The sequence below is a fragment of the Rana temporaria genome (genome assembly GCF_905171775.1).
Source record: "Rana temporaria chromosome 4 unlocalized genomic scaffold, aRanTem1.1 chr4a, whole genome shotgun sequence".
Taxonomy (NCBI): Eukaryota; Metazoa; Chordata; class Amphibia; order Anura; family Ranidae; genus Rana; species Rana temporaria.
The window spans coordinates 2,343,593-2,631,950 of NW_024404432.1; the positions used below are offsets into that span (position 1 = coordinate 2,343,593).

The window sequence follows — 288,358 nt, forward strand, 5'->3', positions numbered from 1 at the left end:
GGGAGAAGCCTTTTTCCTGTTCTGAGTGCGGGAAATATTTTTTACAGAAATCCAGTCTTTCCATACATCAGAGATCTCACACAGGGGAGAAGCCTTTTTCCTGTTCTGTGTGCGGGAAATGTTTTTCAGAGAAGTCCCATCTTTACACACATCAGAGATCACACACAGGGGAGAAGCCTTTTTCCTGTTCTGAGTGCGGGAAATGTTTTTCAGTGAAGTCCAGTCTTTCCATACATCAGAGATCTCACTCGGGGGAGAAGCCTTTTTCCTGTTCTGAGTGCGGAAAATGTTTTTCAGTGAAGTCCCGTCTTTCCACACATCAGAGATCTCACACGGGGGAGAAGCCATATTCCTGTCCTGAGTGAGGGAAATGTTCCTCACTGAAGTCCTGTCTTCCTGTACATCAGGGGTCCCACAGAACCCTCGAGGTGTATTAGTGAGTGCGGGAAATGTCTTGTATATGAATGTTGCCGGACATGTGGGGAAGAAGCACACCCTGATATACACCTCAGATATACTCCATGGCTGATCTTTATCATGTAAGAAACACTTCATAAGGAGATCAGAGATCACCAAAGACATGGATGAAGTGTTGTACCGTGTTGGCCATTGATAGCAGGAGAAAAATAAAAATGGAGTCATTCCCTCTCATTGGCTGAGCATATTTTGTGGTGGAAGATTTCACAGACATTTAGGGATCTATTATAAAACAAATTGTAGAATGAATGTGACACGCGTTCCTCCAATCATGACAAATATTGGATCATCGGCTCCATCTAGTGGCAAAAATCTGTCACTGTGGTTTTAATACCGACCATTGACGTAAAACAGAAAATACCACATTTGGCCATTAGATGGCGCTAAGTACCATAGAAATTATCTCCATCTAGTGGCCAAATGCAATCATTTCTATTGTAAATGAATGGAAACCGTTCGACCAGCACAGCAAATATCCTAATAACATTCATCTTTCCCCCATTCACACAGAAGAAATGTACATGGACTTTCCCCGGGGGAATTGTTATGCACATCTTTTATGAATAGACCCCTAAATGTCAGGAAACTTTTATATAAAGATGGGAAGTATGGAGCAGATAAATGAATAGACCTCCTAGCAATGTTATTACCAGGCTGCAGCTAGGGGGAGCTCTAATGTGTGAGCACAGCAGAGTGATCCCATCTAGCTCACATTAACCCTTTCACTGTCAGAGATGTTTTTGTATTATTTTAGGCCTGAAGATTAGATAAAACCCCCAAACATATATAATCTGATATCAGAGGCCATGAAGAATAAAATGGTGGTGATTGTTAAGGTGTTCCTCATTCACAAATTCCCCCTTAATATCCGGATTTATTTTCTCCTTTTCCCCCATTTTCTATGGTGTGATCTTTTCTACAATACTTTGTTATAATAATGGAACACGTTGTGTATTGTATTGTATGACTCCGCCTCCACATTCCAGACAAATAATTTTCCTGACCAATCGCATTTCTACCTTTTTACTATTTCCTGATTCTATGACTGTAATCTGTTTAAAAGTAAAAATTGTAATAAAAAAATGTATTGAAGAGAAAAAAAAGTGGTGTGTGTCGGTGGAATGAGAAGAATTGCTGGTGGTGTTGTCACCTGTCACAGCCGTCACACCTGGTTTCCCGGCCAATGCACCAGATAAATGTTGCAGCAAAACGGCTCTTTGAGTTCTGGGAAACCAGGAATGGACTCCGGACACGGACTCCAGGAAAACAAACCTTTTATTTCACCAGGGAAAGGAGCGACTCAAGCCAAGTGGCCTCTTCTAGGCTTTTACAACATATAGATTTCCTCTTGTATAGACATTCCTTGGAACTTCGTAAAACATCTAAAAGCTTGTTAGCGAGTGACATCTGCGGCTTCTCAGTTATCTGTCTAATTTATAGGGATGAGCCGAACACCCCCGGTTTGGTTTGTGGCAGAACATGCGAACTGGCAATAAAACACTGTTAAAGTCTATGGGACATGAATGTGAAAAATCAAAAGTGCTAATTTTATAAGGTTTATATGCAAGTTAAAGTGTTTGGGGACCCGGGTCCTGCCCCAGGGGACATGTATCAATGCAACAAAAGTTTTAAAAACAACATTTTTTTTCAAGAGCAGTGATTATAATAATGCTTAAAGCGAAACAATTAAAGTAAAATATTCCTTTCAATTTCGTACCTGGGGGTGTCTATAGTATGCCTGTAAAGTGGCACATTTTTTTCCCGTGTTTAGAACTGTCCCCCAGCAGAATAACATTTCTAAACGAAAATCATTTGTTTAAAACTACTTGTGGCTGTAATGTAATGTTTGAAAGTAGGGGGCCGCCTGTATATACTATACGAACTGCACTATATACTCTGCTGAAAATTGTGCCTTAGGTGTTGGTGGTACCCGAACACTGTAACCCCTCACAGTTACTCTTGGTGGGCGCTGGAACGAGCCCTGCTGTGAAATATTAGATCAAAAATTTTAATTGCACGCCCCTTGTAACGGTCACCACCGTTTACGATTTCCCTTCCATCAACCACAACAGCTTATCTGACACTCCAACCATCCATCCCATTTCCCAAAATAACCAAGACAACACAAGCTCTGGTTTCAAAATGAATGAACACTTTTAATGGTAACTCTCAGTCTTATATACAGTACAACATGTTACAGTAATCAAAGGAACAAAGAACTCTCCACCCACACATCACTTCAATACACACTCTCTTAGACAATGACATCCTGTTGAGCTAATTATTCCCCAGACATCCGGACTCCGATACTAAAGTGATTCACCTGCAGAATACACATTTCTATGTCAGACGTTTTGGCACCTTTTTAACATGACCTAATTACTACAGCTGAGAAGTCACATTCCACACATCAAATAGTATTAGCGTACCTAATGAAAGGTCTTTCAGGAGCCAGGCTGTCTACCAAGCTCAAATCCACCTCACCCCAGTACAGACTCAATTACCATCTCAACAGCCTGTGCTACACAGAGGAATGAGTCATTATTGACCGGTAGGGTCAGAATATTAGTTCTTTGCAGACATTAAGGAATGTATTGTGGATTACTGTCCATGCTAAAACAATCCAACATATGTCCCTTATTTCCTGGCTCAATACATGAATTAACAGTAATGTCCCATCTCATGTAATTTATAATTAATATTTCTCAGTCACCCTATGCCCAAAAGGGGCACAGGGTGACCCTAGACCCAAGAGTTATTAGTGACGCTGGCACAGGAGTACCCCTCATCCTTCAAAAGTCTCTGGGTGTCACGGGCCATTCCGTTACACCCCTGTTAAACAGAGGCAGAAAAATTGGGTCTTAGGCCTTGGTGGTGGTGCTACAACACTGTAACCCCTCACAGATACTCTTGTTGAGCATAGGAATGTGTCCTGCTGTGAAATATTAGATAAAAAATTGTAATTACATGCCTCTGTTAAACAGGGGCAGATAAATTGGGCCTTGGTTAGTGGTACATTGAACCAAAAATATTCGTAGAAGCTAGCATCATCAAGATTGAGGAGGAATAGTATAGTCACTCAGCATAATAGGATAGTCACTCAGCATAGGCAGTCTTCAAGGGATCCCACATCCATAGAAAAATCAATTGGTTATATCCGCATCAGGTGCTTGGTAGTTGGTGATCCAAGACTGATTCATTTTCATGAAGGTGAGCCGATCAACAGAGTCTGTGGACAGGCACACTCTTTGAACGGTTACAAAGCCTCTAGCAGCACTGAATGTGCGTTCAGAAAGAACGCTGGATGCAGGACAGGCCAGTGGCTCAATTGCATATTGTGCAAGCTCTGGCCAGTGGTCCATCCTCAAGACCCAGTAACCCAGTGGATGCTCTGTTGGAAAGGTCTCCAAGTCTGATCTTGCCCCTGGATATTTCTGCACCATGTAATACAGACGCTGGTGATGATTGCTGGAACCGATCAGACCTTGGTGCTGAGGACTGAAGAATTGTCTTAAGGCATTGGTCAGCCGGCAACCTTCTCCACCGCTCTGAGATTGAACGAAGCCTCAGCAACAGGTTGTCCAGCACCAGAAAAATGTAACTTCCCAGGCTCTGGAAACGCGTCGCACAAACCTTTCTTCAATGCTTTTGTGTGAAACTAAAGGATGTGGCACGGATGGAGGTATGGTAATTTTGGTAAAATTCCCTTTTGCGATAACAATGGCTAATAATCTTAATGTTTGATATACCTTTTTGGTCTATTTGCTTTAAATCAGTGTCTTTTCCTTAATTTACAGGATATATCTTGCTACACAACTTCTGTTTTAATGTGTAAAAACATTTTATTCTCTATTTTTATTTTTATTTGGGTATTAAAAAATTTGGGCAATATTCTACCCTATCACTTCCTTAGTTAGTTTGTCTGTCTTGAATGTTATTGTGTTGGATGTGTCTGACTCCTAATTATCCCAGCTGAATCAAACAGCCAGTAATTACCTTGGGCTATTTAGTAAGAGACCCTGAACACACATGTATGCTCCGATGAAGATCAGAAATGATCGAAACGTGTAAGCATTACGCACATCAGCGATGAAGCAGGACTAGCCAACATTCCAGCCACTCAACTACATTTTTACGGGGGGTCCTTTCTCCCAATTTGAGAATTTTCATATTTCAGCATCTATCCCTTTATTAAGGACATCGTCTTGAGATATTCAGCAAGGAAGCAAAGCTGCATGCTGATTCTTTACTGCTAATTCACACTGCCATCTACTGGCCTCTCCGTAAAGGAACTCATCCACTCTGGAATCAAATCCCCTGGTTGCAGGGCCGATCCTAGGGTCACAGGCGCCTGGGTGCAGAAATATTTCTGACGCCCCACATGGGTGTGGTCATCTTACTAGCTTCTCCCTTTTACAAATGTTTCTATGGCAATGACTCAACCACAGAGATGCTCCCCCACAAAGTCTTCATTACCCTGGGAGCCTTACATGTTCTCTTAACAATAAACAAAATACAGGAAGAGAAGCAGAGTACTTTATTGGGACCTAGAGGGGGGCCTCTCTGATGGACACAGAGGGGGTTTCTGTTAGAGAGTCTGTTAGAAAGACCCCCAGACATACTACAGACATGATACAGGAGATGGTTAGAGACTGCAGACATGATACAGGAGATGGTCAGAGACTGCAGACATGATACAGGAGATGGTCAGAGTTGCAGACATGATACAGGAGATGGTCAGAGTTGCAGACATGCTACAGGAGATTCAAAAATTGTTAATATGCAAGTACAGTGCTACCTAATGTGAAAAAGGTACCAGATGTGATATTAAACAGCGCTCAAAAATTGATACGTGAAAAATAAAACAACATATATAATATTTGTACAGTGACACAGTGAAAAATGTGTGAATAATCCACCCTCTAAGTGAGATAATATATACGTGTCCAAAATATGTGCAAAATTTGCACCAAAAATAACAGGTTGGCAAAAAAGTCCATTAACTGACTAGGTGAACATAAATAAAGTTCATTAGTGGAAAATAGAAGAAATTCCTTCACAATCTTCAGTGAGTGCTTTCACCACACCACAGTGACTATGTGCTTCCACCACCAGAAATGCAAACTCACCACAACAAATGGCCTGACACTCTCGTGTTTAGGTTCACAGGCTTTTTAACTGACCCACTCAGTTTTTAATTGATGGAGCTCCTTCTTAGTAGAGTGGAGCATTCAGTTAAAAGGATGAAGATCCGATGCAAACAGAAAACTCCAAGATGACAGCCATATGCAATGAAGAGAGAAAGCACAATAGTGTGATATTGTAACACAACTTTTTAATAACACACTAGAAATCTCCCAAAAGTTGCACTCACAAACATAACTCTTGTCAAAAGCAGTGAATGAAATCCAAAAGTAGCACGGTGTACACACAAACGAAAATATTTTTCTCCAGGTGAACTAGTGGTCACAGCGGACCAACGAATAGCCCAAGTTATTACTCACAGCCCTTATGCAGGTAGTACTGGAGCTGCTGCTCAGGTAGTTAAGCTGGTAGCAAAAAAAAAAAAGACCATTCCACGTCCAAACTAGCAGGTTAAGGTAGCGGTTGTGACTTTAGCAAACACACCCCGACATGTTTCATCAACTGATTTATTCATGGGGTTTTCACGGCCCTTATTTCCACCCCCTTTTTTCATGCTACAGGAGATAATCAGAGACTGCAGACATGGTACAGGAGACGGTCAAAAACTGCAGTCATGATACAGGAGATGGTCAGAGACTGTAGACTTGGTACAGGAGACGGTCAGTGACTGCAAACATAATACAGGAGATGGTCAGAAACTGCAGACATAGTAAAGGAGATGGTCAGAGACTGAAGACATAGTAAAGGAGATGGTCAGAGACTGTAGACTTGGTACAGGAGACGGTCAGTGACTGCAAACATAATACAGGAGATGGTCAGAGACTGTAGACACAGTACAGGAGATGGTCAGAGACTGCAGACATAGTAAAGGAGATGGTCAGAGACTACAGACATAGTACAGGAGATGATCATAGACACATCAGTTCTGGACAGACACACCTATGCTCAGAACACTAGTTCTGGACAGGCACAAAGAAGGAGAGAGTGGAGAACTCTGACACTTCGGTGCCCCCACCTCTGCAGGCGCCTGGGTGCAAAGCACCATGTGCACCCTGCCTAGGATCGGCCCTGCCTGGTTGCTGTATGCTCAGGACCTCAATTGACGGTGCACTCCATACCCTCCTGCTGGAGGAATCTGCAGACTCGCCAGCATTGTAACCAGAGGGAGCTCTGTGATCCACAGAACGGAAAACTGTCCACTGGTGGGAAGAATTGAGCAAGAAGCTGGTTTTTGGTATTGTGATTTCTCCTTCAGCTGTACTGACCTATGGTACGCTTTGCTGATTGTAGCCTCTACAGCAATCTCTGCTTGGCATAAACAGATCCTATCACATGCTAATCAAACGTCTTACTGTTAAACTAGCAGTGCTTTCAAATGATATACCTGCTGATGTCCACTACTGAACTGTAGGTTAACCTACCTCCTCCCTATGTGGAATATATCTCTATGAACTGGTGATAGAATTTGATTGGAATCTATCTAGTATCACAGCTCTGTCTGTGGCTATACCATCACCAATCCAGTCCCTTGATATCCATCATCATGCCCCAGTTCTCTGACTGGTCCCTTTAGGTGTATGTAGGCAAGCTGTGTGCATGGCTGTGGTGGCCACCTGTCCTTTTTAGACTAACGTCTAATTTTATTAGTGCTGTGGAGACACCGGCACCTCTGTGTAATTAAATGTGTTTTTTTATTTGCAGTCTTAATCCGTATTCCTCTCTGACTAATTCTGGGTGACTTTGGCCAATTATGGCTCTCTTAGCTGAGGGTGCTGGGATTGGCCAAAGCATGCGATCTCACAGTGCATTATGAGGTGTTACTTGGCAGTCGAATTTGCAGCGAACACCCCATAATGTTAAAATTAGGAAAAAAAGTTGCGCTAACCATAAACAATGTTAACCAATAGCAGCCAGCACCAACAAAAGACAATATTGTGTACAAGAAATAAAAAAGAAAAAGTGCAGCGCTGAATATTCAGTGAAGTGAATCAAAAAATATGGTAAATGATCAAAATTCAGTGAAAAATCAATAAAATTTGAGAAAGAAAGAGGGGGAGGAGGACACACCCCCAAGTGGTGTGACAGGTAAAACACAGAGGATGATGACCGTGTGGTAACCTGAAAGACAGCTAGAAGGTGAGATCTAGCTGGATGCTGTGTAGTGGAAACACACCGTGGTAAGTGATGTGACACAAAAATGAATGGTAATGTGAACCTCAAATGAAGTCTATATAAATTATACGTATAACTCCAAAATGTAAGTGTGATAGTCCAAGGTCAAACTGGCCTATACAATCCAAAAAAATATATGTAAATAATGTATTTTCTTTTTGGAGTTGGTCAGAAGTTCTTTGTGGAAAAGACCAAACGACTGTAGAGGAATGGAAGATGATGTAATCTTCTCAGGTGTGGAATTCAGATATTCTTAGTAAGCAGTTGGAACCTCATCAGCAATCCATAATGGTATCCAAATAAATAAATATAAAGATGGGTACTCTTACCGGAATCTGTGGACATACACGTCAGCGACGGTATGTCAAATAAGCATGTACGAACTCCTAGGCAGCCGTGGTGTCAGTAGGGAAGCCGTTTGATGTGCCAGCCTTTAATCCACCAGGACGGGTCCGATCCAATGAGAGGAGACAGCTCATGCGGGTGAGGTTCTCAGATGAAGGAGTGTAATATGCAGGCCAAACGTAGAAACCATGTAAGGGAAAACGTAACTCACATAGTGCGGTTAATCCCAAAACAAGCCGGTAGCTGTATTTCTGGTAAGTCTTACAGGACGGCACCCTGAGAGATGACTGGCTTCTCCATGTCAAATCACCGGACTCCTGGTAATCTCAGAACTATGGTTTGCTCTGGCCGACTCCCATACTCCTGACTCCACTGTGCGGCTGTGGCTGAGTCCATGGTCTCTTCCACTCTGGACGCATCATCTGAGATAGGGTATCTCGTGGGACCTCCAAATGTAGCGGTACCCCCATGGGGGCTGCTGATTGACTCTATACCCCACTGGCCACCCCGACTCTGCAGACCCTCTCTTACCTCTGACACCTTGGGTTCCATTGTAAAATACCACGTTAGTAATGAGAACCTCAGACAAAGTCACTGAACCACTCAAAGAACGTTTACTATGGTAAAAGATAACACAACGGAATGGTACGATTAAACACTGAATGAACACAGGTTATGATTGACAGAGGTATTTGTTCAATACAATGATATCATACACTTGTACCCAGTAACAACCTGATGATGGTATATGTGAACAGGTACACAGGGAGATAGATCTTCAATACCTTTTCACACATGTATTGAATACTAGTGATGTCGCAAACCTAAAATTTTCGGTTCGCGAACGCGAACTTCCGCAAATGTTCGTGAACCAGGCGAAACGCCATAGACTTCAATGGGAAGGCGAATTTTAAAACCCACAGGGACTCTTTTTTAGCCACAATAGTGATGGAAAAGTTGTTTCAAGGGGACTAACACCTGGACTGTGGCATGCCGGAGGGGGATCCATGGCAAAACTCCCATGGAAAATTACGTAGTTGTCGCAGAGTCCGTTTTTAATCCATAAAGGGCATAAATCACCTAACATTCCTAAATTGTTTGGAATAACATGCTTTAAAACACCAGGTATGATGTTGTATCGATCAGGTAGTGTAAGGGTTAGGGTTACAGATAGGGTTAGGGTTACAGATAGGGTTAGGGTTACAGACATGGTTAGGGTTACAGATAGGGTTAGGGTTACAGATATGGTTACAGATAGGGTTAGGGTTACAGTCTGTAACCCTAACCCTCTCTGTAACCCTATTTGTAACCCTAACCCTGTCTCTAACCCTAACCCTATCTGTAACCCTAACCCTGTCTGTAATAGGGTTAGGGTTCACAGTGAAAGACCAAACTCTTACTATGTCCTCAGAACTTTTCGAGTTCAGGGTACGTGGCCTCTGAACACTGGGCATTATTCTAGGGCCAAAGGGAATCACAGCACCATGACCACGACGGCCCCTGCGGGGTGGCCTGCCTCTGCCTGTAATTTTTTTTAGATTAGTTTAGTTGTACTATGCGTGCAAGCTACTGTGCCACCAGATATGAGATGTGGCACTGGACAGGTGGGCACAGTTTACCTGTGAGGCAAAGACACCCTGGCAGACAAATGACTACTATTATGTATTGCAGTGGATTTTGTTTTTATATCTTATCAACTGTGCCAACACAATATAGATGAGATGTGGTACTGGCAGGTGGGCACAGTTTACACAGTGAGGCTGGGCCCCTTCCATTACACAGCACCCCACCGCTCTGGGCCCCTCTACATAGCACCCTGCACCACTGGGCCCCTTTATATTACACAGCAGCTTGCACCACTGGGCCCCTTACATTACACAGCACCCCACAGCTCTGGACCCCTTTACATAGCACCCTGCACCACTGGACCCCTTTATATAACACAGCAGCTTGCACCACTGGGCCCCTTACATTACACAGCACCCCACAGCTCTGGGCCCCTCTACATAGCACCACTGGACCCCTTTATATTACACAGCAACTTGCACCACGGGACCCCTTTATATTACACAGCAGCTTGCACCACTGGGCCCCTTACATTACACAGCACCCCACAGATCTGGGCCCCTTTACATAGCACCCTGCATCACTGGACCCCTTTATATTACACAGCACCCTGCACCTCTAATCTAACTAAACTATACAGTGTATAAATATATGTACAACTCCTGGGATGTATATATATCCTCTACACACTGTAACATTAACTGACTAGCCTGCCTGCTCTATCTAACTCCAAAAAAATACACTCTCTCTCTCTCTCTCTCTTCTCTCTCTGTCTCTTCTCTCTCTCTCTCTCTCTCTCTCTCTCTCTCTCTCTCTAAACCACGCAGCACAGATTACAGAGAAAAAAAAAAGCAGACTGATTGATTAGCCCTAACAAGGGCTGTTTGGGGTGCTGTTCTAACAGCAGAGATCAGATGAGTCTTTCAGGACTGGAGTACACTGGCCTAGCTAGCGCTTTCCCTATAAAATCAGCAGCAGCAACACTGTCCCTCCTCTCACTAAGAATGCAGCTTCAGAAAGAATCTAAAATGGATGCTTCCCTAGAGGTGGGAGGGTCAGGGAGGGTATGCTGCTGATTGGCTGGAATGTGTCTGCTGACTGTGAGGTAGAGGGTCAAAGTTTGCTCAATGTTAATTAATAGGAGGCGGGTCGAACATCGTTCGTGTTCGTCGGCGGCAAACGCAAACAAATCGAAAATGCGCGAACCGTTCTATACATCACTATGATACCTTCCCACTGAGGCCTCAGCACACAGACCAATGCACTAAGAGAATGCACAACAGTGAATACAGTAATACAATACAAGTTCTAACTATATCTCACTAAATGGCGCCCCCTAGGTTGCAGCTCAGAGCACTTCTCCAATGTAGAGCAGTAACCTTTGTAAAGGAATAAAGTGGTGAATGTTCCTCAAGTTCCAGTTTGTCTTCAGCTAGTTTATTTTATATTGCAGTGTTGAGTTGTGTAATTCTTTGTCATCCAAGAGAAACAGAGGGAAAGCAATGACTGTAGAAATACGAGGCGATGGATTCCTTAGCTGTAGAACTATTCCCACTTGTAATTCCTTTAATATGTGAGTAATACAGTACTGACCTTACAGCATGGGGGAAAGGAAGCAAGGCCCAAAGTCTGGTTGTAAGATGCTCAGGTGCAGCAGATCCACCAGCCGTGAACTACAGGTCTCAGCAGCAGTCTGTAGGAAAGGAAACTCACTCAGTGATACTGCAGTCACTACTTAGATAGGCAGGTGCCCTCTCACCACTGTGGATCCCAGCTGGCTGGCAGACTCCGTCCCGGAATCCACCTTCTGGTGCTTCGTCAGTGAAGATGGCTCACCACGCCCGTTTGTGCCACTCAGGATGGGCAGGAAAGGCAGATGGCCCCAAACACTCCCGAAAGGCAGGCCGATCCACCCGCTCGATTAGCAGGGCCGTCCACAAAGATCCCTTTGGGGGCAGTCAACTCCGACTCGCCCACTGTAGGCCGCAGTCTCTCACTCCCTGGTCACACAACAGACCTCCTGCTGGCAATTGAATGGCGTCCAGAGAGGCCAAAAACAGGCCAGCCTGTCCTTTATCTCTCTACCCAACAGGCTTGTTCTTGTAACTTGGCATTGTGGGTCTGTGACCTGGCATTGTGGGTCTAGTAGTTCCCAGACTGATTTAACAACATGATCACTCCTCATCAAACTACATATCCCACAATGCATAACTGTTTGCTTCATAAACAGAAGGAAGATTCTGATAGAGTTCAGCGGTCACTAGAGGGAACCAAACCCTTACTTAAGGAACAATAAACTACTCAACATAATAACTTTATTAGCAACCCTTGGCTACAAATGTCTTAGCGGAGGGGGGGGGGGGGTCATACAGTTTTTTGTGCCTCTTTTAATATTTTGTTTACATTAACTGGCCAACCAGCAAATCCCCAGTATACAGCTGAATAAGCCTGGTGGGTGTACATCACTGGGTATTCGGACACTTGTGGTAACCAACCTCCTATCAACCAACCTGAGCAGGAAGCTGCCACATTTAGAGGCGGTAGTAATACTGCAGCCAGAAGTTGCAATTGGCTGAACACCTATTTAGTTCATCTATTCGCCATCCGCCTAAACAAGCAAAAAACCTGTTCAAACAAGGGTTCCGTCCACACCCAGAGCTCTAGTTTTAGTGGTCTGTTTATTGGTCTCTTACAGTGGTGACCAATGGGAGAAGGACCCTCTTACATCTGTGGTCAGTGTAGTGGTCCCTTACTTTGAAGACCAATGACAGAAGGACTCCCTTATATCAGTGATCAGAGGATAAGGACATTCTTACATCGTCATCGGTGGGAAGACTGCCCTCCTTGATGTCAGTTGTTAGAGAGACAGAAATTGTCCATTGCTCAAGGAACCTCTAGAAACCTTTGGAGGAACCCTGGCTGAGAAAGTCCAGACTAAGCAGTAATATATTTCTCTCCCCCTTGGTGGGAGTGGAGATGACCCCATCTATAAAGATATACAATACATACACACAGCACAAGGACGTGTTCACACTACGAGACGTTTCTTGGGACTGCAGTTCCTCTGAGATCCACAAGGTGGTGATCTCACTTCTACCATAGAGAAAGGAAATCTCTATGGAAGACAGGAAGTGATGTCAGCTTCAAACAGGAAGTGATGTCAGGTATAAATAGAAGTTCCGGTGTGAGAGGTGAGTCGAGAGAACAAAGAGGGAAAGACATCGCTGAAGAGAGCAGAGGAGGTAATAAGATCTTATTTTCTATTTACAACAGTAACCCCGTCATGTCCGTCCTCTTCCTCATAGTCACTGTGACGTCTTTTATCTCCAGCAGATGATGATACACACATAATAGTGTGGAGACCTAGATTAACCCCTTCAGGGGCAGAACATTCCCCATAGAGAATTCTCTTCATTTTGTCACATGTCCCCACCCAATCATCTTCTCACCTTATCAGTCTAAACTAACGGATTCTACCACTTTTATTGGGGATGGGGGGGGGTCTATAGACAAAGGGTTTTAGAGGCGCCCGGACGCTAAAACCCATTACAAATGCTAAAAGGAATGTTCCTTTATGGGTAATCCCCATGGGGCGAGGGGGGTGTTCTTACATGATAGAATCCCATATTTACCCCCCATACACCCCCATCCTAATATTGTACAACCAGTACAGTCCTCATCATTCTCTCTCATCAATTATTGGTCTACAGGTAACCTGTATAGATTGCATGACCAATGAGGATGGAGGAGGACCGGAGTCACATGACTGAGAGGATACTAAACCTCACCCTGGAGATCATCTACCTGCTGACGGAGAGGTGAGGAGGATTCTGGGAGGTCACATGACATCACTCTTATCTCTAATAATAAAACACAGACCATGACTGGAGAGGTGAGGAGGATTCTGGTGAGGTCACATGACATCACTCTTATCTCTATTAATAAACCAGACCTGACCGGAGAGGTGAGGAGGATTCTGGTATTCTAACATGATATTCCTATTGGTTCCTCAATACAGAGATTTCCTCTTGTGAAGTCAGGTGATCACATGACCATCACAGTGCCTCCATGTGACTCCCTAAAACCTGAGAGACACAACATGGAGAAGATTCTAGAAGTCACCAAGAAGATGATGGAGCTGCTGACAGGAGAGGTGAGCGGTGCCGGGAATTCTGGGACATTATCCAGTAACAGACAAGGGATGTGTCTGGATGGTGACTGTATCATTGTGTGTGTCAGGTTCCTATAAGGTGTCAGGATGTCACTGTCTATTTCTCCATGGAGGAGTGGGAGTATTTAGAAGGACACAAGGATCTCTACAAGGACGTCATGATGGACAATCAGCCGCCCCTCACATCACCGGGTAAGAGGAGACTTTATTGTAAAGGAGAGAGCAGTACGGAGGCTCCACCTAGATCCCCCATATCTGATAAACACATAGAAACAATGTACTTCAGTCAGTTGTGTGTGTCTTCCCTTTCAGATGGATCCAATAATGGGAACCCACCAGAGAGATGTCCCCGTCCTCTGTATTCCCGGGATTATTCCACTCAGGAAGGTCACACCATCCCCCACCCATAATCAGGTAGATGAGGAAAAATTATTGGTAGTTATGATTTACACACAAACATGTTTATTATAATGAATGTTTTTATTCTATATTCAGAGTGGAAACCTCGGGAAGATAATATTGATGTAAAGAAGAGTATAAAGAGGAGGATGAGGAGTATGGAGTGATGGAGGAGTTTTCAGAAGGAAACAAGGATATGATGGAGCGCCTAATACCAGGAACCCACCAGAGAGATGTCCCCGTCCTCTGTATTCCCGGGATTCCACCAAGGAAGGTCACACCATCCCCCACTGTTACAAGGTCGGTGGGACGGAACATCTAGAACATGGACTGGTGGAGATGATGTGTTGATTTTGTATGTAAGTTTATATCTTACAGATGATATTCTCTCTCATTCTATTGGTTTAGAGTGGAGATCCCAATCAATATAGAATTTGAGGTGAAATCAGAAGAAGAAGAGACGTATGTGAGGGATGATCAGCAGTCTATGGAGGAGGATGGAATAACGGGGACATTTATAGAGGAGGACACTCCTACAGAGATCAGCACAGGTGGTCATTAACACTAAATCCATTCCTCCACCCCATACTGCTCACTGATTGGTCCAGAGTAGGGCGGGGGACTGGGTGATATCAGCCTGTAATCCCCTGGTCACTTTCCTGAGCTGTGTTCCCCGTCCTGTATTCCTGTATTTCTCTCGGATAATCTTCCTTCTCTGTGCTGCAGACACAAATTTATGTCTCTAGACTGGATTTATGGAGAATTCTGGGGTTCAGCTGGCAGCAAAATGTTTTTTTCACCACAGATGTTACTAGATCTTAGGCACCTGGGGTACTGATTATTGGATCTTCTCCCCATGCCTAAGTCATAGAATGATCTCTGACAGAACAATTTTCCCCGGGTTTACTTGCTCTTTTGCAGCCGGAGTTCTGGCAATTATCCTGATTAGCCGGCAACTCCGGCAAAAAGTCAGCAGTTTCCCTTCCTGGACATTATGATGACCCGACATTGACCTCATAGCACTGCCTCAAGTCAAAGGAAGGATCGTATTTATCAATCCTTGTCTGCAGATCTAAAACTAATTAAATTTAAACAAACCCAACAGAGGAAAGGGAATTTCTGATCTGGCAGAACAAGAGGGTCCCAGGAGCCAAAAAATAAAAAAAATCGGACACAAAACAGTCTAAACTCATGCCGCGTACACACAATCGGAATTTCCGTCAGAAAAACCTTGGATGGTTTTCCCGACAAGCTTGGCTTGCATACATACGGTCACACAAGTTCTCTGAACTTTCGACTGTCAAGAACGTGGTGATATACAACACTACGACGAGGCGGAAAAATGAAGTTTGATGCTTCCGAGCATGCGTAGGAATTTTGCACGTCAGAATTGCATACAGACAAACAGATTTTCTGAAAAATTTTACGGCAGATAAATAGAGACCCTGCTTTCAATCTTTTCTTGGAGGAAATTCCGACAGCAAAGGTCCGATGGAGCATATACACGGTTGGAATTTCCGACCAAAAGCTCACATCGGACTTTTCTTGTCAGAATTTCCGATCGTGGGTACGCGGCATAAGTGTGTTCCTGTGGGGCAGTAGTTCTTAAATATCCAGCAACCCTTCTATTACCCCCCTCACATCCACATCCTATACCACCTAACAACTATCCCTGAGCCACCCCCATCAAATCATTCTCTGAAGCTATTACCTCTTGTACCACCACCCCCTCCCTTTAGAATGTAAGCTCTATGAGCCGGGCCCTCCTGTACATTCTGTACTGTAATTGTGTTGTCCCCCCTCTACATTGTAAAGCGCTGCATAAACTGTTGGCACTGTATAAATCATGAATAATAATTGTGTGACAAATACAATCCAGATAATTCTTACTTTCATTTCCCAAAGTTATTTGTCTACAAGGAGACCTGTATAAATTAAATGATGGGACCAATGAGGATGGAGGAGGACCAGAGTCACATGACTGAGAAGATACTAAACCTCACCCTGGAGATCATCTACCTGCTGACCGGAGAGGTGAGGAGGATTCTGGGAGGTCACATGACATCACTCTTATCTCTATTAATAATACACAGACCTGACCGGAGAGGTGAGGAGGATTCTGGGAGGTCACATGACATCACTCTTATCTCTATTAATAATACACAGACCTGACCGGAGAGGTGAGGAGGATTCTGGGAGGTCACTCTTATCTCCATTTAAAAAAAAAAGACCTGACCGGAGAGGTGAGGAGGATTCTGGGAGGTCACATGACATCCCTATTAAAGGAGAAGTTCAGCCTAAGCTCGTTTGGCTGGGCTTCTCCTACGGGTCACAGGAGTGCAATTTGTTTTCAGCAGAGAGTGGTCTGAAGTCCGCTCTCCGCTGACGTCACCAAGATCAGTCCAGTCACTGCATCATCCCATTTTAGGAAGTCTGGATTCTGCCAGGTGCCTGGACTGATGGCAGTCTCAGCCTCTCAGCTCCCCGCTGAGACGTACGCTCCCCGCTCCTCCACAGCTCAGCACTCCAGTGTGAACATGGAGGAGCAGAGCTGCTGACTGACTGATAGGCAGCAGCTCTCCGCTGGGGGAGCAGTGAGAACTGAGCCATCGATGTTCGGTTCTCAGTGCAGAGGCAGCAGGGGACAGATGCAGCATCAGTCCAATGCTGCATCCACCTAGGTAAGTACGAATCTTATAAAAAAAATACTTCTCTTTTATTAAAACACAGAGGTGAGGAGGATTCTGGGAGGTCACATGACATCACTCTTATCTATATTAATAATACACAGACCTGACCGGAGAGGAGGGGAGGATTCTGGGAGGTCACATGACATCACTCTTATCTCTATTAATAATACACAGACCTGACCGGAGAGGTGAGGAGGATTCTGGGAGGTCACATGACATCACTCTTATCTCTATTAATAATACAGACCTGACCGGAGAGGTGAGAGGGATTCTAACACGATATTCCTATTGGTTCTCCAATACAGAGATTTCCTCTTGTGAAGTCAGGTGATCACATGACCATCACAGTGCCTCCATGTGACTCCCTAAAACCTGAGAGACACAACATGGAGAAGATTCTAGAAGTCACCAAGAAGATGATGGAGCTGCTGACAGGAGAGGTGAGGAGGATTCTGGGAAATTATCCAGTAACAGACAAGGGGTGTGTCTGGATGGTGACTGTATCATTGTGTGTGTCAGGTTCCTATAAGGCAGTGTTTCTCAGATCCAGTCCTCAGGCCCCCCCAACAGGTCAGGTTTTCAGGATTTCCCTCAGATGAAAAGGATGTGGTGATTACTAAGGCAGTGAAACTGATCAAATCACCTGTGCAAAATAATGGAAATCCTGAAAACCTGACCTGTTGGGGGGGCCTGAGGACTGGAATTGAGAAACACTGCTATAAGGTGTCAGGAAGTCACTGTCTATTTCCCTATGTAGGAGTATTTAGAAGGACACAAGGATCTCTACAAGGACGTCATGATGGACAATCAGCCGCCCCTCACATCACCGGGTAAGAGGAGACTTTATTGTAAAGGAGAGAGCAGTACGGAGGCTCCACCTAGATCCCCCATCATCTGATAAACACATAGAAACAATGGATTCAGTCAGTGTGTGTGTTTCCTACAGATGGATCCAGTAATGGGAACCCACCAGAGAGATGTCCCCGTCCTCTGTATTCCCGGGATTCCACACAGGAAGGTCACACCATCCCCCACTGTTACAAGGTCGGTGGGGCGGAACATCTAGAACATGGACTGGTGGAGATGATGTGTGGATTTTGTATGTAAGTTTATATCTTACAGATGATATTCTCTCTCATTCTCTTGGTTTAGAGTGGAGATCCAATCGATATAGAATTTGAGGTGAAATCAGAAGAAGAAGAGACGTATGTGAGGGATGCTCAGCAGTCTATGGAGGAGGATGGAATAACGGGGACATTTATAGAGGAGGACACTCCTACAGAGATCAGCACAGGTGGGTCATTAACACTAAATCCATTCCTCCACCCATACTGCTCACTGATTGGTCCAGAGTAGGGCGGGGACTGGGTGATATCAGCCTGTAATCCCCGGGTCACTTTCCTGAGCTGTGTTCCCCGTCCTGTATTCCTGTATTTCTCTCGGATAATCTTCCTTCTCTGTGCTGCAGACACAATTTATGTCTCTAGACTGGATTTATGGAGATTCTGGGGTTCAGCTGGCAGCAAAATGTTGATTTTCACCATAGGGTTTGCTTGACCTAGACACCTGGGGTATGTACCTTGGGTCTTCTGCCCCATGCCCGGGTCTAGTGAGATCTCTGACGGAACAATTCTCCCCGGTTACTTTCTCTGTTATTTGCTGGCTGTGTCGGGTGGAGGGATATGTCTGTATAGTCTCAGACCCAAGTCACTGAGTGCAGTCTTAGGAGATGGGAGGCAGCGGTGTGAGATCTCTGCAACTTGTCTCGGTTAAACATTTCATCTGCCACTGATTACTGAATACCAATATGAGTCCTGACCCCTGCACTATATACTCTATGTTGTACATTACATACTTTTTATTATGTCTGAACAAGAACGGTTGGAGAGCCGGTTTAGGGCCAGGACACATTTGAGTAGATGCAATGACAATTGTCAGACTCTGAGACTTCTACTGCTATACAGTGGAAGGCCTCCAGCCGGACACCACTTCTGTATAGGTAGGACCGCCGTCTCCTATGGTAACAAATCTTGTTACAGTCACTAACGGTAGTTCTACATAACTCTTGGTAACACAGAATAGTTTTCTTCTCACACAGTCTCTCACTGCAGATCTTCTCTCCCTAAGCTTCCGCTCTCTCACTAGTAGGGATGAGCTTTATGTTCGGGTCGAACATGAGTTCCACTCTAACATTGGCTGTTCGCCCGTTCATCGAAAAACAAACATTATGGGGCGTTCGCGCCGCGTCATGCACCATAATGTACTGCGAGATCGCAGTTCATTGCTGTGTGATGATTGGCCAAAGCATGCACTATGACCCGCATTCTTTGGCCAATCCCAGCGCCATCAGCAAAGAGAGCCATAATTGGCCAATCATGGCTCAGGGGGACTAAGTCCACGCCCCACACTATATAAGGCTGCATGCATGTCAGCCCTGTGTAGTGTGTTGTTGGTGTAGACAGAGACAGAGTGTCATTTAGATTGAGCAGGCAGGTGATTCAGTGAGCTGCAGTGCATTAAATTTGTGTGTGTGTGTGTGTATATGTGTGTATATGTATGTGTATATGTGTATATATATATATATATATATATATATATAGTCTCCTACATATATATATATATATATATCCACTGCATCCAGTCTAGCCAAGCCTATCTCTTTTTTTTTTCGGCGTTGAGCCATAACATGCAGAAGGGTTGGTGGAGTGGATAACAAAGCGTTCCTCATCCTCTGTCACCCAGGCTCAGAGTAGTTTGCCTGCCAATGCAGCTGCCACAGCGGCCTATTCCATCGGCTCCATGTCATCAGTCACTCCTTCCCTAGCCCCACCATCATGCACGGAGGAGTCCCCCAAACTGTTCTACCACAGTGTCGGGTACATGCTGCAGGAGGATGCGCAGCGTTTTGAAGGCTCTGATGATGGGACCCAGGTTGAGGAAGGGAGTAACGTGAGCCTAGAGAGAGGGGGTGCCCAAGAAGGACAAGAAACTGGCAGTCATGTTCCCCCCCAGCTGCAGCATACTGCCAAGTTTGCTCCAGTGAGGAGAAGGGAGGGGATGATGAGGTCACTGACTCTACTTGGGTGCCTGATAGAAGAGAGGAGGAGGAGGAACATCACCAATAAGGCAGAATGCCCTCCAGGGGGCAGCTTAAGGGCAGCACACCCTATTGTATCACACCGCAGAGCTAAGCTGCTGACTCCCCGCGTATTTTGAAAAGCTCTTTGGTGTGGGCCTTTTTTGACACATGTGCAACAGATTGCACCGTTGCTGTTTGCAACATTATGTCTGAAGCGTATCAAGCGTGGCCAAAACAGCAGCTGCTTAGGCACCACATGCTTGACCAGACATATGTCGACCTCCCATGCAGTCTGTTGGCAAGCGTACCTAAAACACCCACATGAAAGAAGAAGGCGGACCTCTCATTGCTCCTCATCAGCTGGGATCTCCAACCCCACTATACCCTCAGTCCTCTCAGAAACCTGCACTAAGAGGAATGAAGGTGTAGAATTAGGTGTCCCAACATCCGATTGTAGCAGGCAAATTTCCCTACCCCTGTTGCTATATTGTAGAAAGAAATATGGTCCCAGCCATCCACATGCTCAGCGTCTGAATGCTAGCTTGGCTAAATTGCTAGCACTGCAACTGCTGCCTTTTCAGCTGGTAGACCCTGCCCCCTTTTGTGAATTTGTGGAATGTGCGGTACCTCAGTGGCAGGTTCCCTAACTCCATTTCTTTTCACGGAAGACCATTCCGGCTCTCTACCAGCATGTGGAAGGCAATGTCTTGGCCTTGTTTGACAGAGCGAACAATATGGAGTAATGCCTGGATCAACCGATTATAAATACCTTACAAAGAGGTAGTATATATAAATCTACATATAGTTCAGTGCATCTATCCAAGTCTCATTCACATAGAATACTATGTCAATGCAGTTCTGATGGCCTAGAACAATCTAGCAAAAAAGTGAGAAAATAAAGTTCTCTCAAAGTAGACCAAAACAGACCACTATGGATGGTACAATGAACTTTAATCATAGAAAAACACACATCAATAGTTCATCAAAAAGGGGTGACAGATAGATGGATTGGTTTACACAAATAAAAAATAAGACAACGTTGTCTAATTCGTTTAAAAACAGGGGAATCGCAACTGAGCCAGAGCTTGCACAATATGCAATTGAGCTACTGGCCTGTCCTGCATCCAACGCACATTCAGTGCTGCTGGAGGCTTTGTAACCGATCACAGAGTGCGCCTGTCCACAGACTCTGTTGATCGGCTTACCTTCATAAAAATGAATCAGTCTTGGATCACCAGCTACCAAGCACCTGATGCTGATGTAACCAATTGATTTTTCTATGGATGTGGGATCCCTTGAAGACTGCCTATGCTGAGTGACTATCCTATTATGCTGAGTGACTATCCTATTCCTCCTCAATGTTCATGTTGATAGCTTCTAAGAATATTTTTGTTTCAGGGCACTACCACCACCGCCTAAGACCCAATTTTTCTGCCCCTGTTCACATGCCCCTGTTAATTACAATTTTTGATCTAATATTTCACAGCAGGGCCCGTTCCTGCACCCACCAAGAGTAACGGTGAGGGCTTACAGTGTTCTGGTACCACCAACACCTAATGCACAATTTTCTGCAGAGTGTATAGTATATTCAGGCGATCCCCTACTTTCATACATCCTACTTACAAATGGAAGGAGACAACAGGAAGTAAGAGGAAATCTACCCCTAGGAAGGTAAATTCTCTTCTGTAAGGCCTCGTACAGACGAGGGGATATCTGATGGAAACGGTCCGCCGGACTGTTTCCATCGGACATTTCCCCTCCGGATTTTGATCCGATGGCTGTACATACCAACGGATCAAAATCCCTGCGGAATACATCCGCTGTGACGTGGCCGTGCCATCGCCGCGATGATGACGCGGCGACGTGCGCGACCCTGGAAGGTCACTACTTCCACGCATGTGTCGAATCATTTCGACGCATGCGGGGGATGGAATCGGACGGATTTATCCGGTGAGTCTGTACAGACGACCGGATAAATCCGACGGACAGGATTCCAGCGGATAAATTTCCTAGCATGCTAGGAAATTTTGATCCGCTGGGAATCCGTCGGCTGGACAAATGTCCGCCAAAAATTGTCCGCTCGGGCCTACACACGACCGGATCTATCTGCTGGAACTGATCCGCGGATAAATCCCAGCGGATAGATCCGGTCGTCTGTACGAGGCCTAAGAGTTAATATGGGAAAAAGGTGTCTCCTCTCCACTGATGCTTTATCACCAATCCTTTTTTCCCTAATAACCCCAAATTTTCTAAATCCAATTGTCATTGGGACAGAAAGTGAGGTGAAATCTTCTGAACACGGGGCACAGACAGCAAAACAAATGTTACAGGGGTGATGACCCTTCCCTATGTTTTCCAAAAAGCTTAAAATAGATTTTTTGGCTGGAGGTACACTTACAAAAAGTACCAGTTCCAAATTACAAACAGATTCAACTTAAAGCGGAGATTCACCCTAAAAAAATTATCTACCATCCCATCCAGCATACTTGAGTCAGCTACAGTATGCTTTTTTTTTTCTCTCTTCCGTTCATGGACGGACACAGCAGCCTTGACCTTGGGGTTATATCCGCTCTTCTCCAGGAGAGGTTTAGGCAGAAACACAGCACTTAAACTTTTCTTCAGTGCAGCTCCTCCCAGGGGGCGTGGTTCCCCGGGTATAACCCACACCCTGTGCTAACAGCCTCAGTTTTTTTCTGCCTAACGACAGGAGAGGACAGGCACTCTGGAGTCCTGTACTCTGGAGATTTTTTTGCGATATTTGTCGTTTTTTTTTATTGTTTTGTTCCTGCATTTTTGGATCCTGAGATTCTTCTATCAACTGCCAACTGGGTGACAGGCTGGGTCTTAGACTCTTATAGTCTCCCCATTTTTGGCCAATGAGCGTGTGCCGGCCCTCAGCTCCGCTCTGGGTCGTCCACGACAGGCCCCTTTGCTCCAGGGGCGGCGGGGGAACATCTTGTTCTAGGGCACACATATGACCAGTCTTTATGGCTTTGTCACAGTGTGTCTGTCCGACAGCCATGCCGTTTATGCGGACCTTGGTTCTGTCTGGGATACCTCCAGCCGGTGGTCGCAGGACGGGTAAGTAGTGGCCCCTTGCTCAGGTAAGGTGGTATGGCTGGAAATTTCCCCTGGGAGGTCGACTGAGGGTTTGCCCTGCTTTCCTCTCTCCCTTATTCTTCTCCCTCCTTTCCCATTTGGGTAGCGGCTGTGAGGGGGGGGGGTTTCAGGGGTCTCTTTATTACACCGGGCCTGTGTGTTAGCGGGGGCTGTGTGTGTTCACTTCAGGGCCTTTTTGTGTGCTGCACTTAATATGTGCTGCGCTGAGGTGCTGTGTCACTCTGGGTGCCTTTTAAATGCGCAGCGGCCGCCATTTTGCCGTAGTCGTGCCTTCTATGGCTCGGTGGCCATTTTCCTGTGGTCCTATGGTGTTTTTTTCACTATACGGCGGCCATCTTGGATTTCGTTTGGCCTCCTGCGGCCGTTCCAGCGCTGCAAAAAGACCGCAAATCCTCCTGAGGCGACAGACGCAGCGCAGCCGGCTTCTCAGCACACTTCAGGCTTCTCTCAGCTCGCGCTGCACCGGGTGGGGTGGTGAGTTCCCTGGGGGCTCCCATACTCTGTTGTAACAGCCGGGAGGTGACCGTGGGTGTTTTCTGCTTTGCAGTTTGGGTGACACAGCGGTGGGGCATTATGGAGCCTGAACCAGGTACTTCATCCCCACAAATGCCTGAGTTAACCCTTGATGCCCCTCCCCTTGCCACATCTGTTGAGGCAATGTCGGCTGTCCTGGAGGCTTTTCTCACCAGGTTTGAAGCAGCTAGTGCCCGGATGGGGGGGTAAAAACGCCCCCTGCCTGAGCCTGCTTCTGGGGATACCTCTGACACAGAATCAGGCCCTGCTATTGCTTCTGGTTCTGTAGTGTCAGAGGATGCGGGCTTAACCCACGCGGACAGTGAGGCGACTCTGTCTCAGGGTCAGCTGCTGACAAGGAATTTGTTGGCGCTCTTATTTCTGCGGTGCATAAAACTCAAAAACTTGAGGTTTTGGCGGAGGCACCAGATGTGCCGGTCCCTTTTGGGTTCCGCAAACCGCCGCGCACCACAAAAGTGTTTCCGTGTGTTCCTTATTTGGACAGTTTATTGTACAAGGAATGGGATACACCGCAAAAAGTTTTTGCAGTTCCAAAGTGCTTTGCGACCCGTTATCCCTTTGAGGAGGACTTTTTAAAAAAAGTGGGTCTCTCCTCCTTCTGTGGACCCTCCCGTGTCCAGATTGAGCAAAGCCACCACGTTACCCGTGGAAGGGACTCTTGCCTTTAAGGACCCTGCTGATAGGAGAGTGGAGGCTGTGGCCCGCTCCCTTTTCACTGTAGTGGGTTCGGCTGTGAGGCCGGTTTTGGCTGGGACTCTAATGTCACAGACTCTGACTGAAAGGGCGAAGCTCCTGCTGCAGGAGCTGGAGGCACAGGATGCTTCTGAGACCTGTAAGGACCTGGCTGAACAGTTGGTTCAGGGTCTAATGTTCGTCTGTGAGTCGGTCCTGGATACGCATCCCTTGCTTTCCAGGGCCTCTGCCTATGTGGTGGTATTGCGCCGCCTTGTGTGGCTAAAATGCTGGTATGCGGAACAATCCTCAAAAAAGGCCTTGGTGGATTTGCCCTTTAAGGGTGAGCGGCTTTCTGGGTCATCCCTGGATGACATCATTAAGGATGCCACGGGTGGTAAGAGCACGCTGCTTCCACAGTCTGGGAAGGGCAAGGAGCCTCGCAGTAAGCATGGGCCTTCCTTTACTACCCCCAAGCGGTTTTTTCGTGCGCCCAGCACGGCGGAAAAAAATCCTGAAGGCGCTAAGGCCCCCCGCTGCGCGGCAGAGGCGTGCCTGGTACTGCAAGCCTAACAAGCCTGCGGACAAACCTGCTTCCGCATGAAGGTTTGCCCCAGCCCGTGTCTCGGGTGGGGGGCCGGCTTTGCGAATTCGCGGCCCGGTGGAGGTCTCTTCTTTCCGACCGTTGGGTTTGCGAAGTTGTTTCCTCGGGGTACAAGATAGAGTTTCTCTCTTGTCCACCAAACGGATTCTTTCCTTCCAACCTCCGGAACACCGGCTGGCTCTGGCGGGGGCTGTCCAGGATCTTCTGGTCAGGGGAGTGATTGTGCCAGTTCCCTCGGTTTCAGGGGTTTTACTCCAATCTGTTTGTGGTCCCCAAGAAGGAAGGGGTCCGTCCAATCCTGCTGTGCCTTGCCAGGTGGTCCCTGGATCTGCAGGACCGACCGGTCAGGATCCAGTAAGACAACGCCACGGCCGTGGCGTACGTCAATCATCAGGGAGGTACAAGGAGCTCAGCTGCGGCGATGGAGGTCGCCCACATCCTTCGTTGGGCCGAAAGGTCCGTTCCGGCTCCGTTGGCCGAGTACATTCCGGGTGTTCAGAATTGGCAAGCCAACTACTTGAGTCGCCAAACACTGGACCAGGGAGAATGGTCGCTTCACCCGGAGGTGTTTCACAGTCTGTGCCAAAAGTGGGGCACTCCAGACGTGGACCTTCTAGCGTCCCGTCTCAATCAGAAGGTGCCCGTGGGGTCACTATCGCCTAATCTATGCCCTCCCTCCTCTGCAGCTTCTTCCTCGCCTGCTGCGCAGAGTGGAACCCGAGGGGATTCCAACAATCCTGATCGCCCCAGATTGACCGCGCCGCTCCTGGTATGCGGACTTGGTGCGTCTGGTGGCAGACGACCCCTGGCGTCTACCCCTGAAAGAAGATCTTCTGTCGCAGGGTCCGATCTTCCACCCTGCTTTACAGTCGCTGGCTTTAACGGCGTGGCTGTTGAGAGCCAGATGTTGAAGGACCGGGGCCTCTCGGGCTCGGTGATTTCTACCATGCTGCGTGCACGGAAGTCTACTTCTAGGAGGATTTACCATCGTACGTGGAAGGCCTACATCTCTGTGTGAGGAGATGAGGTGGCACCCCGTACATACGTGGTGTCCCGGATTCTGCTGTTTCTACAGCGGGGAGTGGACCAGGCTCTCGCCTTGAGTACGGTTAAGAGTCAGATTTCGGCTCTGGCTGTTTGCTTTCAGCATCCCTTGGCAGCGCACTCCTTGATACGCACGTTTGTGCAGGGGGTCCGGCATGTGGCCCCTCCTGTGTGCCCTCCACTGCCTCCATAGGATTTGAATTTGGTCCTTTCAGTGCTTCAACGAGCTCCCTTTGAGGACATTAGGAAGATTCCCTTGTTGACTCTGTCACAAAAGGTGTTTTTTCTGGTGGCGATTACCTCGATCAGACGGGTGTCTGAACTGGCGGCCTTGTCCTGCAAGGCTCCCTATTTAGTCATCCATAAGGATAAGGTGGTGCTGCGTCCGCAGCCTTCTTTTCTCCCAAAGGTTGTTTCAGCCTTTCACATTAATGAGGACATTGTTCTTCCATCCTTATGCCCTCAGCCGAAGGAGGCCACTTTACATTCCCTGGATGTGGTTCGGGCCCTTCAAGTGTACTTGTCAGCGACTGCTCCGTTCCGGAAGTTGGACTCACTGTTCGTGTCGGTGTCTGGTCCCAGAAAAGGTCTGGCAGTCTCGTCGGCCACCATTTCTAGGTGGATCCGACTGGTTGTGCTTCAGGCCTATGCCCTGAAGGGGCAGGCGCCTCCCTTTCGGGTCACGGCGCATTCGACCAGGGCGATCGGTGCCTCTTGGGCTTTCCGCCATCAAGTCTCTGTACTACAGGTGTGTAAGTCAGCGACCTGGTCGTCGGTCTACACTTTTTCAAAATTTTACAAGGTGGATGTGAGTGCATCTTCTGATACCTCCTTCGGCCGCAGGGTGTTACAGGCGGCAGTTTAAGGTTGGAGTTCCTCAGTTGAGTAACTCCGGTTTTTGTTGGGGTGAAGTTTGGTTTGCTGTGTTGTTTTCCCACCCCTCTAATGTTTTTGACACTGCTTGGGGACGTCCCTAAGGTTAAGGCTGCTGTGTCCGTCCATGAACGGAAGAGAAAATAAGATTTTCCCAAGGCGTCTTCCAGGACAGCCCTTGAGAGATGGAGCTCCTCCCTGGACAGGAAACACATCACCTCCAGCTCTTTAAAAGGCGGTCCCTCAGGCAGCTGGTCAGTTTTTATGTGTTTCCTCAGTCGGAGGAGACATGTTGCCTTGAGGAACCGTCTCTTTAAAGAAGGGATGGATCCGGGAGAGTATCCATCCCAAGGGCTGGAGGAAGACAGCTTGGGCTTGTTCCCCTCACCTGCTAACGAATCTCTCCTTACTGGCCACGGGTTCCCTCCGCTTGGGCTTGGAGTTCCCCGTTCCTTCTTCCCTCCGGAGCCCGCGAGGAAGTGGGCAGTGATGACCTGCATGGCGGCGGTGTCTACAGCGGGAGAATTCATTCTCCTTATGGTGGTCGTCGTAACCCGGAAGTCGCCAAGCGTAACCTCCGGCCAGGATGCGCGTCATCACTGTGCGCCGGGAACACTGGTTCCGGTTTCCGGCGCAGGGAGAGAAGGAAGGCCGAGTCGGCGCCTATAAAGGCGTTTAGCACGTGCTATATACCGCCTGATGGAGCATCATGGAGGCATCCCACGTTCCAGTGGAGTCCGGTGCCGGCTCATCGCAGGTAGGCTGGCTGGGCCAGAACCTTTTTCCTGTGTTTTTTCACCTGTTTACAGGGGGGGCTAGAAAGGGCGGTGAACCCTCTCAGAGCTCAGTGGGCACCTCTAGGACAGGGGATGGGACACTTATGTTTGCTGTTGTAACAGGTACTCTCTCTCTCTCCCCCTCTTTTGTCCCTTACTCAGAAGGATCCCAAAGAGCATAGTGCAAAGGGATTGCCAAAAGACAAGAGGAAGTGCCCCACGTGCAATGCAAGCCTCCCATCTGGCTATACTAAAAGTTTATGCGGCCCCTGTACCACAACAGTATTGAATAATGAGGAGGAGTCCCCTATTACCAAATTACTTGGATCTTTTAAAGAGGAGATGCAATCTACATTTAAATCTTTTAGAAAACTTATTAAGCATACTCAGATCCCAGGCTTAACTGCCAGGCAGCAAGAGGTGCCCACCTCTCCCACTCCGGTAGCATCAGGATCAGGTGAACCTGTGGAGAATGAGGAGGTTTCCCTTAGAAATTCTGATTCCTCCCAGTCATATTCTGAACAGGAAAAAGATCAGGAGGACTCCCGCACCCCCACCCATTTCAAACTCTCCCAAGAGGAAGTTGATGAATAGGTAGGGGCCATTCATGATACGTTGGAGTTGAAGGAAGAAAAAACTTTGCTCTCACGACATGATAAAATGTACCAAGGGTTAAGCAGGAAAAAACAGAAAGTATTTCCAGTACACAAACTGATGTCAGATTTGGTGCTCAGGGAATGAGAGGAACCTGATAAAAGGCCTTTCTTTTCAGGGGGTTTGAAAAGGAGGTTTCCTTTTGATGAGGACCCCAATGCGGTCTGGAACCAGTCCCCAAAGTTGGATGCCCCCCTAGCAAAAGTGTCAAAACACTCAGACCTAGTCTTTGATGACATGGGTCACTTAGCGGATCCTATGGATAAGAGGGGGGATGTAATCCTCAAAAGATCCTGGGACACTGCTATGGCTAATCTTAAGCCAGCCCTAGCAACTACGTGTGTAGCCCGTAATTTTGAGTTTTGGCTCAAACAGTTGCAGAACCACCTGACGGCAGGTACCCCTAGAACAGAGTTGCTTAAATCCTTCCCCATGCTTTTTAAGGCGGTAAAACTTTCAGCCAGGGCGGCTTCACTGTCAGTAGCAGCTAGGAGAACTCTGTGGCTCAAAACCTGGCCGGGGGATACCGCCTCTAAGTTGCGCCTTTGTAGCGTTCCCTTTTCGGGTAAATTCCTGTTTGGCACTCCACTAGATGAAGCGTTAGAACGCACTGCGGATAAGAAAAAGACTTTTCCGGAAAAGAAAGCCATTTAACAGGAAGTTTTTTTCATTCCTTTAAAGGGCAAAAGAAGACACAAGAAAAAGGGAAACAAAACAGACCCTGGGCGACACAAGGAGGGAAACAAAAAGCTAAGGTGCTCTTTAACCCTCCTGACAAAAATCCCAAGCCACAGTGATGCCAGGGTCCAGGTGGGAGGAAGACTGGGGGACTTCCTTCCACAATGGAAAAAACTGACCTCCAACAGTTTTGTCAGGGGAGTCATAGAGAAAGGTTATGCTCTGGAGTTCGATCAAGTACCACCAAAAAGGTTCTTGATTACACAACTGGCAAAAGACCAGATAAAAGCTCAGGCATTACAACATCTCATAGGAGAAAGTCATAATACCAGTCCCCAAACAAGAGGAAGGCCAGGGTTTTTACTCGCACGTCTTTTGAGTGTGGAAGCCATAAGGCAAGTATCGCCTGATCTTCAACCTAAAACCATTGAACACGGCCATTCGGTACAAAAAGTTCCGGATGGAATCAATCTATTCTGTCAAGAATCTGCTTCAAAAAGACTGTTTCATGGCAAAAATAGACCTTCATATTCCTATCAGGGAAAGCTCCCAAAAGTTCCTCCGCATAGCCATTCAAATGGGAGAGAAACTTTATCATTTTCAGAGCCAAGCCCTTCCCTTTGGCCTCTCCTCATCTTCGAGGATCTTTACCAAGATTCTAGCGGAGACACTGGCCCCCCTAAGACTCCAGGGCATAACAGTCGTCCCATACTTAGACGACTTGCTGTTCCTGGCACCGACAAAGCAAAAACTGCTGAAAGACCTAGTGGTTGCCCAGCAGTGGTTGACTCAGTTAGGTTGGGTCATCAACCAGGAGAAATCAAACCTTATTCCCTCACTGTTCTTGGGCTACATAATAAGTTCAACAGAACAAAAGACTTTTCTTCCTCAAGAAAAAATCGATCACCTAAGTCAACGGGTAGCGCAAATACAGACAAATCTCCCTGTCACGATAAGGGAGATAATGTCAGTTTTAGGCCTCATGACAGCCTCCATCCCAGCAGTGACATGGGCCAGGTTTCACCAAAGACCGCTCCAGTCATTCCTTTTACAAAATCTGTTAGGAAAGGACTTGGAAGACAACGTGTTTCTATCAGAAAAAACAAAACAAGCACTTTGGTGGTGGAGAAACCAAAACAACCTGAAAGGAGGTCTGTTATGGAACCCCTCAGTTACGTTCATCCTGACTACGGACACCAGCAACCAAGGTTGGGGAGCCCATCTAGGGGATCAATGGGCGCAAGGCTCTTGGAGTCGCCTAGAAAAGAAGCGCTCGTCAAATTACAGAGAGTTAAAGGCTGTAGCAAAAGGTATGGCAGCATTTCAAGACCAACTCAAACATCAACACCTGCAGGTCAGGTCAGACAACATTACGTCGGTGGTGTACCTGAACAAACAGGGAGGAACCAGGAATCCCATCCTGATGAATATAGCCAAGGAAATGTTTGTTTGGGCAGAACAGAATCTGGAGTCACTGTCAGCCGTCCATCTCAAGGGTACGCAGAACAGTCTAGCAGATTTTTTGAGCAGACAGTTGATCTCTCAAGAGGAGTGGTCTCTAGATCCGACAGTGTTTGCAGACATAGTTGCCAAGTGGGGTCTTCCGGAAATCGACCTTTTCGCAAGCAGGAAAAATGCCAAACTACCAAACTTTTTCTCTCTGAATCCAAGAGATCAACCATTAGCAGTCGATGCCTTGCAGAACAGTTGGACATTCACCCTGACCTATGCTTTCCCTCCACTTCATCTTTTGCCGAGAGTCCTCTCCAAATTCAAGACGGAGGAGACTTCCCTTATTTTGATAGCCTCTTTTTGGCCAATAAAGGGCGTGGTTTTCACTTCTACTAGCCTTAGTAGATCGGCCACCCTGGATGTTGCCGAGCAGTCAGGATCTGCTGTCTCAAGGTCCAGTCCAGCACCCCAACCCAGCCTTTTTGAATCTGGCGGCTTGGTATCTGAAATAGACATCCTGAAGTCCAAGGGTCTATCAGACAGAGTGATCGAAACTCTGTTGCAGAGTCGCAAGCCAAATACCAGAGCAATTTATCAGAAGCACTGGAAAAAATTTAATCTCTGGCTAAAAGAGAATAGGAAATGAGAATACGATTCTCCAACAATTCTAGAATTCTTACAAGAGGGCATAGACAAGAAATTGGCTTTAAGTACAATTAAAGTGCAAATTGCGGCCCTATCAGTTTACGTTCAACGCTCATTACAGCAGGATCCACTTATTAACAGATTTTGTAAGGCGGTTGCTAAACAACGTCCGGCCCCATGCCGAAAAGTACCGACATGGGATCTTTCCATTATGTTGAAAGCAGTTATTAGAGAGCCCTTTGAGCCAATATCGGAGGCATCTCTAAGGTTAATTACTTTAAAAACAGTCTTCTTAATCGCGATGACTACAGCTCGTAGAGTCAGCGAACTCCAAGCTCTGTCAATCAGAGAACCATACATGCAGGTATTGGAGGATAGAGTCATTCTAAAGACTGACCAATCTTTTGTTCCAAAGGTCGCTTCCTCTTTTCACAAGAGTCAGGACATCATTTTACCCTCTTTTTGCAATAAGCCTACGAACAGCAAAGAAGAACAGCTGCACCGGCTGGACGTCAGAAGATGCCTCCTTGCCTATCTGGACGCAACTAAAGATTTTAGAACATCAGAAGCCCTGTTTGTTCTTTTTTCTGGAAATCGAAAAGGAAAACAAGCTTCAAAGGGGAAAATATCCAGGTGGATTAAAATGGCCATCTTGGAAGGGTACAAAACTCTGCACCTGGACCCTCCACAAGGCTTGAAGGCACATTCTACAAGGGCGTTAGCCACGTCCTGGGCAGAAAAAGCCGGTGCTACCCCAGAGCAGATATGTAAGGCCGCTACGTGGTCAAGCATGTCAACGTTCATTCGACACTATCGATTGGATGTCTTGAGTAATCAAGATCAAGCCTTTGGGAGAAAAGTCCTCCAAGCAGTAGTCCCACCCTAATCTGGTGAGTGCTTGCTCATCCTCTCAAGGGCTGTCCTGGAAGACGCCTTGGGAAAAACAGAGTTAGTCTTACCGGAAACTCTGTTTCCAGGAGTCTTCCAGGACAGCACGTTCCCACCCTATGCTTTGAGGTAGATATATATATATATATATATATATATATATATATATATATATATATATATATATATATATAAATGAATAATGTAAATGGTATATATGTTATTAACTGTATTTCAGCTCCGTCCTTCGGTTCTTGGATTAAAAACTAACCAGATGCCTGAGGGACCACCTTTTAAAGAGCTGGAGGTGATGTGTTTCCTGTCCAGGGAGGAGCTCCATCTCTCAAGGGCTGTCCTGGAAGACTCCTGGAAACAGAGTTTCCGGTAAGACTAACTCTGTTTTTTGTACTCACCGTAAAATCCATTTCTCTGAGTTCATGGACGGACACAGCACCCACCCTCCTTTGTTTGTACTGCTTGTTATGAACTGAGGCTGTTAGCACAGGGTGTGGGTTATACCCGGGGAACTACGCCCCCTGGGAGGAGCTGCACCGTTGAAAAGTTTTTAACACTTTAAGTGCTGTGTTTCTGCCTAAACCTGTGTCCGTCCATGAACTCAGAGAAATGGATTTTACGGTGAGTACAAAAATCCTATTTTTTTCGCTGTACTTACCGTTTAATCGTTGATTTTATTTTATTCTTCCTGCGGGGAATAGGGGTTCCTATTGAAGGGGCGTAGATAATTGACGTGTGGCTAAGGCGCGTCACGCTTTCCGAAAATAGCCGACCTAGAACTCGGCTTTATAAGTCGCCTGCGCAGTCAGCTCCTAGTCTGTGCGCAGGCGCCGTATAGCGCCGTGAAGAGCCGAGTCCTAGTCCGGCTATTTTCGGAAAGCGTGACGCACTTTAGCCGCACGTCAATCATCTACATAGGAACGCCTATTCCCCCGCGGGAATAAGAAAAGAAAATCAACGATTAAACGGTAAGTACAGCGAAAAAAAAAAAAAGAAGCATACTGTAGCTGACGCAAGTATGCTGGATGGGATGGTAGATAATTTTTTTTAGGGTGAACCTCCACTTTAAGAACAAACCTACAGTCCCTGTCTTGTTTGTAACCCGGGGACCACCTGTATACTGCTGTTCAGAGTATATAGAGCCTGCGGGCACTTTTGATTTTTCACGTTCGGGCCCCATAAACTTTAACGGTGTGCGAATGTTCGCACAAACTTTCGGTCCATTCGCTTGTTCTGCCACGAACCGAATCAGGAGGTGTTAGGCTCCTCCCTACTCGCTGGACTTCCAGATTCAGTGGCCACTGAATCTCCTGAGCTCTTCTACAGCTAACCCGCTGTATATTCCTCAAGCGTCACCCCCGCTATCCTGCTGGGCCCCTGGTTTGGCACTTATTGATGCTCCTCAAGCGTCACCCCCGCTATTCTGCTGGGCCCCTGGTTTAGCACTTACTGATGCTCAATTGTCACCCCCCGCTATGCTGCTGGGTCCCTGGCTTGGCACTTACTGATGCTCCTCAAGCGTCACCCCCCACTATCCTGCTGGCTCCCTGGTTTGGCACTTACTGATGCTCAATCGTCACCCCCCACTATCCTTCTGGCTCCCTGGTTTGGCACTTACTGAAGTGCCTCAAGCGTCACCCCCGCTATCCTGCTGGGCCCCTGGCTTGGCACCTGCTGAAGCTTTCCCACTTCTTCACTGTCCCGGGCTGGAGAGAAGATTGCTCTGGTACTGACTCCAGCTTACTAAATGTAGTCTCCGGTAACAAGGTGGATGGTCCCTTAGTGGTGACAGCTTCCCCTTCACCTCCGACCACAACTGGTTCCCCGTTCGGCTGAACCTTTACTCTCAGTTGGAATCCAATCCTGCAGTCCCAACCCTGCGCTGCTTCTCTTGCTCCTGGATAGGCCTCAGGCTTCTGGCCTAAGAACCCGGGCGACATAACACACGTCCTCCCAGACAGCTGTCCAGGTGGCACAGAACCTCGATCACCTGACTCCACCCAAATAAATAGGCTCTCCCAGCAGGCCAAGGAACCAAAGAAACCCTTGCCAATTGTCCGAGGCACCCCATCCATTCATAATCCGACCTTGCTACACCCTTGTCTATCTAGTGCCACCTAGTGACAGAAGAGAAAAGATGCAGCCATCCAAAGTTAGAGAGGAATCAGTAGATCTCCTAACAATAAGCAAGGATAACTACCACCTGGTGAACTCAATTAGCCACGCTTCCTAAACACCTGGGTGCGGGAAACTTATTAGTCACCCTTCCTATACACCATGGTGCTACATGTTCATTACATACTCCTGACCCCTGCACTATATACTCTATGCTGTACATTACATACTCCTGACCCCCGCACTATATACTCTATGTTGTACATTACATACACCTGACCCCTGCACTATATTCTCTATGTTGTACATTACATACTCCTGACCCCTGCACTATATTCTCTATGTTGTACATTACATACTCCTGACCCCTGCACTATATTCTCTATGTTGTACATTACATACTCCTGACGCTCTTCCTATAATCCCCTCATCACTGTCACTCCTATAAAAGACAGTTCTCATTGTTTCCTCACTCTCTGACTAAGGTCCATGAATAAAGAAATGATCTGGTAGGAGATCAAAGGACCCATTTACTAGTCACCTTGAGGTGGGAATTGTAAGATCCTCAGAGACAAAGCTGCCTGATGTGGGCGGAGTCCTGGTTTAGGGGAACCATTCAGCTCATGTCTAGTAATAATCTTTGTATTTCTATTTTAGTAGATGGACGGGAGATGAGGAAAACCTCAGAGGATTGTCTCACTTTGTCTCCAGACTGTAAAATAGAAGATGAGGACATCACACAGTATAGTCCAGGAGAAAACCCGACTACCTCAAATGTCCATCCGGCACCACACAGTGTAGATGGACCATCGTATTCCTCTTATCCTGAGGAACCTCAGACTGTGCGGGACGGTGCCAGACCATCGTATTCCTCTTATCCTGAGGAACCTCAGACTGTGCGGGACGGTGCCGGACCATCGTATTCCTCTTATCCTGAGGAACCTCAGACTGTGCGGGACGGTGCCGGACTATTGTATTCCTCTTATCCTGAGCATCCTCAAACTGTGCGGGACGGTGCCGGACCATCGTATTCCTCTTATCCTGAGGAACCTCAGACTGTGCGGGACGGTGCCGGACCATCGTATTCCTCTTATCCTGAGGAACCTCAGACTGTGTGGGACGGTGCCGGACCATCGTATTCATCTTATCCTGAGGAACCTCAGACTGAGTGCGGGAAATGTTTTTCAATGAAGTCCAATCTTTCCACACATCAGAGATCTCACACGGGGGAGAAGCCCTTTTCCTGTTCTGAGTGCAGAAAATGTTTTTCATATAAGTCCGATCTTTCCAAACATCAGAGATCTCACACGGGGGAGAAGCCGTATTCCTGTCCTGAGTGCAGGAAATGTTTTTCACAGAAGTCCCATCTTAACACACATCAGAGATCTCACACGGGGGAGAAGCCATATGCCTGTTCTAAGTGCGGGAAATGTTTTTCAGATAGTTCCCATTGTTCCAAACATCAGAGATCTCACACAGGGGAGAAGCCGTATTCCTGTCCTGAGTGCGGGAAATGTTTTTCAGTGAAGTCCCATCTTTCCACACATACGAGATCTCACACGGGGGAGAAGCCGTATTCCTGTCCTGAGTGCGGGAAATGTTTTTCAGTGAAGTCCCATCTTTCCAAACATCAGAGATCTCACACGGGCGAGTGGCCCTTTTCCTGTTCTGAGTGCGGGAAATGTTTTTCAGATAAGTCTAGTCTTTCCACACATCAGAGATCTCACACGGGGGAGAAGCCTTTTTCCTGTTCTGAGTGTGGGAAATGTTTTTCACAGAAGTCCCATCTTTCCACACATCAGAGATCTCACACGGGGGGAAAGCCGTATTCCTGTCCTGAGTGCGGGAAATGTTATTCAGATAAGTCCAGTCTTTCTAAACATAAGAGATCTCACACGGGGGAGAAGCCGTATTCCTGTCCTGAGTGAGGGAAATGTTCCTCACTGAAGTCCTTTCTTCCTGTACATCAGGGGTCCCACACAACCCCTCGAGGTGTATTAGTGAGTGCGGGAAATGTCTTGTATGTGAATGTTGCTGGACATGTGGGGAAGAAGCACACCCTGATATACGGGTGAAACTCGAAAAATTCGAATATGGTGCAAAAGTTCATTTATTTCACTAATGCAACTTAAAAGGCGAGACTAATATATGAGAGAGACTCATTACATGCAAAGCAAGAGGGTTCAAGCCGTGATTTGTCATCATTGTACAGAGAACGATTGTTTCAGAGAACCTCTGAAAAGTAGAAGCTGCGTATTAATTGTGTGAAAATAGTGCAGCGCTGCGTATCTATAAATCTTATAGAAACAAATAATTATACATTCCATAAAACAATTTATGAAAAAAGAAATAAATGATAAAAAAACAGTTCATATGGAGGTTTCCAAAGCTGTCACCGCTGTCTCCAGACTGCAACTCTGTGTGGGGAATCAACGTATAAATTGTCTCCAAACACCACCTTCCTCCATTCACTTATTAATAATCAATTCCACTTCTATATCCCGGGGGGAAGGACATGAAAGAAAAAACACAAGTACCATAGTGCTCTCTGCTTCTGAATTTATTATAAAAGCCCCCCTAAAAAGTTACACAGGAACAAAAATTGTCTCTGGACAGCCGCACTCTGAACAAATTGTCGCCTTTATTAAAAGAAGGAAAGCACTACAAGTCACAGCAAAATAAAACCCGACTGCTGACGCGTTTCGCACTGAAACTAGTGCTTAGTCATAGCTAGAGTCCCCTAAAAAGTTACACTTACAAGAAATAATAATAAAAACAGCAAGTATCAAATCACCAGCTCATTCACCTCCGATCTAAACCAACGGCACTTCGCCTGACATCACAGATAGGGCTCCTCCCTTCTAAACGCGTGTCGGCCTCTCTTTGGCCTTCGTCAGTAGATGGGTGGGTCAAATGAGGTGAAACCTTATATACTTGCCTGTTGCCTAGGCAACCCTTCAGGCATCACCACAGTCTGTGAGGACACGCCCTCTTCCTGTGACTACAGAGCTCACATTCATAGAGCTGGAGAGCGTGTCGCCTGAATCTGCAAACCAGCAGGGCGCTCTCACTAGATCACACCGCTGAGCTCCGTGGTGATGTCCCGTTACAATCTAATCTCCACATGAGTGTGCGATGTATCGCCATATACATACAATACATATACATACAATCGATACTTTTTGTCACACCGTATTTGCGCAGCGGTCTTAGAAGCACACTTTTTTTTGGAAAAAAAATCACTTTTTTGAATACAAAAATAAGACAACAGTAAAGTTAGCCCAATTGTTTTAATATTGTGAAAGATAATGTTACGCTGAGTAAAATGATACCCAATATGTCACGCTTCAAAATTGCGCCCGCTCATGGAATGACGTCAAACTTCTACCCTTAAAAATCTCCGTAGGCGACGTTTAAAAAATTCTATAGGTTGCATCTTTTATCGTGGTGATACCTCACATGTGTGGCTTGAACACCGTTTTCATATGCAGTAGCTACTCGTCGGGACGGGCCGCTTTAAAAAAGTTTTTTTTTTTGATTTCTTATTTTTATTTTTTTCATTTTTACACTAAAAAAAAATGGGTGACTTTTATTCCTATTACAAGGAATGTAAACACCCCTTGTAATAGAAAAAAGCATGACAGGTCCTCATATATGAGATCTGGGGGTCAAAAAGACGTCACATCTCATATTTACACTAAAATGCAAAAAAATAAATTGTCATTTGAAAAAATGACAACAAGAAAATGTGCCTTTAAGAAGCATGGGTGGAAGTGACGTTTGGACGTCGCTTCCGCCCTGCTATGCTATGGAGACTGGGGGGGGGAGGGGACATCTTGCCCTCACTCGTATCCCAGCCGAGCTGGGATAATTCACACTGGACTTCAAGCATCTTGCAGTGTGTGCCTCTCCATTCTTCCTCCAGACTCCGGCTCCTTGGTTTCCTCCATACTCCGGCTCCTTGGTTTCCTCCATTCTTCCTCCAGACTCCGGCTCCTTGGTTTCCTCCATTCTTCCTCCAGACTCCGGCTCCTTGGTTTCCTCCATTCTTCCTCCATACTCTGGCTCATTGGTTTCCTCCATTCTTTCTCCATACTCTGGCTCCTTGGTTTCCTCCAGACTCCGGCTCCTTGGTTTCCTCCATTCTTCCTCCAGCTCCTTGGTTTCCTCCATACTCCGGCTCCTTGGTTTCCTCCATACTCCGGCTCCTTGGTTTCCTCCATTCTTCCTTCATACTCTGGCTCCTTGGTTTCCTCCATTCTTCCTCCATACTTCGGCTCCTTGGTTTCCTCCTCCATACTCCGCTTCTTTGGTTTCCTCCATACTCCGGCTCCTTGGTTTTCTCCATTCTTCCTCCATACTCCGGCTCCTTGGTTTCCTCCATTCTTCCTCCAGACTCCAGCTCCTTGGTTTCCTCCATACTCCGGCTCCTTGGTTTCCTCCATTCTTCCTCCATACTCCGGCTCCTTGGTTTCCTCCATACTCCGGCTCCTTGGTTTCCTCCATTCTTCCTCCATACTCTGGCTCCTTGGTTTCCTCCATTTTTTCTCCATACTCCGGCTCCTTGGTTTCCTCCATTCTTCCTCCATACTCTGGCTCCAGGTAAGACTCTTCTGACGTTGTTTGTTGGTCAGGAGTAGGGTGACAAGAGGAATACGACATTTGAATCCCATGTCAGGATCTGTCTGTGTGTGGTGCTCTCGATGCTCTGACTCCAGCCTCAGTCAGCTCTTTGTGAAAGTCCAACACTTCTGAGTGAGTGAGTAACTTGTATAGTGCAACAAATGTGAACTTAATCGCCTCAAGGCGCTTTGCATCCAGAGTCATACCGGTCTATACACTACCCAACAAGAATTCTCTTGCCTTTGTGGCTGTGTGTGGTGAAGAGATGAGCTTGGGCGTGTTATTTGGATATACCGTATTTATCGACGTATAACACGCACAGGCTTACCATTGCCATGAATGCAGCCTCACATGTGCCACCAATGCAGCCTCACATGTGCCACAAATGCAGCCTCACATGTGCCACAAATGCAGCCTCACATGTGCCATAAATGCAGCCTCACATGTGCCACAAATGCAGCCTCACATGTGCCTGAATGCAGCCTTACATGTGCCATGAATACAGCCTTACCATTGCAACCAATGCAGCCTCACATGTGCCATAAATGCAGCCTCACCATTTCCATCAGTGCAGCCTGAACGATGCCCATCTACAGCCTCGGAGGGAGGGGGGCGGGACAAGTGCCGACAGATTACAAACAGGAGAATCTCTTGTTTACCCTGTGGCCTCTTTAATACAAAGTCCCGCCTCATATGATAGACAGAACAGTCGTCCAATGGCATCCCAGGAGATGGGACTTCCAATAGAGACGCTGCTGAGTAAACAGGAGATTCTCTTCATGTAATCTGACAGCGCTCGTCCTGCCCCCTCCCAGGCAACGCCAATAAATACAGTATATATCTTTTGTGGCCCTGGGGGCCACAAACAATATATATCCAAATCCCCAGGGGGCCATATTAAATCAACAGGGGGCCGCATTTGGCCCCCGGCCCGGCCTTTGGACATGCCTGCCCTAGACCAACGAGCCGAGTTACCCCTCCCACATTTCATGAGCTTATATCACTTTATAAACATATTACAATCAATCATTAATAAAATCTAATGTGAATGTCGATCGGCGGTGAGTGAGCTGGTGATCTGATACTTGCTGTTTTTATTGTAAGTGTAACTTTTTAGGGGGGCTTTTATAATAAATTCAGAAGCAGAGAGCACTATGGTACTTGTGTTTTTTCTTTCATGTCCTTCCCCCCGGGATATAGAAGTGGAATTGATTATTAACAACTTAAGGACCGGGGGCCTGTTTTTTTAGACTTGGTACTTTCAAGATTTAAACAGTTTTTTTTGCAAGAAAATTACTTAAAACCCCCAAACATTATATATTTTTATATCTAACACCCTAGAGAATAAAATGGTGGTCATTGCCATACTTTTTGTCACACCGTATTTGCGCAGCGGTCTTACAAGTGTACTTTTTTTTTGGAGGGCATCTTGCCCTCACTCATATCCCAGCCGAGCTTGGATAGTTCACACTGTACTTCAAGCATCTTGCAGTGTGTGCCTCTCCTTTCTTCCTCCAGACTCCGGCTCCTTGGTTTCCTCCATTCTTCCTCCATACTCCGGCTCCTTGGTTTCCTCCATTCTTCCTCCAGACTCTGGCTCCTTGGTTTCCTCCATTCTTCCTCCAGACTTCGGCTCCTTGTTTTCCTCAATTCTTCCTCCAGACTCCGGCTCCTTGGTTTCCTCCATTCTTCCTCCAGACTCCGGCTCCTTGGTTTCCTCCATTCTTCCTCCAGACTCCGGCTCCTTGGTTTCCTCCATTCTTCCTCCAGATTCCGGCTCCTTGGTTTCCTTCATTCTTCGGCTCCTTGGTTTCCTCCAGATTCCGGCTCCTTGGTTTCCTCCATTCTTCCTCCATACTCCGGCTCCTTGGTTTCCTCCATTCTTCCTCCAGACTCCAGCTCCTTGGTTTCCTCCATTCTTCCTCCTGACTCCGGCTCCTTGGTTTCCTCCATTCTTCCTCCATACTTGGTTTCCAAATGAGATACAAAATTTTCTCTCATCAGAAAAGAGGACTTTGGACCCCTGAGCACCAGACCAGGTGTGTTTTTCTTTAGCCCAGGTAAGACTCTTCTGACGTTGTTTGTTGGTCAGGAGTGGGGTGACAAGAGGAATACGACATTTGAAGCCCATGTCCAGGACCCGTCTGTGTGTGGTTCTCTTGATGCTCTGACTCCAGCCTCAGTCCACTCCTTGTGAAAGTCCAACACTTCTGAATGTCCTTTTCCTGACAATCCTCTCCAGGCTGCGCTCATCCCTGCTGCTTGTGCACCTTTTTCTTCCACACTTTTCCCTTCCACAGAACTTTCTATTATTGTGCTTTGATACAGCACTTTGGGAACATCCAACTTCTTTTGCAATTATCTTTTTTGAGGCTTTCCCTCCTTATGGAGGGTGTCAATGGTGTTTTTTTGCACAACTGTCAGGTCAGCAGTCTTTCCAATGATTGTGATTCCTACTGAACCAGACAGAGACCATTTAAAGGCTCAGGAACCCTTTGCAGGTGTTATGTCTTGATTATCTGATTAGAGTGGGACACTTTACGCCGAGAATATTCCACCTTTTCACAATATTCAAATTTTCTGAGATTGTGGATTTGGGGTTTTCATGAGCTGGAAGCCACAATCATCACAATGATGACAAATCACGGCTTGAACCCCCTTTCTTTTGCATGTAATGAGTCTCTCTCATATATTACTTTCACCTCTTAAGTTGTATTAGTGAAATAAATGAACTTTTGCACGATATTCAAATTTTTCGAGTTTCACCCATACACCTCAGATATACTCCATGGCTGATCTTCATCATGTAAGAAACACTTCATAAGGAGATCAGAGATCACCAAAGACATGGATGAAGTGTTGTACCGTGTTGGCCATTGATAGCAGGAGAAAAATAAAAATGGAGTCATTCCCTCTCATTGGCTGAGTACATTTTGTGGTGGAAGATTTCACAGACATTTAGGGATCTATTATAAAACAAATTGTAGAATGAATGTGACACGCGTTCCTCCAATCATGACAAATATTAGATCATCGCTCCATCTAGTGGCAAAAATCTGCCCCTGTGGTATTAATACCGACCATTGACGTAAAACAGGAAATACCACATTTGGCCATTAGATGGCGCTAAGTACCATAGAAAATATCTCCACCTAGTGGCCAAATGCAATCATTTCCATTGTAAATTAATGGAAACCGTTCGACCAGCACAGCAAATATCCTAATAACATTCATCTTTCCCCCATTCACACAGAAGGAATGTACATGGACTTTCCCCGGGGGAATTGCTACGCACATATTTTATGAATAGACCCCTAAATGTCAGGAGACGTTTATATAAAGATGGGAAGTATGGAGCAGATAAATGAATAGACCTCCTAGCAATGTTATTACCAGGCTGCAGCTAGGGGAGCTCTAATGTGTGAGCACAGCAGAGTGATCCCATCTAGCTCACATTAACCCTTTCACTGTCAGATGTTTTTGCATTATTTTGGGTCTGAAGATTAGATAAAACCCCCAAACATATATTATCTGATAGCAGAGGCCCTGGAGAATAAAATGGTGGTGATTGTTAAGGTGTTCCTCGTACACAAATTTCCCCTTAATATCCGGGTTTATTTTCTCCTTTTCCCCCATTTTCTATGGTGTGATCTTTTCTACAATACTTTGTTATAATAATGGAACACGTTGTGTATTGTATTGTATTGTACGACTCCGCCTCCACATTCCAGACAAGTCATTTTCCTGACCAATCACATTTCTACCTTTTTACTATTTCCTGATTCTATGACTGTAATCTGTTTAAAAGTAAAAATTCTAATAAAAAAATTGTATTGAAGAAAAAGAAAGTTGTGTGTGTCGGTGGAATGAGAAGAATTGCTGGTGGTGTTGTCACCTGTCACAGGTCATCAGGTTTAAGGTAACTCTGAATAATGGGCCTAGAGTGCAGTGGTCAGGAGTATATCATATACAGTGGTCAGGAGTATATCATATACAGTGGTCAGGAGTATATCATATACAGGGGTCAGGAGTATATCATATACAGAGGTCAGGAGTATATCATATACAGAGGTCAGGCGTATATCATATACAGAGGTCAGGAGTATATCATATACAGTGGTCAGGAGTATATCATATACAGAGGTCAGGAGTATATCATATACAGTGGTCAGGAGTATATCATATACAGGGGTCAGGAGTATATCATATACAGAGGTCAGGAGTATATCATATACAGTGGTCAGGAGTATATCATATACAGGGGTCAGGAGTATATCATATACAGGGGTCAGGAGTATATCATATACAGGGGTCAGGAGTATATCATATACAGAGGTCAGGAGTATATCATATACAGAGGTCAGGAGTATATCATATACAGAGATCAGGAGTATATCATATACAGGGGTCAGGAGTATATCATATACAGTGGTCAGGAGTATATCATATACAGTGATCAGGAGTATATCATATACAGGGGTCAGGAGTATATCATATACAGAGGTCAGGAGTATATCATATACAGTGGTCAGGAATATATCATATACAGGGGTCAGGAGTATATCATATACAGGGGTCAGGAGTATATCATATACAGGGGTCAGGAGTATATCATATACAGAGGTCAGGAGTATATCATATACAGTGGTCAGGAGTATATCATATACAGGGGTCAGGAGTATATCATATACAGGGGTCAGGAGTATATCATATACAGGGGTCAGGAGTATATCATATACAGAGGTCAGGAGTATATCATATACAGAGGTCAGGAGTATATCATATACAGAGATCAGGAGTATATCATATACAGGGGTCAGGAGTATATCATATACAGTGGTCAGGAGTATATCATATACAGTGATCAGGAGTATATCATATACAGGGGTCAGGAGTATATCATATACAGAGGTCAGGAGTATATCATATACAGTGGTCAGGAATATATCATATACAGAGGTCAGGAGTATATCATATACAGGGGTCAGGAGTATATCATATACAGTGGTCAGGAGTATATCATATACAGGGGTCAGGAGTATATCATATACAGAGGTCAGGAGTATATCATATACAGAGGTCAGGAGTATATCATATACAGGGGTCAGGAGTATATTATATACAAAGGTCAGGAGTATATAATATACAGTGGTCAGGAGTATATCATATACAGAGGTCAGGAGTATATCATATACAGGGGTCAGGAGTATATTATATACAAAGGTCAGGAGTATATAATATACAGTGATCAGGAGTATATCATATACAGGGGTCAGGAGTATATCATATACAGAGGTCAGGAGTATATCATATACAGAGGTCAGGAGTATATCATATACAGGGGTCAGGAGTATATTATATACAAAGGTCAGGAGTATATAATATACAGTGATCAGGAGTATATCATATACAGGGGTCAGGAGTATATCATATACAGAGGTCAGGGTCTTCTACTGACAATAATTAGAGAGAAAAGTCTCTCCTGTACGGTTCTCTCCTTGACATATCGTAGAATGAAGCCGTATTGTTCTTTCAGTGTCATCATCCCGTGTTCTGTCCATTTCCACACCGACACCAACATCTCCACCACCATCCCGCTGTATTTGTTGTCTCACCATGTTTCCAATGATGGAGATCCAGAGACTGACCGGAGTCTTCTTCTCCATGTCACCAGACCACCTCTTCCTCTACTATTGGGGTGCTGGGCCTTTCTATGACTACTCAGGACCCCCTAACCCTTCTATATTTAGCACCGAAGGAGATGCTGGTTTAGATTTGGGCCTGCCGTTACCTTACTGTTCACCACACTCGTCCTAGGGGTCCCTCTTGAAGAGTTATTCACAAATGTCCGCACAACACTTAAAGTGGAGGTTCCATCAAAAAAACTATTTTGCTTTAAACTCTAGCTTACGACTAAAAAATAAAAATTTATTTTTTACTCATCTGGAAATGCCTGTTGCTATGCGGTCCCATGAAATCTGCCTTTGAATCCACCAAGGATTCTGACATCATCTCCCTCTAATGCTCCTGGGAAATGTGTGTCATCATTTCCCAGGATGCAGTGCGCTGTCCAATTATCACTCCCCATCCAAGACTTCCAGGAAGTAAGTGCCTGTAGACTTCACATTGCCCACAAGCAAAATAACAACGGTGTAGATATAGTTTTATAAACTATCTTTTTTGAATATCTATGCGGATCGGTGGCGGATTGTAAAATAGTAAGTGACCAGATTTATATTATAAAAACGCATGATGAAAGGACATACATTTAAAAAATGCTAATTGTGGTTGGAACTCCGCTTTAATTTCTTTTTCTTCAAGGGTTTTATTAAACCAGGTTCATCAGAGGGGTGGAGGGATAGGGGAGATTCAGGTACCTTCTTGTAGATCACGGGTACAGTCTTAGATCCAGAGGACAAATCGGTTCCACACTGGATTCAGCAACAACCGGATAGGCCTCTCTCACTGACCTAGCAGCCGGTGCGAAGCTCGTTCAAAGTCTCTGCCACAGACTTGATGAGTGTCCTCGAGTCGTCACACAGTCCTCTGCCACAAGATTATGTAACCACACACTCTGCAAAGCTCCAAAGAAAGCACACAGTCCACGGTGCCAGGATCTTTCAGCCAGGCCGGCAGCACAGTGAGGTAAATTGGCCAGGATGCGTCCTCCAATTGAGCCCCCAATTGTTCGGCTTCTTCCCGCAGGCAAGACAGCTCAGGACCACTCCTGGACCAGTAGGCCCCAGAAACTCCTGGGCCTACTCTCAGTTGTGGAGCCTCGGGTAAGCAGGCCCCAAGACTGGACCTTGACTCCTGGTGACAGCGACACCCACAGTCAAGTGGAAAATGTGCAACACAGCTGAACTCGAACAGAAACCCACAATTTGCCATAATATTCTGAGCTAACTACAGCTCAGATAACTATGGGCCAAATCCACAAAAGGGATACGTCGTCGTATCCCTGTTCCTAACTATGGAACTGATCCACAGAATCAGTTTTCCATAGTTAGGCAGAAGATCCGGCATGTGTAAGGGACTTACACTGCCGGATCTTAGGATGCAGTACCGCATCCGCCGCTGGGGGCATTTCGTGTCGAAATGCCGCCTCGGGTATGCAAATTAGCACTTACGGAGAGCCACAAAGCTTTTCAGCTTTGTTTTTTCTCCGTAAGTTTTAGTTTGCATACGCAAAATTAGGGCTGTTTTTACAAGGTGTAAAGTTAGTACACCATGTAAAAGCAGACCCTTCTGTCCAGCGACGGAATTTTTTTTTTTTTTTAATTTTTTTTTTCCCGCCGTATCTTTTTTTTTTCCCGACGCAACTTTATTGACCCGACGCGATCCACAAAGCACGGCGTAACGTAATTTTGCGCTATGCACGTCGGAAAAATGACATCACGAGCATGCGCAGTACGGCCGGTGCGGGAGCGCGCCTCATTTAAATGGGAATCGCCCCCATTTGAAGAGGAACGCCTTGCGCCGGCGGAATTTAAGTTACACAGCCCAAAATTTCTAGGTAAGTGCTTTGTGGATCGGGCACTTAGGTAGAAATTTTAAGGCAGTGTAACTTAAATGGAAAAAAATAAGTTACGCCGGATCTTTGTGGATTTGGCCCTAAATTTACAAAATAGCGCCTACTCAACAGGCGCTACATATGAGATTGTGAAGATTTCTATCCTATTTACTAAGAAGCTGAAGAAGATGTCCATGATGTAGATGAGGGTTACATATATTATGAGCAGCATCACCCTTCACTCTGTCACCAAGACCTAGTCTGGCAATGCCCAGAATAATACCAATTAGTCTCTGACCAATCTCACGGTTTGGATGGAATTTCTCCTTATATCAGTGGTCAGTGTAGTGATCCCTTACATTGGTGACCAATGGGAGAAGGACCCTCCTATATGTCATCAGTGGGAAGACTGCCCTCCTTACAGATCATTGATGTCAGTTGTTACTGAGAGACAGAAATTGTCCATTGCTCAAGGAACCCCTAGAACCCTTTGGAGGAACCCTGGCTGAGAAAGGCTGGACTAGGCAGTAATATATTTCCCTCCTCCTTGGTGGGAGTGGAGATGACCCATCTATAAGGATATACAGTACATACACACACAGCACAAGGCCGTGTTCAGACTATGGTGTGCTTTTATCAAAGTGAGATCAGCGGCGATCCCGATTCTCACCGCTGATCTCAGGTCATACCAGGGGAGGGGGGGGGGCAGGGTGGAAATCTCCCCCCGGGCTGGTGACACTATGCACAGCCACCGGCCACCACTACCAAATGCTGTTTTTGCAGAGCAGGAATATGCCTGCTGGAGCTCTGTTATCACAGGTCACTGCCCCCGCTCACCTCCCACTGTGCAGCCGTGCCTGTGTCAGCTCCGAGGTAGATGGCTGCAGAGCTATGTCTCGTCTCACACATAGCTCAGCCTCAGCGCACACCAGCGCTGACATCCCCTTCTCTCTCTGCAAAGACACGAGGAGAGATAGAGCTCATATGCTCCTCCTTCTTCTGAGTCTGCCCCGCCCCCTCCCCCCAGGCATGTGTGGGCACTGGACAGGAAGTTTGAGCCCAAAAAAGCATCAAACCTCCATCCTGGTAAGCTCACCCTCTCTAGTCTCTCCTGGCTACCAGTGTATAAAAAAGGGTGCTCTGACTCTGATGTAAGGGGGGCCTCTGTGCGGACTCTGATGTAAGGGGGGCCTCTGTGTGGACTCTGATGTAAGGGGGCCTCTGTGTGGACTCTGATGTAAGGGGGGCCTCTGTGCAGACTCTGATGTAAGGGGGGCCTCTGTGCAGACTCTGATGTAAGGGGGGCCTCTGTGCGGACTCTGATGTAAGGGGGGCCTCTGTGCGGACTCTGATGTAAGGGGGGCCTCTGTGTGGACTCTGATGTAAGGAGGGCCTCTGTGTGGACTCTGATGTAAGGGGGGCCTTTGTGCAGACTCTTGTGATCATGAAAAATCTTATACTGTTTTCCTCAATCCATAACTTTTCCACGCTCTATGGGCCACTTGACTGGACTTGCCCCCCAGGCCTAAGGCTGCCAGCCCTCCCCTGGGTCATACACAGTTTATGAAGCTGAGGTAATCAGCGGAGAACATGTTCTCTCCACTGATTATCTCAGCACAGTGAGAATCTGTAACTGACTGTCACAGAAACGGAAAGCAGTTTATGAAGGTGCGATCTCAGCACCTCACTGGCGATCTGTGACAGAATTCTCACTTTCTGATTCACCATCTCAGAGGTGGAGAATCCGAGAGAGAAGCCGAAGCTGGCTGAGTATTGTGGAGGAAGAAGGAAGTCTTTTGTCTTCCATGCTTCACACACAAGCAGCTATACAGTCAGATCCCATCTTCCCCCCAATACACCCCCCAAAATAAGCAGGTTAGGAATTTATAGTGTGTATATATATATATATACATCATCATATAGCATATATATATATGTGTGTGTTTATTTCTATGTGTGTATATATATAAAAATGTTAAAATGCTATTAAAGTCATTTTTATATAATTTTTTTATTTATTAGTAAAAAAAATTGTAAACCCTAAAATATGGTTTTACCCATGGACTGTTCTATTACAGTTATACAGGGTTTATATTTGTATACTTTATTAAAATGTAATGATTATAAATGTATTTTTCATTGATATGAATGGTGTATAGCTGCATTACATATGTGGGATTCCATTCATTTCCTATACACCATTCACATGTAAATAGGCACATGTATGAGCTTTAAATATTGATAAAAACAATGTTTTTTAATAATTCGGTTAATGTATATTGTTTGGTGGGAATGTAACTTTATTATGTTATTAATATGTGGTGTATAATGTGTGCTGATTCGTGTTCAACTTTTTCTGTATTTTTCACTTCCTCATACTGTAATCCCGCTACATCACGCGAGATTACAGTGAGAGAAGCAGTTCTCAGGAGTTTCCAGCCGTTTGTAGATCGCTCCTCATCTCAACATGAGAATCGATCTACAAAGCTTCATAAACAGGCACTCAGAGGAGAGCGATCTCCCCTGAGAATGCCTGAGAACTGAATAGCGGTATTTTACCGCACTTTCATAAAAGGACACCTATGAGACGTTTCTCTGGGCTGCAGTTCCTCTGATCTCCACAAGATGGTGATCTCACTTCTACCATAGAGAGAAGAAGTCTCTATGGAAGACAGGAAATGATGTCAGGGACAGACAGGAATTTCCAGGTGAGAGGTGAGTCGGGAGGAAGTAGTGAGGAGACATTGTTGGAAGAGGCAGCAGAGGAGGTAATAAGATTTTATCTTCTATTTACACCCAGTAACCCCGTCATGTCCGTCCTCTTCCTCCATAGTCACTGTGACATCTTTTATCTCCAGCAGATGATGATACACACATATATAGTGTGGAGACCTAGATTAACCCCTTCAGGGTCAGAACATTCCCCCACTTACAGGGCCGGAAAATTCTCTTCATTTCAGTTTATACTAACAGATTATACGATAATACGGGTTGGGTTTTTGTTTTTTTAGAGGTGGACTTATGATACGTGTTTTTTATTTTATAATCTTTATGGAGGAGGAAATAACTATTCCTGATGTCTGTGAAGGTTCAACACAAGGGAATGTGTCTGGATGATGACTTTATCTTTGTAAGTATCAGGTGATGTCCCTGTCTATTTCCCTATGTAGGAGTATTTAGAAGGACAAAAGGATCTCTACAAGGACGTCATGATGGACAATCAGCCGCCCCTCACATCACCGGGTAAGAGGAGACTTTATTGTAAAGGAGAGAGCAGTACGGAGGCTCCACCTAGATCCCCCATCATCTGATAAACACATAGAAACAATGTATTCAGTCAGTGTGTGTGTTTCCTACAGATGGATCCAGTAATGGGAACCCACCAGAGAGATGTCCCCGTCCTCAGGATTCCCGGGATTCCACACAGGAAGGTCACACCATCCCCCACCATCATCAGGTAGATGAGGAACAATCACTGATAGTATCATTAGGATCTGTGCATTATCTGCATTGTTACCATTGATGTCATTTTTATTCTATATTCAGAGTGGAAACCTGAGAGATCCTAAAGTTGAGGTTAAAGAAGAGATAAAAGAGGAGGATGATGAGGATGGGGTGATGGAGGAAGGTCACACCATCCCCCACCATCATCAGGTAGATGAGGAACAATTATTGGTGGTTATGATTTATACACAAACATGTTTATTATAATGAATGTTTTATTATATATTCAGAGTGGAAACCTTGGGGATGATAATATTGTTGTTAAAGAAGAGTATAAAGAGGAGGATGAGGAGTATGGAGTGATGGAGGAGTTTTCAGAAGGACACAAGGATATGATGGAGCCACCTAATACCAGGAACCCCCCAGAGAGATGTTCCCGTCCTCTGTATTCCCGGGATTCCACACAGGAAGGTCACACCATCCCCCACTGTTACAAGGTCGGTGGGACGGAGCATCTAGAACATGGACTAGTGGAGATGATGTGTGGATTTTGTATGTAAATTTATATCTTACAGATGATATTCTCTCTCATTCTCTTGGTTTAGAGTGGAGATCCAATCGATATAGAATTTGAGGTGAAATCAGAAGAAGAAGAGACATATGTGATTGATGATCAGCAGTCTATGGAGGAGGATGGAATAACGGGGACATTTATAGAGGAGGACACTCCTACAGAGATCAGCACAGGTGGGTCATTAACACTAAATCCATTCCTCCACCCATACTGTTCACTGATTGGTCCAGAGTAGGGCGGGGACTGGGTGATATCAGCCTGTAATCCCCTGGTCACTTTCCTAAGCTGTGTTCCCCATCCTGTATTTCTCTCGGATAATCTTCCTTCTCTGTGCTGCAGACACAATTTATGTCTCTAGACTGGATTTATGGAGATTCTGGGGTTCAGCTGGCAGCAAAATGTTGATTTTCACCATAGGGTTTGCTTGACCTAGACACCTGGGGTATGTACCTTGGGTAGGGTTGCCACCTCATCCCTTTAAACCCAAACACATATGAATTACACAGGTTCTGAGGCTAATTTAATGCAGATAAGGCACCAAGTGAGTTTAAAACCCACCTTAATCAGCCACAGAATCGGTGTAATTAATTTGTGTTTGGTTTTAAAGGGATGAGGTGGCAACCCTAACCTTGGGTCTTCTGCCCCATGCCCGGGTCTAGTGAGATCTCTGACAGAACTATTCTCCCGGGGTTACTTGCTCTGTTATTTGCTGGCTGTGCCGGGTGGAGGGATATGTCTGTATAGTCTCAGACCCAAGTCACTGAGTGCAGTCTCAGGAGATGGGAGGAAGCGGTGTGGGATCTCTGCAACTTGTCTCCAGTAAACATTTCACCCAACACTGATTACTGAATACCAATATCATGAGTCCTGACCCCTGCACTATATACTCTATGTTGTACATTACATACTCCTGACCCCTGCACTATATACTCTATGTTGTACATTACATACTCCTGACCCTCGTCCTATAATCCCCTCATCACTGTCACTCCTATAAAAGACAGTTCTCGTTGTTTCCTCACTCTCTGACTAAGGTCCATGAATAAAGAAATGATCTGGTAGGAGATCAGAGGAGCCATTTACTAGTTACCTTGAGGGGGGAATTGTAAGATCCTCAGAGACAAAGCTGCCTGATGTGGACGGAGTCCTGGTTTAGGGGAACCAATCTGCTCATGTCTAGTAATAATCTTTGTATTTCTATTTTAGTAGATGGACGGGAGATGAGGAAAACCGCAGAGGATTGTCTCACTTTGTCTCCAGACTGTAAAGTAGAAGATGAGGACATCACACAGTATAGTCCAGGAGAAAACCAGACTACCTCAAATGTCCATCCGGCACCACACAGTGTAGATGGACCATCGTATTCCTCTTATCCTGAGGAACCTCAGACTGTGCGGGACGGTGCCGGACCATCGTATTCCTCTTATCCTGAGGAACCTCAGACTGTGAGGGACGGTGCCGGACCATCGTATTCCTCTTATCCTGAGGAACCTCAGACTGTGCGGGACGGTGCCGGACCATCGTATTCCTCTTATCCTGAGGAACCTCAGACTGTGCGGGACGGTGCCGTCCTTCCAACAGATAAGAAGTTTTTCTGTGCTGAGTGCGGGAAGTGTTTCGGCTTCAAAAGCAGTCTTTATAAGCATAAAAAATCTCACACAGGTGAGAAGCCTTTTTCCTGTTCTGAGTGCGGGAAATGTTTTTCATTGAAGTACAAGCTTTCCAGACACCAGAGATCACACACGGGGGAGAAGCCTTTTTCCTGTTCTGAGTGCGGGAAATGTTTTTTACGGAAATCTTATCTTTCCACACATAAGAGATTACACACAGGGGAAAAGCCGTATTCCTGTCCTGAGTGTGGGAAATGTTTTTCAGATAAGTCCTATCTTTCCACACATCAGAGATCACACACGGGGGAGAAGCCGTATTCCTGTCCTGAGTGCGGGAAATGTTTTTCACAGAAGTCCGATCTTTCCAAACATCAGAGATCTCACACGGGGGAGAAGCCTTTTTCCTGTTCTGAGTGCGGGAAATGTTTTTCAGAGAAGTCCAGTCTTTCCATACATCAGAGATTACACACAGGGGAGAAGCCTTTTTCCTGTTCTGAGTGCGGGAAATGCTTTTCAGAGAAGTCCAGTCTTTCCACACATCAGAGAGCACACACAGGGGAGAAGCCTTTTTCCTGTTCTGAGTGCGGGAAATGCTTTTCACTGAAGTCCAGTCTTTCCACACATCAGAGAGCACACACGGGGGAGAAGCCATTTTCCTGTTCTGAGTGCGGGAAACGTTTTTCAGATAAGTCCTATCTTTCCAAACATCAGAGAGCACACACGGGGGAGAAGCCTTTTTCCTGTTCTGAGTGCGGGAAGTGTTTTTTAGATAAGTCCAGTCTTTCCAAACATCAGAGATCTCACACGGGGGAGAAGCCTTTTTCCTGTTCTGATTGCGGGAAATCTTTTTCAGATCAGTCCTATCTTTCCAAACATCAGAGATTACACACGGGGGAGAAGCCTTTTTCCTGTTCTGAGTGCGGGAAATGTTTTTCACAGAAGTCCAATCTTTCCACACATCAGAGATCTCACACGGGGGCAGTGGCGGCCCGCCCATAGGGGGTGCCCGGGCGCCGCCCCCCCTCCTGTAGGCAAAAAAAAAAAAAAAATGTCCTTTAAGAAAGTCAACTTAGGCGCCGGACACCAGTGCCCTAGAAAGCGCCACGTCAATGCAATCACGAGATTGCAGACATGGCGCTTCATTTGAGGGCTTTTTACCCGCATTGCAAAGCGCAGATTAGCTTCCTGTGCGTCCCTGGATCCACTATGGGTGCTGGGAGCATTGCTATAGCTGTTACTTCCAGGTTTCATCTTACAGACGCAAAGAGGAAGTGATGTCACGTCGTCAGCTCCGTTCTTTGCACGGCCCGAGCGGAGCTGCGAAGAAGGTAAGAGAAGAGCTGGCCACCACCATGCCTCGTGTACTATGCACTATGCAGATATCTGGATCCAAATCATCCGAGAACACTGTGTGGAGTGAGGAAATCCACAGCTACTGTATAACACCAGTGTGGGGAGGAACCAAGATCATTCTGCCGGGTTCCCGGGGACACAGTTTGCAGTGCACTGAGGTGCTGTGTTATGGGAAGAGAATAGAGATGATGACCAAGGCTGCCCGAGGTGTAAGACCACCAAATATCGCAACCCCTCCCTGAAACTGATGGTGGATATGTGCGGACATACTCTGTAAGTGCAGACAGAATACTTTTACTGAGAGCACTGTCATCCATGCTGTGCTGTGTACACAGGGGTCCCTGACATCCATGCTGTGTTGTGTGCAGAGGGACCCCTGGCATTCTGCACTGTGGTGGAAGATTTCACAGACATCTATTATAAAACAAATTGTAGAATGAATGTGACACGCGTTCCTCCAATCATGACAAATATTGGATCATCGGCTCCATCTAGTGGCAAAAATCTGCCCCTGTGGTTTTAATACCGACCATTGATGTAAAACAGAAAATACCACATTTGGCCATTAGATGGCGCTAAGTAGCATATAAATTATCTCCATCTAGTGGCCAAATGCAATCATTTCCATTGTAAATGAATGGAAACCGTTCGACCAGCACAGCAAATATCCTAATAACCAGGGCTTTTTTTCAGCGGGAATGCAGTTCCGACACCTTCTGAACTGACTGTATGTAATAGCAAGGGATTTTGGGGTGTGCTGCAGGGTATTGATGCTCACTGCTGTGAATCTATTTTTGCAGGGGGGGTCTATTGTTGCTGGTGGGGGACATATTGTTTCTAGGGGGGTCTTATGTTGCTGGGGGGGGTCAGTTGTTGCTGAAAGATTCCATATATATTACCAAAATGATACTTGGTTCTATATTGTCTAAAAGGGGCGGTACTGGGAGGTGGGTAGGGGGCGGAGAAAAGGGGTGACTCTGAAAGGGGGAGTTCCTGCACCTATTGTCTGAGAGAAAAAAAAGCCCTGCTAATAACATTCATCTTTCCCCCATTCACACAGAAGGAATGTACATGGACTTTCCCCGGGAGAATTGCTATGCACATATTTTATGAATAGATCCCTAAATGTCAGGAGACGTTTATATAAAGATGGGAAGTATGGAGCAGATAAATGAATAGACCTCCTAGCAATGTAATTACCAGGCTGCAGCTAGGGGGAGCTCTAATGTGTGAGCACAGCAGAGTGATCCCATCTAGCTCACATTAACCCTTTCACTGTCAGAGATGTTTTTGCATTATTTTACGCCTGAAACATATATTATCTGATAGCAGAGGCCCTGGAGAATAAAATGGTGGTGATTGTTAAGGTGTTCCTCGTACACAAATTTCCCCTTCATATCCGGGTTTATTTTCTCCTTTTCCCCCATTTTCTATGGTGTGATCTTTTCTACAATACTTTGTTATAATAATGGAACACGTTGTGTATTGTATGACTCCGCCTCCACATTCCAGACAAGTCATTTTCCTGACCAATCGCATTTCTACCTTTTTACTATTTCCTGATTCTATGACTGTAATCTGTTTAAAAGTAAAAATTATAATAAAAAAATGTATTGAAGAGAAAAAAAAGTTGTGTGTGTCGGTGGAATGAGAACAATTGCTGGTGGTGTTGTCACCTGTCACAGCCGTCACACCTGGTTTCCCGGCCAATGCACCAGATAAATGTTGCAGCAAAACGGCTCTTTGAGTTCTGGGAAACCAGGAATGGACTCCGGACACGGACTCCAGGAAAACAAACCTTTTATTTCACCAGGGAAAGGAGCGACTCACGCCAGGATGCCAAGTGGCCTCTTCTAGGCGTTTACAACATATAGATTTCCTCTTGTATAGACATTCCTTGGAACTTCGTAAAACATCTAAAAGCTTGTTAGCGAGTGACATCTGCGGCTTCTCAGTTATCTGTCTAATTTATCATCTACTAAGCTGTAGACATGTGCACTGACCAAACATTTCTTTGTTTTCCTTTCACTTGTTTCTTCGTTTTTCGGGTCATTAGTTATGATCGACATTCATTAATTTGAATAAATTTGAACATCCGGAAATTCAAAATTCGAAAATCCGAAATAATAACAAGTTATCGGTATCCGGATTTTCTTTTCAAATTTAGCTGTTAGTGAACGTAATGAATATGATTTATCCGAAATAACGAATGCCGCATCTAAACGAATGGAACGTAATGAATTAATGCGAGTTAGGAAAAGTCGATAAACGGCTCTTGCTGTTTAATACTGTGATCTGCCGTGATTGGACACAGTAGATCACGTGGTAAAGAGTCTCCGTTAAAGGTGTTGTGGTGTGTCAGACTGACTGACCCCCTAGGGTGCGCAAACACGCCAGTAAGGATAATTGAACCACTTACCGGCCATCATTTTGCTATAGGCCGGTTAGAGGTAACCCTGAATAATGGGCCTAGAGTGCAGTGGTCAGGAGTATCTCATATACAGTGATCAGGAGTATATCATATACAGGGTCAGGAGTATATCATATACAGTGGTCAGGAGTATATCATATACAGTGATTAGGAGTATACCATATACAGTGGTCAGGAGTATATCATATACAGGGGTCAGGAGTATATCATATACAGGGGTCAGGAGTATATCATATACAGGGGTCAGGAGTATATCATATACAGTGATTAGGAGTATATCATATACAGGGGTCAGGAGTATATCATATACAGGGGTCAGGAGTATATCATATACAGTGGTCAGGAGTATATTATATACAGGGGTCAGGAGTATATCATATACAGGGGTCAGGAGTATATCATATACAGGGGTCAGGAGTATATCATATACAGTGGTCAGGAGTATATCATATACAGTGGTCAGGAGTATATCATATACAGGGGTCAGGAGTATATCATATACAGTGGTCAGGAGTATATCATATACAGTGATCAGGAGTATATCATATACAGAGGTCAGGAGTATATCATATACAGAGGTCAGGGTCTTCTACTGACATTAATTAGAGAGAAAAGTCTCTCCTGTACGGTTCTCTCCTTGACATATCGTAGAATGAAGCCGTATTGTTCTTTCAGTGTCATCATCCCGTGTTCTGTCCATTTCCACACCGACACCAACATCTCCTCCACCATCCCGCTGTATTTGTTGTCTCACCGTGTTTCCAATGATGGAGATCCAGAGACTGACCGGAGTCTTCTTCTCCATGTCACCAGACCACCTCTTTCTCTACTATTGGGGTGCTGGGCCTTTCTATGACTAGTCAGGACCCCCAACCTCTTCTATAGGATTGTGAAGATTTCTATCCTATTTACTAAGAAGCTGAAGAAGATGTCCATGATGTATATGAGGGTCACATATAGTATGAGCAGCATCACCCTTCACTCTGTCACCAAGACCTAGTCTGGCAATGCCCAGAATGATACCAATTAGTCTCTGACCAATCTCACGGTTTGGATGGAATTTCTCCTTATATCAGTGGTCAGTGTAGTGGTCCCTTACATTGGTGACCAATGGGAGAAGGACCCTCTTATATGTCATCAGTGGGAAGACTGCCCTCCTTACAGATCATTGATGTCAGTTGTTACTGAGAGACAGAAATTGCTCAAGAAACCCCTAGAACCCTTTGGAGGAACCCTGGCTGAGAAAGTCTGGACTAGACAGTAATATATTTCTCTCCCCCTTGGTGGGAGTGGAGATGACCCATCTATAAGGATATACAGTACATACACACACAAGAGAAGTTTCTCCGGGCTGCAGTTCCTCTGAGCTTTTTCAAGGTGGTGATCTTCTCAATTCTACCATAGAGATAGGAAGTCTCTATAGAAGACAGGAAGTGATGTCAGGTACAGACAGGAAGTTCTGGGTGAGAGGTGAGTCGGGAGGAAGTAGTGAGGAGACATCTTTGGAATCGGTAGCAGAGGAGGTAATAATATCTTATCTTCTATTTACACCCAGTAACCCCCGTCATGTCCGTCCTCTTCCTCCATAGTCACTGTGACGTCTTTTATCTCCAGCAGATGATAATACACATATACCTCCCAACTGTCCCTGATTTGGAGGGACTGTCCCTCATTCACAACAAAGTCCCTCTTTCCTCCTCATGTGTCCCTCATGTTGGTCTGATCTATATACATGTATATAAAATGCACTATTTATCATTAGAACCTCTGATGGAGTCACGTGACGTGACGTAACGCGTAAGGTTAGACGTGACCGGAAGTGACGCGATACCCTGACCGTCCACCGGAAGTGCCGCTGTTTGGCGTTTTTACCCGTTTTCTTGATGTAAGCACATTTTTTATCTTAATTAAACTTAAAAGTGCTTACATACTTCACTATGAAAGCTTTTTATTTCCATATTTGCTCCTGATACATGGTGCGGCTATCCTGCTGAGTTGACTTCGCTGCTGCCTGGACCTGTACTGCTATTGGACACAGAGAACGTCCCTCGACTCTATTTCAGCACTTGGAGGATTCTGTGGAATACGAGTTATCCATTGTTTGGATCCTGTCCCAGGCTTTGGAGGATTTCGTTGATGCACATTACCCAGTGATTGGAGGTAAGCGCTCTGTGAGCCCAGGCTTAGCGAAGTGTATCCAGATTCTTCACATTGATGTTCCAAGGGCAGAAGACTTGTCTATCACTGACACAGCACATTTATCCACTCAAATTTTAATTTTGGACTCTATTATTGGATATAGCATCAGTTTTGGGGTTTTTTCACTTTCAATGCACAGCCCATTGGTTCAGTTCATAAATAGATTGTTATCAGTCCCTATGGACTGTCTTGTTATTCACTGTTAGATTTTCAGTTTGCGCTCATCATCCTTTATTCATACTCTTTATTTGTTGTTAGCACATTTTAGATTCGAGCAGCATTTTGTTTTGTTTTTTTCACTGGTTACATATTAATTTTCACGGTTGGCCAGCGCTTTAGTTCACCCACTTTTTTGTACCACAGTACACTAACATCATTCCTGGAGCAGTAGCCGGCCAGCTGTACAAGTCACGCCCTGAGGCAGGGAGGGACCATGTCTCCACCGAAACGGACATCCGAGGCGATCGACAAGCTGTCAAAGTTCCGCCACAAAGAACAAGACCCGCAGGCCGGGGATAGCGACAGTACATGCTCCGCGACGGTTCATCAGGGCGCTGACATGGCTAAGGTCCTAGACACCATTGCAATGCTGCAGGGAACCCTTACCGCCAAAATAGACGAGGTCAAGATTGATATCTCTCTCTTGCGCCAGGACCTGTCCAAGTTAAGAGACGGGGTCACCGAAGCCGAGACACGAATCGGAGCAGCAGAGGACATCCTGCATCCCCTGAGCTACACCACGGAGGATCTGCAACGCCAGATTCGTCAGCTACACACACATCAGGATGATATGGAAAACCGTTTGAGACGCTGTAACCTCCGGTTCATCGGTCTACCTGAAAAGGCCGAAGGCGCCAACCCTGCTGAATACCTAGAATCGCTCCTGATCCAATACTTTGGAAGAGAGGCCTTTTCTGTCATGTTTGCGTTGGAACGGGCACACCGCATCCCAGCTAAACCTCCGCCTGCGGGAGCCCCCCCAGGACCTTTATCGCCAAGTTCCTCAACTTCAGAGACAGATACTATCCTTCGGCTGACCAGAGAGAAAGGAAACATCTCCCTGGGCAACGATCATGTCGCGGTGTTCCCTGACTTCCCAAGTGAGGTCCAAAGAAAGCGTGCGCAGTTTCAGGATGTTATACGGCGGCTCAGGATGGTGCACCTTAAATATGCCATATTGTTCCCGGCGAGATTGAGAGTGGAGGAGAACGGTAGAGTCCTTTTTTTCGAGGACCCAAAGGCGGCTGCGCGCTGGTTGGATCAACGCGGACGCCCGGAGGGTTGAGGGGGTGCATAGCCTGTTGCTGTAAGTACTGTTGCCATTGTCAGAAGCTGGCGGACCCCATTTTTCTTCTAAGTAGCCCATCCGCTGTGGGGGGGTAGTTACATCCCATCACTTGGGGGTCTCCCCCCCCTTTTTTTTCTCTCCTTCCCCGCACAAAAGCCCCCCCCTATTCTTTTCAACCCCCCCTCCTTATAACCTGTGCAGTATGTAAACTCTGTTATTTTTTATTATTCTATAATTTTTTTTGAGGGTTGGGGGACTTGCTCCCTGTGCTCCTATTGTGGAGGGGGGGGGGGCGACTCTGCTGGACACTCGGGCCCCTGGCCTGGAGCTGCTTGGACCATAGAGGCTTTTATTTGGTGCTTCTTATTGCTTCCGCAGCAGTTTCATGAGGATGTTATGGGGCAGAGGCCCCCAGAAGAAACGCTGGTACACCAGGATGACTGTATATCCTTGTAGCGAGAGTTTCACTCAAAGGCGAAGACGCATAGAACATGCATCGTGTCCTACCCATGCGCTATGCAGTGAATAATCGCCCCCACTATGTTTGCAACCCCTTCTTTTTGTTCTTTATTCTGCACTTTTCAGTTCACCATACTCTTAAGTACTGTACCTCCAGCCAGCGTTGATGACTGGAAGCTGATTTATATGAAGGTTGCAAGGTAATGTATGCTTCCACCAGGTTGGGGAGGTGAGAAGCCGGGAGGGACAGAAAATGCCGGATCAGAGCATTGGGAATGTTAGCACCGTTGTGCATTTGTTATTTACTTGGAATGTTTTTAAGCAAGCACGTATCACACTCACAACAGGTATGTTTGGTAATGTCATTGATGTGTTATCCCAGCCTGCTGATCCATATGCAATCTCAGTGCCATGAACACCATGGCGGACATTAAATTTATGGTATGGAATATAAGATTAAGCGGACAGCCGTGTTACAATATTTGAAAGGTCAGAGGGTAGACATTGTCGCATTATTAGAAACCCATGTCACAGGCCACTTGCAGGCGGCCCTAAAGCGCCCTTGGGTGGGGTGGACCTATCACAGTACCTACACTACTATGTCTAGAGGGGTTACGGTGCTCATAGCAAAATCTATGCCCTTTGAGTTGATCTCCATGGTGTCGGATCGGCAGGGTAGATACCTCTTCCTACATGCAATAGTGGGGGGCGACCCCCTGTTGATATTGGCTAGTTATACCCCTTCTACATACAGGTCGGACGTGGTTACAGAAGGCCTTGCATTCATAACGCAATACCCGTCCATATCTGTAGTGTGGATGGGGGATTTTAACAACACGATGACTCCATCCCTGGATCACCCAGCGCAGGCTGAACCCAGACCTGGAGAACCACTGCACACTAGGTTATACTGTACGCTGACTGAATTTGCCCTTGTTGACTTGTGGAGACATGCTAACCCCATGACTAGAGCATACACTTGCCACTCAGTCAGCCATAATACCATGTCAAGAATAGACTTTGTACTAGTTTCCAGGCCCCTTCTGCCAAAAGTCACAGGCTCCGGCTTTGCTCCCAGGATCCTGTCAGACCACTCTCCCTGCTGGCTGACGGTGTCCATGCGGGTGGCCTCTCCCACCAAACAATGGCGACTGAATCCACACTGGCTGTCCCTTCTGACGGATTACGACTCCATTGCAAGGGAGTTGCTGTTCTTTTTGGAGGGGATACATGGACCCTATGCCCTCACCACACGCTGGGACGACTTTAATACTCATGTCCGTAGGATATTATCCTCCAGAATAAATAGGCTGAAACGGGAGTCTACCACTATACTTCAACTCACTTCGGATCAACTGCGGGACCTAGAGGAAGCGTATAGCTCCAGCCCTACCCTTGAAAACCTGGATAGGGTGAAACTGCAGACCCGTTTGGTCATGCAGTTACACACGGAGAAGGCTAAACAGCGTGTTTTTTTTGTAGGCAAAGGGTGTATGAGCAGGGGAAGAGAGCTGGGAGAATGTTGGCCTTTTTGGCTCATATGGACGATAAGCCTCCAGTCGTGGTGTCACTTTGTGACCCAGACGGACACACTATAACAGACCCAGGGCAAGTAGCAGCTCAGTTTAGACAGTTCTATCGTAACCTATACAAATCCTGCCTCTGGAATTTTATGCAACTTATTCAGATATTTTGGTATATAAATATCAGTCAATCTTTGACCAGAACTCACTCCCCGAGTCTATGCAGGAAGCCCAAATCATAGTTCTCCCCAAACCGGGTAAAGACCCACACTACCCTGAATCCTACCGGCCTATCTCACTCCTTCAGGTAGATATCAAAATCTTAGCTAAAATTATGGCCTCAAGGTTAAACACTGCTATCTAACATTAATTCATTCGGACCAAACAGGCTTTATGCTGGGGAAAAACACAGCTATGAACATCAAGCGTCTGTACATGAATATTCAAGCCCGACATGATAACTCTGGGACGAGGGTGGTGGTGGCGTTGGACACAGCTAAGGCCTTTGATTCTGTAGAATGGCCATTTTGTGGGAATGTCTGCATAGCTATGGATTTGGGTCACGCTTTATAAAATGGGTGCAGCTCCTGTATCAGACACCCAGGGCAAGAGTTTTTGTGACTGGATGGCTCTCGGACCGGTTTTATTAGAGAGGGGTACCCGACAAGGGTGTCCCCTTTCCCCCTTGCTATATGCGCTGGCAGCTGAGCCACTGGCCATTGCAATCAGAGCCCACCCTGACATTCAGGGTCTGCGGTGAGGCCCCACTGTAGATAAAATAGGAATGTATGCTGATGATACTATCTTATATCTAGCGGACCAGGGACCATCACTCCAAGCTGTGTTACAATTAATTGAACAAATGGGGGGGATACTCGGGTCTGCGTATAAATTGGGACAAATCCCAAATTCTTCCAATAGATGTGTTCCCCCCCCCTTTCACAAGTCCCCCTCTACCACTCGCTAGGGTATCCAAAATTAAATATTTGGGGGTGGAGGTAACTAGGGACCTGGTTGACTATACTCCCATGAATTCAGCTCCCCTGTTTGAATTACTTAAAAGCAAAATGCAGACGTGGTCCAGACTACCCTTGGGGGTGATGGGACGCGTAAATTTGATAAAAATGATCATACTACCCAAGATTCTATACTGAGTGTGGCATGCCCCCCCTATATATCCCCTTAAAACTTTTTAAACCGATGGAAGCCATTCTTAATTCATTTGTTTGGGGTAATGGTAGACACAAACTGGCTTGGCAAATCTTAAAAAACCCAAACGGATATGGGGGGTGTATTCCTCCCGAACCTACAAGACTATTACTTGGCCTTGCAACTATCTCACATGTATCATCTCCACACATCGGAAATGCAGTGTGACGGTATCGGTATGATATCCCCGTCAAGCATTCCCTCCTCTCCATACAAGAACATCACAGGATCATCCACACATGAGTCAAGACTGAATGCTGGAACCAAGACTGATTTATTGGCAGCTTGCTGCTGGTTATAAATACAGTTTTACAAGCTAAATCCTTAATCAAGGAACAATGGGAGCTCCACCCCCTTTTCACACACTCTGGAGTTTCTCATACAGAATATAGCCAGACAATTCGGAGCCGACCTGAGACACATTTTCTTTAAATAATGACATCAGGGAAGTTAATTACAAGGTGTACAGAACACATTAGCTGGGCAGCCTGGCACCGCATAATGAAGCAATCAGAATACATAACATGAGTCACCTCTAATCACAGTAAACAGGATTAACATCCCTTTGAAATAAGGAGCTAGCTGCAGACGGGTCATTAACATGTCAATAGCTTGTAACACATGAATCCATTTTACCTCTAACCCACAATTTAACCAAGCAGGGAGAATTACACTGACATATCCTTCACAATGGCCACCCTTTTTCTCCCTGCTCCGGCAAACCCGGTTGGACCTTCCCTGGTCCAGTAGGGTTGACGGGTTCAGAGCTTTTAGTCCGAGGTTAACTCCGTTTGGCGTGACTGACCTCCATTGGTAACTGTTTCCGACTCAGGTATGCCACCGGGTCGTCAGATCACACGCCGGTCAGTCCCCAAGACTTTGTGCGATCTGCAGAGTCACCAGAAGTCAGTGTGAAGACGGCGAATGGGTCTGTGCGCCGCCATCTAGGTGTCCCGCTATGGGAGGGGCAGGTTATGGCTCTGAAGTGACAATCACAGGAGATTCATAAAAAGGAAAAGTTATATTTGTTGAAATGCTGTAGCACTGGTGCTCAGGGTCCGGGGGGGGGGGAGGGGAATCAGAGCCCCATAAGGTCAGCCACCCCCTGCTCCCTCCGCAGCCGCCGGTTCTCCTCTTGGAGCTTCTCCAGCTCCATCTCCAGTTCATGGAGCCTGGGGGGGTCGGCCTGCTGTGACCTAAGGCGGTTGTTCTCCTCCTCCATGCGGCTTATGCACTCCTCCAGCTCCATGTATTCACGGATCAGCTCCTGCTTGCTCATGTCCTGCAGGCTTTCCACGTGGTCCTTCATCATCAGGAACTGGGTGGTGGTGTAAGGGGCCACCGGTGGGCCCTTGGCGAACATCTCGGCCCGCATCTGGGGCGCCCGCTGCGATTCCATCTCCTCCAGTCGCTTCTTCTCCTCCCAGGTCCGCTGGTTATATGACTTCCAGGACCTCTTCTTCTTGGAGGGTAGCTGGCGGTGCCTCTTTCTGCCCAGCTCCCTCCAAGGCCCCTCCGGCTCATGGCTGTTGCCCATGACCAGCTGACAATGGTGTTCCCTGTTGTCCGTAATAACAGATTGTACCATGAGGGCTTCGTAAGGGGTGCCCAATGGTTCTTCCTGACCCAGCTCCTGGGGATCCCAAGCCGAGTCTACACAATGGGCTGCTGCTGGTGGGCGGTACCCAGGTTGAGACCAATTTGATCTGGTGTTGTCATTCAGGGGGCAATTCTGCTTGAAGTGACCCAACTGTTTGCACCGGAAGCAGCGTTGTTCGTTGTCCTCCTGGCGTGGATAGCGAGGGCTCGATGTCATCGCTCTGTTAGGTGGTTGGTATCTAGCGGCTGGTGGGTGTGAGGGCGCCGTTGGTCGTGGAGGTTGTACCCGTGGTGTGACCTGGTTTGTCTTGCGAGTATCCGCATATTCATCCGCCAACTTCGCGGCCTCTGGTAGAGTCATGGGCCTGCGATCTCTCACCCAATCTTTGACATCCGTCTGGATGTGATTGTAAAATTGCTCCAGGAGCATTAGTTGCAAAATGTCCTCTGCGGTGGTGGCCTGGCTGCTGTTAACCCAGTTAGAGGCCGACAGGGACAACTGGCATGCCCATTCCGCGTAAGAGTCTTTCGTGGTTTTGCGTGAGTCCCTGAACTTCTGTCGGTGGGACTCTGGGGTTACTGCATAACGAGCCAGGAGCACTTCTTTAACCCTGGCGTAGCTATGGATATCCTGATCTGGCACGGTCCGGAAAGCATCAGAAGCTTTGCCTGACAGTTTGCCTGACAATATTGCAACCCACTCTCTTCTAGCTATTCGGTGCAGGTTACATTGTCTCTCAAAATCTGCCAGGTAGTTATCAATTTCACAGTCCTTTTCATCAAAAGCTTTAAAAGCGCTAAACGGAATCTTCCTTGTGTCTGCTGTGCTGTACTCACTGTTTGGAGAATGTGCGGCTGCTTGTTGGACTGCTGCCAGTTTTAACTGTAGTTCTGCGTCTCTTATTTGTTTAGCCTCCTGTAGTTCTGCGTTTACTAACAGGTCCATCACTTTCAGCACCACATCCGGCGTTGGGTTCGGGCCGAACCACGCTAGCTTCTCTCTCATTAGCTTGTTGGCTGGTGATTCCTCTTCCTGAATCACTGGTGTCTCTTGTACTGCTGGCGTTGCTGCAATCACGTTCTCCTGGTCTAGCTCCATTAATTCTGCTATGATGATCCGCTTGGTTTTGTTGTTAGCAATCCTTCCACGAACTTCCAGTAGTTCTTTCAGTGTATTTCTTTTAAGCAGGGTGTAGCAGCCTTCCATTCACTGTTCCCAGTGTCTGCTTGGAATCCTGGTGTAAGGGAGAGTAGAAGGGAAAATCCCTCTGCTGCCAACCAATTGTGATGGTATCGGTATGATATCCCCGTCAAGCATTCCCTCCTCTCCATACAAGAACATCACAGGATCATCCACATATGAGTCAAGACTGAATGCTGGAACCAAGACTGATTTATTGGCAGCTTGCTGCTGGTTATAAATACAGTTTTACAAGCTAAATCCTTAATCAAGGAACAATGGGAGCTCCACCCCCTTTTCACACACTCTGGAGTTTCTCATACAGAATATAGCCAGACAATTCGGAGCCGACCTGAGACACATTTTCTTTAAATAATGACATAAGGGAAGTTAATTACAAGGTGTACAGAACACATTAGCTGGGCAGCCTGGCACCGCATAATGAAGCAATCAGAATACATAACATGAGTCACCTCTAATCACAGTAAACAGGATTAACATCCCTTTGAAATAAGGAGCTAGCTGCAGATGGGTCATTAACATGTCAATAGCTTGTAACACATGAATCCATTTACCTCTAACCCACAATTTAACCAAGCAGGGAGAATTACACTGACATATCCTTCACATGCAGTGCTACAGATCCTTGGTCTGTGACAAACCAGGGCATCTGACTTACACACCCGTTCAGGCGATCCTTTGTGGGAAAAAAACACCAGGTCCTGCCGCACGGTACAACTCGGGCATTTTGTTACATCACCAAAGGATATGGGAAAATCAGAATGTGGGGAAATTTTATTCTCACACCCCGTTGTGGCTTAATAGCCATTTGCCGAAACTGGAAACTATTCCAGACTCAATAGTTTGGGCTAGATATGGAATACTATATCTCCATCAGGTTTTGACAGATGCAGGGCTCAAACAGTTCCAGACCCTTAAGGAGGAGTTCTCCCTCCCACACCAACTAACATTTAAATACTTGCAGCTCCGGCACGCGTTTAGAACCCAGATACCAAACCTAGATGTAGGGATGGAGCCACCCCCTGTGCTGGATGTTATTTTGGGGGATGACCCCTCCAAACTCATATCACACCTGTACTACACGATTAGACGACGGGGTGCAGCTGTTATTATCAGAATGTGAAAAAGATTTCCTGCCTAGGCAGAAAAACACTGCACTGACGTAAAATTAATAAATTAAATAAAACACACGTGAAAGTGAATAAGCAGCCAGTACTAATTACTAAATACCAAAGTAAAAATAGAACTAAAAAATGCAAGATAGTACAGCGCTATAGGAATGAATAATGACCACCAAAAAATCAATTATCAATTGCAAACCAAATTGGTGAAATAATCTGTGACAGCAAAAAAATAAATGAGAAAATAGTCCAGAACACATTTTCCAAAAACCAAACTAATGAATGAAAAAGTTCATGAGTGATTGTTCATAGGTTAGCTGGGTGACGTCATCACGCTATACACAGAGACACGTGTTTGAGCAGACGGAGGAGGGCTTGAGGAGACGCCATCCTTTCCAACTCTTTTTTTATCTTAATGCGCTGCATTATTCATCTTATTGTAAGTGCACATCTTTTATTCAATTAAACCCCTTTGTTAAACGGTATTATACTATGTGGTATTCCGTTATTTCTCATTGCATGGGTGGTTATATCGATATCTGATTGCTGGAGTTCATATGATCCGGAACCATCCTTTCGCACTTTCCACTCCCAGAAGCAGTCTTTTTCGGGAAGACTTGATAAAAACATCCCTGAGCTTCATAAGACCGCTGAAAATTCGGTCTTTTCTTTTGGTAAGGAGAATATATTCTCACTTATCGGGTGTTCCTTTAGGTGGAGGATTTCCTAATTAAGTTTTATATGATAATCACCTATGAACAATCACTCATGAACTTTTTCATTCATTAGTTTGGTTTTTGGAAAATGTGTTCTGGACTATTTTCTCATTTATTTTTTTGCTGTCACAGATTATTTCACCAATTTGGTTTGCAATTGATAATTGATTTTTTGGTGGTCATTATTCATTCCTATAGCGCTGTACTATCTTGCATTTTTTAGCTGTTATTATCCATAAGGCCAAGACGGGGTGGGAACAGGACGTAGGACCCATAGCTGACAATGAATGGGATGAGATCTTGGACCAAGACAGTGTCTCCCAAGATGTCTGACAGACTGACACAACTGTTTATAGTGCACAGAGCCTATCTGACGCCTATGCGATTGGCAAAGTTTCAACACACGCTGAACCCGACATGTCGCTTGTGCAGGGCTGACCCTGGCTCGTTCTACCATCTGATATGGACCTGTCCCCATGTTCAGACATATTGGACGCTGGTTGTCTGTTTTCTCCATGACAATATGGGTTCCCCTGTGGTGCTGGACCCTAAGCTATGTATTTTGGGGCTATTGCCAAATGTGGAGGTGGACAAATATCACACAATATTTATCTTTGAAACATTATTCTTGGCACGTAAGGTGATAGCTCGGGATGGATGCAGAACCCCCCCCCCCCACACACACACACACACACACACTTCGGCACTGAAAAAAAGCAGTTAATGACACATTGCCCTTTAAGAAGCTGATCTACACACACAGGGGGTCCACCCAAAAATATTCCAAGATTTGGGACAGATGGTTGGAGGATGGGGAAACGTGTGTAAGTGTTCTGTGTCTGATGCATGATTCCTATGTATCTGGGGCATACCTTGTTAATATAACATACTTGTGTATGTATTTTCATTGTCCAACCATATGAAAAACTTTCTGAGACTAAACGTAACTGAATGACTTGTAAACTGTGCTTTACATCAATAAAGTTGTTTTTTTCCAAGTAAAAAACAAGATTCTCTCCCCATGTTGAGGGTATGTGGTTTGGTATGGTTCAGGAGGAGGCATGCTCACTCCACACCCTTCCCTGGGCAGTCAGGTTACATGCAAAGACCCCCTTATATCAGTGGTCAGTGAAGAAGGACATTCTTACATCGTCATGGTGGGAAGACTTACTGAGAGACAGGAGGAACCTTCATAGCAGTGCTCCCTTTCCTTACTGTATTCACTCCCTCCTTATATCACTGATCCCCCTCCATCTGGCCTCCTCTCAGGTGCACCGTGCAGGGCTCAGTCAGATGGTCCTCTCTGGACTTCAGCTTGGTGGCTCCTATATTCTTCTCTCCAGAGTCCACACACGTCTGACTCCTACCGTGACCCTTGTCCTGGCAGCACTCCCACTCTTGACTCCTCTGTAGGCTCCCCCCAGAGACTGCAGACATGATACAGGAGATGGTCAGAGACAGTGCAGACATGATACAAGAGATGGCTAGAGGCTGTGCAGACATGATATAAGAGATGGACAGAGACTGTGGAGACATGATACAAGAGATGGTCAGAGACTGTGTGGACATGATACAGAAGATGGTCGTAGACTGCAGACATGATACAGGAGATGGTCAGAGACTGTGGAGACATGATACAGGAGATGGTCAGAGACTGTGGAGACATGATACAGGAGATGGTCAGAGACTGTGCAGACATAATACAGGAGATGGTCAGAGACTGTGCAGACATTCACCTGTGTCCAGTCCTAGGCATACCACCCCTGTCATCTCTGGTCTCCTCCCGGCATCTTCATGCCCCTCTGAGCACTCGCTGCCTACACAGTACAGAGTGCCAGGCACACATGGTGGGTGAGAAGGAAGATGTCAGCAGCACCCTCATTGAATACAGGGCTGCAGAGCCCTGTTGTGATGTAACATCTGATTGGCAGAGTGTGTGGTGGGCGGGGCAGTGAGTGAAAGGGGAGCTCGGGGGAAGGCAGTTCTTGTTAGGACATTCGGCCCCGGAATATCCTACAGCCAGTCCGGCCCTGGGTCTAGGGTTGCCACCTTTTCTTCAAGTCAAACCCGAACACTTTAGCGGCCCACAGCAATTTTTTTTATAGTATAACCTATACATATATTTTGCTATTAAACACCATTTCTGATCATATGAAGTTAATACCAAGAGTTCCCCTTTACATCAGAGTCCTCAGGGTTCCCCTTTTAAATCTGAATCCACAGAGTTCCCCTTTTACATCTGAACTCGCAGAGTTCCCTTTCACTGTAAGGGGGGACTCTGCAGACTCTGATGTAAGGGGGAACTCTGGGGGCTCTAACATAAGGGATGCTCTGGAAACCATGATCTAAGGGGGAACACTGGGAACTCTGATATACAGGAGGACTCTGATGTAAGGGGGAACACTGAGAACTCTGATGTACGGAGAAGACTCTGATGTAAGGGGGAAAGCTGTGGCCTCTGGTGTAAAGGGGAACTCCGATGTAAGGGGTGCTCTGAGAACCCTGACTCACCTTTGTGTACTCAATCAGAGGCAGGAGAAAAAAGGGAGAGGGGGGGGGAGACATTCACAGACAGAGATGGATGGTGAGTTCACTCACCCCCTGGCAGTCAGCACCTCTCATCCAGATGTATCTGAGGCTGCTGGACTTCAAATTTCCAGCCCCAAATTTCCTTTTCTGAGGCACAGCATATGGATTGGAGTGTGGGGAGACACAGAGGGGACAGTGTGTGTGTGTGTGTGGGGGGGGGGGGGTATGGGTGTAGATCGAGCCCTCTCTCAGGCAGTGTGAAAGACACAACTGCAGCCATAAACCCTGCTGCCAAACCATAGTCCATGCTAAATAATGTGTCCGGGTTTCAGGCTTTCGGAAACCCGCACACATGATTCCAAACCCGAACTGTTCGGGTGAATCCTGGACAGGTGGCAACCCTACCTGGGTCACCAACCAGGGGACATTTTCTCCCACACACATGGTAGGCAAATTAGGTGGCCGCAAGACCCCTGTAGGTGACCACCTAACCTGCCTAATTAGAGAGCCACCTCTGTACAGTACATGCACACACATCACAAGGCCGTGTTCAGACTACGAGACGTTTCTCTGGGCTGCAGTTCCTCTGAGATCCACAAGCTAGTGATCTCACTTCTACCATAGAGAGAAGAAGTCTCTATGGAAGGCAGGAAGTGATGTCAGGGACAGACAGGAAGTTTCGGGTGAGAGGTGAGTCGGGAGGAAGTAGTGAGGAGACATCTTTGGAATCGGCAGCAGAGGAGGTAATAAGATCTTATCTTCTATTTACACCCAGTAACCCCGTCATGTCCGTCCTCTTCCTCCATAGTCACTGTGACGTCTTTTATCTCCAGCAGATGATGATGCACACATATATAGTGTGGAGACCTACATTAACCCTTTCAGGGTCAGAACATTCCCCCACTTACAAGGCTGGAACAACGATAATATGTTTTTTTTTTTTTTTTTAGAGGTGGACTTATGATACGTGTTTTTGATTTTATAATCTTTATGGAGGAGGAAATAACTATTCCTGATGTCTGTGAAGGTTCAACACAAGGGGTGTGTCTGGATGATGACTTTATCTTTGTAAGTATCAGGTGATGTCACTGTCTATTTCCCTATGTAGGAGTATTTAGAAGGACACAAGGATCTCTACAAGGACGTCATGATGGACAATCAGCCGCCCCTCACATCACCGGGTAAGAGGAGACTTTATTGTAAAGGAGAGAGCAGTACGGAGGCTCCACCTAGATCCCCCATCATCTGATAAACACATAGAAACAATGTATTCAGTCGGTGTGTGTGTTTCCTACAGATGGATCCAGTAATGGGAACCCACCAGAGAGATGTCCCCGTCCTCTGTATTCCCGGGATTCCACACAGGAAGGTCACACCATCCCCCACCATCATCAGGTAGATGAGGAACAATCACTGATAGTATCATTAGGATCTGTACATTATCTGCATTGTTACCATTGATGTCATTTTTATTCTATATTCAGAGTGGAAACCTGAGAGATCCTAAAGTTGAGGTTAAAGAAGAGATAAAAGAGGAGGATGATGAGGATGGGGTGATGAAGGAAGGTCACACCATCCCCCACCATCATCAGGTAGATGAGGAACAATTATTGGTGGTTATGATTTATACACAAACATGTTTGTTACAATGAATGTTTTATTATATATTCAGAGTGGAAATCTCGAAGATTATAATATTGTTGTCAAAGAAGAGTATAAAGAGGAGGATGAGGAGTATGGAGTGATGGAGGAGTTTTCAGAAGGACACAAGGATATGATGGAGCCACCTAATACCAGGAACCCCCCAGAGAGATGTCCCCGTCCTCTGTATTCCCGGGATTCCACACAGGAAGGTCACACCATCCCCCACTGTTACAAGGTCGGTGGGACGGAACATCTAGAACATGGACTGGTGGAGATGATGTGTGGATTTTGTATGTAAGTTTATATCTTACAGATGATATTCTCTCTCATTCTCTTGGTTTAGAGTGGAGATCCAATCGATATAGAATTTGAGGTGAAATCAGAAGAAGAAGAGACGTATGTGAGGGATGATCAGCAGTCTATGGAGGAGGATGGAATAACGGGGACATTTATAGAGGAGGACACTCCTACAGAGATCAGCACAGGTGGGTCATTAACACTAAATCCATTCCTCCACCCATACTGCTCACTGATTGGTCCAGAGTAGGGCGGGGACTGGGTGATATCAGCCTGTAATCCCCTGGTCACTTTCCTGAGCTGTGTTCCCCGTCCTGTATTCCTGTATTTCTCTCGGATAATCTTCCTTCTCTGTGCTGCAGACACAATTTATGTCTCTAGACTGGATTTATGGAGATTCTGGGGTTCAGCTGGCAGCAAAATGTTGATTTTCACCATAGGGTTTGCTTAACCTAGATACCTGGGGTATGTACCTTGGGTCTTCTGCCCCATGCCCGGGTCTAGTGAGATCTCTGACAGAACAATTCTCCCGGGTTACTTGCTCTGTTATTTGCTGGCTGTGCCAGGTGGAGGGATATGTCTGTATAGTCTCAGACCCAAGTCACTGAGTGCAGTCTCAGGTAGGGTTGCCAACTCATCCCTTTAAAACAGAACACATATGAATTACACAGGTTCTGAGGCTAATTTAATGCAAATAAGGCACCAAGTGAGTTTAATTACCTCCTTAATCAGCCACAGAACCTGTGTAATTAATATGTGTTCTGTTTTAAAGGGATGAGTTGGCAACCCTAGTCTCAGGAGATGGGAGGCAGCGGTGTGGGATCTCTGCAACTTGTCTCCAGTAAACATTTCACCCAACACTTATTACTGAATACCAATATCATGAGTCCTGACCCCTGCACTATATACTCTATGTTGTACATTACATACTCCTGACCCCCGTCCTATAATCCCCTCATCACTGTCACTCCTATAAAAGACAGTTCTCGTTGTTTCCTCACTCTCTGACTAAGGTCCATGAATAAAGAAATGATCTGGTAGGAGATCAGAGGAGCCATTTACTAGTTACCTTGAGGGGGGAATTGTAAGATCCTCAGGGACAAAGCTGCCTGATGTGGGCGGAGTCCTGGGTTAGGGGAACCAATCTGTTCATGTCTAGTAATAGAATCTTTGTATTTCTATTTTGTAGATGGACGGGAGATGAGGAAAACCTCAGAGGATTGTCTCACTTTGTCTCCAGACTGTAAAGTAGAAGATGAGGACATCACACAGTATAGTCCAGGAGAAAACCCGACTACCTCAAATGTCCATCCAGCACCACACAGTGTAGATGGACCATCGTATTCCTCTTATCCTGAGGAACCTCAGACTGCGCGGGACGGTGCCGGACCATCGTATTCCTCTTATTCTGAGGAACCTCAGACTGTGCGGGACGGTGCCGGACCATCGTATTCCTCTTATCCTGAGGAACCTCAGACTGTGCGGGACGGTGCCGGACCATCGTATTCCTCTTATACTGAGGAACCTCAGACTGTGCGGGACGGTGCTGTCTTTCCAACACATAAGAGGTTTCCATGTCCTGAGTGCGGAAAATGTTTTTTAATGAAGTCTAAGCTTTCCACACATCAGAGATCACACACGGGGGAGAAGCCTTTTTCCTGTTCTGAGTGCGGGAAATGTTTTTTAGAGAAGTCCAGTCTTTCCACACATCAGAGATTACACACGGGGGAGAAGCCTTTTTCCTGTCCTGAGTGCGGGAAATGTTTTTCACAGAAGGCCAATCTTTCCACACATCAGAGATCACACACGGGGGAGAAGCCTTTTTCTTGTTCTGATTGCGGGAAATGTTTTTCAGATAAGTTTTATCTTTCCATACATCAGAGATCACACACGGGGGAGAAGCCTTTTTCCTGTTCTGAGTGCGGAAAATGTTTTTCAGATAAGTCCAAGCTTTCCACACATCAGAGATCTCACACGGGGGAGTGGCCTTTTTCCTGTTCTGAGTGCGGAAAATGTTTTTCAGATAAGTCCCGTCTTTCCACACATCAGAGATTTCACACGGGGGAGAAGCCGTTTTCCTGTTCTGAGTGTGGGAAATGTTTTTCAGTGAAGTCCAGTCTTTCCAAACATCAGAGATCTCACACGGGGGAGAAGCCTTTTTCCTGTTCTGATTGCGGGAAATCTTTTTCAGATAAGTCCTATCTTTCCATACATCAGAGAATACACACGGGGGAGAAGCCTTTTTCCTGTCCTGAGTGCGGGAAATGTTTTTCGCAGAAGGCCAATCTTTCCACACATCAGAGATCTCACACGGGGGCAGTGGCGGTCCGTCCATAGGGGACGCCCGGGCGCCACCCCCCCCCCCCCCCCTCCTGTAGGCACAAAAAAAAAGAATGTTTTTTTTTAAATTGCCCCTTTAAGAAAGAAAAAAAATGTCCTTTAACAAAGTCAACTTAGGCGCCGGACACCAGTGCCCTTGGAAGCGCCACGTCAATGCAATCACGAGATTGCAGAAATGGTGCTTCATTTGCGGGCTTTTTACCCGCCTTGCGGCGCATTGCAAAGCGCCGATTAGCTTCCTGTGCGTCCCTGGATCCACTATGGGCGCTGGGAGCATTGCTATAGCCGTTACTTGCGGGTTTCATCTTACAGACGCAATGCGGAAGTGACGTCACGTCGGCAGCTCTGTTCTTTGCACGGCCCGAGCGGAGCTGCGAAGAAGGTAAGAGAAGAGCTGGCCACCACCATGCCTTGTGTACTATGCAGTATGCAGATATCTGGATCCAAATCATCCGAGAACACTGTGTGGAGCGAGGAAATCCCCAGCTACTGTATAACACCAGTGGGGGGAGGAACCAAGATCTTTCTGCCGGGTTCCCGGGGACACAGTTTGCAGTGCACTGAGGTGCTGTGTTATGGGAAGAGAATAGAGATAGATGACCAAGGCTGCCCGAGGTGTAAGACCACCAAATATCGCAACCCCTCCCTGAAACTGATGGTAGATGTGTGCGGACATACTCTGTAAGTGCAGACAGAATACTTTTACTGAGAGCACTGTCATCTGTGCTGTGCTGTGTACACAGGGGCCACTGACATCTATGCTGTGTTGTGTTTTCCGGGGGACCCTGACATCCATGCTGTGTTGTGTACACAGGGGTCCCTGACATCCATGCTGTGCTGTGTACACAGGGGCCCCTGACATCTGTGCTGTGTGCACAGGGGCCCCTGACATCCATGCTGTGCTGTGTACACAGGGGCCCCTGACATCCATGCTGTGCTGTGTGCACAGGGGCCCCTGACATCCATGCTGTGCTGTGTGCACAGGGGCCCCTGACATCCATGCTGTGCTGTGTGCACAGGGGCCCCTGACATCCATGTTGTGCTGTGTACACAGGGGCCCCTGACATCCATGCTGTGCTGTGTACACAGGGGCCTCTGGCATTGTGCACTGTGTACACGGGGACCCCTTGCATTCTGCACTGTGTACATGAGGAGACCACTGGCATTCTGCACTGTGTACACGGGGACCCCTTGCATTCTGCACTGTGTACATGGGGGGGGGACCCCTGGCGTTCTGCACTGTGTACACGGGGGGGGGGGGGGACCCCTGGCATTCTGCACTGTGTACACAGGGGGGCCCTGGCATTTAAAAAAAAAAAAAATGTTTTAAAGGTGAACTTATTCTTTACTCACTTACTGCAAATCGCTGTAGCTATACGTCATTATTTTGACGCTAAATACCATTGTTATGGCAGCAGCTAGCTTTTTTCGTTTGTTTGCGCCCCCCCAAAAAGGTTCAGCACCAGCCGCCACTGCACGGGGGAGAAGCCGTATTCCTGTCCTGAGTGAGAGAAATGTTCCTCACTGAAGTCCTGTCTTCCTGTACATCAGGGGTCCCACACAACGCTTGAGGTGTATTAGTGAGTGTGGGAAATGTCTTGTATGTGAATGTTGCTGGACATGTGGGGAAGAAGCACACCCTGATATACACCTCAGATATACTCCATGGCTGATCTTCATCATGTAAGAAACACTTCATAAGGAGATCAGAGATCACCAAAGACATGGATGAAGTGTTGTACCGTGTTGGCCATTGATAGCAGGAGAAAAATAAAAATGGAGTCATTCCCTCTCATTGGCTGAGTACATTTTGTGGTGGAAGATTTCACAGACATTTAGGGATCTATTATAAAACAAATTGTAGAATGAATGTGACACACGTTCCTCCAATCATGACACATATTGGATCATCGGCTCCATCTAGTGGCAAAAATCTGGCCCTGTGGTATTAATACCGACCATTGACGTAAAACAGAAAATACCACATTTGGCCATTAGATGGCGCTAAGTACCATAGAAATTGTCTCCATCTAGTGGCCAAATGCAATCATTTCTATTGTAAATGAATGGAAACCGTTCGACCAGCACAGCAAATATCCTAATAACATTCATCTTTCCCCCATTCACACAGAAGGAATGTACATGGACTTTCCCCGGGGGAATTGCTATGCACATATTTTATGAATAGACCCCTAAATGTCAGGAGACGTTTATATAAAGATGGGAAGTATGGAGCAGATAAATGAATAGACCTCCTAGCAATGTTATTACCAGGCTGCAGCTAGGGGGAGCTCTAATGTGTGAGCACAGCAGAGTGATCCCATCTAGCTCACATTAACCCTTTCACTGTCAGAGATGTTTTTGTATTATTTTAGGCCTGAAGATTAGATAAAACCCCCAAACATATATTATCTGATAGAGGCCCTGGAGAATAAAATGGTGGTGATTGTTAAGGTGTTCCTCGTACACAAATTTCCCCTTAATTTCCGGGTTTATTTTCTCCTTTTCCCCCATTTTCTATGGTGTGATCTTTTCTACAAGACTTTGTTATAATAATGTAACACGTTGTGTATTGTATTGTACGACTCCGCCTCCACATTCCAGACAAGTTATTTTCCTGACCAATCGCATTTCTACCTTTTTACTATTTCCTGATCCTATGCTGTAATCTGTTTAAAAGTAAAAATTATAATAAAAAAATGTATTGAAGAGAAAAAAAAGTTGTGTGTGTCGGTGGAATGAGAAGAATTGCTGGTGGTGTTGTCACCTGTCACAGCCGTCACACCTGGTTTCCCGGCCAATGCACCAGATAAATGTTGCAGCAAAACGGCTCTTTGAGTTCTGGGAAACCAGGAATGGACTCCGGACACGGACTCCAGGAAAACAAACCTTTTATTTCACCAGGGAAAGGAGCGACTCACGCCAGGATGCCAAGTGGCCTCTTCTAGGCGTTTACAACATATAGATTTCCTCTTGTATAGACATTCCTTGGAACTTCGTAAAACATCTAAAAGCTTGTTAGCGAGTGACATCTGCGGCTTCTCAGTTATCTGTCTAATTTATAGGGATGAGCTGAAACTCCCCCGGTTCGGTTTGCGGCAGAACATGCGAACTGGCAGTAAAACACTGTTAAAGTCTATGGGACACAAACGTGAAAAATCTAAAGTGCTAATTTTATAGGTTTATATGCAAGTTATTGTAATAAAAAGTGTTTGGGGACCCGGGTCCTGCCCCAGGAGACATGTATCAATGCAACAAAAGTTTTAAAAACTGCAGTTTTTTTTCGAGAGCAGTGATTATAATAATGCTTAAAATGAAACAATAAAAGTAAAATATTCCTTTCAATTTCGTACCTGGGGGGTGTCTATAGTATGCCTGTAAAGTGATGCATTTTTTCCCGTGTTTAGAACTGTCCCGCAGCAGAATAACATTTCTAAAGGAAAATAATTTGTTTAAAACTACTTGTGGCTTTAATGTAATGTTTGAAAGTAGGGGGCCGCCTGTATATACTATGCGGACTGCACTATATACTCTGCCGAAAATTGGGCCTTAGGTGTTGGTGGTACCCGAACACTGTAACCCCTCACAGTTACTCTTGGTGGGCGCTGGAACGGGCCCTGCTGTGAAATATTAGATCAAAAATTTTAATTGCACGTCCCTGTTAAACAGGGGCAGAAAATTGGGTCTTAGGCCGTGTTGGTGCCACAACACTGTAACCCCTCACAGATACTCTTGTTGAGCACAGGAACGAGTCCTGCTATGAAATATTAGATCAAAAATTGTAATTACATGCCTCTGTTAAACCGGGGCAGATAAATTGGGCCTTAGGTAGTAGTAGTACCTTGAACCAAAAATATTCGTAGAAGCTAGCATCATCAAGATTGAGGAGGAATAGGATAGTCACTCAGCATAATAGGATAGTCACTCAGCATAGGCAGTCTTCAAGGGATCCCACATCCATAGAAAAATCAATTGGTTACATCCGCATCAGGTGCTTGGTCGCTGGTGATCCAAGACTGATTCATTTTTATGAAGGTGAGCCGATCAACAGAGTCTGTGGACAGGCGCACTCTGAACAGTTACAAAGCCTCCAGCAGCACTGAATGTGCGTTCAGAAAGAACGCTGGATGCAGGACAGGCCAGTAGCTCAATTGCATATTGTGCAAGTTCTGGCCAGTGGACAATCTTCAAGACCCAGTAACCAAGTGGATGCTCTGTTGGAAAGGTCTCCAAGTCTGATCTTGCCCCTAGATATTCCTGCACCATGTAATACAGATGCTGGTGATGGTTGTTGGAACTGATCAGACCTTGGGGCTGAGGACTGGAGAATTGTCTTAAGGCATTGGTCAGCCGGCAACCTTCTCCACCGCTCTGAGATTGAACGAAGCCTCAGCATCACGTTGTCCAGTACCAGAAAAATGTAACCTCCCAGGCTCTGGAAACGCATTGCACAAACCTTTCTTCAATGCTTTTGTGTGAAACTAAAGGATGTGGCACGGATGGAGGTATGGTAATTTAGGTAAAATTCCCTTTTGCGATAACAATGGCTAATTTTCTTAATGTTTGATATACCTTTTCGGTCTATTTGCTTTAAATCAGTGTCATTTCCTTAATTTACAGGATATATCTTGCTACACAACTTCTATTTTAATGTGTAAAAACATTTTATTCTTTATTTTTATTTGGGTATTAAGAAATTCGGGCAATATTCTACCCTATCACTTCCTTAGTTAGTTTGTCTGTCTTGAATGTTATTGTGTTGGATGTGTCTGACTCCTAATTATCCCAGCTGATATGAAAACGACCGGTAATTACCTTGGGCTATTTAGTAAGAGACCCTGAACACACATGTATGCTCCGATGAAGATCAGAAATGACTAGCCACCATTCCAGCCACTCAACTACATTTTTACTGGGGGTCCTTTCTCCCAATTTGAGAACTTTCATATTTCAGCATATATCCCTTTAAGGACATCGTCTTGAGATATTCAGCAAGGAAGCAAAGCTGCATGCTGATTCTTTACTGCTAATTCACACTGCCATCTACTGGCCTCTCCGTAAAGGAGCTCATCCACTCTGGAACCAAACCCCTGGTTGCAGGGCCGATCCTAGGGTCACAGGTGCCTGGGTGCAGAAATATTTCTGACGCCCCACGTGGGCGTGGTCATCTTACTAACTCCTCCCCTTTACACATGTTTCTATGGCAATGACTCAACCACAGAGATGCTCCCCACGAAGTCTTCGTTACCCTGGGAGCCTTACATGTTCTCTTAACAATAAACAAAATACAGGAAGAGAAGCAGAGTACTTTATTGGGACCTAGAGGGGGGCCTTTCTGATGGACGCAGAGAGGGCTTCTGTTAGAGAGTCTGTTAGAAAGACCCCCAGACATACTACAGACATGATACAGGATATGGTTAGAGACTGCAGACATGATACAGGAGATGGTTAGAGACTGCAGACATGATACAGGAGATGGTTAGAGACTGCAGACATGATACAGGAGATGGTCAGAGACTGCAGACATGGTACAGGAGATGGTCAGAGACTGCAGACATGATACAGGAGATGGTCAGAGACTGCAGACCTAGTACAGGAGATGGTCAGAGACTGTAGACTTGGTACAGGAGATGGTCAGAGACTGCAGACATGATACAGGAGATGGTCAGAGACTGCAGACATGCTACAGGAGATGATCATAGACTGCAGACATGGTACAGGAGACGGTCAGAGACTGCAGACATGATACAGGAGATGATCAGAGACTGCAGACATGGTACAGGAGACGGTCAAAAACTAAAGACATGATACAGGAGATGGTCAGAGACTGCAGACATAGTACAGGAGATGGTCAGAGACTGTGGACTTGGTACAGGAGACGGTCAGTGACTGCAAACATAATACAGGAGATGGTCAGAGACTTCAGACACAGTAAAGGAGATGGTCAGAGACTGCAGACATAGTAAAGGAGATGGTCAGAGACTACAGACATAGTACAAGAGATGCTCAGAGACACATCAGTTCTGGACAGACACACACCTATGCTCAGAACACTAGTTCTGGACGGGCACAAAGAAGGAGAGAGTGGAGAACTCTGAGACTTCGGTGCCCCCACCTCTGCAGGCCCCTGGGTGCAAAGCACCCTGTGCACCCTGCCTAGGATCGGCCCTGCCTGGTTGCTGTATGCTCAGGACCTCAATTGACGGTGCACTCCGTACCCTCCTGCTGGAGGAATCTGCAGACACGACAGCATTGTAACCAGAGGGAGCTCTGTGATCCACAGAACGGAAAACTGTCCACTGGTGGGAAGAATTGAGCAAGAAGCTGGTTTTTGATATTGTGATTTCTCCTTCAGCTGTACTGACCTATGGTACGCTTTGCTGATTGTAGCCTCTACAGCAATCTCTGCTCGGCATAAACAGATCCTATCACATGCTAATCAAACATCTTACTGTTAAACTAGCAGTGCTTTCAAATGACATACCTGCTGATGTCCACTACTGAACTGTAGGTTAACCTACCTTCTCCCTATGTGGAATATATCTCTATGAACTGGTGATAGAATTTGATTGGAATCTATCTAGTATCACAGCTCTGTCTGTGGCTATACCATCACCAATCCAGTCCCTTGATATCCATCATCATGCCCCAGTTCTCTGACTGGTCCCTTTAGGTGTATGTAGGCAAGCTGTGTGCATGGCTGTGGTGGCCACCTGTCCTTTTTAGACTAACGTCTAATTTTATTAGTGCTGTGGAGACACTGGCACCTCTGTGTAATTAAATGTGTTTTTTCATTTGCAGTCTTAATCCGTATTCCTCTCTGACAAATTCTGGGTGCCTTTGGCCAATTATGGCTCTCTTAGCTGAGGGCGCTGGGATTGGCCAAAGCATGCAATCTCACAGTGCATTATGAGGCGTTACGTGGCAGTCGAATTTACACCCCATAATGTTAATTTTTTGACAAACGGGCGAACACCCGATGTTCGAGTCGAACTCATGTGGCATATAAAGCTCACAACACCCTTCTGGAACTCGGCTGGAATACTCTCCTTCCATTCTATCAGGGCATATGTACAGTCTTCTTCAAACTCATGTTTCAGGTCCAAGAGGTAGGACCCCTTTTACGGAGCGACCTTCCTCATCAACTGCCGTACCTCCCTGTCAAATCACCGGACTCCTGGTAATCTCAGAACTATGGTTTGCTCTGGCCGACTCCCATACTCCTGACTCCACTGTACGGCTGTGGCTGAGTCCATGGTCTCTTCCACTCTGGACGCATCATCTGAGATGGGGTATCTCGTGGGACCTCCAAATGTAGCGGTACCCCCATGGGGGCTGCTGATTGACTCTCTTACCTCTGACACCTTGGGTTCCATTGTAAAATACCACGTTAGTAATGAGAAACTCAGACAAAGTCACTGAACCACTCAAAGAACGTTTACTATGGTAAAAGATAACACAAAGGAATGGTACAATTAAACACTGAATGAACACAGGTTATGATTGACAGAGGTATTTGTTCAATACAATGATATCATACACTTGTACCCAGTAACAACCTGATGAGGGTATATGTGAACAGGTACACAGGGAGATAGATCTTCAATACCTTTTCACACATGTATTGAATACCTTCCCACTGAGGCGTCAGCACACAGACCAATGCACTAAGAGAATGCACAACAGTGAATACAGTAATACAATACAAGTTCTAAATATATCTCACTAAATGGCTCCCCCTAGGTTGCAGCTCAGAGCACTTCTCCAATGTAGAGCAGTAAGCGTTGTAAAGGAATAAAGTGGTGAATGTTCCTCAAGTTCCAGTTTGTCTTCAGCTAGCTTATTTTATACTGCAGTGTTGAGTTGTGTAATTCTTTGTAATCCAAGAGAAACAGAGGGAAAGCAATGACTGTAGACATACGAGGCTATGGATTCCTTATCTGAAGAAATATTCTCACTTGTAATTCCTTTATTATGTGAGTAATACAGTACTGACCTTACAGCATGGGGGAAAGGAAAGCAAGGCCCCAAAGTCTGGTTGTAAGATGCTCAGGTGCAGCAGATCCACAGCCGTGGAACTACAGGTCTCAGCAGCAGTCTGTAGGAAAGAAACTCACTCAGTGATACTGCAGTCACTACTTAGATAGGCAGGTGCCCTCTCACCACTGTGGATCCCAGCTGGCTGGCAGACTTCGTCCGGAATCCCCTGCTGGTGCTTCCGTCAGTGAAGATGGCTCCACCACGCCGTGCTGCCACTCCAAATGGGCAGGAAAGCAGATGGCCCCAAACGCTCCGAAGCGCAGGCCGATCCACCCGCTCGATAAGCAGGGCCATCCACAAAGATCCCTGTCAGGCAGTCGATCCGACTCTCCGCTGTAGGCCGCAGTCTCTCACTCCTGGTCACACACACAGACCTCCTGCTGGCAATTGAATGGCGTCCATAGAGGCCAAAAACAGGCCACGCCTGTCCTTTTATCTCTCTACCCAACAGGTTGTTCTGTAACTTGGCATTGTGGGTCTGTGACCTGGCATTGTGGGTCTAGTAGTTCCCAGACTGATTTAACAACATGAGTCACTTCCTCATCAAACTACATATCCCACAATGCATAACTGTTTGCTTCTTAAAAAGAAGGAAGATTCTGATAGAGTTCAGCGGTCACTAGAGGGAGACAAACCCTTACTAAAGGAACAATAAACTACTCAACATAATAACTTTAGTAGCAACCCCTGACTACAAATGTCTTAGCGGAGGAGGGGGTCCATACAGTTTTGTGTGCTTCTTTTAATATTTTGTTTACATTAACTGGCCAACCAGCAAATCCCCAGTATACAGCTGAACAAGCCTGGTGGGTGTACATCACTGGGGATTCAGACACTTGTGGTAACCAACCTCCTATCAACCAACCTGAGCAGGAAGCTGCCACATTTAGAGGCGGTAGTAATACTGCAGCCAGAAGTTGCAATTGGCTGAACACCTATTTAGTTCATCCATTCGCCATCCACCTAAGCAAGCCAAATTCTGTTCAAACATGGGTTCCGTCCACACCCAGAGCTCTAGTTTTAGTGGTCTGTTTATTGGTCCCTTACAGTGGTGACCAATGGGAGAAAGACCCTCTTACATCTGTGGTCAGTGTAGTGGTCCCTTACATTGGTGACCAATGACAGAAGGACCCCCTTATATCAGTGGATAAGGACATTCTTACATCGTCATCGGTGGGAAGACTGCCCTCCTTGATGTCAGTTGTTAGAGAGACAGAAATTGTCCATTGCTCAAGGAACCTCTAGAAACCTTTGGAGGAACCCTGGCTGTGAAAGGCTGGACTAGGCAGTAATATATTCCCCTCCCCCTTGGTGGGAGTGGAGATGACCCATCTATAAGGATATACAGTACAAGGCCGTGTTCACACTATGAGATGTTTCTTGGGACTGCAGTTCTTCTGAGAAACGCAAGGTGGTGATCTCACTTCTACCATAGAGAAAGGAAATCTCTATGGAAGACAGGAAGTGATGTCAGCTTCAGACAGGAAGTGATGTCAGGTATAAATATAAAGTTCCGGGTGAGAGGTGAGTCGGGAGAACAAAGAGGGAAGACATTGCTAGAAGAAGCAGCAGAGGAGGTAATAAGAACTTATCTTCTATTTACACCCAGTAACCCCGTCATGTCCATCCTCTTCCTCCATAGTCACTGTGACGTCTTTTATCTCCAGCAGATGATAATACACACATATATAGTGTGGAGACCTAGATTAACCCCTTCAGGGCCAGAACATTCCCCATAGAGAATTCTCTTCATTTTGTCAAGGGGTCTGTATTAGAGACCCCTTGACATTTTGGGGCGGGGGGTTCTATAGACATAAAGGGTTAGATGCGCCCAGATGCTAAAACCCATTACAAATGCTAAAAGGAATGTTCCTTTATGGGTAATCCCACTGGGGGTTGGGGGTGTTTTTACATGATAGAATCCCTCATATTACCCCCCCATACACCCCATCCTAATATTGTACAACCAGTACAGTCCAGATTATTCTCTCTTATCAATTATTGGTCTACAGGTAACCTGTATACATCACATGACCAATGAGGATGGAGGAGGCCCGGAGTGACATGACTGAGAGGATACTAAACCTCACCCTGGAGATCATGTACCTGCTAACCGGAGAGGTGAGGAGGATTCTGGGAGGTCACATGACATCACTCTTATCTCTATTAATAATACACAGACCTGACCAGATAGGTGAGGAGGATTCTGGGAGGTCACATGACATCACTCTTATCTCTATTAATAATACACAGACCTGACCAGATAGGTGAGGAGGATTCTGGGAGGTCACGTGACATCACTCTTATCTCTATTAATAAAACACAGACCTGACCGGAGAGGTGAGGAGGATTCTGGGAGGTCACATGACATCACTCTTATCTCTATTAATAATACACAGACCTGACCGGAGAGGTGAGGAGGATTCTGGGAGGTCACATGACATCACTCTTATCTCTATTAATAATACAGACCTGACTGGAGAGGTGAGGAGGATTCTGGGAGGTCACATGACATCACTCTTATCTCTATTAATAATACACAGACCTGACCGGAGAGGTGAGGAGGATTCTGGGAGGTCACATGACATCACTCTTATCTCTATTAATAATACACAGACCTGACCGGAGAGGTGAGGAGGATTCTGGGAGGTCACATGACATCACTCTTATCTCTATTAATAATACACAGACCTGACTGGAGAGGTGAGGAGGATTCTGGGAGGTCACATGACATCACTCTTATCTCTATTAATAATACACAGACCTGACCGGAGAGGTGAGGAGGATTCTGGGATTCTAACATGATATTCCTATTGGTTCCTCAATACAGAGATTTCCTCTTGTGAAGTCAGGTGATCATATGACCATCACAGTGCCTCCATGTGACTCCCTAATACCTGAGAGACACAACATGGAGAAGATTCTAGAAGTCACCAAGAAGATGATGGAGCTGCTGACAGGAGAGGTGAGGAGGATTCTGGGACATTATCCAGTAACAGACAAGGGGTGTGTCTGGATGGTGACTGTATCATTGTGTGTGTTAGGTTCCTATAAGGTGTCAGGATGTCACTGTCTATTTCTCCATGGAGGAGTGGGAGTATTTAGAAGGACACAAGGATCTCTACAAGGACGTCATGATGGACAATCAGCCGCCCCTCACATCACCGGGTAAGAGGAGACTTTATTGTAAAGGAGAGAGCAGTACGGAGGCTCCACCTAGATCCCCCTGTGATACATTTGCCTATATGTCTCAGTTTACTGCTCCCTGCTAGCCATATGGGTAGAGGTAGAAAGGAATTTCATGTGTGATTCATTCCTCTGATAGGTTATTGACGTGCTAATGTCCCCTCACTATTCTAAACGTTAATTGATCTATTGTGTTGTGTGAAGAAGATCTGTGTTTACCCTTAAAAGATGTGTATTGTATCATCAGGCTAAATGATTAGAGAAGTAGTATGTTAATTATTCTGATTGCTTCAGTGTATTAATTAACTCCACTAATGCCTTTATCTAAAGAAACGTGTCTGCATGGTCGGCTCCGTCTTGTCTCCTATAATCTGTATGGGAAACCCCACTGTGTGAGGGGGGCGTTCCTAACAGGCTGTAACCACATATAAGCTGAGTTTTTGTGTCATTAAAGTGTCTTGTTCTAGCAGTAAGCTTGGCATGTGTGGCTTTCTGGGCGATTCCAGGGATATCCCTCCTCGTGGAATATTGGGGTGATTTTCGTTATGGGAAGAAGGGAACGTTGACGGGGATATCATACCAATACCGTCACACCCCCATCATCTGATAAACACATAGAAACAATGGATTTAGTCAGTGTGTGTGTTTCCTACAGATGGATCCAGTAATGGGAACCCACCAGAGAGATGTCCCCGTCCTCTGTATTCCCGGGATTCCACACAGGAAGGTCACACCATCCCCCACCATCATCAGGTAGATGAGGAACAATCACTGATGGTATCATTAGGATCTCTACATTATCTGCATTGTTACCATTGATGTCATTTTTATTCTATATTCAGAGTGGAAACCTGAGAGATCCTAAAGTTGAGGTTAAAGAAGATATAAAGGAGGAGGATGATGAGGATGGGGTGATGGAGGAAGAACACACCATCCCCCACCATCATCAGGTAGATGAGGAACAATTATTGGTAGTTATGATTTATACACAAACATGTTTATTATAATGAATGTTTTATTATATATTCAGAGTGGAAACCTTGGGGATGATAATATTGTTGATAAAGAAGAGTATAAAGAGGAGGATGAGGAGTATGGAGTGATGGAGGAGTTTTCAGAAGGACACAAGGATATGATGGAGCCACCTAATACCAGGAACCCACCAGAGAGATGTCCCCGTCCTCTGTATTCCCGGGATTCCACACAGGAAGGTCACACCATCCCCCACCATCATCAGGTAGATGAGGAACAATCACTGATGGTATCATTAGGATCTCTACATTATCTGCATTGTTACCATTGATGTCATTTTTATTCTATATTCAGAGTGGAAACCTGAGAGAGTCTAAAGTTGAGGTTAAAGAAGAGATAAAAGGGGAGGATGATAATAAGGTGATGGAGGAGTCAGAGTCTCTAAAAGAACACAACGATCTGTACCAGGACACCATGGTGGAGTCATCCAGCTACAGAAACCCACCAGAGAGATGTCCCCGTCCTCTGTATTCCCGGGATTCCACACAGGAAGGTCACACCATCCCCCACTGTTACAAGGTCGGTGGGATGGAACATCTAGAACATGGACTGGTGGAGATGATGTGTGGATTTTGTATGTAAGTTTATATCTTACAGATGATATTCTCTCTCATTCTCTTGGTTTAGAGTGGAGATCCAATCGATATAGAATTTGAGGTGAAATCAGAAGAAGAAGAGACGTATGTGAGGGATGATCAGCAGTCTATGGAGGAGGATGGAATAACGGGGACATTTATAGAGGAGGACACTCCTACAGAGATCAGCACAGGTGGGTCATTAACACTAAATCCATTCCTCCACCCATACTGCTCACTGATTGGTCCAGAGTAGGGCGGGGACTGGGTGATATCAGCCTGTAATCCCCTGGTCACTTTCCTGAGCTGTGTTCCCCGTCCTGTATTCCTGTATTTCTCTCAGATAATCTTCCTTCTCTGTGCTGCAGACACAATTTATGTCTCTAGACTGGATTTATGGAGATTCTGGGGTTCAGCTGGCAGCAAAATGTTGATTTTCACCATAGGGTTTGCTTGACCTAGACACCTGGGGTATGTACCTTGGGTCTTCTGCCCCATGCCCGGGTCTAGTGAGATCTCTGACAGAACAATTCTCCCGGGTTACTTGCTCTGTTATTTGCTGGCTGTGCCGGGTGGAGGGATATGTCTGTATAGTCTCAGACCCAAGTCACTGAGTGCAGTCTCAGGAGATGGGAGGCAGCGGTGTGGGATCTCTGCAACTCTCCAGCAAACTCTCCAGTAAACATTTCATCCGCCACTGATTACTGAATACCAATATCATGAGTCCTAACCCCTGCACTATATACTCTATGTTGTACATTACATACTCCTGACCCCTGCACTATATACTCTATGTTGTACATTACATACTCCTGACCCCTGCACTACATACTCTATGTTGTACATTACATACTCTTATATTATCTCTGAACAAGAACGGTTGGACAGCCGGTTTGGGGCCAGGACACATTTGAGTAGATGCAATGACAATTGGCAGACTCCGAGACTTCTATAGGTAGACTGCTATACAGTGGAAGGCCTCCAGCCGGACACCACTTCTGTATAGGTAGGACTGCTGCCTCCTATGGTAACAAATCTTGTTACAGTCACTAACGCTAGTTCTACACAACTCTTGGTAACACAGAATAGTTCTCTTCTTCTCACACAGTCTCTCACTGCAGATCTTCTCTCCCTGAGCTCCCGGTCTCTCACTAGTAGGGATGAGCTTTATGTTCGGGTCGAACATGAGTTCCACTCGATCATTGGCTGGTCGCCCGTTCATAGAAAAAAACAAACATTATGGGGCGTTTGCGCCAACTTCGAGCGCCGCGTCACGCACCATAATGCACTGCGAGATCGCAGTACAATAATGTTTGATGATGGGCCAAAGCATGCACTATGACCCGCATTCTTTGGCCGATCCCAGCGCCATCAGCAAAGAGAGCCATAATTGGCCAATCATGGCTCAAGGGGACTAAGTCCACGCCCCACACTATATAAGGCCGCATGCGCGTCGGCCCTGTGTAGTGTGTTGTTGGCGTAGACAGAGTGTCATTTAGATTGAGCAGGCAGGTGATTCAGTTAGCTGCAGTGCATTTAATATAAATATATATATATGTATACACAGTCTCCTACACACACATATATATATCCACTGCATCCAGTGTAGCTAGATCTGACTGCAGGCCGTTCCTGGTGTACGTTTTCTAATATACTTTCAGGCAGGCAGGTGATTCAGTGACCTGCAGTCCAATAAATTATATATATATATATATATACAGTCTCCTACATATATATATCCACTGCATCCAGTCTAGCCAAAATCTCCTTTTTTTTCGACGTTGAGCCATAACATGCAGAAGGGTTGGTGGAGTGGATAACAAAGCCGTCCTCATCCTCTGTCACCCAGGCTCAGAGTAGTTTGCCTGCCAATGCAACTGCCACAGCGGCCTATTCCATCGGCTCCATGTCATCAGTCACTCCTTCCCTAGCCCCACCATCATGCACAGAGGAGTCCCCCGATCTGTTCTACCACAGTGTTGAGTACATGCTGCAGGAGGATGCGCAGTGTTCTAAAGGCTCTGATGATGGGACCCAGGTTGAGGAAGGGAGTAACGTGAGCCTAGAGAGAGGGGGTGCCCAAGAAGGACAAGAAACTGGCAGTCATGTTCCCCCAGCAGTAGCATACTGCTAAGTTTGCTCCAGTGAGGAGGAGGGAGAGGATGATGAGGTCACTGACTCTACTTGGGTGCCTGATAGAAGAGAGGAGGAGGAGGAACATCTCCAATGAGGCAGAATGCCCTCCAGGGGGCAGCTTAAGGGCAGCACACCCTATTGCATCACACTGCAGAGCTAAGCATGTGAAGGGCGCTGCTGACTCTCCGCATATTTTGAAAAGTTCTTTGGTGTGGGCCTTTTTTGACACACGTGCAACAGATCGCACCGTTGCTGTTTGCAACATTATGTCTGAAGCGTATCGAGCGTGGCCAAAACAGCAACCGCTTGGGCAACACATGCTTGACCAGACATATGACGACCTCCCATGCAGTCTGTTGGCAACAGCACCTAAAACACCCACATGAAAAAAGAAGGCGGACCTCTCCTAGCTCCTCATCAGCTGGGATCTCCAACCCCACTATACACTCAGTCCTCTCAGAAACCTGCACTGAGAGGAATGAAGGTGTAGAATAAGGTGCCCCAACATCCGATTGTAGCAGGCAAATTTCCCTACCCCTGTTGCTAAATGGTAGAAAGAAATATGGTCCCAGCCATCCACATGCTCAGTGTCTGAATGCTAGCTTGGCTAAATTGCTAGCACTGCAACTGCTGCCTTTTCAGCTGGTAGACTCTGCCCTCTTTTGTGAATTTGTGGAATGTGCGGTACCTCAGTGGCAGGTTCCCTAACTCCATTTTTTTTCACGGAAGACCATTCCGGCCAGGGGCGGACTGACAACTCATGGGGCCTCCGGGCAATAGAAGATTATGGGGCCCCTCTGGCTTACAGATGACCACCACGCCAGGAGGTAGTGCAGAGGCGGGCAGCTAAAATCTTGGGATATTCACATTAAAAGCATGTCATTTTCGGACATATCAGGGACAGATCTAAAAAAAACACAGATTTTTACATACTGTCCCTGGTTTTACTGAGCCTGGCAACCCAGATGGGGCCCCCTAGTGGCATGGGGCCCTCGGGCAGTGCCCGAGTGACTCAATGGTCAGTCCGCCCCTGATTCCGGCTCTCTACCAACATGTGGAAGGCAATGTCTTGGCTTTGTTTGACAGAGTGAAAAATATGGAGTAATGCCTGGATCAACCGATTATAAATACCTTACAAAGAGGTAGTATATATAAATCTACATATAGTTCAGTGCATCTATCCAAGGCTCATTCACATAGAATACTATGTCAATGCAGTTCTGATGGCCTAGAAAAATCTAGCAAAAAAGTGAGAAAATAAAGTTCTCTCAAAGTAGACCAAAACAGACCACTATGGATGGTACAATGAACTTTAATCATAGAAAAAACACATCAATAGTTCATCAAAAAGGGGTGACAGATAGATGGATTGGTTTACACAATTAAAAAATAAGACAACGTTGTCTAATTCGTTTAAAAACAGGGGAATCGCAGCTGAGCCAGAGCTTGCACAATATGCAATTGAGCTACTGGACGGTCCTGCATCCAACGCACATTCAGTGCTGCTGGAGGTTTTGTAACCGATCACAGAGTGCGCCTGTCCACAGACTCTGTTGATCGGCTCACCTTCATAAAAATTAATCAGTCTTGAATCACCAGCTACCAAGCACCTGATGCTGATGTAACCAATTGATTTTTCTATGGATGCAAGATCCCTTGAAGACTGCCTATGCTGAGTGACTATCCTATTATGCTGAGTGACTATCCTATTCCTCCTCAATGTTCATGTTGATGATAGCTTCTAAGAATATTTTTGTTTCAGGGCACTATCACCACCGCCTAAGGCCCAATTTTTCTGCCCCTGTTTACACGCCCCTGTTAACACGCCCCTGTTAATTAAAATTTTTGATCTAATATTTCACAGCAGGACCCGTTCCTGCACCCACCAAGAGTAACGGTGAGGGCTTACAGTGTTCTGGTACCACCAACACCTAAGGCACAATTTTCCCCTACTTTCAAACATCCGACTCACAAACGACTCCTACTTACAAACGGAAGGAGACAACAGGAAGTGAGAGGAAATCTCCCCCTAGGAAGGGAAATTCTCCCCTGTAAGAGTTGATATGGGAAAAAGGTGTCTCCTCTCCACTGATGCTTTATCACCAATCCTTGTTTCCCTAATAACCCCAAATTTTCTAAATCCAATTGTCATTGGGACAGAAAGTGAGGTGAAATCTTCTGAACACGGGGCACAGACAGCAAAACAAATGTTACAGGGGTGATAACCCTTCCCTATGTTTTCCAAAAAGCTTAAAAATCTTTTGGCTGGAGCTACACTTACAAAATGTGCCAGTTCCAAATTACAAACAGATTCAACTTAAAGCGGTTGTAAACCCACATCAATTATTTTTATTTATTTTTCTCCTGCAAGGCAAAAGTCATAATGAGCTAATATGCACCGCATATTAGCTCATTATGAAATACCGTATTTATCGCGGTATAACGCGCTCCTGCGTATACCGCGCACCCCCAAAGTGGCCCGAATTCCTGTGGAAAAAAAGATTTTTTGTTTTTTTGTACTTACAGTTTCGGTGTCTTGCGCGGCGTTCATCGGCGGCCTCGTCAGGTCCGGCGGCTTCTGCGGCTTCAGGTGTCCTCTTCGGCGGGTCGGGCGTCCATCTTCGGCGGGTCGGGTGTCCTCTTCGGCGGGTCGCAGTATTCAAAACTCGTGGCGGGAAAGCGGGTATCGGCGTATATCGCGCACCCACGATTTTGCCCTGATTTTCAGGGCAAAATAGTGCGTGGTGTACGCCGATAAATACGGTACTTACCTCGGAACGAGGTGTGTAGCACTTACCTGGTCCACGCCGAGCGAGATTTCATCTTGCCTCGGCGTGTCTTCCGGGTATCGCCGCGCCAGCGCTGTGATTGGCTGGAGCGGCGATGACGTCGCTCCCGCGCGTGCGATTTAAAACTCGGCAAGGTCCGGCGGCTGCCGGTCCTTTCGCCGTAGATCCCCCTGCGCATGCGCCGCGGCGCATTGTGAGGGGAATATCTCCTAAACCGTGCAGGTTTAGGAGATATTCTCCTTACCTACAGGTAAGCCTTGTTATAGGCTTACCTGTAGGTAAAAGTCAAAGTGGGTTTACAACCACTTTAAGAACAAACCTACAGTCCCTGTCTTGTTTGTAACCCGGGGACTGTCTGTATTCTGCTGTTCAGAGTATATAGAGCCTGCGGGCACTTTTGATTTTTCACGTTCGGGCCCCATAAACTTTTACAGTGTTTGAATGTTCACACAAACTTTCGGTCCATTCTCTTGTTCTCCCGCAAACCGAACCAGGAGGTGTTAGGCTCCTCCCTACTCACTGGACTTCCAGATTCAGTGGCCACTGAATCTCCTGAGCTCTTCTACAGCTAACCCGCTGTATATTCCTCAAGCGTCACTCCCGCTATCCTGCTGGGCCCCTGGTTTGGCACTTACTGATGCTCCTCAAGCGTCACCCCCGCTATCCTGCTGGGCCCCTGGCTTGGCACTTACTGATGCTCCTCAAGCGTCACCCACGCTATCCTGCTGGGCCCCTGGCTTGACACTTACTGATGCTCCTCAAGCGTCACCCCCACTATCCTGCTGGGCCCCTAGCTTGACACTTACTGATGCTCCTCAAGCGTCACCCCCACTATCCTGCTGGGCCCCTGGCTTGGCACCTGCTGAAGCTTTCCCACTTCTTCACTGTCCCAGGCTGGTGAGAAGATTGCTCTGGTACTGGCTCCAGCTTACTAACTGTAGTCTCCGGTAACAAGGTGGATGGTCCCTTAGTGGCGACAGCTTCCCCTCTACCTCCGACCACAACTGATTCCCCGTTGGGCTGAATCTTTACTCTCAGTTGGAATCCAATCCTGCAGTCCCAACCCTGCGCTGCTTCTCTTGCTCCTGGATAGGCCTCAGGCTTCCGGCCTAAGAACCCGGGCGACATAACACACGTCCACCCAGACAGCCGTCCAGGTGGCACAGAACCCTGATCACCTGACTCCACCCAAATAAATAGGCTCTCCCAGCAGGCCAAGGGACCAAAGAAACCCCTGCAAATTGGTTGAGACACCCCATCTATTCATAATCCGACCTTGCTACACCCTTGTCTATCTAGTGCCACCTAGTGACAGAAGAGAAAAGGTGCAGCCATCCAAAGTTAGAGAGGACTCAGTAGATCTAACAATAAGCAAGGATAACTACCACCTGGTGAACTAAATTTATTAGCCACCCTTCCTAAACATCAGGGTGCTACATGTTCATTACATACTCCTGACCCCTGCACTATATACTCTATGTTGTACATTACATACTCCTGACCCCTGCACTATATTCTCTATGTTGTAAATTACATACTCCTGACACTCGTTCTATAGTCCCCTCATCAGTGTCACTCCTACAAAAGACAGATCTCGTTGTTTCCTCACTCTCTGACTAAGGTCCATGAATAAAGAAATGATCTGGTAGGAGATCAGAGGACCCATTTACTAGTTACCTTGAGGGGGGAATTGTAAGATCCTCAGAGACAAAGCCGCCTGATGTGGGCAGAGTCCTGGATTAGGGGAACCAATCAGCTCATGTCTAGTAATAATCTTTGTATTTCTATTTTAGTAGATGGACGGGAGTTGAGGAAAACCTCAGAGGATTGTCTCACTTTGTCTCCAGACTGTAAAGTAGAAGATGAGGACATCACACAGTATAGTCCAGGAGAAAACCTGACTACCTCAAATGTCCATCCGACACCACACAGTGTAGATGGACCATCGTATTCCTCTTATCCCGAGGAACCTCAGACTGTGCGGGACGGTGCCGGACCATCATATTCCTCTCATCCTGAAGAACCTCAGACTGTGCGGGACGGTGCCGGACCATCGTATTCCTCTTATGCTGAGGAGCCTCAGACTGTGCGGGATGGTGCCGGACCATCGTATTCCTCTTATCCTGAGGAACCTCAGACTGTGCGGGATGGTGCTGTCTTTCCAACACATAAGAGGTTTCCATGTCCTGAGTGCGGGAAATGTTTTTTAATGAAGTCCAAGCTTTCCACACACCAGAGATCTCACACGGGGGAGAAGCCTTTTTCCTGTTCTGAGTGCGGAAAATGTTTTTCACAGAAGTCCCATCTTTCCACACATCAGAGATCTCACACGGAAGAGCGGCCCTTTTCCTGTTCTGAGTGTGGGAAATGTTTTTCAGAGAAGTCCAGTCTTTCCAAACATCAGAGATCTCACACGGGGGAGAAGCCGTATTCCTGTTCTGAGTGCGGAAAATGTTTTTCAATGAAGTCCAAGCTTTCCACACACCAGAGATCTCACACGGGGGAGAAGCCTTTTTCCTGTTCTGAGTGCGGGAAATGTTTTTCACAGAAGTCCCATCTTTCCACACATCAGAGATCTCACACGGGGGAGATGCCTTTTTCCTGTTCTGAGTGTGGGAAATGTTTTTCACAGAAGTCTGATCTTTCCAAACATCAGAGATCTCACACGGAGGAGAAGCCTTTTTCCTGTTCTGAGTGCGGAAAATGTTTTTCAGTTAAGTCCTATCTTTCCACACATCAGAGATCACACACGGGGGAGTTGCCTTTTTCCTGTTCTGAGTGCGGAAAATGTTTTTTAATGAAGTCTAAGCTTTACAGACATCAGAGATCTCACACGGGGGAGAAGCCTTTTTCCTGTTCTGAGTGCGGGAAATGTTTTTCAATGAAGGCCAATCTTTACAGACATCAGAGATCTCACAGGGGGGAGAAGCCTTTTTCCTGTTCTGAGTGTGGGAAATGTTTTTCAATGAAGGCCAATCTTTCCGCACATCAGAGATCTCACACGGGGGAGAAGCCTTTTTCCTGTTCTGAGTGTGGGAAATGTTTTTCAATGAAGGCCAATCTTTCCGCACATCAGAGATCTCACACGGGGGAGAAGCCTTTTTCCTGTTCTAAGTGTGGGAAATGTTTTTCAGAGAAGTCCAGTCTTAACAGACATCAGAGATCTCACACAGGGGAGAAGCCGTATTCCTGTCCTGAGTGAGGGAAATGTTCCTCACTGAAGTCCTGTCTTCCTGTACATCAGGGGTCCCACACAACCCCTCGAGGTGTATTAGTGAGTGCGGGAAATGTCTTGTATGTGAATGTTGCTGGACATGTGGGGAAGAAGCACACCCTGATATACGGGTGAAACTCGAAAAATTTGAATATGGTGCAAAAGTTCATTTATTTCACTAATGCAACTTAAAAGGCGAGACTAATATATGAGAGAGACTCGTTACATGCAAAGCAAGAGGGTTCAAGCCGTGATTTGTCATCATTGTGATGATTGTGGCTTCCAGCTCATGAAAACCCCAAATCCACAATCTCAGAAAATTCCAATATTCCATGCAATCAATAAAACACGGATTGTACAGAGAAGGATATCGCACCTCTGAAAAGTAGAAGCTGCGTATTAATTGTGTGAAAATAGTGCAGCGCTGCGTATCTATAAATCTTATAGAAACAAATAATTATACATTCCATAAAACTATTTATGAAAAAAGAAATAAATGATAAAAAAACAGTTCATATGAAGGTTTCCAAAGCTGTCACCGCTGTGAAAAATCCTATTTAAATGGATCCAATATTCAGTGCGCACCCCCACCTGCTAAAATGCATGCTCACCTCAAGGGTGAGTATAAAACTCATAGACAGATCACTCCTCGTGTCCGATCACGATCCGTCCACTTTACCAATGGTAGTAATTCCTACAGTCTCCAGACTGCACCTCTGTGTGGGGAATCAACGTATAAATTGTCTCCAAACACCACCTTCCTCCATTCACTTATTAATAATCAATTCCACTTCTATATCCCGGGGGGAAGGACATGAAAGAAAAAACACAAGTGCCATAGTGCTCTCTGCTTCTGAATTTATTATAAAAGACCTCCCCCTAAAAAGTTACACAGGAACAAAAATTGTCTCTGGACAGCCGCACTCTGAACAAATTGTCGCCTTTATTAAAAGAAGGACAGCACTACAAGTCACAGCAAAATAAAACCCGACTGCTGACGTGTTTCGCACTGAAACTAGTGCTTAGTCATAGCTAGAGTCCCCTAAAAAGTTACACTTACAAGAAATAACAATAAAAACAGCAAGTATCAAATCACCAGCTCATTCACCGCCGATCTAGACCCACGGCGCTTCGCCTGACATCACAGATAGGGCTCCTCCCTTCTAAACGCGCGTCGGCCTCTCATTGGCCTTTGTCAGTAGATGGGTGAGTCAAATGAGGTGAAACCTTATATACTTGTCTGTTGCCTAGGCAACCCTTCAGGCATCGCCACAGTGTGTGAGGAGACACCCTCTTCCTGTGACTACAGAGCTCACATTCATAGAGCTGGAGAGCGTGTCACCCGAATCTGCAAACCAGCAGGGCGCTCTCACTCGATCACACCGCTGAGCTCCGTGGTAATGTCCCGTTACAATCTAATCTCCACATGAGTGTGCGATGTATCGCCATATACATACAATAAAAAAACAAGTCTAAAATAAAATGAAAAGATGTTCCTATGTATATCTTTATCTACCGGGACAAATTCTATCTTTATTAGGACCTCGTTGTCCATTCATTAAAAATGATTATAGAAAACATAAATATGTATGAATCAATCACATATATGAAAAATCAATTGTACACCGATCCTAAAAAATAATAATAATATATAAAACTACGGCTTGTCCAGGATTTGAACACGGGACCTCTCGCACCCCGAGCGAGAATCGTACCCCTAGACCAACGAGCCGAGTTACCCCTCCCACATTTCATGAGCTTATAACACTTTATAAACATATTACAATCAATCATTAATAAAATCTAATGTGAATGTCGATCGGCGGTGAGTGAGCTGGTGATCTGATACTTGCTGTTTTTATTGTAAGTGTAACTTTTTAGGGGGGGGGGGCTTTTATAATAAATTCAGAAGCAGAGAGCACTATGGTACTTGTGTTTTTTCTTTCATGTCCTTCCCCCCGGGATATAGAAGTGGAATTGATTATTAACCACTTAAGGACCGGGGCCTGTTTTTCAGACTTGGTGCTTTCAAGATTAAACAGATTTTTTTGCTAGAAAATTACTTAAAACCCCCAAACATTATATATATATATATATTTTTTTCTAACACCCTGGAGAATAAAATGGTGGTGATTGTTAAGGTGTTCCTCGTACACAAATTTCCCCTTAATATCCCGGTTTATTTTCTCCTTTTCCCCATTTTCTATGGTGTGATCTTTTCTACAATACTTTGTTATAATAATGGAACACGTTGTGTATTGTATGACTCCGCCTCCACATTCCAGACAAGTCATTTTCCTGACCAATCGCATTTCTACCTTTTTACTATTTCCTGATTCTATGACTGTAATCTGTTTAAAAGTAAAAATTATAATAAAAAAATGTATTGAAGAGAAAAAAAAGTTGTGTGTGTCGGTGGAATGAGAAGAATTGCTGGTGGTGTTGTCACCTGTCACAGCCGTCACACCTGGTTTCCCGGCCAATGCACCAGATAAATGTTGCAGCAAAACGGCTCTTTGAGTTCTGGGAAACCAGGAATGGACTCCGGACACGGACTCCAGGAAAACAAACCTTTTATTTCACCAGGGAAAGGAGCGACTCACGCCAGGATGCCAAGTGGCCTCTTCTAGGCGTTTACAACATATAGATTTCCTCTTGTATAGACATTCCTTGGAACTTCGTAAAACATCTAAAAGCTTGTTAGCGAGTGACATCTGCGGCTTCTCCGTTATCTGTCTAATTTATCATCTACTAAGCTGTAGACATGTGCACTGACCCAACATTTCTTTGTTTTCCTTTCATTTGTTTCTTCGTTTTTCAGGTCATTAGTTATGATCGACATTCATTCATTTGAATAAATTTGAAAACCCGGAAATTCAAAATTCGAAAATCCGATCGGAATTTTCTCATCAAATTTAGCTGTTAGGAAAAATTCATATACATTACATTCACTAAGTAACGAATTATCCGAAATAACGAATGCCTCTTCTAAACGAATGGAACGTAATGAATTAATAATAATAACAAAACATTTTTCTTTGTTTCTGTTATAAAATTTTGTAAATGGATACGTTTTCTCCTTCACTGATGGGCACTGATGAGGCGGCACCAATGAGATGGCACTGGTGGGCACTGACAATGGGCACTGATATGCAGCACTGATGGGACTCATAGGTGGCACTGATAGGCAACACTCATGGGCACTGAAAGGCTGCACTGATGGGTATATAGGAGTGGCACTGATATGCATCACTGATGGCACTGGCAGGCATTGCTAATGGGCACTGATTGGCATATCCCTGGTGATCCAGGGTAGCATACCTGGTGGGCATCCTTTGTAGGCAGCCTGGGTGGGGGGCTGTACTGATAAACAATCAGCACAGACCCCCCTGTCAGGAGAGCAGCCGATTGGCTCTCCTCTACTCTCGACTGTCAGATGCGAGTGAGGAGAAGTCAATAAACGGCTCTTCCTGTTCACGCTGTGATTGGACACAGCTGATCATGTGGTAAAGAGCCTTCATCAGAGCCTCTTTATCGAGATCGGTGTTGCAGTGTGTCAGATTGACAGATCGCCGGACTGTGTGCACCGCAGGGCACGAGTTTGCGGCTTATCCTGCTGGACATCATATAATGGGCAGTCAGGATAACTGAACCACTTCCCGGCCGTCATTTTGCTATAGGCCGGGTAGGAAGTGGTTAAAAGCCTTCGTAGGTCATCAGGTTAAAGGTAACTCTGAATAATGGGTCTAGAGTGCAGTGGTCAAGAGTATATCATATACTGAGGTCAGGGGTATATCATATACCGAGGTCAGGAGTATATCACATACAGAGGTCAGGAGTACATCATATACAGAGGTCAGGAGTATATCATATACAGAGGTCAGGAGTATATCATATACAGTGATCAGGAGTATATCATATACAGGGATCAGGAGTATATCATATACAGGGGTCAGGAGTATATCATATACAGGGATCAGGAGTATATCATATACAGTGGTCAGGAGTATATCATATACAGGGGTCAGGAGTATATCATATACAGGTGTCAGGAGTATATCTTATACAGTGATCAGGAGTATATCATATACAGAGGTCAGGAGTATATCGTATACAGAGGTCAGGAGTACATCATATACAGGGGTCAGGAGTATATCATATACAGAGGTCAGGAGTATATCATATACAGGGGTCAGGAGTATATCATATACAGAGGTCAGGAGTATATCATATACAGGGGTCAGGAGTATATAATATACAGTGGTCAGGAGTATATCATATACAGTGGTCAGGAGTATATCATGTACAGTGATCAGGAGTATATAATATACAGGGGTCAGGAGTATATCATATACAGTGGTCAGGAGTATATAATATACAGGGGTCAGGAGTATATCATATACAGAGGTTAGGGTGTTCTACTGACATTAATTAGAGAGAAAAGTCTCTCCTGTACGGTTCTCTCCTTGACATATCGTAGAATGAAGCCGTATTGTTCTTTCAGTGTCATCATCCCGTGTTCTGTCCATTTCCACACCGACACCAACATCTCCTCCACCATCCCGCTGTATTTGTTGTCTCACCATGTTTCCAATGATGGAGATCCAGAGACTGACCGGAGTCTTCTTCTCCATGTCACCAGACCTCTACTATTGGGGTGCTGGGCCTTTCTATGACTACTCAGGACCCCCAACCTCTTCTATAGGATTTATATGCCATTTAAAAAGAAGCTGAAGAAGATGTCCATGATGTAGATGAGGGTTACATATAGTATGAGCAGCATCACCCTTCACTCTGTCACCAAGACCTCGTCTGGCAATGCCCAGAATGATACCAATTAGTCTCTGACCAATCTCACGGTTTGGATGGAATTTCTCCTTATATCAGTGGTCAGTGTAGTGGTCCTTACATTGGTGACCAATGGGAGAAGGACTCTCTTATATGTCATCAGTGGGTAGACTACCCTCCTTACAGATCATTGATGTCAGTTGTTACTGAGAGACAGAAATTGTCCATTGCTCAAGGAACCCCTAGAACCCTTTGGAGGAACCCTGGCTGAGAAAGTCTGGACTAGGCAGTAATATATTTCTCTCCCCCTTGGTGGGAGTGGAGATGACCCATCTATAAGGATATACAATACATACACACACAGCACAAGGCCGTGTTCACACTACGAGACGTTTCTCGGGGCTGCAGGTCCTCTGAGCTCCACAAGGTGGTGATCTTCTCACTTTACCATAGAGACAGGAAGTCTATGGAAGACAGGAAATTATGTCAGGAACAGACAGGAAGTTTTGGGTGAGAGGTGAGTCGGGAGGAAATAGTGAGGAGTCATCTCTGGAATCGGCAGCAGAGGAGGTAATAAGATCTTATCTTCTATTTACACCCAGTAACCCCGTCATGTCCGTCCTCTTCCTCCATAGTCACTGTGACGTCTTTTATCTCCAGCAGATGATAATACACACATATGCCTCCCAACTGTCCCTGATTTGGAGGGACTGTCCCTCATTCACAACAAAGTCCCTCTTTCCTCCTCATGTGTCCCTCATGTTGGTCTGATCTATATACATGTATATAAAATGCACTATTTATCTATCAAAAAGTCTTTCCCGGTGCTAAACCTTCCATCCAATTTCAATATTTTTAACCGATTTTTTAAATGTTTCTCCATTAACCACTTAAGCCCCGGACCATTTTGCAGCTAAATGCCCAGGCCAGGTTTTGCGATTCGGGACTGCGTCGCTTTAACAGACAATTGCGCGGTCGTGCGACGTGGCTCCCAAACAAAATTGGCGTCCTTTTCCCCCCACAAATAGAGCTTTCTTTTGGTGGTATTTGATCACCTTTGCGGTTTTTATTTTTTGCGCTATAAACAAAAATAGAGCGACAGTTCTGAAAAAAATGCAATATTTTTTACTTTTTGCTATAATAAAAATCCCCCGAAAACATATATAAAAATTTTTATTTTTCCTCAGTTTAGGCCGATACGTATTCTTCTACCTATTTTTGGTAAAAAAAATCGCAACAAGCGTTTATCGATTGGTTTGCGCAAGATTTATAGCGTTTACAAAATAGGGGATAGTTTTATTGCATTTTTATTATTTTTTTTTTTTTATTACTATTGGCGGCGATCAGCGATTTTTTTCGTGACTGCGACATTATGGCGGACACTTCGGACAATTTTGACACATTTTTGGGACCATTGTCATTTTCACAGCAAAAAAATCATTTAAATTGCATTGTTTATTGTGAAAATGACAGTTGCAGTTTGGGAGTTAAACACAGGGGGCGCTGTAGGAGTTAGGGATCACTGTGTTTGTTTTTACAACTGTAGGGGGGTGTGGCTGTAGGATGGACGTCATCGATCGAGTCTCCCTATAAAAGGGATCACTCGATCGATACGCCGCCACAGTGAAGCACGGGGAAGCCGTGTTTACATACGGCTCTCCCCGTGCTTCAGCTCCGGGGACCGATCGCGATGGGGCGGCTAGAAACGAATAGCCGTGCCGTCGTCCCGGATCGCTCCCCGAGGGATCCCGCACGCAACGGAGGGGGCCCCGATCGGACCCCCCACCCGCTAGAAGGCAAGGACGTATATATACGCCCTTCTGCCTGTCCGTGCCATTGTGCGGACGTATATAGTCGTGCGGCGGGCGTTAAGTGGTTAAGGGGTGTGTCCTATGCCTACATACTTTTGCTAATAGAAGTCCCTCATTCCCATCTCAGGAAGTTGGGAGGTATGTACACATATATAGTGTGGAGTCGTACATTAACCCCTTCAGGGTCAGAACATTCCCCCACTTACGGGGCCGGAACATTCTCTTCATTTTGGAAATGTGTTTTTTTTTTTCCAATCTAATTCAGCTTTTCCGTTTATAATAACAGATTATACAATAATTTGGGATGGGGGTTTTATTAAGAGGTGTATTTATAATTAGGGATGCTCCGAAATGTAATCAGCCGAAACATATCGTCCCAAAATGGTGTTTTCAGCATATTGCCGAAAGAAAAAAAAGTGCAGATAATTGCACATACGCAGTGGCCGTGCCTCCGGGGGTCCGCCCATTGCGGGGTGTCATCCTGAAGGCTCAAGGTCCTGACCTGCCCTCCCTCCTCTCCTTGCAGAGTGGTGATCTTGCTGTGTCAGGGAGCTGAATTGCCCGAGCCGCAGTAACAAAGTCCCGCCTCCTGTGATAGACGGCACACTGATCCAATCCCGGGACATTGAATCAGTGTGAAGTGACCACTGGAGGCGGGACATTGTTTTTTTTTTTAAGATATTTATATTGGATTTAAGACAAACCAACAAACAGAAAGAAACACAAAAAACAACAACAATCCCACCAGACAATCTGGTCATAAACAGTAGGCAATATGCTCAAACATAGAAAAATAAACAGATATCAGTGCAAAGATATAAAGTAGGCACAATGGTAAAAGGTTCAGGTGTATTACCAGGGCATAGATCCCTGGGGCACGGCCCATCAATGGTCAATGAAGAGTAGTACAATCAGTGCTGGGAGAGGGTTAGCAGACTAGCCAACCATCTACCCCAAATTTTGTGGAAGGTTTTGTTCCATTTCTGGAGTTCAAAAGTAAGTTTATACAGTGGGATAGAATCATTAATAAGTTTTACCCAGAGGGACCTCAGAGAGGTCTGTGCGCCCTTCCAGGACAGTAAAATAGCTTTTTTAACATAGAAGTAGAGTATGCGGAGCAGTCTCTTGGCATGTGATGATGGGTGTAATTTGCCAAAATAGGCAGTTCTTGTGGTGGATTATGTTTGGGAGGCCTAGCACCGATGAGATGAAAGCACCCACTTCCTCCCAGAAGTCCTGGAACTACTGGGCATGACCAGAAGCAGTGTAAGAAATCGGCCTCCTGGCCACAGCCACGGAAACAGGCAGCCGAGGGCAGGAGACCCATCTTGTGTAACCTAGCCAGAGTGAGGTGGGTTTGATGAAAAATTTTGACCTGTATGACGCGGTGTCGGGAAGCAATAACTGAAGTTTTATACGTATCACTAAATTCTGACCAGTCCTCGTCTACCAGGGAGAGGTCCAGAGAGGTCCACTTTACCTGAGCTTTGTGATACCTGGGGTTAAAGTCAGTCATTAGGGCTGTATAGTAGGTGGAGACAAGTTTAGTAGGGTCTGGCTGTCTGAGCAGTTTTTCCAATGGGGGCAGGTCAGTGGGATCGTCCAGGGAGCCAAACTGGGCATGGATAGCGTGCCTGAGCTGGTAATAATAAAATAGGTACGATCTTGGTAGATCAAAGTCTAAATGTAGCTGAGAAAAAGATTTAAAGCCCTGAGTGTTGTACAGGTGGCATAAATATTTAACCCCCTTGGAGTACCATCGATTGGGATCAGGAAGGGAGTACAGTTCCTGCAGATTAGGGATAAACCACAGGGGGTTGTTGGGACATTTCAGCCAGGTGTGTTTGGATACTTTTGTGACAATATAGAGGAAAGGGAAGTGGCAAGTAGAGAGGTGTCGGGGCGATCAGGGACCCGGCCTCTGTAGATAATATTATGTAGGGTTTCCAGGGAAGAGGCGATGGCCCCCTCCGTGGAGGTACAGGCATTGGCCAAAACTGGGCACAGCCAATCATGGATGAGCACCAGCTGGGATGCCAAGTAATATAGGAAGAAGTTAGGAAATGCCAAGCCCGCCAAGTGCACTGGTAACCGTAGTGTTTCAAGTGCTACCTTGGGGGAGCCAGAGGCGGAACATTGTTACTGCGGCCCAGGCAATTCAAATCCAGCTCCATGACACAGGGAGATCGCCGCTCTGATCCAGGCACAGGCAGGCTGCATCTGACAGGCACTGGTAGGCTGCATCCCATGGGCACTGGCGAGGCTGCATCTTATGGGCACAGGTAGGCTGCATCCCACAGGCACTGGCAAGGCTGCATCTTATCGGCACAGGTAGGCTGCAGACATTCACCTGTGTCCAGTCCTAGGCACACCACCCCTGTCATCTCTGGTTTTCTCCCGGCATCTTCATGCCCCTCTGAGCACTCGCTGCATACACAGTACAGAGTGTCAGGCACACACGGTGGGTGAGAAGGGAGATGTCAGCAGCACCTTCATTGGATACAGGGCTGCAGAGCCCTGTTGTGATGTAACATCTGATTGGCAGAGTGTGTGGTGGGCGGGGCAGTGAGTGAAAGGGGAGCTTGCGGGAAGGCAGTTCTTGTTAGGACATTCGGCCCCGGAATTTCCTACAGCCAGTCCGGCCCGGGGTCACCAACCAGGGGACATTTTCTCCCACACATATGGTACACAAATTTGGTGGCTGCAAGACCCCTGTAGGTGACCACCTAACTTGCCTAATTAGAGAGCCGCCTCTGTACAGTACATACACACACAGCACAAGGCCGTGTTCAGACTATGGTGTCCTTTTATGAAAGTGAGATCAGCGGCGATCCCGATTCTCACCGCTGATCTCAGGTCATACACAGTTTATGAAGCTGAGGTAATCAGCGGAGATCATGTTCTCTCCACCGATTATCTCAGCACAGTGAGAATCTGTAACTGACTGTCACAGAAACGGAAAGCAGTTTATGAAGGTGCGATCTCAGCACCTCACTGGCGATCTGTGACAGAATTCTCACTTTCTGATTCTCCATCTCAGAGGCGGAGAATCCGAGAGAGAAGCCGAAGCTGGCTGAGTATTGTGGAGGAAGAAGGAAGTCTTTTGTCTTCCATGCTTCACACACAAGCAGCTATACAGTCAGATCCCATCTTCCCCCCAATACACACCCCAAAATGAGCAGCTTAGGAATTTATAGTGTATTTTATATATATATGCGCTATGTGTGTTTATTTCTATGTGTATATATATATATATATATATTAGTCTACCTGCATTAAAATGCTATTAACCACTTAACGCTCGCCGCACGACTATTTACGTCCGCAAAATGGCACGGACAGGCAGATGGGCGTATATATACTTCCCTGCCTTCTAGCGGGCGGCTTACCTCGGGGAGCGATCCGGGACGACGGCGCGGCTATTCGTTTATAGCCGCTCCGTCGCGATCGCTCCCCGGAGCTGAAGAACGGGGAGAGCCGTATGTAAACACGGCTTCCCCGTGCTTCACTGTGGCGGCGTCATCGATCGTGTCCTCCCCTTTATAGGGGAGACACAATCGATGACATCAGACCTACAGCCACACCCCCCTACTGTTGTAAACACACACTAGGTGAACCCTAACTCCTACAGCGCCCCCTGTGGTTAACTCCCAAACTGCAACTGTCATTTTCACAATAAAGAATGCAATTTAAATGCATTTTTTGCTGTGAAAATGACAATGGTCCCAAAAATATGTAAAACTTGTCCGAAGTGTCCGCCATAATGTCGCAGTCACGAAAAAAAAAACGCTGATCGCCGCCATTAGTAGTAAAAAAATATTTTTTTATAAAAATGCAATAAAAATATCCCCTATTTTGCGCAAACCAATCCATAAACGCTTATTGCAAGTTTTTTTTACCAAAAATAGGTAGAAGAATACGTATCGGCCTAAACTGAGGGAAAAAAAATGTTATATATGTTTTTGGGGGATATTTATTATAGCAAAAAGTAAAAAATATTGCATTTTTTTCAAAATTGTCGCTCTATTTTTGTTTATAGTGAAAAAAATAAAAACCGCAGAGGTGATCAAATACCACCAAAAGAAAGCTCTATTTGTGGGGAAAAAAGGACGCCAATTTTGTTTGGGAGCCACGTCGCATGACCGCGCAATTGTCTGTTACAGCGACGCAGCGCCAAATCGCAAAACCTGGGCATTTAGCTGCCTAAAGGTCCGGGGCTTAAGTGGTTAAAGTAATTTTTATATAATTTTTAATTTATTAGTAAAAAAAAAATTGTAAACCCTAAAATATGTTTTTACCCATGGACTGTTCTATTACAGTTATACAGGGTTTATATTTGTATACTTTATTAAAAAATAAAAAAATGTAATGATTATAAATGTATTTTTCATTGATATGAATGGTGTATAGCTGCATTACATATGTGGGATTCCATTCATTTACTATACACCATTCACATGTAAATAGGCACATGTATGAGCTTTAAATATTGATAAAAACAATGTTTTTTTTAATAATTAGATTAATGTATATTGTTTGGTGGGAATGTAACTTTATTATGTTATTAATAGGCGGTGTATAATGTGTGCTGATTCGTGTTCAACTTTTTCTGTATTTTTCACTTCCTCATACTGTAATCCCGCTACATCACGCCAGATTACAGTGAGAGAAGCAGTTCTCAGGAGTTTCCAGCCGTTTGTAGATCGCTCCTCATCTCAACATGAGAATCGATCTACAAAGCTTCATAAACAGGCAATCAGAGGAGAGCGATCTCCCCTGAGAATGCCTGAGAACTGAATAGCGGTATTTTACCGCACTTTCATAAAGGGACACCTATGAGACGTTTCTCTGGGCTGCAGTTCCTCTGATCTCCACAAGATGGTGATCTCACTTCTACCATAGAGAGAAGAAGTCTCTATGGAAGACAGGAAGTGATGTCAGGGACAGACAGGAAGTTCCGGGTGAGAGGTGAGTCGGGAGGAAGTAGTGAGGAGACATCTTTGGAATCGGCAGCAGAGGAGGTAATAAGATCTTATCTTCTATTTACACCCAGTAACCCCGTCATGTCCGTCCTCTTCCTCCATAGTCACTGTGAAGTCTTTTATCTCCAGCAGATGATGATACACACATATATAGTGTGGAGACCTAGATTAACCCCTTCAGGGTCAGAACATTCCCCCCACTTACAGGGCCGGAACATTCTTTTCATTTCAGTTTATACTAACAGATTATACGATAATACGGGTTGGGTTTTTTTTTTTTTAGAGGTGGACTTATGATACTTGTTTTTGATTTTATAATTTTTATGGAGGAGGAAATAACTATTCCTGATGTCTGTGAAGGTTCAACACAAGGGATGTGTCTGGATGATGACTTTATCTTTGTAAGTATCGGGTGATGTCACTGTCTATTTCCCTATGTAGGAGTATTTAGAAGGACACAAGGATCTCTACAAGGACGTCATGATGGACAATCAGCCGCCCCTCACATCACCGGGTAAGAGGAGACTTTATTGTAAAGGAGAGAGCAGTACGGAGGCTCCACCTAGATCCCCCATCATCTGATAAACACATAGAAACAATGTATTCAGTCAGTGTGTGTGTTTCCTACAGATGGATCCAGTAATGGGAACCCACCAGAGAGATGTCCCCGTCCTCTGTATTCCCGGGATTCCACACAGGAAGGTCACACCATCCCCCACCATCATCAGGTAGATGAGGAACAATCACTGATAGTATCATTAGGATCTGTACATTATCTGCATTGTTACCATTGATGTCATTTTTATTCTATATTCAGAGTGGAAACCTGAGAGATCCTAAAGTTGAGGTTAAAGAAGAGATAAAAGAGGAGGATGATGAGGATGGGGTGATGAATGAAGAACACACCATCCCCCACCATCATCAGGTAGATGAGGAACAATTATTGGTGGTTCTGATTTATACACAAACATGTTTGTTACAATAAATGTTTTATTATATATTCAGAGTGGAAACCTCGGGGATGATAATATTGATATTAAAGAAGAGTATAAAGAGGAGGATGAGGAGTATGGAGTGATGGAGGAGTTTTCAGAAGGACACAAGGATATGATGGAGCCACCTAATACCAGGAACCCACCAGAGAGATGTCCCCGTCCTCTGTATTCCCGGGATTCCACACAGGAAGGTCTCACCATCCCCCACTGTTACAAGGTCAGTGGGGCGGAGCATCTAGAACATGGACTGGTGGAGATGATGTGTGGATTTTGTATGTAAGTTTATATCTTACATATGATATTCTCTCTCATTCTCTTGGTTTAGAGTGGAGATCCAATCGATATAGAATTTGAGGTGAAATCAGAAGAAGAAGAGACGTATGTGAGGGATGATCAGCAGTCTATGGAGGAGGATGGAATAACGGGGACATTTATAGAGGAGGACACTCCTACAGAGATCAGCACAGGTGGGTCATTAACACTAAATCCATACTGCTCACTGATTGGTCCAAAGTAGGGCAGGGAATGGGTGCTATCAGCCTGTAATCCCCTAGTCACTTTCCTGAGCTGTGTTCCCCGTCCTGTATTTCTCTCGGACAATATTCCTTCTCTGTGCTGCAGAAACAATTTATGTCTCTAGACTGGATTTATGGAGATTCTGGGGTTCAGCTGGCAGCAAAATGTTGATTTTCACCATAGGGTTTGCTTGACCTAGACACCTGGGGTATGTACCTTGGGTCTTCTGCCCCTTGCCCGGGTCTAGTGAGATCTCTGACAGAACAATTCTCCCGGGTTACTTGCTCTGTTATTTGCTGTGCCGGGTGGAGGGATATGTCTGTATAGTCTCAGACCCAAGTCACTGAGTGCAGTCTCAGGAGATGGGAGGCAGCGGTGTGGGATCTCTGCAACTTGTCTCCAGTAAACATTTCATATCATGAGTCCTGACCCATCACTATATACTCTATGTTGTACATTACATACTCCTGACCCCTGCGCTATATACTCTATGTTGTACATTACATACCCCTGACCCCTGCACTTTATACTCTATGTTGTACATTACATTCTCTTTATTATCTCTGAACAAGAACGGTTGGAGAGCCGGTTTAGGGCCAGGACACATTTGAGTAGATGCAATGACAATTGGCAGACTCTGAGACTTCTATAGGTAGACTCCTATACAGTGGAAGGCCTCCAGCCGGACACCACTTCTGTATAGGTAGAACCGCTGTCTCCTATGGTAACAAATCTTGGTACAGTCACTTACGGTAGTCCTACATAACTCTTGGTAACACAGAATAGTTCTCTTCTTCTCACACAGTCTCTCACTGCAGATCTTCTCTTCCTGAGCTCCCGGTCTCTCACTAGTAGGGATGAGCTTCATGTTCGGGTCGAACATGAGTTCCACCCTAACATTGGCTGTTCGCCCTTTAATCGAAAAACGAACATTATGGGGCGTTCGCGCCAAGTTCAAGCACCGCGTCATGCAGATCGCAGTGCATTGCTGTGTGACGATTGGCCAATGCATGCACTATGACCCGCATACTTTGCCCAATCCCAGCGCCATCAGCAAAGAAAGCCATAATTGGCCAAAGGCAGGGTGCCTTAGGCCAATCATGGCTCAGGGGGACGAAGTCCACGCCCCACACTATATAAGGCCGCATGCATGTTCCCTACCCCTGTTGCTAAATCGTAGAAAGAAATTTGGTCCCAGCCATCCACATGCTCAGCGTCTGAATGCTACCTTGGCTACTGCATCTGCACTGCAACTGCTGCCTTTTCAGCTGGTAGACTCTGCCCCCTTTTGTGAATTTGTGGAATGTACGGTACCCCAGTGGCAGGTTCCCAAATGCCATTTCTTTTCACGGAAGACCATTCCGATTCTCTACCAGCATGTGGAAGGCAATGTCTTGGCCTTGTTGGACAGGGCGGTCAGCAGTACGGTGCATATTACCACTGACTCATGGTCCAGCAGGCATGGACAGGGACATTACCTTTCTTTCACAGTGCACTGGGTAACTCTGCTGGCAGCTGGGAAGGATGCAGGACAGGGTGCAGTATTGTTGGAGCTTGTTCTGCCACCACACCTCCAAAATGCTAGTGGTGGCTCTCTCCCCCACCCCCCCCTCCTCTTCTTCCTCTATGGCCTCTTCCTCTGCAGATTTGTCCTCCTGAACCAGCAATGCTCTGTAGAAGTTTAAGGGGCTACGCAAGCACTCAGGCAAAAAGATGCCATGCAGTGCTTAAGTTCGTCTGCTTAGGGGACAGGAGCCACACTGGGTCAGAGATTCTGTCAGCTCTGCAGGGGCAGACTCAGAGGTGGTTGACGCCACGCCAGCCAGGAATGGTTGTAGGCACCAACCTCCTCTCTGCCCTCCGACATGGACACTTGACCCTTGTGCCCTGTTTTCAGGAACTTTCCCAGAACTTATCCACCCTTCGCAGAGGGAGCAGAGGATGAAACATCTTTGGGAGGCCTTGCAGAAAGGTTTGTGCAATGCGTTTCCAGAGCCTGGGAGGTTACAATTTTTTCCTGGTGCTGGACAACATGTTGCTGAGGCTTCGTTCAGTCAGAGGAAAAGCAGTGGAGAAGGTGGCCGTCTGACCGATGCCTTCAGACAATTCTTCAGTCCGCAGCCCCAAGGTTTGATCGGTTCCAGCAACCGTCGCCAGCGTCTGAATTACATGGTGCAGGAATATCTAGGGGCAAGATCAGACTTGGACACCTTTCCAACAGAAAACCCTCTGGGTTACTGGGTCTTGAGGATGGACCACTGGCCAGAGCTTGCACAATATGCAATTGAGCTACTGGCCTGTCCTGAATCCAGCGTTCTTTCTGAACGCACATTCAGTGCTGCTGGAGGCTTTGTAACCGATCACAGAGTGTGCCTGTCCACAAACTCTGCTGATCGACTCACCTTCATAAAAATGAATCAGTCTTGGATCGCCAGCTACCAAGCACCTGATGCTGATGTAACCAATTAATTTTTCTATTTATGTGGGATCCCTTGAAGACTGCCTATGCTGAGTGACTATCCTATTATGCTGAGTGACTATCCTCCTCAATGTTCATGTTGATAGCTTCTAAGAATATTTTTGTTTCAGGGCACTGCCTAAGGCCCAATTTTTCTGCCCCTGTTTAACAGACACGTAATTACAATATCTGATCTAATATTTCACAGCAGGGCTCGTTCCTGCGCTCAACAAGAGTAACGGTGAGGGCTTACAGTGTTCTGGTACCACCAACACCTAAGGCCCAATTTTCTGCAAAGTGTATAGTATATACAGGCGATCCCTTACTTTCAAACATCTGATTTACAAACGACTCCTACGTACAAACGGAGGGAGACAACAGGAAGTGAGAGGAAATCTACCCCTAGGAAGGGAAATTCTTTCCTGTAAGAGTTGATATGGGAAAAGGGTGTCTCCTCTCCACTGATGCTTTATCACCAATCCTTGTTTCCCTAATAACCCCAAATTTTCTAAATCCAATTGTCATTGGCACAAAAAGTGAGGTGAAATCTTCTGAACACGGGGGACACAGACAGCAACATTTCTCCAGTCATCTTCCAGGACGGCACACCTGAGATGACGGTCTCACCTGACAGGAAACACAATCAACAACAGAGTTTAAAAGGCCCCACCTTTCCCTCTGTCCCTCAGTTATTGATTGTGTTTCCCAACAGATGGCAGCAAAACATTTTATTTTTTTCTTAGCAGAGGCTAAGGTCTGGGACCAAGGTCCCCCCCCCCGGTGTTGTCTGGCCTAAGAGCAGTCAGTGGGGACTGCAGAGGCAGATGATGGCTTTTAGCTTTGCGACCAGGGGGGTTTCCCCATAGATTCATTCTCAGGGAGATAGGTTACAACAAGAAGTACTCCCTGAGAATACTGGTGGCGCTGGACCCGGTGAGGGGGTTTAGGCTTTCCAGGGACCATGTAAATCCTGCTCCGCTCCTCCTATCTGACTATCTGGAGGAGCCGCGCGAACGTCTGAACGGTGCCTGTCATTGGTTCCAAGTGGAACTAGGTCGCAGGAATCTTTGCCGGGCGCGGTACGGGCTCCGGCGTCCTCGGGCACTCAGTGCGCAGGTCCGGAAGCCTGGAGCGGCGCGGGCAGATGAAGTCACTTCCGCGCGCTGGGCTGCGCCGGAATAGTGGCGAGCGCCGGTTTCTTTCCACACTGCAGTGCGGTAAACGGAGCAGGGGTCCACGGCCCTGCGTCCCCCCGGCCGACGGAATCCAAGGAAGAGAAGCATCCTACTCTTGGACATGGCGGGACTGCCCTAAGGCAGTATGGACGGAGAAGAGGGTCCGGTTCCGGCAACACAGGTCGCCACAGGGGGTGAGTGACCTTTTGCTGATGGGGGAAGTGTTGCTGGGGTGGCCCTATTTACACTCTCCCCCAGGGGGTAGCTATGGGTAGTAAGGGTCCTGTTTTTTATCAGAGACCGACTGCCCTGCCCAGGAGACCACCAGCATGTCTAGGGGTAAATCCTCCAACAAGTCCAAGTGCTGTGGGTACTGTGGGGAGAAGCTCCCGCAGGATCATACTAAACCCTTCTGCTACAAATGTATTTATAAATTAGCAGGCAAGGGGTCAGCGCAAACCATGAAAGAGTGCAGAGCTTTACAAACTGAAATGCTCGCTGCTCTCCAATCCTTTAAAACCACGGTAGCAAACAGAGAGGTAGGTACAGAGAATTCCTCATCTGTTGTAGAGACCCAAACTAGTCTTACAGAGGGATCTCAGGGACCATCTCTAACCTATGCAGAGTTAGAGTTGGAATCCTCAGCTCAAAGTTCTCAGGAAGAAGGGGAGGATTCGGATCAGAGTAGCCTAGAGGATATTCTCTGCAGAGGATATGGAAGATCTCCTCAAAGCGATTTATGCCTCCGAGGACATCCAGCTACCAGCCACGCAGGTCTCAGTTCAAGACAGATTCTACAGGGGACTCGGTAAAGCTTGATCCAAATCCTTTCCTGTACACCAATCTCTTAAGGATATTATTCTAAGAGAATGGAAGGAACCTGAGTGCGGAGTCTTAAAGACTTAAAACCTGAAAGCGTAGGTGCCCCTTTAAAGCAGAGGAAGAGGATAAATTCTTCAAAATTCCGCTTTTGGATGCCTCTTTGGCTCAGGTATCCAAACACTCGGATTTATCTTGTAGAGATTCCGGCAACATTCGGGACCCAATGGATAAAAAGTTTGAAACTTTGTTGCGCAGAGCTTGGGTTGCTAATGCAGCCGCTATGGGCCCTGCATTGGCCTCCGCATGCGTTGCTAGAAATGCGGACGCATGGGTCCACAGACTAATGGACCATGTAGCGCAGGAGAGTAAATCCAAAGAGGTGTTAGACTCCCTGGAGGTGGTTGGAAAAGCAGTAGCCTATTTAGCAGATGCTGCAGTAGAAACAGTCAGAACTACCGCCAAGTCGGCAGCCCTTCTTAATTTTGCCAGAAGGGCCCTCTGGGTAAAGACATGGGATGGAGATTTTACATCCCAGTCGCGCCTCTGTGGGATTCCCATTGAAGGATCCCTGCTCTTTGGTTCTGATTTGGTGCAGGTTCTGGCTCGTTCCACAGAAAAGGGGAAAAAATTCCCTGAGTTCCCTGGGTTCGGCGGTGAGGCCGGTTTTGGCTGGGACTCTGGTGTCACAGACTCTGACTGAAAGGGCGATGCTCCTGCTGCAGGAGCTGGAGGCACAGGATGCTTCCGAGACCTGTAAGGACCTGGCTGAACGGTTGGTTCAGGGTCTGATGTTCGTCTGTGAGTCGGTTCTGGATACGCTCCCCTTGCTTTCCAGGGCCTCCGCCTATGCGGTGGTACTACGCCGCCTTGTGTGGCTGAAATGCTGGTCTGTGGACCAATCCTCAAAAAAGGCCTTGGTGGATTTACCCTTTAAGGGTGAGCGGCTTTTTGGGTCATCCCTGGATGACATCATTAAGGATGCCACGGGTGGTAAGAGCACGCTGCTTCCACAGTCTGGGAAGGGCAAGGAGCCTCGCCGTAGGCAAGGGTCCTCCTTTACTACCCCCCAAGCGTTTTTTTTTGTGCGCCCAGCACGGCGGGTAAAAATCCGCAAGGCGCTGAGGCCCCGCTGCAGGGCAGAGGCGCGCCTGGTACCGCAAGCCTAACAAGCCTGCGGACAAACCTGCTTCCGCATGAAGGTCTGCCCCCGCCCGTGTCTCGGGTGGGGGGCCGACTTCGCAAATTCACAGCTCGGTGGAGGTCTCTTCTTTCCGACCGTTGGGTTTGCAACGTAGTTTTCTCGGGGTACAAGATAGTTTCTCTCTTGTCCACCAAACGGATTCTTTCCTTCCAACCTCCAGCTTCCTCCTGAACGCCGGCTGGCTCTGGCGGGGGCTGTCCAGGATCTTCTCGTCAGGGGAGTGATTGTGCCAGTTCCCTCACAGGAACGGTTTCAGGGGTTTTTCTCCAATCTGTTTGTGGTCCCCAAGAAGGAAGGGGTCCGTCCAATTTTGGACCTCAAGGCCCTCAATTGTTTTGTCAAGGTACAAAAATTCAGGATGGAGTCGATTCGCTTGGTGATAGCGGCACTCCATCAGGGGGACTTCATGGCGTCCTTGGATATCATGGACGCGTACCTGCATGTTCCCATTTGCACAAAGCACCAGAGATTCTGCGCTTTGCGGTCGGGGTGGACCACTTTCAATTTGTGGCCCTCCCGTTCGGCCTTGCATCGGCACCACAGGTTTTTACCAAGGTGCTCGCCCCGATACTGGCCCTGCTAAGGCAGCGAGGAATCGCTATTGTGGGATATCTGGACGACCTTCTCCTGAGAGCTTCCTCAGGCTTAGGCCCCGTACACACGACCAAACATGTATGCTGAAACTGGTCCGCGGGCCAGTTTCAGCATACATGTTCGGTCGTGTGTGGGGGCGCGAGCGGGCCGAATTCCAGCAAACATTTGCCCGCCGGGCCTTTTCCCAGCGGACAAATATTCCTGGACGTGTTTTAAAACCGTCCGCTGGAATCCTGCCCGCTCGGACATGTACGGTCGTCAGTACAGACCTACCGTACATGTCCAGGCGCCTGCCGTCCCTCGCATGCGTCGAATGACTTCGACGCATGAGTGGAAGCCTTTAAATGGCAGGCCCGCCCACGTCTCCGCGTATTGTTTACGCGCGGACTTCTGTACGATGGTGTGTACAACCATCGTACAGAAGCCCTCTGGCAGACATGTACGGTGAAAACGGTCCGACGGACCGCTTTCACCGTACATGTTTGTTCGTGAGTACCCGGCCTTAGAGTTAGAGGAGGACGTGTCTATCACGTGTCAGACTCTCCAAGAGTTCGGCTGGCTTCTGAATATCCAGAAGTCAGTGTTAGTTCCGTCCCAGAGACTGGAATACCTGGGGCTAGTCCTGGATTGCGCGGAGGCGCAGGTTTTCCTCCCGACGGAGAAACTGAAGTCCCTGCGATCTGCTGTGCAGCAGTTGTCGGCCCAGAAGTGGTTGTCTCTTCGATTCTCCATGAGAGTTCTGGGTCTGATGGTGGCCTCTTTCGAGGCGGTCCTGTATGACCAATTCCACACCAGGGAGCTACTGAGGGAAATTCTGTCTCGTTGGGACAAGCTCCTGTCATCTCTGGATTCCCAGATTCAGTTGACCCATCTGGTCAAGTCTTCCCTGGTGTGGTGGCTGACATCTCCGGTGCTTCGGACCGGGAAGTCATTTCTACCGTGCCGCTAGACAGTGGTCACGACGGATGCCATCCTCTCCGTTTGGGGCACCCAGTCAGCCCAGGGGCGCTGGACTCAGGAGGAGTCCCGCCTGCCGATCAATATTTTGGAGCTCCGAGGGATCAAGCTGTGCCTTGCCAGGTGGTCCCTGGATCTGCAGGGCCGACCGTTCAGGATCCAGCCCGACAAGGCCACGGCCATGGCGTACGTCAACCATCAGGGGGGCACACGGAGTTCAGCTGCGGCGACGAAGGTCGCCCACATCCTTCGGTGGGCCGAAAGGTCCGTTCCGGTTCTGTCGGCCGTGTACATTCCGGGAGTTTCAGAATTGGCAGGTCGACTACCTGAGTCGCCAAAAGCTGGACCAAGGAGAATGGTCACTTCACCCGGAGATGTTTCACAGCCTGTGCCAAAAGTGGGGCACTCCAGACGTGGACCTTCTAGCGTCCCGTCTCAATCGGAGGGTGCCACGGTTCGTGGCGAAGTCAAAGGACCGTGGGTCACTATCGTCTAATTTACGCCTTCCCTCCTCTGAAGCTTCTTCCACGCCTGCTGCGCAGAATGGAAGCCGTAGGGATTCCGACAATCCTGTTCGCTCCAGGCTGGCCGCACCGCTCCTGGTACGCGGACCTGGTGCGTCTGGTGGCAGACCCCCCCTGGCGTCTACCCCTGAGAGAAGATCTTCTGTCACAGGGTCCAATCTTCCATCCTGTTTTGCAGTCGCTGGCTTTAACGGCGTGGCTGTTGTGAGCCAGGTGTTGTAGGATCGGGGCCTGTCAGGCTCGGTGGTTTCTACCATGCTGTGTGCACGGAAGTCTACTTCACGTAGGGTTTCCCATCGTACGTGGAAGAACTGCGTCTCTATGTGTGAAGAGATGAAGAGGCACCCCCGTGCATATGTAGTGTCCCGGATTCTGCTGTTTTTTTTTTTTTACAGCGGGGAGTGGATCAGGCTCTCGCCTTGAGTGCGGTTTTGGGTCAGATTTCAGCTCTGGCTGTTTACTTTCAGCGACCATTGCCAGCGCACCCCTTGGTGCGCTCGTTTGTGCAGGGGGTCCAGCATGTGGCCCCTCCTGTGCACCCTCCACTGCTCCCATGGGACTTGGATTTGGTCCTCTCGGTGCTTCAAGATGCCCCCTTTTGAGGATGTTCGGAAGATCCCTTTTGTTGTCACAAAAGGTGTTTTTTTCTGGTTGCTATTACATAGATCAGATGGGTGTCTGAATTGGCGGCCTTGTCCCCTACTTAGTCATCCATGAGGATGAGGTGGTGCTGCGACCGCAGCCTTCTTTTCTCCCAAATGTCGTTTCGGCCTTTCACATTAATGTGGACATTGTTCTTCCATCCTTATGTCCTCAGCCGAAGAACCCGAAGGAGACCACTTTACATTCCCTGGATGTGGTTCGGGCTCTTCGTGTGTGTTTATATGCTACGGCTCCGTTCCGGAAGTCGGACTCATTGTTTGTGTCAGTGTTGGGTCCTGTAAAGGGTCTGGCGGTCTCGTCGGCCACCATTTCTAGGTGGATCCGTCAGATTGTGCTTCAGGCCTATGCCCTGAAGGGGCGGGCGCCTCCCTTTCAGGTTACGGCGCATTCGACCAGGGCGATCGGTGCCTCTTGGGCTTTCCGACATCAAGCCTCTGTGTTACAGGTGTGTAGGGCGGCGACCTGGTCGTCGGTCCACACTTTTCAAAGTTTTACAAGGTGGACGTGTGTGCATCTTCTGATGCCTCCTTCGGCCGCAGGGTGTTACAGGCGGCAGTTTAAGGTTGGAGTTTCTCTGTCGGTTTTTGTTTGGGGTGTAAGCTTGATTGCTGTGTTGTTTTTCCCACCCTTTGAAATTTTTGACACTGCTTGGGGACGTCCCTAAGGTCAAGGCTGCTGTGTCCATCCATGAACGGAAGAGAAAATAGGATTTTTGTACTCACCGTAAAATCCATTTCTCTGAGTTCATGGACGGACACAGCACCCACCCCTCCTTTGTTTGTACTGCTTGTTATGAACTGAGGCTGCTAGAGCAGGGTGTGGGTTATACCCGGGGGGCCACGCCCCCTGGGAGAAGCTGCACTGAGGAAAGTGTTGTTAACACTTAAAGTGCTTTTTTTCTGCCCAAACTCTCCTGAAGGAAGCGGATATAACCCTAAGGTCAAAGGCTGCTGTGTCCGTCCATGAACTCAGAGAAATGGATTTTACGGTAAGTACAAAAATCCTATTATTGCTGTTCAGAGTATATAGGGCCTGGGGGCCCCACGCCTTTCCTTTTTTTAATTTTGGGTGTGGGGTTCCCCTTAATATCCATACACAACCCAAAGGGCCTGGTAATGGGCTGGGGGAGGGGGGTACCCATGCCGTTTTTCTCAATTTTCATCCATATTGCTGGGACCAGACATTACATTATAGCCGCAAGCAGTTTTAAATGACTTTTATTCCTATAGAAATTTCATTTTGTGCAGGGACAGTTCTAAACACGGGAAATACGCGCCACTTTACAGGCATACTATAGACACCCCCCCAGGTACGATATTTAAAGGAATATTTCACTTTTATTGTTTCACTTTACGCATTATTAAAATCGCTGCTCCCAAAAAAACGTCAGTTTGTAAAACTTTTTTCTCTTATCGTCCATGGACGGACACAGCTCCTTAAATCTTGACAAGTGGGTTATGTTCCCTGTTTACAGGAGAGGACTAGGCAGAAACATGTTAAATAGTTAAATACATGTTACATTAAAGGGTCACTAAAGGAAAACATTTTTTTGCCTAAAATTAATGTCTGCAAGGTAGACAGACAGAATAGTGTAATGATTCTGTTAAAAAACGAGTAAATACCTATTAAATTCCTTCATCTATATCGCCTCCGGCATGCTAGTTTCTGTTCTCTCATTCACTTCCTGGTTTGCATAGTTTGTTCATGTAAGAACTACACTTCCCAGTATGCATTGCGGCACGCCCAGTAATTCACACCTCCTTGAAGTCTCTAACATGTAGAGAGCGTCCTGCCGCACAGCTGTAGTTCCCAGGAGGGGGTGAGCACGTTACTGACCACCACAGTATAGCCTCCCATCACGGTGGTCAGTAAAATCAGACAAGCAGGAAGTGAACAGAACAGAGAAGAAATAGAGCAACTTCTGAGCAAAAACGAACAATGAGGAAGTGAAAAGAGGAATGTCTGCAGGTAAAGGATGCTTATTATGAAAAAAAAAAAATTCCTTTACAACCCCTTTAACAGAGTTGAACAGCCCCGCCCAGGGGGCGGTCCCTCCAAACATAACCCTCCTCACTGCAGCTTGCAGCCTCAGTTTCGTTCTGCCTAGCAAGGAGAAGGATGTATGGCTCCCTTTGGGCCCAGCGCCCTGAGGAGAAATTTTATTTTATTTTACTTTTTCTTGAAGAATCTTCTTTCAATTGTCGGCTGAGAGACAGGCTGGATAATATAGATCCTTGTAGTCTTCTCAGTTCGGCCAGCGAGCGTGATCACACCTTTGCAAAGAGGCTTGGTCTGCCACGCCATACCTCATGACTCCTGAGGTGGCCGGTGAGCTTTGCTCCGAGGTCCACATATGACTGGGCTGTGGTGTTGTCTCACTCACAGTGGACCGGGCCGACAGCTACCTCCATTTCGGTTGTAGTTCTGTCAGGAATGCGTCAGCGAGTCCTCGCTTGGACGGGTAAGTACAGTACCTCCTGCTTCGGTGGGTTGGTACGGCTGGGCATTCCTGGGGTTTCGGGGGTCCCTTCTCCTTACTTCCCTGCTCCTTTCCCTTGCTGCATTGCTAACATTGCCGCTGTCAGGGGGCCTTCCTGAGGGGACTGTGTTATCTGGCCTGTGTTTTTTCTTTTTTGTATTGGGCTTTCCTGTGAGGTAAAAAGCCCTGTGATGAGCACAGATGTTTATGATTATACTTCAGCAGTCGCTGACGGATTGGTGACACCTGTAACGGTTTTGCTTTTTATGCTGTATCTGTGTCTTATCCTTACATAAAACAGCCCTAGGAGGCTTTTCCTGTTTAAACACAGGTCCCTGCAGAAGTTACCTCACGGTTCTTTTCCTCTCAGAGGCATTGCTGGGCAGTCTCCTCCTGAGGGAGTCCCCTGGTTACCCCTGGTCAGCGCAGCAAGTGGGTGAGGGGCCCTGAATAGGGCTCTAGGAGCTTTTGTCTATTTGTATGGACAGGTGTGCATATTATAATACACACTATGTAAATATTGGAGTCAGTATCTGGGTCCTTCCCCACATGCTGGTGGTGGCAGCAGGTGTTAGCACCTGGGATTCCCACAGAGTTTTCATTGTTAGTCCTGGACACAGTTTGTGCCACGGTGGGGGTGGACTGCGGGCGGGCGGTAAAAGAGTGCCCCCTTCCCCCGTTATCCCCTGGGGAATGCTCTGTTATGAAGCCATGGACCAGGTACCTAGTTAAAAAAAAAAAGCTGAATAAGGCATTTATGGGTGCGCTTTGTACTGCTGCAAGGGACTCTCCTAAGCTGCATAGTGCAGCTGGGTTTCCGCTGAGGGCTCGGTCTTTTTTGGATCACACAAATCAGACCGCTGTGTAGGTTTTTTCCTTCTGCTCCCTTCTTTGATAATTTCTGAGATGCGGAATGAGAAAAGCCACTGAGGGCTTTTGTAGTCCCTCACTGCTTGTATGGATCTGACTGATAGAAGATCCGAAGTACTGACCCGTTCCATGTTTACCATGCTGGGGTCTGGCTTGCTGCCTATTGTGGCCACTACACTGGGGTCTCAGTTGGTGCTGGCGCCATTTTTTGGGAGGTTTTTCAATTACATTGAAAACTCCCATTGGCGCCCATTTTGTCGTAGCCGCGCTATGGCGCAGCTTCCATTTTCCAGTAATCCTGACCCCTAGTGCTGTATACAACTCACAGAGTGAGCATTTTGCACCAGACAGTGGAGGAGCACTGACTCTCTCCTGAGATTATTAGGCTAGCGGACCAGCTGGTCCAGGACCTCATATAGGTCTGTGATGCTTCATTGAATGCTGCGCCCTTGTTATCCAGGGCGTCTGTTTCAGAATGGTTTTATGCACACGGTGGTGTAGTGCTTAACTCCATTACTTGGCAGCAAGAGAGTCATTGGTTCGAATCCGGACACTGACGCCAATCTGCCTGGAGCTTGCATTGTCGCTCCCTGTGTCTGCGTGGGTTTCCTCCTGGTACTCCGGTTTCCTCCAAAGACATGTGCATACACCTACATAATATACATACACACTATGTGTGTGTATTATTTAGGGGCAACCCTCCCAGGCCGTCAAAGGCCCAGCTGGGGGACTAATCTGTCCCTGGGTGCGTAAGCTGATCACGCTGGCACCCAAATCCTGCCAATGTATGTAGCCTTCCCTCCCTGTCTCTAGGTGGGAGGGGCGGCTTGCAGGTTCACAAGTCGGTGAAACCTCCCTGCTCTCCGACCAGTGGGTCTGCGAGGTGGTCTCTTCGGAGTACTAGATAGGGTTTCCTCCTATCCACAGAACAAAGTTCTTTCCTCGTGTGTTCCTCTCCCGGTCCGTCGGTCTGCCTTGGGCAGTGTGAGATTTGCTAAGCTGCGGGGTAATTTTACTTTTCCTGCATGACGAGAGTTTTGGGGTTTTCTATGGGCCTCAGGCCCTAAATACCTTTGTGAACGTCGGGTAGTTCCGCATGGAATCCATTTGTTCGGTGGTAGCTGCGCTTCATCCGGGGGATGTCCTGACGTCCTCGGACATCAGGGACGCATACATGCATGTCCCGTTTTGCTCATGTCACAGTGTTTTTTTCTGTGCTTCGTGATGAGAGAAGGGTCTCTGTCAGCCTGTGGCCCTCCCTTTTGATCTGGCGTCAGCACCATGGGTTTTCAGCTAGGAGCTTGCACTTATCCTAACTTTGTTGGGACAGCGAGGCTTTGCCTCATTGGCTACTTGGACGACTTTCTTCTGAGAGCAGCTTCTGTCTCCGACCTAGTGGATGGGTTATTCCCATTCAGACCCTCCGAAGATTCGGGTGGATATTAAACGTTTAGGCCAGAAGTTGTAGCTCAGTGGCAGCAAGCCTGCCCTCCATGTGTGCGACCCAGGGTTCAAATCCTGGGCATGCTAGGTTCCGACTCAGCGTTGGAGTATCTAGTGTTGATCCAGACTTGGTGGCAAAGGTCCTTCTTCCCCTGGAGAAATTGCAGACTCTTCAGTCTGCGGTGAAGGTATTGGCATCACGCAATCGGTTTTCTCTCCGGGCGCCTGCTGGTTCGGGGCCTGTGGGTAGCCTCCTTCAAGGTGGTACTGTATGCTCAGTTCCACACCCTGGTTTTCCAGGGGAAATACTGTCCAGGTGGTAAAAATCTCTTGTCTCTGAAATCATTAAATTCCTGTGCGCCACCTAGTCAGAGTCTCTCTGAGTTGGTGACAGAGATCCCTGACTCTTCGGTCCAGGAAGTTGTTTCTTCCTTCCAGTGGTCGGTGTTTACGACGGATGCCAGCTCACGGGTTGTGAACCTGGGGGGTTCACAAAACTGGGGGGTCCAGTCGGCCCTTAGTCGCTGGACTTGCGTGGACCTACGGCCACACCTCCCTGAATGTGTCTGGTCTCGGTAGCTACCCAGGGTCGGGCCTGGCTAGTGCCTGGTGGGAGACCGCCTGGGAATACCAGGTGCTGTCTACTGTTCATTCTCCTACTATTTTAGGCGATCAGGCTATGCTTCTCCTTGTGGTCGGGTCGACCGATCTGGTTTCAGCCGGACAACGCCACGGCCGTGGCTTCGGTCTACCATCAGGTATGCCGGCAGGCGGACTACTGGAGTCGCCAGATGCTGGAACAGGGCGACTGGTCTTTGTGCTTGGGGTGTTTCGGCTCCCTTGCAGTAGGTGAGCCTCACAGGGCATGGATCTCCTGGCTGCTTGTCTCCGCCACAAGGGTGTCAAAGTTAGTGGCCAGGTCTAGTGATCTGGTACAGACGCGTCAGTCGCGCTGGTGGCCCTGTTTTGTCTGTATCAGTGATTTTTTGCCATTCCTCCATGGTAGATGCTTCCTCGGCCGCTCCACAGAGTGGAGGCTGAGGAGATCCCGATGATTCTAATCGCTCCAGATTGACCTCGGCGTCCTTGGTACGCTGATATCGGGCGCCTGGTAGCGGAGGCACCCTGGCGGTTGCCAGGGCAGGAGGTTCCTCTGTCTCAAGGTCCTACACTTCTACCTGTTGTACAGTCACTGACTTGCTCAACATGGTTATTGGAAGCCAGACTTTAGGTGACCGGGGTCTGTCTGACTCGGTCATCTCAACAGGGCACCGTAGTCTTCTTCCAGAGGATCTACCATCACACCTCTCTTGGTGCGAAGGGATGGAGTGACATCCAGGGTCCTGCTGTTTTTTAAAGCTTGGAGTGGATCTAAAAATTGCTTAAAGCACCGTTTGGGGGCAGATTTCAGCCTTGCCTGTGTTCTTTTAGTGGCCTTTTTGCGGCCCGTTCCCTGGTGGGTCCCCTTTTTTTGTGTACAGGGGGTTTGTCATATACTTTCCCCTCTTGGCCCATCTCTTCCCCCATGAGTTTTGACTCTGGTGCTCTCGGTTCTTCAGGAACCTTCCTTTTGGAAACATCAGAGAGATTTTCTCTTGACACTATCTCAGAAGGTGGCCCCTTTAGTGGCCTTTACCTCTGTTAGAGGGGTTTCTGAGTTGGCAGTCTTGTCTTGCAAGCCGCCATGCTTGATCCTCCATAAGGATTAGGTGATGGTGCGCCCGCGACCTTCCCTTCTTCCGAAGGAGGTTTCGGCCATTCATACTTTAGGTACGCGCTTTGCGGGTATACCAGCCTACTACGGCTCCGTTTTCAGAGCTTCTGACTCTCTTTTGTGTCGGTGTCTGGTCCACAAAAGGACCTGGCGGTCTCGTCGACCACCATTTCTCGGTGGATCAAGCAGGCCGTCATACAGGCCTATGCTCCTAAGGGGCGGGCCCCCCGTTCCGGTCACGGCACTTTCGACCAGGGCAATTGGTGCTTCCTGTTTTTTTTTTCCGACATCATGCATCGGTCTCACAGGTGTGCGAGGCGGCGATTTGCTCGTCCGTTCACGCTTTTTCCAGAATTTACATGGTTGCTGTGAGTGCATCTTATGATGTTTTTTTTTTCAGCCGCTAGTTTTTGCCGGCGGCTGTTTAAAGTTGCACCTCCTCTGTTGAGGAGCTCTGCTTGTTTTGGGGTGAAGTTAAAATTGTTTTTTTCCACCCCTCGTTTTTTGACACTGCTTGGGGACGTCCCACTTGTCAAGATTTAAGGAGCTGTGTCCGTCCATGGACGATAAGAGAAAATAGGATTTTTTCGTACTCACCGTAAAATCCTTTTCTCTGAAGTCCATGGAAGGACACAGCTCCCACCCCTCCTTTTTAGGTTTGTACTGCTTGTTACGAACTGAGGCTGCAAGCTGCAGTGAGGAGGGTTATGTTTGGAGGGACCGCCCCCTGGGCGGGGCTGTTCAACTCTGTTAATGTAACATGTATTTAACTATTTAACATGTTTCTGCCTAGTCCTCTCCTGTAAACAGGGAACATAACCCACTTGTCAAGATTTAAGGAGCTGTGTCTGTCCATGGACTTCAGAGAAAGGGATTTTACGGTGAGTACAAAAAAATCCTATTTTTGCATTGATACATGTCCCCTGGGGCCCCAATCACTCCCCTGGGGCAGGACCCGGGTCCCCAAACACTTTTTATGCCAATAACTTGCGTATTAGCCTTTAAAATTAGCACTTTTGATTTTTCACGTTCGTGTCCCATAAACGTTAACATTCGTTCCGTTCGCTTGTTCTGCCGCAAACCGAACCAGGAGTGGCCACTGAATCTCCTGAGCTCTTTTACAGCTGAATCACTGTATTTTCCTCAAGTGTCACCTCTGCTGGGCCCCTTGCTTGGCACTTACTGATGCTCCTCAAGCGTCACCCCCGCTATCCTGCTGGGCCCCTGGCTTGGCACTTACTGAAGCTCCTCAAGCGTCGCCCCCGCTATCCTGCTGGGCCCCTGGCTTGGCACTTACTGATGCTTCTCAAGCGTCACCCCGCTATACTGCTGGGCCCCTGGCTTGGCACCTGCTGAAGCTTTCCCACTTCTTCACTTTCCCAGGCTGGTGAGAAGATTGCTCTGGTACTGGCTCCAGTAACAAGGTGGATGGTCCCTTAGTGGCGACAGCTTCCCCTCCACCTCCGACCACAACTGGTTCCCCGTTCGGCTGAATCTTTACTCTCGGTTGGAATCCAATCCTGCAGTCCCAACCCTGCGCTGCTTCTCTTGTTCCTGGATGGGCCTCAGGCTTCCGGCCTAAGAACCCGGGCGATATAACAAACGTCCACCCAGACAGCTGTCCAGGTGGCACAGAACCTCGATCACCTGATTCCACCCAAATAAATAGGCTCTCCCAGCAGGCCAAGTGACCAATGAAACCCCTGCCAATTGGCTGAGACTCCCCATCCATTCATAATCCGACCTTGCTACACTCTTGTCTATCTAGTGCCACCTAGTGAACGAAGAGAAAAGGTGCAGCCATCCAAAGTTAGAGAGGAATCAGTAGATCTCCTAACAATAAGCAAGGATAACTATCACCTGGTGAACTCAATTTATTAGCCACCCTTCCTAAACACCAGGGTGCTACATGTTCATTACATACGCCCGACCCCTGCACTACATTCTCTATGTTGTACATTACATACTCCTGACCCTCGTCCTATAATCCCCTCATCACTGTCGCTCCTATAAGACAGTTCTCGTTGTTTCCTCACTCTCTGACTAAGGTCCATGAATAAAGAAATGATCTGGTAGGAGATCAGAGGAGCCATTTACTAGTTACCTTGAGGGGGGAATTGTAAGATCCTCAGAGACAAAGCTGACTGATGTGGGCGGAGTCCTGGTTTAGGGGAACCAATCAGCTCATGTCTAGTAATAATCTTTGTATTTCTATTTTAGTAGATGGACGGGAGATGAGGGAAACCTCAGAGGATTGTCTCACTTTGTCTCCAGACTGTAAAGTAGAAGATGAGGACATCACACAGTATAGTCCAGGAGAAAACCCGACTACCTCAAATGTCCATCCGGCACCACACAGTGTAGATGGACCATCGTATTCCTCTTATCCTGAGGAAACTCAGACTGTGCGGGACGGTGCCGGACCATCGTATTCCTCTTATCCTGAGGAACCTCAGACTGTGCGGGACGGTGCCAGACCATCGTATTCCTCTTATCCTGAGGAACCTCAGACTGTGAGGGACGGTGCCGGAGCATCGTATTCCTCTTGTCCTGAGGAACCTCAGACTGTGCGGGACGGTGCCGGACCATCGTATTCCTCTTATCCTGAGGAACCTCAGACTGTGCGGGACGGTGCCGGACCATCGTATTCCTCTTATCCTGAGGAACCTCAGACTGTGCGGGACGGTGCCGGACCATCGTATTCCTCTTATCCTGAGGAACCTCAGACTGTGCGGGACGGTGCCGGACCATCGTATTCCTCTTATCCTGAGGAACCTCAGACTGTGAGGGAAGGTGCCGGACCATTGTATTCCTCTTATCCTGAGGAACTTCAGACTGTGCGGGACGGTGCCGGACCATCGTATTCCTCTTATCCTGAGGAACCTCAGACTGTGCGGGACGGTGCCGGACCATCGTATTCCTTATATCCCAAGGATCCTCAGACTGTGCGGGACGGTGCCGGACTATTGTATTCCTCTTATCCTGAGGAACCTCAGACTGTGCGGGACGGTAGCGTCCTTGCAACAGATGAGAGGTTGTCCTGTCCCGAGTCCGGGAAGTGTTTCAGTTCCAAAGGCAGTCTTAATAAGCATAAAAAATCTCACACAGTTGAGAAGCCATATTACTGTCCTGAGTGCGGGAAATGTTTTTCAGAGAAGTCCAGTCTTTCCAGACACCAGAGATCACACACGGGGGAGAAGCCTTTTTCCTGTTCTGAGTGTGGAAAATGTTTTTCAGATAAGTACCATCTTTCCACACACCAGAGATCACACACGGGGGAGAAGCCTTTTTCCTGTTCTGAGTGCGGAAAATGTTTTTCAGATAAGTCCTATCTTTCCACACATCAGAGATCACACACGGGGGAGAAGCCTTTTTCCTGTTCTGAGTGCGGAAAATGTTTTTCAGATAAGTCCTATTTTTCCACACATCAGAGATCACACACGGGTGAGAAGCCTTTTTCCTGTTCTGAGTGCGGAAAATGTTTTTCAGATAAATCCTATCTTTCCACACATCAGAGATCTCACACGGGGGAGAAGCCTTTTTCCTGTTCTGAGTGTGGGAAATGTTTTTCACAGAAGTCCCATCTTTCCACACATCAGAGATCTCACACGGGGGAGAAGCCTTTTTCCTGTTCTGAGTGCGGAAAATGTTTTTCAGAGAAGTCCAATCTTTCCACACATCAGAGATCACACACGGGGGAGAAGCTTTTTTCCTGTTCTGAGTGTGGTAAATGTTTTTCACAGAAGTACGATCTTTCCAAACATCAGAGATCTCACACGGGGGAGAAGCCTTTTTCCTGTTCTGAGTGCGGGAAATGTTTTTCACAGAAGTCCGATCTTTCCAAACATCAGAGATCTCACACGGGGGAGAAGCCTTTTTCCTGTCATGAGTGTGGGAAATGTTTTATACGGAAGTCCAGTCTTTCCACACATCAGAGATTACACACGGGGGAGAAGCCTTTTTCCTGTTCTGAGTGTGGGAAATGTTTTTCAGAGAAGTCCAATCTTTCCACACATCAGAGATTACACACGGGGGAGAAGCCTTTTTCCTGTTCTGAGTGCGGGAAATGTTTTTCAGTGAAGTCCACTCTTTACAGACATCAGAGATCTCACACGGGGGAGAAGCCTTTTTCCTGTTCTGAGTGTGGGAAATGTTATTCAGATAAGTCCAGTCTTTCCAAACATCAGAGATCTCACATGGGGGAGAAACCGTATTCCTGTCCTGAGTGAGGGAAATGTTCCTCACTGAAGTCCTGTCTTCCTGTACATCAGGGGTCCCACACAACCCTCGTGGTGTATTAGTGAGTGTGGGAAATGTCTTGTATGTGAATGTTGCTGGACATGTGTGGAAGAAGCACACCCTGATATACGGGTGAAACTCGAAAAATTTGAATATGGTGCAAAAGTTCATTTATTTCACTAATGCAACTTAAAAGGCGAGACTAATATATGAGAGAGACTCATTACATGCAAAGCAAGAGGGTTCAAGCCGTGATTTGTCATCATTGTGATGATTGTGGCTTCCAGCTCATGAAAACCCCAAATCCACAATCTCAGAAAATTCCAATATTCCATGCAATCAATAAAACACGGATTGTACAGAGAACGATATCGCACCTCTGAAAAGTAGAAGCTGCGTATTAATTGTGTGAAAATAGTGCAGCGCTGCGTATCTATAAATCTTATAGAAACAAATAATTATACATTCCATAAAACTATTTATGAAAAAAGAAATAAATGATAAAAAAACAGTTCATATGGAGGTTTCCAAAGCTGTCACCGCTGTGAAAAATCCTATTTAAATGGATCCAATATTCAGTGCGCACCCCCACCTGCTAAAATGCATGCTCACCTCAAGGGTGAGTATAAAACTCATAGACAGATCACTCCTCGTGTCCGATCACGATCCGTCCACTTTACCAATGGTAGTAATTCCTACAGTCTCCAGACTGCACCTCTGTGTGGGGAATCAACGTATAAATTGTCTCCAAACACCACCTTCCTCCATTCACTTATTAATAATCAATTCCACTTCTATATCCCGGGGGGAAGGACATGAAAGAAAAAACACAAGTACCATAGTGCTCTCTGCTTCTGAATTTATTATAAAAGCCCCCCCTAAAAAGTTACACAGGAACAAAAATTGTCTCTGGACAGCCGCACTCTGAACAAATTGTCGCCTTTATTAAAAGAAGGACAGCACTACAAGTCACAGCAAAATAAAACCCGACTGCTAACGTGTTTCGCACTGAAACTAGTGCTTAGTCATAGCTAGAGTCCCCTAAAAAGTTACACTTACAAGAAATAACAATAAAAACAGCAAGTATCAAATCACCAGCTCATTCACCGCCGATCTAGACCCACGGCGCTTTGCCTGACATCACAGATAGGACTCCTCCCTTCTAAACGCGTGTCGGCCTCTCGTTGGCCTTCATCAGTAGATGGGTGGGTCAAATGAGGTGAAACCTTATATACCTGCCTGTTGCCTAGGCAACCCTTCAGGCATCACCACAGTCTGTGAGGACACGCCCTCTTCCTGTGACTACAGAGCTCACATTCATAGAGCTGGAGAGCGTGTCACCCGAATCTGCAAACCAGCAGGGCGCTCTCACTCGATCACACCGCTGAGCTCCGTGGTAATGTCCCGTTACAATCTAATCTCCACATGAGTGTGCGATGTATCGCCATATACATACAATAAAAAAACAAGTCTAAAATAAAATGAAAAGATGTTCCTATGTATATCTTTATCTCCTTGGTTTCCTCCATTCTTCCTCCAGACTCCGGCTCCTTGGTTTCCAAATGAGATACAAAATTTTCTCTCATCAGAAAAGAGGACTTTGGACCCCTGAGCACCAGACCACGTGTGTTTTTCTTTAGCCCAGGTAAGACTCTTCTGACGTTGTTTGTTGGTCAGGAGTGGGGTGACAAGAGGAATACGACATTTGAAGCCCATGTCCAGGACCCGTCTGTGTGTGGTGCTCTTGATGCTCTGACTCCAGCCTCAGTCCACTCCTTGTGAAAGTCCAACACTTCTGAATGTCCTTTTCCTGACAATCCTCTCCAGGCTGCGCTCATCCCTGCTGCTTGTGCACCTTTTTCTTCCACACTTTTCCCTTCCACAGAACTTTCTATTAATGTGCTTTGATACAGCACTTTGGGAACATCCAACTTCTTTTGCAATTATCTTTTTAGAGGCTTTCCCTCCTTATGGAGGGTGTCAATGATGGTTTTCTGCACAACTGTCAGGTCAGCAGTCTTTCCAATGATTGTGATTCCTACTGAACCAGACTGAGAGACCATTTAAAGGCTCAGGAACCCTTTGCAGGTGTTATGTCTTAATTATCTGATTAGAGGGGGACACTTTACGTCGAGAATATTCCACCTTTTCACAATATTCAAGAGATTTTCTGAGATTGTGGATTTGGGGTTTTCATGAGCTGGAAGCCACAATCATCACAATGATGACAAATCACGGCTTGAACTCTCTTGCTTTGCATGTAATGAGTCTCTCTCATATATTACTTTCACCTCTTAAGTTGTATTAGTGAAATAAATGAACTTTTGCACGATATTCTAATTTTTCGAGTATCACCCTTACACCTCAGATATACTCCATGGCTGATCTTCATCATGTAAGAAACAGTTCATAAGGAGATCAGAGATCACCAAAGACATGGATGAAGAGTTGTACCGTGTTGGCCATTGATAGCAGGAGAAAAATAAAAATGGAGCCATTCCCTCTCATTGGCTGAGTACATTTTGTGGTGGAAGATTTCACAGACATTTAGGGATCTATTATAAAACAAATTGTAGAATGAATGTGACACGCGTTCCTCCAATCATGACACATATTGGATCATCGGCTCCATCTAGTGGCAAAAATCTGTCACTGTGGTTTTAATACCGACCATTGACGTAAAACAGAAAATACCACATTTGGCCATTAGATGGCGCTAAGTACCATAGAAATGATCTCCATCTAGTGGCCAAATGCAATCATTTCCATTGTAAATGAATGGAAACCGTTCGACCAGCACAGCAAATATCCTAATAACATTCATCTTTCCCCCATTCACACAGAAGGAATGTACATGGACTTTCCCCGGGGGAATTGCTATGCACATATTTTATGAATAGACCCCTAAATGTCAGGAGACGTTTATATAAAGATGGGAAGTATGGAGCAGATAAATGAATATACCTCCTAGCAATGTTATTACCAGGCTGCAGCTAGGGGGAGCTCTAATGTGTGAGCACAGCAGAGTGATCCCATCTAGCTCACATTAACCCTTTCACTGTCAGATGTTTTTGTATTATTTTAGGCCTGAAGATTAGATAAAACCCCCAAACATATATTTTCTGAAAGCAGAGGCCCTGGAGAATAAAATGGTGGTGATTGTTAAGGTGTTCCTCGTACACAAATTTCCCCTTAATATCCGGGTTTATTTTCTCCTTTCCCCCCATTTTCTATGGTGTGATCTTTTCTACAATACTTTGTTATAATAATGGAACACGTTGTGTATTGTATTGTATGACTCCGCCTCCACATTTCAGACAAGTCATTTTCCTGACCAATCGCATTTCTACCTTTTTACTATTTCCTGATTCTATGTCTGTAATCTGTTTAAAAGTAAAAATTATAATAAAAAAATTGTATTGAAGAAAAAGAAAGTTGTGTGTGTCGGTGGAATGAGAAGAATTGCTGGTGGTGTTGTCACCTGTCACAGGTCATCAGGTTTAAGGTAACTCTGAATAATGGGCCTAGAGTGCAGTGGTCAGGAGTATATCATATACAGTGGTCAGGAGTATATCATATACAGGGGTCAGGAGTATATCGTATACAGAGGTCAGGAGTATATCATATACAGTGGTCAGGAGTATATCATATACAGGGGTCAGGAGTATATCATATACAGGGGTCAGGAGTATATCATATACAGTGGTCAGGAGTATATCATATCCAGAGGTCAGGAGTATATCATATACAGGAGTCAGGAGTATATCATATACAGGGGTCAGGAGTATATCATATACAGAGGTCAGGAGTATATCATATACAGGGGTCAGGAGTATATCATATACAGTGGTCAGGAGTATATCATATACAGTGGTCAGGAGTATATCATATCCAGAGGTCAGGAGTATATTATATACAGTGGTCAGGAGTATATCATATACAGGGGTCAGGAGTATATCCTATACAGGGGTCAGGAGTATATCATATACAGGGGTCAGGAGTATATCCTATACAGAGGTCAGGAGTATATCGTATACAGAGGTCAGGAGCATATCATATACAGAGGTCAGGAATATATCATATACAGGGGTCAGGAGTATATCATATACAGAGGTCCGGGTCTTCTACTGACATTAATTAGAGAGAAAAGTCTCTCCTGTACGGTTCTCTCCTTGACATATCGTAGAATGAAGCCGTATTGTTCTTTCAGTGTCATCATCCCGTGTTCTGTCCATTTCCACACCGACACCAACATCTCCTCCACCATCCCGCTGTATTTGTTGTCTCACCATGTTTCCAATGATGGAGATCCAGAGACTGACCGGAGTCTTCTTCTCCATGTCACCAGACCACCTCTTTCTCTACTATTGGGGTGCTGGGCCTTTCTATGACTATTCAGGACCCCAACCTCTTCTATAGGATTGTGAAGATTTCTATCCTATTTACTAAGAAGCTGAAGAAGATGTCCATGATGTAGATGAGGGTCACATATAGTATGAGCAGCATCACCCTTCACTCTGTCACCAAGACCTTGTCTGGCAATGCCCAGAATGTTACCAATTAGTCTCTGACCAATCTCACGGTTTGGATGGAATTTCTCCTTATATCAGTGGTCAGTGTAGTGGTCCCTTACATTGGTGACCAATGGGAGAAGGACTCTCTTATATGTCATCAGTGGGAAGACTGCCCCCCTTACAGATCATTGGTGTCAGTTGTTACTGAGAGACAGAAATTGTCCATTGCTCAAGGAACCCCTAGAACCCTTTGGAGGAACCCTGGCTGAGAAAGTCTGGACTAGGCAGTAATATATTTCTCTCCCCCTTGCATACCTCCCAACTTTGGAACATGGGAATGAGGGACACCTAGGGATAGAAAACATATGCGGAGTGCACCGCGACAAAAATGTCTGTGGATAAAATGTGCTTAATTATGAGGTGGCCTAAAAAAGCATGGTTAAACATAACATTGGTTTTCTTTTTCTTTCTTTTTTAGGCTTTCTTCTATTTTCATCTGATGATCCAGCTAGTACATCTGTTGTTTTTCAAAAAAACAAGCTGTCCTGCAGATGTAGCAGTTAGTGTGTTGAGACAAACTATTTACCACTGACAGGGGTGCTTACAATGATCAGCTTTTATTTAATCTGTGTGCAACACCTTATAAAGTGTTAGTGTATCTAAATCTGCTAGTCCGGCTAACACTCCCCTCCCCCCAGACTGACAATGCTGCCATCCAAAGGTGCCCCCTGTGTTCCTTATTCCAGAGTGTAGGCACTCTAATACAGGAGGTGTGTTGCTGGCCAAATCACCAGGTGACAACAGAGGGGAAAAAAACCTTAAAAAGTAAAATTATTTCAGCCACCACATCTAATGATTGGTAACCTGGCCTGCAATATACATTTGGGGGGGGGGGGGGTAATACCGCTTTAAGTCTACATATGGTATATGGTGTACACAGTCTGCAGTCCTTGTACCCACAAAATACTCCCTCATTTCTGTGCTATGAGTGAGAGGCTCACTGACATAAACCTGCCATGTATACACTCAGATACAGACAAGGACTGGTGTATATTTAGTCACCCTTCACTTCAGAAGTCCGACCTTTCACATCAGGTGTCCTCCTTCACATTAAACAAACCTCTTTTCACACCATGAGTCCCCTCCTTCATTCACATCAGCAGTTCCTCCTTACATCAGGAGTCCCTTCTTCAAATCATTGGTCCCCCTTTCATATCAGGAGTTCCTCCGTTCACATGAGGAGTGTCTTCCTTCACAATAGAATCCCCCAAATGGCAGAGTTCCCCTTTCACATCAGGAATCCCCTCTTGTATTAAGAGTCCCCCATTAAATCAGGTGTTCCCCTTTCACATCAGAGTTCCCCTTTCACATCAGGAATCCCCTCTTGTATTAAGAGTCCCCCTTTAAATCAGGTGTTCCCCTTTCACATCAGAGTCCCCCTTTCACATCAGGAATCCCCTCTTGTATTAAGAGTCCCCCTTTAAATCAGGTGTTCCCCTTTCACATCAGAGTCCCCCTTTACAGTAGGAGTTCCGCCTTCACATCAGTAGCGGTCCTTTAAATTAGGATCCCCCTATACTTAACATCAGGATTTCCCCTTTCCCATTAGGGACTGGGACAGGGATCCTAAGCTTAGGATGTAGGGAGCTGATAGGGAGATACTGCAGGCTGGATTATAATGTTACAGAAAGTGGAGGGAGTTGGGCTGTGGATGGGGAAATATCTAGGGAATGGAGGAGTCTATCAGGAATTAGTGGCAGGGAAAGGGGGAATGCTGGTGACTGAACCAGAGTGCCTGTGAGAAGGGAGGTCTGATGTGTCAGGACAGGAATGATTTATGACTGAGAAGGAGAGATCTGTATTCAGATCGGAGATGCTCCTGATTGCAGAGAAAGGAGAATCGGAGGAGCTGGAGAATTAGTTGTGGGGAAGGAAAGCAGAGAACATATGTGGCTGAACCAGGATGGCAGGGAGGAGAGATCTGTATTCAGATCGGAGATGCTCCTGATTGCAGAGAAAGGAGAATCGGAGGAGCTGGAGAATTAGTTGGGGGGAAGGAAAGCAGAGAACATATGTGGCTGAACCAGGATGGCAGGGAGGAGAGATCTGTATTCAGATCGGAGATGCTCCTGATTGCAGAGAAAGGAGAATCGGAGGAGCTGGAGAATTAGTTGTGGGGAAGGAAAGCAGAGAACATATGTGGCTGAACCAGGATGGCAGGGAGGAGAGATCTGTATTCAGATTGGAGATGCTCCTGATTGCAGAGAAAGGAGAATCGGAGGAGCTGGAGAATTAGTGCTGGGGAAGGAAAGCAGAGAACATATGTGGCTGAACCAGGATGGCAGGGAGGGGAGATCTGTATTCAGATCGGAGATGCTCCTGATTGCAGAGAAAGGAGAATCGGAGGAGCTGGAGAATTAGTTGTGGGGAAGGAAAGCAGAGAACATATGTGGCTGAACCAGGATGGCAGGGAGGAGAGATCTGTATTCAGATCGGAGATGCTCCTGATTGCAGAGAAAGGAGAATCGGAGGAGCTGGAGAATTAGTTGTGGGGAAGGAAAGCAGAGAACATATGTGGCTGAACCAGGATGGCAGGGAGGAGAGATCTGTATTCAGATCGGAGATGCTCCTGATGGGAGAGAAAGGAGAATCGGAGGAGCTGGAGAATTAGTTGTGGGGAAGGAAAGCAGAGAACATATGTGGCTGAACCAGGATGGCAGGGAGGAGAGATCTGTATTCAGATCGGAGATGCTCCTGATTGCAGAGAAAGGAGAATCGGAGGAGCTGGAGAATTAGTTGTGGGGAAGGAAAGCAGAGAACATATGTGGCTGAACCAGGATGGCAGGGAGGAGAGATTGTGCAGACCAAAGGATAATGGGGGGGGGGGGGGTTGTACCATCCATTCTCCATCTAAAAATAATCATCTTGTCCCCTGCTACTACAAATACTCTCATCCTCAGAAAAATCACCTTTAATACTCTAACCCCCCCCTAATTGTGTCCTAAGTGTCCCTAGAGCACTCTTCCTTCCCTCAGACACACAGACCTCAGATACAGCAGTGTCTTGTCCTTCTTCCTAGGCTCCTCCTCTAGACATGTCAGAGCCTGGGGGGGAGCTGATTTTTAACCCTTTCTATGGGCAGCTGGGAGGAGAGATGCAGTTGCTGAAGGGGTATGGAAGCAGAGGCGGCTCTCTAATTAGGCAAATTAGGCGGTCGCCTTAGGCCTCGCCCCCACAAGGGCCTCGCGGCCGCCTAATTTGCCTATACCGCAACTTCAATGTTTTGCCGGGACCGTCTTGCATATGATCCAGAGTCCTGCAATGCCCGCGGCTTGTGCGGGTTGTCTTCGTTCCCGAACGCCGCAAACTCCTCTCCACTGTGCATTGCAGCCGGCCCGGCATCTCTCCCCAGCTGCCTCCTAACACACAGTGCAGTGAGTGCACTGCGGAGGACACTGAACCCGCCCCTCCTCCTTCTGTGCTGTAATGTTTTCCTGTGCACAGAGGTCAGAGGAGGAGGCGGGGGGAAGGAGGCACACCACCTGTAATGAATAGCGAGCGCGCTGGTCTTCTGAGCAATCTAAAAGTACGTTTTACACAGGAGGGGGGCATGAAGAAGAGGGTGAGGGACGGGGACAAGCAAATAGTTCACTTGGAGTGATTTGGGGGAGAGGATATCCATCCGCCCCGATCTAATCCCAGCTCAATCTATCCCCCCATACCATCCCAGCTCCATCTATCCCCCCATACCATCCCAGCTCCATCCATCCCCCCCATACCATCCCAGCTCCATCTATCCCCCCCATACCATCCCAGCTCCATCTATCCCCCCCATACCATCCCAGCTCCATCTATCCCCCCCATACCATCCCAGCTCCATCTATCCCCCCCATACCATCCCAGCTCCATCTATCCCCCCATACCATCCCAGCTCCATCTATCCCCCCCATACCATCCCAGCTCCATCTATCCCCCCATACCATCCCAGCTCCATCTATCCCCCCATACCATCCCAGCTCCATCTATCCCCCCCATACCATCCCAGCTCCATCTATCCCCCCATACCATCCCAGCTCCATCTATCCCCCCCCATACAATCCCAGCTCCATCTATCCCCCCCATACCATCCAAGCTCCATCTATCCCCCATACCATCCCAGCTCCATCTATCCCCCCATACCATCCCAGCTCCATCTATCCCCCCATACCATCCCAGCTCCATCTATCCCCCCCCCCCATACCATCCCAGCTCCATCTATCCCCCCCATACCATCCCAACTCCATTATTCCCCCTATACCATCCCAGCTCCATCTATCCCCCCCATACCATCCCAGCTCCATCTATCCCCCCCCATACCATCCCAGCTCCATCTATCCCCCCCATACCATCCCAGCTCCATCTATCCCCCCCATACCATCCCAGCTCCATCTATCCCCCCATACCATCCCAGCTCCATCTATCCCCCCCATACCATCCCAGCTCCATCTATCCCCCCCATACCATCCCAGCTCCATCTATCCCCCCATACCATCCCAGCTCCATCTATCCCCCCCATACTATCCCAGCTCCATCTATCCCCCCCATACCATCCCAGCTCCATATATCCCCCCCATACCATCCCAGCTCCATCTATCCCCCCATACCATCCCAGCTCCATCTACCCCCCCCCCCATACCATTCCAGCTCCATCTATCCCCCCCCATACCATCCCAGCTCCATCTATCCCCCCCATACCATCCCAGCTCCATCTATCCCCCCCATACCATCCCAGCTCCATCTATCCCCCCATACCATCCCAGCTCCATCTATCCCCCCCATACCATCCCAGCTCCATCTATCCCCCCATACCATCCCAGCTCCATCTATCCCCCCATACCATCCCAGCTCCATCTATCCCCCCCATACCATCCCAGCTCCATCTATCCCCCCATACCATCCCAGCTCCATCTATCCCCCCATACCATCCCAGCTCCATCTATCCCCCCCCATACAATCCCAGCTCCATCTATCCCCCCCATACCATCCAAGCTCCATCTATCCCCCATACCATCCCAGCTCCATCTATCCCCCCATACCATCCCAGCTCCATCTATCCCCCCATACCATCCCAGCTCCATCTATCCCCCCCCCCCCATACCATCCCAGCTCCATCTATCCCCCCCATACCATCCCAACTCCATTATTCCCCCTATACCATCCCAGCTCCATCTATCCCCCCCATACCATCCCAGCTCCATCTATCCCCCCCCATACCATCCCAGCTCCATCTATCCCCCCCATACCATCCCAGCTCCATCTATCCCCCCCATACCATCCCAGCTCCATCTATCCCCCCATACCATCCCAGCTCCATCTATCCCCCCCATACCATCCCAGCTCCATCTATCCCCCCCATACCATCCCAGCTCCATCTATCCCCCCATACCATCCCAGCTCCATCTATCCCCCCCATACCATCCCAGCTCCATCTATCCCCCCCATACCATCCCAGCTCCATCTATCCCCCCCATACCATCCCAGCTCCATCTATCCCCCCATACCATCCCAGCTCCATCTACCCCCCCCCATACCATTCCAGCTCCATCTATCCCCCCCATACCATCCCAGCTCCATCTATCCCCCCCATACCATCCCAGCTCCATCTATCCCCCCCATACCATCCCAGCTCCATCTATCCCCCCCATACCATCCCAGCTCCATCTATCCCCCCCATACCAAAGCAGGGGTAAGTCATGTTAAGGTATGGACGTCGTTTGCATAAGTCGTACGTGAATGGGGCTGGGCGTAGGTTACGTTCACGTCGACAAAGCATTGAGCCGACGTATTTTGGGGAGAATTTGCGACGTGACTCTGAGCATGCGCGCGCATGCGCCGTTCGATCGCCTATTCATTTGCATGGGATCACGGCTCATTTCAATACAACACGCCCACTGCCTGGATCATTTGAATTAGGCGGGCTTACGCCGGCCCATATACGCTATGCCGCCGTAACTTCGGGCGCAAGTTCTTTCTGAATACGCTACTCGCCTGACTAAGTTACGGCAGCGTAGCGCATATGAGATGCGATACGCCCGAATAAAGATACGCGATTATTTCTGAATCCCGGCATCCATGTTCAGCAGACAAACAAGTCTTGTCTCATTGTGAGCAGCTGGAATATCTGATATCTATATCCAGACTGAGAGGAAGCGGTATATGATGGAAGTACCCATCGGAGTGTGGGGGATGTTCCGTTACAGTGGGCACAGTGAGCAGAGGCTGCAATGGTGGGCACAGGTGAGGCTGCAATGGTGGGCACCGGTGAGGTGAGGCTGAAAGGGTGGGCATAGGTGAGGCTGCAATGGTGGGCACAGTGAGCACAGGGTGCAATAGTGGGCACAGTGACCAGAGGCTACAATGGTGGGCACAGTGAGCAGAGGCTACAATGGTGGACACAGGTGAGGTGAGGCTGCAATGGTGTGCATAGGTGAGGCTGCATTGATGGGCACTGGTGAGGCTGCACTGATAAAGTTGTTATTAATATTTATTTTTTTAACTTAATTCTGCATAACACATTTAAGTGTCATTTCATGAGATGATTTATGAGGGCGTGTTTAGAGGTGGAATTTTGAGCCTTGCTGGCAGTGCCAGCAGAGCACAAAGGATGCTCTAGGGTGTCTTCTTTCAGAAAATATATCACGTTTTGGGGGTTTTCTATAATGTTCAGGCCTAAAATGATTCTTTAACTCCTTCCCACCCGGCCTATAGCAGAATGACGGCCAGACAGGATTCCATTATCCTGACTGGATGTCACATGACATCCAGAAGAATAAGCCGCTCGGGCGCAGGGCGATCGTTGGTGTTGTGTGTCGCTCTGACAAACCGCATCTCCAGTCTCGGTAAAGAGCCTAATGCCCTGTACACACGATCGGAAATTCCGACAAGAAAACCGTGGATTTTTTTACGACGGAATGTTGGCTCAAACTTGTGTTGCATACACACGGTCACACAAATTTTGTCGGAAATTCTAAATGTCAAGAACGCGGTGACGTACAATATGTATGATGAGCCGAGATCAATGAAGTTCAATAGGCAGTTTGGCTCTTTTGCTTGACTCTGAGCATGCGTGTTTTTTTTTGCGTGTCGGAATTGCATACAGACGATCGGAATTTCCGACAAGAACTTTTTCCGTCGGAAGAATTGAGAACCTTCTCCCAATCTTTTGTTGGCGGAAATTCCGACAGCAAATGTCCGATGGAGCATAAACACGGTCACAGTTTCCGACCAAAAGCTCACATCGAAGATTTCCTGTCGGAATTTCCGATCGTGTGCATGCAGCATAAGACGTTGGCTCTTCACCATGTGATCAGCTGTGTCCAATCAAAGCTAATCACATCGTAACCAGAAAGTGATGGTTATCGGCTTTCCTTTATTCATGCTGACAAGGCGTGAGTAGAGGAGAGCCAATCAGTGTCTCTCCTGACAGGAGGGATCTGCACTGATATTCAGCATTGATTATCAGTACAGGCCCATCGCCAGTGATGACCACCAGTGCCCACCAGCCATGCCTATCAGTGCCCACCAGGCATGCCTATCAGTGCCCATCAGGGATGCCAGTCAGTGACCACCAGTGAATGAGATAACTTATTTATTTACAGCATTTTTTAATTATTTTTTATTAAGCTTTTAAAGATTATATTACATCAACAAAGCCTATCGGGAATACCCAGGCTAGAATAAAACAAAAACACACACACACAATTATAACCTAATAACACAAGGTATATTTACAAAAAATTTTAACAGAAACAAAGAAAAACTTAATTTTTTTTCAACATTTTCTGTCTTTTTTTATTTGTGGCACAACAAATAAAACCCCAGAGGTGATCAAATACCACCAAAAGAAAGCTCTATTTGGGGGGAAAAAGGATAGAAAGATTATTTGGGTACAGTGCTGTATGACAAGTGTGAGAGAGCGGAAAATTGGCCTGGGCAGGAAGGGGGTAAAAGTGCCCGGTATTGAAGGGGTGTTGATTGTGGGCAAAAAAATTGCAAAACCGTCCCTGGTAGTGAAAGGGTTAAAGGATAAGTTCAGCTTCGGGAAGATGTTACATGTTCCTGTTCCTGCAGCGGCTCAGCGATCCGAGACATTTCCCGCACTCACTAATACACCTCGAGGGTTGTGTGGGATCCCTGATGTACAGGAAGACAGGACTTCCGTGAGGAACATTTCCCTCACTCAGCACAGGAATACGGCTTCTCCCCCGTGTGAGATCTCTGATGTACAGGAAGACAGGACTTCAGTGAGGAACAATTCCCTCACTTTAGGACAGGAATACGGCTTCTCCCCCGTGTGAGATCTCTGATGTGTGGAAAGATCGGACTTATATGAAAAACATTTCCCGCACTCAGGACAGGAATACGGCTTCTCCCCCGTGTGAGATCTCTGATGTGTGTAAAGACTGGACTTCACTGAAAAACATTTCCCGCACTCAGGACAGGAATACGGCTTCTCCCCCGTGTGAGATCTCTGATGTGTGTAAAGATTGGACTTCTTTGAAAAACATTTCCCGCACTCAGGACAGGAATACGGCTTCTCCCCCGTGTGAGATCTTTGATGTGTGGAAAGATCGGACTTATATAAAAAACATTTCCCACACTCAGGACAGGAATACGGCTTCTCCCGCGTGTGAGATCTCTGATGTTTGGAAAGACTGGAAATCTGTGAAAAACATTTCCCGCACTCAGGACAGGAATACGGCTTCTCCCCCCTGTGAGATCTCTGATGTGTGGAAAGATCGGACTTATATGAAAAACATTTCCCGCACTCAGGACAGGAATACGGCTTCTCCCCCGTGTGAGATCTCTGATGTGTGTAAAGACTGGACTTCACTGAAAAACATTTCCCGCACTCAGGACAGGAATACGGCTTCTCCCCCGTGTGAGATCTCTGATGTGTGGAAAGATTGGACTTCTTTGAAAAACATTTCCCGCACTCAGGACAGGAATACGGCTTCTCCCCCGTGTGAGATCTTTGATGTGTGGAAAGATCGGACTTATATAAAAAACATTTCCCACACTCAGGACAGGAATACGGCTTCTCCCGCGTGTGAGATCTCTGATGTTTGGAAAGACTGGAAATCTGTGAAAAACATTTCCCGCACTCAGGATAGGAATACGGCTTCTCCCCCCTGTGGGATCTCTGATGTGTGGAAAGATTGGACTTCGCTGAAAAACATTTCCCACACTCAGGACAGGAATACGGCTTCTCCCCCGTGTGAGATCTCTGATGTGTGGAAAGACTGGAAATCTGTGAAAAACATTTCCCGCACTCAGGACAGGAATACGGCTTCTCCCCCGTGTGAGATCTCCAATGTGTGGAAAGATAGGACTTCTGTGAAAAACATTTCCCGCACTCAGGACAGGAATACGGCTTCTCCCCCGTGTGAGATCTCTGATGTGTGTAAAGACTGGAAATCTGTGAAAAACATTTCCCGCACTCAGGACAGGAATACGGCTTCTCCCCTGTGTGAGATCTCCGATGTGTGGAAAGATAGGACTTCTGTGAAAAACATTTCCCGCACTCAGGACAGGAATACGGCTTCTCCCCCGTGTGAGATCTCCGATGTGTGGAAAGATAGGACTTCTGTGAAAAACATTTCCCACACTCAGGACAGGAATACGGCTTTTCCCCCGTGTGAGATCTCTGATGTCTGTAAAGACTGGACTTGTCTGAAAAACATTTTCCGCACTCAGGACAGGAAAATGGCTTCTCCTCCGTGTGAGATCTCTGATGTGCAGAAAGATTGGACTTTTTTGAAAAACATTTCCCACACTCAGGACAGGAATACGGTTTCTCCACCGTGTGAGATCTCTGATGTGTGGAAAGATCGGATTGAAAACTGAAACACTTCCCACACTCAGGACAGGAAAGTCTCTTATTTTTTGGAAGGCCGGCACCGTCCCGCACAGTCTGAGGTTTCTCGGGATAAGAGGAATACGATGGTCCGGCACCGTCCCGCACAGTCTGAGGTTCCTCAGGATAAGAGGAATACGATGGTCCGGCACCGTCCCTCACAGTCTGAGGTTCCTCAGGATAAGAGGAATACGATGGTCCGGCACCGTCCCGCACAGTCGGAGGTTCCTCAGGATAAGAGGAATACGATGGTCCGGCACCGTCCCGCACAGTCTGAGGTTCCTCAGGATAAGAGGAATACGATGGTCCGGCACCGTCCCGCACAGTCTGAGGTTCCTCAGGATAAGAGGAATACGATGGTCCATATACACTGTGTGGTGCCGGATGGACATTTGAGGTAGTCGGGTTTTCTCCTGGACTATACTGTGTGATGTCCTCATCTTCTACTTTACAGTCTGGAGACAAAGTGAGACAATCCTCTGAGGTTTTCCTCATCTCCCGTCCATCTACTAAAATAGAAATACAAAGATTATTACTAGACATCAGCTGATTGGTTCCCCTAAACCAGGACTCCGCCCACATCCAGCAGCTTTGTCTCTGAGGATCTTACAATTCCCCCCTCAAGGTAACTAGTAAATGGCTCCTCTGATCTCCTACCAGATCATTTCTTTATTCATGGACCTTAGTCAGAGAGTGAGGAAACAACGAGAACTATATGATGCGGGTTTTGCTGGCGCAAAAGGAAAACCATAATTAGCCTGTAATGGTGGGTGTGCTGCAATCAGAAACAAAGGTGCAAGACACTCTATGGGGTCTCGTCCAAAGATGAATGGGTATAGTATGTGGATTGCGCTACCCTGGTGGTTAATGGAAATCCACCTACTTCTGGGCACTAGTAACAATTGTTAGCCCCGATACATATCACCTCTATTGACAATCCACCGAATATATGTGTATATATGAATGTGTACCCAGTGCTCATATACAAATATTCTTCTCTGAAAAATGTAAGAAACACATACATATCTGTGCCATATACGTATTTAATAGTGCTCTTATAAAACGTGCATTCCCCTATATCAAATTCAGGGAATCCTTACCACAGAAACAAACAACTTTTGCAAAATCCACAAAACATAAATAGAATGTGGATGTGAAAACAATTAATGTACAGATATGAGAATTAAGTAAAGGATTTCTAAGTTGATCCTTTTCCCTTTAAAGTCCCAATATGATGGCCAAGTGCTCATAAAACGATGAATGCTTCTCCTGTGAGACGTTAGAACACAACGTGATTTCACCACTTCTGTGATAGTCCCATCACCGTAAAAAATGGCCACTCACCAGATCTCATTTAATAAATGCCTTTGGTTCATTCCCAGGATAACCACTCCTCTTATGTGTTTCCAATAACTGCAAGGTATATGGAGTCCTCAGGAACTTTTTGAGGACGCAATATACCTTGCGAAACGCGTAGAGGCTGCTGACATCTACGGGACAGGAAGACAGGACTTCCGTGAGGAAGTTATTGGAAACGCATAAGAGGAGTGGTTATCCTGGGAATGAACCAAAGGCATTTATTAAATGCGATCTGGTGAGTGGCCATTTTTTACGGTGATGGGACTATCACAGAAGTGGTGAAATCACATTGTGTTCTAACGTCTCACAGGAGAAGCATTCATCGTTTTATGAGCACTTGGCCATCATATTGGGACTTTAAAGGGAAAAGGATCAACTTAGAAATCCTTTACTTAATTGTCATATATGTACATTAATTGTTTTCACATCCACATTCTGTTTTGTGGATTTTGCAAAAGTTGTTTGTTTCTGTGGTAAGGATTCCCTAAATTTGATATAGGGGAATGCATGTTTTATAAGAGCACTATTCAATACGTATATGGCACAGATATGTATGTGTTTCTTACATTTTTCTGAGAAGAATATTTGTATATGAGCACTGGGTACACATTTATATATACACATATATTCGGTGGATTGTCAATAGAGGTGATATGTATCGGGGCTAACAATTGTTACTAGTGCCCAGAAGTAGGTGGATTTACATTAACCACCAGGGTAGCGCAATCCACATACTATACCCAAACAACGAGAACTGTCTTTTATAGGAGTGACAGTGATGAGAAGATTATAGGACGAGTGTCCCCACCCCCTCTATTACACATTATCATCTTCCCAACACAAGAAGTCCTGCACTTCCTTATTAAGTCCATGATTTAGTCATGAATGACAGCGGGGCTGAGCCCCACCAGAGGTCAGAGAGTGAGGATGGGGGAGAACAACCAAGATGAAGACTGGACTGATCCTGAAGACCTCCCTCATTGGGTTATTGACTCCTCCCTCATTATCACTTTCTGTTTAAAGTTCAAAAGCTTGAGGATGTTATCACATTATTATCAACAAGTAAAAGTCTGTCCTCCAATCACATCATCAGATATAAAATCAAACCACTATGAAATCAGTAAATAGGAAACTGCTCATATAATACCCAGATATGAGGTATAACAGAACTGCTCTGATATTGGTTAATGAACAAAAACAGAACAGAAATGTGAGAGAGGGACTCACCTGAAGATCTGCTTTCCTTGGAGCTCCGCCTGTCTCTTAAAGCCCCAGCCCCCTGACTCTATCGGCAAGCTGTATTGGCTGAGAGAAGCAGGCTCCTATCAATCCTTTCCCTTTCCTATGCAGTTCCACACATTGCACTCATTCACATTATCTCTTTGGTGCCCTCTGCTGGCCTTTTCTAAATCGGCAAACGCAATTCCATCCCCAGCCTATAATAATAGAACATTAAAGGATCACTAAAGATATTTTTTTTAAATAACAAACATGTTATACTTCCCTCCACTGTGCAGCTCTTTTTGCACAGAGTGGCCCCCGATCCACGTCTTCTGGGGTCCCTCGGCGGCTCTCTCGGCTCCTCCCCGCAAGGACTCAACACCTTCATGCGAGCTTTCTCGCATGGTGTTGAGTCCTTCTGGGTGCGCTCTCGTGATACAGCCGGTGACTATAGCTGCTCACTGTATCACTCGCCGCGTCATTGGATGTGATTGACAGCAGCACAAGCCAATGGCTGCGCTGCTTTAAATCAACCAATCAATGAGTCGGGAAGACGGCCGGGAAGCCTGCTCATTCATTGCGCGGGACTTTCGAGGGGTCCCGAAAGTAAAGGGGGGCTCGGGGGGGCCGCTAATGCACAGATTTTTTTTCACCTTAATGCATAGAACTTGTACCTTTACAACCTCTTTAACCATTTGCCGTCAGCAGGTCGGCTCATTCCAACGAATCACCATACTGGTATGTTTAAGAACCATACCAGGCGCTGGCACGTGCCCGCTGCACTGCGGGGGACCTGATGCGTGTGGCAGGCAGCCATGAGGTCTGCCGCAGGCACAAGAGCAAGAACAGGGATCTATCTGTGTCTAAATAATGCATTACAATTTACCGAAAAAACACATTCAATTTTAGTCGACGCAGATTTTAGTTGACTAAACACAATGGCCCCGGATTCACAAAGCACTTACACCGACGTCTCTACAGATACGCCGCGTAAGTGTAAATATGCGCCGTCATATCTATGCGCCGCACTCTGAAAACATAGGCCCGGATTCACATACATCGGGGCATATTTATGCCGCCGTAGCGTATCTTCTTTATGCTACGCCGACGTAGCGCACAGAGGCAAGCACTGGATTCACAAAGCCAGTGCTGCCTAATCTGTGCTGGGTTTCTTAGGCGTAATTCGTCGTAAGTGGAAGTGGGCGTGAGCCATGCTAATGAGGCGTGACCCCATGCAAATGATGGGTTGAGTCTCAGACAGATACATATACTGAACGGCACATGCGTCGTCCTGTGGACGCAACCCAGTGCGCATGCTCAGAATCACGTCAGAACTACTCCTTAAGATTTGACGGATCACGGCCTACGACGTTAACGTAACGTACGCCTAGTCATATTCACGTCCTACGTTAACTAGGTAAATACGTCGGCTTGTGTTCCCTGGTGCAGCCCTTTGCATGGATGCTGCTGAGTTACACCTCCTTTATGAGGCATAACTTTACGCCGGACGTAGGACTTTACGCGCACTGCGTCAGACGGACGTACGTTCGTGAATCGGCGTATCTCCCTCATTTGCATATTTGCATAGAAAATCAACGGGTGCGCCAAATATGACCAGCGTAAATATGCGCCCAAGATACGCCGGCGTAGGCAGGTTACATCGGTCGGATGAAGCCTATTTTCAGGCGTATCTTGGTTTCAGAGTCTGGCGCATAGATACGACGGCGCATATTTACACTTACGCGGCGTATCTGTAGATACGTCGGCGTAAGTACTTTGTGAATCCGGGTCAAGATACGCCACAAAATAGGCTTCATCCGACCGACGTAACTTGCCTACGCCGGCGTATCTTTGTCGCATATTTACGCTGTCCGTATTTGGCGCACCCGTTGATTTTCTATTCACATATGCAAATGAGGGAGATACGCCGATTCACGAACATACATCTGTCCGACGCAGTGCGCGTAAAGTCCTACGTCCGGCGTAAAGTTATGCCCCATAAAAGACGTGTAAGTCAGCAGCATCCATGCAAAGGGCTGCACCAGGGAACACAAGTCGACGTATTTTACGTAGTTAACGTAGGACGTGAATATGACTAGGCGTAGGTTATGTTAACGTCGTAGGCAGTGATCCGTCGTATCTTAAGGAGTAGTTCCAATGTGATTCTGAGCATGCGCACTGAGTTGCGTCCACGGGACGGCGCATGCGCCGTTTCAATTTACGTATCTGAGACTCAGCCCATCATTTGCATGGGGTCACGCCTCATTTGCATGGCTGACGCCCACTTCCACTTACGACTTACGCCTAAGAAACCCAGCACAGATTTGGCAGCACTGGCTTTGTGAATCCAGTGCTTGCCTCTGTGCGCTACGTCGGCATAGCGTAAAGAAGATACGCTACGGCGGCAAAAAAATATGCGCCGATGTATGTGAATCCGGGCCAATGAAAACTAAAACAATTCAGGTGACTAAAATACAACTAAAACTAAATACAAATTTGACGTCAAAATTAATATTGGTCTGCAGAGTCTGGAGCGAGGGAGCGGCGAGGAGACAGGACACTGTGCATGTCTACCGATGTGTGTGACAGATATTTCTATGGAATAAAGTCAGATATCTTATAGATCTATACTATGTGGAGAGTTCTTCTTGTCTTGGGTCTGAGACTATACAGACCTATCCCTCCACCCGGCACTGCCAGCAAACATCACAACTAGTAACCCCGGGAGAATTCCTCTGTCAGAGATCTCGCTAGATCCGGGGATGGGGCAGAAGACCTAAGACACATACCCCAGATGACTAAGACAAGCAACACCTATGGGGGAAAAATGAACATTTTACTAGCAGCTGAACCCCAGAATGTCCATAAATCCATCCTAGATACATGAACTGTGTCTGCAGCACAGAGAAGGAAGATTATCACAGAGAAATACAGGAATACAGGACGGGGATGTCATGGTCTTACCTCTTTGCAGGCTTCTCATCACTGACATGTGCTGGCAGCCATCTTGCTTCATGGGGTTCTTGTAACCTGCCTCACACTGCGGCTGCTCCTTCCCACTGGGAGGAGCTGGCTGCTCAGCATATATATATAAATGACGGCAGCTGCAGCAGTTCCTTGCTTGGGCCTCTCGTCTGATACCCCTTCTGTGATCGTGCCGTTTGCTCCTGGTTACCGACCCGGCTACGGATGTTTCTTCTGGTTCCTGATCCTCGGCTTCGCTCCACCCTGTCTCTGGCTACAGACTCCGGCTTGGCTGACTTCCATCCCTGGTTATCGACCCTGGCACTGTTGGACGACTCTTCTGGCAGTTTCGATCGTCAGCGTGGACTTTGACCTTGCTGTTTGGTTTTCAATAAAATCTTCTTATTCATTTATCTGTTTTGTACGTCTGATTCATGCTTCCGTGACATTAGGCCCAAGCCATGAATCCTGACGGTACAGGGCCATCCTCGCTACCCATGCTGGTTACCAGACTTGATCAGCAGGATCGCCTGCTGGGTCAGTTCGCTCAGGCGTTGCAAACCCTGCTTGCACGCACCGCTCATCTCGCTCCTACTGCTGATAGGCCGATTGTCGCTCCTACTGCCGCTCCGGTTGTTGCGCCAGAGTCTACCCTGGCACTCGTTGTTGCGCCTGCGGTGTCTCGGGGTATGACCGGTTCTGCCCCCCTCCCACTTTGGGGGCGAGCCAACTCAGTGCCGAGGCTTCCTTAACCAAGTGGGCATTTATTTCGAGTTGCTGAAACATGCTTTCCCTACTGAGAGATCGAAGGTGGGCTTCCTGATCTCGCTGCTCTCGGACAAGGCCTTGGCCTGGGCAAGCCCCTTATGGGAGAACAACAATCCGGTGGTTGCCGAGTTTTCCGGTTTTGTTGCTTCTCTTCGGAAGGTGTTCGATGTACCGGCTCGCTCTGCCTCTGCTGCGAAGCTCCTTATGTCCGTCAGACAGGGTTCACGATTGGTAGCCGAATACGCCATTGAGTTTCATACCCTGGCAGCAGAGGTGGGCTGGAATAATGAGGCCCTGGTGGCGGCCTTCACCCATGGTCTCTCTGACACCTTGAAAGATGAGATTGCGGCTAAAGACCTACCCGTGGAGCTCGAGGCTCTCATTTCCTTCCGGATATTGATTGACACCAGACTCAGGGAGAGACCTTCCTTTAAGGAGAGCCTGCGGAGGCCTCCCAACAGATTGGCGCCTACGTTTGCTTTCCCACCCGTTCCTCCCTCTCCTCCCACGCCTCCTGGGGTTGACGTGTCTGGGGGCGAGCCCATGCAGCTGGGGTTTGCTCGCCTGTCTGAGGGGGAGAGGGCACTTCGGAGAAGGGAGGGTCGTTGCATGTACTGCGGCCTCAGTGGGCATTTTCGGTTGTCATGTCCGAACCGTCCGGGAAACGCTCGCACCTGGGATCCTGTCGGGGACAGATCTTGGGTGGAGTTTCTTCGTCCCCGGTTTTCCGTGCCGAGAAACCACTGCTCACCGTTGTCCTCTCCTGGGCCGGGGGCTCGGTGGCGGCCCAGGCGTTGGTGGATTCGGGCGCTGGTGGTCTTTTCATCGACAGTAGTTTTGCTGCCGCAAACTCCATTCCTCTGCAGGCTCGAGCTTCTCCGCTGGTTCTGGAGGCGATTGACGGCAGACCCCTTCAGCCGCCGCAGGTGACTCATGAGACCCTTCCAGTGGAGATAGCCATTGGGGCCGTTCACAGGGAATCAGTCTGTCTTCAAGTCATTTTGTCTCCTCACTACTCGGTGGTCTTGGGGTATCCCTGGCTCCAGAGGCATAATCCGACTTTTGATTGGAGATCGGCTGAGATCCTCTCGTGGTCCCCACAGTGTGGGGCTAGTTGCATCCATGGGACTGTCAAGGTGTTGTGTGCCTCCTCGCACTCCGTGTTGCCCTCTGAATACAGGGAGTACCTAGATTCATACCCGATTCCATTGATTTCCGAGTTGTTCGACCGTCTCAAGGGGGCAACGGTCTTTACCAAACTCGACCTGAGGGCTGCGTATAACCTTTTAAGGATCAGGGAGGGTGATGAGTGGATGACCGCGTTCAACACCAGGACCGGTCATTATGAATCCCTGGTGATGCCTTTTGGGTTGTGCAATGCACCCGCAGTCTTGCAGGAATTTATCAACGATGTTTTTCGTGACCTGTTGCAGCAGTGTGTAGTGGTCTATTTGGACGATATCTTGGTATATTCCGAATCCATGGAGGTCCACATTCTGGATGTCAAGCGAGTGTTGCAACGGTTACGAGAGAACGAGCTTTTCTGTAAGCTTGAGAAATGCGAATTTCACCGGTCCCAGATAACCTTCTTAGGTTACATCATTTCCGCGGAGGGGTTCTCCATTGACCCTGAGAAGGTTTCGGCAGTCCTACAGTGGCCACAGCCCACTGGCCTTCGTTCCCTGCAGCGCTTTTTGGGCTTCGCCAATTATTATCGGAAGTTCATCAGGGACTTCTCCATGCTGGCCAAGCCTCTCACGGATCTGACCAGGAAGGGCAGTAATTCCCATGATTGGCCGGCCGAGGCCATCCTGGCTTTTGAGGCTCTAAAATCAGCCTTTGCTTCGGCTCCAATACGGTCTCATCCCAATCCTGGGTTTCCCTTCGTCCTTGAGGTGGATGCGTCTGAGACGGGAGTAGGCGCCCTTCTGTCTCAGCGTCGGACAGCAGAGGGTCCTCTGCTTCCTTGTGGGTTCTACTCCAGGAAACTGTCTCCCGCGGAATGCAACTACCAGATTGGTGACAGAGAGCTGTTAGCTATCGTGCAGGCTCTCAAAGAATGGAGGCACTTGCTCAAGGGTTCTGTGGTTCTGGTTCTCATCCTGACGGACCCCAAGAATCTGACGTACCTTTCGGAAGCCAAGAGATTGACACCCCGTCAGGTCAGATGGGCCCTGTTCCTGTCACGCTTTAATTACGTGGTCTCCTACTTACCCCGTTCCAAGAACATCAGGGCGGATGCCTTATCATGTCAATTCTCTGAGCTGTCCAGGGAGGATTCGATACCGACTTCGGTCATACCTCCAAATCAGATCCTGGCCGCCATCCGCACCAGCTTGACCTCTCCCCTTGGAGAGCAGATTCTGGCGGCCCAATCCGGTAGGTGCTTCGTGCCTGAGGAGTTGCGTACCCGGTTGTTGCGAACCTACCATAACTCCAAGACTGCGGGGCATCCTGGAAAGAATCAGCTGTCCTGGGCTGTCTCACGTTTGTTCTGGTGGCCTTCTCTATGGTCTGACATTGCTGCATATGTAGCGGCATGCTCTGTTTGTGCACAGAATAAATCCCCCCGGCACCTTCCGTTGGGACTTCTTTTTTTACTTGGAAAAAAACAACTTTATTCATTCAAAGCACATAATACAAAACATGTCAAACACATTTGTCGATAAAAATATAGTGTCATACGGTGAAATGCATGCTCATTTTTGTTTACTCGTATACCTCTAGTCATACACTCACATGTACATAAGGGCCAAGGAACATTTTAATATGGACCAACCTCCAGGCAAGGCACAATCAGACACACGCCTCCCCATCCTCTAACCATCTGTCCCAAACCTTGGAGTACTTTTGTGTGGCACCCCTGTGTGTGTAGATCAACTTCTTGAATGGCAAGGTGTCATTAACAGCCTTTTTCCACATCGACAGAGTGGGGGGGCAGGACCTGCATCCATCTCTGCGCAATTACTTTTCGAGCTAAGAATAAGGTTTCCAATATGAAAATTGTGTTATATTTATCCACCTCTACGTCCGGCATCAGCCCCAGAATACACAGCTTAGGGTCAAGTATCACAGGGGACCCCATATTGTCGTGTAGAAAGCGGACAACCTGCGACCAGTTAGTCTGAATATTTGGACAACTCCAAATGAGATGGTAAAATGTGCCACTCGTGGACTGACATAGACGACAGGTCGGATCGGGTATGCGTTGGAATTTGGCCCGTCTTAGTGGTGTTAGGTAGGCTCTGTGAACAATGTAAAGTTGCGTCAGTCTATCTGACAGTTTAGGTGATGCAGTCTTGGTCCCCTCAAGTATTTCATCCCAGTCTGCACTTTCTATTGGGCCTACATCCCGTTCCCAGGCCATCTTAGCTTTCTGAGCGACGGCTACCGTACCCCGATGTCTAATGGTGCGGTATAGGTGCGAAATAAGTTTGGAGGGATCACTCCCCATGACAATATCTAGTACCGGCGGGGGCTCCGTCTCCACCTCTAGAGACGGTAGCTGGGTTCAAAGTGCATGTCGTAGCTGCAGATATTTAAATGCTAATTTATTTCTCTACCCCTCAACTCACTAGTTCATTTTCCTCACGTATCACTAATTTACTATCAGATATATCACTTTGGATGTCGCACCACTTCCTCAAACTCAATCTATCTAAAACGGAACTTATCATTTTCCCTCCCCCACGTGCCACTTCCCCTGATCTCTCTGTCAAAATTAATGGCACAACTATCAGCCCATCCCCACATGTCAAGGTCCTAGGAGTAGTCCTGGACTCTGAACTGTCATTTAAACCTCACGTTCAATCACTGTCCAAATCTTGCCGCCTCAACCTTCGCAACATCTCCAAAATACGCCCCTTTCTAACCAAGGACACCACAAAGCTCTTAATTCACTCCCTGGTCATCTCTCGCCTTGATTACTGCAACTCCCTCCTCATTGGCTTACCTCTGCATACTCTATCCCCCCTTCAGTCCATCATGAATGCTGCTGCCAGACTGATCCACCTTACCAAACGCTCTGTCTCTGCTTCCCCTCTCTGTCAATCCCTCCATTGGCTTCCACTCACCCAAAGAATTAAATTCAAACTACTAACTACTACCTACAAAGCCATCCACAACTCTGCCCCCAGCTACATCACTGACCTAGTCTCTAAATACCAACCTAATCGTTCTCTTCGCTCTTCTCAAGACCTCCTACTCTCTAGCTCTCTCATCACCTGCTCCCATGCTCGTCTCCAGGACTTCTCCAGAGCCTCTCCAAGCCTATGGAACTCCTTACCCCAATCTATCCGCCTATCCCCTTCTCTATTAGCTTTTAGAGGATCCCTGAAAACCCTCCTCTTCAGAGAAGCCTATCCTACCCACACCTAACAACTGTATTTGTATTTGAGTCCATCTGATCATCCCCCACAGCTACTACCCATTGTTCCACTTGACCCTCCCTTCTAGATTGTAAGCTCTAACAAGCAGGGCCCTCTGATCCCTCCTGTATTGAATTGTATTGTGACTGTACTGTCTTCCCTGATGTAAAGCGCTGCGCAAACTGTTGGCGCTATATAAATCCTGTATAATAATAATAATAATAATTGCTGTGGGAGCGAAAATTCCTCTCTAAGTGCCTGAAACTGCTTGAGCCCTGAGCTTGACAGGACTTGGTGCAAGTACATTATTCCGTGTCTGGCCCACACCACCGAGTCGGGGACCCCCGCAAGCTCTGGCATATGGCTGTTAAGCCACAATGGGGTATGGGAATAAAATTGACCAATATTCTGTTTTTTGAGGGACATTTCCCAAATCTGTTGGTGGTGCTGTAACATCCCCGAGTTATACCTTGAGGTTTGTTTTTGTGATTGTTTCCCCCGAAGGATTGCTTGAAGGGGCGTATGCACCGGGTGCCCTGGTTTGTCACAAACCAAAGCCCTACATCGTTGAAGTTCCGAAGTGTTAAAGTGAAATAGGTGAGAGAGCTGCGAGGCCAGATAATATTCATGGAGGTCCGGGAGGGAAACACCTCCCATATCCGTTGGGTTCTTTAAAATATGCCAGGCAAGTTTGTGTCTACCACTCCCCCACACGAAGGAGTTCAAAATAGCTTCCATTTGCTTAAAGATTTTAAAGGGAATGTAAAGAGGGGCGTGCCATATCATGTATAACATTTTGGGCAAAATAATCATTTTTATGATATTTATGCGCCCCATCACCCCTAAGGGTAATCTAGCCCACGTTTGCGTTTTAAGTTTGATCATGTCAAACAGCGGTTCCACATTCAGAGGTGTATATTCTGTTAGTCTCCTGGTGACCTCAACTCCTAGGTATCTAATCCTGGACACTCTGGAGAGCGGCAATGGAGGGGACACCACAGGGGGGGAAGACATCTATGGGGAGAATTTGGGACTTGTCCCAGTTAATACGCAGTCCCGAATAGCCACCCATTTTTTCAATAAGCCGTAGCGCTGTTTGCAGTGATGGACCCTGATATGCCAGGTATAGGATAGTATCGTCCGCATAAAGGCCTATCTTGTCGACTGTGTTTCCCCGACGCAACCCCTGAATATCAGGGTGTGCTCTAATAGCGATAGCCAATGGCTCAGCGGCCAATGCGTACAGCAAAGGGGAAAGGGGACATCCCTGACGAGTACCCCTCTCCAGAGCAAACCGCTCTGAGAGCCATCCATTAACAAAGATTCTCGCCTTGGGGGTCTGGTATAGGGGTTGCACCCATTTTATGAAATGCGGTCCAAAGCCATAGTTATGCAGACATTCCCATAGGTAAGGCCACTCAACTGAGTCAAAGGCCTTAGCCGTATCCAATGCCAACACCACCCTGGATCCTGAATTATCGTGTCGTGCCTGAATGTTCATGTACAATCTTCTAATGTTCATGGCGGTATTCTTGCCCGGCATAAACCCTGTTTGGTCCATGTGAATAAGTGACAATATGGCAGCATTCAACCTAGTTGCTAATATTTTAGCTAACATTTTTATATCCCCCTGTAGTAGCGAAATTAGCCGATAAGATTCAGGGTAGTGGGGGTCCTTCCCAGGTTTGGGAGTACTATAATCTGGCTTCTTGCATAGATTCAGGGAGTATGTTTGTGTTAAAGATAGAATGATACAGGGCCTTTAGTTTGGGGGTTAGTATATCAGAGTATGTACCATAGAATTCTAAAGGGAGTCCGTCTAGACCCGGTGCTTTAGATTTGGCCAGTTGGGCAATCGCCTCAGCAATGTCATGTGTCGAAATAGGCGCATCTAATAGTTTAACCTGCTCTTGGTTAAGCCGAGGAAACCGAATGGTGGCCAAATAGGACCGCAGTTCCTCATGCGTGTGGGTTCCCTGAGACTTATAGAGGGTACTATAGAATTGTTTCAATTTAGCTGCAACTTGACTCGGGTCAATAATACTACTTCCATTAGGGTCAGTAAGTGAAACCACAACCGGTGGCTTATGATCTAAATGAGCCAGATAGGCCAGCAGTTTCCCCGCCCTCTCCCCCTGCTAATACACTCTCTGCCTGCAGAAAAAGACCCGCTGTTTAGCTTTCTCTGTGTGCAATTGCGTAACCATATGTGACTGGAGTCTGACTCTATCAAGATTCTCAGGGGTTGGGCTGTCAGCATACTCAGCTTCTAAATCTCGAAGTTTGTCTGAAGTTACATTAAGTATAGTATTAGAAACACGTTTATGTCTATTTATTCTGGCAGATAACAGTCTACGGGCATGCGCTTTAAAGTCATCCCAATGTGAGTTGAGGGTATAGGGCTCCCACAGTCCATCAAAAAAGAAAAGCAATTCTCTTGTTATGGAATCATGGTCTGTAAGGACCGACAACCATTGGGGATTAAGTCTCCAAATGCGTTCTGAGGGGGCCACTCGAAGAGACACCGTCATCCAGCACGGGGAGTGGTCAGACAGGATCCTGGACACTGAACCCGTAACCCTAGGCATCAGACCCCCGGAAATGAGAATGTAATCTATCCTGGACTTTGTGTTGTGGCTCGCCGAATAACATGTATAAGCTCTGGTCGTGGGGTTATTGTGTCTCCAGACGTCAGTGAGGGCAAACTCCGTCAACGTACGGCATAATCTAGTGTGTAATGGCTCATTCGGACCTGAGTCAGCCCGCATAGGGCGATCCAGTGACGGGGTCATTGTGTTGTTAAAGTCCCTTATCCACACCACCGGCAGCGAAGGGTACTGAGCCATGTAAGCCAGGCCCTCTGTCACCACGTCTGATCTGTAAGGTGGGGGGATGTAGCTAGCTAGAATCAGTATAGGGGCACCCCCCACAATGGCATGTATAAAGAGGTATCTACCCTGCCGATCCGATATCATCGATACCATCTCAAAAGGAGTAGATGTAGCAACTAGCACCGTAACCCCCCTAGACATGTTGGTGTGAGTGCTATGGTATGCCCACCCCACCCAGGGGCGTTTCAAGGCTGCCTGTAAATGCCCCGTAACATGCGTTTCTACCAAGGCGATGATATCAGCCCTCTGACCCTTGAGATAGTTCAGTACAGCCGTACGTTTAATTTTGTCCCGCATTCCTCTCACATTTCAAAGTAGGAATTTAATATCTGCCATATTGCTTAAGGGCATAATCCATTTGCACAGATGCGCAAGGTATCATCTCTATCCAGCAGGGTCTCAGGAACATCATGCAATTACCCATACATTTTATAGACTGTACCCGTACTGATGTGGTTCTATCTTTCACATACCTAAACACACATGTTGCACATATAATATGTGCTCATTCAAAATCATTCCAAGCAAATAACATAGGCACAACGGTGCCAACATACCCAATGCTTTGATCCGAGGATCCGGCATTTTCCTTCCCTCCCAGCTTCCCACCTCCCGAACATGGTGGAAGCATACAATCCCTTGCAACCTTCATACAAATAAGCTTCCAGCCATTAATAGTAGCTGGAGGTACGGTACTTAAATGGTAGTAGGCAAAATGGTATGAAACAATGAGAAAACAATAGGGGTTGCAAACATAACGGGGGCGATTATTCACTGTGTAGCGCAGGAGCAGGGCACTAAACATGTCCTACACGTCTCTTCCTAAGCGAGACTCACGCTGCAAAGGATATATAGTCATCATTGTGCACAAAAGTTCTTGGGGCCTCAGTCCTATGATGACTTCAGGAAAGTGCTGTGGAGGCAGCCAGAGGCATGGGGCATTAATCACTGTGGTCCAATCAGCTCCACGGCCAGGGCCGAGTGTCCAGGAGTATCAACAAGCCAAACCCCCCCTCCCCCAGGAACTCTTGAGTCTTGGGCCCCCCCCCCCCCAAAAAAAAAAGGAAGGGGGGGGCCTCCAAATATACATCATGTGATGCGTGGGCAAAACAACTTTGGGGGGGAAGAGAGGCAGCTGCAGGGAACTTGTGTACGGATAAACAAAAAAGCAGTGAGATGAAATTACTCCCCACAACAACAAAGGGGACATTGAGAAATAAAGAGATTTTTAATACAGCTTACCTGTAAAATCTTTTTCTTGGAGTACATCACGGGACACAGAGCGGCATATTCATTACTATATGGGTTATATGGAGTACCTTCAGGTGATGACACTGGCAATCTCAAACAGGAAATGCCCCTCCCTATATAACCCCCTCCCATAGGAGGAGTACCTCAGTTTTGTAGCAAGCAGTATGCCTCCCAAAATGGTCCCCATAAGAGGGGTGGGAGCTCTGTGTCCCGTGATGTACTCCAAGAAAAAGATTTTACAGGTAAGCTGTATTAAAAATCTCTTTTTCTTTATCGTACATCACGGGACACAGAGCGGCATATTCATTACTATATGGGATGTCCCAAAGCAATGCTTACAATGAGGGGAGGGAGAACATCTTCCCAAGACAAAAGGATTTAATTTAGAGATGTACTCAAATCATAATAAATCCAACTTAGTTGAGAAAAATAATTTTTAAATTTAACTCAAAAGGGAGCCCCCGGAATCCGAGGGTCTCAAACTGCAGCCTGCAGCACTGCCTGCCCAAAGGCTGTATCAGTATTCCTTCTTACGTCCAACTGGTAGAATTTTGTAAACGTGTGGACAGAAGACCAGGTTGCCGCCTTGCAAACTTGAGCCATAGAGATCTGGTGGTGTGCTGCCCAGGATGCGCCCATGGCCCTAGTAGAATGAGCCTTTAATGATAACGGAGGAGGCAACCTCTTCAAGCCGTAGGCCTGAGTGATTAACTGTTTAATCCACCTCGAGATGGTGGATTTTGCAGCTGCCTGCCCCTTCTTGGGCCCATCCGGTAAAATGAACAACACATCTGTTTTCCGGATCTTCTTTGTAGCTTTAAGATAGGCCTTCATGGCCCTGACAATATCCAAGGTATGCAGCAACCCTTCCTTTCTGGAAGTAGGTTTAGGAAAGAAGGATGGTAATACCAAATCCTGGTTTAGATGAAAACTGGATATAACCTTCGGTAGGAAGGAAGGATGAGGGCGGAGAACGACCCTGTCCTTATGAAAAATAAGATATGGTTCCTTACAGGATAAGGCTGCCAGTTCCGATACTCTTCTGGCGGAAACTATGGCGACCAAAAATACCAACTTCCTTGTCAGTAAAACCAAAGGAATTTCAGCCAACGGCTCAAAAGGTTGTTTCTGTAAACTTGACAGAACAAGATTTAAATCCCACGGACAAATTGGGGATTTAACTGGAGGATTAATACGTAAGACCCCTTGAATGAAGGTCTTAACCAGCGAGTGGGTGGCCAGCGGCCGCTGAAACCACACTGACAAAGCTGAAATCTGTCCCTTGATTGTGCTTAATGCCAGTCCTTTATCCACTCCTAGCTGGAGAAAACTTAATACTCTATCGATGGTAAACTTGCGAGAAAGCCATCGCTTGGACTCACACCAGCCTACATAGGCCTTCCAGACCCTGTAATAAATCACCCTAGAGACCGGTTTCCTGGCTCTGATTAGGGTAGAGATTACTTTCTGAGACAGACCTCTACCCCTGAGAATCAGGGATTCAGCCTCCAGGCCGTCAAATTTAGATGCCGTAAGGCAGGGTGGAGGATCGGACCTTGCGATAGCAGGTCTGGCCGTAGAGGAAGAGTCCAAGGGTCTCCCACTACCATCTTCAGGATTAGTGAATACCATGCCCTTCTGGGCCATGCTGGAGCTACCAGGATGACTGGTATATGCTCCACCCTGATCCTGCGCAGCAGGCGGGGTAGTAACTGGAGCGGGGGAAACGCATAAAGAAGTTTGAACTGATGCCAAGGGCAAACCAGCGCATCGGTTCCGCAGGCCATCGGATCCCTTGAGCGGGATATGAACCTGTCTAGCTTCTTGTTGAGTCTCGATGCCATGACATCCACGTCCGGCACTCCCCATCTTTGGCAGAGTGTCTGAAAGACTTGTGGATGTAGAGACCATTCCCCCGGCAACAGAGTCTGGCGACTTAAGAAGTCCGCCTGAAGGTTGTCCACTCCTGGAATGAATATTGCCGATATGCAGGGCACATGAGCCTCTGCCCACAGGAGAATCAAGCTCACCTCTCTTTGAGCGGCTTGACTCTTGGTTCCCCCTTGGTGATTTATGTATGCCACGGCCGTGGCATTGTCTGATTGAATTCTCACCGGGAACCCCTGCAATTTGGACGTCCAAGCCCTGAGGGCTAGTCGAGCAGCTCTGAGCTCCAAGATGTTGATGGGCAACTGCTTCTCTAGCTTTGCCCAAGTACCTTGGCGAGTGCAACCATCCAAAATTGCTCCCCAGCCCGTCAGGCTGGCGTCTGTGGTTACTATCTTCCAAGCCACTGGGCTGAAAGACTTCCCCTTCACTAGATTCTGAGGGTCTAACCACCAACACAGACTTTGTCGGACTCTTGATGAGAGCGGCAAAGGGATATCCAAGGCCTGTGGCCTCCTGCTCCATGCTGACAGGATGGCTGCCTGCAGGATGCGAGTGTGGCTCTGGGCGTACGGTACCGCCTCGAATGTGGCCACCATCTTGCCTAGTAACCGCATACATAGGGGAATAGTTGGTTCCTTTTTGCTTAGAACCAGTAGGATCAATTCCCTGATGGCTTTGACCTTCATCAGAGGTAGAAACACTCTTTGTTGTTCTGTGTCTAACCTCATGCCGAGATATTCCAACTGCCTTGTGGGCTGGAATGCTGACTTTTCTCGATTTAGGACCCAGCCGAACCTCTCGAGGTATTGGACCGTGAGGGCCACTGCTCGTTCCAAGCCAGGAGACGAGTGATCTATGACTAGGAGGTCGTCCAGGTACGCTAGGATCGTGACCCCTTGGATCCTTAGCTTGGCTAGGATTGGGGCTAGGACCTTCGTGAACACCCGGGGGGCCGTAGCCAACCCAAAGGGAAGCGCCACGAACTGGAAATGACGCAAAGCCACCATAAAGCGTAGATATCTTTGATGTGGCTGATAAATTGGAACATGAAGGTAGGCATCCTTTATGTCTATGGAAGCCATGAAGTCGTCCTTTTGGAGTGTGGCAGCTGCTGACCGCACGGATTCCATCCGAAATGAGCGGACCTTTAGGTATGCATTTACCATCTTTAGGTCCAAAATTGGCCTGACATCTCCATTGGACTTTGGGACGATGAATAGGTTGGAGTAGAAACCCAGCCCTTGTTCTAGGACTGGTACCTCTATTATTACTTCCTGGGAGAGTAGATGATTTAATGCCGTCATTAATGCGGCTCCCTTCTCCGGATCGTTTGGAATCCTTGACTCCTGAAAATGAGGAGGAGGAAACCTTAGGAAGTCTAATTTGTAGCCCGTGGCCACGGAAGACCGTACCCACTTGTCGGGAATGCTGGCTTCCCTAACCTCTGAAAAGAGACGCAGCCTTCCCCCCACCTTCGTGGGTGGGGGCGCCCCTTCATAAGGTCGGCTTGGGGGCTGGTTTTGCTGGTTTGCGAAACCACTGCTTCTTGCCTCTGGCCGCCTGGCCCTGCGATCTGCTATTGAAGTTAAAGTTTGATCTTGCAGGAGGCCGTCGATACTGTTTGGCATTAGAGGGCCCCTGCCCAGGGGAGTGCTGTCGTTTAAACGCAGGCCCCTGAAACTTCTTCTTAGTTGGCAAAAGAGTACTTTTGCCGCTTGAAATGGTCTGAATGTATTTATCCAGGTCTTCTCCGAAGAGTCGTCCTCCATGGAAGGGGAACCCTACCAGGAGCTTCTTGCATGGAGGCTCGGCCTCCCAGCTCTTTAACCATAAGAGTCTTCTCATATGGATAAGGGATAACGATAAACGTGACGCTTGCTGGATAGAATCCTTAATCGCATCTACCGTAAAGCGTATGGCCCTAGGGACATCCGAAAATTCTTCTGCCTGCTGGGCAGGAATAAGTTTAAGCATCTGCTTAGTTTGATCCGATAATGCTTGTGCAACCCCAATCGCAGCCACAGCTGGCTGCAGGGCCGCTGATAGGGCAGTACAGCCAGCCCTTCTGTACCGGGCCCGGCTCAGCAGGGGGGCCCGGGAAACTTCATTCTCCAGCTATGTGTGAAAGCACTTTGCCTAGGAGAAAGCATTTGACAATGCTCCTAGGCTTGCTGTAACATACATATATTTTACCCGGGCCCCATCAGCGCAGCAGAGGGGCCCAGGTGGTGATTAGCAGAGAGGGACTATTTTCTTTATTTCGGGCGCCAGCGTCTAAAGCTGGAACCGCACTTTTTTAAAGTTCCTGCTGGCCGCGGCTGATGACAGCCGATGTCTGGCAGAGTGATTCACCTTTCCTCCCACCGCAACTGAGGAGGGCAAAGAACGGGGCTGTAGCCGGGCAGCGTGAGATTATTGAAGAGAGAAGTGGCCGAGCGCGCAGGCAGCACAAGGATCCGATGCATGGGCAGGCTCACAATGTCTGCTTTCTGAAAGGTACAGAGATACATTCAATTTATACATACAAAGAGACATGCATCACCTTTTGTACTGTGTGATCATCATAGTGATAATGATGATGATCACAAAAGCACAGTGAGATGCTGTTAGGTCTTGTTTACTTTTGTATTTGGGTGGGGGTGGCAGTAAAAATGTGCAGCTCAGCCACAGTTTTACCATTTTCCAATCACTCCCTCTTATGCTTCCAAGGCACTACTGCGGCAGTAGTGATGGGATGTTGTGTAAAACACCCTGCAGCCATACTACAGAAGCAGTGCCTTTGCAGCCTAAGGGGGATTGGTTGGGGGATGGTAAAACTGTGTCTTAGCTGCACATTTTTACTGCCCCCCCCCCCCACACACACACAAGTAAACAAGACCTAACAGTTAGCATCTCACTGTACACTACCAATCATAAGTTGAGGCATTACCCAACCCACAGTCACATATATACATGGATCCTGTATACATGTGGCTCTGGAGCAGGGAATTTCTTGGTCACTTATGATTGGCAGGGCACTGCGGCGGTGGGATGGCGGTGGGTGGGGGGGGCCCTGTCAGGTAGGCTGTACGGGGCCCCATGATTTCTAATAGCGGCCCTGGCTGGCTGCACTACTGCCCCGGCAGTAGTGAAGGAGTTTTTAAGTAGTGCTTCCAAGCGTTTATCAACCGGATCCTTGAACACCTGTATGTTTTCTACAGGGCATGTTAAAGACTTGTTAACACATGAGATGGCTGCGTCCACCGAAGGGGTTGTCCATCTCTTGGAAAATGTATCTTCCATAGGATACAAGGCAGAGAATTTTTTAGGTGGTAGAAAGATTCTATCTGGCTTGATCCAATCTTGGAACAAAACTTCCTCTAGCAGAGGATGGATCGGAAAAACTGCGTTGCTTTGAGGCGCCCTTAGTGAGCCCAAAGCTGAAACAGTCGATACTTGGAGATCTGGTACTGGCAAGTTGAAAGCACTATGGACCAAGTCCGTTAAGGCTTGAACCCACAAGCTCTCCCTTTGGGAGACTGCCCCAGACTCCCCTGTATCCGGATCCTCGATCCCCGAACCTGCTTGGTCTTTGTCCAAGAGGTCTTCCAATTCTCCTGCGGAAAGGACCTCCTCCTCAGAGGGTCCATGCTCGGGTGACGGAGATTTATTCCGTTTTCTGCCCCGCAGAGCCATGGTTATCATCTTTTCCATTCTTTTTTCCATCTCCTTTAAAGAGGTGGACAATACCTCGTCCGTGACCACCCTAGGGTTGGACTGACCCGTGACAGTCCCAGCCCCAGATCCCGATGGTCACACCAAGGCTCCCTCTGGGGAAAGCAGCGGCATAACTTTGTCCGAGACCTCAGACTCTCTGGGGGAATCCCCACCTCTTGTACCCTCTGACCCGGATGCCATGGTACAATACCGAGGTACGCCCGCTAACTTATCGGTGTTTGGAACTATAAACAATTATTGTCCAAAAACCCGTTCGGGGGAAAAAATTGCCTTCTCTCCCTTTGATGGATTTTTTCTTTTTTTTTTTTTTTTTTCAAACCCAAGAAAGAAAAAACATTCTGTCCCCCTTAGTAGTATTGCCAAAAAAAAACTGCTGAGATAGAAAAGAACAGCCTATTTCTAGGCTTCAAGACAGTCTTATGAAGACTGTAATATCTTTTCTGGCCACTGTGTGTCCTCGGCGCCCCGTGCTGCCGCTCTGGTCTCTTCCTCCTCAGTTCCAGCATGAACTGAGCTGATGGAACGAGAAAGGAAGGGCCGCCCCTTCCTTAAACCAACTGACCCGCCCTTCCCCCCTCAGCTAACGGCGCGAAAATTGCGCTCATAACACGGGGACGCGCGCGCGCCCGCCGACGGGGGGGGGGGGGGGGGGGTAAGGGAGCCCACGAGGAGGCCAGCGTTTGCCTGTCATCCAGGCTAGGAGGAAGAACCCATGCAGCATCGCCTGGAGGCTTGCAGGTAAGCACAGCTCTCTTAACACACACACACAGCCACTCAAATGCTTTTCAATACTACCAGGGAGGTCACCTCTTATGGGGAAACAACACATAGAGCCATCCTATCATTAAGATATGTGACCTACTTTTGCCAGATGCAGCGCATAACTTTAGGCATGTCCCCTGTGACCCCCCAGAAAAACCTGCTAAGAACCAAGTTCCGCAAGTTTCCCCTCACTTACCTGCTCCATGCCGCAGGACTTTGCTAAGCAAGAGGCCCAATCTTCCCCCGTCTCCGTGGGGCTGTCTAGACCTTCAGGCCCTGGGTTCCTATGAAGGATCCACTGTCCTGGGCCCATATAGCACTCTGGCAACAGAAACTTTAGGCCCCCAAAGGTTTCTAAGTTCTGGGCCCAGGGTCCAGCTCTCTAAAAAGAAAAGCATTATGGGCTATACCCCAAGGGTTTGGGGTCCGGTTACTGACCACTTTAGCGCTGAGGCCTTTGGACAGAACCGGTTAGCTCACCTAATCCCAAGGATGCGGAGGCAAGCTAAACCATGACCAACACCTAAGACACTGGCGTAAAAACTGAGGTACTCCTCCTATGGGAGGGGGTTATATAGGGAGGGGCATTTCCTGTTTGAGATTGCCAGTGTCATCACCTGAAGGTACTCCATATAACCCATATAGTAATGAATATGCCGCTCTGTGTCCCGTGATGTACGATAAAGAAATGGTGAGGCCCGCCATCATCTGGCAATAACAACAGTACTCACATCACGAGGCCATGCAGGTTTTCAGCCGTCCGGGCGTCCCCTCCGATCCAGCCACTGCGCTGCCGCTTTCGGGTCTTCAAAAAATATGGCTCTGCCATCCTCCTCCACTCTTAATTGGGCCGGGAACAACATAGCATATTTAAGGTGTATCACCCTGAGCCGACGCTTCACATCCTGGAACTGTGCCCTCTTTCTTTGGACTTCATTAGAAAAGTCGGGGAATACCGCGACGTGGCCATTTCCCAGAGCGATGTTACCTTTCTCTCTAGACAACCAAAGGATTTTATCTCTGTCTCTGAAGTTAAGAAACTTGGCTATAAAAGTCCTGGGGGGGGGCTCCCGCAGGCGGAGGTTTAGCTGGGATACGGTGCGCCCTCTCCACTGCAAACATAGCAGAAAAGGCTTCTCTCCCAAAATGTTGGATCAGAAGGGATTCCAAGAATTTGGCGGGGTTAGTACCTTCAGCCCTTTCAGGTATACCGATAAACCGGAGGTTGCAGCGTCTCAGACGGTTTTCCATGTCGTCCTGATGAGCGTATAGCTGGCTGATCTGTTGTTGCAGGTCCTCTGTAGTGTGGTTCAGGGGGTGCAGGATATCCTCTACCACTCCGATGCGCGTCTCGGCCTCAGTGACTCGGTCTTTTACCTTAGATAAGTCCTGGCGTAGGAGGGAGATGTCAATCTTGACCTCATCTATTTTTGCAGTAAGTGCCCCCTGCAGTGACGCAATGGCGTCCAGGACCTTAGCAGTGTCCGCGCCCTGTTGGACCGTCGTCGAGCACGTGGAGTCTCCATCTTTGGCCATCTGGCTCCTGATCCTGATGGCGGTATTTGGCCAGCTTGTCTACCGCCTCAGAGGCCCTTTTCGGCGGAGACATGTTCCCCTACTGCTCTGAAGTGTGACCGGGCTGTCACTGAGTGGAGTTAAACAGACAAATATCTCACCGCTCCAGGTGAGCCCCGTGAGCAATCAAGGGTTGTTGAACCACCAAGGTGCTGGCAATGCTAATGATAGCAAATAAATGGACGAGAACTGGACAGCCGCACTCCAAAATCACTTAAAAAAGTTGTCTTTTTATTTTTCAACTGCACAAACAGTCACTGCAAACCAACAAGATACAGTATGGCCGACGCGTTTCGCACTTACAGTCAGTGCTTAGTCATGGCTAATCAGTGATTTTGGAGTGCGGCTGTCCAGTTCTCGTCCATTTATTTGCTGAGTGGAGTTAAAGGTTTGCTACTTTGGGGCAAGGGTCTGATCCCCCAACCGTGTCCAAGGGCAGCTGTGGGGCTTGTGTATTGCACCTCCGTGGCCCGAGACAGATCAGCGGCCTTATCAAGGGGTGATGTGCCCCTGGGTAGTCAGAGGGGGCAGAACAGCACCTCCAGGCCCCCCAGGTGGAGCAAGATGGCCGCGGTTTTGTTTAGTAGGACCAAGCCGTCCGGTCCTAGGCAGATGCAGGGTAGGCTCGTGGACCCGGGCCCCCCCGACCGCTACCACCAGAGCGGGCGGACAGTCGAGGTACCAGGGAAGGCCGGTGAGTGTGCCGGAGGCTGCCGCCGGGTGGACCAAGATGGCTGCCGACCCGGGAATCAGTCCAAAAACACGGCCCGTCCCGCGGCAAGCTCCGGATGGAGGCTTACCTCGGCAATGTCCCCAGGTCGGCCGTCCTCCGCTGCAGGATGTGTTGGAGCGCTGAGGCTACAGGGGGAGCTGGATTGCGAGATGAAGGCCTCCGCCGGGAGGAGCAAGATGGCTGCCAATCCTAGGCCCAGGCCGAGATCGCAGCCCGTTCTGCAGCAACGTCAGGGTGTAGTAATGGTGCAGCAGTGCCCCCAGGCTGCCCAGTCACTGTAGCTGAAGGTGATGTAGTGTTGAGGTGCCAGGGGGAGCAGAGCTGGAAGCTGGATGCCGCCGCCGGGGGGACCAAGATGGCCGCCGGAGGTTACTAGGCCGAAGCCGCGGTCTTTCCCAGGGGAGATCCCGGACCGGAGAATCCGTCCACGCCGACCTCAGACAGCGTTCCGTCAGTCCAGCAGGCCTCAGGGGAAGCAGATGGGGCAGCCCAGGTCCCTGGGTGCAGGCGATGGCATCTGATGCGGTGGATATAGGTAGGATATTTATTTCAGGATAATGGGCAAGCGGAGCTCTCTCGGGATGCGACCTACTCCATTGCTCCCCAGGCCACGCCCCCCCCGTTGGGACTTCTACAGCCCATTGCCAATGGGGAGTGCCCATGGTCACACCTAGGGATGGACTTCATTGTGGACCTTCCTGTGTCCCGAGGCCATACGGTCATTCTCATGATTGTGGATCGGTTCTCCAAAATGTGCCACTGTGTTCCATTCAAGAAGTTACCCACTGCACAGGAGTTGGCCACAGTTTTCGCCAGGGAGGTCTTCCGGTTGCACGGTTTGCCTAAAGAGATAGTTTCGGATCGAGGGAGCCAGTTTGTGTCCAGGTTCTGGCGTGCCTTTTGCTCTCAGTTGGGTATTCGACTCTCCTTCTCTTCGGCTTAACACCCCCAGTCCAATGGGGCCGCAGAGCGATCCAATCAAGCCCTGGAGAAATGTCTTTGTTGCTATGTCTCCGATCATCAGGACAATTGGGTTGACCTTCTGCCATAGGCTGAGTTTGCCAGGAACACGGCGGTTAACTCTTCATCTGGGATGTCTCCCTTCATGGCCAATTATGGATTCCAACCTGCTGTATTACCAGAGTTATTCTCTCCCCAAGATGTTCCGGCTGTGGAGGACCACCTTTCTGCCCTACGTGCTTCATGGGTACAGATCCAGAGGTCCCTCGGGTCTCTGCGCACCGCCAGAGGCTCCAGGCTGATCGCAGGCGGTTGCCTGCTCCTTCCTACCAGGTCGGAGATCGTGTATGGTTGTCCACTCGCAATCTCAAACTCAGAGTGCCTACTCCTAAGCTGGCTCCTCGCTTTGTTGGTCCCTTCCGTGTGCTCCGCAGGGTGAACCCGGTTGCCTATGCTCTCGCGCTTCCACCTGGAATGCGGGTTTCCAATGTGTTTCACGTTTCCCTGTTGAAACCACTAATATGCAATCGTTTCACCTCCTCAGTTCCTCGGCCTCGTCCTGTCCAGGTGGGCGATCATGAAGAATACGAGGTGAGCGATATCCTGGACTAACGCTTGGTCCGTGGCCGGTTGCAGTTCTTGGTCCACTGGCGTGGGTATGATCCAGAGGAGCGTTCCTGGGTTCCCTCCGCAGATGTCCATGCTCATGTCCTCCTCCGAGCCTTCCACGCGCGCTTTCCCCGGAAGCCGTATTTTGCGCCGCGAAGGAGGGGCCCTTGAGGGGGAAGTACTGTCATGGTCTTACCTCTTTGCAGGCTTCTCATCACTGACATGTGCTAGCAGCCATCTTGCTTCATGGGGTTCTTGTAACCTGCCTCACACTGCGGCTCCTCCTTCCCACTGGGAGGAGCTGGCTGCTCAGCATATATATATGACGGCAGCTGCAGCATTTACTCGCTTGGGCCTTTCGTCTGATACCCCTTCTGTGATCGTGCTGTTTGCTCCTGGTTACCGACCCGGCTACGGACGTTCCTTCTGGTTCCTGATCCCCAGCTTCGTTTCACCCCGTCCCTGGCTACAGACTCCGGGTTGGCTGACTTCCATCCCTGGTTATTGACCCTGGCACTGTTGGACGACTCTTCTGGCGGTTTCGATCGTCAGCGTGGACTTTGACCTTGCTGTTTGATTTTCAATAAAGTCTTCTTATTCATTTATCTGTTTTGTACGTCTGATTCATGCTTCCATGACAGGGGAACACAGCTCAGGAAAGTGACCAGGGGATTACAGGCTGATATCACCCAGTCCCCGCCCTACTCTGGACCAATCAGTGAGCAGTATGGGTGGAGGAATGGATTTAGTGTTAATGACCCACCTGTGCTGATCTCTGTAGGAGTGTCCTCCTCTATAAATGTCCCCGTTATTCCATCCTCCTCCATAGACTGCTGATCATCCCTCACATACGTCTCTTCTTCTTCCGATTTCACCTCAAATTCTATATCGATTGGATCTCCACTCTAAACCAAGAGAATGAGAGAGAATATCATCTGTAAGATATAATCTTTATTATTGTGACATCACATCTATAAAATCCACACATCCCCCCACAAGTCCATGTCTAGATGTTCCGTCCCACCAACCTTTAAATAAGGAGGGATGGTGTGACCTTCCTGTGTGGAATCCCGGGAATACAGAGGATGGGGACATCTCTCTGGTGGGTTTCTGTAGCTGGATGACTCCACCATGGTGTCCTGGTACAGATCTTTGTGTTCTTCCTCCATCACCCCATCCTCATCATCCTCCTCTTTTATCTCTTCTTTAATATTGACCAGTGTGGAATTCTGAGGACGGGGACATCTCTCTGGTGGGTTCCCATTACTGGATCCATCTGTAGGAAACACACACACTGACTGAATACATTGTTTCTATGTGTTTATCAGATGATGGGGGATCTAGGTGGAGCCTCCGTACTGCTCTCTCCTTTACAATAAAGTCTCCTCTTACCCGGTGATGTGAGGGGCGGCTGATTGTCCATCATGACGTCCTTATAGAGATCCTTGTGTCCTTCTAAATACTCCCACTCCTCCATGGAAAAATAGACAGTGACATCCTGACACCTTATAGGAACCTGACACACACAATGATACAGTCACCATCCAGACACACCCCTTGTCTGTTACTGGATAATGTCCCAGAATCCTCCTCACCTCTCCTGTCAGCAGCTCCATCATCTTCTTGGTGACTTCTAGAATCTTCTCCATGTTGTGTCTCTCGGGTTTTAGGGAGTCACATGGAGGCACTGTGATGGTCATGTGATCACCTGACTTCACAAGAGGAAATCTCTATATTGAGGAACCAATAGGAATATCATGTTAGACTCCCAGAATCCTCCTCACCTCTCCGGTCAGGTCTGTGTATTATTAATAGAGATAAGAGTGATGTCATGTGACCTCCCAGAATCCTCCTCACCTCTCCGGTCAGGTCTGTGTATTATTAATAGAGATAAGAGTGATGTCATGTGACCTCCCAGAATCCTCCTCACCTCCCTGGTCAGGTCTGTATTATTAATAGAGATAAGAGTTATGTCATGTGACCTCCCAGAATCCTCCTCACCTCTCCGGTCAGGTCTGTATTATTAATAGAGATAAGAGTGATGTCATGTGACCTCCCAGAATCCTCCTCTCCTCTCCGTTCAGGTCTGTATTATTAATAAAGATAAGAGTGATGTCATGTGACCTCCCAGAATCCTCCTCACCTCCCTGGTCAGGTCTGTATTATTAATAGAGATAAGAGTTATGTCATGTGACCTCCCAGAATCCTCCTCACCTCTCCGGTCAGGTCTGTGTATTATTAATAGAGATAAGAGTGATGTCATGTGACCTCCCAGAATCCTCCTCACCTCTCCGGTCAGGTCTGTATTATTAATAGAGATAAGAGTGATGTCATGTGACCTCCCAGAATCCTCCTCACCTCTCCGGTCAGCAGGTAGATGATCTCCAGGGTGAGGTTTAGAATCCTCTCAGTCATGTGACTCCGGTCCTCCTCCATGCTGATTGGTCATGTGATGTATACAGGTTTACCTGTGGACCAATAATTGATAAGAGAGAATGATCTGGACTGTACTGGTTGTATAATATTAGGATGGGGGTGTATGGGGGATAATATGAGGGGTTCTATCATGTAAGAACGCCCCCCAGTGGTCTTACACACAGAGGAAGATTCAGTTTAGTGTTTGATATGTTTCTGGGGTCTGTGATCCTCCTTCCCTTTGGCCTTTAACATTTCCCCACCTATGGGGCCGGAACATTCTCTTTATATTGGAGATGTGGGGGGAATAGGGGTGTGTTATGTAGACAGATAGCCAGATTCAGGTAGAGTTACGCCGGCGTATCAGTAGATACACCGTCGTAACTCTGAATCTGCGCCGTCGTACATTTAAGAGTATTCTCAAATTGAGATACACTTAAATGTAGCTAAGATACGACCTCCTACGCCGTCATATCTTAGCTGTCTATTTATGCCGGCCGTTAGGGGCGTGTACGCTGATTTACGCCTAGAATGCGTAAATCAGCGAGATACGCCTATTCACGAACATACGCTTGCCCGTCGCAGTAAAGATACGCCGTTTACGTAAGGTGTTTTCAGGTGTAAAGATATTCCACCAAAAAGATGGCACAGCCAATGTTAAGTATGGACGTCGGACTCGCGTCAAATTTAAAAAATTTTACGTTGTTTGTGTAAGTCGTCCGTGAATGGGGCTGGGCGTCATTTACGTTCACGTCGAAACCAATGAGTCTTTGCTGCGTAATTTGGAGCATGCGCACTGGGATACGTCCATGGACGGCGCATGCGCCGTTCGTTCAAAACGTCATTTACGTGGGGTCATGCTTTATTTACATAAAACACGCCCACCTCTTCACAATTTGAATTAGGCGCGCATACGCCGGGACATTTACACTACGCCGCCGTAACTTAGGACGCAAGTGCTTTGAGAATACAGCACTTGCCTCTCTAACTTACGGCGGCGTAGCGTATATGAGATACGCTACGCCTGCCTAACGTTAGGCACGGGTACGTGAATCTAGCTAATACATTTAGGGCCGGATTCAGGTAGCCCAGCGTAATGTTCTCCTTAAATTAGGGCGCAAGTTCCGTATTCAGAAAGAACTTGTGCCCTAAGTTACGGCGGCGTAACGTATGTGCTCCGGCGTAAGCCCACCTAATTCAAATTTGGATGATGTGTGCGTATTTTATTCAAATTTAGTGTGACCCCACGTATTTGCCTTTTTTTATGAACGGCGCATGCGCCGTTCGCAAAAGAATCCCAGTGCGCATGCTCGAAATTCCGTCGCAAATCGCCAATGCTTTAGACTTGAAAGTAACTTACGTACAGCCCTATTCGCGAACGACTTACGCAAACAACGTAAAAATTTCAAAATTCGAAGCGGGAACGACGTCCATATTTAACATTGCGTACGCCTCATAAGAGCCGGAGCAACCTTATGCCGAAAAAGTCTAACGTAAACGACGTAAAAAAATTGCACCGGGCGTACGTACGTTTGTGAATCGGCGTATCTACCTAATTAGCATATTCCTCGCATAAATCGACGGAAGCGCCACCTAGCGGCCAGCGTCAATATGCAGCCTAAGATACGACGGTGTAAGACACTTACTCCAGTCGGATCTTAGGGAAATCTATGCGTAACTGATTCTATGAATCAGGCGCATAGATACGACGCCGTAACTCAGAGATACGGCGGCGTATCTGGAGATACGACGGCGTATCTGGAGATACGCCGTCGTATCTCCTACCTGAATCCGGCCCTTTATGTCTATATAAACCCCCCTATCCCCCCCACATCTCCAATATGAAGAGAATGTTCCGGCCCCATAGGCGGGGAAATGTTCTGACCCTGAAGGGGTTAATCTAGGTCTCCACACTATATATGTGTGTGTATCATCATCTGCTGGAGATAAAAGACGTCACAGTGACTATGGAGGAAGAGGACGGACATGACGGGGTTACTGGGTGTAAATAGAAGATAAGATCTTATTACCTCCTCTGCTGCCTCTTCCAGCAACGTCTTCTCTCTACTTCCTCCCGACTCACCTCTCACCCGGAACTTCCTGTCTGTACCTGACATCACTTCCTGTCTTCCATAGAGACTTCCTGTCTGCCATCTTGTGGAGATCAGAGGAACTGCAGAAACATCTTGTAGTGTGAACACGGCCTTGTGCTGTGTGCGTATGTACTGTATATCCTTATAGATGGGTCATCTCCACTCCCACCAAGGGGGATAGAAATATATTACTGCTCGGGGGAGGGGAGACATTTTGGCCCCTTTGATTTTGCAGTAAAATTGATGTGAGATTTAGTCATGTAGAACATCTGTTATATGGATACAAAGAACCCCAGCCGAGAGTAAAGGGTGGAAATGGCTCCTGATCCCCAGATTTGGGCAATTATGTCACCAATATAAATAGAAAAAAACCTGCGCTATGTGTAACAACTCAAATACCTCCAGAAATAACTTCTACCGGACTGCTGCTGTAACAAAGGTAAGTCTTCCCTTTATCACCTAGAAGATTGATTTATTGAGCTTCATGTACCCCTAAGGGCTTTAAGCATCATGTAAGGGGTTAAATGATGAATCCTGCGGGGTATTTGGCATGTCGAATGCCCTGAGAGATGAATTATATAGCATAGCAGGATTCATCATTTAACCCCTTACATGATGCTTAAAGTGGAGGTTCACCCGGAAATACAATTTTTTACCCTTAGATTGAGGCTCATTTTGTGAAGGGGAATCGGGTAGTTTTTTTAAAATTTAAGCAGTACTTACCGTTTTAGAGAGCGATCTTCTCCGCCGCTTCCGGGTATGGGCTGCGGGACTGGGCGTTCCTATTTTGATTGACAGGCTTCCGACGGTCGCATCCATCGCGTCACGAGTAGCCGAACGTCGGTGCGCAGGCGCAGTATAGATCCGCACCGACGTTCGGCTTCTTTCCGCTACTCGTGACGCGATGGATGCGACCGTCGGAAGCCTGTCAATCAAAATAGGAATGCCCAATCCCGCAGCCCATACCCGGAAGCGGCGGAGAAGATCGCTCTCTACAACGGTAAGTACTGCTTCGATTGTAAAACAACACCCGATTCCCCTTCACAAAATGAGCCTCAATCTAAGGGTAAAAAATGTTATGAGTGAACTCCCGCTTTAAAGAAAAGCCCTCAGGGGTACATGAAGCTCAATAAATCATGAATCTGATTCCTGGGGGGGGGGGGGTGGCATGTAATTGAGGTGGGGGGGTGGCATGTAATTGAGGTGGGGGGAGGGGGGGCATGTAATTGAGGTGGGGGGGGGGGTGGCATGTAATTGAGGGGGGGCATGTAATTGAGGTGGGGGGGGCATGTAATTGAGGTGTTACTCACGGGCATGGAAGGTAAGAAATCTTCTCATGGTGCAGGATGTTATGTGATTGCTGTTTCCCTGATATCCCAACATCGCTCCTGTAAGGACAATAATTCTTCTATGAAATGTATTGGAGTTCTCATCCTGCACCATGAGAAGATTTCTTACCTTCCATGTCCGCGGCGAGTAACACCTCCATTACACTTCGCATGTCCGCGGCGAGTAACACCTCCATTACACTTCGCATGTCCGCGGCGAGTAACACCTCCATTACACTTGGCTGTTTCCGGAGAGCACTTGAGTCTTGGGGAGACCGTTCCCTCTAAATGGTGAGGCTGTGTGACCGGCAAGGTCTCCTGGTAAGCAGGCTACTTAGTGCTTCTCAATGGGGTGCCCCCCGATGGCCGGTGTGAAGATTTCTGTCCCTTATCTGCTATTTTTCACTCATTTGGATGCAAAGCATTGCAGAGACTCTTATGAAATTCATTGTGGTTGGCACTCTGCATTAGTTGTCTTTTTTTTCACCATTTTTTCACCACTCATAATTCCTTTATTTTAATTTTGCATAGACCTACATGAGCTTTATGAGATTGAGATTCTGCAATAGTTTTCCTTTCTTACTGTTTTTTTCGCTTGTTGATATTTTTTCATCTCATTTGTTTGTTATTAGTATCTTGCCCAGATATATCAATTGTATGTGATTAGGATTCTGCAATATTTTTCCTCCTTCACTCATTTTTATGTCTTAATTTCATTCAATTGAAAATTATTTAGAATCATATGAATTTAAGAAATTGGAGACTCTGCATTAGTTTTCCTTTCCACCAATTTTTCAAATGACACCTATTGACATTCATTTATTTATTCATTTAGCGCTGTACCTCATTTTGCATATTTCAGTGTAGGTGCGAGGTTGGTGGGTCAGTGTATGTGTGTCAGTCAGTGTAATAGTCAGTGTTGGTGTCAGGTGGGTCAGTGTAATGTGAGTAGTGCAGGAAGCGGGGGTGAGGTGGGTCAGTGTAATGTGAGTAGTGCAAGAAGCAGGGGTGAGGTGGGTCAGTGTAATGTGAGTAGTGCAGGAAGCGGGGGTGAGGTGGGTCAGTGTAATGTGAGTAGTGCAGGAAGCAGGGGTGAGGTGGGTCAGTGTAATGTGAGTAGTGCAGGAAGCGGGGGTGAGGTGGGTCAGTGTAATGTGAGTAGTGCAGGAAGCAGGGGTGAGGTGGGTCAGTGTAATGTGAGTAGTGCAGGAAGCAGGGGTGAGGTGGGTCAGTGTAATGTGAGTAGTGCAGGAAGCGGGGGTGAGGTGGGTCAGTGTAATGTGAGTAGTGCAGGAAGCGGGGGTGAGGTGGGTCAGTGTAATGTGAGTAGTGCAGGAAGCAGGGGTGAGGTGGGTCAGTGTAATGTGAGTAGTGCAGGAAGCGGGGGTGAGGTGGGTCAGTGTAATGTGAGTAGTGCAGGAAGCAGGGGTGAGGTGGGTCAGTGTAATGTGAGTAGTGCAGGAAGCAGGGGTGAGGTGGGTCAGTGTAATGTGAGTAGTGCAGGAAGCAGGGGTGAGGTGGGTCAGTGTAATGTGAGTAGTGCAGGAAGCGGGGGTGAGGTGGGTCAGTGTAATGTGAGTAGTGCAGGAAGCAGGGGTGAGGTGGGTTAGTGGAGGTGTCAGGTGGGTCAAGGTGCAGTGTAGTGGTGTGCAGGATAGTGGTCAGTGTGTGGGTTAGTGGTCAGTGTGTAGTGTAGTGGAAAGCCCGCAGGTTGGTGGGGGTGCCCTGGCAACCGATCACGTGATTTGCAGGCGCGCACTGTGAGGAAACTACCTCTCATCAGCTCCGCCCCCCGACTCCTGGGGTCTGGCTCCAAGCAGCAAATGTAAGGTAAGATCGGGGGGTGGGGAGTAGGAGAGGGGGGGTCACATGGTAGCCAGTCTAGTGCACAAGCTGGAGTCACACAAACACATACCTTCTATACTCCTAGATAACACCAGACCCCCCTATACTCCTAGATAACACCAGACCCCCCTATACTCCTAGATAACACCAGACCCCCCTATACCCCTAGATAACACCAGACCCCCTATACTCCTAGATAACATCAGACCCCCCTATACTCCTAGATAACACCAGACCCCCCTATACCCCTAGATAACACCAGACCCTCCTATACTCCTAGATAACACCAGACCCCCCTATACTCCTAGATAACACCAGACCCCCCTATACTCCTAGATAACACCAGACCCCCCTATACCCCTAGATAACACCAGACCCCCTATACTCCTAGATAACATCAGACCCCCCTATACTCCTAGATAACACCAGACCCCCCTATACCCCTAGATAACACCAGACCCCCTATACTCCTAGATAACACCAGACCCCCCTATACTCCTAGATAACATCAGACCCCCCTATACTCCTAGATAACACCAGACCCCCCTATACCCCTAGATAACATCAGACCCCCCTATACTCCTAGATAACACCAGACCCCCCTATACTCCTAGATAACACCAGACCCCCCTATACTCCTAGATAACACCAGACCCCCCCTATACCCCCTGTACTCCTAGTAAGGTACAAGGAAGTCCAGGTTTTGTTTTCCTGTGCCTCGTTAGCCCCCACCACTGTTTGGTCGCACCCACTTTTTGTTGCGGTGCGCACAGCGCGCTGCAGGTCACTATTGCCCTAAAATGTCCCTCATTCTCAAGTTCCAAAGTTGGGAGGTATGCACATGATCCCCGAATCAATTCTCTTGGCCGCCCAGAGGAGTCTCACCTCCCTGCCTGGTGCTTGCTGTGTGTCACACTGTGTTTCTCCGAGTCCTGGTCTCTCTGTTATATCTCCCGTCCCCAGGCTCGGCTCCACGCTCCACCAGCTTGTCTGAGAGTTAGTGTGCTTAGCAGACAGTGCTCTCTGTTAGCCCCCGGGCCCCCCCTGTTATACATGCGTGCTGCTGATATAAAGGGGGGCCCTGGGGGTGGTCTGTGCGTGCTGCTGATATAAAGGGGGGCCCTGGGGGTGGTCTGTGCATGCTGCTGATATAAAGGGGGGTCCGCCGCCCTGGGGGAGGTCTATACCTCCCCCAGGGCCCCCCCTTTATATGAGCAGCATAGACCTCCCCCAGGGCTCCCCCTTTATATCAGCAGCATGCATAGACCTCCCCGGGGCCCCCCTTTATATCAGCAGCATATAGACCTCCCCAGACCCCCCCTTTATATCAGGAGCATGCATAGACCTCCCCTGAGGCCCCCCTTTATATCAGCAGCATGCATAGACCTCCCCAGGGCCCCCTTTATATCGGCAGCATGCATAGACCTCCCCAGGGGCCCCCCTTTATATCAGCAGCATATAGACCTCCCCAGACCCCCCCTTTATATCAGCAGCATGCATAGACCTCCCCTGAGGCCCCCCTTTATATCAGCAGCATGCATAGACCTCCCCAGGGCCCCCTTTATATCGGCAGCATGCATAGACCTCCCCAGGGGCCCCCCTTTATATCAGCAGCATAGACCTCCCCGCCCCCCCCCCCCCCTTTATAATAAATAGTGTTTAAAAGTTTTATTTCATCACAAAATATATGTATATGTATGTATGTTTATAGTACAAAAAAATTGCCGTGTGTCGCTAAAGTGTTCGGGTTTGGCTTGATGAAAAGGTGGCAACCCTAGATGACCCATCTATAAGGATATACAGTACAAACACACACAGCACAAGGCCGTGTTCACACTACGAGACGTTTATGCAGTTCCTCTGATCTCCACAAGATGGCAGACAGGAAGTCTCTATGGAAGACAGGAAGTGATGTCAGGCTCAGACAGGAAGTTCCGGGTGAGAGGTGAGTCGGGAGGAAGTAGTGAGGAGACGTTGCTGGAAGAGATAGCAGAGGAGGTAATAAGATCTTATTTTCTATTTACACCCAGTAACCCCGTCATGTCCGTCCTCTTCCTCCATAGTCACTGTGACGTCTTTTATCTCCAGCAGATGATGATACACACATATATAGGCCCAGATTCACATCAGAGCTGTATCCTGGCCTAGGCCAACAAGGCCCAGGCCATCCCTTTGCAGGGGGGCAGCACGAAAAGAGTCCCCGCCGGCTTGCGCTAATTAGTCTAGCGCCCCAAAAAGCAGCCGCGCTACTTCTGGTATGCGGGCGGGCGGCATTCCGCAACTGGGGGGGGCGCTTCCAATTTTGACTGTTTTATCATCCTGGACCACAAACCTTCCTCACTGTGCTATATGTTTCTGCTGCACCATCTACTTAAAGGAACACTAAAGGTACAATTTTTTTTTATTTTTTAAATAACATACATGTTATACTTACCTCCACTGTGCAGATCGTTTTGCACAGAGTGACCCGGATCCGTGTCTTCTGGTGTCCATCGGCGGCTGTCTCGGCTCCTCTTCGCAAAAGCTTTCCACGTTCATGCAAGCTCCCTCGCATGGTGGAAAGCTTTTGCGAGCGCGCTCCCGTGATACAGCAGCGGCCATGGCCGCCGACTGTATCACTCGGCCACGGCCCCCAGCGCGCCATCCGCTGTGATTGACAGCAGCACCAGCCAATGGCTGCGCAGCTATCAATCCACATTTGGCATGTAATTTTTTTGGGGGGGAGTGGGGGCTTCAGGAGAAGGGAACTTCCTGTCCCACTTCCTCCTTCCGCCGAGGGGCTGGAAAGGTGATTAGCTTAATCGCCTTTTCACAGCCCCTCCCTGTAGGCGAGCGCCTGTCCAATCGGACGGCGCTGCTCGCGCATGCGCAGTGGGTGCCCGGCCGTGAAGCCGAAAGCTGTCACTGCCGGGTGCCCACACTAAGAATGAAGACGCCGGCCGGGGAGGGGGGGGAGAGGAGCGGAGCCCCGGCCGGCGCGTCGCTGGAGCCGTGGAGCAGGTAAGTGTCAGTTTATTAAAAGCCAGCAGCTACACTTTTTGTAGCTGCTGACTTTTAATAAACTTAAAGAAAAGGTGGAAAACCCCTTTAAGGTAAAAAAAACTTTTACCTTTACAACCCCTTTAAAGTAGAACTATAGGCTACACTTTTTCTTTTCATTTTGGGTAGAGTAAGGGAGGGTTATAGCCCCTGTCAGTTTCTTTTTTACCATCCCTGTCCCATCGCAAAGATTTCCCTTCACTTCCTGCTCTATGGGCAACCAGGAAGTAAGAGGAAATCTAAGTAATTTAAGGGAATCCATTGCCCCCCCAGGCCCTCAGAACTAGTGTCCTCACTCGAAAATTTCAGGGCGGGTCTTAAACAACACGGGGTGTGGCCCTAACAGGAATGGGTGGGTCATATTTAAATTAGGGGGTTCACAAGTTTAGTCAGGCCTAGGGCAGCAAAAAACCTAAATACACCTCTGATTCACATATCTGGGCACATCTTTATGCGGGCATAGCGTATCTTCTTTACGCTATGCCGGCGCAACGTTGAGAGGCAAGCATGGAATTCACAAAGCAAATGCTCCCAACGTTGCGCCGGCGTAGCGTATAGTCGTCGGCGTAAGCCAAAGTAGCTGGAAGTGGGCGTGATACATTTAAATGAAGCGTGACCCCATGGAAATGATGACCTGAGCTTCAAACAAGTACTAAAAACTAACGATGCATGCGTCGTATCTTGGACGCATCCCAGTGCGCATGCTCACAGTCACGTCGAAATAACTGCCTAAGATACGTCGAATCACTGCCTACGACGTGAACGTAACCTACGCCCAGCTCTATTCACGTACTACGTAAACAACGTAAATTTTGACGGCGTTCGTTCCATGATCCATACCTTTGCATGAGTTGCGCCTCCTATATGGGGAATAACTTTACGCCGGACGTAACCCTTACGCAAATCGCTTAAAGCATGCGCCGGGCACAAGTACGTTTGTGAATCGGCGTATCTCCCTCATTTGCATTGAATATCAATGGGAGTTCCAAATGCATCCAGCATAAATATGCGCCCACTCTACGCCGGCGTAGGCAAGTTACGTTGGTCGGATGAAGTCAGTTTTTTGGCGTATCTTGGTTCTATGGGTACGGCGCATAGATACGACGGCACATATTTACACTTATGCGGCGTAGCTCGAGATACTTAGGCGTAAGTGCTTTGTGAATCCGGGCCATAGTGTGGAGACCTAGATTAACCCCTTCAGGATCGGAACACTTCCCCACTTGTGGGGCCGGAACATTCTCCTAATTTTGAAGATGTGTCACCTTTCCCACCAATCACCTTCTCACCTCATCAGTCTTTACTAACAGTTATATGACGTTTATTAGAGATGGGGGTGGGGGGTATGTAGGGGGGATTGGAATGTGTATGTCTTTATTTTATAAGATTCAAGTAGGAAGAAAGAGGGAAAAATATAATTAATAGTGAATGTCTCCATAATGATCCCAGTCTCAGATCTTCATCCTAAAATGTGATCAGTAAAGTCTCCGGAGTAGACGGAGATCACAGGAATATGATGTGTCCTGGCAAAGCCTAAAGACAACGTTCATCTATTATTTAGGAGAAGTGTGACACACCCGGGAGAAATGACTCTGTGTACAGATACCTCACAGAGCGCCCCTCACAGCCCCTCCTCCCAATGTCCCTCCAACCAGAGTCAGAGAATCCTATGACATCACATTGACCTCACAGCTCCTCATTCCAATGTCCCTCCATCCAGAGTCAGAAAATCCTATGACATCACACTGACCTCACAGCTCCTCCTCCCAATGTCCCTCCATCCAGAATCAGAGAATCCTATGACATCACATTGACCTCACAGCTCCTCCTCCCAATGTCCCTCCATCCAGAATCAGAGAATTCTATGACATCACACTGACCTCACAGCTCCTCCTCTCAATGTCCCTCCATCCAGAGTCAGAGAATTCTATGACATCACACTGACCTCACAGCTCCCCCTCTCACAAGCAAAAGCAAGATTGTTGGTCCCAGAATTCCTTGCAATAATCTTTTAACCTACTGAGTGGGGGGCCCTGTCTGGGTAAATTATATCCCAGTGGATTTTTGATAAAAAAGGAGACCTAAATGGGGAGGTGAGGAGGATTCCTGGGAATGTCATTTGATTTTACTATATGTGTTCAAATCTAGAGTTTTCCTCCTGTGAAGTCTGGAGATGCTATGATAATCACATTGCCTCCACCTCCCTCCCTGATAGAATAGAGAAATACAAAGAAGATTCTAGAAGTCACCAGAGAGATCATCAAACTGCTGACAGGAGAGGTGAGCGGTGCCGGGAAGGACGTCATGATGGACAATCAGCCGCCCCTCACATCACCGGGTAAGAGGAGACTTTATTGTAAAGGAGAGAGCAGTACGGAGGCTCCACCTAGATCCCCCATCATCTGATAAACACATAGAAACAATGTATTCAGTCAGTGTGTGTGTTTCCTACAGATGGATCCAGTAATGGGAACCCACCAGAGAGATGTCCCCGTCCTCTGTATTCCCGGGATTCCACACAGGAAGGTCACACCATCCCCCACCATCATCAGGTAGATGAGTGACAATTATTGGTAGTTCTGATTTATACACAGCATGTTTGTTACAATGAATGTTTTATTATATATTCAGAGTGGAAACCTCGGGGATGATAATATTGATGTTAAAGAAGAATATAAAGAGGAGGATGAGGAGTATGGAGTGATGGAGGAGATTTCAGAAGGACACAAGGATATGATGGAGCCACCTAATACCAGGAACCCACCAGAGAGATGTCCCCGTCCTCTGTATTCCCGGGATTCCACACAGGAAGGTCACACCATCCCCCACCATCATCAGGTAGATGAGGAACAATCACTGATAGTATCATTAGGATCTGTACATTATCTGCATTGTTACCATTGATGTCATTTTTATTCTATATTCAGAGTGGAAACCTGAGAGATCCTAAAGTTGAAGTTAAAGAAGAGATAAAAGAGGAGGATGGGGTGATGGAGGAGTCAGAGTTTCCAAAAGGACACAAAGATCTGTACCAGGACACCATGGTGGAGTCATCCAGCTACAGAGACCCCCCAGAGAGATGTCCCCGCCCTCTGCATTCCCGGGATTCCACACAGGAAGGTCACACCATCCCTCCTTATTTAAAGGTTGGTGGGACGGAACATCTAGACATGGACTTGGGGGGGGATGTGTGGATTTTATAGATGTGATGTCACAATAATAAAGTTTATATCTTACAGATGATATTCTCTCTCATTCTCTTGGTTTAGAGTGGAGATCCAATCGATATAGAATTTGAGGTGGAATCAGAAGAAGAATAGACGTATGTGAAGGATGATCAGCAGTCTATGGAGGAGGATGGAATAACAGGGACATTTATAGAGGACGACACTCCTACAGAGATCAGCACAGGTGGGTCATTAACCGCTTGACCACTGGGCACTTAAACCCCCTTCCTAACCAGACCAATGTTAAGCTTTAGGTGCTCTTACATTTTGAATGACAATTACTCAGTCATACAACACTGTACCCATATGAAATTTCTGTCCTTTTTTTTTATAGAGCTTTCTTTTGGTGGTATTTAAAGCTGATATCTGAATGATGCCTGTAGCTGCACCCATCATTCAGATATCCCTGCACAAAGGCAAGGATGTCATATGACGTATTTTCCCAGTCGTCTTCCAGGTCAGCCCTTGAGAGATGGAGTCCCTCTCATCGACACAGGAAACACATTGCCAAACAGTTCAAAAGGCGGTCCCTCAGGTCCCTGCTCAGTCATTGTGTTTCCTCCATCGGAGGAACATGTTGCCAGAGGAACAATGCTATAGGACTTCATCTCTCAGGGGCTGCCTGCAGGGAAAGAGAGGCTGTATAGAGGACTGGGTCCCACCTATCACCTCCTAGGAAGTCTCACCTTTTTTGGTGCAGGGCTCGGGTATCGTCCAGCTACACCGGAGCAGATCCGTTTTCCTCCTCTTCCCGGTGCCGATGTGAGCCAGTGGGCAGAATGGCACGGTTCCCCCAGGAGTAGGTGAGTGTACTTCCATCACCAGCTCCTTGCCGTGATCGCAGTGGGGGTCGGAAATGCCGACGCGTCATTTCCGGCAGAATCGCGTCATCACTGTGCGCGGAGACTTCCGGTTCTCCTGACGGCACGTGGAGGAGTGAAAAAGCCTGCGCTGGGCCTACACATCCCTGACCTGCGTCCAGCAATACCGGACTAGCGGCGGGATACGGAGGAACAAAGGGGGCACCATGGAGGCTAATCCCCAGGATACTCCGGAGGATGTAGGCACCAGCTTAACCCAGGTAGGCTGCTGGGCATGCCCTGTACTGGGATTGTTTGTAGGCTAGGTGTGTAGCTGGGTATAGTTGCTCCATGGGGGGTCACTGTCCCAGGAAAGGATAGTGGAGGTGGCAGCACGGGTGTCCCTTAAAGGGGAAGGAGTTGGTTTTCAAATATCCCTCTTATCCATTTCAGGCTAAGGAGACTTCAAGTGAGGACAAGTTAGGCCGCAGGAAGTGCCCTAATTGTGGAAGCAAATTATCCTCAGGCTATGACAAGACCTTGTGCAGACAATGTATTGCAAGATTGTTGAAATCTGAGGCAGATTCTCCCTTGGCCAAGTTCCTTGGTTCATTTAAGGAAGCGATGGCATCAACTTTTAAATCTCTTAGGGACTTAATTTCAAATGTCAACGTATCTGCCTCCACCAGCAGTGCAGCTACAGGTTCCCCTTCCCCAAGCCCCACAATACGGGGAGCCCCGTAGAGAAAGGGAGCATAGCCCCGGGTTAGTTAGGCCTGAATCTTCTGACTCTGATTCAGACCAGGAGGAAGATCAGGTTGCAGCTAACGGGATCACAAAATATAAATTATCTATTGAGGAGGTAGATGAATTATTGAGTGCTATCTATGATACACTGGAGACTGAGGAGGAACAAGCTCAAACATCCAGGCATGACAAGATGTATGCTGTCCTGGGTAAAAAGAAGGCCAGAGTGTTCCCTATTCATAATGTGCTCTCTGATCTATTTCGCAAAGAATGGGCTGAGCCGGATAAAAATGCTTTCTTCCCAAACTCTCTCAAAAGAAGGTTCCCCTTTGACGAGAACCCAGAGGCAGTCTGGAACAAAAGTCCAAAACTTGATGCCCCACTGTCTAAGGTGTCTAAGTAGTCGGATCTGGCCTTTGAAGATATGGGTCATTTAAAGGACCCAATGTATAGGAAGACTGACATTGTCCTAAAAAGGGCCTGGGATGCCTCTATGGCAGGGCTAAAACCAGCGTTAGCCACTTCCTGTGTTGCTAGGAACTTAGAGTTCTGGTTATTCCAGTTGGAAGAACATCTCAAAGCAGGTACTCCTAGGGGGGATCTCCTTAAAATGTTCCCAATGCTCTTCAAAGCAACCAGTTTTATTTCAGACGCTGCTACTGATGCAGTAAAGTTTACAGCTAAATCTGCGGCTCTCTCAATGGCAGTGTGGATGAAGACGTGGGCAGGTGACACAGCATCCAAAACACGTCTCTGCAGTGTTCCCTTCACTGGGGATTTAAGTCTTTGGGCCTGAACTGAAGAACGGCGGAAAAATAAATCTTTTCCTATCAAAAAGAAACATTTTCAGAAAAAGTTTTTTTCGTCCCCCTAAGGAATCTGAAAAAACAGGCAAAGAATTCAAGCCCAAAAACATTGGGCAGGGCAAAAAGGCAGAGGGAGAGGGGGCATACTTTAAATCGCCCCGGTCAAGAGCCCAAGCCCCAGTGACGTCAGGGTCCCAGTGGGAGAAAGGCTGATGAGCTTTCTTCCCCAATGGGAAAAGACAACCTCGAACAAATTTGTTCTAAATATAATCAAAAGAGGTTATGCACTGAAATTCCACAGCGTACCACCGTCCAAATTTCTGGTGACAAAATTGCCATGTCACTCAGAAAAAGCCAAGGCTTTACCTTTGTTCATAGGAGACATGGTGTGGACCAAGAAGTATTGGCACCAGTACCTATTCACGAACAGGGGGAGGGTTTTTACTCGCACATTTTTGTAGTAAAAAAACTCTCAGGGAAGTTCAGACTGATTATGAACCTTCGACCCCTGAACCTCTCCATTCGTTACAAGAGATTTCGGATGGAGTCAATTTATTCGATAAGAAATCTTCTTCAAAAATAAGTATTTATGGCAACCCTGGACTTAAGGGACGCCTATTTACACATCCCAATAAGAAAGGAATGTCAAAAATTCCTTTGCATAGCGATTCAGATAGATTTAAAAATGTATCATTTTCAAAGCAGAGCACTGCCCTTCAGCCTGTCATCATCTCCAAGAATATTTTCAAAAGTTCTTGGGAAAGCATTGGTCCCCTTGAGGCTTCAGTCAGTCTCAATATCACCATATCTGGATGACTTGCTCCTCACAGCCCACTCAGAGAAGCAACTCTGCCAGGATCTAGAATTGACACAAAATCCAAAACAACTCCAACACAGAACATTCTGTACTTGGGTTACAAAATCCTATCTGTGGAACAGAAGATAGTTTTGCCGTAAGACAAGGTTTTCAACCTATGTCAGAGAATGTTGTAACGGGAGGGCCTGTGGGACCCAGAGGCTCTTGCAGGGTGTGAGGTACTCCTGTTTTAGCTTTACCGATGACTCTTGTGTCTAAAGTCATCCTATGTCCACTAGGGGCATAGGATGACTGAGAAATTATATATTGGACTACATGAAATGGGGCAGTAATGTAATCCACAATATATTCAAGAATGTCTGCAAGAACTAATTACAGGTTGTTGATTCTGAACCCAACAGGTCAATAGAAGAGTGACTCATTCATGTGGGAACACAGACTGTTAAGGGGGTAATTAAGTCTGCCACTGTCATGTAAACTAACCTTAGTCTGGCTTCTAAAGACCTTGCATTGTGTGATGCTAATTAACACTGTATTGTGGGAATTTCTATTGATGATAGATGTGTATTGTATAGCAGATGAGAAGAGCCGGAGTCATAATGTCTGACTTATCAGCTGTAGCTAGGGATGAGCTTCTCGTTCGATACGAACATATGTTCGACTCGAACATTGTCTGTTCGTACGTTCGACGAAATTCGAACAAAAGCGGTCGTTCGCGCCAAATTCGAGTGATGCAAAATGGCCCATAATTCACTGCAGCATTGCGCGCTGATGATTGGACAAGCAATGCTGTATGTCCCGCATGCTTGGCCAATCACAGCGCGCAAAAAACGAAGAGACATAATTGGCCAAAGCCTGGGTGGCTTTGGCCAATTATGGCTCAGGGCTTTAGCACACGCCCCACACTATAGAAGGCCGCCTGCTGGGCAGCCTCGTGTAGTGTGTTCCGGCTTGTTAATGAAAGCAGTCAGAGAGACAGAGAGATTGTCTTTTTATATGGCTAGATAGAGCAGGCAGGCTAGTCAGTTTAGCGTCAATTACAGTGTGTAGAGGATATATATACATCCCTAGGAGTTGTACATATATTTATACACTGTATAGCTTAGATAGATCAGTTCTTCCTAATTTACTGGCAGGCAGGTGATTGTGCTATTTAAAGACGTTATCACAGGTATAGACACCCAGCAGGTACAATATTTAAAGGAATTTTTTTTATTTTTTTTTATTTAAGCATCAATAAAATCACTTCTCCCGGATCAGTGATTTTAATGATGCTTAACTTTAAAAAAAAAAGAAAAATTCCTTTAAATATTGTACCTGCTGGGTGTCTATAGTTTGCCTGTGAAAACGTCTTTGAGAACCCAGGTCTTGCCCGAGGGAACATGTATCAATGGAAAAAAAAGTTTTAAAAACGGTCATTTTTTCAGGAGTCCTGCTCCTGAAAAAACGATAGTTTTTTTTTTACTTTTTTCCATTGATACATGTTCCCTGGGGCAAGACCCGGGTTCTCAAAGACGTTTTCCAACAATAACTTTAATATTGGTCTTTTAAAATTAGCGTTTTTGAATTCGAACGTTCGAGTCCCATAGACTTCAATGGGGTTCTAAATGTTTGCGTGAACGGTCGGTCTGTTCAACAGTTCTGGTGCGAACCGAACGCAGGTATGTTAGGCTCATCCCTACTCTCTATGCCCAGGAGACCAACCCTGGGTGGTAGATGCACTGCAGATACCATGTGTAACGGTCACCACCGTTTACGACCTTCCATCACATCCAAGACAGCTTATTGATACTCCAACCAACAGGACCCGATCCATCCCATTTCCCCAGAATCAAGACGAGACACGCAGCTCTGTACTTGTTCCAAAATGAAGACAGCTTTAATGGTTCACTCTCAGATTTTATACCGTTTTCAAGGCACAGGAACAATCAAACTCTCCACCCACACCCTGGGGGGCTTCAATACACCTTCAGATGGCTAATTGCTAAACATTCTAGACATCTCGGCGCCAAGCTATAATTATCATGATCTAATCACTGCACATTCCTTCATTAACAGAACTCAAACAAAACACCATCACACAATGATCTCTTCTCAATCCACATCCCTAGACAGACGTTCTGTCTCCGCATACAGCTTGACAGAAAGGTATTCACATCTCTGAGCATCAATAGGCTTAAAGCAGTGTTATCACACAATGAAAGGTCTTCCAGGAGCCTGACTCAATTAGCATGTCACCAGCCAGGGCTAATCATAGAAATGAGTCACTATTGACTGGTTGGGTCACAATTAACCAACAACTTGCAATATGAACTATCAGTGATGTCCCCCGTCCTGTAATTTAGGATATAATTTCTCAGTCACCCTATGGCCCTATCGGACATAAGGTGACCCTAGACATAAGACTCCTTGGTGACGCCGCTACAGGAGTACCCCTCAACCTTACAAAGTCTCTGTTTGTCCCGGGTCATTCCGTCACACCATGGACCTTCAGTCTAACTCATGCATTTCCACCACTTCACCTCATTCCGAGGGTCTTGGCCAAATTTCTGGCAGAAAATACGTGTTTAATTCTGGTGGCACCTTATTGGCCCAAGAGACCTTGGTTCACAACATTTCTGAAATTGACAGATCAACCACCTTTGAGGCTCCCATACAGACAGGAACTCTTGTCACAGGGACCCCTATTGCATCCTCAAGTACCCATGCTGAAACTCGCAGGATGGTTTCTGAAGAAGAAATTTTGAGGGGTAAGGGGTTACCAGAGAAAGTGATTCAAATCCTGCTTCAGAGTCGAAAAAGCCGGTCACTCGAGCTATCCACAGTAAAATTTGGAAAAATGTAATTCCTGGTTGGAGGATCAGGGAAAGCCTAACAAAGACATAACAAATATCTTGCAGTTCCTACAATACGGGGTAGACAAAGGGTTAACCCCGAGTACCATTATGGTACATATAGCGGCCCTAAGTGTATACTTAGAAAGACGCTTGCAGGAACATCCTCTTATTTCCAGGTTCTGTAAAGCAATCACTAGACAGAAACCAACTAAGGTCAAAGTAAATCCAACTTGGGACTTGTCAGTCGTCCTCAAAGCTTTCTTGGGAACTCCATTTTAACCTATCTCAGGGGCCTCTGTAAGACTTTCAAAACAGTACTCCTTGTGGCAGTCACTTCAGCCCATAGGGTCAGTGAAATACAAGCCCTCTCCATTAGAGAGCCTTCAAATCCTTGAAGACAGAGTCATCTTAAAAACAGATCCTTGCCGAAGGTAGCATCCAAATTCCATAGGTCCCAAGACATTATTCTTCCTTCTTTTTGCCAGAACGCCTCAAACGATAAATAAAGGCAGTTTCATCTATTAGATGTGAGAAGGTGTATCATAGAGTACTTAGATGCAACCAAATCTTTTGGACTGGCAGATTCTTTGTTTGTACTTTTTTCTGGACAGCGTAAAGGACAAAAAGCTTCCAAGGCCACTATAGCTAGGTGGATCAGGCTAGCTATAGCAGAAAGTTATAAAACACTGAATAAAGATCCTCCTGGGGGTGTTAAAGCCCACTCCACAAGGGCACTTTCGGCATCCTGGGCAGAAAAAGCTGGTGCCACCCCGGAGCAAATATGTAAAGCAGCCACGTGTTCAAGCTTCTCCACCTTTACAAGGCACTATAGACTAGACTTAGGCCCAGATTCACAGAGTGCAAGGCGCACAAGACACCGCCATAGAGCAAACGCCGTACGCCACGCCAACGTAGCGCGGAGAGGCAAGCATTGCATTCAGCAAGCTATTGCTCCCAACGCTGCATCATCGTGGCGTGGGTTTCGAAGGCGCACGCCGGCATAGGTGGAAGTGGGCGTGACTTCATGCAAATGATGGTCCGAGCGCCGGACAGGTACGCCGGCGTGGAGCAGTGTTTTTATGCCTGGGGTATCACGAACTGCACATGCGCCGTGACGTGGACGCATGCACAGCACCCCTCTGCGCCTGCTCACAACTAGGGCTGAAACGATTAATCGATCTTATCGATAATGAAAATCATTATCGATTAGTTGGTCCGTCCGCACCTTGCTTTATTTCCGTCTGTCCATAAAAATCCTCCTGTCCTGTCCCGTCTTACTAGTCCGCGCCACATGTCCTGTGTAAGGCGCCGCTGTATGACGAGGCACGTCCACGCCGCACGTCCTGTGCTGGCGATTGTGTAACGTCTGCGCCGCCTCTCCACACCTCTCCTCTGACGTCAGCTCCCCACTGATCTCCTCAGCCCAGCCCGCTGCTGCCTCGAGGGAACAGAGGGGGGAATAGTGCCCCATTGGTGTTCCAAGGGGAGGGAATATTGCCCCATTGGTGTTCCTGGGAGGGGTAGGGGAATAGTGCCCTATAATTGGTGTTCCCGGGAGGAATAGTAGTACCCCATTATTTGGTGTTCCTGGGAGGAATAGTGCCCCAGCATTGGTGTTCCTGGGAGGAATAGTGCCCCAGCATTGGTGTTCCTGGGAGGAATAGTGCCCCATCATTTGTGTTCCTGGGAGGAATAGTGCCCCATCATTTGGTGTTCCTGGGAGGAATAGTGCCCCATCATTTGGTGTTCCTGGGAGGAATAGTGCCCCAGCATTGGTGTTCCTGGGAGGAATAGTGCCCCAGCATTGGTGTTCCTGGGAGGAATAGTGCCCCAGTATTGGTGTTCCTGGGAGGAATAGTGCCCCAGCATTGGTGTTCCTGGGAGGAATAGTGCCCCATCATTTGGTGTTCCTGGGAGGAATAGTGCCCCATCATTTGGTGTTCCTGGGAGGAATAGTGCCCCAGTATTGGTGTTCCTGGGAGGAATAGTGCCCCATCATTTGGTGTTCCTGGGAGGAATAGTGTCCCAGCATTGGTGTTCCTGGGAGGAATAGTGTCCCAGTTGGTGTTCCTGGGAGGAATGGTGCCCCAGTATTGGTGTTCCTGGGAGGAATAGTGCCCCAGTATTGGTGTTCCTGGGAGGAATAGTGCCCCATCATTTGGTGTTCCTGGGAGGAATAGTGCCCCAGTATTGGTGTTCCTGGGAGGAATAGTGCCCCAGTATTGGTGTTCCTGGGAGGAATAGTGCCCCAGCATTGGTGTTCCTGGGAGGAATAGTGCCCCAGCATTGGTGTTCCTGGGTGGAATAGTGCCCCAGCATTGGTGTTCCTGGGAGGAATAGTGCCCCAGCATTGGTGTTCCTGGGAGGAATAGTGCCCCAGCATTGGTGTTCCTGGGAGGAAAAGTGCCCCATCATTTGGTGTTCCTGGGAGGAATAGTGCCCCAGCATTGGTGTTCCTGGGAGGAATAGTGCCCCAGCATTGGTGTTCCTGGGAGGAATAGTGCCCCAGCATTGGTGTTCCTGGGAGGAATAGTGCCCCAGCATTTGGTGTTCCTGGGAGGAATAGTGCCCCATCATTTGGTGTTCCTGGGAGGAATAGTGCCCCATCATTTGGTGTTCCTGGGAGGAATAGTGCCCCAGCATTGGTGTTCCTGGGAGGAATAGTGCCCCATCATTTGGTGTTCCTGGGAGGAATAGTGTCCCAGCATTGGTGTTCCTGGGAGGAATAGTGCCCCAGTATTGGTGTTCCTGTGAGGAATAGTGCCCCAGTATTGGTGTTCCTGGGAGGAATAGTGCCCCAGTATTGGTGTTCCTGGGAGGAATAGTGCCCCAGCATTGGTGTTCCTGGGAGGAATAGTGCCCCAGCATTGGTGTTCCTGGGAGGAATAGTGCCCCAGCATTGGTGTTCCTGGGAGGAATAGTGCCCCAGCATTGGTGTTCCTGGGAGGAATAGTGCCCCAGTATTGGTGTTCCTGGGAGGAATAGTGCCCCAGCATTGGTGTTCCTGGGAGGAATAGTGCCCCAGCATTGGTGTTCCTGGGAGGAATAGTGCCCCAGTATTGGTGTTCCTGGGAGGAATAGAGCCCCGGTATTGGTGTTCCTGGGAGGAATAGAGCCCCGGTATTGGTGTTCCTGGGAGGAATAGTGCCCCGGTATTGGTGTTCCTGGGAGGAATAGTGCCCCAGTATTGGTGTTCCTGGGAGGAATAGTGCCCCAGTATTGGTGTTCCTGGGAGGAATAGTGCCCCAGTATTGGTGTTCCTGGGAGGAATAGAGCCCCAGTATTGGTGTTCCTGGGAGGAATAGAGCCCCAGTATTGGTGTTCCTGGGAGGAATAGAGCCCCAGTATTGGTGTTCCTGGGAGGAATAGTGCCCCAGTATTGGTGTTCCTGGGAGGAATAGTGCCCCAGTATTGGTGTTCCTGGGAGGAATAGTGCCCCAGCATTGGTGTTCCTGGGAGGAATAGAGCCCCATCATTGCCGTTTGAGTGTAACACTCGAACAACGAAAAAATTCCACATTACGTTTTTTTAGCAAACGGGTACTTTATTGAACAAAAAAATAAATGTACAGACAGCACATGCGACCATAAGAATAATCTGCTGACACAGTCAGCAACAGAACTAGATACATAAAAAAGATCAGCAACAGATGACATGTGAAAGTAATACCAGCCTAACCTCAACTGCACTCCAACTATCAGAGCACCCAGACAACCCACACCTCCCGGAGACCAGAGAAGGGGAGAACAGAATTAACCACTAGGGGTCCCACTCCGAGGGAAGTAGGCAGTAGGAGAGAGAGTCCTCTTACAGGGACAGCCATGCTTGCCACACCTTGTCAAATTTCCAGGGACAGCCTCTGCTAATGTATGTTAACTTATAACCAGGAGGACACAGACAGAGGGTCGGGAGACAACCACTCGCAGATAATCGCTTTTTTAGCGTAGAACAACAGGTAAGCAATAAGTAGCTTACTATGGTGTGATCTTTGGTCATCATCCGGTATACCCAGAAGGGCCAGCTCTGGCGTTAGAGGGAGCGACAGATCTAGCTTAAGGTTTACCAACTCAAATACTTCCCTCCAAAAGGCCTGCAGCTTGGGACATCCCCAGATCATATGCAAAAAAGTCGCCCATATGTACTAAGCAGCGGGGACAGTGAGGATCCATGTTCGGGTATATTCTACGGTATGTAGCCTAACTGGCGTAAAGTACACCCTATGCAGCAATTTGACTTGCAGCAGTTTATCTCGAGCCGAGACAACCAGCTGTAACGATACACCAAATTAGATTCAGGTCTATGGATCGCAACTGCGGAGACTTCTCAGGTTCAAACCCAGGTTTCACTCTTAACTCAGTAAAGAGTTTGGGTTCTATCATCACAGCCTCAGGGAAGTGTATGGCGCTTATTCCAGCATAAGCAACATTAAAGTAAACTTAGTGTTAATGGAATAAATCAGGTATAGGAATAAGAGTAGCCTCAGTACTGGATCTGTACACTAGGGGTCAGACTGACCAGAAGGAGTGAGCTTAGTGGTACTGGTATTGTACAGACAGGACTGGGTACCTTATGAACAAAATAGACTACACATCAAAGTTCATTGGTTGTTACTAATGGTAACCAACATCATTGGCAGAGCACAATGGTGAGGACTTCTGTAGAGAGGTTAAGTGTATCTGCGTACTGAGTAACCTTGAGATGCAATCCTCATTACTTGGATATACTAGTGGTGCACAGCGACATGACAGGAAGGGATTAGGCTTAAGGAGCGGTGCATAGTAACTTGATATCTTTAGCAGAGAAGATAACTATAATCTGTAGTTGAGCCTCTAGGGGTGCTGCATATTACTCAATAGTAATATCAGTGCACACAGGCATGGAAACAAGCGTCAGGCATGTAAAGCAATGCAGGTAATTGGTATCTATAGCAGTGAGCACAACATGTGAGCTGCAGTTCAGACTTTAGAGAAACTCCATAGTACTTGATGGGGTTAGTAATGAACTCAGGCATGGAAGCAAAGCAGGTAATTGGTATCTATAGCAGTGAGCACAACATGTGAGCTGCAGTTCAGACTTGAGTGAAACTCCTTAGTACTTTAGCAATGAACACAGGCTTGAAAGCAAAGCGACAAGCATGGAGAGCAGAGCATAGTAATTGATATCTATAGCAATGAACTTTAACATTAGAGCTGTAGTTGAGACTTTAGTGAAACTCCATAGTACTTGATAAGATTAGCATAGCAGTGAACATAACTTGGAAGCAAAGCAGCAAGTATGGAGATCATATAGCAGAGTACTTGCAGTTGCAGATAGCTGGGCATGGATGAGCGTCCTGGGAGCCTGGACCTGGTTGATGAGAGTGGCTGTGCTGTGCGTGGAGTCCTGGTGGTCCAGTTCAGGAAGCTGGAGCTCAGTAAAGGTGAGTCTGGATGCCCAGCTGACAGTGGCGTTCTGTCAGCAATAGAGGAACGCCATACTGTCAGTGCTGGGAGTTTAAATAGGCAGCGCAGAAGCGGACCAGGAAGTACCACTAGGTGGCGCACCTCCGCAACCACCGTGGAGCGCAAGGCTGCAGGAAGTGAGAGGATATTCAGAAAGACGAATGTCAGTTATAAGGGAAAGAAGCAGCTATAGTTGTACTTGGTGCAGAGTTAATAGGGTGGCGTTACACCAGCTTAGGGCAATTTTCCAACGCACCCTCCCAGTCCTCTCTATCCAGGGTAGGGATATCCTCCCTCCACCGAACCCACAGCTTCTCAATCTTCGGTGAGTCATTCCTAAGCAGGACCCCGTACAGAACCGAAAGCGGCTTCGGCAAATCCTCCTGTGAGAGAACTTCCTCAACAGAGTCAAGCCGCAGCGAGGGCCTACCCGGGAACTGAGCTCTGGCCGCATGCCAAAGCTGAAGGTATTGGAAGAACATCCAGCCCGGCAGGGGAAAGTCCCTCTGAAGCTGCGGGAACGTTAACAGCACGCCCTCGGGCATAATTTTGCGTAAGACCTTCACCCCGAATCCCGCCCAGATCTGCGGTTCAGGAATTGTCAGGAAGTGAGGCAGTGATGGGTTACCACAAAGAGGTTGCACTGGGACCATCTATTCTCCCCTGGGAAACGCTTCCTAGCCGCCACCCATACCCTGTATGTGGTGACAGTGGGAATCGGCACCAACTCGTAGGCGCGAGTCCCCCTATACACCAAATTGTGTAGATCCCACAACGATCCCGCCAGACGTACAACTTACGCGCATCTCGCATAGCATGCTTCGGGCACACGCACGTTCGTGAATCGCCGTATTTCCCCTCATTTGCATGTTTGAATGGCTAATCAATGGAAGCAGCACCGTGCGTCCAGCCCATATTTGCTATGCCGGCGGAAAGTCCTCCAAGCTGTGGTCCCGCCCTAATCTGGTGAGTACTTGGAGATCCTCTCAAGGGCTGTCCTGGAAGACGACTGGGGAAAAACCGGAGTTAGTACTCACTGGTAACTCCTTTTCCAGTAGTCTTCCAGGACAGCACGATCCCACCCTTTTAAGTTATGTTGATGCATTAACATTTTAATCTGTTGTGGTTATATTTTTCAGTTCCATCCTTCGTTTTTGGTGAATGACTGACCAGGGACCTGAGTTACCGCCTTTTGAACTGTTTGGCAATGTGTTTCCTGTGTCGATGGGAGGGACTCCATCTCTCAAGGGCTGTCCTGGAAGACTACTGGAAAAGGAGTTACCGGTGAGTACTTACTGTCCATTTATACAATATTTCTAACACATAACATCTACATACCAAAAATGACACCCCAAAAAAGATTCTCCTACTCCTCCTGAGTACGGCAATACCACATGCGTGAGACTTCCACAGCCTGGCTACATACAGAGGCAGAGTACAGCAGAGTATGGCTGGGTATGGCAGGGTACGGCTGAGCATAGATGGATGGATGTGACTGCAATTGTCAATGAGCAGCGCTGTGGGCACTACAGATCCAGCCCACAGTGCTGCTGCCACCGATCTCTCCTCCTCTCCTCTCACACTGTACCGATCGGTACACAGATGGGAGAGAGGACCCAGCATCATGCCATGACACCGGTTTGTTTACAAGTGATCGCTCCGTCATTTCATGGAGCGATCACGTGGTAAATGGCCGCTATCAGGGTTATTGACATCCTCCTAGGGGGTGCGATTCTAGGAGGATGTCAATGTACCCCCTCCCAGAATTAACGAACCGCCATGTAGCCGTCAGTCGGCTATGGGCCGGTTGTTAAGTGGGTAACACTAAAAACATTCCTCCACCCATACTGCTCACTGATTGGTCCAGGGTAGGGCGGGGACTGGGTGATAATCTTCCTTCTCTGTGCTGCAGATCCAATTTATGTCTCTAGACTGGATTTATGGAAATTCTGGGGATCAGCAAAAGTTTGATTTTCTCCATAGATGTTACTCTACCTAGACACCTGGGGTATGTGCTTTGGGTCTTCTGCCCCATCGCCGGGTCTAGTATGATCTCTGACAGAACAATTCTCCCAGGATTACTTGTTCTGTTGTCTGCTGACTGTGCCGGGTGGAGGGATATGTCTGTATAGTCTCAGGCCGCGTACACATGACCGGTCCATCCGATGAGAATGGTCCGACGGACCGTTTTCATCGGTTCACGCTGAAGTGGCCTGATGTGCGTAAACACCATCAGTTCAAAATCCGATCGGGTTTAGAACGCGGACACATAAACCACGTACAAAGTCACTATAAAGGGGAAGGCCAAAACCTTTGGCGCCGCCCTTGAGTCCGCTTTTGCTAATTCTGTGTAACCGCGTGTTAGTGAAGGTTTGGTTAGAGCCGATTCGCGCTTTTCAGCCTCGGTGCTTTTACAGGTCGTATAAATGCGCTGCAATAAACGAGACAGGAATTCTAAAAATGTCGAATGTGCCATGTCAAAAACGAACGCGAGTTTTACAAGAACGAGCGCTCTCGTCCCCTCATTTAGACTGAGCATGCGTGGGTTTTTTAACCGATGGTCGTGCATACTAACCATCGGTTTGGACCTATCGGTCAGCGGTCCATCGGTTCGATTTTAAAGCAAGTTCTCTAATTTTTGTCCGAAGGACAACAGACCGATGGGCCGTACACACGGTCGGTTTGGACCAATGAAACTGAACTTCAGTCTGTTTTCATCGGTTTTGACCGATCGTGTGTACACAGCTTCAGACCCAAGTCACTGAGTCCAGTCTCAGGAGATAGAAGGCAGCGGTGTGGGATCTCTGCAACTTGTCTCATGTAAACAGTTAATCTTCCACTGGTAGGAGATCAGAGGAGCCATTTACTAGTTACCTTGAGAGGGGAATTGTAAGATCCTCAGAGACAAAGCCTCCTGATGTGGGCGGAGTCCTGGTTTAGGGGAACCAATCGGCTCATGTCTAGTAATAATCTTTGTATTTCTATTTTAGTAGATGGACGGGAGATGAGGAAAACCTCAGAGGATTGTCTCACTTTGTCTCCAGACTGTAAAGTAGAAGATGAGGACATCACACAGTATAGTCCAGGAGAAAACCCGACTACCTCAAATGTCCATCCGGCACCACACAGTGTAGATGGACCATCGTATTCCTCTTATCCTGAGGGACCTCAGACTGTGCGGGACGGTGCCGGACCATCGTATTCCTCTTATCCCGAGGAACCTCAGACTGTGCGGGACGGTGCTGGACCATCGTATTCCTCTTATCCTGAGGAGCCTCAGACTGTGAGGGATGGTGCCGGACCATCGTATTCCTCTTATCCCGAGGAACCTCAGACTGTGCGGGATGGTGCTGGACCATCGTATTCCTCTTATCCTGAGGAGCCTCAGACTGTGAGGGACGGTGCCATCTTTCCAACAGATAAGAGGTTTTCCTGTACTGAGTGCGGGAAGTGTTTCCCTTCTAAAGCCCATCTTAATATGCATAAAAGATCTCACACAGGGAAGAAGCCATATTCCTGTCCTGAGTGCGGGAAATGTTTTACAGAGAAGTCCAGTCTTTACAGACATCAGAGATCTCACACGGGGGAGAAGCCGTATTCCTGTCCTGAGTGCGGCAAATGTTTTTCAGAGAAGTCCAGTCTTTCCACACATCAGAGATCTCACACGGGGGAGAAGTCATATTCCTGTCCTGAGTGCGGGAAATGTTTTTTAGATAAGTCCAGTTTTTTTACACATCAGAGATCTCACACGGGGGAGAAGCCGTATTCCTGTCCTGAGTGCGGGAAATGTTTTTCACAGAAGTCCAATCTTTCCACACATCAGAGATCTCACACAGGGGAGAAGCCGTATTCCTGTCTTGAGTGTGGGAAATGTTTTTCACAGAAGTCCGATCTTTCCACACATCAGAGATTTCACACGGGGGAGAAGCCGTATTCCTGTCCTGAGTGTGGGAAATGTTTTTCACAGAAGTCCGATCTTTCCACACATCAGAGATCTCACACGGGGGAGAAGCCGTATTCCTGTCCTGAGTGTGGGAAATGTTTTTCACAGAAGTCCGATCTTTCCACACATCAGAGATCTCACACGGGGGAGAAGCCGTATTCCTGTCCTGAGTGCGGGAAATGTTTTTTAAAGAAGTCCACTCTTTCCACACATCAGAGATCTCACACGGGGGAGAAGCCGTATTCCTGTCCTGAGTGTGGGAAATGTTTTTCATATAAGTCCAATCTTTCCACACATCAGAGATCTCACACAGGGGAGAAGCCGTATTCCTGTCCTGAGTGTGGGAAATGTTTTTCAGACAATTCCAGTTTTTACAGACATCAGAGATCTCACACGGGGGAGAAGCCGTATTCCTGTCCTGAGTGTGGGAAATGTTTTTCATATAAGTCCAATCTTTCCATGCATCAGAGATCTCACACGGGGGAGAAGCCGTATTCCTGTCCTGAGTGTGGGAAATGTTTTTCAGAGAAGTCCAATCTTTCCAGACATCAGAGAACTCACACAAGGGAGAAGCCGTATTCCTGTCCTGAGTGAGGGAAATGTTCCTCACTGAAGTCCTGTCTTCCTGTACATCAGGGATCCAACACAACCCTCGAGGTGTATTAGGGCCTTGAGTGTGGGAATGTCTCGGATCGCTGAGCCGCTGCAGGAACAGGAAGATGTAACATCTTCCCGAAGGTGAACTTATCCGTTAACCCTTTCACTACCAGAGACGGTTTTGCATTTTTTTTGCCCACATTCAACACCCCTTCAATACCGGGCACTTTTACTCCCTTCCTGCCCAGGCCAATTTTCAGCTCTCTCAGGCCCCGTACACACGGCCGAGGAACTCGACGTGCCAAACACGTCGAGTTCCTCGGTGAGTTCAGGGATGAAGCCGCCGAGGAGCTCGGCGGGACGCCTTCTTCCATAGAACAACGAGAAAATAGAGAACATGTTCTCTATTTTATCGACGAGTTCCTCGGCGGCTCCATCGGGCCAAAAGTGTACAGACGACAGAGTTTCTCGGCAGAATCCGGGTTTGACCGAGTTTCTCGGTGAATTCTGCCGAGAAACTCTGTCGTGTGTACGAGGCCTCACACTTGTCATACAACACTGTACCCAAATGATTTTTTTTTCTCCAAATAGAGCTTTCTTTTGGTGGTATTTGATCACCTCTGGGGTTTTATTTTTTGTGCTACAAATAAAAAAGACAGAAAATGTTGAAAAAATTTAGTTTTTTTTGTTTCTGTTAAAAAATTTTGTAAATATACCTTGTGTTATTAGGTTATAATTGTGTGTGCTGAACTGCCTATTGAACGTCATTGATCTCGGCTCATCATACATATTGTATGTCTCCGCGTTCTTGACGTTTGGAATTTCCGACAAGATTTGTGTGACCGTGTGTATGCAACACAAGTTTGAGCCAACATTCCGTCGTTAAAAAATCCATGGTTTTCTTGTCGGAATTTCCGATCGTGTGTACAGGGCATTAGGCTCTTTACCGAGACTGGAGATGTGGTTTGTCAGAGCGACACACAACAGCAACGATCACCCTGCGCCCGAGCGGCTTATTCTTCTGGATGTCATGTGACATCCAGTCAGGATAATGGAACCCCCGTCTGGCCGTCATTCTGCTATAGGCCGGGTGGGAAGGAGTTAAAGAATCATTTTAGGCCTGAACATTATAGAAAACCCCCAAAATGTGATATATTTTCTGATAGCAGACACCCTAGAGCAGGGATATGCAATTAGCGGACCTCCAGCTGTTGCAAAACTACAAGTCCCATCATGCCTCTGCCTCTGGGTGCCATGCTTCTGGCTGTCAGAGTCTTGCTATGCCTCATGGGAATTGTAGTTCTGCAACAGCTGGAGGTCCACTAATTGCATATCCCTGCCCTAGAGCATCCTTTGTGCTCTGCTGGCACTGCCAGCAAGGCACAGAATTTCAAGTCCTGAGCTACTACCTAGGCCTTATGGGTTACTCGCCACCAGTTGACTCAACCGATCCTTATCCTACACAGCCCCTAATTCCGCCCCTAAACACGCCCTCATAAGTTATTAAACGATACTTAAATTTGTCATGCAGAATTAAGTTACAAAAATAAATATTAACAACTTCTTTATCAGCGAAGCCTCACCAGTGCCCATCATTGCAGCCTCACTGTGCCCACCATTGTAGCCTCTGCTCACTGTGCCCACCATTGTAGCCTCTGCTCACTGTGCCCACCATTGTAGCCTCTGCTCATTGTGCCCACCATTGTAGCCTCTGCTCACTGTGCCCACCATTGTAGCCTCTGCTCACTGTGTCCACCATTGTAGCCTCTTCTCATTGTGCCCACCATTGTAGCCTCTGCTCACTGTTCTCAACATTGTAGCCTCTGCCCACTGTGCCCACCATTGTAGCCTCTGCTCACTGTGCCCACCATTGTAGCCTCTGCTCAACTGTTCAGAGGATCACCCCAGGGGAAGAGAGCATTGAGGAAGATAAAAGCTGCAGGATTACAGATGGGTTGGCCCGCTGTTACAGCGGTGTTTAAATTACAATTGCCTCCGCTCCGCTTGTGGTCACACAGCCCCACCTCCTGACCCCGTGCCTGTATCAGACAGAACACGTCCCAGCATTGGACTGGAATTCTATCTATCTGATACAGGCGCGGGGTCAGGAGGCGGGGCTGTGTGTAATGTAAACTCAGCTGTAACAGCGTGTTATCCGCTCTGTAATCCCGTGGCTTTTCTCCTTCCTCCATGCTCTCTTCCCCGGGGCGATCGATGGGAGAACGGCTCTCGATCAACCCCTGCATGCCGGCGGTACCCATGCCCCCCCCCCCTGCTCCCAGGCAGCCCAGCTCCTCGCCAGAAACTATTTTCCACTTGCAAGCAGGCGAGTGGAAAATTTGAGGGCTGTTCTAGAGAATAAAATAGTGGTAGTTCCAATTTTTTATGTCACGCGATATTACCGCAAAAGTCTATGAAATGCAACATTTCTGTAAAGAACACAATAAAGTTCATTTTAGGGGCACAAAAACACAATAAATTACCCAATTTTTTGGTAAAATATAAAAGTCGAGTTGCACCAAGTAAATAGATACCCAACATGTCCAACCTTAAATTTGTGTGCGCCTGTAGTTTGGTGACAAACTTCATACTCTATATTTTCTATAGGCAAGGCTTTAAAAAACACCCTATAGGTCATCAGTTTAGTGTTACGGAGGAGGTCTGGTGATAGAATTATCGCTCTCATTCTGGCCTGCGCGGCGATATGTAACATCAATTTCAGCCATAGGTGCCCCAATATGTGAGTTTATCTTTGTACATGCGTATATGGGGGGCGGGGCCTCAGAATGTTTTTATTTTTGGGGGGGTTATGTGCCTAGGATTAAATTTAATTCTGTACAATTAAAAAAATATATATTTTTACCATCACATAGAGCAGCCTTTATCAACAAGGGTGCCCTGAGGATTCTTCAGAGGCGCCTTGGCAAAATGCAGAACAATTGCCCCAAAGATGTATACAAGCCGGTGATTGGATGAAGCTTTTTAGTTACACAAAGCCTCAGGTTTTCATTGTACACCATTACAACCTTCTAGCTGCCAACCTCCTAACGACCAATGACATCATGAGCTAATAAGGGGGATGTCAGTTGTCTGGATATCATCCTTGTGTGACCCTCCCCCGCCTATCTCCATCAGCTTTGGGGTCTCATTAGCTGAGTGATGGAGAAAAACTGAGGGAGAAGAGAAACATTGGGATACTAGTCAGTACCAGTTTGTAAAAGTCTATTTGCTTTGTAAGAATAAATCACTTATAACGTTGGGTGTCCTACGTGTGTTGATGTTGTTACATTATGTAGAACCATTAGAATCATTTTTACATTTTAGAATGGGGCGCCACAAGACTGTCCATCATTTTGGAGGGCACCTCAAGACTGTCCATCATTTTGGAGGGCGCCTCAAGACTCCATCATTTTGTAGGGCGCCTCAAGACTGTCCATCATTTTGGAGGGTGCCTCAAGACTGTCCATCATTTTGGAGGGCGCCTCAAGACTGTCCATCATTTTGGAGAGCGCCTCAAGACTATCCATAATTTTGGAGGGCGCCTCAAGACTGTCCATTTTGGAGGGCGCCTCAAGACTGTCCATCATTTGAGGGCGCCTCAAGACTGTCCATCATTTTGGAGGGCGCCTCAAGACTGTCCATCATTTTGAAGGGCACCTCAAGACTGTCCATCATTTTGGAGGATGCCTCAAGACTGTCCATTTTGGAGGGTGCCTCAAGACTCTCTTACTGCTCCTGCAGTAAGCCATTTGCTCCCAAGTCTTTGCCAACGTGTGGCCAAGTGCCACCCCCGGCCCACTACCCCTTCCGATGAGGCATATCTCAGGCATTGCTCTGCAGGACTCCTGTGGTCCAGCCTGTCCACAGTGACCCTCCTGGTGCGGCCGGCCAGTGCGAATGAGAACGGGGGAGGGGGGGTGCTCGGTGCAGAGTATACAGCGGCTGTTTAAGCTCTTGGCAGGCTGGAGGGATGCCGAGGAGTAGCTGGGGGCGGGACTCCAGAACAGTACATGGTGCCGAGGAGAGCCCTGATCAGATGGACGATCATGGAGGGATAAGCAAGATCAGGTGATCTACATTGTACATGTGTTTGGGGGGGAGGGGGTAGGTTAGGGTAGGGTCCAGGTAGGTTAGTGTAGTGGACACTTAGACCGATCTGTGTTGATCGGCTGCATTGGAGGCCAGAGAAGAGATTTGGGGCCTAATAGACCCCAGATCTCTCCATAGAGGACCCGTCACGGCCCATGTTCATCCCTTCTAATAGCAATATAATAAAAAACCCACACGGTATCGGCAAGTACTAGGGTTGCACCGATACCAGTACGAGTACGGATACTTTCTCCTAAGTACTCGCCGATACCGATTACCGATACCTATCACCTAGGAAGAGTAGGTAAAGGGGTGGTTTGGGGGAGTTGGATGAGGCTGGGGTGAAGATGTGCTAGATGAGGGGTAATAAAGTGGGGAGGGGACTCACAATCCCGGCTACAAAAATGTATGCGCTGCCACTTAAATAAAGATGATTGAAGACATTCAGCTGGTGCAAACACCCCGTGTATGTTTCCCACCAATAAATAGATGTGCCAAATTCTAATTATATCGTTTTAATGACATAAAACAAAAATGACCGGCAAAGAAAAGTGAATATCGATGTCGAAATCTATCTTGGGTGTTAATAATCTGAAAATTAGCATCTCTATAGTGTCCATGCATAAACAACATTTCATACATAATACATATTGTTCCATTTTCAACTTTCCACTGGTTGGTGAAACCAAAACTCCAGTGCAAACAGTCCTATTTGCTGGAATTACATGGACACTATAGAGATGCTGATTCTCAGATTATAACACACCAAGATATATGAAGGTATTGATATTAGGATTCTCTTTTCTATGTCAGTCTCATGTATATGTACACTATATAGATAATTAGTATTTGACACATCGGGGGTGGGGGGGGTATCTAATCACACACTGATCTGCTGCAGTGGTGCTGGGCGTGTGTCTGTGCCTCTGCTTGCTGGAGAGGGGGAGAAGGGGGCTTCACCAGGCTGAGTATGGACACACAGGGCACGGAGAGAAGCCTCGCTGTGTGCAGAGCCTTGCAGTTGTCAGTGAAAAGTCAGATCTGTGCGGAGGTCACACAGGACTCACTCCTGCTCACCGGACTGTGACAGAAATAGCGGAGCCGCGATGAGCAGAGCTGAATGTGAGAGCTTCACCCAGCAGGAGGGGGAGTACAGTGGAATGGGGGGAGCTGGGCTTGCTCACCTCCAATTCAGGAAGTTTCCACAGACATGCGGTCCCGAGCCTGGTGATAGCTGGCGAGAGGGGAGGAGGAGGCGGGGAGGGAAATCCCAAGGACACGTGATTGGTTGTTAAGGACGCGGCGGCCCCGTTACTTAACAACCAAAAATTGGCAGCATTTTTTCTTTACTTTTCAGTTGTTAGCGGGGAATTCCTGCTGACAGCTGAAAGTACAGAGCCTGAAGGTATCGGTTTTGGGCATTGGGGCATTTGCACGAGTACCGATACTCTTGCAAATGCTTAGTATCGGCACGGATACCGATAACAATATCGGTATCATTGCAACCATAGCGAGTACTTTAGTATTGGTGCTCGTACCCGGTCTTAAAAGCGAAGGAAAAGGGCGAAGGAAAAAAGCGAAGGAAAAAAGAGCGAAGGAAAGAGAAAAGGAATATAGGCAAGAGCGAAGGAAAAGGGCGAAGGAAAAGAGCGAAGGAAAAAAAGCGAAGGAAAAAAGAGCGAAAGAAAAAAGAGCGATGGAAAAAAAGGAAAGGAAAAAAAGGAAAGGAAAAAAAGGAAAGGAAAAGGGCGAAGGAAAAGAGTAACTTTCCAGAGCAGTCTGATTTTCTAGTAAGACACTTCGCAAATGGGAAAAACAAACAATCCCAAGGACACGTGATTGGTTGTTAAGGACGTGGCGGCCCCGTTCCTTAACAACCAATAATTGGCAACATTTTTTTCTTTACTTTTCAGCTGTTAGCGGGGAATTCCTGCTGACAGCTGAAAGTGCAGAGCCTGAAGGTATCGATTTTGGGCATTGGGGCATTTGCACGAGTACCGATACTCTTGCAAATGCTTAGTATCGGCACCGATACCGATAACAATATCGGTATTGGTGCAACCCTAGCGAGTACTTTAGTATTGGTGCTTATACCCGGTCTTTAAAGCGAAGAAAAAGAGCGAAGGAAAAAAGAGCGAAAGAAAAAAGAGCAAAGGAAAAGAGTGAAGGAAAAGAGCGAAGGAAAAGAGCGATGGAAAAGAGTGAAGGAAAAGCGCGAAGGAAAAAAGCGAGGGAAACGGGTGATGGAAAAGGGCGAAGGAAAAGAGCGAAGGAAAAGGGCGAAGGAAAGATCAGTCTGATTTTCTAGTCAGACACGTTGCAAATGGGAAAAACAAACACATTTTTTTTTTAGAAATATATAAAATCTTTTCTCCAATGTAAAAAAGTCTAATGTATAAATAAAAAAAATATAGTATATTTGAATAGATATATTTTTCTAATATACAATATAAATAAAATATATATATTTTTGAATCTATATAAACATGTAGCGCCCTGCTCCTGATGAACAGGCGCTGCCTCAAATTGAATGGGGGTCGGAGCTGTTATTTGGCTCAGACCAGAGTGATTAACCACTTGACAACTGGGCACTTAAACCCACTTAAAGCGGGGGTTTACCCTATTAATAAAAAAAAAAATTTTTTTTATTCCTCTAGCATAAAATGAGGCATAGTAGCGCGAGCTACAGTATGCCTGTCTTTATTTTTTTAGCCCCGTACTCACTGTGCAATCGTAGAGACAAGATTCTGACCCCCCTCGGGGAATGGGCGTTCCTATGGAGAAGGAAGGTGATTGACGGCCAGCTCTGGCACGTCACGCTTCTCCGGAAATACCTGAAATAGGACTTGGCGCTTCACGGCGCCTGCGCATAGTCTGTGCGCAGACGCCGTATAGCGCCGTGAAGAGCCGAGACCTGTTCCGGCTGTCTTCGGGGAGCGTGACGTGCCAGAGCCGGCCGTCAATCACCTTCCCTCTCCATAGGAACGCCCATTCCCCGAGGGGAGTCGGAATCTTGTCTCTACGATTGCACAGTGAGTACGGGACTAAAAAAATAAAGACAGGCATACTGTAGCTCGCGCTACTATGCCTCATTTTATGCTAAAAAGTTGTTATGGAGGGTGAACCACCGCTTTAATAACCAGACCAATTTTCAGCTTTCGGTGCTCTCACATTTTGAATGACAATAACTCAGTCATACAACACTGTAACCAAATGAAATTTTTGTCCTTTTTTTCCCACAAATAGAGCTTTCTTTTGGTGGTATTTGATCACCTCTGCGATTTTTTTTTTTTTTTTGCTATAAATGAAAAAAAACAAAGATTTTGTAAAAAAAAGAATTTTTCTTCATAAACTTGGCCTAAAATGTATACTGCTACATATCTTTGGTTAAAAAAAAATGGATATTATTTAGTCTGGGTGAAAGTTATAGGGTCTACAAGCTATGGTACCAATTACTGAAAATTGATCAATTTGATCACATCTGATGTACTGACAGCCTCTCTCATTTCTTGAGACCCTAACATGCCAGAAAAGTACAAATACCCCCTAAATGACCCTTTTTTGGAAAGTAGACATTCCAGGTATTTGGAAAGAGGCATTGTGAGTTTTTTCAAGTTGTCATTTTTTCCCACAATTCTTTGCAAAATCAAGGTTTTTTTTTTTTTTTTTTTCACAAAAGTTTCAAATTAGCAGGTTATTTCTCACACACAGCATATGCATACCACAAATTACACCCCAAAACACATTCTGCTATTCCTCCCGAGTATGGCGATACCACATGTGTGAGACTTTTACACAGCGTGGCCACATAGAGAGGCCCAACACGCAGGGAGCACCTTCACATGTGTGAGACTTTTACACAGCGTGGCCACATACAGAGGCCCAACATGCAGGGAGCGCCATCAGGCGTTCTGGAACACCCAGACCAATTCTGACATTCCTCTCCTACATGGAAAAATCATAATTTATTTGCTAGAAAATTACATAGAACCCCAAAACATTATATATGCTTTTTTAGCAAAGACCCTAGAGAATACAATGGCGGTCGTTGCAACTTTTTATCGCGCATGGTATTTGCACAGCAATTTTTCAAACGCATTTTTTTGGGAAATAAAACAGTTTTGTGCTTTAAAAAAAACAAACATTAAAGTTAGCCCAATGTTTTTGCATAATATGAAAGATGAAGTTACGCCGAGTAAATAGATACCCAACATGTCACCCTTCAATATTGCACACGCTTGTGGAATGGCGCCAAACTTCGCTACTTAAAAATCCCCATATGTGACGTTTTAAATATTTTTTCTGGTTCCATCTTTTTAGTTGGAGAAGAGCTCTAGGGCCAAAATGATTGCTCTCGCTCTAACGTTCGCAGCGATACCCCACATGTGTGGTTTGAACACTGTTTTCATATGTGGGCGGGACTTACGTGCACGTTCGCTTCTGTATACGAGCAGGTGGGAACAGGGGCGCTTTAAATTTTTTTTTTTTTTTTTTATTGTTCATTTTACTTTATTTATTTAAGTTTGACACGTTTTCCCCCAAAAATAAATGTTTTGATCACTTTTATTCCTATTACAAGGAATGTAAACATCCCTTGTAATAGGAATATAGCATGACAGGTCCACTTTACAGTGAGATATGGGGTCAATAAGACCCCACATCTCACCTCTAGGCTGGGAAGCCTGGAAAAAAAACGATCCTGGCTTTGATCGCAGCGGTCAGTCGGAAGAAGCACCGGAGGGCGAAGGGAGTGGGGACGTCCCCTTTTGCCTCCCGTAAGAACGACCAAGAGGCGGAACAGCCACCATGATCGTTCTTATGGTGTAGGGAATCGCCGGCTGAAAAAAATGATATCTGAATGATGCCTGTAGCTGCACCCATCATTCAGATTTCCCTGCACAAAGTCAAGGACCTCATATGACGTGGGCGGGAAGTGGTTAAAACGCATTTTTTTCCCCAGAGTATTTTCTGGGTATTGCAGAGTATTGTGCGGGGGGTATTGCAGAGTATTGTGCGGGGGTATTGCAGAGTATTGTGCGGGGGGTATTGCAGAGTATTGTGCGGGGGTATTGCAGAGTATTGCGCGGGGGTATTGCAGAGTATTGCGCGGGGGTATTGCAGAGTATTGCGCGGGGGTATTGCAGAAAATTGCGCGGGGGGTATTGCAGAGTATTGCGCGGGGGTATTGCAGAGTATTGCGTGGGGGGTATTGCAGAGTATTGCGCGGGGGGTATTGCAGAGTATTGCGCGGGGGTATTGCAGAGTATTGGGCAGGGGGGTATTGCAGAGTATTGCGCGGGGGTATTGCAGAGTATTGCGTGGGGGTATTGCAGAGTATTGCGCGGGGGGTATTGCAGAGTATTGCGCGGGGGTATTGCAGAGTATTGCACGGGGGGTATTGCAGAGTATTGCGCGGGGGGTATTGCAGAGTATTGCGCGGGGGTATTGCAGAGTATTGCGCGGGGGGTATTGCAGAGTATTGCGCGGGGGGTATTGCAGAGTATTGTGCAGGGGGTATTGCAGAGTATTGTGCAGGGGGTATTGCAGAGTATTGCGCAGGGAAGGAAGAGTATTGCAGAGTATTACGCGGGGGTATTGCAGAGTATTGCACAGGGGTATTGCAGAGTATTGCGCAGGGGGTATTGCAGGGGGTATTGCAGAGTATTGTGCAGGGGGTATTGCAGAGTATTGTGCAGGGGTATTGCGCAGGGGGTATTGCGCGGGGGTATTGCAGAGTATTGCGCGGGGGGTATTGCAGGGGGTATTGCAGAGTATTGCGCGGGGGGTATTGCAGAGTATTGTGCGGGGGTATTGCAGGGGGTATTGCAGAGTATTGTGCAGGGGGTATTACAGAGTATTGTGCAGGGGGTATTGCAGAGTATTGCGCAGGGAAGGAAGAGTATTGCGTGGCGGTATTGCAGAGTATTGTGCAGGGGGTATTGCAGAGTATTGCGCAGGGGGTATTGCAGAGTATTGTGCGGGGGTATTGCAGAGTATTGTGCGGGGGTATTGCAGAGTATTGCGCGGGGGGTATTGCAGAGTATTGTGCAGGGGGTATTGCAGAGTATTGCGCAGGGAAGGAAGAGTATTGCAGAGTATTACGCGGGGGTATTGCAGAGTATTGCACAGGGGTATTGCAGAGTATTGCGCAGGGGGTATTGCAGAGTATTGTGCAGGGGGTATTGCAGAGTATTGTGCAGGGGGTATTGCAGAGTATTGTGCAGGGGGTATTGCAGAGTATTGTGCGGGGGTATTGCAGGGGGTATTGCAGAGTATTGTGCAGGGGGTATTGCAGAGTATTGTGCAGGGGGTATTGCAGAGTATTGTGCAGGGGGTATTGCAGAGTATTGTGCAGGGGGTATTGCAGAGTATTGTGCGGGGGTATTGCAGAGTATTGTGCAGGGGGTATTGCAGAGTATTGCGCAGGGAAGGAAGAGTATTGCAGAGTATTGCGTGGGGGTATTGCAGAGTATTTTGCAGGGGGTATTGCAGAGTATTGCGCAGGGGGTATTGCAGAGTATTGTGCGGGGTATTGCAGAGTATTGTGCGGGGTATTGCAGAGTATTGTGCGGGGGGTATTGCAGAGTATTGTGTGGGGGGTATTGCAGAGTATTGGGCAGGGGGGTATTGCAGAGTATTGTGTGGGGGGAATTGCAGAGTATTGTGCGGGGGTATTGCAGAGTATTGTGCAGGGGGTATTGCAGAGTATTGCGCAGGGGGTATTGCAGAGTATTGTGCGGGGGGGTATTGCAGAGTATTGGGCAGGGGGGTATTGCAGAGTATTGTGCAGGGGGTATTGCAGAGTATTGCGCGGGGGAATTGCAGAGTATTGCATGGGGGTATTGCAGAGTATTGCGTGGGGGTATTGCAGAGTATTGCGCAGGGGGTATTGCAGAGTATTGCGCAGGGGGTATTGCAGAGTATTGTGCGGGGGTATTGCAGAGTATTGCGCGGGGGGTATTGCAGAGTATTGCGCGGGGGGTATTGCAGAGTATTGCGCGGGGGGTATTGCAGAGTATTGCGCGGGGGGTATTGCAGAGTATTGGGCAGGGGGGTATTGCAGAGTATTGGGCAGGGGGGTATTGCAGAGTATTGGGCAGGGGGGTATTGCAGAGTATTGGGCAGGGGGGTATTGCAGAGTATTGGGCAGGGGGGTATTGCAGAGTATTGGGCAGGGGGGTATTGCAGAGTATTGTGCGGGGGGTATTGCAGAGTATTGGGCAGGGGGGTATTGCAGAGTATTGGGCAGGGGGGTATTGCAGAGTATTGGGCAGGGGGGTATTGCAGAGTATTGTGCAGGGGGTATTGCAGAGTATTGCGCGGGGGGTATTGCAGAGTATTGCGCGGGGGGTATTGCAGAGTATTGGGAAGGGGGGTATTGCAGAGTATTGCGCGGGGGGTATTGCAGAGTATTGCGCGGGGGGTATTGCAGAGTATTGCGCGGGGGGTATTGCAGAGTATTGGGAAGGGGGGTATTGCAGAGTATTGCGCGGGGGGGTATTGCAGAGTATTGCGCGGGGGGTATTGCAGAGTATTGTGCGGGGGGTATTGCAGAGTATTGGGCAGGGGGGTATTGCAGAGTATTGGGCAGGGGGGTATTGCAGAGTATTGTGCAGGGGGTATTGCACCCGGGTCCCCAAACACTCCCCTGGGACAGGACCCGGGTCCCCAAACACTCCCCTGGGGCAGGACCCGGGTCCCCAAACACTCCCCCTGGGGCAGGACCCGGTCCCCAAACACTCCCCTGGGGCAGGACCCGGGTCCCCAAACACTCCCCTGGGGCAGGACCCGGGTCCCCAAACACTCCCCTGGGGCAGGACCCGGGTCCCCAAACACTCCCCTGGGGCAGGACCCGGGTCCCCAAACACTCCCCTGGGGCAGGACCCGGGTCCCCACACACTCCCCTGGGGCAGGACCCGGGTCCCCAAACACTTTTTATGACAATAACTTGCATATAAGCCTTTAAAATTCACACTTATATTTTTTCATGTTCGTATCCCATAGACTTTAAAGGTGTTTGCACCAATTTTTTGCTTGTTCACATGTTCTGCTGCGAACCGAACCGGGGGGTGTTGGGCTCATCCCTAGTGGTGTATATCCAATGGTAAATGAAGAGACAGTAGAGGCAAACGCCTATCAGACTGTAGTGGATACCGGATGGGTAGTGCAGCAAGTCATAGAATCCCACCTCAGGGCACTTGTGAGTAATCAGGTGGTATTGGCACAACATATGCAGAGAAATCATGTACAATAAATTGCAGTAGGATTGGCAAAACAGTCATAAAAACTTGAAAGAAGAAAAAAACATGAATGTATAAACAAGCACAAATAACGATTCCCACAGGAGTGTCCATGGAGGAAAAAAGTGGGTTCCCCCTTTCACCACCACTTGTAATTTAGCGGGGTACATAGGGTTGCCACCTGTCCGGTTTTGACCCGTACAGTCCGGTTTGGACACATGTGCCCAGTTTTCAAGCCGCCTGAAACCCGGGCACATATAGCAGCAGTTCAACCTGGAGCGGCGCATCCCGATTCCCGTGCCCGCCATCGGTGTTACACATATATTACTGCCTGTGCGCTCTGCCTCCGAGCCAAGCTCAGCGGTGGGCAGCAGGCGTACCTATTCAGCCTGTGATTGGCTGAATAGGTCATGGGCGGACACGAGGGTCTGTGATTGGCCCGGTCACATGTGGAGGCGGGGCCAGATTGTAGGTGATCGCGGCCACCCGGAGTCCCGCCTCCTTGCCTGGCGTGTGCTTTGCTGTCTCCTCGAGTTCTCACTGAGGTATCTTTCTCATCTGCCTTCTCACCCCCCTCTGTCAGCCTGCCGGTCTCTGTCAGCTACCCCTCCTCTGTAAGCCACCCTCCTCTGTAATCCACCTCCCTGTAAACCACCCCTCCTCTGTAAGCCACCCTCCTCTGTAATCCACCTCCCTGTAAACCACCCCTCCTCTGTAAGCCACCCTCCTCTGTAATCCACCCCTCCACTGTAATCCACCCCCCCTGTAAACCACCCCTCCTCTGTAATCCACCCCCTGTAAACCACCCCTCCTCTGTAATCCACCCCCCCTGTAAGCCACCCCTCCTCTGTAATCCACCCCCCCTGTAAACCACCCCTCCTCTGTAATCCACCCCCCCTGTAAGCCACCCCTCCCCTGTAATCCACCCCTCCTCTGTAATCCACCCCCCTGTAAGCCACCCCTCCTCTGTAATCCACCCCCCTGCAAACCACCCCTCCTCTGTAATCCACCCCCCCTGTAAACCACCCCACCCCTGTAATCCACCCCTCCTCTGTAATCCACCCCCTGTAAACCACCCCTCCTCTGTAATCCACCCCTCCTCTGTAAACCACCCCTTTTGTAATCCACCCCTCCTCTGTATTCCACCCCCCTGTAAACCACCCCTCCTCTGTAATCCACCCCCCCTGTAAGCCACCCCTTCTCTGTAATCCACCCCCCCCTTGTAAGCCACCCTCCTCTGTAAGCCACCCCTCCTCTGTTGACTACTCCCTCTCTGTCAGCTATACCCCCTGTAAGCCACCCCCTCTCTTACCACCTTTCTCTCTCCCACCCCTCTCTCTTTCCCCAATCCCCTCCCCCCTCTCTCTCTCTCACACCCCAATCCCCTCCCCCCTCTGTAAACCACTTCCCCATCTGTCAGCTACCCTCTCATTGTCAGCCACCCCCCTGTAAGCCGCTACCCCCCTCTGTCGGCTACCCCCCTCTCTGTCGGCTACTCCCCGCCCCCCTGTTGGTTAATCCCTCCCCCTCTTGTCGTCTACCCCCCCTCTTTGTCGGCTGCTATCCCCCTCTGTCAGCTACTCCCTTTCAGTCAGCTACTCCCTTTCAGTCAGCTGCTCCCCGCCTCTGTCAGCTACACCCCCTGTAAGCCACCCCCTCTCTTACCACCTTTCTCTCTCCCTCCCCCTCTTACACCCCAATCCCCTCCTCCCCCTCTCACACCCCAATCCCCTCCTCCCCCTCTCACACCCCAATCCCCTCCTCCCCCTTTCACACCCCAACCTCTTTCTCACCCCCTCTCTCTCCTGCCTCCTCATTCCCTTACCTCCTCCTCACATCCTTTCTCACCTACCTCTTTTCCCCCCTCAGGGGGCAAGAGCCCCATAATTCCTAACAGCGGCCCTGTGAGTGACTGCACAAGTTCGGATGTGTTTTTGATTCCTGTGTCCTGCCGACACACTGGGCACAGCGATGCAGCACCTGCCTCTACTTTGCCTTCTCTCCAAGCCCCCCCACACAATGGAAGGAAAGAAGAAAAATGCCACTACAGTAGAGCAGCTTCGCTCCATCCCCAAACTACGGCTCCCACACTTCCTGCCTCGAAACGGCTCTCGATAAGGCAGTCTAATGTTGGTCTTTAGGGGCAGGGGGGGGTCCCTGATCTAATAAAGGTCTCTATGGGGGGGGGGGTGCTGCTGATATAAGGGGACCTAAATTATGGAGGGCACCCAAAGATGTCCCAGGTCTTTACAATCCTACAGTGTATACTACAAAAAAAATTGCCATGTACCGCTAAAGTGTTCGGCTTTGGCTTGAAGAAAAGGTGGCAACCCTAGGGGTACAGCATGGCATAGGGAATTTGTAATGTGTGCAGCCTGCATTTCACATCATCGTATTGGGCCCTCAGCTTCTGGACCTCCACCGAGAAATCCGTAAAATAGAGATCTTTGGGGAGAGGATTGGCCATCTTGGCTGCCTCTGGCTGGTGCCCCGGCCTCTTCTTCATTCCTCCGGGTCATTGTTCTAGTTGTCGAGCGCCCCTGCAGTGTTGGTCGGGTGGAGGAGCAGACTGCAGGGAAGCCCCCACACCATTGCTGGCTGCTGAGGGAGAGCTGTAAAGCTGATTATATGCTGATAATCGGCAGTAGCACAGAGCTCAGTGTCCACTCACTTCGGCAGCTGTGCCACGCCCCATCATATTTTAGTGTATTTGTGATAATTGATGGGCGGCACACACAATAGGACAGCGCTGTGACACATAATGATCTTCTAGGTGATAAAGGGAAGACTTACCTTTGTTACAGCAGCAGTCCGGTAGAAGTTATTGTGATACATTTGCCTATATGTCTCAGTTTACTGCTCCCTGCTAGCCATATGGGTTAGAGGTAGAAAGGAATTTCATGTGTGATTCATTCCTCTGACAGGTTATTGACGTGCTAATGTCCCCTCACTATTCTAAACGTTAATTGATCTATTGTGTTGTGTGAAGAAGATCTGTGTTTACCCTTAAAAGATGTGTATTGTATCATCAGGCTAAATGATTAGAGAAGTGGGATGTTAATTATTCTGATTGCTTCAGTGTAGTAATTAACTCCCCTGATGTCTTTATCTAAAGAAACGTATCTGCATGGTCGGCTCCGACTTGTCTCCTATAATCTGTATGGGAAACCCCACTGTGTGAGGGGGGGCGTTCCTAACCGGTTGTAACCACATATAAGCTGAGTTTTTGTGGCAATAAAGTGTCTTGTTCTAGCAGTAAGCTTGGCATGTGTGGCTTTCTGGGCGATTCCAGGGATATCCCTCCTCGTGGAATATTGGGGTGATTTTCGTTATGGGAAGAAGGGAACGTTGACGGGGATATCATACCGATACTGTCACAATTGGTTGGTAGCAGCGGGATCTTCCCTTCTATTCACCTTTACACCCGGATTCCAAGCAGACACTGGAAGAACTACTGGAAGTTCGTGGAAGGATTGCTAGCAACAAAACCAAGCGGGTCATCATAGCAGAATTAATGGAGCTAGACCAGGAGAACGGGATTGCAGCAACGCCAGCGGTACAAGAGATGGAGACACCAGTGATTCAGGAGGAGTCACCAACCAACAAGCTAATGAGAGAGAAGCTAGCGTGGTTCGGCCCGAACCCAACACCGGATGTGGTGCTGAGAGTGATGGAGCTACAGGAGGCTAAAGAAATAAGGGACGCAGAGCTACAGTTAAAACTGGCAGCAGTCCGACAAGCAGCCGCACATTCTCCGAACAGTGAGTACAGCACAGCAGACGCAAGGAATATTCCGTTTAGCGCTTTTAAAGCTTTTGATGAAAAGGACTGTGAGATTGATAACTTCCTGGCGGATTTTGAGAGACAATGTAACCTGCACCGAATAGCTAGAGGAGACTGGGTTGCAATATTGTCAGGCAAACTGTCAGGCAAAGCTTCTGATGCTTTCCGGACCATGCCAGATCAGGATATCCATAGCTACGCCAGGGTTAAAGAAGCGCTCCTGGCTCGTTATGCAGTAACCCCAGAGTCCCACCGACAGAAGTTCAGGGACTCACGCAAAACCACGAAAGACTCTTACGCAGAATGGGCATGCCAGTTGTCCCTGTCGGCCTCTAACTGGGTTAACAGCAGCCAGACCACCACCGCAGAGGACATTTTGCAACTAATGCTCCTGGAGCAATTTTACAATCACATCCAGACGGATGTCAAAGATTGGGTGAGAGATCGCAGGCCCATGACTCTACCAGAGGCCATGAAGTTGGCAGATGAATATGCGGATACTCGCAAGACAAACCAGGTCACACCACGGGTACAACCTCCACCACAAACGGTGCCCTCATACCCCCCAGCCGCTAGATACCAACCTCCTAACAGACCGATGACATCTAGCCCTCGCTATCCACGCCAGGAGGACAACGAACAACGCTGCTTCCGGTGCAAACAGCTGGGTCACTTCAAGCAGAATTGCCCCATGAGTGACAACACCAGGTCAAATTGGTCTCAACCTGGGTACCGCCCACCAGCAGCAGCCCATTGTGTAGACTCGGCTTGGGATCTCCAGGAGCTGGGTCCGGAAGAACCATCGGACACCGTTTACGAAGTCCTCACGGTACAATGTGGTATTACGGACAACAGGGAACACCATTGTCAGCTGGTCATAGGCGACAGCCATGAGACGGAGGGGCCCTGGAGGGAGCTGGGCAGAAAGAGGCACCGCCAGCCACCCTTCAAGAAGAAGAGGTCCTGGAAGCCGTATAACAAGCTGACCTGGGAGGAGAAGAAGCGACTGGAGGAGAGGGAGTCGCAGCGGGCATCCCAGATGCGGGCCGAGATGTTCACCAAGGGCCCACCGGTGGCCCCTTACACCACCACCCAGTTCCTGATGATGAAGGACCACGTGGAGAGCCTGCAGGACATGAGCAAGCAGGAGCTGATCCGTGAGTACATAGAGCTGGAGGAATGCATAAGCCGCATGGAGGAGGAGAACAACCACCTGAGGTCACAGCAGGCTGACCCCCCCAGGCTCCATGAACTGGAGATGGAGCTGGAGAAGCTCCAAGAGGAGAACCGGCGGCTGCGGAGGGAGCAGGGGGTGGCTGATCTTATGGGGCTCTGATTCCCCCCCCCCCCCCGGACTCTGAGCACCAGTGCTACAGCATTTCAACAAATATAACTTTTTCTTTTTATGAATCTCCTGTGATTGTCACTTCAGAGCCATAACCTGCCCCCTCCCATAGCGGGACACCTAGATGGCGGCGCACAGACCCATTCGCTGTCTTCACACTGACTTCTGGTGACTTTGCAGATCGCACAAAGACTTGGGGACTGAACGGCGTGTGATCTGACGACCCGGTGACATACCTGAGTCTGAAGCAGTTGTCAAGGGAGGTCAGTCATGCCAATGGAGTTAACCTCGGACTAAAAGCTCTGAACCCGTCAACCCTACTGGACCAGGGAAGGTCCAACCGGGTTTGCCGGAGCAGGGAGCAAAAGGGGGGCCATTGTGATACATTTGCCTATATGTCTCAGTTTACTGCTCCCTGCTAGCCATATGGGTTAGAGGTAGAAAGGAATTTCATGTGTGATTCATTCCTCTGACAGGTTATTGACGTGCTAATGTCCCCTCACTATTCTAAACGTTAATTGATCTATTGTGTTGTGTGAAGAAGATCTGTGTTTACCCTTAAAAGATGTGTATTGTATCATCAGGCTAAATGATTAGAGAAGTGGGATGTTAATTATTCTGATTGCTTCAGTGTAGTAATTAACTCCCCTGATGTCTTTATCTAAAGAAACGTGTCTGCATGGTCGGCTCCGACTTGTCTCCTATAATCTGTATGGGAAACCCCACTGTGTGAGGGGGGGCGTTCCTAACCGGTTGTAACCACATATAAGCTGAGTTTTTGTGGCAATAAAGTGTCTTGTTCTAGCAGTAAGCTTGGCATGTGTGGCTTTCTGGGCGATTCCAGGGATATCCCTCCTCGTGGAATATTGGGGTGATTTTCGTTATGGGAAGAAGGGAACGTTGACGGGGATATCATACCGATACTGTCACAGTTATTTCTGGAGGTATTTGAGTTGTTACACATAGCGCAGGTTTTTTTCTATTTATATTGGGGACATAATTGCCCAAATCTGGGGATCAGGAGCCATTTCCACCCTTTACTCTCGGCTGGGGTTCTTTGTATCCATATAACAGATGTTCTACATGACTAAATCTCACATCAATTTTACTGCAAAATCAAAGGCGCCAAAATGTCTCCCCCCCCCCCTCCCCCGAGCAGTAATATATTTCTATCCCCCTTGGTGGGAGTGGAGATGACCCATCTTTAACCACTTGAGATCCGCGCTTTGGACGAAAGACGCCCACAGCGCGGCTCTCAAGTGCCGGGTGGACGTCCCTGGACATCGTGTTGTTGTTGTTCCCTGTGCGCGCCGCTGGGGGCGCGCAGCGGGGAAACAACGTGCCCGGCGCATCGCTCGGGAGCCGATGCGAGTGCCTGGCGGCCGTGATGTCCGCCAGACACTCGCGATCGTCGGTGACAGCAGGACGTGGAGCTCTGTGTGTAATGATGAGGTGTAAACACAGAGCTCCACGTGCTGTCAGGGAGAGAGGAGACCGATCTGTGTCCCTTTACATAGGGACACAGCATCGGTCACCTCCCCTAGTCACCCCCCTCCCCCCACACAGTAAGAACACACCCAGGGAATACATTTAACCCCTTCCTCACCCCCTAGTGTTAACCCCTTCTCTGCCAGTCACATTTATACAGTAATTATTGCATTTTTATAGCACTGATCGCTGTATAAATGTGAATGGTCCCAAAATTGTGTTAAAAGTGTCCGATACGTCCGCCGCAATATCGCAGCCCTGACGAAAAAATTGCCGCTATTACAAGTAAAAAAAAAATCATAAATCTATCCCCTATTTTGTAGGCGCTATAACTTTTGCGCAAACCAATTAATATACGCTTATATGTAGAAGATATACATATCGCCCTAAACCGAGGGAAATTGTTTTTTTTTTTAAATGGGATATTATTATAACAAAAAGTTAAAAATATTGTGTTTTTTTTCCAAATTTTCAGTTTTTTTATGTTTATAGCGCAAAAAATAAAAATCGCAGAGGTGATCAAATACCACCAAAAGAAATCTCTATTTGTGGGGAAAAAAATTATAACAATATAATTTGGGTACAGTGTTGCATGACCGCGCAATTGTCATTCAAAATGCATCAGCGCTGAAAGCTGAAAATTGGTCTGGACACGAAGGGGGTTTAAGTGCCCACTAATGAAGTGGATAAGGATATACAGTACATACACACCCAGCACAAGGCCGTGTTCACACTACGAGACATGTCTCAGGGCTGCAGTTCCTCTGAGCTCCACAAGATGGCAGACAGGAAGTCTCTATGGAAGACAGGAAGTGATGTCAGGTACACACAGGAAGTTCCGGGTGAGAGGTGAGTCGGGAAGAAGTAGTGAGGAGACGTTGTTGGAAGAGGCAGCAGAGGAGGTAATAAGATCTTATCTTCTATTTACACCCAGTAACCCCGTCATGTCCGTCCTCTTCCTCCATAGTCACTGTGACGTCTTTTATCTCCAGCAGATGATGATACACACATATATAGTGTGGAGACTTAGATTAACCCCTTCAGGGTCAGAACATTTCCCCACTTACAAGGCCGGAACATTCTCTTCATATTGGAGATTTGGGGGGGATAGGGGGGGGGGGGGTTTATATAGACATAAACTTTATGTCTACATAACACACCCCTATCCCCCCCACATCTCCAATATAAAGAGAATGTTCTGGCCCCATAGGTGGGGAAATGTTAAAGGCCAAAGGGAAGGAGGATCCCAGACCCCAGAAACATATCAAACACTAAACTGAATGTTCCTCTGTGTGTAAGACCACTGGGGGGGGGGGGGCGTTCTTACATGATAGAACCCCTCATATTATCCCCCATCCTAATATTATACAACCAGTACAGTCCAGATCATTCTCTCTTATCAATTATTGGTCCACAGGTAAATCTGTATACATCACATGACCAATCAGCATGGAGCAGGACCAGAGTCACATGACTGAGAGGATTCTAAACCTCACCCTGGAGATCATCTACCTGCTGACCGGAGAGGTGAGGAGGATTCTGGGAGGTCACATGACATCACTCTTATCTCTATTAATAATACACAGACCTGACCGGAGAGGTGAGGAGGATTCTGGGAGGTCACATGACATCACTCTTATCTCTATTAATAATACACAGACCTGACTGGAGAGGTGAGGAGGATTCTGGGAGGTCACATGACATAACTCTTATCTCTATTAATAATACAGACCTGACCAGGGAGGTGAGGAGGATTCTGGGAGGTCACATGACATCACTCTTATCTCTATTAATAATACAGACCTGACCGGAGAGGTGAGGAGGATTCTGGGAGGTCACATGACATCACTCTTATCTCTATTAATAATACAGACCTGACCGGAGAGGTGAGGAGGATTCTGGGAGGTCACATGACATCACTCTTAGCTCTATTAATAAAACACAGACCTGACCGGAGAGGTGAGGAGGATTCTGGGAGGTCACATGACATCACTCTTATCTCTATTAATAACACACAGACCTGACCAGAGAGGTGAGGAGGATTCTGGGAGGTCACATGACATCACTCTTATCTCTATTAATAATACAGACCTGACCGGAGAGGTGAGGGGGATTCTGGGAGGTCACATGACATCACTCTTATCTCTATTAATAATACAGACCTGACCGGAGAGGTGAGGAGGATTCTGGGAGGTCACATGACATCACTCTTATCTCTATTAATAATACAGACCTGACCGGAGAGGTGAGGAGGATTCTGGGAGGTGCAGCACCCGGTGCAGAAAAAATGTGCACACACATAAAGAGTGTTCACAAAAACGTGCAGACGGGTGCAACGTCAAGTGGTCCTCCTGTGAAGAGGGACCCAAACCCTGATCCCCCGGGGCGTTAGGCTCCAGACGGGGACTGAGGTACTGTGGTCCGAGCAACCGAAGCCGACTCGGACCCAACTTCCTCGGAGGGACTGCCGAAACAGAACCCTCCCAGTACTAGGTGGGGCTCCCCCGAAGGGAGACCCCATGAGAGCAAGTGAACTAAGCCAGAAGGCCATGTCCACCCACTCCCAAGACGTTCAGGGCTGGCCCGAGGACCCGCACCCTACTAATCACACAGTGACACAAAACGTTCACAACAAAAAAGTGACAAACACAGGCTTAAATTAAATAAAGTGGGGGAAGGGATAGTGGAGAGGAGAGTGAAAGAAGTGGCCATTGTGGTATACAATGACCAGGCCCTCCGGCCAGGAATAAAAAATTCCTCCGGTCCTAGCCAAAAGGCCCGGCCCAGGAGGCAGGTGCTAAAAAAAAGTGTGTATCTGGTGCAGTGACCGTGGTATCTTAAATCAATGTGTCCCTCACACACAGTGATCTTCAGATACCCCTGGACTGCCACTCCAGGGGCACATGCACCATAGGCTTTTCGTTCCATATCGGACCCCCCGACCGGCCAGTGCAGCCCTCCACCCCTGCCAGCCAACCCGGCGGATTTGAATGGTCCTACCCCGTTCCACCATACAGGGCATTACCAGCTCCTCCAACCGGATCGCCGACAGAGATAGCACTTACACCAGCCAGCCAGAAGGCCAGACTAGAACTCGGCAAAAAGACCAAGACCAAGCGCAGCACCCATCCTCACCAGGAGCACCCTTCCAGATGGCTCAGACTCAACCATGGGCCGGCCCCCAGTATCTGTCGGGCAGCACAGCGTAGTCCCTGCTGAAACCATCCTTCCAGGTGCAATGACGTCATTGGATTGCATCCACCCTCCCCATGTAGGAGGTGCTTCAGCGCTCCGCTGACAACTGATAAGGACAGATACCACACCCAGTCCTAGCCAAAAGGCCGAGAAGCGACAGGGAAGACAACCACGATCAGCACAGCCAGAGTGTGCAATAGCCGTGCTTCGCCCTGGGAGAACCGCCTTCATGATCATGGTGTCTCCCCTGCCAGGTAAGACATTCGCCATGCTGCTGGTTTGGTCGCCCTCCATTAGTTCTGCTATGAGGGTAGCTTTCTTTTTGTTGCTTGCCACCTGACCTCGGGCTTCCAGCAGATCCTTTAGCGTAGTCCTCTTTAGTCTCTCGTAATGCTGGGCCATTCACCCGCTGTCTTTATGCGTCCCATTCAATCCCGCTGCTTGCCACCAGTTGTTAAGACCTGCAGTGGTTATGGTACTGCGGCCTTCTTTCCATCTCCCAATTGCCGAGCATAAGTGATTATCGCTACCATAGAAGGTAGAGGGATAGTGGAGATGAATGCAGTTTCCAGGATGGTTCTTCCAATGGTTAGAATGTTCCCCCCAAACATGAGCCAAGACTTCATGAAGAGGTTACCAGGCATAGAATAGCTTTATTGAGAGGGCAGGTTACTTATATACACCAAAAGGAATACTTGAAGTAATTATATGGACAATGACAAACTCCTCCCACAACATCATACAATGGTGTTACTAACGAGCCCCCCCCTTCAATAGACCTCTTTTAGGAGACAGACGGCTGTCTCCGATAGAATCCACATGTGTTAATTACTGGTCATTTACCCAGACGAGGTGACTCGGAGATAAGCTCTTCTCACCTGCTAAACAATAGAAATTCACACAATGAATGCTTCTTGAGAGACAGACCAAAATTCATTTACATGACACCGCAGACAATATTATCACAGCAAGCTCTCCCTGGGAGATATTGAGATCATTTAAGGAATAAACCAATTATCTCCAGGCAGAGAGCACCCCAAGTTTCCCTAAAGTTGGAACACCCCTTTTCCACACAAGGTATCCCTACCATTACATATCCCCTGATAGCCCCGATCTGGGGGACCAACATATCCAAATTTCACCCAGATCGGTCCAGGGGTTCTTAAAAAGCAAACAGAACCTATGAGAAAATCCAGAATGTAGTCTATTTTCTTCACACCATGCAACAGGATGCTGAGGGAGCAAGCAGGGCAGAAACACCTGCCTCTGAGTCGGGGCACATTTTGACCCGGTTGCTTGGAGAAATATCGGACAGTGAGGAAGAGATGGATGAATCTGATGAGGAGAAAGAGGAGGATGAAGAAGAGGACATAGAATGTGGACAGCGATTTGTGCCTTCATCAGTAGAGGGGGGGGAGTACTCTGGTAAAGAGCCCGGATTGAAGGGGAGGACTCTGGGAGTGGGGAGGGGTCACTCCATATTGCCCTTTCTGGGGACTCAGAAAAAGAGTCCGCCAGTTCTCCTGGTCCAGAGAGATGGCAGAGAAAGAGTCAGAAAGTTAAGCAAGGAAGTAGAGATGAAGAGTATGGAAGGACTTTCTTAAAGAACCTATGATGGCTGGAAAAATGGGCGTACACATTTTCTTTATTTTTCTAATGGCACTTTCTATTGGTTCTGTGAATGTGAGGAGAGTGAAATCCAGATGGCGTAGAGCTGCGGTTTTGCAAGAATTGGGTGATGAAAACACTGATATTTTCTGCTTGCAAGAATGTGGAGTGGAAAATGGCCGGGGGTGGAGGAGTGGAAAATGGCCGGGGGTGGAGGAGTGGAAATATGGCCCTGCTATATGGTGACCTGCGTGTGAATCCCGGAGTGAAGGGGTGGGGATATTGTTTAGAAACCCTAATATTCAGATATTATCCCATGAGGTTGTGATTCCCGGAAGAGTGTTGATAGCAGTAGTAGATTATTTGGGTGTGAAACTGCGTATTGTGAATTGCTATACCCTTGCTGAACGGAGAGAAAGAAATGTTTGAGACCTTAAAACTATACTTACCAGGAAGAATGGCTACAATTGTGGCTGGGGATTTGTGTGCGGAAGGCTGCTGAGAGAGATGGTGTGGGGCAGGAAGGAGGGGTGGATTCTACATCTAAGATGTTAAATGAGATGGTGGAAGATTTACATTTGAAGGATGCAGCAGTGGAGGTAGAAGGAGGTAGGCTATCATATACTGTACCTTCTACTCAGACAGGGGGTCCGTCAAGTGGCGTATTGATTTTTGTGTCTGAATCCGTTGGTGTGGATGAATATAGGGTATGTCCTGTGACCTTTTCTGATCATGTTCTGTTACTATGCACGGTTGATTTGGATGGAGGAGTGAAGTTTGGTGGTGGATTATGGAAATTGAATTGTGCAATTCTGGAGGATGTGGAGGTGTGTGAAAGATTCGAAGCCTTCTTCCAATACCTAGTGGGCAAGAAAGAAAGCTTTGGTGATGTGAGGTGGTGGTGGGACTGGGTAAAAGTTAGGGTGGCTGGTTTCTTTAAGGGTGTGTGTGCCCAGAAGGCCAAGGAGAGGAGGGAGCAGGACAAGGCTTTATTAAAAAGGCTCCATTTTTTGCTCTTGTGTAAAAAGATGGGGTGTGAAGTAGATCAGGATCTACAGGAGGTAAGAGAGGAAAGAAATAAGAGGCTGAAGGAGAAGGGTAAAAAAATAGTATTTCATGCAAAGGTGCAGGATATGGAAGAAGGGGAACGGTGTTCGAGGTTCTTTTTCTAGAAAGCCTTTAACGGTAGAAGCCTGATGCGGTCAGTGTTCAAGGAAGGAACTGAGGTAGAAGGAGAAGAGATGGTGGAGGAGGTTTTGAGATTCTATGAACAGCTGTATAGCAAACAGAAGGGGGTATCAGATGAAGAGAGGAAGGAATACTGTAAAGTGCTGGAAGGAAGCGTGACTTTAGATGAAGGTGAAGGACTTGGAGATCCTGTGTCGACTTTGGAAGTAGAAAACACCTTGAAGAGTATGTCCAGGAATAAGACCCCTGGGAATGACGGGCTCCCAATGGAGTTCTATCTTACGTTGTGGCCTATTTTGCAGGAGCATATAGTGGAACTCTTAAACCTTTGTATGAGATCTGGAGTTATGTCAGGTACCATGAAGCAGGGGGTAATTACCCTGATCTTCAAAAAAGGGGATCGTAGAGATATTAAGAACTGGAGCCCCATATCTCTACTAAATTGTGACTATAAGTTACTGGCTAAAGTTCTGGCCATGCGCTTGGGACAGGTTATAGATAAGCTGGTAGGTGACTGGCAGGTCTGTGCTGTCCCCGGGCGGCGGATTACTGACAATTTGATTTTGCTAAGAGACCTTATTTTTTATGCGCAGACTAATAACTTGCCCCTGGCCGTGGCCGGCATTGACTTAGAAAAAGCCTATGATAAGGTTTCCCATTCCTTCCTTTTTCAGGTGTTAAGATCAATTGGATTGCCAGAGAGGGTAGTGAAGATGGTGAGGGGACTATATAGGGATATTTCCAGTCAAGGGATCATAAATGGGAATGTGTCAGGGCCCTTTCCGGTGTGCTCAGGGGTAAGACAGGGCTGCCCCCTGTCCCCGATCCTATTCATATGCGTAATGGAGCCACTGTTGAGGTCGGTACAGAAAGATAAAGGTTTCTATTCCAGGAGGAGGTGGAGAAGACGTCAAGTCTTTGTGCTATATGGATGATGTGGCTTTTGTATGTTCATCCGAAAGAGATCTGGCCAGAGCAGAGCTACAGCTAAATATCTTTGGGACTGTATCCGGACTGAGTGTTAATTGGGCAAAAAGTCAGGTATGCCCGTTAAGTGGAACCTTTAACAAGTCAAAGTTGAAGGGAACAGAGTCCTTGGAAGTACTTGGAACTTGCTTCGAGAGAAATCTCTTGGGGCAAGCTAATACGAAAAAATCCATAGAGAAGATGTCCAGGAAGTTGGATTTTTGGAAAACGCGCAAGTTGACCTTGACTGGTAAAACACAAGTAGTAAAGGCGGTGGTGTTACCCCTTTTGTTGTACTTTAACGTTGTTTTTCCCCCCAAGCAAGGTCCTGATGAAGCGGATGGCACGGAGCTTGTTCCTCTTTTTCTGGGGGGCTAAAATGGAAAGGGTGGCCCGTGCCACAGTGATGAAAAGTAGCAAGAATGGGGGGTATGACTTCCCCAATGTAGAAACCTTCTTGGAGATGCACTTGTGGTTCAGCCACTGGAAGGCCTTTTCAGTCGGTGGGAGGACTGCTCATCTGATGAGGTACTTGGCAGGTTGGCCCCTAATAAAGTGGGGGTGGTGTGTAAAGGACATGAAAAGACCTGTTGCCTTGTTCCTGCCTTCCTTCTACCTCAGGCTGGGGCAGTTTTTTGAGCGTTACAGTCTGGGGAGTCTGGGGATAGGGGCCTTAAAGAAAGAATGCGTGGTGAAGTGGCTGAAAAGAGAGGAGGTGGTGGAAAATATAAGAGGCATGAGAAGTAGTTTTGCAAAAGAATGTTTGGCGAGATTCTCGTGGAGTGGTGTGACAAATCGTCAGAAAGAGATTTGTTGGATGGCGTTTCATGAATGCTTATTGACCCTGGCTTTTTTGAAGGGGAGAGATTTGACTAGAAGAGAAGACTGCCCAAGGGAAGGATGCGGAGCAATTGAGTATGTGCAACATGCATTATGGGATTGTGTCTTTGTGCAAAATATTTGGAAAAGAGTGGAATCCCTAGTGAGGAAGGTGTCTGGCGTGAAAGTGATTGAACCTGAGGTTGCTTTCTTCGGGGTGGTGGAGGGGAGCAGAGAAAGTCAAAGAAAGATGTGGATCATGTCTTGTATCTTTAAGGAAGTAGTGTGGGATGCCAGATGTTGGTGGTGGAAGAGCAAAGTAAATTTGTCTGAAGAAGATTGTGTTAATATGTTCTATGCAAGATTGTATCTGGTGTTGCTGTATGATGGAAGGTGGATGGGTAAGAAAGAAGCAGAGGTGTATTGGGGGAGTGGGATAGGAAGGTTTCTTTTAGCTGTGTTGGATAAAAATGGCTTTTTACGAATGATTTTATGATTCCCTTACAAAAGAGTAAACGACCATACTAACGTGATGCAAGGAACACTGCTCTGAGATAAGTTGAGCATAAAAACTCGGTTGAGTTGGTGATTCAGTCTGATTGGTATGGAAAAAAAAATTCTTCTTATCAGTTGTCAGAGGAGCGCTGAAGCACCTCCATTGGGAGGGTGGATGCAATCCAATGACGTCATTGCACCTGGAAGGGTGGTTTCAGCTGGGGCTATGCTGAGCTGCCCGATAGATACTGGGGGCCGGCCAATGGTCGAGTCTGAGCCAACTGGAAGGGTGCTTCTGGTGAGAATGGGTGGCTGCACTTGGTCTGGTCTTTTTGCCGAGTTCTAGTCTGGCCTTCTGGCTGGCTGGTGTAAGTGCTATCTCTGTCAGCAATCCGGTAGGAGGAGCTGGTACTGCCCTGAGAGTAGACGGGGTAAGGCCATGGGTTGACGGAGGGTCTGAGGGGCTAGTATTGGCGGAGGCTGCTAACTGGAGCGGCAGTTCTCCCTAAGAAAACCTTGAAGGGCTCTCTAGCTGGCAGGGGTGGAGGGCTGCACTGGCCGGTCGGGGGGTCGGATTTGGAACGAAAAGCCTATGGTGCATGTGCCCCTGGAGTGGCAGTCCAGGGGTATCGGAGAATCACTGTGAGTGAGGGTCACTTTGATTTAAAGATACCACGGTCACTGCACCAGCTACACGCTTTTTTTTAGCACCTGCCTCCTGGGACGGGCCTTTTGGCTAGGACCGGAGGAATTTTTTATTCCTGGCCGGACAGCCTGGTCATTGTATTCCACAATGACCACTTCTTCACTCTCCTCTCCACTATCCCTTTCCCCCACTTTATTTTATTTATTGCCTATGTTTGTCACTTTTTTTTTTTTGGCACGTTTTGTGTCACTGTGTGATAAGTAGGGTGCGGGTCCTCGGGCCAGCCCTGAACATCTTGGGAGTGGGTGGACATGGCCTTCTGGCTTAGTCTGCCTGCTCTCATGGGGTCTCCCTTCGGGGGAGCCCCACCTAGTACTGGGAGGGTTCTGTTTTGGCAGTCTCTCCAAGGAAGTTGGGTCCGTGTGGGCTTAGGTTGCTTGGACCACAGTACCTCAGTCCCCGTCTGGAGCCTAACGCCCCGGGGGATTAGGGTTTTGGGTCCCTTCTTCACAGGAGGACCACTTGACGTTGCACCCGTCTGCACGTTTTTGTGAACACTCTTTATGTGTGTGCACATTTTTTCTGCACCGGGTGGAGTTTTTTGGGTGTGTTCACACGCCATAGGCTTTTAAAAAAAAAAATAATACACCTACCTGACCGGAGAGGTGAGGAGGATTCTGGGAGGTCACATGACATCACTCTTATCTCTATTAATAATACACAGACCTGACCGGAGAGGTGAGGAGGGTTCTGGGAGGTCACATGACATCACTCTTATCTCTATTAATAATACACAGACCTGACCGGAGAGGTGAGGAGGATTCTGGGAGGTCACATGACATCACTCTTATCTCTATTAATAATACAGACCTGACCGGAGAGGTGAGGAGGATTCTGGGAGGTCACATGACATCACTCTTATCTCTATTAATAATACAGACCTGACCGGAGAGGTGAGGAGGATTCTTGGAGGTCACATGACATCACTCTTTTCTCTATTAATAATACAGACCTGACCGGAGAGGTGAGGAGGATTCTGGGAGTCTAACATGATATTCCTATTGGTTCCTCAATACAGAGATTTCCTCTTGTGAAGTCAGGTGATCACATGACCATCACAGTGCCTCCATGTGACTCCCTAAAACCCGAGAGACACAACATGGAGAAGATTCTAGAAGTCACCAAGAAGATGATGGAGCTGCTGACAGGAGAGGTGAGGAGGATTCTGGGACATTATCCAGTAACAGATAAGGGGTGTGTCTGGATGGTGACGGTATCATTGTGTGTGTCAGGTTCCTATAAGGTGTCAGGATGTCACTGTCTATTTCCCTATGTAGGAGTATTTAGAAGGACACAAGGATCTCTACAAGGACGTCATGACAGACAATCAGCCGCCCCTCACATCACCGGGTAAGAGGAGACTTTATTGTAAAGGAGAGAGCAGTACGGAGGCTCCACCTAGATCCCCCATCATCTGATAAACACATAGAAACAATGTATTCAGTCAGTGTGTGTGTTTCCTACAGATGGATCCAGTAATGGGAACCCACCAGAGAGATGTCCCCGTCCTCAGGATTCCACACTGGTCAATATTAAAGAAGAGATAAAAGAGGAGGATGATGAGGATGGGGTGATGGAGGAGTCAGAGTTTCCAAAAGGACACAAAGATCTGTACAAGGACACCATGGTGGAGTCATCCAGCTACAGAGACCCCCCAGAGAGATGTCCCCGTCCTCTGTATTCCCGGGATTCCACACAGGAAGGTCACACCATCCCTCCTTATTTAAAGGTTGGTGGGACGAAACATCTAGACATGGACTTGTGGGGGGATGTGTGGATTTTCTAGATGTGATGTCACAATAATAAAGCTTATATCTTACAGATGATATTCTTTCTCATTCTCTTGGTTTAGAGTGGAGATCCAATCGATATAGAATTTGAGGTGAAATCAGAAGAAGAAGAGACGTATGTGAGGGATGATCAGCAGTCTATGGAGGAGGATGGAATAACGGGGACATTTATAGAGGAGGACACTCCTACAGAGATCAGCACAGGTGGGTCATTAACACTAAATCCATTCCTCCACCCATACTGCTCACTGATTGGTCCAGAGTAGGGCGGGGACTGGGTGATATCAGCCTGTAATCCCCTGGTCACTTTCCTGAGCTGTGTTCCCTGTATTCCTGTATTTCTCTGGGATAATCTTTCTTCTCTGTGCTGCAGACACAGTTCATGTATCTAGGATGGATTTATGGACATTCTGGGGTTCAGCTGCTAGTAAAATGTTCATTTTTCCCCCCATAGGTGTTGCTTGTCTTAGTCATCTGGGGTATGTGTCTTAGGTCTTCTGCCCCATACCCGGATCTAGCGAGATCTCTGACAAGGGAATTCTCCCGGGGTTACTAGTTGTGATGTTTGCTGGCAGTGCCGGGTGGAGGGATAGGTCTGTATAGTCTCAGACCCAAGACAAGAAGAACTCTCCACATAGTATAGATCTATAAGATCTCTGACTTTATTCCATAGAAATATCTGTCACACACATCGGTAGACATGCACAGTGTCCTGTCTCCTCGCCGCTCCCTCGCTCCGTTCACAATCATTATTTACACCTTTCTCTAGAATTGCCAAACCCATGATATACTCCTGGAGTAAAAATCCAATCAGATCTTCTTATTTCTGGTATGAAGGATTGAACACGCACTACAGACACACATTTAGCCCTTATGATATGGAACGTCTTTAGAAATAAAACAAAAATACCGTATATACTCGAGTATAAGCCGAGGTTTTCTGCACATTTTTTGGTGCTCAAATTGCCCCCCTACTCGAGTCACCTTTTTGCGCCTGATCTCCCAGGCTTTGGGGACCCGGTACCGGCCGGCCGTAGGTCCCCTGGACCCCAAACTTGGCACACATATAGCCCCACTCTTCTTCTACAAGTGTGCAAAGTTTGTTGTCCGGGGGACCTACAGCCGGGGAGCATTAAGTTTTCAAATTCAGGCACCCCTTCTATATACTCTCATGTTAAATGTAAGTCTAGTCATGGGCACAGTGAGGCATGCACATGGACACAGTGAGGCATGTAGAAGGACACCCTAGGCTTATACTCGAGTCATTACGTTTTCCCATCATGGACTAAATAAGGAAGTGCAGGACTTCTTGCGTTGGGAAGATGGCAATGAGTGATAGAGGGGGAGGGGACATTTGTCCTATAATCCCCTCATCACTGTCACTCCTATAAAAGACAGTTCTCGTTGTTTCCTCACTCTCTGACTAAGGTCCATGAATAAAGAAATGATCTGGTAGGAGATCAGAGGAGCCATTTACTAGTTACCTTGAGGGGGAATTGTAAGATCCTCAGAGACAAAGCTGCCTGATGTGGGCGGAGTCCTGGTTTAGGGGAACCAATCAGCTCATGTCTAGTAATAATCTTTGTATTTCTATTTTAGTAGATGGACGGGAGATGAGGAAAACCTCAGAGGATTGTCTCACTTTGTCTCCAGACTGTAAAGTAGAAGATGAGGACATCACACAGTATAGTCCAGGAGAAAACCCGACTACCTCAAATGTCCATCCGGCACCACACAGTGTAGATGGACCATCGTATTCCTCTTATCCTGAGGAACCTCAGACTGTGCAGGACGGTGCCGGACCATCGTATTCCTGTTATCCTGAGGAACCTCAGACTGTGCGGGACGGTGCTGAACCATCGTATTCCTCTTATCCTGAGGAACCTCAGACTGTGCGGGATGGTGCCGTCCTTCCAACAAATAGGAGACTTTCCTGTTCTGAGTGCAGTAAGTGTTTCCGTTTTCAATCCGAACTTTCCAGACATCAGAGATCTCACACAGGAGAGAAGCAGTATTCCTGTCCTGAGTGTGGGAAATGTTTTTCACGGATTTCCAGTCTTTCCAGACATCAGAGATCTCACACGGGGGAGAAGCCGTATTCTTGTCCTGAGTGTGAGAAATGTTTTTCACAGATTTCCAGTCTTTCCGCACATCAAAGATCTCACACGGGGGAGAAGCCGTATTCCTGTCCTGAGTGTGGGAAATGTTTTTCACAGAAGTCCCATCTTTCCGCACATCAAAGATCTCACACGGGGGAGAAGCCGTATTCCTGTCCTGAGTGTGGGAAATGTTTTTCAGAGAAGTTCAACCTTTCCACACATCAGAGATCTCACGCGGGGGAGAAGCCGTATTCCTGTCCTGAGTGTGGGAAATGTTTTTTACAGAAGTCCGATCTTTCCAAACATCAGAGATCTCACACGGGGGAGAAGCCGTATTCCTGTCCTGAGTGTGGGAAATGTTTTTCAGAGAAGTCCAATCTTTCCACACATCAGAGATCTCACACGGGGGAGAAGCCATATTCCTGTCCTGAGTGAGGGAAATGTTCCTCACAGAAGTCCTGTCTTCCTGTACATCAGAGATCTCACACGGGGGAGAAGCCGTATTCCTGTCCTGAGTGAGGGAAATGTTCCTCACTGAAGTCCTGTCTTCCTGTACATCAGGGGTCCCACACAACCCTTGAGGTGTATTAGTGAGTGTGGGAAATGTCTCGGTTCGCTGAGCTGCTGCAGGAACAGGAACATGTAACATCTTCCCGAAGGTGAACTTATCCTTTAACCCTTTCACTACTAGAGACGGTTTTGCATTTTTTTGCACACAATCAACACCCCTTCAATACCGGGCACTTTTACCCCTTTCCTGCCCAGGCCAATTTTCAGCTCTCTCACACTTGTCATACAACACTGTACCCAAATAATCTTTTTATCTTTTCCCCCCAAATAGAGCTTTCTTTTGGTGGTATTTGATCACCTCTGGGGTTTTATTTGTTGCGCTACAAATAAAAAAAGACAGAAAATTTAGAAAAAATAAAGTTTCTCTTTGTTTCTGTAAAACAAAAATGTAATTATACCTTGTGTTATTAGGTTATAATTGTGTGTGTGTTTTTTGTTTTTATTTCTAGCCTGGGTATTCCCGATAGGCTTTGTTGATGTAATATAATTTTTAAAAGCTTAATAAAAAAGAATAAAAAAAATGCTGTAAATAAGTATGTTTTCTATTTCACTGGTGGGCACTGACTGGCTTCCCTGGTGGGCACTGACTGGCATCCCTGGTGGGCACTAACTGGCATCCCTGATGGGCACTGACTGGCATCCCTAATGGTCACTGATTGGCATGGCTGGTGGGCACTGGTGGTCATCACTGGCGATGGGCCTGTACTGATAATCAATGCTGAATATCAGTGCAGATCCCCCCTGTCAGGAGAGACACTGATTGGCTCTCCTCTACTCACGCCTTGTCAGCATGAATAAAGGAAAGTCGATAACCGGCACTTTCTGGTTACGATGTGATTAGCTTTGATTGGACACAGCTGATCACATGGTTAAGAGCCAACGTCTTATGCTGCATACACACGATCGGAAATTCCGACAGAAAATCTTCGATGTGAGCTTTTGGTCGGAAATTCTGACCGTGTTTATACTCCATCGGACATTTCCTGCCGGAATTTCCGCCAACAAAAGATTGAGAGCAGGTTCTCAATTTTTCCGACGGAAAAAGTTCTTGTCGGAAATTTCGATCGTCTGTATGCAATTCTGACGCACAAAAAACATGCATGCTCAGAGTCAAGCAAAAGAGCCAAACTGCCTATTGAACTTCATTGATCTCGGCTCATCGTACGTATTGTACGTCACCGCGTTCTTGACGTTTGGAATTTCCGACAAGATTTGTGTGACCGTGTGTATGCAACACAAGTTTGAGCCAACATTCCGTCTTAAAAAAATCCACGGTTTTCTTGTCAGAATTTCCGATCGTGTGTACAGGGCATTAGGCTCTTTACCGAGACTGGAGATGCGGTTTGTCAGAGCGACACACAACACCAACGATCGCCCTGCGCCCGAGCGGCTTATTCTTCTGGATGTCATGTGACATCCAATCAGGATAACGGAACCCCGTCTGGCCGTCATTCTGCTATAGGCCGGGTGGGAAGGAGTTAAAGAATCATTTTAGGCCTGAACATTATATAAAACACCCAAAACGTGATATATTTTCTGATAGCAGACACCCTAGAGCGTCCTTTGTGCTCTGCTGGCACTGCCAGCAAGGCTCAAAATTCCACCTCTAAACACGCCCTTATAAATCATCTCATGAAATGACACTTAAATGTGTTATGCAGAATTAAGTTAAAAAAATAAATATTAATAACAACTTTATCAGTGCAGCCTCACCAGTGCCCATCAATGCAGCCTCACCTATGCCCACCATTGCAGCCTCACCTCACCTGTGTCCACCATTGCAGCCTCACCTGTGCCCACCATTGTAGCCTCTGCTCACTGTGCCCACCATTGTAGCCTCTGCTCACTGTGCCCACTATTGCAGCCTCTGCTCACTGTGCCCACCATTGCAGCCTCACCTATGCCCACCCTTTCAGCCTCACCTCACCTGTGCCCACCATTGCAGCCTCACCTGTGCCCACCATTGCAGCCTCTGCTCACTGTGCCCACTGTAACGGAATGTCCCCCACACTCCACTGAGTGCTTCCGTCATATACCGCTTCCTCTCAGTCTGGATATATATATCAGATATTCCAGCTGCTCACAAGCACACAACGAGACGAGACTTGTTTGTCTGCTGAACATGGAGGCCGGGATTCAGAAAGAATCGCGTATCTTTATGCGGGCGTATCGCATCTCATATGCGCTACGCCGCCGTAACTTAGTCAGGCGAGTAGCGTATTCAGAAAGAACTTGCGCCCAAAGTTACGGCGGTGTAGCGTATATGGGGCGGCGTAAGCCCGCCTAATTCAAATGATCCAGGCAGTGGGCGTGTTGTATTGAAATGAGCCGTGACCCCACGCAAATGAATAGGCGCGCGCGCATGCTCAAAGTAACATCGCAAATACTCCCCAAGATACGTCGTCTCAATGCTTTGTCGACGTGAACGTAACCTACGCCCAGCCCCATTCATGTACAACTTACGCAAACGACGTAAAATACGACGCTGTTCGTACGTTTCCGACGTCCATACCTTAACATGACTTACCCCTGCTTTATGAGGGGTAAAGTTACGCCGGACCGACGCCTTACGTAAACGGCGTATATAGATGCGCCGGACGAAACTACGTTTGTGAATCGGCATATCTAGGTCATTTGCATATTCAACGCTTAAATCAACGGAAGCGCCCCTAGCGGCCAGCGTAAATATGCACCCAAGATACGACAGCGTACTAAGACTTACGTTGGTCGGCTGAAGCCAGATTTCAGGTAAATCTAGCTTCAAGAATACCGCGCAGAGATACGACGGCGCATCTTTAAACTTACGCGGCGTATCAATAGATACTCCAGCGTAAAAGCTTTCTGAATCTGGGCCGGAGTGTTTATTAGAAACAAAATCAAGTCTTATACATAGTTAAAGCGGTGGTTCACCCTGCAGAACAACTTTTTAGCATAAAATTTGGCATAGTAGCGCGAGCTACAGTATGCCTGTCTTAATTTTTTTATCCCCGTACTCACTGTTATATCGTACATAGAAGATTCCGACTGCCCGCGGGGAATGGGCGTTCCTTTCAAGAGGGAGGGTGATTGACGGCCGGCTCTGGCACGTCACGCTCCCCGAAGACAGCCGGAGTAGGTCTCGGCTCTTCACGGCGCCTGCGCACAGGCTATGCGCAGGCGCCGTGAAGAGCCAAGCCTATTTCGGCTATTTCCGGAGAAGCGTGACGCGCCAGAGCCGGCCGTCAATCACCTTCCGTCTGGATTGGAACGCCCATTCCCTGTGGGCAGTCGGAATCTTCTATGTACGATATAACAGTGAGTACGGCGATAAAAAAATTAAGACAGGCATACTGTAGCTCGCGCTACTATGCGGAATTTTATGCTAGAAGAAAAAAAATATATATATTTTTTTTTATAGGGTGAACCCCCGCTTTAAAGAGGAGGTAACCAGAACCTAAATTAACATGAGCTAATGAACTAATCCTTTAGACCAGGGGTCCTCAAACTACGGCCCGCCAAGGCGATTTGCCCGAAACCATGGCACGGACTGTCCCTTTTAAACGATTGCTGCACTTCCCCCTCCCCTCTGCTATATTAGTCACATAAGACACGAAGCGTGACAGGTCCAAACAAAGGGCGGGACTTTTCAAGTTAAGAAGCAGGTAATTGGTTACTAGGCAGTGGGGCGGTCCCAGCAATCAATCATCTGCCTTTCACTTGAAAAGTCCCGCGCTTTGTCCAATCCTGTCAGGCTTCGCGTGTGAATAAGGTAGGGGGGGGATTGCTGTGATATGCGGGAGGGGGATTAATTGCTGTGACACGTGGGGGGATTGCTGTGACACGCGGGGGGATTGCTGTGACACGCGGGGGGGATTGCTGTGACACGCGGGGGGGATTGCTGTGACATGTGGGCGGCATTACTGTGACATGCGGGGGGGGGATTACTGTGACATGCGGAGGGGGATTGCTGTGACATGCGGAGGGGGATTGCTGTGACATGCGGGGGGGATTGCTGTGATGTGCTGTGATATGCGGGGGGATTGCTGTGATATGGGGGAAGTGTTGCTCTGTGATGTGGGGGAAGGGGGACTCTGTGATGTGGGGACTCTGTGATATGAGGGGATCTGTGATGGGGGGACTCTGATATGAGGGGATCTGTGATGGGGGGACTCTGATATGAGGGGATCTGTGATGGGGGGACTCTGTGATATGAGGGGATCTGTGATATGAGAGGATCTGTGATGGGGGGACTCTGTGATATGGAAGGAGTCTGTGATATGGGGGGGGGGGTCTGTGGTGGAGCTTTATGATTGGTGAATCTGTGATGGGGGGGGCTTTGTAATGGGAGAGACCTGTGATGGGGAGCTTTGTGATTGGGGGGAGTCTTTCACAGAGAGGAGTCTGTGATGGGGGGATCTGTGATGGGGAGAGGGGGGATCTGTGATGGGGAGGGGGGGTCTGTGATGGGGAGGGGGGTCTGTGATGGGGAGGGGGGTCTGTGATGAAGGGATTATGTGAAAAACGTATTAGTATATGTTGATTTTTGACCGATGGTGTGTAGGCAAGACTGATGAAAGTCAGCTTCATCGGATATCCAACGAAAAAATCCATCGGATTAGATTCCATCAGATATCCGATCGTGTGTACAGGACTTAACACAGGAGGAGACCCCAGACGGGTTGACTCTGAAGTTAGTCCATAGTTCCAGTCCTCTAATGCCTGTACCCACACAGTACCCCAAACATATTGTTCCAAACAGAGCATTACTCACCCAGCCAACCTCTGCCTCTGTCATAGAACATACCCGCCGCTGGGGAGAGGCCTGGACTGGCCCTTCTCCCTGGTAGAGATGGCCTGACGGTCGTTTCGCGGCAAACTTTGCTCTCTTGGCGGTCCGCCAAACAGGCGGACATCTGGCGATATTCGCGGCGGTCCACCATTTTACATTGAGAAGAACTTTGACCCATGACACATCCATCAGGTGGTGCAGGACAGCCAATTGAGACATTTCAGCACATGGACATACCCCTACCTTATAAATAGACCTGATCTGGCGGCCATCTTACATTCTGCTTTTTGTCAGTGTAGGTAGAGGTTGGTGTTTGGAGCAGGGACTGGCTGTATTCAATCAAATAGCGATCTAAAAGGTCCACAAAAGTCCTTTCAAGCACTGGTAGGTGTTCTACTTGCTGTGCAGTACATAGGTGTGTAATACATTCATATACTTTTTGTCAGTGTAGGGACAGGTTGGTGTTTCCAGCAGGGACAGACTGAAGTGACGCAAATCGTTACCTAACAGGTCCACAAAAGTCCTTTCAAGCACTGGTATAGGTGTGCTACTTGCTGTGCAGTATATAGGTGTAATATACACTTATAATATACTTTTGAATATAGAAAGCATATTATAGTGGATTTGTATTGTGCAGCACTGTGACTGGCGGTGTATTTGGTTACTGCTGGATTTTTGCCTCTTTCGCTGCATTTCTTCTGCTACACACAGTGACAACATTTCCTGAAATAAAGTTTCATAACTGGTGAAATAAACCAGTGGCCCCCCAAAACGACAGATTGAAGCAGGGTGTTATATACCTTCTTCCACATATACTGCGCTTCTCTAGAGACTTTTGTCACAGGGTCATTTAAAAAATGACAGGCAGAGGAGGAGGCAGGCCCTTCTGCAGGGGGGGGAGGGGTAGGGCAGGAGCACCAGGCCAGAGCCAAAGTGGGAAGTGGCACAATGTTAATTCGATTACGTCAAAAGACGCACCAGACTTGGTTGAGTGGCTCGCCACCAACACCACCATATACCCTCCGCTTGAGTCACAGGAATTATTTTCCGATCCATCAGAAGACATTTCAGATGCGCAGACTTTCTTGGCATTGGATCAGGAAGAGGAGGTAGCAACAGCCGGCACTCAGCAGTCTGACGACAGTACTCAGATCAGCCCAAGGAGGTTGGTGCCCGCTGTTGCTGCCTACTCCGAGATCTCTATTGTTAGTGATGGGGAAGGTGACTTCGATGATGATGTGTCTACCGACGTCACGTGTGTGCCCACAAGAGAGGAAGAGGAGGGGAGTTCGGAGGGAGAGATGGACCAGCAGATAGGGAAGAGAAGCAGGCCGAACTTACATTGCACAGGAGGGACAAACCAGACTCATAATGTATCAGGAGCGAGCCATCAACCATGTACGGTCACATCTGGTGCTCCCAGGATGCCGGCCCATGGCTCTGCAGTTTGGGCTTTTTTTAACGTGCCCGCTGCAGACAATGGTCTTGCCATCTGCAGCCTTTGCAGTCAACGCATAAGTCGCGGTAAGCCCAACACTCACCTAGGGACGACCGCCTTAAGAAGGCACCTGGCCTCCCATCACCGAGCCCAGTGGGAGCAACGCCATCAGAACCCACAAAGCGACATTCCAGGCTCTCATCATCCAGCCTCTTCTCCTTCCCCTCTATGCTCACAATTGTCCTCCACTCCACCTTCCATCATGCCTTCCTCACGTTTTTCTGCAAAAAGGCAGGCTTCCGTGGCCCAAATGTTCGATCGTAAAAAAACGATGACGCTGGATAACCCTCTTGCCCAACGGTTGACCGCTGGCTTGTCGGAACCGATAGCCTGCCAACTACTGCCATATAAACTGGTGGACTCGGAGGCCTTTTGAAAATTTGTGGCCATTGGAACACCACAATGGAAGGTCCCAGGAAGGAATTTTTTTTTACAGAAGAGCATCCCAGAGCTATATGGCCATGTTCAGCGGCAAGTGAATGTATCTCTGGCACACAGTGTTGGTGCCAAGATACATCTGACCACAGACACGTGGTCTATCAAACACGGGCAGGGAAGATATATAACTTTTACTGCTCACTGGGTGAACCTTCTGATGGCCGTCAAGCATGTAACCCATGGCACCCATGTAGATTTGGTTTTATCGCCACAGATTGCATGCAGGCCTGCCTCTTCTTCTCCTACTCCATCCTCCCTCTCCTCCTCGGCTGACTTCTCATTTTCCGATGCTACCGTCTCTTCCGCTGTGCCGCCCAAGATCCCTAGAACATATTCGACATGCCTGGTGAGATGTTGCCATGCTGTGCTGCGTCTGTTGTGCCTGGAAGACAAGAGCCACACTGGTCCTTTGCGTTCACAGGCAGATCAGTGGCTAACACCGCTCAATTTGACAGTTGGTAAAGTGGTGTGCGACAAACGGTGCCAATCTGCTGAGCGCGCTGAAACAGGGCAAAATTACACACGTGCCATGCATGGCACACGTCCTGAACTTGGTCGTGCAGCGATTCGTTGCCAAATACCCTGGGCTCCAGGACGTCTTGTGGCAGGCCAGGAAAATCTCTGCCCATCTCAGAATATCTTACATGGTCATGGCTCGCCTTGCTGACATTCAGCGGCGATACACAACCTGCCCGATACAATGGAACTCAACATTGGGAAAAAATATGCTTGATAGGCTGCTCCAGCAGAAACGTGCAGTTAATGACTACCTGTACGAACTCTGCTTCAGGACATGTTCTGGGAGCTTGGTTTTTTTTGCACCGCACCAGTGGCTGCTCATGCAGACTTCTGCGGCCATTTGATGAGATCACCAAACTGGTCAGTCGCAGCCAGGGCGCCATCAGTGACATCGTACCTTACGCCTTCTTTCTGGAGCGTGCATTGCATCGTGTCATTAATCAAGCCGTCGAGGAGCAGGAGTAGGAAGATGAGGAAGTCGCAATGCTGGATGAATTCCCAGGGGGGCTACTCCACCTGAGACAAGTCAACAACGGGAGTCTGAAGAGGAGTCAGAGGAGGATGGTTCTGGGGCGGAGGAGGAGGAGCAAGAAGAGCATGCTTTAAACCTTTCTGGGATCCCTGGTGTTGTCTGTGGATGGGGGAGGAGAACGAGGACGACATTGTCCTGGATGATGAGCAGGAGCCAGGCCACTACACCGCTTCCAGTTTAGTGCAAATGGGGGCCTTCATGCTCCAGTGTTTTTAAGAGGGACCCCCGTATAAAAAGCATAAAGGGCAAGGACCAGTACTGGGTGGCAATGTACTTAAACCCCCGGTACATACAAAACATGGCGGAAATGTTACCACCATCACAGAGGGCTATCAGAATGCAGCACTTCCAGGCCTTGCTTCAAAAAAATTATGCATTCTGCTTTTGCGTCCGCTGGCAGAGGAATTTCCACTCACAGAGAAACTGTTTCGGGTACCAATCCAACAGCGCCTGCAAGAAGAGGGCGGTTTGAAGATGTCTTAGTCACTAATGATATGAGATCATTCTTTCAGCCAACCCATCGACAGCTGTCCTCTGGATCCAGCATCAGGGAACGCCTAGACCGACAGGTGTCCGACTACATCGGGTTAACGGCCGATGTGGACGCACTGAGAAGTGATGAACCCCTGGACTTCTGGGTGGGCAGGCTTGACCTCTAGCCAGAGCTTGCACAATTTGCAATGGAACACGTGATTGGTTGGAACGCGGCGGCCCCGTTCCGTAACAACCAATAATTGGCAGCATTTTTTTCTTTACTTTTCAGCTGTTAGCGGGGAATTTCTGCTGACAGCTGAAAGTACAGAGCCCAAAGGTATCGGTTTTGGGCATTGGGGCATTTGCACGAGTACCTATACTCTTGGAAATACCGGTGCAACCCTAGCGAGTACTTTAGTATTGGTAAAAAGAGCGAAGGAAAAAAGAGCGAAGGAAAAAAAAGCGAAGGAAAAAGCGAAGGAAATAAGCGAAGGAAAAGGGTGAAGCAAAAGAGAGAAGGAAAAGAGAGAAGGAAAAGAGCAAAGTAAAAGGGCAAAGCAAAAGAGAGAAGCAAAAGAGAGAAGGAAAAGAGAGATGGAAAAGAGCGAAACGAAAGAGTGAAGGAAAAGAGAGAAGGAAATAAGCGAAGGAAAAGAGCGAAGAAAATGAGCGAAGGAAAAGGTTGAAGCAAAAGAGAGAAGGAAAAAAGAGAAGTAATAGAGCGAAGGAAAAGAGCGATGAAAAAGTGTGAAACGAAAGAGTGAAGGAAAAGAGAGAAGGAAAAGGGCAAAAGAAATGAGCGAAGGAAAAGGGCGAAGGAAAAGAGCGAAAGAAAAAAGGGTGAAGGAAAAGAGAGAAGGAAAAAGCGAAAGAAAAAGCGAAGGAAATAGGCGAAGGAAAAGGGCGAAGGAAAAGAGTGATGGAAAAGTGCGAAGGAAAGAGCAACTTTCCAGATCAGTCTGATTTTCTAGTCAGACACGTTGCAAATGGGAAAAACAAACACATTTTTTTTTAGAAATATATAAAATCTTCTCTCCAATGTAAAAAAAGTCTAATGTATAAATAAAAAAAAATGTATAGTATATTTGAATAGATATATTTTTCTAATATACAATATAAATAAAATATATATATTTTTGAATCTATATAAACATGTAGCGCCGTGCGAGGGGCCTGATGAACAGGCGCTGCCTCAAATTGAATGGGGGTCGGAGCTGTTATTTGGCTCAGACCAGAGTGATTAAAGGCAATTTAGCCTCTGTTCTAGCCATGGCTGTGCTGGGAGTGATCCACCATTGATCGTCTGGGGGTGTTATTACCACCCCAGGCCAAGCGTGGCAGCAGTCAGGTCATGGTACATCGAGTGTCCCCCTCAGCAACAATTTAGTGGGAGTGGTTACCCCGCTGTGCATGCTGAGGAGGGGTACTTAAGGGACAGACGCCATTGGTGCGGGGTCCGTTCGCACCTCGTGGCCCGCCTGGCCGGAGGTGCGTGTTGTGAATCCTAACTCTGGGACCACGTTGTCCCGGGGCTGCGGCTTCGTCTGGTGGGCCCAGTTGTCTGACTGGGGCGCGTATTGCAGAGGTGATCCTGTGCTGTCCATCCTGCGGGAGGAAGCCACTTGATGAAGGAGACCAGGGGAGGACCTATCCTGGTAAGGACCATGCAAGAGGCTGGTACCTTAGGAGAAGGCCTGGAAGCTTCCTCCAAGGATGCACCGTACTCCGAGGGGCCTGACAGTGTCGCCTGTCGGGTCTAAAGGTTCTAGTGAGAAAAGATAAAGAGATCCGGGTGCTGAATCCTGTGGCAGAGGATTCCAGACCAAAGTATCTCACCGAGAAAGGAAGGTCTGTGGCAGAGACTGGACTTTATTTTGTGTGTCATCCCGGCTGCTAGGCCAGTGCGAGGGACCTATCCGGGGAGCAATACCCACTCTGGCTAGAGAGGCAACGAGAGCTGGAAACAGGAGCGTTTCCGGACAGAAGTTGTGCACCTGAACCGACCTACCCTTCCACCCTCACCCCTCTTTTCTACTAAAGTTCTCCAAAATAAACCCAAAGAGAAAAGAGGTACATTGTGTGTGGACATTGAAATTCTTCGGACTCTCCTTTCACCCTGAACAGCGAGAATCGAGGTAACGTGCCCCCCAAAATCTAAACCAGCCGCTCCTTCGGGGGAAGTGCTACAAACATAATTATTGATGGAAAGGAAATTGTGAACGAAAACCATTTAAAGTGCAAGTTCACCTGTACAGAAAAAATAAATAAAATGGTGACCACCGTACACTAGGGGTGTGGAGCTGAGTTTCATAGGGGGCCACACCAGCACACGGTGGATTTTAAATCTAGTGCACACCCCCACCAACCATCAGAAGTCAGTCAAGAGTCCCCCCACCCTCCCTTACATCATAGTACACCCCCCATGTGCTGCTGGGCTAGGAAGAAGCAAGCGCAGGGTCTGGAGGAGGACCAGAAGAGGGCTGGAGTTGGCTGAATGTCGAGACCAAGGAAGACCGAGGGGTGCTGTGGCGGCAGAGAGGGACAGGCTGTGTAGGAGGAATTCTGTCCTCCACTTTGCTGCCGACTGCTGAAATGGGGGAGGGGTGCCACAGCTGCAGGAGAGAAGTGATGGCCTTGTGTTGGACACGTGTGCCGTACACCCTCTTGTCCATGCAGTGCTTCTGGGATGAAGCATGTTCGATCCTGATTGGTCACTCTGGTTTGTCACGGGAGCAATGCACAAAGAGCAGACGTTTTAAATCCCCGCCCACTGCAGCAGCTACAGCGAGGACCGGGGGCGGGGCTATCCCTTTAAATGACTTCCTGTCTCTTTTTACATGCATGACGGGGTCTCTCCATAGACAATACATCGATCACACTCGGGGGGGGGGGGGACCCCATTAAACTTGGAATGATTAAACAGAAACATACTGTAAGGGTTAAATATCTCCCCTCCCCCATGAGATTGGTGATGGTTTCACCCGTTCTTCTTCCTCATTGGCTACATCCAGAGGCTTTTTCTGCAAGTCGGCTATTTTAGCGATTCCTGTAAAAGTCAAACAGAAGATAAAAGAAGAGCGAGTGAAAAAATACAAACATGTTATCAGGAGTAAAGTACGTCTGTCATTTTACTCTCCTTTCCAGGCCCATAAAATAGGCGGTGATCCTGCCAGGTCACTTCCTCAGAAATGGTGACAACACTCGCCTGCCTCCTGTGAAGAAATGGCGGCGTAGTCGCAGTCACGTCTGCTGGGAATACAGCACAGTACTCAGGTACTTTGATAGACAAGCGATTTCGTCCAATCAGGGAGCTGGTCACATCCTGGGCTCCCAGTCCCACCCTCTCTCACCATTGGTGTGATCCTAAATGACTCCGCCCACACATCTGCTGCTGTCTTGTATGATGTGCAAGGGCCGCTTCACACCACATGCAGTCCATTGCATTTTTTTACTGCATCAAAAACGTATGGACAGTAGTTTATATGGTTCTAAGGGTCTAGTGTGGTCAGTTCCAGTGCAGGAAAAAATAAAAATAAACGCACGTAGAACATGTTGCATTTTCTCTGCATGGAACTGCATTATAATGCAAAGAAATTCATCAGAAAATAAAAAACACGTCCAAGTACACAATGGCGTTTCGTAAAACTGATGCAGCTGTGCATGGTAGCCAATCAGCTTCCAGGTTTGATTGCCAAAGCTTAATTAAACAGGCTGAAGTTAGACAACGATTGGCTACTATGTAGAGCTGCACCACATTCTGAGCGCATCAGCTTTAGTAAATCTCCCCCCATTGATACCAGAACTAGTGCAATTCGTTTGGTTCCCAATTCGTTTAACCGCTTCAGCCCCGGACCATTTCGCTGGTCAAAGAACGGGCCACTTTTTGCGATTCGGCACTGCGTCGCTTTAACTGACAATTGCGCGGTCGTGCGACGTGGCTCCAAACAAAATTGATGTCCTTTTTTCCCCACAAATAGAGCTTTCTTTTGGTGGTATTTGATCACTTCTGCGTTTTTTTTTTTGCGCTATAAACAAAAATAGAGCGACAATTTTAAAAAAAATGCAATATTTTTTACTTTTTTCTATAATAAATATCCCCAAAAATATATAAAAATCATGTTTTTCCTCAGTTTAGGCCGATACGTATTCTTCTACATATTATTGGTAAAATCGCAATAAGCGTTTATTGATTGGTTTGCGCAAAAGTTATAGCGTCTACAAAATAGGGGATAGTGTTATGGCATTTTTATTAATATTTGTTTTTTACTAATAATAGCGGCAATCAGCGATTTTTATCGTGACTGCGACATTATGGCGGACACATCGGACACCGTTGACACCATTTGGGACCATTGTCATTTTTACAGAGATCAGTGCTATAAAAATGTACTGATTACTGTGAAAATGACACTGGCAGTGAAGGGGTTAACCTGTAGGGGGCTCTGAAGGGGTTATGTGTGACCTAGTGTGTGATTCTTACTGTTAGGGGGCGTGGCTTGGCGTGACACGTCACTGATCGTCGTTCCCTATGACAGGGAACAGACTATCACTGACAGTGTCACTAGGAAGAACGGGGAAAGGTTTGTTTACACTGACATCTCCCCGTTCTTCAGCTTTGTGATCCGATTGCGGGACACCGGCGGCGATTGGGTCCGCGGGTCCCACAGGCGCGGTCACAGAGCTCCCAACTGGGTCACAAACGTGCTGGCGGCGGCGCGCCCGCAACCCATGGCTCGCATCTTAAAAGGGACGTACCTGTACCCCCATATGCACAGCCGTGCCATTCTGTCGACGTATATCGTCACGCGGCGGTCGGCAAGCGGTTAATGGAGATTAGAATACTGACACCTCTAGCATATGATGAAAAGACTGAATGATATTGCAATAGGTAAGCACGAGAATGTAAACGGTGAGTAGAATCCATAGTCAGATGAGTTTCCTACAAGCTATGGAAGTGCCAAAGTGTGGCAACGAGTCCATTATCGTCCTCCATGTAACGGTATCTTTTATCCCCCTAATGTTCCATGCGGTAATACTGATGTCTGTAGTCATAAGGGGGTGGTGTATAGGGATGAGCCTGATGTTCTAGTCCAACGTAAGAACATTTTGGGGCGTTCGCGGGAGATTAGCACTGCAATCTCGCATGCACCTGACCTGCATGCTTTGGCCAATCACAGCACGCTCTCCTGTGAGAGCCATGATTGGCCAAAGGCCTTTGGCCAATCATGGTTCAGGGGGCTAAGTCAACGCCCCACATTATGTAAGGCTGCTTACATGGCGGCCGTACATAGTGTAATGAATGAGAGCAGCAAAATGATATTTCTAAAGGAAAAAATGTCATTTAAAACTGCTTGCCGCTGTAATGTATTGCCCCCCCAGTCTAATACCAGGCCCTTTGGGTCTGTTATGGGTATTAAGGGGAACCCTGAACCATTTTTTTTAAATGGCATTGGGTTCTCCCCTAAAAACCATACTAGGCCCTTCAGGTCTGGTATAGATTTTAAGGGGAACCCCACGCCCAAATAAAAAAAAAGACATAGGGATCACCCAAAACCCATACCAAGCCCTTCAGGTATGGATTTTAAGGGGAACGCTGTGCCAAAATAGAAAAAATGGTGTGGGGTCCCCCTAAAATCCATACCAGACACTTATCTGAGCACGCAACCTGGCAGGCTGCAGGAAAAGGGGGGATGAGAGAGTGCCCCCCCGTATCAGGTCACATGCCCTCAACATGGGGAGGGTGCTTTGGGGTCCCCCTAAAACACCTTGTCCCCATGTTGATGGGGACAAGGGCCTCTTCCCCACAACCCTTGCCAGTGGATGTGGGGGTCAGCGGGCAGGGGCTTATAATAATCTGATTAATAAGGGGGCCCCCAGAACCCAGTCCCCCTATGAGTATCGGGTACATTGTACCCCTACCCATTCACCAAAAAAGTGTCAAAAAAGTAAAAATGACAGGAGACAGTTTTGGAATTCCTTTATTTAAAAAAAAAGTGTCCGACGATGTCCATCCATCTTCAATCACAGCGCAGACGACCTGAGATTTTTTTTTAATACAATAAAAAAACTCTGCCTCCATGGGAGGCGTCCAGCCGATTGCAGCATTTTCATGATGACAGTTGTTATATAGTTGAGGGTGGGGCCAGCCGGTGATGTAAATGGTTGACCCCACCCCCTCTGACATCGCGTGATGTCACATGATGTTAGAGGGGGCCCATGTTGAGAGCATGTGGCCTGGTACGGTTCAGGAGGGGGCGCTCTCTCATACCCCCATTTTCCTGCGGCAGGTTGCATGCTCGGATAAGAGTCTAGTATGGAATTTAGGAAGGATCCCCACGCCATTTTTTTTACAAAATTTGGACGCTGTTTTTTTTCAATGACTTTCATCTATATTGCAGGGACCCAACAATTCATTACAGCCGCGAGTAGTTTTAAATGACTTTTTTACCTTTAGAAATGTCATTTTGCTGCGGGACTGTTCTAAACACGGGAAACATGCGCTACTTTACAGGCATAATATAGACACCCCACAGGTACGAAATTGAAAGGAATATTTCACTTTTATTGTTTCACTTTAAGCATTATTAAAATCACTGCTCCCGAAAATAACTGTCGTTTTTAAAACTTTTTTGCATTGATACATGTCCCCTGGGGCAGGACCCGGGTCCCTAAACACTTTTTATGACAATAACTTGCATATAAGCCTTTAAAATTTGCACTTATGGTTTTTCATGTTCGTATCCCATAGACTTTAAAGGTGTTTGCACAAATTTTTTGCCTGTTCACATGTTCTGCTGCGAACCGAACCGGGGGGTGTTGGGCTCATCCCTAGTGATGTATATCCAATGGTAAATGAAGAGACAGTAGAGGCAAACGCCTATCAGACTGTAGTGGATACCGGATGGGTAGTGCAGCAAGTCATAGAATCCCACCTCAGGGCACTTGTGAGGAATCAGGTGGTATTGGCACAACATATGCAGAGAAATCATGTACAATAAATTGCAGTAGGATTGGCAAAACAGTCATAAAAACTTGAAAGAAGAAAAAAACATGAATGTATAAACAAGCACAAATAACGATTCCCGCAGGAGTGTCCATGGAGGAAAAAAGTGGGTTTCCCCTTTCACCACCACTTGTAATTTAGCGGGGTACAGCATGGCATAGGGGATTTGTAATGTGTGCAGCCTGCATTTCACATCATCATATTGGGCCCTCAGCTTCTGGACCTCCACCGAGGAATCCGTAAAATAGAGATCTTTGGGGAGAGGATTGGCCATCTTGGCTGCCTCTGGCTGGTGCCCCGGCCTCTTCTCCATTCCTCCGGGTCATCGTTCTAGTTGTCGGGCGCCCCTGCAGTGTTGGTCGGGTGGAGGAGCAGACTGCAGGGAAGCCCCCACACCATTGCTGGCTGCTGAGGGAGAGCTGTAAAGCTGATTATATGCTGATAATCGGCAGTAGCACGGAACTCAGTGTCCACTCACCTCGGCAGCTGTGCCACGCCCCATCATATTTTAGTGTATTTGTGATAATTGATGGGCGGCACACACAATAGGACAGCGCTGTGACACATAATGCTCTTCTAGGTGATAAAGGGAAGACTTACCTTTGTTACAGCAGCAGTCCGGTAGAAGTTATTTCTGGAGGTATTTGAGTTGTTACACATAGCGCAGGTTTTTTTCTATTTATATTGGGGACATAATTGCCCAAATCTGGGGATCAGGAGCCATTTCCACCCTTTACTCTCGGCTGGGGTTCTTTGTATCCATATAACAGATGTTCTACATGACTAAATCTCACATCAATTTTACTGCAAAATCAAAGGGTCCAAAATGTTTCCCCCTCCCCCGAGCAGTAATATATTTCTATCCCCCTTGGTGGGAGTGGAGATGACCCATCTATAAGGATATACAGTACATACACACACAGCACAAGGCCGTGTTCACACTATGAGACGTTTCTGCAGTTCCTCTGGTCTCCACAAGATGGCAGACAGGAAGTCTCTATGGAAGACAGGAAGTGATGTCAGACACAGACAGGAAGTTCCGGGTGAGAGGTGAGTCGGGAGGAAAAAGAGAGGAGACGTTGCTGGAAGAGGCAGCAGAGGAGGTAATAAGATCTTATCTTCTATTTACACCCAGTAACCCCGTCATGTCCGTCCTCTTCCTCCATAGTCACTGTGACGTCTTTTATCTCCAGCAGATGATGATACACACATATATAGTGTGTAAATGTAGATTAACCCCTTCATGGTCAGAACTAAGGATGAGCTCCGGCGTGTTCGCATAGAACACGTGCAGAGCCCGCCAGGAAGTGTGCACGGCGCTGCTCTAATCACAGCCAGGGAGACATTTCCCGATCTCTGCAGCCGAGCATCGGGACAATGTCTCCCTGGCTGTGATTAGCACAGCGTGGTGCACACTTCCTGGCGGGCTCTGCACGTGTTCTATGCAAACACGCCGGAGCTCATCCTTAGTCAGAACATTTCCTCACCTATGGGGCCGGAACATTCTCTTCATATTGGAGATGTGGGGGGGGGGGGATAGGGAAGGTTTATGTAGACATAAAGGCCAAAGGGAAGGAGGATCCCAGACCCCAGAAACATATCAAACACTAAACTGAATGTTCCTCTGTGTGTAAGACCACTGAGGGGCGTTCTTACATGATAGAACCCCTCATATTATCCCCCATACACCCCCATCCTAATATTATACAACCAGTACAGTCCAGATCATTCTCTCTTATCAATTATTGGTCCACAGGTAAATCTGTATACATCACATGACCAATAAGCATGAAGGAGGACCGGAGTCACATGACTGAGAGGATTCTAAACCTCACCCTGGAGATCATCTACCTGCTGACCGGAGAGGTGAGGAGGATTCTGGGAGGTCACATGACATCACTCTTATCTCTAATAATAATACACAGACCTGACCGGAGAGGTGAGGAGGATTCTGGGAGGTCACATGACATCACTCTTATCTCTATTAATAATACACAGACCTGACCGGAGAGGTGAGGAGGATTCTGGGAGGTCACATGACATCACCCTTATCTCTATTAATAATACAGACCTGACCGGAGAGGTGAGGAGGATTCTGGGAGGTCACATGACATCACTCTTATCTCTATTAATAATACACAGACCTGACCGGAGAGGTGAGGAGGATTCTGGGAGGTCACATGACATCACCCTTATCTCTATTAATAATACAGACCTGACCGGAGAGGTGAGGAGGATTCTGGGAGGTCACATGACATCACTCTTATCTCTATTAATAATACAGACCTGACCGGAGAGGTGAGGAGGATTCTGGGAGATTACATGACATCACTCTTATCTCTATTAATAATACAGACCTAACCGGAGAGGTGAGGAGGATTCTGGGATTCTAACATGATATTACTATTGGTTCCTCAATACAGAGATTTCCTCTTGTGAAGTCAGGTGATCACATGACCATCACAGTGCCTCCATGTGACTCCCTAAAACCCGAGAGACACAACATGGAGAAGATTCTAGAAGTCACCAAGAAGATGATGGAGCTGCTGACAGGAGAGGTGAGGAGGATTCTGGGAATTCTGGGACATTATCCAGTAACAGACAAGGGGTGTGTCTGGATGGTGACTGTATCATTGTGTGTGTCAGGTTCCTATAAGGTGTCAGGATGTCACTGTCTATTTCTCCATGGAGGAGTGGGAGTATTTAGAAGGACACAAGGATCTCTACAAGGACGTCATGATGGACAATCAGCCGCCCCTCACATCACCGGGTAAGAGGAGACTTTATTGTAAAGGAGAGAGCAGTACGGAGGCTCCACCTAGATCCCCCATCATCTGATAAACACATAGAAACAATGTATTCAGTCAGTGTGTGTGTTTCCTACAGATGGATCCAGTAATGGGAACCCACCAGAGAGATGTCCTCGGGATTCCACACTGGTCAATATTAAAGAAGAGATAAAAGAGGAGGATGGGGTGATGGAGGAGTCAGAGTTTCCAAAAGGACACAAAGATCTGTACCAGGACACCATGGTGGAGTCATCCAGCTACAGAGACCCCCCAGAGAGATGTCCCCGTCCTCTGTATTCCCAGGATTCCACACAGGAAGGTCACACCATCCCTCCTTATTTAAAGGTTGGTGGGACGGAACATCTAGACATGGACTTGTGGGGTGATGTGTGGATTTTATAGATGTGATGTCACAATAATAAAGCTTATATCTTACAGATGATATTCTCTCTCATTCTCTTGGTTTAGAGTGGAGATCCAATCGATATAGAATTTGAGGTGAAATCAGAAGAAGAGACGTATGTGAGGGATGATCAGCAGTCTATGGAGGAGGATGGAATAACGGGGACATTTATAGAGGAGGACACTCCTACAGAGATCAGCACAGGTGGGTCATTAACACTAAATCCATTCCTCTACCCATACTGCTCACTGATTGGTCCAGAGTAGGGCGGGGACTGGGTGATATCAGCCTGTAATGCCCTGGTCACTTTCCTGAGCTGTGTTCCCCGTCCTGTATTCCTGTATTTCTCTGGGATAATCTTCCTTCTCTGTGCTGCAGACACAGTTCATGTATCTAGGATGGATTTATGGAGATTCTGGGGTTCAGCTGCTAGTAAAATGTTCATTTTTCCCCCTATAGGTGTTGCTTGTCTTAGTCATCTGGGGTATGTGTCTTAGGTCTTCTGCCCCATACCTGGATCTAGCGAGATCTCTGACAGAGGAATTCTCCCGGGGTTACTAGTTGTGATGTTTGCTGGCAGTGCCGGGTGGAGGGATAGGTCTGTATAGTCTCAGACCCAAGACAAGAAGAACTCTCCACATAGTATAGATCTATAAGATCTCTGACTTTATTACATAGAAATATCTGTCACACACATCGGTAGACATGCACAGTGTCCTGTCTCCTCGCCGCTCCCTCGCTCCGTTCACAATCATTATTTAGACCTTTCTCTAGAATTGCCAAACCCATGATATACTCCTGGAGTAAAAATCCAATAAGTAGGTGGATTCAGAAAGACTTAGGCTGGCGTATCAGTAGATACGCCGGCCTAAGTCAGAATCTGCGGTGACGCAAATTTAAGCGTATTCTGGTAACCAGATACACTTAAATTAGGCTAAGATACGAGTGGCGTAAGTGTCTTACACCGTCGTATCTTAAAGTGTAATTTTTAGGCTGGCCGCTAGGTGGCGCTTCCATTGCGTTCGGCGTAGAATATGTAAATCACTAGATACACCGATTCACGAACGTACGCCTGGCCTACGCAGTACAGATATGCCGTTTACGTAAGGCATTTTCAGACGTATAGTTATTTCATCAAATAGCTGGACTAGTAATGTTAAGTATGGCCGACGTTCCCGCATTGAAATTTGAAAATTTTACGTCGTTTGCGTAAGTCGTCCATGAATAGGGCTGGACGTAATTTACGTCCACGTCGAAACCAATACGTCCGTGCGGCGTACTTAGCCGCAATGCACACTCGGACATGTACACGGATGGCGCATGCGCCATTCTTAAAAAACGTCAATCACGTCAGGTCACACTTCATATACATAAAACACGCCCCCCACATCCTCATTTGAATTAGGCGTGCTTACGCCGGCCCCATTTACGCAATGCCGCCGTAACTTAGCAGGCAAGTACTTTGTGAATACAGTACTTGCCTTGCTAACTTACGGCGGCGTAGTGTAAATACGATACACTACGCCGCCGCAAAGATGCGGCGTGCTTTCTGAATCTAGCTAAAGATGTTCTTATTTCTGGTATAAAGGATTGAACACGCACTACAGACACACATTTAGCCCTTGTGATATTGAACGTCTTTAGAAATAAAACAAAAATACTGTATATACTCGAGTATAAGCCGAGTTTTTCAGCACATTTTTTGGTGCTCAAATTTCCCCTCTACCCGAGTCACCTTTTTGTGCCTGATCTCCCGGACTTTGGGGACCCGGTACCGGCCGGCCGTAGGTCCCCTGGACCCCAAACCTACGGCCGGGGAGCACCAAGTTTCCAAATTCGGGCACCCCTTCTATAGACTCTCATGTTAAATGTAAGTCTAGTCATGGACACAGTGAGGCATGCACATGGACACCCTAGGCTTATACTCGAGTCAATACGCTTTCCCATCATGGACTAAATAAGGAAGTGCAGGCTTCTTGTGTTGGGAAGATGAAAATGAGTGATAGAGGGGGAGGGGACACTCGTCCTATAATCCCCTCATCACTGTCACTCCTATAAAAGACAGTTCTCGTTGTTTCCTCACTCTCTGACTAAGGTCCATGAATAAAGAAATGATCTGGTAGGAGATCAGAGGAGCCATTTACTAGTTACCTTGAGGGGGGAATTGTAAGATCCTCAGAGAAAAAGCTGCCCGATGTGGGCGGAGTCCTGGTTTAGGGGAACCAATCTGCTCATGTCTAGTAATAATCTTTGTATTTTAGTAGATGGACGGGAGATGAGGAAAACCTCAGAGGATTGTCTCACTTTGTCTCCAGACTGTAAAGTAGAAGATGAGGACATCACACAGTATAGTCCAGGAGAAAACCCGACTACCTCAAATGTCCATCCGGCACCAAACAGTGTAGATGGACCATCGTATTCCTCTTATCCTGAGGAACCTCAGACTGTGCGGGACGGTGCCGGACCATCGTATTCCTCTTATCCCGAGGAACCTCAGACTGTGCGGGACGGTGCCGGACCATCGTATTCCTCTTATCCTGAGGAACCTCAGACTGTGCGGGACGGTGCCGGACCATCGTATTCCTCTTATCCTGAGGAACCTCAGACTGTGCGGGATGGTGCCATCCTTCCAACAAATAAGAGACTTTCCTGTACTGAGTGCGAGAAGTGTTTCCGTTTTCAATATGATCTTTCCACACATCAGAGATCTCACACAGGGGAGAAGCCGTATTCCTGTCCTGAGTGTGGGAAATGTTTTTCAGATAAGTCCAGTTTTTACAGACATCAGAGATCTCACACAGGGGAGAAGCCGTATTCCTGTCCTGAGTGTGGGAAATGTTTTTCACAGATTTCCAGTCTTTCCGCACATCAAAGATCTCACACGGGGGAGAAGCCGTATTCCTGTCCTGAGTGCGGGAAATGTTTTTCACAGAAGTCCCATCTTTCCAAACATCAGAAATCTCACACAGGGGAGAAGCCGTATTCCTGTCCTGAGTGCGGAAAATGTTTTTCATATAAGTCCTATCTTATTACACATCAGAGATCTCACACGGGGGAGAAGCCATATTCCTGTCCTGAGTGCGGGAAATGTTTTTCAGAGAAGTTCAATCTTTACACACATCAGAGATCTCACACGGGGGAGAAGCCGTATTCCTGTCCTGAGTGCGGGAAATGTTTTTCACAGAAGTACGATCTTTCCAGACATCAGAGATCTCACACGGGGGAGAAGCCGTATTCCTGTCCTGAGTGCGGGAAATGTTTTTCAATTAAGTCACATCTTTCCAGACATCAGAGATCTCACACGGGGGAGAAGCCGTATTCCTGTCCTGAGTGAGGCTCGCTGAGCCCCTGCAGGAACAGGAACATGTAACATCTTCCCGAAGGTGAACTTATCCTTTAACCCTTTCACTACCAGGGACGGTTTTGCATTTTTTTTTTGCCCACATTCAACACCCCTTCAATACCGGGCACTTTTACCCCCTTCCTTCCCCAGGCCAATTTTCCGCTCTCTCACACTTGTCATACAACACTGTACCCAAATAATCTTTTTATCTTTTCCCCTCCAAATAGAGCTTTCTTTTGGTGGTATTTGATCACCTCTGGGGTTTTATTTGTTGTGCCACAAATAAAAAAAGACAGAAAATGTTGAAGAAAATAACGTTTTTCTTTGTTTCTGTTAAATTTTTTTGTAAATATACCTTGTGTTATTAGGTTATAATTGTGTGTGTGTTTTTTGTTTTTAATTCTAGCCTGGGTATTCCCGATAGGCTTTGCTGATGTAATATAATCTTTAAAAGCTTAATAAAAAGAATTAAAAAAATGCTGTAAATATTTCACTGGTGGGCACTGACTGGCATCCCTGATGGGCACTGACTGGCATCCCTGGTGGGCACTGACTGGCATCCCTGGTGGGCACTGACTGGCATCCCTGGTGGGCACTGACTGGCATTCCCTGATGGGCACTGATAGGCATGCCTGGTGGTCACTGATTGGCATGGCTGGTGGGCACTCGCGATGGGCCTGTACTGATAATCAATGCTGAATATCAGTGCAGATCCTCCCTGTCAGGAAAGACACTGATTGGCTCTCCTCTACTCACACCTTGTCGGCATGAATAAAGGAAAGCCGATAACCGGCACTTTCTGGTTACGATGTGATTAGCTTTGATTGGACACAGCTGATCACATGGTGAAGAGCCAACGTCTTATGCTGCATATACACAATCGGAAATTCCGACAGGAAATCTTCTATGTGAGCTTTTGGTTGGAAATTCTGACCGTGTTTATGCTCCATCGGACATTTGCTGTCGGAATTTCCGCCAACAAAAGATTGGGAGAAGGTTCTCAATTTTTCAGACGGAAAAAGTTCTTGTCGGAAATTCCGATCGTCTGTATGCAATTCTGACGCGCAAAAAAAAAACACGAATGCTCAGAGTCAAGCAAAAGAGCCGAACTGCCTATTGAACTTGATTGATCTCGGCTCATCGTACGTATTGTACGTCACCGCGTTCTTGACGTTCAGAATTTGTGCGACTGTGTGTATGCAACACAAGTTTGAGCCAACATTCCGTCGTAAAAAATCCACGTTTTTCTTGTCGGAATTTCCGATCGTGTGTACAGGGCATTAGGCTCTTTACCGAGACTGGAGATGCGGTTTGTCAGAGCGACACACAACACCAACGATCGCCCTGCGCCTGAGCGGCTTATTCTTCTGGATGTCATGTGACATCCAGTCAGGATAATGGAACCCCGTCTGGCCGTCATTCTGCTATAGGCCGGGTGGGAAGGAGTTAAAGAATCATTTTAGGCCTGAACATTATATAAAACCCCCAAAACGCGATATATTTTCTGATAGCAGACACCCTAGAGCGTCCTTTGTGCCTTGCTGGCACTGCCAGGTAGGCTCAAAATTTCAAGTCCTGAGCTACTAACTAGGCCTTAAGGGTTACTCGCCACCAGTTGACCCAACCGATCCCTACCCTGCACCGCCCCTAATTCCACCTCTAAACACGCCTTCATAAATTATCTCATGAAACTATACTTAAATGTGTTATGCAGAATTTAGTTAAAAAAATGAATATTAACAACAACTTTATCAGTGCAGCCTCATCAGTGCCCATCAATGCAGCCTCACCTCACCTGTGCCCACCATTGCAGCCTCTGCTCACTGTGCCCACAATTGTAGCCTCTGCTCACTGTGCCCACCAGTGTAGCAAATGCTCACTGTGCCCACTGTAACGGAACGTCCCCCACACTCCGCTGAGTACTTCCGTCATATACCGCTTCCTCTCAGTCTGGATATAGATATCAGATATTCCAGCTGCTCACAAGCACACAACGAGACGAGACTTGTTTGTCTGCTGAACATGGAGTGTTTATTAGAAACAAAATCAAGTCTTATACACAGTTAAAGAGGAGGTAACCAGAAGATAAATTAACATGAGCTAATGAACTAATCCTTTAGACAGACGAGGTGACTCAGATATGACCTTTTAGGGTAGACGTCACATCTCCTCGCTCACCGGCTATACAATACACATTATCATAAGTACAAGGACATCTTCACACAATAGCAGGAGCTTCCAGTAGCCGGTGTCGGCTCGTCTCCTACATTGTACAGAGGCCAATGTGATCAGCTCTTTCAATTAGCATGTTGTTCAGAATTAACAACTAAGAATAGTCTTTACATCTATCCTGGCAGATATTGTGGAGAAATATGACTGTCCCATTTTAAGTAATCAAAGACATATTTTCTCAGTCACCCATCCTGGCACAGGGTAACTTAGACATAAGAGGTGCACGGGGAGCTGAAACAAGAGTATCCCATATTTTCCAAGGGATTCTGGGTTCCACGGGCCCTCCCGTCACATCTCTCCCATTTCGGCAGAAGACTAAAGCCCTGTACACACGATCGGTTTGTCCGATGACAACAGACCGATGGACTGTTTATATCGGTCAAACCAATCGTGTGTGGGCCCCATCGGTTTGTTTTCCATCGGTGAAAAAAAATAGAACATGTTTTACATTTTTCCTATGGATAAAAAAACGATCGTCTGTGTGGAAGTCCATCGGTCAAAAATCCACACATGCTCAGAATCTAGTCGACGCATGCTCGGAAGCATTGAACTTAATTTTTCTCAGCACGTCGTAGTGTTTTACGTCACCGCGTTTGGACACGATCAGATTTTTGACCGATGGTGTGTAGGCAAGACTGATGAAAGTCAGCTTCATCGAATATCCGCCCAAAAAATCCATCGGATTAGATTCCATCAGATATCCGATCGTGTGTACAGGGCTTAACACAGGAGGAGACCCCAGACGGGTTGACTCTGAAGTTAGTCCATAGTTCCAGTCCTCTAATGCCTGTACCCACACAGTAACCCAAACATATTGTTCCAAACAGAGCATTACTCACCCAGCCAACCTCTGCCTCTCTCATAGAACATACCCGCTGCTGGGGAGAGGCCTGGAGTCATTTCATCCAATGGAGAGAAGACAGGGTGACTGGGCTCACTCCGTCATGCTCTTGGGGATCTGGACCGACTGCCCAGCATTCCTGGGGTATACACATGGAGACTAAAGTCCCATCTACTTGTGGTAGATGAAAATCCCCCAGTGCTTGCAAAGCAAGGCTGACATCCTCCTGTCTCAGTGTCGCACCATTTTCTGGGGTTGTGTCAGTGAAGACCAAAGTCCCATTCGCTACCACAGGATCTCCTATTAGTTGAGGGCAGAGGCCAGCAGAACTCTGCCCTGTTGCCAGCCCTTCTGCTGGAAACCCCAAACCATCTGCTCTGGCTAGCTGTTGGGGAGGGAGGCCGACTCCCCCGGCTCTCTGAGACTCCACAGTTGTTGCCATTGCTGGGCAGAGGTTGGTAGCACTCTGCCCTGTTACCAGCACTTCTGCTGGGCACTCCCCATCATCCGCTTTGGCTAACCGTTGGGGAAGAAGGCTGGATTCCTCCACTCCCAAACTGTGTAGTTGTCATTGGGGAGGTGAGCTGGCTGCTTCCTTTTCCGTTCCCTCATCTGGCTGTTGGGACATGTCTGTGGTACTGTCTCCCAGGTGCACGGATCTTTGCTGGGGAGGAAAGACTGCGTTCTCCACCCTGGCCAACTATTGGGGAGGGACGATGAGCACCTCCTCTCCCTTCTCCCCCTGTATATGCTGCTGGGAAGTGATCACCACCTTCTCACCCTGAGCCTCCGGAACTGCCACAGGTGTGGGGCAGAGGTCTTGAACCCTCTGTCCGGTGACCAGCGCTTCACCTGGGGAAGTTCCTTGCAACTCCACAGATACTGCTGTTGGTGCTGGGCAGAGCACAGTGAAGTGTGGCCCTGATACCAGCTCTTCTGCTGGAGGCTCCTCAGGTTGTTCTTCCTCAGCAGAAAAGTCTATCAAGTCCCCTGTCTCTGCAACTGGTGTCTGGGGATAGAGGTTCACCATCTCCTGTCCGTGGAACCCAGAAGATGCTATCGGTGCTGGGCAGAGGTTAGCAGAACTCTTCAGCTCTGGGGACGGCAATCTCCAGATTTTCCACTGCCGATTCTCTGGCATGCTGTTGGACAGGCACATTCCTCCATTCAAGATCATCCCATGCAGAAACAGTAGACATGTGCAGGATGAAAAAATTTGTTTTGTTTCGTTTCGATTCGTTATTTAATTAAATTTGTTTAGTTAAGTTCGTTGAATTCATTACATTCGTTTTCGGGATTCATTTCGTATTCGAAAAAACTCTACCGCATTCGAAAAAACTCTACCGCATTCAAAATAATTCTAACGCATTCGATAACAAATCTACCGAATTCGAAAAAAATGATCAAATTCGAAATAATGCTACCACATTTAAACAAAACTATATATAACCATTTCCTGAAATTCAAAATTCATATAGAATGATTTTGAATTAGAATAAAACAGATTAGAATAGAATAGAAAAGAATAGAACAGAATAGAAAAACAATAGCACAGAATAGAATAAAATTGAATATGTTTTTCTAGTTTATTCTTTTCTATTATTTTTTATACAAATCTTTTGTATTCAAATTCATTCTATACGAAATTCGAATTTTGGAAGATGTTATATATAAAACATCTTCCAAAATTCGAATTTGGATATAAAAGATTAGGATAGAATTTAAAATAATAGAAAACAGAACAGAAAAAGAAAAATTATATATATAAAAATATAAAAAACATCTTCCAAAATTAAAATTTCGTATACAATGAATTAGAATTCAAATAGAAAAGATTAGAATAAAGTAGAAAAGAATAGACTAGAAAAAACAATAGAATAGAATAAAATATAATATATATATTATATTTTATTCTGTTCTATTGTTTTTCTAGTCCATTCTTTTCTACTCTATTCTATTCAAATTCAAATTCATTCTATACAAAATTTGAATTTCGGAAAATGGTTATTTATATATATATATATATATATATATATATATATATATATATATATATATATATATATATATATATATATATAAAATAGGGTTAGAGCCTTTTCACACCAAAAACGCCTATAGCGGAGCGTTAAAATAGCGATAAAACTCCGCTATTTTACCGCGTTTTTACCGCATTTGCGGTAAAATTACCGCGACGCTGCGGGCGTTTTACAAGCGTTATTGAAGCATGGGCGTCAAAGGACAACCTCACCTCTCTACATCACTTCCTGTTTACTTCCTGGTATCTGGTGGAGGTGAGAAGAAGGTACAGAAAGAAGATGGAGTTTATGGAGCTTTTGTTGTTGTTTGTGCTCCTCCTCTATTAGGAGCATATCCACCAACAGAGGCAGAAACATCGCTATTGGGTTCATCTCATCCTCCAAGCACACACCTCCATAAGACAATTTGCGTTGCTATATGAGGACTTGAGAGTGCGCCCAGACAAGTTCAGAAATTACACTCGGATGAGCATTGCAACGTAAGTATCTATATCCTAATCCCGCTCCCAATAGTCCCAAATCCCTAACCCTAATCCCGCTCCCAATAGTCCCAAATCCCTAACCCTAATCCCGCTCCCAATAGTCTTGAATCCCTAACCCTAATCCCGCTCCCAATAGTCCCAAATCCCTAACCCTAACCTTGCTCCTAATAGTTTCAAATCCCTAACCCTAACCTCGCTCCTAATAGTCTCGAATATCTAACCCTAATCCCGCTCCCAATAGTCCCAATTCCCTAACCCTAATCCCACTCCCAATAGTCCCAAATTCCTAGCCCCAACCCTAATCCCGCTCCCAAAAGTCACAATTCCCTAACCCTAATCCCACTCCCAATACTCCCAAATCCCTAACCCTAACCTCGCCCCCAATAGTCCCAAATCCCGCTCCCAATAGTCCCAAATCCCTAACCCTAACCTTGCTCCTAATAGTTTCAAATCCCTAACCCTAACCTCGCTCCCAATAGTCCCAAATCCCTAACCCTAATCTCGCTCCCAATTGTCCCAAATCCTTAACCCTAACCCTGCTTTCACTAGTCCAAAATCCCTAACCCTAACCCCGTTCCCAATAGTGCCAAATCCCTAACCCTAATCTCGCTCCCAATAGTCCCAAATTATAAACCTACAGTAGTATAAACATATTCATTATTAGATCTATTTTAACATACTTTAAAATATATTTTTCTGTCTCTTTTGGAGTATATAGTATTTTGAGTGTACTACACACTGTATATTGTGTGATTATTTTTGTATATATATATTTTGTGATTATTTTTGTCATGTAATAAACATAATAAATGTAAATTTGTTTTCTTTTAATTAATTATATAATTAATACATTTCAAACATCAATACTGAATGTGATTACGATTCTGGATTTGGGACTATTGGGAACGGGGTTAGGGATTTGGGACTATTGGGAGTGGGATTAGGATTAGGGATTTGGGACTATTGCGAGTGATATTAGGGATTTGGGACTAGTGGAAGTGGGATTAGGGTTAGGGATTTGGGACTATTGGGAGCGGAATTAGGGTTAGTGAATTGGGACTATTGGCAGTGGGGTTAGGGTTAGGGATTTGTGACTATTGGGAGCGGGATTAGGGTTAGGGATTTGGGACTAGTGGAAGTAGGATTAGGATTAGGGATTTGGGAATATTGGGAGTGAGATTAGGGTTAGGGATTTGGGACTAGTGGAAGTGGGGTTAGGGTTAGGGATTTAGGACTAGTGGAAGTGGGGTTAGGGATTTGGGACTAGTGGCTGTGGGATTTGGGACTATTGGGAGTGGGATTAGGGTTAGGGATTTGGGACTATTGGGAGAGAGATTAGGATTAGGGATTTGGGACTAGTGGAAGTGGGATTAGGGATTTGGGACAAGTGGAAGTGGGATTAGGGTTAGGGATTTGGGACTAGTGGAAGTGGGATTAGGGTTAGGGATTTGGGACTAGTGGAAGTGGGATTAGGGTTTTGGGACAAGTGGGATTAGGGATTTGGGACTAGTGGAAGCGGGATTAGGGTTAGGGATTTGGGACTAGTGGAAGTGGGATTAGGGTTAGGGATTTGGGACTAGTGGAAGTGGGATTAGGGTTTTGGGACTAGTGGAAGTGGAAGTGGGATTAGGGTTAGGGATTTGGGACTAGTGGAAGCGGGATTAGGGTTAGGCATTTGGGACTATTGGGAGCTACAAACAGGATTTCCTGATTACCCAGCATCCTACACTTCAGTGTAATCATGTGACCATCCCACAACTAGTGCTGTTTTACCGAGTTTTTACAGCGATTTACCGCATTTTTACAGCGTTTTTACCGCGATTTTACCGCGTTTTCAATTCATTTCAATGGAGAGGGGCGTTTTTGGAGCTCAAAAGCTGCTCCAAAGATGCTGCTTGCAGGACTTTTCTCAACGCCCCGCCAGTTCAACGCCTCAGTGTGAAAGGGTCAATTGAGATGCATGGGGAGCGTTTTATCAGCATTTTAATAGCGCTATTTTTACCGCAAAAACGCAGCAAAAATGCACCAGTGTGAAAGGGCTCTTAGGGTTAGGTTTAATCCTAACCCTAATATTTACATATATATATCCATTAGTGTTTAAATTTGTTTTATTCGATTTTTTAAAACACAGATATAATTTACATTTCATTTCCAATAAGCGTACAAAAGGAATCACTTTTTAAACTGAATTCGAACATTACAGGAACATAAATAACAACAATAACAACAATATGGGTCAATCCTACATCCTCCTGATTTTTCATCTCACTTCTACCTCTGCCCTCTCCTTTCCCTCCCCCCTCCCAAAAAGGGGAGAGAGAAAAAAAAACATATAACCATATAAACATATATATCCATTATTCGGAAATTCGAATATCGTATACTAGAATGATTTTGAATTGGAAAAGAAAAGATTAGAATAGAAAATGGAATAGAAAAACAATAGAACACAATAGAATAAAATATAACATATATTATATTTCACTCTATTCTGTTCTATTGTTTTTCTAGTCTATTCTTTTCTATTTTTTTCTATCCTAATCTTTTCTATTCAGATTCATTCTATACGAAATTCAAATTTCGTTTTATATATATATATATAAGATATAGAATAGAACAGAATAGAATAAAATGTAATTTGTTTTTCTAGTTTATTCTTTTCTATTATTTTCTATACCAATATTTTGTGTTCATATTCGAAATCATTATATGCAAAATTCGAATTTTGGAAGATGTCATATACCGTATTTATCGCGGAATAACGCGCTCCCGCGTATACCGCGCACCCCTAAAGTGGCCCCCTAACCTGTGGAAAAAAAGTTTTTTTGTTTTTTTTGTATTTACAGTTTTGGTGTCTTGCGCGGCGTCCATCGGCGGCCTCGTTGGGTCCGGCGTCCTTCTGCGGCTTCGGGTGTCCTCTTCGGCGGGTCGGGTGTCCTCTTTGGCGGGTCGGGTGTCCTCTTCGGCGGGTCCGGCGTCCTTCTGCGGCGTCCTCCCCGCTCGTTTCCCACCACGAGTTTGAATACTGCGCCGGCATATACCGAGCGCAGTACACTCGGATATCTTCGGGCAGGCTCTGCAACTGTCGCGCTGACGTCCTGTACACTCAGGACGTCAGTGCGAGAGGCGCCGAGACTGCCCGAAGATACCCGAGTGTACTGCGCTCGGTATATGCCGGCGCAGTATTCAAACTCGTGGCGGGAAAGCAGGTATCGGCGTATATCGCGCACCCACGATTTTGCCCTGATTTTCAGGGCAAAATAGTGCGGGGTATACGCCGATAAATACGTATATATTACATTTTTTCGAACATTTTCCAAAATTCGAATTTCATATACTGTAGAACGAATTTGGATAGAAAATATTAGGGTATAATTTAAAATAATAGAAAAACAATAGAACAGAACTTATAAAAACATTTTCCGCAATTCAAGTTTCATATACAATGAATTTGAATAGAGAAGATTAGAATAGAGTACAAAAGAATAGACTAGAAAAACAATAGAACAAAAGCGAATAAAATATTATATTTTATTCTATTCTGTTCTATTGTTTTTCTAGTTTATTAACATTTCTATTATTTTCTATTCTATTCTAATCTTTTCTATTCCAATTCGATTTCATTCTATATGAAATTCGAATTTTGGAAAATGTTTAAAAATTTGGATGTGGTAGTTTTTTCTAATTTAGTAATTTTTTTTCAAATGTGGTAGAATTTTTTCGAATGCAGTAGATGTTTTCTAATCTAATTACATTTTTCAAATTTGATCGACTTTTTATGAATTCGGTCAAATTTTTTTCAAATTCTAATATGAAACTAATCTTTTATAATCTTTTCTATTCAAATTCAATTTCATTCAATAAGAAATTCGAATTTTGTATAAAATGAATTCAAATTCGAATAGAAAAGATTAGAATGGAAAAGAAAAGAAAAACAAGAGAATAGAATAAAATACAATATATATTATAATTGATTCTATTCTGTTCTATTGTTTTTGTAGTTTATTAACTTTTCTATTATTTTCTATTCTATTCTAATCTTTTCTATTCCAATTCGATGTCATTCTATATGAAATTCGAATTTTGGAAAATGGTTATATGCAAAAAAAATGTGGCATTTTTTTCTAATTTAGTAGATTTTTTTCAAATGCTGTATTTTTTTCTAATTCGGTAGATTTTTTTCAAATGTGGTAGAATTTTTCCAAATGCAGTAGATTTTTTCTAATCTATTCTGTTATATTGTTTTTCTATTCTTTTATATTTTAGTTTCCAGAAATTTTAATTTTTTTCCAATCTATTCTAGAATTCAAATTTATACTATTCGAATTTCGGAAGACTGTCATGTTCTATTTTATTACATTCTATTAACTTCTATTCTATTCTTTTTGATTCTATTGCTTTATTGTTTTATATTCTATTTTATTGTAGTTTTTAAAAAATCGATTTCTATTTTTTCAAATTCGATTCGAATTCAAATTTCGTTCGCGTTTTTCGAATTTGTTTAAATTTGTTAATTTTGTAATTCGGAAATTTGGATGCATACAAATTTCCGAATAATTAAAAATGTGTCCGAATTCGAATTAGTAACGAAACGAAATGCACATGTCTATACTCCTGACCACTGTATATGATATACTCCTGATCACTGTATATGATATACTCCTGACCACTGTATATGATATACTCCTGACCTCTGTATATGATATACTCCTGACCTATGTATATGATATACTCCTGACCTCTGTATATGATATACTCCTGACCTCTGTATATGATATACTCCTGACCTCTGTATATGATATACTCCTGACCCCTGTATATGATATACTCCTGACCTCTGTATATGATATACTCCTGACCTCTGTATATGATATACTCCTGACCTCTGTATATGATATACTCCTGATCACTGTATATGATATATTCCTGACCCCTGTATATGATATACTCCTGACCTCTGTATATGATATACTCCTGACCTCTGTATATGATATACTCCTGACCTCTGTATATGATATACTCCTGACCCCTGTATATGATATACTCCTGACCACTGTATATGATATACTCCTGACCCCTGTATATGATATACTCCTGACCACTGTATATGATATACTCCTGATCACTGTATATGATATACTCCTGACCCCTGTATATGATATACTCCTGACCACTGTATATGATATACTCCTGACCTCTGTATATGATATACTCCTGACCTCTGTATATGATATACTCCTGATCACTGTATATGATATATTCCTGACCCCTGTATATGATATACTCCTGACCTCTGTATATGATATACTCCTGACCCCTGTATATGATATACTCCTGACCACTGTATATGATATACTCCTGACCCCTGTATATGATATACTCCTGACCCCTGTATATGATATACTCCTGACCCCTGTATATGATATACTCCTGACCCCTGTATATGATATACTCCTGACCTCTGTATATAATATACTCCTGACCACTGTATATGATATACTCCTGACCACTGTATATGATATACTCCTGACCCCTGTATATGATATACTCCTGACCCCTGTATATGATATACTCCTGACCTCTGTATATAATATACTCCTGACCACTGTATATGATATACTCCTGACCTCTGTATATGATATACTCCTGATCACTGCACTCTAGGCCCATTATTCAGGGTTACCTTTAACCTGATGACCTACGAAGGCTTTTAACCACTTCCCACCCGGCCTATAGCAAAATGACGGCTGGGAAGTGGTTCAGTTATCCTGACTGCCCATTATATGATGTCCAGCAGGATAAGCCACAATTGCGTGCCCTACGGTGCACACAGCCCGGTGATCGCTGTTGTGGTGTGTCAGTCTGACACGCCGCAACACCGATCTCGATAAAGAGCCTCTGATGGGGGCTCTTTACCACGTGATCAGCTGTGTCCAATCACGGCTGATCACAGTGTAAACAGGAAGAGCCGTTTATTGACTTCTCCTCACTCGCATCTGACAGACGAGAGTAGAGGAGAGCCGATCGGCTGCTCTCCTCACAGGGGGGTCTGTGCTGATTGTTTATCAGTGCAGCCCCCCCACCCAGGATGCCTACAAAGGATGCCCACCAGGTATGCTAGCCTGGACCACCAGCGATATGCCAATCAGTGCCCATTACAATGCCTACCAGTGCCATCAGTGATGCCTATCAGTGCCACTTATATATATCCATCAGTGCAGCCTTTCAGTGCCCATCAGTGTTGCCTATCAGTGCCACCAATGAGTGCCCATCAGTGCTGCATATCAGTGGCCATTGTCAGTGCCCACCAGTGCCATCTCATTGGTGCCGCCTCATCAGTAAAGGAGAAAACGTACCCATTTACAAAAACTTTATAACAGAAACAAAGAAAAATGTTTTGTTATTTATTAATAAATCATTACGTTCCATTCGTTTAGAAGCGGCATTTGTTATTTCGGATAATTCGTTACTTAGGAAAAATTCATATTCATTACTTTCACTAACAGCTAAATTTGATGAGAAAATTCAGATACCGATAATTTGTTATTATTTCGGATTTTCGAATTTATTCAAATGAATGAATGTCGATCATAACTAATGACCCGAAAAACGAAGAAACAAGTGAAAGGAAAACAAAGAAATGTTTGGTCAGTGCACATGTCTACAGCTTAGCAGATGATAAATTAGACAGATAACTGAGAAGCCGCAGATGTCACTCGCTAACAAGCTTTTAGATGTTTTACGAAGTTCCAAGGAATGTCTATACAAGAGGAAATCTATATGTTGTAAACGCCTAGAAGAGGCCACTTGGCATCCTGGCGTGAGTCGCTCCTTTCCCTGGTGAAATAAAAGGTTTGTTTTCCTGGAGTCCGTGTCCGGAGTCCATTCCTGGTTTCCCAGAACTCAAAGAGCCGTTTTGCTGCAACATTTATCTGGTGCATTGGCCGGGAAACCAGGTGTGACGGCTGTGACAGGTGACAACACCACCAGCAATTCTTCTCATTCCACCGACACACACAACTTTTTTTCTCTTCAATACATTTTTTTTATTATAATTTTTACTTTTAAACAGATTACAGTCATAGAATCAGGAAATAGTAAAAAGGTAGAAATGCGATTGGTCAGGAAAATGACTTGTCTGGAATGTGGAGGCGGAGTCGTACAATACAATACACAACGTGTTCCATTATTATAACAAAGTATTGTAGAAAAGATCACACTATAGAAAATGGGGGAAAAGGAGAAAATAAACCCGGATATTAAGGGGGAATTTGTGTACGAGAAACACCTTAACAATCACCACCATTTTATTCTCTAGGGTGTTAGAAAAAAATATATAATGTTTGGGGGTTTTAAGTAATTTTCTAGCAAAAAAAATGTTTAATCTTGAAAGCACCAAGTCTGAAAAACAGGCCCCGGTCCTTAAGTGGTTAATAATCAATTCCACTTCTATATCCTAAGGTGAAGGACATGAAACAAAAAAAAACACAAGTACCATAGTGCTCTCTGCTTCTGAATTTATTATAAAAGCCCCCCCTAAAAAGTTACACTTACAATAAAAACAGCAAGTATCAGAGCACCAGCTCACTCACCGCCGATCGACATTCACATTAGATTTTATTAATGATTGATTGTAATATGTTTATAAAGTGATATAAGCTCATGAAATGTGGGAGGGGTAACTCGGCTCGTTGGTCTAGGGGTACGATTCTCGCTCGGGGTGCGAGAGGTCCCGTGTTCAAATGCTGCACAAGCCGTAGTTTTATATATTATTATTATTTTTTAGGATCGGTGTACAATTGATTTTTCATATATGTGATTGATTCATACATATTTATGTTCTCTATAATAATTTTTAATGAATGGACAACGAGGTCCTAATAAAGATAGAATTTGTCCCGGTAGATAAAGATATACATAGGAACATCTTTTCATTTTATTTTAGACTTGTTTTTTTATTGTATGTATATGGCGATACATCGCACACTCATGTGGAGATTAGATTGTAACGGGACATTACCACGGAGCTCAGCGGTGTGATCGAGTGAGAGCGCCCTGCTGGTTTGCAGATTCGGGTGACACGCTCTCCAGCTCTATGAATGTGAGCTCTGTAGTCACAGGAAGAGGGCGTGTCTTCACAGACTGTGGTGATGCCTAAACAGGCAGGTATATAAGGTTTCACCTCATTTGACCCACCCATCTACTGACGAAGGCCAACGAGAGGCCGACACGCGTTTAGAAGGGAGGAGCCCTATCTGTGATGTCAGGCGAAGCGCCGTGGGTCTAGATCGGCGGTGAATGAGCTGGTGATTTGATACTTGCTGATTTTATTGTTATTTCTTGTAAGTGTAACTTTTTAGGGGACTCTAGCTATGACTAAGCACTAGTATCAGTGTGAAACGCGTCAGCAGTCAGGTTTTATTTTGCTGTGACTTGTAGTGCTGTCCTTTTAATAAAGGCGACAATTTGTTCAGAGTGCGGCTGTCCAGAGACAATTTTTGTTCCTGTGTAACTTTTTAGGGGGGTCTTTTATAATAAATTCAGGAGCAGAGAGCACTATGGTACGTGTGTTTTTTCTTTCATGTCCTTCCCCCCGGGATATAGAAGTGGAATTGATTATTAATAAGTGAATGGAGGAAGGTGGTGTTTGGAGACAATTTATACGTTGATTCCCCACACAGAGGTGCAGTCTGGAGACTGTAGGAATTACTACCATTGGTAAAGTGGACGGATCGTGATCGGACACGAGGAGTGATCTGTCTATGAGTTTTATACTCACCCTTGAGGTGAGCATGCATTTTAGCAGGTGGGGTGCGCACTGAATATTGGATCCATTTAAATCGGATTTTTCACAGCGGTGACAGCTTTGGAAACCTCCATATGAACTGTTTTTTTATCATTTTTTTTTTTTTTTTTCATTAATAGTTTTATGGAATGTATAATTATTTGTTTCTATAAGATTTATAGATCCGCAGCGCTGCACTATTTTCACACAATTAATACGCAGCTTCTACTTTTCAGAGGTGCGATATCGTTCTCTGTACAATCCGTGTTTTATTGATTGCATGGAATATTGGAATTTTCTGAGATTGTGGATTTGGGGTTTTCATGAGCTGGAAGCCACAATCATCACAATGATGACAAATCACGGCTTGAACCCTCTTGCTTTGCATGTAACGAGTCTCTCTCATATATTAGTCTCGCCTTTTAAGTTGCATTAGTGAAATAAATGAACTTTTGCACCATATTCGAATTTTTCGAGTTTCACCCATATATCAGGGTGTGCTTCTTCCCCACATGTCCAGCAACATTCACATACAAGACATTTCCCGCACTCACTAATACACCTCGAGGGGTTGTGTGGGACCCCTGATGTACAGGAAGACAGGACTTCAGTGAGGAACATTTCCCTCACTCAGGACAGGAATACGGCTTCTCCCCCGTGTGAGATCTCTGATGTGTGGAAAGATTGGACTTCACTGAAAAACATTTCCCACACTCAGGACAGGAAAAAGGCTCCTCCCCCGTGTGAGATCTCTGATGTGCGGAAAAATGGGACTTCATTGAAAAACATTTCCCGCACTCAGAACAGGAAAAAGGCTTCTCCCCTGTGTGAGTTCTCTGATGTGTGGAAAGATGGGACTTCATTAAAAAACATTTTCTGCACTCAGAACAGGAATATGGCTTCTCCCCTGTGTGAGATCTCTGATGTGTGGAAAGACTGGACTTCACTGAAAAACATTTCCCGCACTCAGAACAGGAAAAAGGCATCTCCCCCGTGTGAGATCTCTGATGTGTGGAAAGACTGGACTTCACTGAAAAACATTTCCCGCACTCAGAACAGGAAAAAGGCATCTCCCCCGTGTGAGATCTCTGATGTATGGAAAGACTGGACTTCACTGAAAAACATTTTCCGCACTCAGAACAGGAAAAGGGCTTCTCCCCCGTGTGTAATCTCTGATGTGTGGAAAGATAGGACTTCTGTGAAAAACATTTCCCGCACTCAGGACAGGAATATGGCTTCTCCCCCGTGTGAGATCTCTGATGTTTGGAAAAATGGGACTTCTGTGAAAAACATTTCCCGCACTCAGGACAGGAACATGGCTTCTCCCCCGTGTGATCTCTCTGATGTTTGGAAAAATGGGACTTCTGTGAAAAACATTTCCCGCACTCAGAACAGGAAAAAGGCTTCTCCCCCGTGTGAGATCTCTGATGTGTGGAAAGACTGGACTTATATGAAAAACATTTTCCGCACTCAGAACATAAAAAGGGATTCTCCCCCGTGTGAGATCTCTGATGTGTGGAAAGACTGGACTTCATTGAAAAACATTTCCCGCACTCAGTCTGAGGTTCCTTAGGATAAGAGGAATACGATGGTCCGGCACCGTTGCACACAGTCTGAGGTTCCTCAGGATAAGAGGAATACGATGGTCCCGCACCGTCCCGCACAGTCTGAGGTTCCTCAGGATAAGAGGAATACGATGGTCCGGCACCGTCCCGCACAGTCTGAGGTTCCTCAGGATAAGAGGAATACGATGGTCCATCTACACTGTGTGGTGCCGGATGGACATTTGAGGTAGTCGGGTTTTCTCCTGGACTATACTGTGTGATGTCCTCATGTTCTACTTTACAGTCTGGAGACAAAGTGAGATACTCCTCTGAGGTTTTCCTCATCTCCCGTCCATCTACTAAAATAGAAATACAAAGATTATTACTAGACATGAGCTGATTGGTTCCTCTAAACCAGGACTCCGCCCACATCAGGCAGCTTTGTCTCTAAAGGGATCTTACAATTCCGCCCTCAAGGTAACTAGTAAATGGGTCCTCTGATCTCCTACCAGATCATTTCTTTATTCATGGACCTTAGTCAGAGAGTGAGGAAACAACGAGAACTGTCTTTTATAGGAGCGACAGTGATGAGTGGATTATAGGACGAGGGTCAGGACTATGTAATGTACAACATAGAGAATATAGTGCAGGGGTCGGGCGTATGTAATGAACATGTAGCACCCTGATGTTTAGGAAGGGTGGCTAATAAATTGAGATCACCAGGTGGTAGTTATTCTTGCTTATTGTTAGGAGATCTACTGATTCCTCTCTAACTTTGGATGGCTGCACCTTTTCTCTTTGTTCACTAGGTGGCACTAGATAGACAAGGCAAGGTCGGATTATGAATGGATGGGGAGTCTCAGCCAATTGGCAGGGGTTTCATTGGTCACTTGGCCTGCTGGGAGAGCCTATTTATTTGGGTGGAATCAGGTGATCGAGGTTCTGTGCCACCTGGACAGCTGTCTGGGCGGACGTTTGTTATATCGCCCGGGTTCTTAGGCCGGAAGCCTGAGGCCCATCCAGGAACAAGAGAAGCAGCGCAGGGTTGGGACTGCAGGATTGGATTCCAACCGAGAGTAAAGATTCAGCCGAACGGGGAACCAGTTGTGGTCGGAGGTGGAGGGGAAGCTGTCGCCACTAAGGGACCATCAACCTTGTTACTGGAGCCAGTACCAGAGCAATCTTCTCACCAGCCTGGGACAGTGAAGAAGTGGGAAAGCTTCAGCAGGTGCCAAGCCAGGGGCCCAGCAGTATAGTGGGGTGACGCTTGAGGAGCATCAGTAAGTGCCAAGCCAGGGGCCCAGCAGGATAGCGGGGGCGACGCTTGAGGAGCTTCAGTAAGTGCCAAGCCAGGGGCCCAGCAGGATAGGGGGGGTGACGCTTGAGGAGCATCAGTAAGTGCCAAGCCAGGGGCCCAGCAGAGGTGACACTTGAGGAAAATACAGTGATTCAGCTGTAAAAGAGCTCAGGAGATTCAGTGGCCACTGAATCTGGAAGTCCAGTGAGTAGGGAGGAGCCTAACACCCCTGGTTCGGTTTGCGGCAGAACAAGCGAACGGAACGAATGTTAACGTTTATGGGACACGAACGTGAAAAATCAAAAGTGCTAATTTTAAAGGCTAATATGCAAGTTATTGGCATAAAAAGTGTTTGGGGACCCGGGTCCTGCCCCAGGGGAGTGATTGGGGCCCCAGGGGACATGTATCAATGCAAAAATAGGATTTTTTTGTACTCACCGTAAAATCCTTTTCTCTGAAGTCCATGGACGGACACAGCTCCTTAAATCTTGACAAGTGGGTTATGTTCCCTGTTTACAGGAGAGGACTAGGCAGAAACATGTTAAATAGTTAAATACATGTTACATTAACAGAGTTGAACAGCCCCGCCCAGGGGGCGGTCCCTCCAAACATAACCCTCCTCACTGCAGCTTGCAGCCTCAGTTCGTAACAAGCAGTACAAACCTAAAAAGGAGGGGTGGGAGCTGTGTCCGTCCATGGACTTCAGAGAAAAGGATTTTACGGTGAGTACAAAAAAATCCTATTTTCTCTTATCGTCCATGGACGGACACAGCTCCTTAAATCTTGACAAGTGGGACGTCCCCAAGCAGTGTCAAAAAACGAGGGGTGGGAAATCTATCAGTAAAACCAATTTTAACTTCACCCCAAAACAAGCAGAGCTCCTCAACAGAGGAGGTGCAACTTTAAACAGCCGCCGGCAAAAACTAGCGGCTGAAAAAAAAACATCATAAGATGCACTCACAGCAACCATGTAAATTCTGGAAAAAGCGTGAACAGACGAGCAAATCGCCGCCTCGCACACCTGTGAGACCGATACATGATGTCGGAAAAAAAAAACAGGAAGCACCAATTGCCCTGGTCGTGACCGGAACGGGGGGCCCGCCCCTTAGGAGCATAGGCCTGTATGACGGCCTGCTTGATCCACTGAGAAATGGTGGTCGACGAGACCGCCAGGTCCTTTTGTGGACCAGACACCGACACAAAAGAGAGTCAGAAGCTCTGAAAACGGAGCCGTAGTAGGCTGGTATACCCGCAAAGCGCGTACCTAAAGTATGAAAGGCCGAAACCTCCTTCGGAAGAAGGGAAGGTCGCGGGCGCACCATCACCTAATCCTTATGGAGGATCAAGCATGGCGGCTTGCAAGACAAGACTGCCAACTCAGAAACCCCTCTAACAGAGGTAAAGGCCACTAAAGGGGCCACCTTCTGAGATAGTGTCAAGAGAAAATCTCCCTGATGTTTCCAAAAGGAAGGTTCCTGAAGAACCGAGAGCACCAGAGTCAAAACTCATGGGGGAAGAGATGGGCCAAGAGGGGAAAGTATATGACAAACCCCCTGCACACAAAAAAAGGGGACCCACCATTGAACGGGCCGCAAAAAGGCCACTAAAAGAACACAGCCAAGGCTGAAATCTGCCCCCAAACGGTGCTTTAAGCAATTTTTAGATCCACTCCAAGCTTTAAAAAACAGCACCAAGAGAGGTGCGACGGTAGATCCTCCGGAAGAAGACTACGGTGCCCTGTTGAGATGACCGAGTCAGACAGACCCCGGTCACCTAAAGTCTGGCTTCCAATAACCATGTTGAGCAAGTCAGTGACTGTACAACAGGTGGAAGTATGGGACCTTGAGACAGAGGAACCTCCTGGCAACCGCCAGGGTGCCACCGCTACCAGGCGCCCGATATCAGCGTACCAAGGACGCCGAGGTCAATCTGGAGTGATTAGAATCATCGGGATCTCCTCAGCCTCCACTCTGTGGAGCGGCCGAGGAAGCATCTACCATGGAGGAATGGCAAAAAATCACTGATACAGACAAAACAGGGCCACCAGCCGACTGACGCGTCTGTACCAGATCACTAGACCTGGCCACTAACTTTGACACCCTTGCGGCGGAGACAAGCAGCCAGGAGATCCATGCCCTGTGAGGCTCACCTACTGCAAGGGAGCCGAAACACCCCAAGCACAAAGACCAGTCGCCCTGTTCCAGCATCTGGCGACTCCAGTAGTCCGCCTGCCGGCATACCTGATGGTAGACCGAAGCCACGGCCGTGGCGTTGTCCGGCTGAAACCAGATCGGTCGACCACAAGGAGAAGCATAGCCTGATCGCCTAAGATAGTAGGAGAATGAACAGTAGACAGCACCTGGTATTCCCAGGCGGTCTCCCACCAGGCACTAGCCAGGCCCGACCCTGGGTAGCTACCGAGACCAGACACATTCAGGGAGGTGTGGCCGTAGGTCCACGCAAGTCCAGCGACTAAGGGCCGACTGGACCCCCCCAGTTTTGTGAACCCCCCAGGTTCACAACCCGTGAGCTGGCATCCGTCGTAAACACCGACCACTGGAAGGAAGAAACAACTTCCTGGACCGAAGAGTCGGGGATCTCTGTCACCAACTCAGAGAGACTCTGACTAGGTGGCGCACAGGAATTTAATGATTTCAGAGACAAGAGATTTTTACCACCTGGACAGTATTTCCCCTGGAAAACCAGGGTGTGGAACTGAGCATACAGTACCACCTTGAAGGAGGCTACCCACAGGCCCCGAACCAGCAGGCGCCCGGAGAGAAAACCAATTATGTGATGCCAATACCTTCACCGCAGACTGAAGAGTCTGCAATTTCTCCAGGGGAAGAAGAAGGACCTTTGCCACCAAGTCTGGATCAACACTAGATACTCCAATGCTGAGTCGGAACCTAGCATGCCCAGGATTTGAACCCTGGGTCGCACACATGGAGGGCAGGCTTGCTGCCACTGAGCTACACTTTCTGGCCTAAACGTTTAACATCCACCCGAATCTTCGGAGGGTCTGAATGGGAATAACCCATCCACTAGGTCGGAGACAGAAGCTGCTCTCAGAAGAAAGTCGTCCAAGTAGCCAATGAGGCAAAGCCTCGCTGTCCCAACAAAGTTAGGATAAGTGCAAGCTCCTAGCTGAAAACCCATGGTGCTGACGCCAGATCAAAAGGGAGGGCCACAGGCTGACAGAGACCCTTCTCTCATCACGAAGCACAGAAGAAAACACTGTGACATGAGCAAAACGGGACATGCATGTATGCGTCCCTGATGTCCGAGGACGTCAGGACATCCCCCGGATGAAGCGCAGCTACCACCGAACAAATGGATTCCATGCGGAACTACCCGACGTTCACAAAGGTATTTAGGGCCTGAGGCCCATAGAAAACCCCAAAACTCTCGTCCTGCAGGAAAGGTAAGATTACCCCGCAGCTTAGCAAATCTCACACTGCCCAAGGCAGACCGACAGGCCGGGAGAGGAAGACACGAGGAAAGAACTTTGTTCTGTGGATAGGAGGAAACCCTATCTAGTACTCCGAAGAGACCACCTCGCAGACCCACTGGTCGGAGAGCAGGGAGGTTTCACCGACTTGTGAACCTGCAAGCCGCCCCTCCCACCTAGAGACAGGGAGGGAAGGCTACATACATTGGCAGGATTTGGGTGCCAGCGTGATCGGCTTATGCACCCAGGGACAGATTAGTCCCCCAGCTGGGCCTTTGACGGCCTGGGAGGGTTGCCCCTAAATAATACACACACATAGTGTGTATGTATATTATGTAGGTGTATGCACACGTCTTTGGAGGAAACCGGAGTACCAGGAGGAAACCCACGCAGACACAGGGAGCGACAATGCAAGCTCCAGGCAGATTGGCGTCAGTGTCCGGATTCGAACCAATGACTCTCTTGCTGCCAAGTAATGGAGTTAAGCACTACACCACCGTGTGCATAAAACCATTCTGAAACAGACGCCCTGGATAACAAGGGCGCAGCATTCAATGAAGCATCACAGACCTATATGAGGCCCTGGACCAGCTGGTCCGCTAGCCTAATAATCTCAGGAGAGAGTCAGTGCTCCTCCACTGTCTGGTGCAAAATGCTCACTCTGTGAGTTGTATACAGCACTAGGGGTCAGGATTACTGGAAAATGGAAGCTGCGCCATAGCGCGGCTACGACAAAATGGGCGCCAATGGGAGTTTTCAATGTAATTGAAAAACCTCCCAAAAAATGGCGCCAGCGCCGACTGAGACCCCAGTGTAGTGGCCACAATAGGCAGCAAGCCAGACCCCAGCATGGTAAACATGGAACGGGCCTCAGCGGCTTTTCTCATCCCGCATCTCAGAAATTATCAAAGAAGGGAGCAGAAGGAAAAAACCTACACAGCGGTCTGATTTGTGTGATCCAAAAAAGACCGAGCCCTCAGCGGAAACCCAGCTGCACTATGCAGCTTAGGAGAGTCCCTTGCAGCAGTACAAAGCGCACCCATAAATGCCTTATTCAGCTTTTTTTTTTTTTTAACTAGGTACCTGGTCCATGGCTTCATAACAGAGCATTCCCCAGGGGATAACGGGGGAAGGGGGCACTCTTTTACCGCCTGCCCGCAGTCCACCCCCACCCTGGCACAAACTGTGTCCAGGACTAACAATGAAAACTCTGTGGGAATCCCAAGTGCTAACACCTGCTGCCACCACCAGCATGTGGGGAAGGACCCAGATACTGACTCCAATATTTACATAGTGTGTATTATAATATGCACACCTGTCCATACAAATAGACAAAAGCTCCTAGAGCCCTATTCAGGGCCTCTCACCCACTTGCTGCGCTGACCAGGGGTAACCAGGGGACTCCCTCAGGAGGAGACTGCCCAGCAATGCCTCTGAGAGGAAAAGAACCGTGAGGTAACTTCTGCAGGGACCTGTGTTTAAACAGGAAAAGCCTCCTAGGGCTGTTTTACTTAAGGATAAGACACAGATACAGCATAAAAAGCAAAACCGTTACAGGTGTCACCAATCAGTCAGCGTCTGCTGAAGTATAATCATAAACATCTGTGCTCATCACAGGGCTTTTTACCTCACAGGAAAGCCCAATACAAAAAAGAAAAAACACAGGCCAGATAACACAGTCCCCTCAGGAAGGCCCCCTCCCCCCTGACAGCGGCAATGTTAGCAATGCAGCAAGGGAAAGGAGCAGGGAAGTAAGGGGAAGGGACCCCTGAACCCCAGGAATGCCCAGCCGTACCAACCCACCGAAGCAGGAGGTACTGTACTTACCCGTCCAAGAGAGGACTCGCTGACGCATTCCTGACAGAACTACAACCGAAATGGAGGTAGCTGTCGGCCCAGTCCACTGTGAGTGAGACAACACCACAGCCCAGTCATATGTGGACCTCGGAGCAAAGCTCACCGGCCCCCCCAGGAGTCATGGGGTATGGCGTGGCAGACCAAGCCTCTTTGCAAAGATGTGCTCACGCTCGCTGGCCGAACTGAGAAGACTACAAGGATCTATAATATCCAGCCTGTCTCTCAGCCGACAATTGAAATAAGATTCTTCAAGAAAAAGTAAAATAAAATTTCTCCTCAGGGCGCTGGGCCCAAAGGGAGCCATACGTCCTTCTCCTTGCTAGGCAGAACGAAACTGAGGCTGCAAGCTGCAGTGAGGAGGGTTATGTTTGGAGGGACCGCCCCCTGGGCGGGGCTGTTCAACTCTGTTAATGTAACATGTATTTAACTATTTAACATGTTTCTGCCTAGTCCTCTCCTGTAAACAGGGAACATAACCCACTTGTCAAGATTTAAGGAGCTGTGTCCGTCCATGGACGATAAGAGAAAAAAGTTTTACAAACTGACGTTTTTTTGGGAGCAGTGATTTTAATAATGCGTAAAGTGAAACAATAAAAGTAAAATATTCCTTTAAATATTGTACCTGGGGGGGGGTGTCTATAGTATGCCTGTAAAGTGGTGCGTGTTTCCCGTGTTTAGAACTGTCCCTGCACAAAAATAGGATTTTTATAACAGCTTACCTGTAAAATCCTTTTCTTGGAGTACATCACGGGACACAGAGCCGCATAGCCATTACATGTGGGTTATAGAGTCTACCTTCAGGTGATGGACACTGGTGTAATCAATTAAACAGGAAGTTCCCTCCCTATATAACCCCTCCCCTACTGGGAGTTCCTCAGTTTTTGTAGCAAAGCAATAAGTGTCCCAAATACCCCAAACAAGAGGGGCGGGAGCTCTGTGTCCCGTGATGTACTCCAAGAAAAGGATTTTACAGGTAAGCTGTTATAAAAATCCTATTTTCTTTATCGTACATCACGGGACACAGAGCTGCATAGCCATTACATGTGGGATGTCCCAAAGCAATGCTTACTGAGGGGAGGGAGACACCAACAACGCAGACCGCCATCAGACGTGAGGACCTATAATGCTGCCTGCAGCATACTGCGCCAAAAAGCTGCATCCTCTAGCCGTCTTATGTTCACCTGATAGGAGTTAGTGAACGTAAGCACAGATGACCAAGTTGTGGCCTTGAAAATCTGCGTCATAAAGGCTTGGAAATGCATTGCGCATAAAGCGCTTACCATCCTGGTAGGGAGCACCCCCACAAAAAAACAGGGGGAATCCTCCACTAAACCACAAGCCTGAATAATAACCTGATGAATCAACCTTAAAAACAGTTGATTTTAGACGCTGCCTGCCCTTTCCTGGGGCCTCATGGTAGCGCCACAACATCAGTTTTCTGTATCCGAGCAGCCGCTTCAGATAGGCCTAGACCCTTCTCCAACGAGAGAGAGAGAGTGTAACCATTTTAATAGCTGACCTGAACACTGCCTGCCCATCTAGGGTCTTCTGGCAGCCCAATAAAAACGTCAGCTTTCTATATCTGAAACCTTCAGATATGTATTTAACTGCTTTCATCTCAATTGAGAGAAAAGCAATAACATTTCCTTCCGCGAAACAAGGTTTTGGAAAAAAGGGAAGGTAAGAATATCTAGATTCAAATGAATATTAGATCCTTCTAGTAAATAAGGTTGGGTGAGGATGAACATCACTCTACTTGTAAGAATAATTGAGTATGGCTCTAGTCTATACCAAGAAAGTTGCCAATACTGAAACTCTCTTGGAGGCTACCACAACCAAGAACACCAATTCCCTTGTTAAAGGATGAAGGGAAATATGGTGCATCGGCCCAAGGAGCTGACCCTGTAAGCCGACAAAACTAGAGCCAATCCTCCGAGCACAAGGGCGACCCAACTGGTGGACTTATGCACGTCACCCCTTGTATAACAGCCCGGACCAAAGAGTGTGAAGTAAGCGACCCTTGGAAGCAAGGCCGAGATCGGATCCTTGATATAACTTAAGGCTAGCTCCGTCTCCTTTCCAAATGTAGGAAGGCAGGAATGACAAACTTCCACGGATGCCACCATCTGGTTTCACACCAGGAACATGGGCCTTCCAGACCGTAGGATTTCTGGTCCTGGAGGCCAGCTCTCTTGTATGAAACAAGGGAATTGCCGCTAATTTTGAAAGCCCTGATCCTCGAGAATGTGGGCTATAATAGCCAGACCATTAATTCACCTGTTGCAAGGCAGGATGTAATACCCCCTGCAAAGTAGGCCTGGACAAGATGTAAGGGACCGTGGGTCCTCTACTACCACCCTTACTGTTCCTGCACCGAGAGGTCGTCAGGGTTATGCCGGAGTAATCAGGCCAGCTTCCGTTCTCCTCTAATGTAGCATAGAAGCCACAAAAGTCGCGGCACTGGGGGGAGAGACACAACCAGTGACAACTGGTCCCCCCGGATTACAAACACATCTGCCCTGCATGCGGGTGGATCCTTTATCCTTGACCCCAAGCTGTTCAATTCCTTGATGACCCTGGACGCCAATACATCTTATGTACAGGGTACTATTTCTATGACATTTGGTCAGGAAAACAGTCGGGGTGTAGAGGTCATTCTCCCGGAGACACTTGTTGACGGCTCCAGCGAATCGCCTGCCAACTCTGCATTTCATGAAATGACGAATGTCAATAGGCAAGGCACAAGCTCCTCCTTGGTAAATTAAGTAAATCACTAGTATGGCATAGTCTGATTGTACTCTGACAGAACCAACCTGCCACCTGAACGTTCAGGCCCCTAAGCCAGATGCTCCATCGGTAGCTCTAGCTGACAGATAAGGCTCCCTTGGAGCTTGACTACTTCCCCTGGGTCATGGTCTCTTCCTGACCTGGCAAACCCTTTTAGTTAAGAATCACCAAGAGGAATTCCAGCATATCTCTGAGACCGGGTTCTTTGGATAATGCTCAAGATCCACTCTTTCTAGGCCGACAAAATACTGTTTATAACAGCCCTGAATAAAAGTTAGTATAGGGAATTGTCTTGAATGAAGCCAGCATCTTCCCTAGTGCCTTAATCAAAAGGCCAAAAGTAAGGAACTGTTCCTTGCCGTGACCACATAGACCAGTTTTCTTATAGCGATGGTCTTGTCTGAGGCCAAAAAAAAAAACTCTCCTTTTTGGACTGTGCCAAACATACCCAGCTTCTTGTCAAATGAAAGAATGTATCTTTAGAGTTCCAGATACTTGACCATGCTGGACACCCTTAGGTCCAGCCATGCTACTGACTGACCCAACAGCAGGAGTTTGCTTCGGTATGCCATTACTGCTATACCCTGGGCCTACAGACCTGCTAGAGGCGGGCCCTAGCACCCTGACAACCCAGGCACGGAGGCTAACCCAAAAGGGCAAGACCACCAACTGGAGATAGTGCTGTTCCCCTGCGAAACGCAGACAACCTCTGCAGACCCAAGTAAATAAACACATATGCAACTGGCTCCCCATGTGTGTATGTGGCAAGTGTTAAAGCCATATGCCTCAATGGAAGTGTGTGTACATGGCAGCGTGTGTTCCTGGAAGCATGAATTCATATAAATATGTTTTAAGAAAAACATGCATATAGCATGTGTGCTCTGGAACAAGCATCTTGCAAGCAAGCATGCGATATAAACGTGTTATGCAACAATGTGCAACATGAACCCATGCAGACACGTATTTCTATGCAAACACAAGGAATCCTGTATTGCTTAATTAGGCCGCCATGTACAACTTTAAAGTAATCATGCATCCTTATGCGATTCAGCATCTTCCATGCGATCAACATCTTATGCATTTTAAGCACTACTGTGCGGACAAGAACCCTTGTGTGACCAAGGACTCTTGTGTGACCAAGCACCCCTGTGCGATCCAGCATCCTTATGCACTCAAGCATCTTAATGCGACTTTAGGCATTTCTGTGAAACAAGCCTCTCTATGTGATCAAGTATCCTTGGGTAATCCAGGATGCTGTTGATCCGACAACCATGTGTGATCCAGCTTCTTTTTGCATTCAAGCATCTTTAGGCGATCTTTAGGCATTCTTGTAGAAACAAGCCTCTCTGTGCGACCAAAATAGCCTTGAGTAATCAAGGACTTGGGTGATCGGGTAATCATGTGTGATTCAGCATTTTTATGCCTTCAAGCCTCTTTATGCGATTCTAGGCATTTCTGTGGAAACAAGCCTCTTTGTGTGACCAAATATCCTTGGGGAATCAAGGGCTTGGGTGATCAGGTAATCATGTGTGATTCCAGCATTTTTATGCCTTCGAGCCTCTTTATGCGATTCTAGGCATTTCTGTGGAAACAAGCCTCTTTGTGTGACCAAATATCCTTGGGGAATCAAGGACTTGGGTGATCAGGTAATCATGTGTGATTCCAGCATTTTTATGCATACAAGCATCTTTATGCGAACTTAGGCACTTCTGTGGAAACAAGCCTCTCTGTGTGACCAAATATCTTTGGGTAATCCAGGACGCAGATGATCAGGTAACCATGTGTGATGCAGCATCTTTTTTGCATCCAAGCAACTTTATGCGATTTTAGGCATTTCTGTGGAAACAAACCACTTCTGTGTGACCAAACATCCTTGGGTAATCAAGGATTTGGGTGATCAGGTAACCATGTGTGTGTGATCCAGCATTTTTATACATACAAACGTCTTTATGCGATTTTAGGCCTTTCTGTGGAAACAAGTCTCTCTGTGTGACCCAATATCCTTGGGTAATCCAGGACTTGAGTGATCAGGTAACTAGCATCTTTATGCACTCAAGCATTTCTATGCAACTCTAACAAACATGCAACACCATACAGACAGAAACATGTATCCTTATGCGATCCACAATAAAACATGCTTTGTTACTTGTTTTTATCCCACATGCATTCCAAACTCATGTATCTTATGCAACATGCGGACTGGTAAAAAGGAAGTTATCCTCTGTAGATGTGCGTTTCCTCAATTAAGAGACGTTAGCAATGTGTACCAGCAACTGTGCATCCCTCAGATGTGCATTTGGTTAGCCTGAAGCCGACACCAGGCTGAGGACCATATGGAGGTCTTACTAGCCACCTATAGGAAAACCTCTCTTTACACTCTAAGGAGAAGATAGAGGCTTTGGCCAAGTAGGCAGAGGGAAGTTATATGCATCATGAATCTCTGAAAAGACTGCAGGTGCAATCAGAACCTGTAGAGCTATTGATAGCTTCTCCTCGTTAGGCTGCAGCTCCTGTCTCCTGTCCTCTGACAGTGAACCTTCATCCCCAGCTCTTCTAATCCCTTTGTTTAAGGATTAAAGCAGGAAAAGGGACACACCCTGCTTTTTTTTTTTTTTTTTTTGCTTCTTGTGAGGATGCTGCGAACATAGCAGTTAACCTCTTGTAGAACAACAAATGTGATGCAAAAAACAAAACACATGCAGAGTGGCTGCAATGTTGGGGGAGGCTGCATTGATTGCCTGACAGGTCTGATGGCTCAATCTGTGAGCTGTCTCTACAGGGGAGAATAAGGGGCCACCAGGTTCAGGTGGCGATTCCTTTTTATATTCCTACCCCTGACCTTATTCAATGGGGAGACCAAAGTCCTAAGCTAAAAGCAGAGGAGCTTAACCCAGGTGCATCAACAGCTGAACATAGTCTGGCAGCAACAATGCCTGCTAATCTGCACAGCTAGATGCGGAGTAGGCGTCTTAGATGAATCTGTATCCAACTCACACAAGGTGCTTGCGTTTGTGTCCCCCTAGCTTTACAGAGCTCTGACGTCTGGGCCTTTTTGAAGAGCCCTCTCTGCGACTGCACTGAGCCGGTGAGCACGTGCGACATGGTAGAGCCTGAAGCTGAGGAAGTGGGACACACAATAGACCAGCTAACACTTAAGCTTCCGTCTTTGGAAAGCATGGTAAGCGAAAACATCAGGCATGTCTTTTACTGCCCATAGTAGTGGAAAAACAGATAAGACTTGCAGCTACTCATGGAAGACAATGCTTTGCATAGGATTAAGGGCATTTTTTTTTTTTTTTTTATGTACCAGCCCCTTCAAGGGGAGATATATGGGTACTACAGCCATCCTGTCTGAACAGACATAGTGGCCCAGGCTACATGCCGGCTAGGGGAGGTATATGGGTGCCCTGAGCCATCCCGTCTCAAAAGACATTGTGGTTTACATTGCCCATGCATAAAAACATAATAGGCGAGACCCATAGTCCCCTACAGAAGACCTACTGTCGAACCAAGTCCCGTAGGTCCCTCTCTTACCTTTCCACGCTGCAGGGTATTGCCAAGCAAGAGGCCCAATCTTCCCCCTTCACCGTGGGTATAGTCCTAGACCTTCAGGGACCGGGGTCCATGGCAGGAACACCACACCCCTGGACCTATATAGCACCCTGGCAGCAGAAAAAACATTTGGTCCTTAGAAGGCACAAAGTTCTGGAACCCAGGATCCAGCCCTCCGCAGAGAGGCATTATAGGCTAAACCTCGTTCTTCGTACCGAGGCCTGGGTACCGTCCACTTTGGCTATGAAGCACCTTGGACGGATCCGGATTTATGGAGGCTTTTTACATCCAGCATGGATCCCTCCAGTGGAGCTCCTAAGAGCACATGTTAACTCGTGACCAACACCTTAGACACTGATGAAAAAACTGAGGAACTCCCAGTAGGGGAGGGGTTATATAGGGAGGGAACTTCCTGTTTAATTGATTACACCAGTGTCCATCACCTGAAGGTAGACTCTAAAACCCACATAGTAATGAATATGCAGCTCTGTGTCCCATGATGTACGATAAAGAAAAAAAAATATATATATATATATATATATCTTACCAACCAAAAGGCCCCCACAATTATTTTATATCATGACAATTAAAACCAAAATTAAATTCATCAGTAAGTCAGATTTACATGCAACAGTGATGGTGGGGTTCAGACAGAGGCAGCGGTGGTGGTGAGGAGGGGGGGGGGGGGGGTTAGACACAGGCAGGGGTGGTGGGAGATTAGACACAGGCAGGGTTGGTATGGGGGTTTAGACACAGGCAGGGGTAGTAGGGAGGGGGTTTAGACACAGGCAGGGGTGGTATGGGGTTATACAGTGGCAGGGGTGGTAGGGGGTTTAGACTCAGGCAGGGGTGGTATGGGGGTTAGACACAGGCAGGGGCAGTAGGGAGGGGGTAAGACACAGGCGGCAGGGGTGGTGGGGGGTTTAGACTCGGGAAGGGATGGTATAGGAGTTTAGACACAGGCAGGGGTGGTAGGGAGGGGGTTGGACACAGGCAGAGGTGGTAGGGGTGTTAGACAGAGGCAGGGGTGGTAGGGAGGGGGTTAGACACAGGCAGGGGTAGTAGGGAGGGGGTTAGACACAGCCAGGGGTGGTAGGTAGGTTTAGACACAGGCAGGGGTGGTAGGGAGGGGGGTTAGACACAGGCATGGGAGTTTAGACACAGACAGGGGTGGTAGGGAGGGGTTGGACACAGGCAGGGGTGGTAGGGGTGTTAGACAGAGGCAGGTGTGCTAGGGGGGTTAGACAGAGGCAGGTGTGCTAGGGGGGTTAGACAGAGGCAGGGGTGCTAGGGGGGTTAGACAGAGGCAGGGGTGCTAGGGGGGTTAGACAGAGGCAGGAGTGCTAGGGGGGTTAGACAGAGGCAGGTGTGCTAGGGGGGTTAGACAGAGGCAGGTGTGTTAGGGGGGTTAGACAGAGGCAGGGGTGCTAGGGGGGTTAGACAGAGGCAGGGGTGCTAGGGGGGTTAGACAGAGGCAGGGGTGCTAGGGGGGTTAGACAGAGGCAGGTGTGCTAGGGGGGTTAGACAGAGGCAGGGGTGCTAGGGGGGTTAGACAGAGGCAGGTGTGCTAGGGGAGTTAGACAGAGGCAGGTGTGCTAGGGGAGTTAGACAGAGGCAGGTGTGCTAGGGGAGTTAGACAGAGGCAGGTGTGCTAGGGGAGTTAGACAGAGGCAGGGGTGGTAGGAAGGGGGTATGGGAGTTAAGACACAGGCAGGTGGAGATGGGATTAGTGGCGCTGGCACTTACTTTCTCTCAGTGTCAGCAGCCAGTGCCTATAGTGATCCATCTTTCATCATGGGGTCTCCACTGATCAGAAAGCTCCTCCACCTTCTCGCTGTTGGCAGTCAGCCTGAAAACTGACTTTCTCTTGTCAGCAGTAAAGGGGGGAGCCGCGGAGAGGATGTGAGGAGGCGGCCAGCTGTGATCTGCTATTACATTTAATAGCAGCGGCGCCACGGCATCCACAGTGAAATGAGGGGAGGTGAGGAGAGGGGGGCGGGGCGGACGTGCGGAGCGACCAATGGTATCGCCGGCCCTGCATGTCCTACATACCTGGATGATGCCGCGCGTGCGGGGAACATTACAGCTTTCGTTTGAATAGCTGTATCTGTATAGACACTCCCCCATGCGCGGGATTGGACAGATCGTCCGCAAGGGGGAGTGTCTATACGCGGCGGGGATACAGCTATTCAAACGAAAGCTGTAATGTTCCCCGCACGCTGATTAACGGCGGCGGCTTTGCGTTTTGCGGCGACAGGTTTTTACGGCAACGTGTTTGCGGCGGCGGCGGGGGGGGGGAAGTATTCTATTTCAGTATCGGGGGTATTTGGGGGAGTACGAGTACTCCCGCAAATACTCGGTATCGGTCCCGATACCGATACTGGTATCGGGACAACCCTAGTATATTGTCTACCGGACAAGTCAGAGTTTTATTAACACATGAAATGGCCGCATCTACCGCAGGAATAGTCCACTTTTTAGTGAACTTTTCTTCCATCGGATAGAGAACTGAGAATCTTTTAGGAGGAACAAAGATTCTATCCGGATGCTCCTAATCCTGATACATAAGGCCCTCTAATAGAGGGTGGACCAGGAAGGAGTAGCTAGTCTGTGGGGCTTTCAAAGAACCCAAAGAGGATACTGCACTAGCTGCCGGCTCTGGCAGAGGCAATTTAAAAGCTGAACGCACCATATCCGCCAGGGACTGGATTAATAGCTTCTCAGTTTGGGAGACTCCTCGGAATCTGAAACCTCAGAGTGACCCTCCACTTTGTCTCCCGAGGGTAACTCCATTTCCTCCGGAAATAAATTCTCCACCGTCAGGGGCTCCAGCATAGGAGACGGAGATCTGGCCCGCTTTCTTTCTGGTAAAGAAGAAGCAATTAATGCTGCCAATCTCTGCTCCAACCCTCCCAAGGCGGAGGCAAATACCTTCTCTCTTACATAGACAGGAGCAGGTGGGCTAGTGGCAACCCCGATGGCTCACCCCAGCTGACAATCTCTGACTTATCAGGGGAGGACGGGCCTGCAGAAGCCTGGCCAAGATCCTCAGAGCCCGATAGGGAACCCTTTGGTTTTTTATATTTTTAGAACCAGCTCCCTTGGAAGGCATAATACAAAGCCAAGGTACTCCCCTACTGAGATTATATATCAGCAGGACGCTGCTACAAACAAGCCAGGCAGACGCTAAGCTAATGCTGAGCTATTAATGCTGAACTAATGTGTCTAAAAGGTGCCTGTATAACACCTGTCACCTCAAGCAGATTAGTTTAGAAAAAAACTATGCTTTACTATTCCCACAGCGCTCATGTGTCCCACCGGCAGCCTGTGCGATCATACCGACCATCTTTATAGCCAAACTCATCCTGCAGCTGCGCAGACGAGGCGAGGAACATTGGCACGCTGTCTGCCCCCTTCCCCCGTCTGAAAAAGTATTTCCGGGATCGCGTGCACGCCGCGGCCGTCGGCGGGAGAAGGGGGGCCGCTCTACAGGCAGAGGAGAGAGGGAGAGCGTTTGGATCGCTGCTGGGTATCGCCGCACAGCCTAGGAGAAACCATACACCAGCTGGTAAGCAAACAACCCACTAGATAGAGGCATCAGTCCTTTAGTAATGGAAACAAAGGACCCTCAAGGGAAAAAACATGGGTATTGCAGTCATCCTGTCTACATACAGACATAGTGGTTTACACAGACACACATGCATCGCAGGCAAGACCCAATAGCCCCTATGGAAGACCTCCTGTCGAACCAAGTTCCACAGGTACTTCCCCTTACCTTCCACACCGCAAGGGTTCTGCTAAAAGCAGAAGACACAATCTTCACCCATCACCGTGGGTATTGTCTAAGACCTTCAGGGTCCATGGGCAGGATCACCACTCCCCTGGACCTGTATAGCACCCTGCCAGAAAAACATTTGGTACTTGAAGATTACCAAAAGTACTGGAACCCAGGATCCAGCCCTCCAAAGAGAGGCATTACAGGAAAAACCTTGTTCTTTACCACAAGGCCCGGGTATTGTCCACTTTGGCTCTAAAGCACCTTGGACGGATCCGTTTTTTTTCCAGCTTGCTTAGGCCGCAAAAGGAACCATGAGCGAAGCTTTCTTTAGACGTGACCAACACCCAAGACACTGGCGAAAAAACTGAGGTACTCCCGGTATGGGAGGGGTTATATAGGGAGGGGGGACTTCCTGTCTTGGGAGTGCCAGTGTCCATCACCTGAAGGTAGGCTCTATAACCCACATAGTGATTACTATGCTGCTCTGTGTCCGTGATGTACGATAAAGAAATCAACATTTTGCTGCCAGTCTAGAGACATAAATTGTGTCTGCAGCACAGAGAAGGAAGATTATCACCCAGTCCCCGCCCTACTCTGGACAAATCAGTGAGCAGTATGGGTGGAGGAATGGATTTGGTGTTAACCACTTAAAGGGGTTGCAAAGGTAAAAAATGTTTTCCCTAAATATCTTCCTTTACCTTAGTGCAGTCCTCCTTCACTTACCTTATCCTTCCATTTTGCTTTTAAATGTTCTTATTTCTTCTGAGAAATCCTCACTTCCTGTTCTTCTGTCTGTAACTACACACAGTAATGGAATCCTTTCTTCCTGGTGTGGAGAAAGCCTCTTGAGGGGGGAGGGGGCGAGCAGAATTGTCAGGACACCCACTAACACACAGCTCCTTTCTCAATCTGCAAAGTAGAGAGTGTCCTGACAGTCCTGCCAGCCCCCCTCAAGAGGCTTTCTCCACACCAGGGAGAAAGCCTTGCATTACGGTGTGGAGTTACAGACAGAAGAACAGGAAGTGAGGATTTCTCAGAAGAAATAAGGACATTTAAAAGAAAAATGGAAGGATGAGGTAAGTGAAGGAGGACTGCATTAAGGTAAAGGAAGATATTTAGGGAATTTTTTTTACCCTTACAACCCCTTTAACGACCGGCCCATAGCCGAATGGCGGCTACAGGGCGGTTCGTTAATTCTGGGAGGGGGTACATTGACGTCCTCCCAGAATGGCGCACACACAGGAGTGTTTGTGTCCAGAGGACCCGACACATCGCGGATCACATAAATGGCTGATCACTGATAGCGGCAATTTACCACATGATCGCTCTGTGAAAAGACAGAGCGATCACTTGTAAACAAACCAGCGTTATGAAAAGACGTTGGTTCCTCTCTCCCCTCTGTGGACTGATTGGTACAGTGTAAGAAGGGGGAGAGATCGATGGCAGCAGCGCTGTGGGCTGGATCTGTAGTGCCCACAGCGCTGCTCAGTGACAATTGCAGTCACATTCATACATCCATTCTCTGCTGTACTCACCCTCTGTATGTGGCCAGGCCGTGGAAGTCTCACACATGTGGAATCTCCGGAGGAGGAGGAGAATCTATTTTGGGATGTCATTTTTGGTATGTACATGCTATGTGTTAGAAATATTCTATAAATGGACAACTTTGTGTTAAAAAAAAAAAGTGTTTTAACCACTTCCTGCCCGCCGGCGTCATATGACGTCCTTGACTTTGTGTGGGGATATCTGAATGATGGGTGAAGCTATAGGCATCATTCAGATATCAGCTTTTTCAGCCGGCGATTCCCTACACCATAAGAATGATCCTAGTGGCTGTTCTACCACTTGATCGTTCTTATGGGAGGCGAGAGGGGACGCCCCCCCTCCCGCCACCCTCTGGTGCTTCTACCGACTCACAGCTACGATGGAAGCCAAAATAAATAATAAAGTAAAATGAACACTAAAAAACATATTTTTTTAAAGCCCCCCTGTCCCCGTGAGCTTGCATGCAGAAGCTAATGCATACGCAAGTCCCGTCCACACATGAAAACTGTGTTTAAACGAAAATTGTTTTGGGGTTCTGTGTCATTTTCTAGCAAATAAATGATGATTTTTACATGTAGGAGAGAAATGTCAGAATTGGCCTGGGTGCTCCAGAACGCCTGAAGGTGCTCCCTGAATGTTGGGCCTCTGTATGTGGCCACGCTGTGTAAAAGTTTCACACACGTGAAGGTGCTCCCTGCATGTTGGGCTTCTGTATGTGGCCACGATGTGTAAAAGTCTCACACATGTGAAGGTGCTCCCTGCATCTTGGGCCTCTGTATGTGGCCACTTTGTGTAAAAGTCTCACACATGTGAAGGTGCTCCCTGCATGTTGGGCCTCTGTATGTGGCCACGCTGTGTAAAAGTCTCACACATGTTAAGGTGCTCCCTCCATGTTGGGCCTCTGTATGTGGCCACGCTGTGTAAAAGTCTCACACATGTGGAATCGCCACACACGGGAGGAATAGCAGAATGTGTTTTGGGGGGAAATGTGTGGTATGCATATGCTGTGTGTGAGAAATAACCTGATAATATGACAATTTTGAAAAAAAGAAATACCTTGGAACAGCCCTCAAAATTTTCACTCACCTGCTCGCATTTGGCAAGTGAAAATTTATTGAGGGCGAGTATTCCGGCTCGGGTGGGGGGGTCGAATCTGCTTGACTCGGGCCAGGGCTAGGTCAGGTCTGCTTGGGCAGGTTCACTCGGCTCGGGCGGGGAGCATGTCCACTTGGCTTAGACAAGCTACACAAGCTGCCTCCCCCAGTCATCTCTATGGATGGCTTAGTGTGCCGCGCTGAATGCTGGGAAGTGTAGTTTCCAGCGCAGCCCCGCGGATTCTCTTCTCACTGACATGATGATGGCAGACAGGAGGAAACGCTTGTCAGAGGACAGTTGGGAGGAGGAAGAAGAGTCCGGCAGGCTTCAGGTAAAACCTACTAGGAAGAAGTGAGAACCGTGAGGTTGGGGAGACAGTCAGAGACAAGTCCGCGTGTGTGAGGGTGCACAGGCTGGCAGTGTACAGGGATGGTGAGCACAGGCTGCCCACTTACTGACTCACACCCCTACCTACCTTATTTAGTGGAGCACAGTGCTGCCACCCATAGCAGCCTATCAGAACTCAGCTCACTGAGACCTTACACCAATGTAAGGCAGGCTCTGATTGGTTACTAGGGATACTGCACTGAGTGTCCATGTTGTTGTCTCTAAAGTCTGAGGATGTACAGACAGTTGGGTCTAGTCACTCAGTGCAGTAACCATAGCAACTGTACTGGCTTCCGATTGGTTGCCATTTGGCCCCTTTACAGCCCATTCATTTAAATGGGATACCCTACACAAGGCAAAGTAGTTCATTGAGCCTTTGCCACATAAGTGTTGGGTGTTTTTTTAAACACCACTCATTTTACAGTGTTTACACATTTTTACATGCAGAAAAATGCATGTCAGCTTGCAGTGTTTGGGATGCCATTTACAATGAATCGCGCAGCAAATGTGATGTGGTTTTAGCACGTTTTATAAATGCATGCAGAACTAAGCAATTTTGCATGCGTTTACAAAATGCACAGGTGTGAGTGGAGCCTTAGGGATGGAAAGGTGTCACTCCTGCCCAGTCACTTAGTCTAGTGCACCTCTCAACCCTGCAATCTGTACGTAGCACATGTTTACTTAACAAGGCAGTAATGATGTGTACGGTGTCATATTTTATCCTTTTTTTATTTATCACAGTCAGATCAATGAAAAACCGGAGTTAGGCTTACCGGTAACTCTGTTTCTAGGAGTCTTCCAGGACAGCCTCTTGAGACCTTGGGCTCCTCCCTCCGGGACAGGAAACACGTACACCCTTTTCTTTAAAGGGCAGTCCTCCAGGTCTCCTCCTCAGTTTGCCCGAGAAATAACAGAAGACTCTGAAAGACACAATCTACACATCGTTAGATCATTACCACACTACCAGTTCCTAGATTGACACCGGGTGGGAAAAACTCCGGCTGTCCTGGAAGACTCCTAGAAACAGAGTTACCGGTAAGCCTAACTCCGGTTTTCTCTAGTCGTCTTCCAGGACAGCCTCTTGAGATGATAAGCAAGAAACTTACTCTTTTTAGGGTGGGACCACTGTCTGTAGGACCCTTCGTCCGAAGGCCTGATCTTTATCTGACATAAGGTCCAACCGATAATGCCTTGCAAAGGTTGAATAGGAAGTCCAGGCTGCCGCCTTACAGATCTCTTCCGGGGAAGCTCCGGCTCTCTCTGCCCAAGAAACTGCAACTGCCCGGGTAGAGTGGGCTTTGACAATTGGTGGTTCTTTACCCCCTATCTGATAAGCCTCAGTAATTAGCATCCTTAGCCATCTGGCTATAGAGGATTTAGACGTCCCGTAACCTTTACGGGTACCAGAAAAATTAACAAAAAGGGAATCACTAAGTCTAAACTGCTTAGTGGCCTCTAAATAAAATAAAATATTTCTTTTAACGTCCAGTAGGGACAACAATTCCCCCTCATCATTCTCTGACGAGGAATGCAGAGTTGGTAGGATAATATCCTGAGTTCTGTGGAAGGTAGATGCCACTTTTGGCAAATAATTTGGGTCCGTCCTAAGAATGACCCTATCATCTAAAACCTTCAGGAAGGGCTCTCTAATAGAGAGGGCCTGAAGATCACTAACTCTTCTAGCCGAGGTTATTGCGACTAGAAATGCTGTCTTTAATGTCACATGCTTCAGAGAAGATTCCTCCAGCGGCTCAAAAGGTCTGTTTGTGAGAGCTTTTAGTACCAGCGAGAGATCCCACGTGGGGCCTGCTTTAACCCCAACGGGCTTGGATCTTGCCAGGCTTTTGAAAAAGTTTCTAACAAAGCGATCTTGCTGAAGGGGAGTCTCCAAAAATATGCTTAAGGCCGCAGCCTGTACCTTGAGGGTGCTTATGGATAAGCCCAGTTCTACCCCAGCTTGCAGAAAATCCAGCACTGCTGGAATATTAGTTTGGAAAGACCCTTGCTCCAACCTCCAGGTATTGAACTTTTTCCAGATCTTGGAGTAGATAGCCCTTGTCACTGGCTTGCGACATTCCAGTAGGGTTTTCACTACCCTATCTGAAAAGCCACGGGCTTTTAAGAGTTGTTCCTCAGA

The 288,358-nt window shown here is 47.2% G+C and overlaps 1 non-coding gene across 1 annotated transcript; it reads right to left on the bottom strand.

Annotated features, from left to right (window-relative positions):
- Positions 1 to 218,645: 218,645 nt before the first annotated feature.
- On the bottom strand, positions 218,646 to 218,803 carry LOC120921742. Its single transcript, XR_005744943.1, has one exon. It is a non-coding gene; the product is annotated as a U1 spliceosomal RNA (small nuclear RNA).
- Between the last annotated feature and the right edge of the window lie 69,555 nt (positions 218,804 to 288,358).